General features: G+C 42.2%; 6 protein-coding genes and 1 non-coding gene across 12 annotated transcripts in view; 3 read left to right on the top strand and 4 right to left on the bottom strand.

The window, feature by feature from the left end:
- The window catches only part of FGF6 (fibroblast growth factor 6), a 15,049-nt gene extending 9,150 nt beyond the window's left edge, over positions 1 to 5,899 (bottom strand). Inside the window, exons 1-2 of the mRNA XM_059935138.1 lie at positions 5,298 to 5,899; positions 4,254 to 4,357 (exon numbers count right to left, since the gene is read on the bottom strand). Coding sequence (XP_059791121.1) covers positions 4,254 to 4,357; positions 5,298 to 5,643 — 450 coding nt within the window. The 5' untranslated portion in view covers positions 5,644 to 5,899. The remainder of the gene's footprint in view (positions 1 to 4,253; positions 4,358 to 5,297) is intronic.
- A 37,995-nt stretch (positions 5,900 to 43,894) lies between these two features.
- On the bottom strand, positions 43,895 to 82,336 carry C10H12orf4 (chromosome 10 C12orf4 homolog). Of its 2 annotated transcripts, none has more exons than XM_059935140.1 (14): positions 82,249 to 82,336; positions 80,434 to 80,636; positions 78,309 to 78,454; positions 76,007 to 76,188; positions 72,581 to 72,680; positions 72,369 to 72,490; positions 67,074 to 67,180; positions 66,511 to 66,708; positions 65,532 to 65,660; positions 61,601 to 61,675; positions 57,411 to 57,613; positions 45,866 to 45,923; positions 45,086 to 45,153; positions 43,895 to 44,490 (listed from the first exon to the last, which is right to left on the bottom strand). In XM_059935140.1, exons 2-14 carry the CDS (start codon positions 80,609 to 80,611, stop codon positions 44,398 to 44,400), a joined length of 1,659 nt encoding a protein of 552 aa, XP_059791123.1. In that variant the 5' UTR covers positions 80,612 to 80,636; positions 82,249 to 82,336; the 3' UTR covers positions 43,895 to 44,397. The 2 variants fall into 2 exon arrangements, with proteins under 2 accessions (XP_059791123.1, XP_059791122.1); XM_059935139.1 differs by lacking the exon at positions 82,249 to 82,336 and adding an exon at positions 82,059 to 82,240.
- Positions 82,337 to 82,646: 310 nt separating this feature from the next.
- RAD51AP1 (RAD51 associated protein 1) lies at positions 82,647 to 119,757 on the top strand. Of its 3 annotated transcripts, none has more exons than XM_059934419.1 (9): positions 82,647 to 82,797; positions 90,985 to 91,034; positions 92,831 to 92,972; positions 95,826 to 95,935; positions 97,912 to 97,998; positions 98,502 to 98,651; positions 102,881 to 103,042; positions 106,001 to 106,150; positions 119,691 to 119,757. In XM_059934419.1, exons 1-9 carry the CDS (start codon positions 82,781 to 82,783, stop codon positions 119,729 to 119,731), a joined length of 909 nt encoding a protein of 302 aa, XP_059790402.1. In that variant the 5' UTR covers positions 82,647 to 82,780; the 3' UTR covers positions 119,732 to 119,757. The 3 variants fall into 3 exon arrangements, with proteins under 3 accessions (XP_059790402.1, XP_059790401.1, XP_059790403.1); XM_059934418.1 differs by lacking the exon at positions 119,691 to 119,757 and adding an exon at positions 108,251 to 109,400; XM_059934420.1 differs by lacking the exon at positions 119,691 to 119,757 and adding an exon at positions 107,121 to 107,443.
- On the top strand, positions 119,698 to 168,037 carry DYRK4 (dual specificity tyrosine phosphorylation regulated kinase 4). Its single transcript, XM_059934421.1, has 15 exons — positions 119,698 to 119,784; positions 124,971 to 125,000; positions 145,626 to 145,706; positions 146,399 to 146,515; positions 147,254 to 147,398; positions 148,966 to 149,129; positions 151,498 to 151,634; positions 151,935 to 152,075; positions 154,351 to 154,489; positions 156,566 to 156,647; positions 159,188 to 159,360; positions 160,958 to 161,018; positions 164,395 to 164,524; positions 166,857 to 167,032; positions 167,743 to 168,037. The coding sequence occupies exons 1-15, from the start codon at positions 119,698 to 119,700 to the stop codon at positions 167,985 to 167,987; spliced, it is 1,908 nt and encodes a 635-aa protein (XP_059790404.1). The 3' UTR covers positions 167,988 to 168,037.
- A 1,130-nt stretch (positions 168,038 to 169,167) lies between these two features.
- AKAP3 (A-kinase anchoring protein 3) lies at positions 169,168 to 197,374 on the bottom strand. Of its 3 annotated transcripts, none has more exons than XM_059935142.1 (5): positions 197,128 to 197,374; positions 191,372 to 191,479; positions 188,585 to 188,680; positions 176,967 to 179,306; positions 169,168 to 169,431 (listed from the first exon to the last, which is right to left on the bottom strand). In XM_059935142.1, exons 3-5 carry the CDS (start codon positions 188,678 to 188,680, stop codon positions 169,273 to 169,275), a joined length of 2,595 nt encoding a protein of 864 aa, XP_059791125.1. In that variant the 5' UTR covers positions 191,372 to 191,479; positions 197,128 to 197,374; the 3' UTR covers positions 169,168 to 169,272. The 3 variants fall into 3 exon arrangements, with proteins under 3 accessions (XP_059791125.1, XP_059791124.1, XP_059791126.1); XM_059935141.1 differs by having other exon boundaries at positions 196,904 to 197,374; XM_059935143.1 differs by lacking the exon at positions 169,168 to 169,431 and adding an exon at positions 169,717 to 170,093 and having other exon boundaries at positions 196,904 to 197,374.
- An 88-nt stretch (positions 197,375 to 197,462) lies between these two features.
- Positions 197,463 to 226,087, top strand: NDUFA9 (NADH:ubiquinone oxidoreductase subunit A9). The gene is made up of 11 exons (XM_059935144.1): positions 197,463 to 197,569; positions 201,020 to 201,190; positions 201,537 to 201,634; positions 204,830 to 204,921; positions 206,336 to 206,477; positions 210,350 to 210,452; positions 213,729 to 213,796; positions 214,944 to 215,020; positions 220,526 to 220,621; positions 222,943 to 223,009; positions 225,798 to 226,087. Exons 1-11 carry the CDS (start codon positions 197,521 to 197,523, stop codon positions 225,966 to 225,968), a joined length of 1,134 nt encoding a protein of 377 aa, XP_059791127.1. The 5' UTR covers positions 197,463 to 197,520; the 3' UTR covers positions 225,969 to 226,087.
- LOC132373879 (U6 spliceosomal RNA) lies at positions 205,824 to 205,930 on the bottom strand. Its single transcript, XR_009505535.1, has one exon. It is a non-coding gene; the product is annotated as a U6 spliceosomal RNA (small nuclear RNA).
- Positions 226,088 to 240,428: the final 14,341 nt, after the last annotated feature.

Here is a 240,428-nt window from a genome sequence, read left to right on the forward strand (position 1 = left end):
TGAACAAATGAAAATAATTCCCCCAGATGACATTGCCTGGGCCTGCCGGGTCCCAAGCCCCAGCATGACAATGTCTTAAATTCCACATAGGTCTCATCAGACTTATGAGGACCCAAACTCTAAAGCATTTAGCTCTCGCAGTGGAGAAGGGCGTTTTGCAGGGGGGTACATACAGGGGTGTCTCTCGGCGTGAGTTACCTCTGGCGGAAATGCCCCTTAGAGTCTGGGGTGGACCAGACATCCATCCCATCTTGTCTTTGGTCAGTAGGTCACCCGGACTCATGAAAGTGTCTTTTTATCTTTAAAGTTCTTCCTTCTAGGCCTGCCCTGGGCCACTTGCCCCCGTTACTCCTGGCTGTGTGTGTGCATGGGAGCTGGGGAGGGGGTTGGATGGATAAGGAGGCAGGTGGTGAGAAAAACCCAGAAAACTCCTTGTGCTAAGACCCTTTCCTCCTGCAGTCCCTGACTGCTACTTTTTTGGTCCTTAGCTGAAATGAAGAAATGACATCTCCCGGCTCTGAAGACATCTGTCTGTTCTAATCCCCGTTCCTAACACACAATTGCACCGGCAATTTAGAAGGGTTTGAAGATGTCTCCACCAGGCCTATCATGCTTCTCATTCCTGCATCGCTCTGGGTAGCAGGCAGGCTGCAGACAAAGCCGTTTGTGAGATCGTCTGCAGGGTCCCCCGGGCCCCTCGTTGTAGCACCAGCCCCTCCCTGCTCAGGGGTCCCATCTCCCACATAGTCTAACACCAGGGACCCTTTGCCCCATCCCCTCAGGAATCCGTTCCCCTCTAGGGGAGGGGGGCAGCTAACTGAGCGAGGGAAAGACTTGGTCCTCCCCTCCCCAGTTGTAACGTCCTAGGTAACAATCAACGGCCTCTGTGGATGAAACAAATGCTTTGCTTTGCCAGTTGTCATAGTGCTATTGATGAAAAGGATGGAGACACAGTTATAATTAGTAAAACCAAAATCGCTCAGAAGCATAACTGATTCCAAAGCACAGGGATTCTCATAGAACCACTGTCAGGTGGAGATCTTTGATTTTTTCTTTTAAATTTTAAAAAGATCAAGGAGACTGGAAGTCACTGATTCTTGCCTCAGTCCACATCAGAGAGAGAAGAGCGAGGTCTGGGCTCAGAGAGGGTGAGAGACTTTGCCCGAAGGAAGACAGTAGCTGGAGGGTAGGTGGGCAGGAGCTGGAACCCGGGTCCTAGTCTGCACACCAGGTGCGCTTCTGCTGCCGGCCTACCGGCATCACCTGCTAAACCTGGAAGCACGTTTGCACACCGCCCCGATTCACCTGAGACCCTGGAGACCCACGGTCACATCTGCAAAGTGAGGATAAGGGTCAGATGCACCTCCCAGGGGTGCTGGGGGATAGTGTGCTCAGAAAGCATCCCCAGGGCGTCTGACAAACAGTAGGTGCTCAATACAGTGGAGCTACTTATACTGTCGAAACACTGCCACAGGCTCTGCACCCCTCTTTCCAAGGGATGAGACCTGCGGGAGGCCACCTAGGTGGGTTTTCTTGGCTCTTATTTTCCTACCTTGCCCCTGCTCCCCCTTCCTTCCCCCCCAGCATGGTTCCCCTCCCCCCAGGAGAAACCCCACTGAGGGGCCATAGCAGCTGAGCCACAGGGAGGGGAGGCAGCAGCTCTTGGGGCTTAAAGGGAAATAGTGTGAATGAAATCATCACCCAGTGGGAGTTTTCCCGGCTCTTTGGATCAGTTGGCAATTGATTTTTTAGACTGTGATAATGGCCCCTGGGGGGCGTAGCAGGGAGTGGAGAGGTGGTTCGGGAGCATCTGGTGCCCGGGCTTGGGGCTCCAGGGAGGGCAATCTCCCCCTCCAAGAAGGTGCCTTTGGGCCAGATGCTCCTGGGGGGGGGGGTGTATGTGGGGGGAGATTGGGGTGTAGACCATGGGTGGGGCTTCTCCTAGGGAAGCCCCCATTTTCCTGGACTCTCCTCCTTTAGTGAGCCCTGTGGACCCCCTTTGAAGTCATCTGCCCAGGAGTGAGGGGTCAGGGGCGTCACCGACATCAGGGGTCAGCCCACACTGCAGAGTTGCCCCCTTCCTCGTGCTCCCTGAATGTTCTAGCCACCTGCAGCACTCTCGCTGTGAGGTCCCCTGTTCCCAGCCTCCCCGGCTTCTCCTACGGGGACCTCAGGTTTCAAGTGGGAAGTGGATACATTGGCCTTCTATTTGCACCCTTTCCTCAGCTCACAGTTCAATTTCTTTCGGGATAAGGAGAAAAAAATTCTAAATAGCTTGTTAATGAAGGTGGCAGAGGTAAGGGCTGATGTAATTTGTGCTTCCTTCCAAAAGATTCACCTTGCGTAGAACCCCAGAGCCAACAGCCTCCGTTCCTGGCTCTGCAACGAGTGGGATTCCAGGCACCACGCGGGCGGCAGGGAAGGGGCTCTGTGGGGCGACGCACCGCACAGAGCGGGCACTTACTCCACCAGAGCCTCCTTGGTTCCAGCTGCTTCGTCCTCTCCATCACATACGCAGAGAGCGGTGAAAAGGGCGCCTGAGAATCCCCATCTCATGGCTGCTTCATCTCCCAGCAGCCCTCAGCGCTAGTGTAACCCTGGGGCAGGGAGGATTCCTTGCCCTCCGAAGGCCAGGTAGCCTGGTGGTCCCTAGCCTGCCTGCACCTCAGAAATACCTGGGAAACTTAAAAAATAAGAACAAACTGATTTGCAGGCCCCCGTTCCAGCCCTACTGACTAAGCATCTCTGAGGAAGGCCCCCAGAAATCTGGACGTTTAACAAGTTACCAAGGTGATGTGGATGTAGATGGTCCTCCCACAAGACCCACCTCTAGGAAAGAGGCGTGCAGAGCCTATGGCAGTGTGTACACAATATAAATGACTCCCCTGTATTGAGCACCTACTGCTTGTCAGGTGCCCTGGGGATGCTTTCTGAGCACTACCTTCCAGCACCCCCAGAGGTGCATCTGATCTTTATCCTCACTTTGCAGATGGGACCCTGGCTCTCCCAGGTCTCAGGTGAATCGGGGCTGTGTGCAAACCTGCCTCCGGGCTCGGCAGGTGATGCTTGTAGGCCAGCAGGAGGAGAGCATTTGGTGGTACACACTAGGACCCTGGTTCCAGCTCCAGCCCGCCTACCCTCCAGCCGCTTGTCTTCAGAGGCCCACTGATTCTAATGCACGTCTTGTCTCCACGTAAACGAACCCAAATGGAGAGGTGTTAGCACTGCGGATCACAGGCCGAGGCCACCTGAGCACCCCGTTTGGGTATTTCACAGCCCCGGTCTGTTGGGACAGCCTCCCCGGACCCCAGCACCGATCTCAGACCCCCCTGTTCACATTCGGATGCTGTGTGTCCCCACGCAAAGGTAGAACAGCCCTCCACACCCTCCCCATAAATAGCCTCTCTGCTATTCCTTGACCATGGCTCAGAGGTCTTCCTGTCTAACCTTCTTATTTCTGTCGAAAGAACTCCCAGTCTCTTTGCCTTCATAGGGATGCTTTCCCAGCCCATATTTTGGAATATGCCGAATTATGGGCTGAGAGACCCAGGAATGAGGGGGTCAGAGAGATCAGAGATTTTGGTAACTATGGAAGTTGGGGAGGTTAACCGAAGTGCTATCATTGGCACCGCCCCCCCCCCCCCCCAGGGATGATCTGTGATGGGGAGAAGGCAGGGGGTGGGATCTGGGGCCACCAAGAGAGTCTTATACCCCCTTGGGGAGGATGCTTCTCCAGGTCTTGGGATCAGAGACCAGAGGGCTTAAAACCTTAAAGTAAAACGTCCCCGCACTGATGAAGGCGAGGAAAAGAGCTTCGTTTCTTCTCCTCCCGCTGTGCTGCAGGCTGGGGGCCTCGGAGGGTGAGCCATGGGCACAGAGTGCCCAGGCTGAAAGACACGCCTGCGTCTCTGGGCCTCTCCTGCTCAGGACCTGACCGTAAGCCTGGACCGCAGCTTTATGCCAGAACGTGGGTTTCCCTCGGACCCAGAAGCCCTCTGAGCTACGGTTTCTGTCTCATTACAAGGCTCTGGTGGGTGGGATCAGGGAAAACATGGTCCAGCGCACAGGCTGACTCACGGTGCAGCTAAGAAGGCGTAAGCCCTTCACGTGCACCAGCTCCTTCCACAGCAACCCCCCCGACCCGTTCTAGATAAATATTCACGTCCCTCTTCAGGATTTTGCATTATTTTCTTCAATTGCGTAATCTTCAGGCCTCGTGCAGCCTGAAGCTTCCCCTGGCCTGATGAACTCACCGTGGTGTATAATCTTCCTTTACTGTTCATGGCAACGAAGAGGGCACTTTTCACCCCAAAGAGACTCACCACGCCTCGCTCCACTGTGGAAATCTCCAGCAGGCCTGACAAAGAAACGGGAGCTGCATTACCCCAGGCTTGTGCAAATCAGAGCAGGACGTCAACCTAAAGGTGTCCCTCCAAGGGCATCTAGGCCCGTCCCCCTGTTTCTAGAAAGTCAGACCCTCCATCACATCCACCCTTGATCTCACTTTAGGAGATCGGCTGCCAGGCTCGGCCAGTCCTGCTAAACTGCTAAAAATCCAGTTCTGCAGGGGAAAGTTCTAACGTCAGAGTTAGAGATCACAGTGGCCACTTAGGCATCTACCTAAAGTTAGCTTTGAATCTGGGCTTAATCACACCACGTCCTTGACGTGGGTAAAGGAAGTGAATTCTGATTAGCTTTGTTAACAATGTATACTTCTCGTGTTTCAACAAATAGCCCATCTAATCTTGCAAACAAAAAACATCTTGCAAACACTGGATCCTGCAGCCCTATCCCCTCCTGGGGAGAGCCCATCTAGGCAGCAACCTGCAGGACAGAGGGGGCAAGTTGAAATAAAAAGAAGGATGTGCTTCAGCTGGAAATTTTGCAAACGACTTGCCTTTCCTCTCAAAGAGAAAAGCTAAATAAAAAGCAGCATGTGTCTAATTTGGTCCAAGCATCCTCACTGGTTCTCCCCACCCTTGTTTCATGGCTCCCCCAGGCTGGGGGTTCCCTGTGGTCCTCCAAGGCCATGGCTGGGCCCGTAATGCTGAAGGAATTAGTGCCTCAGGGGCTCTGTGGGGGCGACGGCAGAGGACACCAGGATGCTCGGACCTCAGCACATTTAAGCCTGCACCGAGGCAGCGTCAAAGTGAGTCAGGGGAGGTGGCTAAGCTTATCGGCATCCATCCTTCCCCCTTGATAACAGGCCTCCAGGCACCAGAGCGAGGCCCCTCCATCCTTTAGCCCTGCTTGAGTCCCAGCCCCCAGCTTCCCAACTGGCTGCAACTGGCACTCACTGTAGGGGTTCTCCTCGTGGGTGCCGCTGATCCGGCCGTCGGGGGGCACCTGGAGGTGGAAGCCGATGCCCACGTTGCAGTAGAGCCTCCGCTGCCGCTTGATCCCCACCAAATAGCCGCTTTCCCAGTTCACGCCAGCAATCTCTCCAGCCAGCCCAGCCCGAGACCTGGACAGCAGGGTGCCCCAGCCCCTGGAAGCCAGCAGCGTGCTGTTGGCGCGGGAGCCCGCGGGAGAGGGCACCACCATGCCCACGAGGACGCCGAGGAAGATGAGAGCCCGTAGCGTGCCCGGCAGACGTCCTGCTCCCCGGGACATAGTGATGACCAGCCTCTGTCCCAGGGCCATCCACCTTGCCTCTCAGGCACGTGGTCAGAATTAATGGCCCTAAAAATACCGCCCTTCTTGTTTTTCTCCCCTCGGCATGGCGGCAGGGGCTTATTTTTGGAAGGCGGTTGAAGGCTGCTGACATGAAACAAAAGCCTGCTTTGGGCACTCGGGTCTGGAGCAGAGGGACCCAGGCTGAGCCGTGGCCGGTACGGACCATGGCTTGGCGACGCGGTCTAGCTGGCCCGCTCACTCCGACCCGAGTTGATTCTGCTTGATTTGACCTATCTTTATAGTTCAGCAGCCTGGCCCGCCCCGCCGCCCTTCATCACCCTGACGTCAGCTGGCCTGGCTCACTTATCCAGGGCTGTAACACTAACCTGCTCCTGGGCCTGGCGGCCTCCCCAGACCCCCGGCACCCAGGGATGCTGGGAGCCACTGTCATTCCAACTATGAAGCAGGAATGAAGTGAGCAGGGAGCATCTCTGAAGGGAGGGAGGAGTTGGCCAGGGGCCCTGGGGAAGAGGGAGGCCAGAGGCCACCCAAGACCCAAATTGGGCAGAAGTTCTTGGCCTGGCAGCGCTGGCTTCCTTATTTAGAGGGCAAAGGGTAAAGACAGGGATGGGGCAGTCTTGGTGGCAGGCAATGACCGGGGCACACGAGTTACCCTATTCATGGAAAGAGCTCACGGTTGAGGGCCATAGAGCCTGGGGGGCTGCTGAAAGGCTGAACCCCTTTAGCAAGAGAGGACAGAGATGGGGGTGTGGTATCCAAGGGTCTTGAGGATCGTGGAGGGAGGCAAGGCTAGGGTCAGTCCTCTGCTCTCCGTCCCGGTCATGGAATTCACCCAGCCAACAGGGTGGAAGTTGCGTCTGGCCCTTGCCATGGCCACTGGCCATTTTCCTATCGGGGCTCACCCTTGGCATCTGACTGATGTCATTCATTCCCATTTTACAGATGAGGAAGCTGAGGTGGGGAGAGCTTAAGTGACTGAGCTTAGGTGCTGAGTGACCATAGCTATTAAGTGGCAAAGCCAGAACGTATAAAGTCGGCCTGAGTCCAAAGCCTGCGCTTTTAACCTCTGCATGATGGTCTGATGTAGAAGTTAGATTTGCACGGAGTCTACTGAGCTCATTACATGCCAAGGGTACTCACGGAATTATTTTGATAGCACAGGATGCTTCGCCCACTCACCCATGCTGGAGGCTGTGGGCAGCCTGGGGAAGATCCTAGGATGAGGCACACTGCTCAGGGCCTGCCTTGAGACCCCACTCCCTCCCCTCTGATTCCAAGCTCCTGCCCTGGCCTGGGTCCCGGCCTCCAGTCTGTGGAGTCTACCTGCCTTCTGCCCCTCTGCCTGGTCCATTGGATTGATGTCTTGGTTAGGATTTCCACCAAGCCTTGCATGTCAGTTTTGCCCAGATCCCTTGAAGCCCAGGTAATGGGCTTCTGTCATTACCTTCAGCTGCTAAAATGTGGGGAGTTGGGGAGGGAATATACGAACCTCTGCTTGGCATAGCCCTCACCATTGGGCCCCCAGCTTCCCTACCGCCTTTCCCCTCCCTGCTACCTGCATTGCCTCACACCCAGCTTTATCATCACCAGCACCATCTTTCCCACAACAAGGAAAGACTGGCACCCTGTGGGCATAGGTAGGCCTTCGTTAGAAAACTGGTGAAAAAAAAAAAAAACCCATAATTAAAAAAAAAGCATCTCTCTGCGAAGTAGGAGGGTCTTGAATAATCCAAAGGCAAAACTGTCAAAAAAAGAACCATCATGTCGAATTTCCAGCTAGATTTCATACATTTACATTTTCTTGCATGCAAGAGCAGCGGAGACACGCCCTTACCCATGTTCTCTTTGGGATCTTGTGTTCTTGATGCTGGTGTTCTGACTTAAGGAAGAGGCAGCCTGGCAGCCTGTTGGATGGTAAGAAGTTAGTCTGAAATGAACACTTGCCTTGGATGATTGGAGAGGCGCTCATCAGCAGGGAGTTGGAATCTCTGCGGATTTCTTCTCGGAACCCAGCCACTGTGGGACCACTTTGGAGGAGAGATTAAACCATGACAAGGTCCGTGCCAAATATCAACAAAAATAGTGACTCTCTTTAGATTCATTTAGATTCACCTCATCCCAGATTCTTTGCGCAGAGATCGTGGTTGGCATCTTATAAAACAAAGGGCTTCAGAATGGGGGACGCCTGGATTTGAATCCCAGCTCCACCACTTGTTAGCTGTGTGACCTTGGAAAAATTCTGAACCTCTCTGAGCCTCGTTTGTTCATCTGCAAAATGAGACCATTACTACATAGGGTTATTATATATTAGCAACAATACATGCAAAGGGCCAATGCAGAGTACAATACAGTCTTTTCTCAGAAACACATTGAAAATCACTCACCCAGTTAAAGGAGGACAAACCCAAAGTGAGAAGAACCATCTCTCATCTCAAGGATGGGAGAGACACGTGGCCTTCTAGTTCCTAAATGCTGGCCACCCAAGCATATACTGTGATGGCTGCCAACATATGCAGAAGCAGGCAGCTCGGATTCCTAAAATATTCTGAAAACCAGTAATAGCCTTGGTATCGTCCCCTGTTAAATATAAAACTTAAGTAATTCATTCTATTAAAAAGCCTGGGTCTTATTTTTATCAGGTGATGTGATGAGGCCCTGTTCTAAATGCGCCTCCCGGGTCTGTCTCCATAGCAACTCCACTGTGCTCATATATCCATAGATTTTTCCTGAAGACTAATTACGTTGACAACTGCTAGGGCTTCTTGGTTTACCAGATTTGCACCTGACCCTTCTCCCGGGGCTTAGGGACCCCTATGGATGTGAAGTGATAGAGAAAAGAGTAACAGGTGGAGGAGGCCTCTCTGTGGACCCCTCTTTCAAATAGCTGTCCAGCAGCCTTTGGGGCTGTCAATCACTCTCTCTGGATGAGCTGAGAGTTGGTGGAGGTGAGCGGGGAAAAATGCTAATGTCCGTCTCCTTCCACAACAGGTCCTTGTCCCCAAGTGGGGTACCACGCGGTAGACATTGGTCAAGTTGGACCTGCCCAGCCAAACGGCTTCTGTGTCAACCAGGCAGGATGCCTTCTACGCCTCCTGGTTATTACCTAAAGAACTTCAAACACCTCGGGAGTGACCATAGGGAAAGCACAGAAACTTGTGTAAATTGTGAAAAGTGCTGCTTATTTGTACCTTTTACATTTAATTTAGAAAAAGTAACACTTACCTTTTTCTTTCTTTCTTTTTTATTTTATTATTATTATTATTTTTGGCCGCACCACACGGCATGTGGGATCTTAGTTCCCTGACCAGGGATCGAACCTGTGCCCCCTGCAGTGGAAGCGTGGAGTCTTAACCACTGGACCACCAGGGAAGTCCCAACATTTGCCTTTTTGGAATTACAGAAAGTAATTCGGAAATTACAGAAAATTATCAGGTAGAAAACAAAATAGCGGTGTTCAGCGTCTTCCTGTCTTTTACCTTGGTCTTTCAGAGCTACCTGGGCAATGGGGCTGCCGCCTCACTTGCTCTCTCCCTCTCTCTTGCTCAGACACCCATGCACACACACCTGGTGTTCAGAAGTAGCGTTTGATCAGGGGTCTTGATGGGTCTGAGATGACCATGGGCAGAGGGGAGGGACTAGGAAGAACCCTGTCCAAAGCTGACATTTAGGGCCCGTGACACTTGCTACACGCGGAAAGATTCAAGAGAAAACGTTTCCAGAACAAAGGTCCCCAGGTTGGACTTCTGTGGGAGGGGTCAGGTCTTACCTTGCTAGCTGGTCCCTACTTTGCACTTTCCTAATGGAACTCAGCTCTCCCCAGGTCTCACCCATGTAAGTGGGACCCCATTAGAAGTCTAACCCAAGTTTCCCTAGTTCTGACCTCTACCAGCTTAGGTGGAGCTTCACCCCACTATAAGTGGCCCCAAATTATTTCTAGAAGTCCAGAGCACGCCTCATGCGTGTGGGTGAGCACGTGACTTCTCCTGTCTGGGACCACCACAGGGCATCTGCCAGGACCCCCATCCACCAGCCTGCCACCTCCTGCTGGGCCGCTGATGGGTATTTCTTTTCCTTCCAAAGCTGGGGACCCCAAGCCCTCAAGGAGCCAGTGCTGCTTTATGTTCTGTTTCAAAACCAGAACGAGTATCTTTGTCCCTTCCTATAGTGATGCTTGTTAGAGGAATATCTGACCGGAACTACTTGTGCCCTGGGGATTTCCTCTTTTGGATTTTATTTCCAGACTCCTTGTCTGCAGAGGACCAATCTTCGTTATGGGTCAAGCCCATAGGTTGGGTTCCCTTTTCCTCCAGGATGGGTTCTTTCTCAGGGGGCCCCTCAAAGCTCAGGCAAATAGACTTCTGCTGGGGCCAGCCCACCAGTGGTCTAGATGCATAAGTTCAGACTAGAGACCTTGCTCCTCTCCCAGCCATCCTCCGCTGGGGAGGGGTGAGGCCGTCCTCCGCTGGGGAGGGGTGAGGCTGGACGCTCAGCTTTGTGGCCTGGTTGTCCAGGGATTTGCAGAGTCTGCTGGGCGGGGCCGTGTCATCCTCTCCACCCCAGAAATCACCACCGTGGGTTCAAGTGCCTCCTGATCGACCCCCTTCAGTCTGAAACCCATCCTGCTGTGTCTCCCAGTCTCCCCCTCTCTCTCTTTCTTCTCTCTGGGTCTCACCCGCTCTCTCTCCCCTCACCCTCTCCCCTCTCCCCCTGGCTATTCTCCAGCCTCATACACAAGCCTAGAGCGTGAGCCAACTGCCAAGGAGGCAGCACCTCAGGGTTGGTTGACCAGCAGGGCCACACACCTCAGCTGAATTTGCAAAGGGGCAGAGGAGTCAGATAACTTCTGGAGCCTGGGAACATGAGGCATTTTGGCTTGGCTCAGAGTTTTGAGGTTTCTCAGATTTGCCGTCCATGATCATCATCGAATAATACCTGCTGCGGGCTGAGGCAGGCGTGCACCCTGCCCGCCACCGTACAGAGTTATGTAAAAGACTCAGCCCTCGGTGGCAGGCTCTCCAGTGTGGCAGGACAGGCCCTCCACGTCCTGACCTCTGCTGGCCTCTCTGGCTCCATGCCCTGCCCCTCCCTCTTTGGGAAGTTTTGCTGGAAGGGCCAGTGGCTCTTGTGCACACTTTGTGCTGCTTCTGCTTCCGTGTCTTTGCTCAAGCTGTCCTCTCTCTGCCTGGCAAACTGCTTCCCATCTTTAAGGACTCAGCTGAAATGTCACCTCCGGAAGCTATCCCTGACAACTTTCCACCTGTCCCTAAGCTGGACTTGGTACCTCTGTCTCCCCTCCCCCCATCCTCCCTTCATTAATGTTTGGCATGTTTCTCTATCACTACCTCTACCAGCTTATACCATAATAATCTGATTAGGTAATCATTCTGATAGTGAAGTCTTGGATGCAGCAATGGAGCCTTATTCGTCTCTGTATGTTCAGAACCTAGCACAGTACCTGCCACATAATAAGGTTCATGAAATACTTGAATAAATGCTATTGAATTAAAGGCTTTGAATCTGTGGATTTCACTAGATAAGTGATTCTCAAACAAGTTCCAAGCCCTCTGTGGAGGTGTGATCAGAATTTTGGTGGGGCATATTAATTTGAAAAACCACTTTTGATATTATGATTTGCCTTCTGTCATAAAAACACAGTTACACTGGTGACATCGGCTTCCACTGTGATGGAGAAGCTTGTACTGGCCTTGTGCTCCCCTAAGCGACAGCTGGAAAAATAGACGAAACAACTTTTTAGATACTGGTAACAGGCAGCCCAGGACTGTGACCCCTGAAAAGAAGGAAACAAATGGGATGGACCCTAGGATCACCTTTTCTTTCTGCTTGGAGGCACCCTCTAGGTCACAGAGCAGGAAAGGAGAACCCAAGCAGAGCCCACAGGCCCCTGAGTTGAGGATACAGAGACCAGAGTTTGGGAAGGATGAGGCAGCCAGAGTTTGCAGGAGAGCGTACCAAAGAAGAGACAGTATGCAGAGAAAGAGCTCCAGAAATCGGTATGCATTCTCCCTTAAGTCTCTTGCTGAATACTAAGCCACACAAGTATAGGGTGAAACTCCATGAAACCAGGAAAAGCCGCGCCAGACAGCTGTAAGTGGAGTGATTTCCGACACTCACGCTGGGCTCTTTGTGTTCAGGCCAGTCAGAGGGGAGAGCACTAGATTTTCTCAGTAGAGAGCACAGAAGAGCCACACCCTAGCAGTGGAGATACATGGGATCTGGGGTAAGACTCTGGACTCTCTCCCCAACATTTTCAAGACTTCTACTCGGGCCAAGAGGTAATAACAGGAGCTGGATTTACCCTCCTGATCCAAACAACTAAAAAACTGGAAAAGATTAGTCAAACAACAGTTTTCCAGATATTAGACATCAGGCAAGAAAAAACAGTGATTCCTGAGAAATTAGAAATTGGCAAGGTGAATCCTACACTTGCCCCACTTACTGCCTTAAGAGAGTTTTCAGGCATGGCACAGGGAGGAGAAACCTAGGTGGAGCCTGGTAGACACCGTGAATTGAGGAGGGGAAGCTGGCTGAGGGGACCAAGGCAAAGAGAGTTTTCAGGGCAGAATTCCAGAGAAGAGAGAACGCATGGAGAACTCAGAGACGTGCAGAGGACAACCCCCTTGGGTGACCAGCAGAGTTCTGATTAGTGCATGTATAAGCCACCCAAGGCTGGGGAAAGACTCCCCCAAAAGAATTAGACAGCACAGTAGCTGGAGTTCACATAGGACCGGAGACAGCGCCTGTTCCCACCAGACAGAGGGAAATATACAATAATTCACGGGACATTGGTTTGAGTACTCACAAGGGTCTCACCTTAATAGTGGGAGATGGTTATCCTCAGACTAACTGCTCCTCTAATACCGAACAAATATTAAAAGAAAAATCCCAAAGGATCAATCTGTTTCCAAGTAACTTAAATTCACTCCCGGAAAAACTCAAGAATATTCATAAAAATACAACAATATCCAGACCCCAACAGGACAAAATTCAAATGTCTGGCATACAATAAAAAATGACCAGTCATACAAAGAAGCAGGATAGTATGTCATAATAAGGAGAAAAATTTTAAAAGTAGAAACTAACTCAGAACTGACACAGATGTTAGCATTATCAGATAAGCACATTGAAATAGTTATTATAATTCTATTTTATAATACTTATTATAATTCCAAATGCTAAAGGAAAAAATAAAAAATGTTAAGTAGAGACACAGATGATATAAAAAAGACCCAAAGTGAACTTCTAGAGATGAAAAACACAATGCCTAAGATGAAAAATGCACTGGATGGGATCAATGACAGCTTAGACATTGCAGAAGAAAAGGTTAGTAAAATCAAAGCCATAATAATAGAAACTATTCAAAATGAATCATAGAGAGAAAAGATAATTTTTAAACTGTACAGAACATCATTCAAGCACCGTAATATATGTGGAGTTGGAGTCTCTGATGAACAGGAAGGGACAAAAAATATTTGAGGAAATAATGGCTGAAATTTTTCTGAATTTGAGGGAAACTATAAAGTCCCAGTTTCAAGATGCTCAATAAACCCCAAGCACAAGAAATATAAAGAAAACTATAAGGCAATCATAATCAAATTACGGAAAACCAGTGACAAACAGAAAATCTTAAAAGCAGCCAAAGAAAAAACACATATTATATACAGAGAAACAAAGGGAAGGATGACAGCAGTTTTGTTTTGTTTTGTTTTGTTTTTCCATAGAAAATATGACAAATGAGAAGACAGTGGACCAACATCTTTAAAATACTGAAAACACTGTCAATCTAGAACTCTATAGTCAGCAAAACATCTTTTTTTTAAAAAAGGAAAAATAACATCATTTTCAGCTAACAAAAGCTGAAAGAAGTTATAACTAGCAGACCCACACTGCAAGAAATGTTAAAGGAAGTCCTTCTGGGAGAAGAAAAATGGTACTAGGTGAAAGTATGGGTCTACATAAAGGAATGAAGAGCACCAGAATGGTAAATATGTTGGCAAATACACAAGATTTTTAAATTTATTATTTAAATCTCTTTAAAAGATAGTTGATGGATTATTGTTATTATTTGTGTTTAATCCATCAACTATCTTTATCTTTGAGTTTATAATATATGTAGAATGTACATTACATAAAATGTATGGCAACTATAGTAGAAAGTCCAGGAGGAGAGAAATGCAGTAAGGTTCTTATGCTGTACGCGAAGTAGGATAATATCACTTGAAGGTAGGGTGTAAGTCAAAAATGTACCCTATACATCCTAAAAAAAATAACAAAGAGTTACAGCTAATAAACTAACAAATGAGTTAAAATGGAATCCTAAAAAATACTCAGTTCACTCAAAAGAAGGCAGAAGGAAAAATGAAACAGCAAAGAAAACAAATAGCAATATGTTAGATTTAAACCTAACTGCATCAATAATCGCATTAAATGCAAAAAGTTTAAGTATGTCAATTAGTAGGTAGAGATTGTCACATTGGATAAAAAAAGCATGACTCAATGGATGCTGCCTAGGAAAAATCCACTATAAATATACAAATACATTAAAAATAAATCAAAATAAAGCTGGAATGTCTATGTTAATGTAGAGTAAGTCATAGTAGTCATATGTTAATGTATGTAAGTCATAGTAGACTTCATATCAAAAAATAGCGTAAAAAATAAAGAAGGTCATTTCATAATGGAAAAAAGGCAATTAATTAAGAGGACGTAAGAGTCATAAATTATTATGCACCTGACGTTAGAATTTCAGGAAACATGAAGCAAAAACTGATTTAACTACAGAGAGAAATAGACAAATCCACAATTACATTCAAATATTTCAATACTGTCTTGCAACAATTCACAGAACAAGGGGACTGAAAATAAGTAAGGATGGAGAAGACCTGAGCAGCCCTATCAACCAACCTGACCTAGTTGACATTTATAAAACTCTTCTGCTGTTTTATAAAACAGCAGAATACTATTATTTTCAAGGGCACATAGTGCATTTATCAAGATAGATTAGGGTATGGGCCAGAAAACAAGTGAGGGTAGGATCAAAGTCATATAAAGTATGTCCTCTGACAACAATGAAATTAGAAATCAGTAACAGAAAATATATGGAAAATCCCCAAATGTTTTAAAAACTAAATAACACAATTCTAAACAATCCACGGGTAAAAGAAGAAATCTAAAGGGAAATTTAAAAGTGTTTTGAACTGAATAAAAATGGTAATACAACTTGCCAAAATGTGTGGAATTCCATTAAAATAGTACTTAGAGGAAAATTTATAGCACTAAGTGCCTATATTAGAAAAGAAAGATCTCAAATCAATGACCTCAGCTTTTGATTTCTCAGAACTAGCAAGGATAAATTGGAACTTCCTCAGCTTGATAAAGGGCATCTATGAAAAACCTGTGTTAACCTTATACTTAATGGTGAAAGGCTGAATGCTTTCACCCTAACATCAGGAACAAGACAAATATGTTTTCTCTCTCACTTCCATTCAATATTGCCGTTGGAGGTTCTAACCAGTGCAACCTGGCAAGAAAAAGTAAAAGGTGCTGAGATTGAAAAGGAGTTAGTAAAACTGTATTTGCCGATGACATCATATCATTATGTTGTAGGTAGAAAATCTGAAGAAGTTAAAAAAAAACCCACAAAACAGTATTAAAACTAATAAGTGAGTTCCATAAGTTTATATATTAAAATCAATTGTATTTCTATGTACTAACAATGAACAGCCTGCAAATGAAACTAAGAAAATAATTCCATTCACAACAGCACCAAAAAGAATACAGTACTGAGGAATAAATTTAACAAATGACGTTCAAGACTTGTACACTGAAAAGACAAAACAATGCTGGAAGAAATTAAAGATCTAAATAAATGGATAGACATTCCATGACCATGGATTGTAACACTCAATGTTATTAAAATGGCAATTCTTCCCTAAGTGATAGATTCAGTGTAATTGCTATAAAATTTCAACTGTTTTTTTTTTTTCAGAAATGGGCAATGTAATTTTAAAATTTATATTAAAATGCAAAAACCCCTAATAGCCAAAAGAAAACCTTTTTGAGACAGAACAAAATGGGAGAACTTCTTGATTTTAAAACTTACCATCTTGATTGCAAGATTAGCTTTCTAGTAAGTTTTTTTAAAATAAATCTTTTTCATAAGGATAGAAACATAGATCAATAGAACAGAACTGAGAGTCCAGAAATAAACTTGTACATTTGTGGTCAGTTGATTTTAGACACAGCAGCCAAGGAAATTCAGTGGCTGGGGTGGGTCGGGTAATCTTTTCAACAATGGTTCTGAGACAGTTGGATGTCCATATGTAAGAACATGAATTCTTCTGGAACAACATCACATCATATGCAAAAGTTAACTTTAAAAATCTGATAAATTTGACTTCTTCAAAATTAAAAGTGTTTGTGCTTCATTTTACTGTCATTAAGAAAGTAAAAGAAGCAGATGTAAACTATTATATATAGGATGGATAAACAACAAGGTCCTACTGTATTAAAAAAAAAAAAAAAGTACAAGGAGCCCCAGACCTGGAAAAACATTTGCAAATCATGTAACTGATAAAGAACTTATATCCAGAATATATAAAGCCCTCTTACAACCAATTATAAGAAGACAAATAACCCAATTAAAAACAGGCAAGAGATTTTAGTAGATGTTACCAAAGAATATACATGAATAGCCAAAAAGCAAATGAAAAGATGCTCAAGATCATTAGTTGTCAGAGAAATGCAATTTAAAACTACAAGATAATCCTTCACACCCTCCAGGATGACTTTACAAAACAAAACAAAACAAAACAAAGAAAACAGATAATAACAACTGTGGTGGTAATAATAATGTGGTGGTACACATAATAATAATAATGTGGTGATAATAATAACTGTGGTGGTACACATTTTCCAAAACTTATTGAATAGTTTAGTTCAAAGGACTGTATCTTATTCTATGTAAATTATATTTAAGAAAGTTGATGAAATATGACTTTGAAATTTCAAATAATAAAAGGAAGGCCATACATTATTGATTCTATCTGAATAGACAGAATAGACTGAGCATTGACTCAAGATACTTGAGAAATAAAGGCATACACAGTCCCAAGGTGACATCAGCTCCAATATTCTACAACTTCATGAAAGAAGTTGAAAGCTCAACAAAAGAGGTTTAGGCTTGACATCAGGCAGAAATTCCTAGCAGTAAATATAGAAGAATAATTGATTTGGGAGTTAGAAGGGAAATTGGTGGTCATCTTATACAACTTTGCATTCTATTTAGGAATCCCTATGATAGACTCTTCTATAGTTCATCACAGAGCCTCTGCTTGCAGATAGCACCCTACAAAGTTAATCCATTGTTGGTCTATTCTAATTGTTTAAAAATTCTTGAACTGGGAATCTCTCTCCTGGTGACTTTTATCCCTGGGTCTTAGTTATCCAATTTTGGGGTTTTACTGTTATGAGCAAAAGTCATTTAGGGGGATGTGTCTCTCCTGAAACTCACTTTCAGGGCAAGAGGGATACCCATCTCCATGGTGGTCAGAGTGCTGCCCCTAATAAAAGACTCCACTAGTGCTTACCACGTTCCTGCTAACAGCCAGGGGCTCAAGGATTGTCCCTCAGCTAGCTTGGTCTCAACTCTTTACCTTTCTTACAATTCTGCACTTTGACCAAAAGGCTCTGTTATATATTTATGGTGCCCAAGCTAATTTACTAATGGGAGAGGAAATCTTGGTGTAATCCCTTGATTTGAAAGAAGGGATGCAAACGTCCGATGGGAGCTAGACATAGTGATTTCTGAGATCCTGTGGTTCTAGGAAAGTTACAATACACTGTTCATATTAGTCAATTCAGAGTGTCACACATGGCCATACATATCAGGCTTCTGTGACAAGCAATGTTAGCTGGCTACCCAACAGATTTCCTTTCTTTCTGCTTTCACATGCAGCTGTGTATGCATGTAGTATGGGCAGTGGCAACCCTTTTGTGACCATGAAGTTTCCACAAAGCCAAGAAAAATGCAGGAGGCTGAACAAGAGCCTGACATCGTTGAGCTGCTGAATTAAGCAACCCTGAAATCTCCCACATCTAGACACTTTCAACAATGAAATAAATCCCATTGTCGAAGTACCTTTAAGTTGGGTGTTCTATTTTGTTCTCTTTCCCTAGACAGATGAATTCAAACTAAACACAAATTCCTAAGCCATCCTAACATGCAGATCTTAGACTGAGACCAGAGATACATCTTTTAGCTCTCTTTGTATTTAGGTGGTAGGTAGTCAGCTTCTAATATGGGCCCCATTGATCTTTGCCTCTCGGTGTTTACACCCTTGGCTAGCCTCCTCCGACAATGAATCAGGACAGGTCACTCTGACCCAACAGACTATGGTAGATGTGAAGGTGTATGATGCCTGATGCTGGGTCATGAAAAGATTGTAGCTCCCATCTGGGTCTCTTGGTTTGCTTTGCCCCTGCCATGTTGTGAGGACTCTCAAGCAGCCCTGGGGAGAGGACCACGTGGAGGAGAGTTGAGGCCTCCAGCCAACAGCCACGTCAACTGGTCAGGCATGTGAGTAGAGCAGGTCCTCCAGCTGAGGCCAAGCCTTCAGATGGCCACAGCTCTGGTTGATCTCTGACTTCACCTTGTGGGAAACCATGAGCCAGAGCACCTGGCCAGGCCACTCTTGACTTGCTGACCCACAGAAGCTATGGGAGATGATCAATATTTATTTTTAAGTCACTGAGTTTTGGGCTAATTTGTTGCACAGAAATAGACAATGGATACAGGGAGAAAATCTTTTTATGTTAGGACCCAAATACTTCTCCTCAGTACTTGGTCACAAATGCTTTCCTTGCAAGTACACAAAACCCCCCTTGATTTCCTAAATTTCACCCAGGAATGATCCACACTGGGATTTTTCTTCCTTTTGCACCCAGCCCATAAGTCCAGATGCTCCACATTGCCCCTGTTCTAAAAACAACTATTGCCTATTCTTCACCTCTTCCTTTTCTTCTCCTTCCTAGATTTTTCAACACCAGGTCCTCATAGTATTAAATCACTCGGGGCAGGAGTCAGCAAACTACGTCTTGATGGCCAAATCCGACCCTCTGCCTGTTTCTGAAATGAAGCGTAGTTGGAACACAGCCGTGCTCATTTGTCTACTTATTGTCTATGTCTCCTTTTGCACTACAGAGTCGAGTAGTTGTGACAGAAACCATGTGGCTCACAAACCTAAAATATGTACTATTTGGCCCTTAACAGAAACAGCTTGCACCCCCAGCATTAGGGTTTCTAGTATTTTATATGTGTTGCAAAACTCCAGGGGAGAACCAGTCACAACTACCTTTGTGTGGCAGTGTTCACCTTCCCAACCTAGGGACTCTGTTCCTCTCCAGTTCTCACCTCCTGTTCTGTAGACATCAGCACATCACAGCCCAACTAATTCAGCTCTTCTGTTCTGTTGATACTGGAGTTCTCAATCCACATGTGAGGTTTCAAGGTAGGGGAATGGTTCTTTTTATTTTTTCCATTCCCTCCCTCCCTCCCACCCTCTCTCCCTCCCTCTTTCTTTCCTTCTTCCTTCCTTCCTTCCTTCCTTCCTTCCTTCCTTCCTTCCTTCCTTCCTTCCTTCTTTCTCTCCACTAAGGATGCATGAAGTGGCAAAAATATTTTAATTCATTACTTATGAATTGAGAAACAATGCAAGGAGATGGGAAAAGTTTACTCTGGAAACACACATACACACACACACTCACACTCACAGAAAACCAGGCTAAGCAAGTCTGGCATGGAGATGTCATACCCTGACCCATAATCACAGAGCACTTCTCAGCTCTGGCCCTTCAAAGAGGAAGAGGAACAAGGGTAATTCCAGCTATTACAGGCTCCTGGGCACCAAATGAAACGCTCTGCTGTAAATTGTATATAATCAGGGAGGAAGACTTTTATTTGTCCATGGTTATGAATGGGACTTTTCCTTCCTCTTGTCTAGAAGGAAAGGAACGGGTTTAGATCAATCTGGGGGAGTTTCACTTGGCTGAGGTGACCAGAACTCTCTCTGGATACTACCAGGGCCTCTGTCCTATATTCAGTACCTATGTAAACAGAGAATCTCCTATCTCTTTTCCTATACCAAGATTTCCCTTCTTTTTACCACACAATTTCTGTCCTTAGGAGGAAGCACGTTAATTGCACGGTGGTGGAAATTTTCAGATGCTTAAAAGTGATGGATACAGAATACAAACACCTGATCATCCTATAACATTTTTTAAATTTTTATTATTTTATTTCTTTATTTTTATTATTATTTTATTTATTTATTTTTGGCTGCATTGGGTCTTTGTTGCTGTGCGTGGGCTTTCTCTATTTGTGGCGAGCGGGGGTTACTCTTTGTTGTGGTGCACGGGCTTCTCATTGCGGTGGCTTCTCTTGTTGCGGAGCACGGGATCTATAGCACCCGGGTGCAGGCTTCAGTAGTTGTGGCATGCAGGCTCAGTAGTTGTGGTGCACGGGCTTAGTTGCTCCGTGGCATGTGGGATCTTCCCAGACCAGGGCTTGAACCCGTGCCCCCTGCATTGGCAGGTGGATTCTTAACCACTGAGCTACCAGGAAAGTCCCTCATCCTATAACATTTTTGCAACTTTATCCACATAGTCTCTGCCCTCTGGGAGCTCACAATTTTGTAAGGGAGACCAATTATTTATAGGAAAATGCTGAATTACAGAGGACTGGACCCTTGAGAGGCACAACTGAGAAGGACCATCAGATACTGTATATGTGTTTTCTGTGCAGGGCAGGCTGAACAATCTCCTCCAGGTTAAGCTTTTAGAGATGAACCTTCCAGGGGTGATTGATGATGTCCTGCAGGGTGGTAACAGTGGCAGTTGGAGATTGGATTGCCCCTATGATTCCCACTTCTACACCAGGACTTTCCTTCAACCCATTTTCTCTCAGCCCCACATGGGGCGGGATACCAAGAAAGTGGAGTGAGGGGTGGATTTACTCCCATTGGGGACATAGTCTTCTGGAATGGAGACAAGAATTGCATCCACAAAGCAATTAGAAAACCAGACAGAAGAAAATCCATTTCTGAACTGTGCGAAACAGAGAACAGGGAGTTCTCAAGTGGAGGAACATGGTTTGGAAACCAGAGAAGCCAGGGCTGAGCATCGTGGGAGTGGGGTGGGTGGAGAGGAGCGGGGCAGGGCTAGGCAGGGGAGAGCAGCCCCTCCACCCACAGACTGTCATCCAGTGCCTCCCGACCTGGTCCTCACCGCCACCCTCCCTTTCGTTTTCCCTTTATGCTTTTTTTCCTTTTAGTATCTGATGCTATTGTCTATGTTTTATTCTGAGCTTATCATCTATAATCGTTGATCCCTCTCATTTATATAATTTAATCAGTTACTTTTTGCCACCACTTTTCTACCTCTATAACGTTTTCATTGTGATCTATTTATTTTTCAATATTTTTTATCTGTCTATATCAATCTATCTACTATCCATCTATCTATCTACTCTCATCTAGCTATCTGTTGTCTATCAAACCATCTATTTCTCGATCCTCATTTATCTTCATCTATCTGTTTTTATTTCCTCTCCTTTCTCCTTCATGTCTAAATGGTTATCTACCTTAATTAAGTCTTTCATCCTTAATATTCCCCCTATTTTTCCTCTTTATTCCCTCTACTCTTTTTCCCACCCTTATTTCCATGTAATAGTTATCTTCCTTTATAGGGAAACTCCTCCCTCCCCCCAACTATTTGTTTTCCTCTCATTAGTCAGTAATAACAAGCAAACAGTCTTTCTATGTGCCAGGCAGGGTTATAACTGTTTTACATATGTTCATTCATTTAATCCTCATGACACCACCGTGAGGTAATTGACTCTCATTATCCCCATTTTGAGGAAAAACCCAGGAACAGAGAGGTTTAGTAACATGCCCAGGCTCTACAGCTAATAAATAGCAGTGCCAAGACTCAGTCCTCCAGCGTCCGTGCTGTTAACCACTATGCTATGCTGGCTCTCAAGAAGGTCCATGGTACCTCAACTTGTCCAACTGTGACACTGAGCCCCATCCTGCCATGCTGGTTAATGGAGGCTCCTTCGTCATTTGGGCTCCTCACTCCTCAGGGCAGGACAAAATCCCAGGAGTTTTATGCAGAACAGAATGCTTAGGAGAGGGGCCCTTCTGGTCTTTGGTCCACTTCGTCGAGCTCATACGTTCACTTGGGTACAGGAGTCCCTTTGGAGGCTCAGAGCCCTGGAGCCCTAAGGCTTGGGGTCAAGCTTCCAAGATGCAGCACCATCACCGGCTCTGAGTTCCCTACTAGTCTCAGAACCAGAAATCACTGGTTCTTCAAAGTTTGGGGGAATCTTCCACTCTGTTCTCTCTGCCCTCTCAGTTTCAGCTCTCATTACTCTCAAAGGGTCTCCTTGCTCTCCCTCATCCCAACAGCACCCCAACATTGAGTTCAGAATTTCTAAACAGAAGGAGGGTTGTCCACAGGCAAGTTGCTTTTGGCCTTGTTCCCCCAAACTGCATCCATGAAGGAACACAATGTATGCACCATCCAGGAATGAGGGAGGGAGATACAAAGGAAAGAAGACATAGCTTTTTATCTCAGTAAATTATCCTGCCACACATCCTGCTGTCCTGGATGGAGTGAGAAGACGGTAGGCAGGAGGTGGCACTATGTCATATCCTGTCCAGGTCCCCATGCCTCTGAGCCTCTTAGCTTGTTTCTGTGCCCTGTTTCTCCTCACGTAACCATTCCTGCTTTTGTAGCTGGGGTGATCTGCTTGAAACACAACTTTATCCCATGCATTTTCTGTTCAGAAGGATACTATCTGTTCTGGAATTAGATCATGGTGAGGGTTGCATGACTTTGTGACAACAGTGAAAACTTACACTTTAAAAAGGTGAGTTTTATGGCATGTGAATTATAGCTCAGTTTTTCAAAAGAAGGCTATTATCATCTTCACCCTCAGAGTTAAATGTCCAGTCTTCAAGGTCTTCCACAATATGATCCTTCGTTATTTCTCCAGACTTATTTCCCTCTACTCACCTCTCTTCTCCACTCTTCAGCTCAGTTCTCCCGACCTCTGGTCCTGTCACTTCCTCGACCTAAAATTCTCTTCCCCTTCCGTTCATAAATCTGTATCTTGTAGTTTCTTCAAGACCAGTTCAAGTTCTTCCTCCTTGATGGAACTTTCTCTGACCTTAGCCTTCATGGATCTCTTCTGTTCTAACCCCTTTTCCATGATGTATTCCTACTTCGGCATAAACTTTAGTAGACTGACTGTTCCTTGAGTGAAGGAACTCTTCCTTTTCATCTTTGTGACTCAGCATCCCACAGTGTCTGGCACTGAGTAGCCACCTTATAAAGTGAATGAGTGAATGAATAAATGCATTTCTCTAATCTTTAAATGGTTCACACGTGCCTGTCTTGTTTTTTCAACTAGATTGTAAGGTCCTGCAGGAAGGGTCCAGGTCTTCACTTGAGATTTAGCACTGGATCAGAACAGGATACCTGGTTGACCCTTCAGCTACAGTAAGTCCCCTACATACGAACCTTCAAGTTGTGAACTTTCAAAGGTGTGAATGTGCATTTGCGTGTCCAATCACATAAGTTAGTTCACATGTCTGGTGTACATTGTCACGTGCGTGCATCCTCTACAAGTGGTTGTGCTTTTGTGTACTTTACTGTACAGTACTATAGAGAGTACAGTACAGTATCTTTATAGATAGAATTGAATCCAGCAAGGAAGCAGAACCTGTGCCATCAACGTCAGGCGTGAGTGAAATTGCAGCTTGCCCCCCGTTTCCTATTGCTGACGATCCTTCAGCTCTACCATCTCCCACCTCCTCTCCCACCTCCAGTCAGTAACTCTTCTTGCCTGTTCACTCAATGCCAGCCCCTTGTGCTGTACTACTATACTTTTGAAGGTACTGTACTGCAAGATTAAAAATGTTTTCTATATTTGTTGTGTTTTTTTGTTTTTTATGTATTATTTGTGTGAAAAGCATTATAAACCTATTATAGTACAGTACTATAGAGCTGATTGTGTTAGTTGGGTACCTAGGCTAATTTTGTTGGACTTATGAACACATTGAACTTATGAACACGCTCTCGGAACGGAACTCGTTCATATGTAGGGGACTTACTGTACTTAGTTACCTGATGGCTTAGCAGAGAAAGTTGCCCTTTCCCATTTCACTGGTGATGGGCTGGAAAGGGAGGATGCTGAACAGGCAGGGAGAGTCCCCAGGATGCCTGGTTGAATGGTGGTTGCTCCACCCTTAACCACAAATGGTTCATTGACCACGGCTTTGGCATCTACAACAGTCTTTGGAAAGAGATGTAGTAATTTCCCCCACGGGGCTTATTTTTAAAATCAGTGGCTGAGAATGCCTGCCAGAAGTGGGGTTAGACAGCTCTGAGCTGCCGGTGGATGGGATGGGTGCTGTCTGAGAGGAGATAGAGGGGTTGGCCCTTAATTTTGGACCTCTGCTTCCCTGGAAGAGGAAGCCAGGCCAAAGGGAAGGGATGGCTTACACAAAACAGACCACAGCTTCCATGACGATGCAACCATCTAGCCAGGCAGTGTTTTCCCAGTTCTAAAGTTTGAAGACTGGGGCTGGGCCAGCCAGAGAGCTACTGGCCTTCCATTCACTCAATGGAAAAAACTAAAGTTTTATTAGTTCGTACATGTGCCAAGTACTCTTCCAGGCACTAGGGATTAAAGTGTGGGCTTGATATAGTTTCTGCCCTCCATAGGCTTATAGACACGTGGGAGAAGACAGACAAGTATCTGTGTAAATATGCTAGCAGGTAAATACATTAGTGCGGTAAGTGCAGAATGGAGGTAGAGGGGGAGGGAGTCCAAGGAGTCTTCGAAGAAGTGGCATCCAGGTTGAGACCTGGTGATGAATAAGGGTAGCCAGACAAAGGAGACAGGCATTCCAGACAGAAGACTGTGCAGTGCTCAAAAGAGGAAAGAAAATGCCACGTCCACAGGTAGTTCAGTTGTCTAAAGCAGGGGTCACCACACAGTGGCTCAAGAGCCAAATTCAGCCAGCCACTTGTTTCTGTAATTAAAGCTTTATTTTCACATAGTTCCACCCATGTACTTACATATTGCCTATGGCTGCTTTTGTGCTACAGCTAGAGTTGAGTCATTGCAACAGAGGACATATGTCCCTGAAAGCCTAAAACATTTACTATGCTGGTCAAGAGACTGTGGTTCAGGGGAGAGATTGGAGAGTGGCAGGAAATGAGGCTGGAGAGGTGACTGGGAGGCAGACAATGAAAGGCCTTGTAATCAGGCTAAAGAGTTCACTGTTTTAAAAGTTAGGAGGGAGGGACGGATGTGTTTTCAGCAGGAACACAACATGATGACATTTGAATTTTAGATAATTGGGGTGGGATGAAGAGAGGAGAAGAAGCAAAACTGGGGTTAGGGAGGACAGTTGCGGGCATGGTATACAGGTAAGAAATAATGCCCTGGACTATAAAGGCACCAATGGGAGGGAGAGAAATGGAAACATTTGAGAGAAATACACAAGATTTGGTGATTGATTAGATATGAGGGTGTGTGAGAGGATGGGCTATGAGGCAAAGCTTCTATTTGGAATTTTTCTAAGATGAGGAATAAGCAATCATGACCCAATAGCCTTTAGGTAAAATTTGACTTCTTTGCATTCATTACTCGAATGCATCAAATTCCTTGTCTCAGGATTTGTTTGTTTTTACAGTCTGCTTAGACTCAATATTACCACTTTCATGGGATGTAGAAACCTTATCCCCATATAGGTCCCTTCACATTGTAGTTGTTTTGTGCATACCATCTACATACATTGAAAAGCTCATTACACAATGTTACAATTTTTGCTGTCAACTGTCAAGTATATTTTAAAGAACTCAAAAGGAGAATAGCCTATCATATGTATGCGACATTTACCATTTCTGTGGCTCTTCCTTCATTCCTGATGCTCCAAGTTTCCTCCTGAACCTCTAATGTCTGAAGAACTTCCTTTAGCAATACTTTTAAAGCAGGTCTTCTGGCAACAAATTCTCTTAGTCTTTCTTCATCAGAGAATGTCTTTATTTCAATTTCATGCCTGAAGATATTTTCACTGGGTAGAATTCTGGGTTGACAGTCTTTTTCCACTTCCTCCTGCTTCCATGGTTTCTAATGAGAAATCTACTGCCACTCCTATTGGTGTTGCCCTGTAGGTAATGCATTGTTATTTTCTGGCTGCTTTCAAGATTTTTTTTGTTTGTTTTTAGTTTTCAGCAGTTTGATTATGATGTGTCTGGGTGTAGATTTCATTGCATTTATCCTGTTTGGGATTTACTGAACTTCTTGAATCTGTAAGTTTATATCATTCATTAATTGGGAAGTTTTCAGCCAATATTTCTTTGAATATTGTTTCAGTACCACATTCTTTCGCCTCTTGGGACTCTAATGACATGAGTGTTGGACATTTTGCTATTTTCTCACAGTCCCCTGAGGCTCAGCTCATTTTTTCACCAATCTTTTTTTCTCTCTGTTGTTTAGCATGAAGAATTTCTATCAATCTATCTTCAAGTTCACTAATTCCTCTCTCTGTCATCTCCATTCTGCTTCTGATCCTATTCAGGATTCCTTTATTTTGAAGATTGAATTTTTTAGCTCTAAAGTTTCCATGCAGTTCTTCTTTATATCTATTTCTTGGCTAAGAATTCTTTTTATTCATTTCAAGAGAGTTTGTATTTATTTCATAAAGCATGTTTTAATAATAGCTTTGCGGTATAATCCCAATATCTGTGCCATCTTAGGTTGTCTTTTGGGAGTTGAGATTTTTCTTGTTCTTTGTATGGCAAGTGTTTTTAGATTGTATTCAGGACATTTAAAATATTATGTTATCAGATTCTAGGTTTTGTTTAAATCCTATGGAGAATGTTGATATTTTTCTCCTAGCAGGAAATCAACCCGGTTTGTTTCAGGCCACAAGTTCAGACAAACATGTTGTGGGTTATGGTTTGAATGACAGTTCCATTTTCAAAGTCTTTGCAGTGCTATTAGAATTTTTCTTGCATGGGTGCTTCTCAGTGGACAGCCTGGAATCTGGGTGGTGGTCTATCACATCGTTCAATTCTCAAAGTTTTTAGTATGAGGTTTAGGATCAGATCCATGCTGGCACACCTCTGGAGTAAGCCCAGGAGCTCATAAACTATTTTATGGTGTAGGTTTCAACTTCTCCCTCTCTATGATTTCCTTGGTACATTCCCTGTACCAGAAATCTGGGAATTTAGTTTCCCTACTCAGTGTACTTACTGCAACTGCTGTTTTTAAAATTTTTGTTTATTTGTTTCATTTTATTTCCTCAACCTGGGAAAGCATCTTCCTGTACTCTGTCTGGCTAACTAATATTAATTTTTCAGGTCTTAGCTTAAATGTCATTTTATCATAAAAGCCTTCCCTTATTGTCATATCATTTATGTTCCCTTATCTTCCCATAGGGTTACATATGTATTTGTTTATTGATCTACTATATCTCTCCTACTGGACAGGAGATGAGATGATGTGTCTTGTTCACCTTTATGTAATATTTCTATATTTAAAACAGTGTATGACACAAAAGACATACTCAACACATACTTATTTACTTATTTAATTTCCTTCCATCTTCCCACCCACCCATCCATGTCCTGCCTCACCCCCCAAAAGATATTAAGATCCTCATATTCAAAAATGGCTTTGGCTCTCAAGAATCAAATTAAATCTTATCTTTTCATAACTTTATAATTTGTAAAGCATTCTCACATTTCCTTTTTTTTTTTTCTTGCCTGATTTTATGAAGTTGAGAGGGGGGAAAAGGTACTTTAGAGACAAGTAAACAAAGAGTCAAAGACATGAAATATTTGTCCAAGGTCATATCTGGTCAGTAATGGAAATGATAAGTAGGGTTGGTAGTAGGGTGAGGCAAGTGAGATGGCTACGGACCAAATTTAAGGAGCATTTACTCCCACGGTTGTGAATGCTTGCACACCCCTGAGAGTGAATGCTTTCTTATATATTTCACTCTTGGCATTTTGTTTACCTCTTCTTAGGCTTGGCCCTGCCGGTGGATCAGTTCAGGTCTTTTTGACTCCAAAGTCTCCTTCAATATTTTGACAGAGAGCTCTAACCAAATGTAACCAGCCATGCATTCAGGTCTGACTTACAACAGCACTTTGAAGAATTTTGGTGTCACAGAGATCTGGCTTTGAGTCTAAACTCCTCTCTAGTAACTGTATTACCTTGGGCAAATTACTTTTCCTTAGAAATAAAACAGATACGATATCTATCTCATAGGCTTGCTTAAAGATCAAAATGATATAATGTAGGGATGGCAATCTGCTGGTTGTCCTTAATATTTGTTTTCTTCTTCTATAGACATAGGAATACCAGTTTTTAGTTGGGACATGGCACCCAAAAAAGGGACTCAATTTCCCAACTCTTTTGCATGTAGGTGTGAACATGTAACTAGGTTCTAGCCAATGGGATGTCAAGGCCATACATGTCAAGCCCACAGCTAACATTATATTCAATGGTGAAAAGCTGAAAGCTCTTCCTCTAAGACCAGGAACAAGACAAGGATGCCTGCTCTTGCCACCTTTATTTAATATGGCACTGGAAGTCCTGGCCAGATCAATTAGGCAGGAAAAAAAAATAAGGTGTCCAAATAAGAAAAAAAAAAGTAAAACTGTCTCTGTTTGCAGATGACATAGTATTACATGTTAAAAAACTGTCAAGAGTCCACCAAAAAAGTTAGAACCAATAGACAAATTTGGTAAAGGTGCAGGATACAAAATCAATATAAAAATCATTTGTATTTCTACACACTAACAACAAACTATCAGGAAGAGAAACTAAGGAAAGAATCCCATTTACAATTACATCAAAAAGAATAAAATATCTAGGAATAAATTTAACCAAGAAGGTGAAGGATCTCTACACTGAAAACTCTAAGACACTGATGCAAGAAACTGAAGAAGATACAAATAAATGGACAGATATTCTGTGCTCAAGGATTGGAAGAATTAATATTATTAAAATTCCATACTACCCAAAGCAGTCTACAGATTCAATGCAGTCTTCTGTCAAGATTCCAACAGCATTTTTCTCAGAAATAGAAAAAATAATTTAAAAATTTGTATTGAACCACAAAAGTCTCTGAATAGCAAAAACAATCTTGAGAAAGAACAAGACTGGAGGCATCACAGTTCTTGATCAAACTATATTACAAAGCCATAGTACTCAGAAGAGTATAGTATTGGCATAAAATAGTGAAACAGAATAGAGAGCCCAGAAATAGATCCACACACAAATGGTCAATTAATTTATGACAAAGGAGCCAAGGATATACAACGGGGAAAGGACAGGCTCTTCAATAAATAGTGTTGGGAAAACTGGACAGTCACAAGCAAAAGAATAAAACTGAACCCTCATCTTAAACCACTCACAAAATTCAACTCAAAATGTATTAAAGACTTGAATGTTAACACCTGAAACCATAAAACTCCTAGAAGAAAACGTACGGCATAAGCTCCTTGACATTGGCCTTGGCAATGATTTTTTGGATTTGACACTAAAAGAAAGGCAACAAAAGCAAAAATAAACAAGTGGGACTATTCCAAACTAAAGAGCTTCTGCACAGCAAAGGAAACCATCAACAAAATGAAAACGCAACCTATGTATGGAATGGGAGAAAATATTTGCAAATCATGTATCTGATAAGGGGTTAATATCCAAAATATATAAGGAACTCATACAACTCAATAACAAAAACAAACAAAGAAACAACTCAATTAAAAAATCGGCAGAGGAACCGAATAGGCATTTTTCCAAAGAGACATACAAATAGCCAATAGGTACATGAAAAGATGCTCAATATCACTAACAATCAGGGAAATGCAAATCAAAAGTGCAATGAGATATCACTTCACACCTGTTATAATGGCTATTATCAAAAAGACAAGAGACAACAAGTGTTGGCAAAGATGTGTAGAAAAGGGAACCCTTGTGCACGGTTGGTGAGAATGTAAACAGGTGCAGTCACTGTGGAAAACAGTCTGGAGGTTCCTCAAATATTATTCAGACAGTTCATGACCAGGGAAATCACAATGGCCAACAAACATGCTATGCTACACAACATCACCAGTGACAACAGAAATGCAAAACCAAATGGCACTATTTCTTACTGGAATGGCAAAAATTAAAATTTCTGAAAGCTCTTGCTTGGTTTCTACGAGGATATGGAAAAAAAAAGGAGTGTTCATATGCTGTCAGTGGAAGGGGAATTTGGGACAAACACTTTGGAGTTAAATTTGGAACTAACAAATTTGAAGTTGTTAATACTCTAGAATCCAGCAATTCCACTCACAGAGATACACCCTGGAGAAGCTAACGTGCATGCACAATGCAAAGCGCCTCACTGTCTATCAAGAGGAGAATAAACAAATAAACAAACTGGGCCGTAAGCATATAATTCAGAGTACTCAAAAATAGTATACAGCAGCTAAAATGAATGAAGTGGCTCTATCTGTATCAGTATGGTTAAATCTCAAAAGCATGATATGGGGTTTAACAAAAGCAAGCTGTTGAGTGACATGCAGAAGACAATGCTTTCAGTATGACACCTTCGGCACATCTCGATACGACACATTTCATGGCTACACTGTATAGACATGGATGTACACTATACAGATACGCACTGAAACTATAAATAAACCCAGGAGAATGAAGAACATCAAAGTTAAGACAGCAATCAATACTGAGGAAAGACTGATACATTGGTAGCAGAAATATTCCCAATTTTTCTCCCATCCTGTGTCCATGCTTTTTGCTATGGGACTTTAGTAGCACTTCTCATCAAAACAAGGAGCCTATTACCTCACTCCTAGAATATGCGATGGCCTTGGGACTTGCTTTAACCAACGGAATGTGGTATATAAGTGACGTGTGTCAGTTCTGAGTCTAGGCCTCAGAGGCACCGCACGATCCCACTGTCCTTTCCGATCTGCTGACGCACGTGAGCAAGTTGGGGCCAGCCTCCTGGAGGATGAGACCCAGTGAACGACAGTCCAGGTGTCCCAGCTGAGGTCAGCCTATTCCAGCCTACAGCCAGTTGACCTCCAAACACCTGAGAGAGACAAGCCAAGATCATCAGAGCCGCCCACCTGACCTACTGAAGCGGATCTGAAGACTGAGCCCAGGTAAGACCAGAGCAGCCGAGGTGACCAAGGAGTCATGAAGAGTAATAAGGGCTTATTGTTTCAGCCACTAAGTTTCCAAGTGGTTTGCTGCTGAGAAATAGCTGACATAAGGAGGAGCACAGAATGCAGGAGGGGCAAAAGAGACAAGGGTTCAACTGTATCTTTGATGTTTTATGTCTTAAGAGAGACCCAAAGCAAACACAGCAAAATGTTAAGATTGCACGAATATAGGTAGTAGAGAAATGAGGATTTGTTATCTAATTCTCCTAGCTTCTCTGTATGTGTGAAGTATTTCACAATAAAAGAAAATTTACACAGAAGAGTAAATGTCCAATGTGCTACCCCAGACAAGGTGGCCTAGAGGGTTTTAAAAAAGAACAAAGACATGAACTTGCCCTCTTGCCCCCTCCCTACTTCACCGTCACCACACACGCAGAGCCGAGGGAGTGGACCAGGGATTTCTGAGTTCACATTCTCTTCTCTCATCCCTGGGACGTCTTCCCTAACCTTCCTGGAACTGAATCCTTTGCCAGTATTTAATCCTCTGGCCTCAGTGAGTCATCTGCACAACAGCACACAGCTGATCAGCTCACGGACAGGAGATCCTCAGAGATGAACCAGGGAAGAAAGCATCCCAGGGGCAAATTCTATGCTCGTGCTCCCGGGGCAGCAGACTTTAAATCTCCGAACTACTTCATACTATCGTTATGTCCAAAATCCAGATTCACCCGATAAAAATGTGAGAGTCCTTCCTGCTCCACTCAAATACAGGGTTAGTCACCTACCCTGTGACTTCCTCCTGACACTCTCACCTGCCCCCCCCCCCCACCCCCGTCCTTTGAATTTGTTGCCGCTCCTGGCACAGGCGGCGTTGTGTGTCTGCCAGGAGATTTGTGCTTGCCCATCGAGAGGGACGAAAGCTCCAGGGGATACGCACTCCATGCCAGAGAGAGAAAGGGCCAGGCCGTCTGCTCCCAAGGGGCTCAACATCCCTCTCGGCCCAATGCATTGCTCATGTTTCTGTTTTGACGTCCACAGCCATCTATGTGCATCGTATTCTGCACTGACTGTGTACCTTCCTGTGTGCGGACTGGTCCTGCGAGTTACCCTGAGTTCTCGTCCCAACTCAATTGGGCTGCACGCTGCCTGAGGACACGGTGAGGTAAGTGACTTCGTGTCCCTACGATCCAGTGAAAGGAAAGAAGGAAAAGAGGAGAAAGGTCAGACAGGAAGGAAGAAAGGAAGGAAGGATAATAGCAGCATATATTTATAGAATGACTATATGCCAGGTCGTGTGCGCTTTCTTCTTTAATCCTCCCAACTACTAAGTGAGGTAGATACTATTATTAATGTTTCCTAGCTTACAGATGAGGAAACACGCTTCCGAGGGTAGCTAATACGCCTGGGGACAAGCCATGGCAAGTAAATCAGGGAGGCAGTCTTTGAGGCAGATTTGTTTAACTGGGTTCCCATATCTGATGTCAGACTGTCATGCTGAGAGTTTTGAGCACAGAGGAGCAGATAACAAGGAACCAGGACTTCACCATAAAGAAAGAAAAGGAAAGAAGGATAGAAAGCAGAAGAGAACACAGAGGGAGGGAGAGACCCACTAACACAGGTGTCACACGGAAACTGCACCGTTTCTGCTTCATCCCTAGACATCTCCAGAAAGGATCTGCGTGCTTCTTGGGTACTGTGTTCCGGGTTTCATTCTCCATGTGCCAAAGGCATCCACAGAGAGCTCGTCATGCTCTCCTGCCTGCGAGAGAAGACAGGCAGACAGTCGACTCTGGTGCCGTGGACCCTGCGTTAGCAAATCCTGCAAGCCTCTCATCACATTTTCATCAGCCAGTCAATACATAACCTTTCTTATGTGTGTTTCTTTCTAAACACTCCTTATTTAATACAGATTGTTGACTCATTAACATTGAACTCACAACCAGCAGCGCCGCAACTGATGCCTAAGTGGACACAGCTCATCTAACACCTGTATTTCTCCATAAGGCACATCACACCTTCCTTGCACTTACGAACCCCAGATAGCCTTTCAGCACTACACTTGAGGGTCATTTTAAACAGCAAAATCACCAAGAAAAAGCACAAAAATGTAAAAAATGTGGCAGGAAATAGACCTTGAAAAGGACACTTGTTTATGTTAGTGGAGCTGAGACCGGAAGGTGGAGGGTCACCCTTCTTCTCTCAGCTGGGAGTGTGTGTGTGTCCGGCGACTCAGTTTTCCGCTGCTCTGTGCATGTGCACAGATGATGTCCAAGACGGTGCCAAAGGGCCCCCCTTTCATCCTGAGGGTCAGTTACAATATCCACGCAACTTGGAGTTGATGAGACTATTGCTTTTGTAAATGCTTTATTATTTTGGAGTTACAAATACATTTTAGCAAGCAGGAGAATTTGCAAATGTAGAGGCCACGATGAATGAGGATTCATTGCATGTAGCATGAAGTTGAGCCAGTTCTCAGACTCGGACATAGGAGGAACTCTGCTTCTTCTGGGAAGACAGGAAAAGCAGTAGTAGTAACTGTAGCTGTGTATATGGAACAGGACCTCACGTGTTAGTCCTGCAGGGAACCTCAGGAGGCTACCCATCCATTCCCGGGCTTTAGTTGGGATTTTGTTCTGGTCATGGAAGATTGTCAGCATCACAGGTCACAGAAAAGTCTAAATCTTCTTACTTTAATCAAATAACTCCTCAAGTCCATCGCCTTTGTACAGCCTTCTAGAGGCTGGATCTTGCTCAGCTCTGTGCCTTCGTGTACAGAAGAAACTCGGCAAACACTTGTCGTGTATTGAACGGGACTCAGGTCAATCTGCCACTACGTGGTCCTTACCCCACCCTCCCTTTGTAACATATTCTCATGTAAATATTTCCTTCTAAAGCTGTGTTTCCCAACTTGAGGTTTCTGGAATTAGTGGTCCTTAGAGTTGTCTTAAATATGTCACTGAGCTATTGAAAAAAAATCTTTCCAAAAATACATTTCACTAGGACAAGACTTCACAGGTTAACATAAAATGGCAAGGTTTTGTTTCTGATTTTGTGAACCCGCCTGGAACTACAGAGTGATAATTCTTTTTTTTGTTATTCATCAGTATTTTATTTATTTTATTTAATTTTATTTTTGGCTGCGTTGGGTCTTCGTTGCTGCGTGCAGGCTTTCTCTAGTTGTGGTGAGCGGGGGCTACTCTTCGTTGCAGTGCGCGGGCTTCTCATTACGGTGGCTCCTCTTTTTGCAGCATGGGCTCTAGGAGCACGGGCTTCAGTAGTTGCAGCACGCAGGCTCAGTAGTTGTGGCGCACGGGCTCTAGAGAACAGGCTCAGTAGTTACGGTGCATGGGCTTAGTTGCTCCGCGGCATGTGGGATCTTCCTGGACCAGGGCTCAAATCTGTGTCCCCTGCATTGGCAGGTGGACTCTTAACCATTGTGCCACCAGGGAAGTCCCTGTACAGTGATAATCCTATGCCATGATACTATCTATTGTTTGCTAATACCATCTATCTCTCAGCTCCACAGACATATCTTTGATGAATGAAAAATAGATAACTGCTCAAATTGTTTGCTAAGGGAAAGTTTTCAGAACATTTCAGGGAAATATGGGGGGAGATAATGGAAAGGTTCTTTGATGGTTCAAGGATAGAAAACCATCCATCTAAATGGTTCTGAACACATGGAACTTTTTGTAAATAGGTGTTATAAAATATTTTTTATTATTTCTAAATAATGATAAGGATTTTTACACTGCCCTGACTTCTTTTAGGCAAAGCAGTCCAATTTCACCTAAATGGGAAAACTAAGTAACACAAGCAAGCTTCTTCACCTAGAAGCTGGAGAATAGGCCTGAGGAGCCACTCTTTCAGCTTTGTTCGTTCTTTCACCACGGCTCTCCTGATTCTCCCGAGGGCCTCTTGAACAGGAATCTTTCCGTGAATTCACCTTTCCTTTATGGAACGTTTTTTCTTCTTGTGAGAATCAGCCAGGATCCAACTGCAGTGACACAGACAGCATGTACTGTGCCAGTAAGAGATCTGCCAGCGCCCAGGCAACCTAAGTTGTGTTTCTCCTGAAATTCCTTTTCATGCATTTCTTCCATTCCCATCGCAATGTCATTCCGAGGAACAGCTGGTGCCACCCTTCCCCATCGAGGCAAGGTTACAGCCTCGCTGGGTTTTGTGCTTTGAGAACAGAAATGGGGGCAGGGGAGGAAAGGGCAGTAGGGACTGGAGACCTCAGGCTCAGTGCCTGCCTCATTTCCAAAGTGTGTTTTTAAAGCCTTGAGGACCTTGTCGTCTGTCGTAGGAATGCTTACCTGGTTGTACAAATAGAGAACCTGACGCTCAGTGAGACAGCCTTCACCAATGTCTGCACGAAGGCCCGGGTCCTGCCCGGTACCCCCAGGAGGCTCTTGAGATCAGCTTCTTCACCGTCCGGCCTGCGTATCCCACCTCCTTTACCTACTCCTGCTCCCATCTGGACCTGATACCGAGGATGCCCCTTCTCTTCTCAGCCTGCCAAGCCATCTTCTTCACATCATTCATGGAGTGTCTGAGACCACTCCCATCCAAGAAGGCTTCTAGAACACTCGGGGAAATAGTCTTAATCTCATCCTTCTCAGTCCAAATACAAAACTACAGACTTCATCTAAAATCTTTACCGTGTAGTATTTTAAGTTATGTATTTGTTATCGGCTTAGTGTTTGGTGTGTCTTCATAAAAATGGTATGTAACACCATAGCTTGATTTTTTTCCAATCTTACCACTTCTGTATATTTCATAATATAGCACCATGTGAAAAACAGATACCTAATACATTTATTTTGATTTCATAGGCCAAATGGTCCCTTTAAATTGCCCTGCTGTGAAAGCCACCACTTAATACCTAATAAAACAGCCTTGAGGTGACAAAGGAAGGGCTGGGTAGCAGTTCTCACCCACCTTCTGTGAATGAACCCTTATCCCTGCACCTGACCCCTGGCTGCACCCTTCAAGTTGTTGGCTTAATACTTAGTTACAGGAATTCTGTGAAAAGATTCTCCTCTTTTTGAATGCCTTTTATTCATTTACTAAAAATTTTTTTTAAATTTAATTTTACTGAAGTATCGTTGATTTACAATGTTCTGTTAGTTTCTGGTGTACAGCAAAGTGATTCAGATACATATATACATACTTTTTCAGATTCTTTTCCCTTATAGTTTATTATAAGATATTGACTATAGTTCCCTGTACTATAGGTAGGACCTTGTTATCTATTTTATATTATATATAGTAGTTTGTATCTGCTAATCCCAAACTCCTAATTTATTGAATAGGCATAAACTGAACATCTTTTGATCATACTACACCCACTTCAACTCGACCTGTCATAGTACAAACCCCGACAGTCTCTGACCCTGGTCTCGCACAGCCCAGTTTTCTGTCTGTCTACCTGGCTTTGCATTAGAAGCAGTTGCAATGGTAGCATTCATGCTCAGAAGACAATTTCTTGCTCCAAGGACAGAGCACCTACCTTGTTCTTGGTGGGATCACCAGGCTCTTTGGAAAAGGATGTGGAAAGTGTTAGTGAGTAATGGACCCAGTCTGGAGTGGTGTTCTCCTTAGGGTTGTTACTGGACAGTTGTTTCCTTGAGTAGAAAATCAAGACACATTCTATGAGAAAGTTTTTTCTGTGCCAAAAGAGTTTCCATAAGTTATTACATTTAGGCATACTAATAGAGTGCTTTTTGTTTCTTGGAATCAAGACAGACGATCTTATGATGATGTCAGAGGTCCTCCAGTTCAGTCTGCTGGCCAGTTACAATCTGCATACAATTTGGATTGGATGAAACTATTGCTTTTGTAGATGCCTTTATTCGTTGTCGTCACTACTCGTAGCAAATATGTTCTAGATGGGATAGGTAAGGGATAGGGAGCATCTGAGAATGTAGTTCTACAAGGAAAGACAGTGGAAAAGGTGGCAAAACTGCAGAGACAGAAATGGGGACAGAGTTATCGGCAAAGTAATGCAGGAAGCCGAATGATTAAGGAAGCTGAGAACGCAGTAAGCAGAAATAAAGATGCTCCTCGCTGTCTGATCATCACCATGTTGACTCAGTGTCACGAAAACACTGCCAGGTGCTGCTTTAGACCAACTTCCACCAGGCCCGCACGTAGGCACACTACTTTCCCAGTCCACGAAACGTTATTAATAGACAACGACAAGGCCACAAAGGGAAGATGAGACAGGGGTAAAGAATCCAAAGTCCTTTCTTGACTCTTATAAAACCTTAGAAAGAGTAACTTAAAAGCAAGTTTTTGAAAGGGAGGGATTTAAAAGTCACATTTGTCTCATATGCTTCTATAAAAAGATTATCACAAGAAATCTATACTTGCAATGTATATTTCACTGCTTTGTAATTTTTAAAATTTAATTGGAAAATAAGGTAGAGGGAAGGTTTTATTTGTATGTTAATTAAGCCTTGTACCTGGTATGATTCAAACCTTTTGGAAAAGTCAAATATCTCCATGAAATTTTAGTGAATAGTCTCCTACACCTAGTGTCTGTGTGTGACACACAGGAAGTTTTAAATCACGAATATTCACAGATAGGACACAATGGTAGGAAAAAAGGACACTTTTTTTTCATAAAGAGACTTTAAGAATAACTGTATAGAGGAGAGGAACCAAGATGGCGGAGTAGAAGGACATGCTCTCACTCCCTCTTGCGAGAACACCAGAATCACAGCTAGCTGCTGGACAATCATCGACAGGAAGACACTGGAACTCACCGAAAAAGATACCCCACATCCAAAGACAAAGGAGAAGCCACAATGAGATGGTAGGAGGGGCGCAATCACAGTAAAATCAAATCCCATAACTGCTGGGTGGGTGACTCACAAACTGGAGAACACTTATGCCACAGAAGTCCACCCACTGGAGTGAAGGTTCTGAGCCCCACATCAGGCTTCCCAACCTGGGGGTCCGGCAATGGGAAGAGGAATTCCTAGAGAATCAGACTTTGAAGCCTAGTGGGAATTGATTGCAGGACTTTGACAGGACTGGGGGAAACAGAGACTCCACTCTTGGAGGGCACACACAAAGTAGTGTGCGCATCGGGACCCAGGGGAAGGAGCAGTGACCCTGGGGGACACTGAACCAGACCTACCTGCTGGTGTTGGAGGGTCTCCTGCAGAGGCAGGGGGTGGCTGTGTCTCACCATGAGAACACGGACACTGGCAGCAGGAGTTCTGGGAAGTACTCCTTGGCGTGAGCCCTCCCAGAGTCTGTCACTATCCCCAACAAAGAGCCCGGGTAAGCTCCAGTGCTGGGTTGCCTCAGGCCAAACAACCAACAGGGAGGGAACCCAGCCCCACCCATCAACAGTCAAGTGGATTAAAGTTTTACTGAGCTCTGCCCACCAGAGCAACAGTCAGCTCTAGCCACCACCAGTCCCTCCCATCAAGCCTCTTAGATAGCCTCATCCACCAGAGGGCAGAGAGAAGAAGAAAGAAGAACTACAGTCCTGCAGCCTGTGGAACAAAAACCACATTCACAGACAGATAGACAAGATGAAAAGGCAGATGGCTATGTACCAGATGAAGGAACAAGATAAAACCTCAGAAAAACAACTAAATGAAGTGCAGATAGGCAACCTTCCAGAAAAAGAATTCAGAATGATAGTGAAGATGATCCAGGACCTCGGAAAAACAATGGAGGCAAAGATCGAGAAGATGCAAGAAACGTTTAACAAAGACCTAGAAGAATTAAAGAACAAACAAACAGAGATGAACAATACAATAACTGAAATGAAAACTACACTAGAAGGAATCAATAACAGAATAACTGAGGCAGAAGAATGGATAAGTGACCTGGAAGACAGAATGGTGGAATTCACTGCTGCAGAAAAGAATAAAGAAAAAAGAATGAAAACAAATGAAGACAGCCTAAGAGACCTCTGGGACAACATTAGATGCAACAACATTCGCATTATAGGGGTCCCAGAAGGAGAAGAGAGAGAGAAAGGACCTGAGAAAATATTTGAAGAGATTATAGTCAAAAACTTCCCTAACATGGGAAAGGAAATAGCCACCCAAGTCCAGGAAGCACAGAGAGCCCCATACAGGATAAACCCAAGGAGAAACACGCCGAGACACATAGTAATCAAATTGGCAAAAATTAAAGACAAAGAAAATTATTGAAAGCAGCAAGGGAAAAATGACAAATAACATACAAGGGAACTCCCATAAGGTTAACAGTTGATTTCTCAGCAGAAACTCTACTAGCCAGAAGGGAGTGGCATGATATACTTAAAGTGATGAAAGGGAAGAACCTACAACCAAGATTACTCTACCCAGCAAGGATCTCATTCAGATTCGATGGAGAAATCAAAAGCTTTACAGACAAGCAAAAGCTAAGAGAATTCAGCACCAGCAAACCAGCACTACAACAAATGCTAAAGGAACTTCTCTAAGTGGAAAACACAAGAGAAGAAAAGGATCTACAAAAACAAACCCAAAACAATTAAGAAAATGGTCATAGGAACATACATATCGATAATTACCTTAAACATGAATGGATTAAATGCTCCAACCAAAAGACACAGGCTTGCTGAATGGATACAAAAACAAGACCCATCTATATGCTGTCTACAAGAGACCCACTTCAGACCTAGGGACCCGTACAGACTGAAAGTGAGGCGATGGAAAAAGATATTCCATGCAAATGGAAATCAAAAGAAAGCTGGAGTAGCTATACTCATATCAGATAAAACAGACTTTAAAATAAAGAATGTTACAAGAGACGAGGAAGGACACTACATAATGATCAAGGGATCAATCCAAGAAGAAAATATAACAATTATAAATATATATGCACCCAACATAGGTGCACCTCAATACATAAGGCAACTGCTAACAGCTATAAAAGAGGAAATCGACAGTAACACAATAATAGTGGGGGACTTTAACACCTCATTTACACCAATGGACAGATCATCCAAAATGAAAATAAATAAGGAAACAGAAGCTTTAAATGACACAGTAGACCAGACAGATTTAATTGATATTTATAGGACATTCCATCCAAAAACAGCAGATTACACGTTCTTCTCAAGTGTGCATGGAACATTCTCCAGGATAGATCACATCTTGGGTCACAAATCAAGCCTCAGTTAATTTAAGAAAATTGAAATCATATCAAGCATCTTATCTGACCACAACACTATGAGATTAGAAATGAATTACAGGGAAAAAAACGTAAAAAACACAAACACATGGAGGCTAAACAATACGTTACTAAATAACCAAGAGATCACTGAAGAAATCAAAGAGGAAATCAAAAAATACCTAGAGACAAATGACAATGAAAACACGACGATCCAAAACCTATGGGATGCAGCAAAAGCAGTTCTAAGAGGGAAGTTTATAGCTATACAAGTCTACCTCAAGAAACAAGAAAAATCTCATGTAAACAATCTAACCTTACACCTAAAGGAACTAGAGAAAGAACAAACAAAACCCAAAGTTAGCAGAAGGAAAGAAATCATAAAGATCAGAGCAGAAATAAATGAAATAGAAACAAAGAAAACAACAGCAAAGATCAATAAAACTAAAAGCTGGTTCTTTGAGAAGATAAACAAAATTGATAAACCATTAGCCAGACTCATCAAGAAAAAGAGGGAGAGGACTCAAATCAATAAAATTAGAAATGAAAAAGAAGAAGTTACAACAGACAGTGCAGACATACAAAGCATCCTAACAGACTACTACAAGCAACTCTATGCCAATAAAATGGACAACCTGGAAGAAATGGACAAGTTCTTAGAAAGGTATAACTTTCCAAGACTGAACCAGGAAGAAACAGAAAATATGAACAGACCAATCACAAGTAATGAGATTGAAACTGTGATTAAAAATCTTCCAACAAACAGAAGTCCAGGACCAGATGGCTTCACAGGTGAATTCTATCAAACATTTAGAGAAGAGATAACGCCCATCCTTCTCAAACTCTTCCAAAAAATTGCACGGGAAGGAACACTCCCAAACTCATTCTATGAGGCCACCATTACCCTGATACCAAAACCAGACAAAGATACTACAAAAAAAGAAAATGACAGACCAATATCACTGATAAATATAGAGGCAAAAATCCTCAACAAAATACTAGCAAACAGAATCCAACAAAGAACACATTAAAAGGATCGTACACCATGATCAAGTGGGATTTATCCCAGGGATGCAAGGATTGTTCAATATATGCAAATCAATCAATGTGATACACCATATTAACAAACTGAATAAAAACCATACGATCATTGCAATAGATGCAGAAAAAGCTTTTGACAAAATTCAACACCTATTTATGATAACTCTCCAGAAAGTGGGCATAGAGGGAACCTACCTCAACATAATAAAGGCCATATATGACAAACCCACAGCAAACATCATTCTCAATGGTGAAAAACTGAAAACATTTCCTCTAAGATCACGAACAAGACAAGGTTGTCCGCTCTCACCACTGTTATTCAACATAGTTTTGGACGTCCTATCCACGGCAATCAGAGAAGAAAAAGAAATAAAAGGAATACAAATTGGAAAAGAAGAAGTAAAACTGTCACTGTTTGCAGATGACATACTATACATAGAGAATCCTAAAAATGCCACAGAAAACTACTAGAGCTAATCAATGAATTTGGTAAAGTTGCAGGATACAAAATTAATGCACAGAAATCTCTTGCATTCCTATACACTAATGATGAAAAATCTGAAAGAGAAATTAAGGAAACACTCCCATTTACCACTGCAACAAAAAGAATACCTAGGAATAAAACTACCTAGGGAAACAAAAGACCTGTATGCAGAAAACTATAAGACACTGATGAAAGAAATTAAAGATGATACCAACAGATGGAGAGATATACCGTGTTCTTGGATTGGAAGAATCAATATTGTGAAAATGACTATACTACCCAAAGCAATCTACAGATTCAATGCAATCCCCATCAAATTACCAATGGCATTTTTTACAGAACTAGAACAAATCATCTTAAAGTTTGTATGGAGACACAAAAGACCCCGAATAGCCAAAGCAGTCTTGAGGGAAAAAAACGGAGCTGGAGGAATCAGACTCCCTGACTTCAGACTATACTACAAAGCTACAGTGATCAAGACAATATGGTACTGGCACAAAAACAGAAACATAGATCAGTGGAACAAGATAGAAAGCCCAGAGATAAACCCACGCACATATGGTCAACTAATCTGACAAAGGAGGCAAAGATATACAATGGAGAAAAGACAGTATCTTCAATAAGTGGTGCTGGGAAAGCTGGACAGCTACATGTAAAAGAACGAAATGAGAACACTCCCTAACACCATACACAAAAACAAACTCAAAATGGATTCAAGACCTAAATGTAAGACCGGACAGTATAAAACTCTTAGAGGAAACCATAGGAAGAATACTCTTTGACATAAATCACAGCAAGATCTTTTTTGATCCACCTCCTAGAGTAATGGAAATAAAAACAAAAATAAACAAATGGGACCTAATGAAACTTCAAAGCTTTTGCACAGCAAAGGAAACTACAAACAAGACGAAAAGACAACCCTCAGAATGGGAGAAAATATTTGCAAACGAATCAACGGACAAACGATTAATCTCCAAAATATATAAACAGCTCATGCAGCTCAACATTAAAAAAACAAACAACCCAATCCAGAAATGGGCAGACCTAAATAGATATTTCTCCAAAGAAGACATACAGATAGCCAAGAAGCACATGAAAAGCTGTTCAACATCACTAATTATTAGAGAAATGCAAATCAAAACTACAATGAGGTATCATCTCACACTAGTTAGAATGGGCATCATCAGAAAATCTACAAACAACAAATGTTGGAGAGGGTGTGGAGAAATGGGAACCCTCTTGCACTGTTGGTGGGAATGTAAATTGATACAGCCACTATGGAGAACAGTATGGAGGTTCCTTAAAAAACTAAAAATAGAATTACCCTATGATCCAGCAATCCCATTACTGGGCATATACCCAGAGAAAACCATAATTCAAAAAGACACATGCACTCCAATGTTCACTGCAGCACTATTTACAATAGCCAGGTCATAGAAGCAACCTAAATGCCCATCGACAGACAAACGGATAAAGAAGTTGTGATACATATATACAATGGAATATTACGCAGCCATAAAAAAGAACGAAATTGAGTCATGTGTTGAGCCATGGATGGATCTAGAGACTGTCATACACAGTGAAGTCAGAAAGATAAAAACAAATAACGTATATTAACGCATGTATGTGGAACCTAGAAAAATGGTACAGATAAACCGGTTTGCAGGGCAGAAGTTGAGACACAGATGTGGACAACAAACGTATGGACACCAAGGGGGGAAAACTGTGGTGGGGTGGGGATGGTGGTGTGCTGAATTGGGCGATTGGGATTGACATGTATACACTGATGTGTATAAAATTGATGACTAATAAGAACCTGCAGTGTAAAAAAACAAACAAACAAAAAAAACAACTAATACTAAACTCTCTTTGGGTTATTTGTATGGAAATATGTTAATATAAATGTTTCAGACATTACATGAAATTTCTAAAAATCTTATATGTTCTGGTATGTTATAAGTCATAATTCTAGTTATTACTTTAAAATGTATATCTCAGAAATAACTAAATTTCCTTGTCAATTGCATTATAATGAACTTTCATCAAATCTTTAACCGTGGTCATTTTTAAGTCTTTTGTCATTTACAGACAGTTCTGGGTGTACTCTGATGCTTTCGCAAAAATGTTCCTATAAAAGGGTTTCATCTTCAGGGAATTCATGGAAAAGACTCTGACAAGTACAGGTTTCTGGTAACTGACTATACTGCTGAACTGAATGAATAAGCATTTTCAGAACTCTAATGGAAAACCGATGAACTCATAAAAGTGCTAACAAAAGATCAAGATGAAAAAAAAAATTAATTACATGGGACTGAGTGAACTGATGAGGATGATTATAATTTTTGTGACTTTCTGTTTGAATAAAAAAAAAAAATCCCACAAGGACTCAGAGGCAAAAAATATACAATTTTCACTGCAAAGTAAAGGAGCTGTTACAGTGGAGGATTACTGGACTGAATGTCAATATTATGACATAGTATGAGGGTGTTTCGTGTTTGGTAATTGCAATCATTGTTGCTTTTGTTGTGGTCATCCATTCACAATGCTTGGTGTCAGTTTATTTATCTCTTGTAAAAATAAAATACAGTGTGTGTGTGTGTGTGTGTGTGTGAAAAAATAACTGTATAAGTAAGGGGCTGAGCACTAGTCTGTACGGCATGTGGATTTTGGAACGTTTAACAGATGTTTATCATGATTTGATTCGTGGCTTGGGTGGCAAGTCCTCTTTCTGGGCATCTTTTGCTTGACAGAATCCCAGCACATCTCAAGTTCCTGGATAGTTTACGCATCCTCTTCTGCCAGATATCAATCTAGGGGGTTTAGTGCTTGGATGTCAGGGTGAGTGTTGATGATACTCGGAAGATCTGGGGAAGCATGTTACTAAGTTGGTAAAACATTTCTTCAGAAATGCTCTGTTAAGAGGTAAGAAAAAAAAAAAGTTTGCACTTGTTAAATCATCACTGATATAAAAAAAATGTTTAAGTATTTTAAAACATGGAAGTAATGGCAGTAGTTCTAGACATGGAGTGTAATATGTGAACACTATCTTTCAGAGCTGATTTAACTGCACAGCTGTGGGCAGGGGTGTTTCTCTGGATCCAGCCTCTGAGAACCTACACTGTTTCTGTCAAATAATAAGTCTGATTACCAGAAAAACCCTAGATAATAGTAGTGCATTCAGTGATAAAAGTACACCCGTTTTGCTAAATTCTACATAGAATACGGAATCATTCTCTGCTCACGTCCTTCTTCATGAATCTATATAACATAAATGTGGGGTGGGGGAGGAAAGATGAGTTAAGTTCAGCTTTGGGGTTTAATCAGAGATCCCTTGAGTGGCAGATACTAACGTCTTTGACAGTAAACTAAGTGCCTTGATGGCATCCAAACACTTCTCCCCTTAAAACACAGAAAGCTGCTAGCATTTTCTTATGCTATTTTGAGTTTACGGCAGTGTGGACTCACAACAGAGACTGAACTGGGGTGAGAGCTATCCAGATAACACACCTGTGGTACCAGAAACTGCACTGTCCTAGAAATTCCTCCATCCCATGAAGCCATTTCCATCATGAAACCTAAAATAGAACAACAGACTTTGCTGAATTATGAGTTCTGGTCTTCAAACCTACCAGTCCTTTACTGAAAATAAACTGAATTTTCATCGTGGGGCTGCACGTCTTGACTTTTTAGGTAGCTACTTGCCTATAGGAAAGGGTAAGCCTTAAGGCCAGATAAACTTCTGCAATCCTTATTTCTCCAGGCCAGAGAGGTTTCACATAGTTCCGTCAAAACACTTGTAATGATCATTTCTTAAGTCCTATTTTGCCTCCACACAATGAAGCCAAAACAGGTTATTAAAGATTAATTAAACACGTGGTTCTATTTTCTTTTCTTTTTAAGAAAATAAAAGGTAACAGAGAGTAAGCTCTATCAATGTCCAAATATCCTCACATTTCAAGAGGTCTGGAGGGAGTTCCCTGGTGGCCTAGTGGTTAGGATTCCAGGCTTTCACTCCTGTGACCCAGGTTCAATCCCTGGTCAGGGAACTGAGATCCTGCAGGCCGTGTGACACGGCCCAAAAAAAAAAGGAGGGCTGGAGATTTTATTTTGTGATTGGAAAAAGGTAGATAAAAAAGCCGCTATGAAATATTTGCTTGTTAAACCATTTAACTGAGGCACCAGATGACAGGGGTAACTGCTACAATTCTTTCTCCTGGCTTGCTCTACTTTCAATATTTTCAACGAAGAAATATAGGTCGTTGTTGTTAAATATAAGGTTATGTTTACCTTTGACACACTTAAAGACAAGTTCTGCTCTCCTTAAGCACCACGGTATAGTCATTTCCTAAAAACAGAAACAAAACAAATCATGTTTTTAACTGAACTTTGTAAAAAAGAAAAAAAATATATATATGGTCAGATCTTAATTTATCTATAATGTTGACCATCCACTTACAGGCAACCATTAGCTAATTTCAGCTAGATTTCCTCTGGTTTTTAGGCATGTAACCTGTTCCAGCTGTTAGACTATACTTGTGGAATGCAAACTAACTGAATTAGCCTAGTCAATATAATTTTAAAAATGAACATTCCCTTAAAACTTTCTACGTAATTAACTCTAAAGACATATATGTGACACAGGAACTCCACCTACTTCTCTCAATATGTTAGCATGAATAATTCTATTAAATTGTACAATATTTGAATAAGCAATGCATTAAAATGTTTTCCTTGGGGCTTCCCTGGTGGCGCAGTGGTTAAGAATCTGTCTGCCAATGCAGGGGACACGGGTTCGATCCCTGGCCCGGGAAGATCCAACATGCCACAGAGCAACTAAGCCCGTGCGCCGCAACTACTGAGCCTGTGCTCTTGAGCTCATGAGCCACAACTACTGAGCCCGCGAGTCACAACTACTGAAGCCTGCGTGCCTAGAGGCCGTGCTCCACTACAAGAGAAGCCACCGCAGTGAGAAGCCCTCGCACCGCAACGAAGAGCAGCCCCTGCTCGCCGCAACTAGAGAAAGCCCGTGCGCAGCAATGAAGACCCAGTGCAGCCAAAAACAAATAAATAAATTTAAATTAAAAAAAAATGTTTTCTGTGTATAACATGATATTACAAAGTACCAGAAACAAACAAGCACCCTATCCCAGCCACCTAACAAACCAAATGAGCTCTTTTTTGGACGCTCCTTCCTAACCCTTGACCAAGTGAGCACATGCGTGCTGTGAACCAACCAACCCACACATTTATACTTTTCTGTGCTCATGATCAGCGATTGTGCCATTTTAAATTCTATTTCTTTTCGCTATTATCGAATTACTTTCCCATGCTGCAAGTGTTTGTAACTGTAACAATAAAATATGTTTATTAATTCATTATGGTGATCCTTCCTCTCTTTGGGTATTAGGATCTTTTTTACACTCTTAAAAATCACTGAGGACTGCACTGAGCTTTTGTTTATGTGGATTATGTCTCCTGATATTTATTGCATTAGAAATTAAAACTGAGAAAAATATAAAAATATTAATTTCATTTAAAAACGATAAACCCACCGTATGTTAATGTAACGTATTTTTTTAAATGTAAAGTTACTATATTTTCCAAAACAAAAAAATTTGAGTGAGAAGAAGGGCAATGCCTTACATATCTACAAATCTCATTAATGCCTGGCCTCACAGAAGACATCTGGACTCTCACATCTGCCTCTGCATCAATCTGCTGTGTGATCATACAGCCTCGGGAAGAACTCAATGACATTCATGCAAGAATGAGAATGCAAAAGGCACAGAGTGTCTTAGTATTTTCATGAAAATATTTTTAGTCTTGCTGACCCCCAGAAGGGGCTAGCATCCTGGGGGTATCTTCAGAACACAATTTAAAAACTGCTGTTTTATTGAGTTAATGTATCATAATTTATTTAAATGGCCCCTTATAACTCAATTTCCCCTTTTTGTTAATAACATTGCAGTGGACATATTTATGTATATGACGCATGTGTGTATCTACATCTATAGATGTCTTGTTTTTTGAATAACTTCTTGGGATACTTACTCCTATAGATTAGTGAAATAAAGTTCAAGTTTTTCCCTAAAAGGTAATATCAATTTACATTAGCCATTAGCAATGTATGCATCATCCAATTTCATCATATTGTTCACAATCATTTGGACACTTAAATATTATTTAAAACATTATTTAACATATTTACTAATTTAATAGATCCAAAACAGTATCACCCTGATGGCTTTTAAAAAATAGGCTTTATTTTTTGAAACAGTTTTAGGTTGACAGAAAAATTATGAAAATGGTACAGAGAATTGCCATACACTCCCACACTCAGTTTCCCCTGTTAACATCTTATATTAGTAGAGCACTAGAAGTGAGGCTGTCTACATACCTATCAAGAATAAAGAGAACATACAACACAAATGAACTTACCTACAAAACAAAAACAGACTAACAGACATAGAGAACAGACTCGTGGTTGCCAAGGGGGAGGGGGTCGAGGGAAGGAAGGATTGGGAGTTTGGGATTAGCAGATGCAAACTATTATATGTAGGATGCATAAACAACAAGGTCCTACTGTTTAGCACAGGGAACCATATTCAATATCCTGTGATAAGCCATAATGGAAAAGAATATGAAAAAAATGTAAATATATGTGTAATAGTCACTTTGCTATATAACAGAAATTAAACACAACACTGTAAATCAACTATGCCTCAATAAAATATTTAAAAAAGGAATAAAGAAACCAGACTACATCAAACAATGGCAGGAAAATTCTTTAGCAATTCTAATCTACTTTGGGTTTTCAGCGATATGTACATCTAAAGCAATAGCAGACTACAACAACTGAATTTTTTTCTACATTGTAAAATCACAATTGTGAACTTATAGGAATTCAGGTGATGACACTGAGGTGAAATAACCAACACACACACAGACAGAGAAACAGAAAGTCCTATTTTTAACAATTGACAGAAGAAAATTATTAAGAGAGAACCTAAAAGTTCATTTTGGAAATGTTTCCCCACCAAATAAGGGCTTTATCCCGTATCATTTAAGGAGCCAGATGAATCAGAGGCCGTTAGAAAGAAGCAGCTAGAATCTGATCTTCCAAGTACCCCATGTACCTTTATTGAACTTAATCATAACTGTCAAATTGCCATGATGTCACTAAAGGATTTCTATCTGCAGTCAGTTAAAAATAAAACCCCAAATACATTTTTATTCTTTCTACTGGGTGCACTATTCTCTTTGTAAATGCAGTACTATAAACAAATTACTTAAAAACCAGAAAAAAACCTGAACTACTATTGATACCTTATTATTAACTCAAATCCATAGTGCATGCAGATTTCCCCGGCTTTTACCTAATGACGTTTTCTGTTCGAGGACCACATCCAGAACACTTCACTCTATTGAGTCATTATGTCGCCCCAGGCTTCTCTTGCCCTGAGTTTCTCAGACTTCCCTTGTTTTTGATGAGTCTGAGTTTTGAGGAGGGCTGGTCAGGTATTTTGTAGGATGCCCCCTATTAGAATTTGATGTTTGCATCATGATTAGACAGGAGCTATGGATTTGGGCGGGAAGACTACAGAGGTGAAGTATCATTTTCATCACACCATATCAAGGGTAGATAATCAATGTGATTTATGACTAGTGATGTGAGCCTGGAACACCTGGCTGGGGTGGTGTTTTTAAGGTCTCCAGCCCTGACCTTCCACTCTGTCCTCTATGGGAAGAAATCACTAACTGTGAGCAGCCCACACTTAAGAGGTGGAGATTTTGCGCTCCCCTCCTTGAGGATGGAGTATCTACATAAGTTACTTGGAATTCTTCTGCATGAGAGGTTTGTTTCTTCTCCCCTATTCATTTATTTATTCGAGCATTTGTTTATATCAGTATGGACTCATGGATATTTACTTTATATTTTGGGTTATAATTACCTAACCTTCTCTCAGTCTTGTTCTAATTGGCCTCTCCGGCATTATTCACATTTTTCATGAAACGTGCCGGCCCCTCTCCGGGGCTGAGTGTCACTGAGCTATCCCAGGCCTTCACCCATCTCTGACGGTCTCTGCGATCTCAGGTCTAGTTATTGCTATTGCTTCCCGTGTAGTTTCCTGGACCCCAGAATTTCCCCTTCGAACTGATTTGGCTGATTTATCTGAAATACCTTTCTGATCACGTTACACTCCTGTTTAGTAAGCTGCAATTGCTTCCTACTGCTGCATGAATAACATCTAAGACTTTCTTTAGCATTTAAGGCTAATTACCTTAGGACCCAAACTATCTCAGCTTCTATGACTTTTAAATTAAAAAAGTGAGGTTTCGGGGCTTCCCTGGTGGCGCGGTGGTTGAGAATCTGCCTGCCAATGCAGGGGACACGGGTTCGAGTCCTGGTCTGGGAGGATCCCACATGCCGCGGAGCAACTGGGCCCGTGAGCCACAACTACTGAGCCTGCGTGTCTGGAGCCTGTGCTCCACAACAAGAGAGGCCACGATAGTGAGAGGCCCGCGCACTGCGATGAAGAGTGGCCCCCGCTTGCCACAACTGGAGAAAGCCCTTGCACAGAAACGAAGGCCCAACACAGCCATAAATAAATAAATTAATTAATTAATTTAAAAAAAAAAAAAAAGTGAGGTTTCACTCCAGCCTGCCTGTCCGCCTTTGCCTGAACATGATCTGCAATGCCTGTCACCCACTCCTCCCATTTTCCTCAAGCCATTTCTTCTGCCTAGAATGCCCTCCCCATTCTTCCCATCTGTTGAAACCTGCTCTACCCTCCCTAACCGTCCTCTCCTTCATGAAGTACTTCCTAGTTCCTCAGCTACAAATGGTGTCTCTGAACTCCCAAAGTACTTTGTTTTTGTTTAATCTCCATGATCACATTTTACTCTGTCTTTTTTTTTGGGGGGGGGGGTGGGGGGCGGTGGTAGAGGAATAGGTAGGCAGATGGGATCTATGTCTTTATTAAGGTGTGTGCTCTCTAAGAGCAGGAACCACTGTTTATTTACCGTTATTACCGTTATGATGACGCCTCCTGCAATACTGCGCGTACAGATGCTCAAGCACACAGGCTGAGCGAGTGAATTACTTATTATCCGTGGAAATTTAAAAAGAAAGTGACTTCCTCTGTAGCTAGAATTAGGCTTTGAGAGGATACTTTTTTTTCTTTTTCTTTTTGGCTGTGCCTCGTGGCATGCGGGATCTTACTTCCCCGACCAGGGATCGAACCCGGGCCCTCAGCAGTGAAAGCGCAGAGTCCTAACCACTGAACTGCAGGGAATTCCCAGGAAACTACTTTTTTGTGTTCAAGATACTTTTAAGATTAATAAATAGGGCTTCCCTGGTGGCACAGTGGTTGAGAGTCTGCCTGCCAATGCAGGGGACACGGGTTCGAGCCCTGGTCTGGGAAGATCCCACATGCCGCGGAGCAACTGGGCCCGTGAGCCACAACTACTGAGCCTGCGCGTCTGGAGCTTGTGCTCTGCAACAAGAGAGGCCGCGACAGTGAGAGGCCCGCACACCGCAATGAAGAGTGGCCCCCACTTGCCACAACTAGAGAAAGCCCTTGCACAGAAACGAAGACCCAACACAGCCAAAAATAAAATAAATAATAAAATAAATTAAATTAAATTAAAAATCTTTAAAAGATTAAAAAAAAAAAAGATTGATAAATAAAAGGGGTCTAGTTGCCAAAAGGGCTAAAAAGTAAAGAATCCTCTTTTCCAAGACTCTGGAAGCTTATAAAAATGACTAGAATTTCCTGATGTTTAAATTAAGTTTATAATACTTCTTAGCTTCAAAGTTCAGGAAGAATATTTCCTTGTAACTGCCAACGCTGTTACAAGAGAGCCACGGTGCCTTACGGGAGTACACACATGCATGGAGTGACGAGTTTTTGTCTTTTGGCTTATTTCTGCCTAGTTTAAAAAAATGTACAGAGGGAGCAAGGTGACTAAGAAATAACCTACCTGCAGCTAAGAGGAAATGCTGATAGCTCTGAAAACTACAATAATAATGTCTTACATTTACATGGAACTTTACAATATACATAATTTGTATCTCACAAAAAACAATTTTTATAAACTAAAAAGGACACTGAGAAAGGTAGAGTGAACCTCTCAAGGTCATGTGACAGTCTGAGACCTGCATTTTTTCATTTTCTTAACAGTATCTTTTGATGAGAAAAGGTTTTAAATTTTAATGAAGTACAATTTATTAAGCTTTTCTTTTATGGTTTATGTTTTTTGGTGTCTTAACAAATCTCTGCTTAATCTGATACCAGGATTTTCTTTTGTGTTCTCCTCTAGAGGTTTTATACTATTAGCTTTTTTGGCTTAAGTCTATGATCCATTTTAAGTTAATTTTTATGTATGATTGTGAGGTAAAGCTCAAGGGTTTTTTTTTTGTTTGTTTTTTCCTGTATAAATACCCAATTTTTCCAACACCACTGGTTGGAGACACTACACTTTCTCCCACTGAACTGCCTTGGCATCTCTGCTGTAAATCAAATGACCATTTATGCACAGATTTATTTCTGGATTCTTTATTCTGTTCCTTTGATCCACAGTCTATTCTTTTGCCAGTGTCACACTGTACTGGTTATTGTAGCTTGCTAAGCTTGTAAGCCTTGAAATCAATTGCTGTAAGTTCCCCAACTTTGTTCTTTTTCAAAATTGTTTTGACTGTTTTAGGTCCTGTGTATTTCATATAAATTTTAGAATTAGCTTTATCTCCAAAATCACCTTATAAGGATTTTGATTGGGATTTAAATCTGTAGATCAGTTTGAGGAGAACTGATAACAGTACTGAGTCTTCCAACCAATGAACATAGTATATCTATTTATTTAGGTCTTTTAAATTTCTTTCAGTAACTAAAAACTCAGTTTCGTAGTTGCTAGGTCATTTTTCACAGCATCTTTTTACTTGAAGACATTTTAAGCTTGTGTTCAAGTTCTTTAAACACAGTAATCAACTATTTTATGGTCCGTGTCTCACAATTCCAGTGCCTCAAAAGTCTTTGTGTATCTGTTTTTAGGTTTCATTGTTTCTGCTGGTTTTCATTCGTGGTGTTTTATTTAATTACTCTCCACTTGCATTAAACATTTTATTGAAGGATCGTATGTGGGAATAAATGCTAAAGTATAACTGAGTATTTGCATCACCTTAAAATGTTACTCTAAAACATAACATTTTTTTGAAATACCACGGAAATAATCAGAATCAAGGAATTATTACTATTCATACTATTATAATAAAGCACTTGTTCTTACGTATAAAAAAGCATTATCTGACAGTAGCTTGTCTTATCTGTAATTTATTGTCATCTACGATTAGCCTTTGAAACATCTCAGGCTAAGGCCAAGGCTAAGCACTACTTACATGAGGACAACCATTGTGCAGTGTGAGCACAGAGCTTCCGAAGGGCCAGCCTTCAGCACCAGCAAACAGAATACATATGATCCCACTGTATTAAAGTCAGGATCATGATGGAAATGATGAAAGACTGAAGCACAAGTTAGAACAGGGATAGTTCTAGTGGTTTGACCAAAAGTAGATGGAAAAAATCAAGTCCCTTCACTGCCCCACTTCTCCAAAGATCATCCCCTTTTATCCCTCAATAGCATGCTTTCTTGCTTTTGGTATGTGTGGTTAATAGCGTGGTCTAGAGCAAATATCTATGAGCCAAATTAATACGAACTCTTCAGAATGATGTGAGTTAACACAAGGTTTCATCAGTGCTATACAGAAAACACCCCAAAATACCAGCTCCAGGCAGGATCCCAGGAGATCTTCGAAGTGACAGACAATTGAATTTTCAGATGACACGAACACTCACATTCTGTTTACTTTCGCTTAGCGCTACTTAGCAGCAGGTGGATCAGAAAGGAAACTAGAAAGCTGCAGGCACCTGCACAAATACCCGGGTGGTTTTTAAAACCCCCATTTGCCCACACAGAGGCTCCATCCCAAGCACCCCTGTCATTTGTTCTCTGATCAAAACCAGCACCTAAAAAGAATGGCTCTGAGGACTCTAAACCGCAAGCTTTAGAAGTCAACAAGGTCACAAGAAGACATGATTTACTGGGTGTCATCGTGGGATGTGGCCTGTAGTCCTGTAAGGAGCTCTCTTCTGGAAGTAACCCTTAGTATATATTATACAGTAGGCAGCGTCTACGACACAGTGGGTCAGGTAAGCACAGAACGCTTTTGACCATGAGTTCTAACTAACAGCCAAGTGACTAAATCTTAGCGTCACATCTGTGAGAGCACATGTGAAAGAAATCCATTGAAGGAGCTGAACGGATCATGTGAAATACTTCAGACTTTGGAAATGAGGCAGGAAACTGGGCCTGGCGGCTATACTTTAGATGATAAGTGGGCATGGCGCACACAGAGTAAATTCTAAACCTGTGAAATTGAAATGAGGATGCCAGTTCTAATTATGATCGCAGACAATATCTTGTACCTAAAGTTAGTGGCCGCACTTTGACTACCCAACCTGAATCTTCCAATTAGACTAAGGCTGAACTGCAGAGGTGATTAACTGGTATATACTTTTAGGCCTTCACTGTGTGTCTTAGACGGTAGATGTAAGAATTATTTCCTGGGTTTATGTACCCCTGAGGGAAACTGCAAGACTATCCTTTATCTCGAGCTTGTGCCTCGGAGGTTCCTGAAACACTCATATTAATCGGTTTCATAAGCATCATCGGAAGGTGAGAAACGGCAGTCTGGCTTTCTCATTTTTTACATTCAACAATCGCTTTGGGAAACTATTTGACTGGATCTACCAAAGCTAAACAGGTGTCTGGCCTACCGTCTACCAATTCCATGCCTAAGTATGTATCCAACAGAAATGCCAAAACATATGTTCTAGAATGTTCACAGCAACATTCGTCGCAATAATCAAAACCTGGAAACCACCCGAATGTCCACAAACAGTAGAATGACTAAATAACTGTGGTGCAGTCATGCAATGGAACGCTGCGTAACAATGAGAATGAGCAATCTACAACCACAAACAGTACTATGGATAAATTTCACACACACAATATGGAGTGAAAGAAGCCAGATACAGGAGTATGTACGATAGGATTCCACCCACATAAATTACAAAAACACACCTAACTAATCTGTGCTTTTCAAAGTGAAAACAGTGGTTACCCTTGTGGAGGGAGGGAATGTGGGTTAAGCGATGGGAAGGGGCGACACTGGGGTGCTGGCTGGTGACGTCCTGTATCATCATCTGGGTGTTGGTGTTCAGCTGGCGAAGATGTGAGCTGTATATTTATGTGTGCTTTTCTTTATGTGTGTTATATGCTAATAAAAGGTTAAGAACAACATCTGCATCAACCACAACAATTATAACAACTAAAACCCTTCAGTCCCAAATGATTCAACAAGTTAACAGCACAAAAAAAAAGGAAAGGTCAGGAGCTCAGGATTCATGACCTGCAGGTTCATTCCCCGTCTATCAGGTTAGACTGAACTCCAGGATGACAGTGTCTTCAGATCACAAAGATCTACAGAGATAAAACCGGTAAGAGCAGGATGTCTTCCTTCTTGCCGATAGATTACTTTTTCCTTTCCTGTTTTTTTAAACTGCAATTCATTTCTACAGCTGTTTTTATCAACCCTGGGACATGGACTGTTTCCGACACTGTCATCATTACCTTGCACACACTGCAATATGGTAACTGAGAGTCTGGCAAGTCTGTTTGCTACAGGAAGAAAACAAGAGCCGAAATGCTCTGGGATCCTTGCACGAAAGCTAAGACAAATACTGCCTCTATATCCTGTGCAGTGTTGTCTGAGTTTGTAGAATAAACCTCTTGACCTGAATGGATGTTTAAATACGACTGATGGGAGGATCGTGGCTCAATATACTTTCGTGAATTAAAATGGACACTCTGGAAACAGACTTAATGTTCTGCAGCTGGCTGTCCCAATTTAAAACATGTAACCTTTGTGACACTGTGGGAGAGGGCACGCTATAGTATCAGATGTCTGGAAGTAAATCCGAACTTAGTGACTTTTGGAAACACTGTTTTTGAGGTTGTTTCCCACCTACATATAACCATTTTTATAAACTGGTTAACCAGGAGTCCAGCTGCAGGAATGTTTGGATGTTTCCGTGTGGCTGGAATTCATCACAAACTTTCTTTGTCACTCCCCAAAGACTCTTTTATAGATGGACTAGTTAGTGACGTTAACAATGGCTAAAAATTCCTGATGGGACTAGAACTTTATAAAGCTACAGTGGGAAAAACAAAACAAAACATGTTGGTCAATCTCTCCTAATGCCGTATTAGGTATGACTGAGGCTGAGAAATTAAAAAGGTTGATGCAGCTTGCATCTGATGGAGCCAGAATTCTTTTAATCAAAACGATAGTGTGGGGCTTCCCTGGTGGCGCAGTGGTTGAGAATCCGCCTGCCAATGCAGGGGACATGGGTTCGAGCCCTGGTCTGAGAAGATCCCACAAGCCGCGGAGCAACTAGGCCCGTGAGCCACAACTACTGAGCCTGCGCGTCTGGAGCCTGTGCTCCGCAACAAGAGAGGCCACGATAGTGAGAGGCCCGCGCACCGCGATGAAGAGTGGCCCCCGCTTGCTGCAACTAGAGAAAGCCCTAGCACAGAAACGAAGACCCAACATAGCAATCAATCAATCAATCAATCAATCAATCAATAAATCTTTAAAAAAAAAAAACACGATAGCGTGTCTGGTAAAAATACAAATGAATTGTAAGTGGGAAATCATTTAAAATCATCTTGTCTTATATGGAATTGATTTTTTTGTGTGTGTTTATATAGAGTATTGCATTTAAAATGAGGTGTCCTATAATGTGATGAGTCTAAGTGGGGACTGAGTCACTCTAAAAAGTACAATATCAAATCTTTCATCCTGCGCTTTACGATACAGTATTTATACACATCTATTATTTTGGTAAATAACTTTTAATAATCGATGATCAAACTTCCTTCCTTTCACAAGCTGTACTTGCCAGTTAGCCATTTTGCTTTTTAAAAACAAGCAGGCACCATGTTGCTGACATGGGTCCTTCACCACGTTGGCCACTGGCTCTCCCAGAAGGACTTGCCTGCACCCGTTTGTTTTGAGGCTGCTTTGCTCCTCCAGACTATCTGAAGTTGAATTTTTAGTCTCTGCATTATTTCTACAACTTATCCCTTCTAACTGGTTTTTATGTAGGTAAGGGAAGAAAGCAGGAGAGAAAGCACACAGTCATGGAAAGAGATTTTTTAAATTAAAAACGTAAAATAAAGTTCAGTACATCGTAAAATGAATGAATGATTACGCCACATTTTAGTCGTAGAAGCCAGTACTTGTATTATCCTAAGAGCATCCTTGAGAAAATGTTAAAATGAGGCTGGCTTCTTCCTGTCATCTAGCTTCTCTTTCTATTGCCTATTAATGCCTACTCAGAGAATGCAAACTAATTTTAATGTTAGCCGAAGCCAAATACAAATGTGGAGGTAAATCTAAAGCTACGTAAGACAAAAATAGACGAGAAGGGGGAGGATTAGGGGCACCTGCCTTATCCAAAGCTAAAAATAAGTCTGACTTTCTAGTTTACCTACTATAGGATAATGCTAGAATTCTTTTGAACATATATGGTTAAGGATTATTCACTGTTTTATGTTATATGTCACTCAATTCTATTGATGACATACAGGAGATGCAGCTAGGAGATTAGTTAAACAGAAAAAGTGTAAAATTAAAATGTAAAGTGGATTATTATTATTATACAATATTTTAACATTTTCAGAAAACGTTGGTATTTTTCTACCTGCTTACCTCTGACATATCATGCACCAGCAGGAGAGGAATACTTATTGTTGTGATGTCATGGGTGCAGCAAACCTTGAGTATGTTTCGGAGACCCATAATGGCAGGGTCCCGAGCAGTGATGTTTCCCGATTTCACGTTGTCGTCCACACAAAGATGGAAAGCAACATGTATTTCTGAGAGATTAGAATGCCGAGTAATGTAAAATTCTCCTGTGAACAGCAGATACAATCATGACTTTCAAATGCATCACATGACTTTCAAAAGTCACACTCATCAGTGGGCTTCATAAACAACTGTAGTGGGCAGCCAATGTGCTGAACCAGCAGAGGTGTTATCAGGAACCTGTGTTGGACTCAGGAAGCAAATATAATTAGTGCTCCTTCATTCTTGGAAAGAAGGGTGATGAAAAAAGAGGCCAAATTTACCTTAGGTTCCTAAATTGGTATGAAAAGACCACCAAGCTTATTTACTCATAAGTAGGTCAAATGAGTACTCATCATCGCTATTTTGATGTAAATGCTCAAAACGTTGTACTTAACTCAAACTTAACATGTAAGAACAGGCTACTTGATGACCTGTCTTCCCTGCACCCTGAACCTGCTTCTCTCCGTCTCGGTTTATGGGTCCAGTCCCCCTCCCGTTAGCTGCACAGAACAGAAACCCAGGAGTTGCCCTTAATTACTTTCTTTCTCTCACTGCCTCTTCCCCAATCCAATTCACCACCAACTATTTTCAGTGTATCTGCAACATATACCTCAAATATCTCAAATCTGAGCATTCCGTTTTTATTGCCATCACCCTATTTCATGCTACCATCATTTCACTTAGGTTTCTGTAATAGCCTCTTAATTAACCTCTGCTCCTATTCTTGCCCACCTACACACCACATCCACATTTGCAGTTAAAATGATTTAAGTATAAATCAGATTACATCACTCTCCCATTTAACGTGGCTCACACGACACTCAGGAAAAAATCCAAACTCCATCCTCTTGTCTCATCCTCTGCTCCTGTCTCAGCCACAGAGACTCTCCTTAAGATCTTCAGACACACAGGGCTTGTTCCCGATCCAGGGCTGCCCCCCGAGAGAGGCTTTCCCCCAAGATTCTTGTCGACTGACTGCTTTTCGCCAATCACACCTCAGAGTGAAGGTCACCTCCTCCCAGAGGTCTTCCTTGACTGACCCATCTGACTGATACAGGACTCCCTCACCCCTCACTTACTCTCTTTCACATTGTTCTATGTTCTTCTAAGCACTGAAATTCTTCTGTTATTTGTTTATGAGGTTATTTTAAAGGGACCACTGTTTACACGCTGTGACTGTAGGGATTTTTTTCTCTCTTGTTTAATGTTCTATCTCTGGCACATGGAACAACAGGGCCTGGTACATAGAAGGTATTCGGTAAACATCTGTTCACTGAATGGGAAACAAACGTTTTGGACTGAATGCCGGCGCAGTGTTTATCAAACCTTAACATCCAGGCTTTCTACAATCACTCTATTTTCTAGGTAGCCACGTTAGCCATTGGCTTTTATATTCTGCAGTTTCTGTCAATATAAATAAATAAAATATATATAAAATATATATAAAACTATGTTTTTATAAACACACCTGCCTCACTGGAAAATCTGTTACGTCCTTCTAGGAAAACTCTGCTCTTCTAAGAACTATTCTTCTATCACTAACCCACGTCCTCACAAATTCTGCTCATCCTGGCTTCAAAGTCCTTATCTTAGGATTTTACTTATTTACTTATAAACCTATAGTATTTTTGAAGTATTGAATATACTTTGGCACAATGTTTAACCATTTCCAGTTACTAGTGTACATAAGCTGTGCCCATGGATGCCACCGAAAGGCCCCAGGCAAAGGTCTTTTTTTTTTTTTTCTTTAACTTATACAATAAAAGAACTAGATAAGCAGTAAAAGAGAAAGGCCAGGGACTTCCCTGGTGGCGCAGTGGTTAAGAATCCGCCTGCCAATGCAGGGGACACGGGTTCGAGCCCTGGTCCGGGAAGATCCCACATGCCGCAGAGCAACTAAGCCCGTGTGCCACAACTACTAAGCCTGCGCTCTAGAGCCCGTGAGCCACAACTACTGAGCCCTCGTGCCACAACTACTGAAGCCCACGTGCCTAGAGCCCGTGCTCTGCAACAAGAGAAGCCACAGCAATGAGACGCCCGCACACTGCAACAAAGGATAGCCCCAGCTCGCCAGAACTAGAGAAAGCCTGCGCGCAGCAACGAAGACCCAATGCAGCCAAAAATAAATAAATTAATTAAAAAAAAAAAAAGAGCGAGACAGGCCAGTGACAGATCTAAACAAACCAGACAAAGGAAAAGTAAAAAAAAAAATTGTCCGGCGAGGAGTAGTATAGCAATTTCCCTGGCAGGCAATAAAAAAGACGCAGACTGCTTATCAGAGACCCAGTATATCCAGTGAAGCGTCTCACCTCTTGAACTCCTACTGATGGTTCACATGATGGTACTCATAGCATTAAACATGGGCTAGGGTCCAGGACTGAGGCTGAGGACTTAGTGGACAAGTCAGGTGCTCCTAATCCCCAAACTGGCACTGCTTCGTTTGACCTCAGATGACCGGTCCTGGGCCTCATTTTACCCGTTAGTAAGATGGGGGTCTCGGAGCTGGCAGTAGTAATCAAAATAACATAATATGGTAGAAGAAGGACCAGACTGGGTGTTAAAAAGATCTGGTCTCTAGCATTTATTGGCGGAATGATCTTGGGCAAATCAATTCAACTTACAGATCCTCTGTACTTCGTGAATTAAATGGGGAAATTAATGCCTGACTGCTCTCCTTAGAAAATCGTTTTGAGAATTAGATGATATAAACTACAAAAACTTAGATAATGATAAAGCAAACCCACTGGTTAAAAGATACATAAATCAAACTTTTTCTCTGCAACTTCAAACTCTAAAAGCATTAGTGATTTGGATCTGTCTCACCTCCTGTACACTTCCTGGCCGTGCAGCATCCTTTACCCAGTGGAAATTCAGATGCTATCAGCATAGCTAAGTGGATCGTCACTACTTCTTTTCTAATGAGGACTTCTGACATAGTCTCCTGATTTGCTGGTAATAATGAGATACTAACCTATAGGCTTTTTCCAAAAAGGAGCAAGAAGGAAAATAAATACAGCAGTAAAGAGTTAAGTTTAAAAAAAATCAGACGTTGGTACCTCCGGAACAGATAAGATTGGCACACTTTAAGAAAGCCACAAAATATAGATGATTTAAATTATGGATCTACAAAGAGAAATACAATAAATCCTGTCTCAATGAAGGTATTTTTAGATGGAGCGGAGGACAGTTTCCTGTTCCACAAAGTGGAGGAAACAGCAAGTGGTGATGCAATCCTGCCACTAACATTATCCGCTAAGGTGGGCTCTCTGAGGTGGGAGCATATTCGGAAGCTGATGACCACAAGCGAACTGGCCAGGAGACAAGATGAGCACCAGGATTGAACGGAATGTGACCTATGTGTAGAAAATCTGGGGAAGGAAATGTGAGGAAACAAACTTGGTTGTTTATGAACCTGCAACATTTACCAACTGGTTGAAAAGACTTTACACTTATAACGTCTATACAAATAGGCCTTCCCTGTTATGCCCTGTCATACAAACACTACTAAGGATCATCAGAGTGTATTCAACCTGGAAGAGGATCATGAGAGTGAATTTCCAGTTGATAAACAATATATCCAAGAATAATAAAGCAGATGAAAGAAATGGAAAGCAGGAAAATTTATGGGGAAATGGCAATAAGAAAGATTCTAAATCAGATGACCCATGTTCTTTCCACATGTTCAATTGTTTACATCTCCATTTACTATTGTTTATTTCATAGTAAAAATTATTTCTTGGTTCATTTAAGAAACTAAGAAACAATGTATAAAAGAGGACATTTGAAATAGCAAATAATGGTTAGACTTATGCAACTGCTTGAGGAATTTTTCTTGTATGGATCCAGGAAGAGTCAGTGCTACTATAAGAATAAAGATTTAATTGCAGAACACTGTGACAGTGTGTTTATAGATGATAGATACAATGTTCTAAAGTGATACACTGACCAACAAAAATGTTATAATGTACACCATAAGAACTTATGTTTCAAATCTATGATTTCAATGTATGTGATTATAAGAAAATTGCAGTTTAAAGTAAAATAATACTTACCAGGTAAAATATTTAAATAGTTTCTATCTGCATTCTTAGTCTTATCATCACTTCCTCCATCTCGGTTTCCAGAATCTATTCATAAGGTAATGCAACGGGAAAGAACACAATAACATATGAAAACACATTACTACTACTATTCCCCAAACAACCACAACAACAGCAAAAATTTACTAAGGATCTCTAGGTGCCAGGTAGTCAGATACATGCTTTACATGGATGGTCTCATTTAATTCTTACAAAACCCCTCTAACCACAACCCTATGAGGGACTAGCGTTCTCTTCACGTTATACACGAGAACAGAGGATGAGATAGGTTAATTCACTTAACGAAGAAGGCACAGATAAGTGGAGGAACCAGCTCTTGATCCCACATACTCAGATTCCAAAGCCTGTGGTCTTGACCACTTTAGACTTGCCAATCCCCTATTTTTCATCTGGGAGGTTCAGGGCACTAAGTTAGCTGCACATAAAATAACTTCATTAGACAGTTGTGGGGTGGCCATCTTTATTTTTAGAATCTGAGTCACTGCTGTTGACATAACTTGTTCGGGACGACAAGCTAATGGTTAGCAGCACCAGGAATCACTTGATATTCAGCCCATTCCTGAAATCTGTTACTTCTTACCTAACACTATATACAATTTCTTTCAAACAGACAGGTGAGATTCTGTTTCAAATGGAATATTTTTTTTCAGATATTCAATCGCTTTTCTTTCTTTTTAGAAGGCATGATATTATTTTGAAGGATAAATGTTGGTAAAATAAGATATATCACATTTGATCATTCATTATTATGGTTGAACACAAATTATTTTATATATGTACATATATTTTTAATATAAGATACATCTGAATTTTATAAGAATTCTATGAGAACTGAAAACTGCGGGATGAATATTAGCATTCAAAGTAGCTATCTTTAAGAGGCTGTATATTTATTCAAATTAAATATAAAACTATATTGAAATGGCCTTCAACATCAGAAAATCACTTGAAAACAGTCAGAACTTAAAATGAGTAAACTGAAAATACCAAGGGAGACTTATGGTTTCAAAAAAGTTCTGAAAAAAAGTAACCTAATATTTTTACCCACTGACTACTTTGAGTAATTGATTGACAACATCATACCTTGTAAATGCGTATATTTTATAAATAGACAGAGGGAGAGAGAGCCATAGAGAGAAGGCTCTGTGTTGCCAGAATCCACATGTAATGTAACAGTCTGATTCTCATACAGACCCATGTAATTGATAGGCTTTGAATAAATGTCTGCTCACAGCGCAGAAAACAAAAAACGATAAATGAAGACTCTAATTTTGTTCACATGGGATATCAACAGACAGAATCCCTACTAAGTAAAGAAAGAACAGTTTATAGTCCATCTCCCTTTCCATGTTTCAATGGTAATACCTTGTAATACTAAGAAGACGGCTAAATTTTTTTAATGTATATAAAACATGTACAAAAAATGAAATTGCTTTTGGCTTATCATGAACCACAGAAATATAAAGATGCTGATATAATAAGCACAGTGAGAAAAACAATGGAATGTCTTAGAATAGACAGTACTTGCGTATCAGGATGTAAACGTGTAGAACAAACACGTGGGCACGCTCAGAAAAGGAAAAGATGGAGAAAGTATTTTCACAAAACTCTTCTATAACAACACGCGGGTTCCTCTAAGAAAGTAGTGTTTTATAAACCTACTTGTTTCACTGACTCACTTAAACCACAAAATAGTTGCTTGAACAAGAACAAAATACTACCATGATGTACACACGTTGCCTTAACCGTATGTGGTTTAAAAACTTCCTCTCATAAATAAACTTTGCGTCCTCCGCCTTCTCCCACACCTGTCATGATCTCAATCTTCATGCTTTTAGTTACTACTAAGAATAATAGTTGAATGTGTCTGATCACATCCTTGCTAGTTTGAATGAGATGGAGGAAGGAGATGGCAGAAGAATAAGAGGACAGACCGTAATTTTCTGAAAGGTCCTTCGTTGGGATACACTTCCACACTGATTTCCTAAGACTCAGCCTGTCTCTGTTGTATGTGACAGACATTGCCACTACAAAGCCATGGTTACCCAGAGTGGAAATACAAACTGGTGGGGCCGCTATGGAGAGCAATTGCTGACACTATCAAAATTACAAATGTATGTGCCCCTTAGCTCAGGAATTTCTCTTTACGAATCTATTCCATAGATATGCTCAGTCATGCATGACGATATATGTGTAAGGTTATTCATGCGTTATTACTTATAAGAGCAAAACTTTGGAACAGATAAAATGTCTATCAATAGGGAACTGATCACTAATGGGATATCCTGCAGTGGAACACCATCATACAGCCGTGAAAAGCTCTAAGGATGCTCTTTCTGTACAGATATGAAATGATGCCCAAGATAAACTATTCAGTGAAAAAAAGCAGAGGACAGAGAAGTGTGCAGAGAAAGTTGCCATTTGTGTGAAAAGGCAAAATACATAAATACACACATACACCCGCTCACACACACACTCATAAATAAACATGTCCGGAAGGTACGTGTGACATAGCACTGGCTGCCTCTGAAGCGGGAAACTGGATGGCTGGTGGACAGTTACAAAGACTTTCACTGTATGCTCTTTTGTACAGTTTGAATTGTGAATCTTCAGATTGTTTTACCTATTTTAGAAATGATTAAAATATAAATAAAACTTTTTTTAAAAATCTACTGAATAAAACACAAAAACTACCGTGACTGCTAATCAAGTTGAGCCTAGAGAGCTGCATTCTAGAATTCTAGCATCAAGAGAATGGGAGGAATTCTTCATGGGATAGAGAACAAAGACACCAAGCAAAGATACAGCAGTCTCTCTCTCTGTTTACTAAAAAATACAAAACATGTGAACCCAAAGTATATAAGGGTTTCTTTGAAACACTGCAGTTGCAAAACAAACAAACAAGACAGACATCCAAAGTACCAGAAGCAGATTTAAAGGTTTGACCAGCAACTGTTTAAAAACCTGCCGCATTTTATTTCCTGGGCAAGACATCAAGTTTCCATAAGAAACAATAAAACACTGAGTATGCACTCAAGCCAGATAAGAGCATGTATTATAATTTTATGCCTGTGACATAATATGAAATGTCAGAAAAATAAGAAAAACACACCTTATGTATATTTTTAAATGAATACTACCCTTATATTTAGCTCCTGACTAAACAGACTTATGGTACCAATTTAATTTTTAAAAAGACTACTTTTTAAACTTTCATTTTTCAATTAAAGATAGCAGAACTACTCCATAATTTGAGTCAGAGTGTTTTCTTTTATGTCTTCCCTAAGGTCTCCTTATGCAGAAATAGAAATCTTCTGAAGAAAAATGCCATGAACTTCTTCCATAGCTTTAAAATCAACTTCCAGTAAATTTCCTAGAAGGATGTTTAGATTGTGGATAAATATAGAAAAAGCAGGACACATTTCTAAACATAGTAATTTTTTAAAAGAACAACCAAAACCAATTCTTGTAACTGACGTCGTGCTACCTAAGTGGATCAAAGATGGAACATATAAAAAGTGTATATTTTGGGCTATTTACCCTATGATTTCAATGTCCTTTATAGTACTAATTATATCCATTTTAGAGATACAGAACTTGGATCAAAAGATCACCAACTTTCCACTGAGTGCCTACTTCAAGTGTAACTATGGAATTGAATTTTAAAAACAGTTTTTCTAAGGATCCTGAACAAAATCACACAAACAAGGAAATTAAGAACAGAATTCAAGCTTCTAAAGACCTTGAATTTTGTTCTTAATTTCTTTCTTGCATCTTCCCACCAATACAACTTTCTCTACTTCAGATGGCCCGTATGCTAGGAGAGCGCTTAGGGACAGAACATCCTGAGAGTGAAATTTTTAAAAATGTGAGTTTCACTGACCGTGTGATTCTTTCAGCTTGCTCCTGCGCTGGGTTCTGGCATAAAGTACCACCTGCTGGACAACCTCCAGCTGATCTTCAATTCGGGGAAAATGAAAGTCAGTGCATTCTTGGCAAACTGTGGCGAAATCTAAGGGACCCAACACAGTTATGAACTTCTAAAGGTGAAGTATCAAGTATTTAGTATTTACTTACAGACAATGAGATCTAGCGGAAAGAGAATACAGCATTCACAAGGACAACTTCTCATACTTGTCCTTTCAATTATTATGTCTTACTAAGTCAGGGGACAACAATTTGGTTTTGATCAGAAACTTAATCTCTCAATTGCCCAAAAGAGTAAACAATTAATAGGCAAGGAAATTTTAATATAAGCCCAAACCTTCTTTAAATAATATATACTTTGATCATAATCCAGTCCCCAGAAGTGCTACGTAATATAAGGTTCTTTTATTTATAATAGAAAATAAACTCTATTCAAGCGTCTTTTAAAAACAGTTATACATTTGAATATACTTTATATATTAAAATTTTGTTAATAATCATAAAACATTAATTGTACTAAGAGGGAAAGTAGAATTTTACCTAGCATATTTAAGAAATAGGTTATTTAAAAAAAGAAAGAAAAAAAGGACAAATGGATGAACTAAAATTCACTGAGTCAGGATCTGCTCCTTTTTGAAAAATACGTTTATATCTTGATTATTCTTTTTGTTATACCTTGAAACAAGGGTCCTGTAAGAGTATGATCTACAATGTGATAGAATTTTAAGAAGAATGAAATACCCTGAAGCACCCTAGGCCTGCTAAAGTATGAAACAAATCTCAAATGGCAGTGTCTGGGTATGTGTGCTGTTTGGTCTACTTGAATACTGGGGTGACTCAAGCCTTTTTTTTAAGTTTTTCACTAATTCCTTTCTTTTTAGAATGGCATTAAATGGAGAACTTTAAAGGCATAAATATGCATAATGCTAACTTACCCCTTTTAATACCACTGTATGAATTGATTCGGTTATCCACTAGCAACACCAGGCCACAGAGGGACGTGGAGTAAAGCGACAGTGCTGTCTGCAGTCGGTGGAGCTTCACACCACTTCGGTGGCTCCTCTTGTGCTTACAGAAATCCAGCATATCTGCTCTCAGCAACCTCAGGTTATGCATGGTCTTCAACTGGGCTCCTGGGGGTAGGCAACAGGCCCAGAGAGATACTTAGACAGCTGCAGAAAGCCAGCAGGGCAGGAGGCAAATCTCTGTGGCAAGAATCCAGATAAATCTGTGCTACGAATAATTAAAATGGGCCTTGCAATTTTCTATTTGAATAACTATTAACATTTCATCTTTCTATTTGCAAAGAAATAATATATGAGCTAAAATAGAAAACTTACAGCCAATAAACTATAGGCTTTCTTGGAGCAGAACACAATTTTTAATAAAAAGAACCTGGGTATATTCTACTCGTATGCTAGGGATTTTTCTCTTACAACATTAAAAAAAGTTTCACAGGTTACAATACATTGTGACTGCAAAAAATTAATATACTTACCTAAGTGAATGGTAAAACTTTCTTCTAACTTTCTCTGTTCCTCATAAATCCTTCCATTTGCTTCAGCGGATTCTCTGAGCTGACTTGGTTGAACTTTAATTTCCTCACTGAAATTGAAAAAATTATTGATATGCTTTTTTTTTTTTTTTGTATGTTTGTCAAAAACCTTTCCTAAAGGAAAGAAAGCTTTACAGTGAAATGAGATGAAACAGCAGGAAGTAGCACTTAGTTTATTCCTAAATTTATCCTTTATCCATGGGGACAAGTAAGATCATTAACACAGGTTATAAAATTCCTACTTATTCTTTCATTTCTTTGGTTATTTCTTTCAGTAAGTGATGCATATTTTTTTAGTCATTACAATATCGATTCATATGTCATCATTTAATATTTCTTAGTTGCCTAAGAGAATGATTAAATGAAATGACTAACATTAACATGTTTAAAATGACATTTTAATATATCCTATATCAGCCTTAGGGCTGGTGAAACTAGAAAATAAGTGAAGTGATAGAAATGAAAATTAAAAATTAAAATGTCAAATAAATGTCAAATAATAAAAAAAGATGAAGCTCGTTTTGATGTATTCATATCCTCTCTTTTTTTTTTTGTTTTACCATTTCCTGTTTTTTCACCGCCAACAGTCTCCCATTAAAGGACTTCTCTCTTTGCTCTACTCTGCCCTTGCACGTCCGGAAAAGGTTTCCATGGAGGCACCAGAACTGTACAACTGTTCAATTCAAATTTCATGGTGAGCTGAAGATGGTATAAGTCTGTAACAGTCATCCACTCCCCTGACTACATTTTTGGGGTAAATCCAAACAGTCTCATTAGCGTCACTGATTGACTTCATTAGTAAATATGGCAAATTTAAACCCCAAAGTAAATTCATATAAATTTATATTAATAAAATATCCTCATCTTAGGACACAGAAAGCCACAAGAGAATGATGTTCCCATGTTAACAGCAAGAAAAGCCCAGATAACCTATAAGGTCATAATTTTTCTGGAGCTCATCAGAGATTTGAGGTAACAAGGCAACCAAGAAACTAAATTCTAAAGTGTGACATGCTTTAGAAGGAGAGACAGGACACACAGATAGTTTTCAGTTTGGGCAGAGCACAGTAGAAATGGGTTGCTGTAATGTATGTAAGAGGGTAAGAAGAAATCAGCTAAAATTTTAACAAATTCTTGAAGGTCAAGTATGGGCTAGCAGGTCCATTTAGAACAGCTACGAGCTCCAGGCACCGGGGGACTTTGCATATGCTCTTGCAAACTCTTTCCTGTTGGCCTCCACCAGGCGCTTCCAGGAAAACCTTGGGGGCAGGGAAAAAGAACAGACAGCCCACTGGGCGGCACAGGCAGATGTGCGATGAGTGCCCCAAGCCCAAGGCCCAGATCTGCTGGACTTACCTAAGACTGAAGCTGGACAAAGACCACAGAGACCCGCCTCCCACCCCCGACCAGGAGCCTGGCATCAAGTAACAACAACGTCAGTCTACTGCTGGGGGGGGGGGAGCCACAGCAACAGCGCACACGGGGACCTCCTGCTGTGGCACAGGCCTGCAAAGGCTACTGAAAGCTGAGGGTGGAGCGGGATGACAGAGGAGAACAGTCTAGAAGCCAAAGCCCCACTCTCAACACAAAGTGGCAGCAGCGCACTGCTGTAGAAAATGAAGCCTGTGGTGGACTGAAGAACAGAAACCAAACACAGCCCGACTGCTGACTAGATTTCCATAACCTTCATATCAACGGCCTGCTCATTTCTGGGCATAAGTACTACTGACCTCAGTCTCTTCTTTTCTAATACACATAACAGGCAGCATTCAGTTTAAACAAGAGAGAGAGAAACAGAGAGGGGGAAAGACCCAAAACAGCAAGCAAAAATAAATAAATTAATAAATAAATAACCCACTGTCAAGAGAGAAAGCAATCAACAGAAACAGACTTAGAGATGACCCAGACATTGGGGCTAAAAGAAAGGGACTTTCAAATAACTATGACAATATGCTAAAAGATTTAGTGTAAAATAACACACAAGGACAGATAAGGAATTGCAGCAAAGAGAGAAGTACTAGAAGTAAAACATGATATCAGATCGATGATCACAGATGTCAATTCCTTTGACAGGCTCAGCAGCAGATCACCGATCATTTTATGATGCCACCATTACCCTGATACCAAAACCAAATGAAGATATTATAAGAAAAACAAAGTTACAGACCAACATATATATAGTGGATATATTTATTTACTATTTTATAGTGGATATATTTAAATTTACATATAATAGATATGAAATAATACATCATGAGTTACATGTATAAGTTTGAACTATAAAATTTCTAGAAGAAAACATAGCAGAAAATCTTTGTGATCTTGAATTAGGCAATGATAACTGAGATAAGAAGCAAACCATTTAAAAATTGATAAATTGCACTTAATTAAAATGAAAAACTTTGCTCTTCAAAAGAAACCATTAAGAAAATGAAACAACAAGCCACAGGGTGAGAGAAAATATTTGTAAAACACATATCTGACGATAGACCTGTATCCAGAATACACAGAGAACTTCCACAACTCAATATAATAATGGAAAAAAAAAAAAAAAAGGAGAGGTATGGATAGAAGATCAGCACGTGAAAAAATGTTCAACGTTAGTAGCCGTCCGGGAAATGCAAAGTAAAACCACAATGAGACACCACTACAAAACCTACCAGAATTGCTAAATATCAACGCCAAGTGCTGATGAGGGTCAGGAGCACCTGGGACCCTCACACATTGGTGGCGGGAATGCAAAATGGTACAGCCACTTCGGAGAACCAGTTTCTTAAAAAATTAAACACACCATGGATTTTACTTCCCATGTTTTCCAGCAATCCCACTCCTAGGTATTTACATAAGACAATTATAAACATATGTCTATAGAAAGACCAGTATGTGAATGTTTATAGCCGCTTTATTTATAATTGCCAAAATACTTTGAATGTCCACCACTGAGTGAATGGATAAACAAAGAATAACAGAGCAATAAAAAGGGAAGAACCACTCATAAATGCAACAACATGAATGAGTCTCAAAAGCGTTATGTCAAGTGAAGGAAGCAAGACACAAACTGCTACATACAGTTTGATTCCATTTATATGACATTCTGTAAAAATCAAAATTACAGGGACAGAAATCAGATCGGGTTGCCACAAGCTGGGCAAGGGGAGGGGGGTTAATATAAAGGTATAAAAAGGAAATGCTATGTCTTGATTGCAGTGATGGTTTCATGACTAATTAAGTTTGTCAAAACTCATCAAAATGTAAACCTAAAACAAGTGACTTTTACTTTATGTAATTTATCCTTCAATAGACCTGACTTTAAACAAAAGGGCAAAAACGGACATATATACACTACCAAATGTAAAATAGATAGCCAGTGGAAAGCAGCTGCATAGCACAGGGAGATCAGCTCGGTGCTTTGTGACCACCTAGAGGGGTGGGATAGGGAGGGTTGGAGGGAGACGCAAGAGGGAGGAGATATGGGGATATATGTATACGTATAGCTGATTCACTTTGTTATAGAGCAGCAACTAACACACCATTGTAAAGCAATCATACTCCAATAAAGATGTTAAAAACACAAATAAATAAATAAACAAATAAATAAATTTTAAAAATTGATCAATCTCATACAGGAGTTCTATACGTAGTTACGTTGAAAACAGGTTTCTGCTCCCCAAGGAAATCCCTATCAAAAAGGAAAGCAAACTAACCAAGTCACAGTAAAAATACTCTTTCCTAGGAATATTTGGTTTTTAAAGCAGCAGCAGCTAGAGGCCAATATTTACACAAAGGAATTGATCCTATACAATGAATTTCTGAAAGTAGAGCAGCAAAGCAAGAGATAATTTTTGTAGCAAGGGGCTTTCTTAGCTTCCATAGGTTGATGACTTCCTACTTTTTTGACCACAATATAGAGTACATATTTCACATTTTGGCTCAATGCACACATGAGTAACGTGCTGATATTTTTTTCCCTAGTCTACTCTACTCAGTTCTGTTCCATTCAATTCCATTCCATTTTATTGTCATTTTTAAAAGTCCAATTGGAAAGTAAAGGATCTAGCATGGTCCCTGGCAGACTGCAACCAGCAATTTGAGAAACACCATTGGACCTTATAGTACACAGGTGTTCCCAGCCTGTCTGTCGCCTCACATGTCTCTTTGTATTGTGTTCAGCACTATTTTCATTTGAAATGAGGAGTATATATATGTTAGTGTCCAGGAGGTTATCCCATTTCTAATTATAAAAAATTGTTTAAATATTTCTAAGGTGTTGTCTTGGGAAAAACAACAACACAAATGACAGATTATAATACGAGATGATACAGACAGTGTCAGGTAAATAGTTTAATGATAATCCATCCATCTGCCTGGTTTACACCCATCCCATAAATATTTATTTATATGCCTGTGTCAAGAGCTAGACACTTGACAAAGACCTGGGTATACAACAGCAGAAAAACAGACATGGTTTTTGTCTTCAAGGCAAGACAGGTGGGGGAGAATGACATTAGACAAATAAAGGGCAGTATCTAAATGTTTATAGCATACACTAGAAGATGCTGGAAATAGGATTATTATACTGTACTAAATATATTCAATCGGATATACTTTAGGATTTGAAAGAAGAAATTCTCAAAGGTGAGTACACAGCCAGGAAAGAACAGGCACTGTCGAGCTCTAGGGCAACACATGAAACACAGTGTATTTAGGCCATAAGGCACCACACAACTTGTGACTTATGGAAAGTCCTCTAGACTATTTTGGTACCTTGTACATGCTTCTGTTACTGCACACATCATTCTGTACAGTACTGTTTTATTCACAGGTCAGTGTCTCTAGAATGTAAGCTCCACATGGGCAGTTATCTTTTTTTGGCTCTTCTGCTTAAAGAGTGCTTGGCATTTAAGGTGCAGTCGACCAGTGTGTATTGCACTGAAAGGAAACCAGCTTAAGGAAACAAGAGACAGTAATGGCGGTCTTGAGGTATACACATCCACAAGATCTACAAGGCTAAGTTCTAGGGGGGAAGTCACTACTGTAAAGCAGCCAGTTACCCGCCCCACCCCGCAAATCATCCACATAAAGTCTATAAAATGAAAGGTGTTAAAAGAAGTATAAATTACCTTGAATTTTCACCGGCAACTTAAAAATACCTACAACTAAAAAGGTCCAGTTTTACAACAAATACAAACTATTACTGACAATGACCTTCATCTAATAAAAACAACACCCGATTAATACCTGAGAGAGCTGTTTTTGGGGTTTTTTAGGTCTTGATGAAGTTTCATCACCCATTCCTGATACTCTTGCTTTTGTATGGCAGTCGACTGTTTTAATTCATTGGACCATTTATTTTCCAAGTCCTAAAAAGAGACAGTGCACTGACTAACTACTTGTTTTACAAAAATAAATAAGTGGAAAATTCAATCCAAAAGTCATTACACTTCACTCACCTGCTGGGATTCGAAATGCTGAGCAGCCAGTGAATTTACATCTTGATCTGTCAGTGATTTTCCCAGTTCCTGCATCACTTTTTCCATTTCAATGCCTTGTCTGAACCATAAATAAGCAGATCAGATATATTCATCAAATTTTTAATACAACCACTCTGGATTTATTGAACAACCTCTACAAAGTCAAAAGAAAATTTTTGTTTTCTAGGACTATGTCGAGTTATGGCAACTATACCACCTGGAAGGCACTTTGAAGCCTTGCCAATGGAGATGTGGAAATAATAATGACAATGTCAGATAATATCAACAACGTCATTTGTGCAGCTAAATTGGAATCTAAATTTAGTGCATAAATGAAAGCATTCAAAATCTAGGTGATCTTTCGACTTCCATGGCTAATATTTAAAAGGCTGCAGATTTTCACAAAGAAGATACTCTGCAATTCCAGCTTAAATACATTTCCTTTTTATTTGAACATGAGTTAAAGTGACTTCAACCTTCAAAAGGTACTTTGTATTATAACCAGAAGCTGCCAATTAGGTTCTAAGGATCAAGCTGGTATTAAGTCACAAGGTTGGTTCCCTTTTTAGAGGAATATGAAATACATTCTGAAGATACATTTTAGTCTTCTTCATTTATCCAAATAAACGTGCAGAAATTAAAAATGGTTTTCTCTATGGGAAAAACTAATCAGTGGTGTTAGAAGTTCAGATAATGGTTGTTTACGGGGGAAATGGGTGGCGACTGCCGCTGGGCAGGAGGGAGCCCTCTGCAGGGCTGGAAATCATTTCTTGATCTGGGAGATGAGCACACAGGTGTACGTACTTTGTGAAAATTTACTGAGCTGTATACCTATCGTTTATTGCCTCTTCTGTATGTGTATTATATTTTAGTGAGTTCATTAAAATTATCTTCTAATAAAAATGTATTTTAAAAGTTTGTTCTGAAACATATTTCAAACAAACTTGTAAACAACGAAACACAGACATGAACTAAAAGGATTTTACTATCATTCTAGTCAATTTAAGTAAATTGCTCTTAAAAGAGAACTTACACGTATTTATAACAACTGATTGATACTTATATGTATATGATAAATGAAACTCATTCATATGTTATACTTCTATACATTTCTATGTATGCCTTCTAGTAGTAAATATTCAATATCACTTAATTCCCACTTGACTATAAGTGGGCAGGTGACCCCATTAATTTTTTAATAACTACTAGAGGTCAGGTGAAGGAAGTGCTTGCAAGTAAGATTGTTATTTAAAACAGAAATAACTACTAAGCATTAATAAATATAAACTTCCATACAAATATATTACTATTTTACATTACACATGTTCCCTCTAGTGGATAAAGAGTATCACTGCCACTTTTAAGTTTCAAAGAAATATCTTGAATCTGATTTGCTAAAAGAAGCAAATTTCCAGTGAGGAAAAAGAAGACCAATAAATAATAATTCAACAAATAAAATTTCACGAACATTTATTTCACCCTAAATGTTTTAGAAGTGCAAGTAGTTAATGATACAGTTAATGATACAATATATATTTTCTATGATTAAGATCAAAGAAAATTTTATTATTTTTCAGATGAAATACTAACTATCTATTGGCTCAGTATGTCTGGTGGGGTGATTCTGACAACCTGTATATTATCTCGAACAAACTTAGGAAAGAAGATCATTATAACTGTATTGATGCTATACTGAGAGAAGTTCTTTTAAAGATGTAAAATGGAGTTAAAATGAAAGGAGAAATGAGAAGAGGTGTCACTTCTGCTCATGAATTAGATAAATGAATTAAGCACCAAAATAGTGGGTGAACTTCCATCAATGAATTCCAACTCACCATTAGTTATACTGTTCACCTTTGCAAAAAATATCACCTACCTTAACGGGAACATAGCTTATTTTTATTTTTTAAACTAACAGTTCGGACATGTGAAAAATAAACTATAAAACTGTTCTTAAAATAAATGTATTCAAATACTGTTTATACGTTTAGGTGGGAAAAAGCAAAGCCCCATCAAGAAGTCTGGCCAAAGGACATTTCAAAAAATAACGTAAACCAAAACAAACCCCTGCTGAAAAACCATTCCACGACAGAAAATGTATACGAAGTACCAGTAAATGCAGATAATTGGTAAGTTAATTCAGATTCCCCAAAACTGAAGAGCTTTGTGGAATGAGAATCTTCTTCCAATTTAGAAAAACAACAATTGTAGAATACTGATGGCCAGAGATGAAATTTTCTGGGAGGTGGAGTGAGCAGGAAGCAAAGTTGACCACAGTTTAGCGCAGCTCACCAGCTGAATGAAAGCAGGAGTGATGGCTACTGACATGAACTACAGAGAGCCAGGCTGGGCATTTTCTAATACACCTAGATAGGCAGAATGAGTGCAGTCCCAGAAAACCTGAGATCCAAGGACAGATTCAGAATGAGATGAAGATTATATTATTTGAAGCCCTGGCAGGAAAAATCAAACAAATGTAGTTCAACAGAAGATAATTCATTCTTGTTAGGTAATTATACTCTTACATATTTTAAAAAATCTAATCTGTATTTCATTCTTAAAGTATGTTCACAATATTATTGGCTACATAATAAAGAACTAGAAGAAAATCAAATTTTTGCCTCAGTAAAATGGGTTTGATGACAGTAGGACTGTGCTAAGAGATCAAGTGAGACAGGGCATCCGTTATGGACTGCATGTTTGTGTCCCCCCAGAATTCGTATGTTGAAACCCTAACCCTCAATGTGATGGTATCTGGAGGTGGGGCCTTTGGGAGGTAAGTAGGTTTAGGTGAGCTCAAGAGGTTGGAGCCGTCCTGATGGAATTAGTGCCTAGAAGAAGAGGTGCTACAGTTGTCTGTCTACGAGCAACACACCAGGAGCACGCACTGAGGAAACGCCACGTGAGCGACATTAAGAAGGCACTGTCTGCAAGCCAGGCAGCGGGTCCTCACCAGACACGGAGTCTGCTGGCACCTTGATCTTGGACGACCCAGCCTCTGGACGGTGAGAAATCAATTTCTGTTGTCTAAGCCACCCAGTCTGCGGTATTTTTTTTTCAACAGCAGCCTGAACTAAGACAGCATCCAAAGCACTTTGCACAGTGCCTGAAACAAAGCAGACCTTCAAAAGAGGTAAGCTATTCCTCTTATTAGAACTAAGAATAGATAAGACCACCGTACTTGTTTAGGTAAATCACTGGAGAAGTTCTATAAACCTATGAGGACCTCATCTTCCCAGATGAAATGACAGATTTAAACGCATAAGAAAATTAATTTCTAAAGTTAAAGATTCTTTTCTATTCTATTCTTCAATTTTATAACAAAATGAGAACAAGCTGTTCTGCAGCCCATCAATATTTGATGACGTAACATTTAATTATGATAATGCAAGAACTCTGAAATACCTCTCTCGTAATTTTTTCAGCTCCACATCTCTTTCGCCAATCAGTTCTGAGATACTAACAAAGTAATTGTGTTCCAAATTTAGGAGAGTTTCAGAGGCAGGAGAATGGATTAGGTCATGGTACACATCTGCGAAATCTTCATCCCAGCTGGGCTCCTCGGGCCTTGCATGCTCTAATGTGGTCTACGAGATGAGACACGAACAGTCTTAAATCCTGACGTAGTATTTTTATTTAACACACTACTAGAGAAGTGCATATACTATGATTCCATTTCTGTACATCAAAGGACAGAAAGACCCTCCATCTATCTATGTGTATATAGGTTACAGAGGATTATCTGAATATACAAAAAAAATACAGAAAGATGTCAACGAGGTTGTTAATGTGGGTTACCTGGAGGCAGGGGTAAGGGGAAGGCGTTAATGTGGAGGAAGAAATAGGAAGTGCTCACAAAAAAAAAAAAAAAAAAAAGGTAAGTAAGCTAAGATCCCATTTCTGTGAAACCCAAACACCGTCGAAGGGGCTGTTTTGGCAGAGTGGGACTTCTGACGACCTTTACTTTGTATTCTAAGGTGCTGCATAACAGAATAATTTGCATATATTAATTATATAATCAGAAGAGGCTTTCCATTATTAAAAATATATTGCTACGAAAGGTTTTGTAGGCTATATATTTAGAGAATGAGGTTACCTATGCAATAACACTGACCTTGAAAACCCAATTCATGCACAGGATTTTATATCAAGATGTACATTTGCAATTTTCTTACTCTGAACTTTCCAAGTATTGTTTTCTTTATAAAAATGTAAGCATGTTTTAAAGTGTATGAAAACAGTAGCTATCAAAATGATAAAGGGACTGAGTAAACACCAATAAACCAGAAAAACAGAAACATGCAGAGAGGCAGAATGGAGATACCCCAAGCACACACACAAAGCCACCCGGGGGACAGATGCCTGTCCCCAGACGTGTGCCGTGCCAGCACATCTGACACACACAGTGCTCTCCAGGGGAGGAAACTGGCATGCTGGGAAGTCCCCTGTCAAAGGTCATACAATTTAAAGGCAAAAGTGGAAGTATTTTTTCTATTATTGATCTTTGCAGACAGACATCTATAAAAAAGAATAATCTAAATTCTTCCCTTTTCAAAGTGAAAATGTCAAAAACTGGAATCTATGACAGGACTAAGAGTAATAATTTACCTTAAATAAAACAAATGGATAAATGACAGAAACAGGTATTTTGAACTGGGTCAATCGGGTCAACTTTTCCCCTTGTTTCTTTTCACTTATACTTCGACTGACTGCCAGATCAGGAGAGAAGAGTTTCAGAAGACCAGCTGAATCTAGAAGACGGATTTCATCTACCCCACGCCTCTGAAAACCTGAAACCGCATTCTCATAACTGCTCTACATCTCTAGACCCCGGCACTGCTCTAGAAATTATAACCAGCCCATGTGACTTAAGCCTTGTTCCAAGTTCACATCAGGCTCGGCCTGAAGTTTTGCAGGAAGGAGCCAGGGCCAAATCACAGGGATCTGCTTGGCCCTACGTAACACCAGACATTTGGAAACCCCATGAACCAGATCTGCTCACTACATAATTTTCAGCATCAATTTAAAACCCAGCCTAGAGTGAGCCTTGTGAACAGGCAGAAGCTACCTACACGAGAAGCACCGAACACAGCTCTTATTTGACCTAACTCGCGCCATATTCCCTCAGGAGAGGTGCCCCTAAAAAGGGGGCTGTGACAGCCGAGAGGAACGGGCACTGAGTAAGGGCCTGTGGAGAAACTACTCCACGTCCAGGCCCATCTGGACTTCTCTGTCTCCTCCATCACTATACTTTAAAAACAAACAAACAAACTCACAGAAAAAGAGATCAGATTTGCACTTAACTGAGGCTGGGGATGGGGGAAGGGGAAATTGGCTGACTGCAGTCAAAAGATGCAAACTTCCAGTTATAATAAGTACTAGGCATGTAATGTACAATGTAATAAATATAATTAACACTGCCTTATGGTATATATGAAAGTTGTTGAGAGTTAATCCTAAGCGTTCTCAGCACAAGAAAAAGTATTTCATTTTCTATTTCTTTAATTTTGTATCTATATGAGAGGATGGACGTTCACTAAACTTGTGATCATCACTTCGTGATGTGTGTAAATCAAAGCACTATGCCGTATGCCTTAAGCTTACACGATGCTGCACGTCAACTACATCTCAATAAAGCTGTAAGGAAAGAAATCCTCATCAAAGTTCAGAATATCCTCAAAACTTACAACGTGATCTATTTTTTTACCTCCGCATAAGCTCTGGCCCATGTACTTGCCAGCTGATGTAAATCTACTTCACCGGACTTCACAGCTTCCAGGGCTGCTTCAGCATCTCTGTCATAATCTTTGAGGGATTCTTCTTCGATAAACTGGCTCAGAGCTTCTTTTAAGTCTGTAACAGGGACAACAAACACCATTGTCAGTACACATAAATAGGGAACATTTTACCTGGCTAAGCATTCCAATGTCAAACTTTATTTCATCAAGCTTAACAGAATGTCTAACTAAAATAGTGTCTTAACAGAATGAGACAATGAGAATACCCTTAACCCTTAACAGAATGTCTAACTAAAATAAAATCAGCTTAGGGGATCATTTAACTCATCTCACAATTATTCTTCTTTACAATCACAGGTTACTGAATGGTCAAAATTCTTAACTCTGACATACAACCCTGATACTAATTTAAAATGTTGGGACTTCCCTGGCCGTCCAGTGGTTAAGACTTCGCCTTCCAATGCAGGGGGTGTGGGTTCAATCCCTGGTCGGAGAGCTAAGATCCCACATGCCTCATGGCCAAAAAACCAAAACATAAAACAGAAGCAATGTTGTAACAAATTCAATAAGACTTTAAAAATGGTCCACATCAAAAAAAAAATCTTAAAAAAAAATTAAAAATGTTAATTTCTTAAGCCTGATTCTTTATCTGAAACTGAGTAGGGAAAAGCACATAAAGACCTCCTACAGATTTAGAGCAGCTAAAGGTTTCTGTATTTAAATGAGTTTCCTATATGACTTTCAAGGGTATATATTGTTACAGTCTTTGAATCTGAGAGAGAAATTGAGTGATTAGCATATTAAAACTGATTTATTTCAGATGATCTACAGTTCCAACTTTAGAGACACTATTCAGAGACTGCTTTGAGGATATAAGAAGACCGTGGCTTTCAACTTGGGCACTTGCTCCCTCACTCTCTTAGGTTGCTGGCCCTGGTGGAGGCCAGCTGCAGGTCCTGAGGTGACCCTAGGAAGAGGTCCACATGACAAGGCTTGACAACAACCTCACAAGGGATCTTGGAGACAATCCTCTGTCAGTAGAGCCTTCAGATGAGACTGTAGCCCTGACTGATGGTTTGGCTGCAACCCCACGAGAAACCCTGAGTCAGAGGCACCCGGCTAGGTTGCACCTGCATCCCTGAACGACAGTAACGGTAAGGACAAGATAATACATATTTGTTGCTTTATGCCACTTAAAAAAAAAAAAAAAGACTGATTGAAGAGCACTGGCATAGAAACCAGGATACCTGGGTTCCGGTCTTGGCTCTGTCATTATATAACTTTGGACCAGAGGTTCTCAGTCGTTAAGATGCATCAGAGTTCCCTGAAGAGCTTACTGGAATAGATTGCTGCATGCACTCCCAGAGTTCCTGATTCAAAGGGAATTGGGTGGAGCCTGCCCAATAATCCACATTCCTAACAAGTTCCCAAGTGATGCTGTAGCTGCTGATCAGGGAACAGTTTTTGAGAATCATTGCGTTGGGCAAATAATTTAACCTTTCTAGGTACCAGTTTCTTTATTTGTACAATGAGATTGTGCTGGAAAGTTTCTACGTTCCCTTGTTAATTTCGACCTTCTATGATCCAACATATTCTCAATTAAAACATTTTCCCTCATCTGTAGACAGAACACAGACCTTTTAACATGGTTTAATACAGACTTTATGGAATTAACTTAGGTGAGCAAAGATTATTGAAAGACAGGTACCCCTTCTCTCCCATGACATCTCAGGAATTGAGGACCGGATCATTAAAAGGGCAACGCATTTAGCACGTAGCTAGTGATAGCTGGCATGCCTTATGAATCCATCCAACTACATTAAGAGGTTAAGAGTTCTAATCCAGACTCTGTAATTTTTCATATTTAATTTTAATTTAATTTTTATACTAAAATGCCTAATAAACAATTACAAGGGATAGAGAAAAAAACACTCCATAAAACAAAGGTCTGGGAAACCTTTTTATTCTTGAAAGCTTCACATTTTGTGGTTGTTTCCAATGCTTCTTAGGTTTATGTTTTCTAATATAAAACTTCTAATGACAGAGACTATAGGAAAATAACGAAGCGATATGTTAAAAGAAATCAACCCTCACCTTTTTCTATAAAGCATGGTAAATTGTGCAGCAGCAGCAGACGGCCATGTAAATGACTGGCATTCTCTTGAACAGGAAATCTGAGAGGCACCCTCAGTTCTAAGCACTGACTTCCCACTTTGAATTCATACACAAATTCCCTCTCTCTGTTGCAGAATCTTTCTCTGTTTTTCTTCATCTTCTTTGGCAGGATTTCTACAGAACTAACAATGACAAAAAAAACTCAGCGGGTTATAAGTCCATTTAAAAAAACCATGATGTTTCATTATTACTGTTCCACTTCTAAGGTGTTCCCCCACTCAGAGGTTTTATTCGTGTGACTCTGAGCTGATTATTTTATTTCCCTATGTTTATCCCTGCATTTTCATCTTCATGATGAAAACAAAGTGCTTCTTTTTTAAGGAAAAGGTTCTTCTAAACTTCATTTAAGAAAAAAATTATGCCCACAAAATACTTAGCATTCCTAGGCAGAGTTCTCAGGAATAGGTAAGGATCATGGAGAGAAGAACAGAGAGGATTCTTAGGAACAGATGCATGGTGGGTGGATACAGTTCATGAAACACTTGGTGAATACAAAGTCAAAGAAACAGATCAGGGACCAACAATTTATCTTGAAGAGCTTAGAGGTGGTGGGTATGAGATCTGATTGGGGGTGGAGAGAAGGGAGATGGTGCTGGAAAGATTTCCATGAAGGAAAAAGATACACAGAAAGTGGAAAGTACAGGACAGCCCACAAGGCAAAGTGGACACTATTCATAAAGAAGAAAATCTAGTCAAAAAGAATACATCAACTGAAGATTTACTTATTAGCCTCCTAACTGGACTCCTGTCCCCAGGCATTTCCCCGTCAAATCAGTTCTCACACTATTCTCTACACTGAAGTCACAGCAATCGTTTTAAAGTGCATATCTGACCATGTTGCTCATCTGCTTAAAATCCTTCTATGACATTCTTTGTACGACTCAGGATACAACACAAACTCGTTAACGGAGTTTACCACACCGCTGCTTATACCTCCAAACTCTTATTTCAGCACCTGCACCCCCTCCGCCCCAACACACAAATCCACAAACTTTATTTTCCAGCCATACTAAACTTCTTTCAATACCAAACCTCTCTTTCCACTCCCAACCTTTCTGAATGTTTTTCCTTTGCCTAGCACACGCCTACTGCTCTTCTTTCCTTGGCCACATCTCAGCTGAGATAGGCCCCAGGAAACCTTTTAACTTGTAGGACTGTCATTAGGTTTAATCAAATAATAAATACGGAGCATCCGACAAACATAAGATGACCAATAAATGGAAGCTAGTAAAAATAATAAACAATAACAGGAAGCTCTATAAGAACATATCAGTTAAAAAAAATCAAAGGCTGCTAAATGAGCACACATGATGCAGGCAAAGGCAGTAAAAAAAAAACATTTTGCAGGGAACTGAAAATTACGCAAATAGGGCTCATGGTCTCGTCTTGCTTCGAGTCATAATTTTCGGCAAACAAAAACCATTAGCTCTGGTTTCAATTGGTTCAACCTTTAGCCTTATTGTGTTTCAACAAATTGATACGTTAGCTCTCTCTCCCCGATCTGTTATTAAAAGCAGGGCTGAAATCAAGCAAGGTTTCCGTACAATTATGGGATGAGAAGAGGAGAGCTGAACCGAACTCATGCAGCCAGTCGAGTGGAGGTTCTGAGGCTTAAATGAGTCAGGGAAGGGAGGGCAGACAAAGGGCCGAGAAGCCACGGCCGAGTGAGGGGAACGGCCCCCGGTTAGAGGGTTTCGGTCTGAGGGGGCTTCCTCGCTCCGGTCGCGGGCTCACCTCCCCTCGTTCCGAGTCTCCTGCTGTCCGCACACCCGGCGCTGTCAACCAGCCGCGGTGCAGGGACCGTCAGCTGACTGCCGCCTTGTTTTTACAGCCGGAAGATCAGCTCCGGCAGATTCGTCCGCATCTTTTCCTCTTTCCCGGCACCCCGTGGAAAATTCCTCGGTCTAAGTGTCCCCTTGTTCCATAATACCTGAGTTTAATCATTTAAAAAGTGTAAGAAGGTGTATTTCTACTGTTATTGTCCATTTCAGAGACGGCGCAGAGGTCACCGTCGTGACGAAAGTGCAGCGGCGAAGCACCAGCTCGGCTTTGGCAGACCGGATGCGGAAGGGCGGTGCCTGGAAGGGGCGTGAACTTACGCGCGCTTCTCAGAGCGCATGCGCGCCCGCGGGGATGGCCGGCGAGGATTGGAGGACTGGCGGCGGGACGGAGAGTTTCGAGTCTGGTTTTGCGCGGGAATTGGAACGGCCGCCGCCGCTGCCGACAGGAGCCTGCGAGCTGCAGGTTTCCAGCCTTGGAGGGGACCATGGTGCGGCCTGCGAGGTGAGTGGTTCATGGCATCCGGCGCGGATGGGGAGGAAGGGCAGGAGGACGCTGTAGGCCGCGTCACCTGCATGGGATGGAGGGAAGGGTCCGAGGACCAGGGTAGCGATGGTGGGACCGACAGCTAAACGCTCTAGACTCCAGTGAGAGCTGCCGCTCCTCGGAAAGGTCCTAGCGTCCAACCTGTTTCCTTCTCTTGGTTCCTTTGACAGTTACCGCCGTTTCTTTTACCCACCCCGTTCAAATAAGGCCTGGTTACAGCGCTTTGCATTTCACCAAGCTCTTGCTTACGTGTTATTTCATTTGTTCGTCCCTATACTTCTTTGAGATAGAAAGTTTGGGTCTCCCTATTTTATCAATTTAAACTTCTGGGCACGAAAGCTAGTTTACCTGAGTCACACAGCTAGTAAGTTACAGGATAACACGCAAACCTAAGCCAGCTGACGCCAGATTCTCTGTGTTTTCCATTAAATGTACTGTTTGAAACTATTCCTCCAGTTAACCTCAGTCGGGCACCATGGAGGCCTAGGGTCAGCCGTTCATTTAATAGAATTTTGAATATATTTTCTTTTGTGCTGTTGGTATATATTTACTAGGTATATATATTTACTAGGTGCTGGAGGTTGCAGTCTAGTCAAGGGATGAAGTTAGGAGACGGAAAATAAACATGGCAATATGAGAGAGAGTGAGAAGGAGGAAAGCCCTACTTTAATTTTAATTTTTTAAAAAAATTCTATTGAAGTATAATTATTTATAATGTTGTGTTTCTGGTGTACAGCAAAGTAATTCAGCATTATATATACATATATATACTTTTTCATATTCTTTTCCATTCTGGTTTATTACAGGATGTTGAATATAGCTCCCTGTGCTATACAGTAGGTCCTTGTTGTTTATCTATTTTATTTATAGTAGTTTGTACCTGCTAATCCCAAACTCCTAATTTATCCCTCCCCATCCCCTTTCCCCTTTGGTAACCATGTTTGTTTTCTGTGTCTCTGAGTCTGTTTCTGTTTTGTAAATAAGTTCATTTGTATCATATTTTAGATTCCACATATAAGTGATATCATATGGTTTTTGTCTTTCTTTTTCTGACTTACTTCACTTAGTATCATAATCTCTAGGTCCAACCATGTTGCTGCAAATGTCATTATTTCATTCTTGTTGATGGCTGAGTAATATTCCATTGTATATGTATACCACACTTCTTCATACATTCATCTGTCGATGGACATTTAGGTTGCTTCCATGCCTTGGCTATTGTAAATAGTGCTGCTATGAACACTGGGGTGCATGTATGTTTTCGAATTACAGTTTTCTCCAGATATATGCCCAGGAGTGGGATTGCTGGATCATATGGCAACTCTGTTTTTAACAAGAATACGCTTGGCTTTAATATCCTGTGTGAGGCGATGATGAGAAGAACGCATAAAGCACGCACGTCTATGATGGTTGTCTTAAGAAAAACAACTTGCGAGGTTGTTTGAGTTGTGACCCTCTTTTTCATAGAACACCATTTTCACTTGAAAGAACAGCTGACTGACAAACTGGGTTATTCACACTTGGATAGTTGGCAGAAAATAAAAATGAAAACTGGAGTTTCATTTAGTGCAGGGGAAGGAGGAAGTAAATTATTTTATTCACTTTGAATATCACTTTCTTCTGTTGCCTTCTAAAGTTGTGTAAAGATTTGTTTTCAGGTGTCAAGTACAAAGACACTCACCATGTTTTAAATGTCCATTGCATAATGAACATTATTTAATATTGTGGGAGATAAAAGAAAATGGCTTTCAGTGTCAAGAAGTTTATAATCTAATAGGGAAGACAGAATGCATGTATAAAACAAAAGAATACATACAACAGGAACTTCTAAATGCCCAACAGCAATTAAACACTGTAAACTTTGAGTGTTAATTATATTGATTATTCTTACTTTATGTGTTATCTAAATTAACTTTCTTCCTTATCAGGTATATCCAGTATAGTTATACCTTTTTCAGCTAATGCTAAATCCATGTGGTAAAATGTGAATCATGTTTTTAATTTATATATATATATATATATTCTTTTACTGCTCATTTCCCTACATCTTTTTTTTTGAATTTTTGAATTTTATTTTATTTTTTTATACAGCAGATTCTTATTAGTCATGCATTTTATACACATCAGTGTATACATGTCAATCCCAATCTCCCAGTTCATCCCACCCCCCCGCCACTTTACCCCCCTTGGTGTCCATACGTTTGTTCTCTATGTCTGTGTCTCAATTTCTGCCCTGCAAACCGGTTCATCTGTACCATTTTTCTAGGTTCCACATATATGCATAATATACAATATTTGTTTTTCTCTTTCTGACTTACTTCACTGTGTATGACAGTCTCTAGATCCATCCACGTCTCAACAAATGACCCAATTTCATTCCTTTTTATGGCTGAGTAATATTCCATTGTATACATGTGCCACATCTTCTTTATCCATTCGTCTGTCGATGGGCATTTAGGTTGCTTCCATGACCTGGCTATTGTAAATAGTGCTACAATGAACACTGGGGTGCATGTGTCTTTTTGAATTATGGTTTTCTCTGGGTATATGCCCAGTAGTGGAATTGCTGGATCATATGGTAATTCTATTTTTAGTTTTTTAAGCAACCTCCATACTGTTCTCCATAGTAGCTGTATCAATTTACATTCCCACCAACAGTGCAAGAGGGTTCCCTTTCCTCCACACCCTCTCCAGCATTTGTTGTTTGTAGATTTTCTGATGATGCCCATTCTAACTGGTGTGAGGTGATACCTCATTGTAGTTTTGATTTGCATTTCTCTAATAATTAGTGATGTTGATCAGCTTTTCATGTGCTTCTTGGCCATCTGTATGTCTTCTTTGGAGAAAAGTCTATATAGGTCTGCCCATTTCTGGATTGGGTTGTTTGTTTTTTTAATATTGAGCTGCATGAGCTGTTTATATATTTTGGAGATTAATCGTTTGTCCGTTGATTCGTTTGCAAATATTTTCTCCCATTCTGAGGGTTGTCTTTTCGTCTTGTTTATGGTTTCCTTTGCTGTGCAAAAGCTTTGAAGTTTCATTAGGTCCCATTTGTTTATTTTTGTTTTTATTTCCATTACTCTAGGAGGTGGATCAAAAAAGATCTTGCTGTGATTTATGTCAAAGAATGTTCTTCCTATGTTTTCCTCTAAGAGTTTTATAGTGTCCGGTCTTACATTTAGGTCTTTAATCCATTTTGAGTTTATTTTTGTGTATGGTGTTAGGGAGTGTTCCAATTTCATTCTTTAACATGTAGCTGTCCAGTTTTCCCAGCACCACTTATTGAAGAGACTGTCTTTTCTCCATTGTATACCCTTTGTCATAGATTAATTGACCATAGGTGTGTGGGTTTATCTCTGGGCTTTGTATCTAGTTCCATTGATCTGTGTTTCTGTTTTTGTGCCAGTTCCATGTTGTCTTGATTACTGTAGCTTTGTAGTATAGTCTGAGGTGAGGGAGTCTGATTCCTCCAGCTCCGTTTTTTTCCCTAAGACTGCTTTGGCTATTCAGGGTCTTTTGTGTCTCCATACAAATTTTAAGATATTTTGTTCTAGTTCTGTAAAAAATGCCATTGGTAATTTTATAGGGATTGCATTGAATCTGTAGATTGCTTTGGGTAGTATAGTCATTTTCACAATATTGATTCTTCCAATCCAAGAACATGGTATAACTCTCCATCTGCTGGTATCATCTTTAATTTCTTTCATCAGTGTCTTATAGTTTTCTGCATGCAGGTGTTTTGTCTCCCTAGGTAGGTTTATTCCTAGGCATTTTATTCTTTTTGTTGCAGTGGTAAATGGGAGTGTTTCCTTAATTTCTCTTTCAGATTTTTCATCATTAGTTTAGAGGAATGCAAGAGATTTCTGTGCATTAATTTTGTATCCTGCAACTTTACCAAATTCATTGATTAGCTCTAGTAGTTTTCTGGTGACATCTTTAGGATTCTCTATGTATAGTATCATGTCATCTGCAAACAGTGACAGTTTTACTTCTTTTCCAATTTGTATTCCTTTTATTTCTTTTTCTTCTCTGATTGCCGTGGCTAGAACTTCCAAAACTATGTTGAATACTATGTTGAATAATAGTGGTGAGAGTGGACATCCTTGTCTTGTTCCTGATCTTAGAGGAAATGCTTTCAGTTTTTCACCATTGAGAATGATGTTTGCTGTGGGTTTATCGTATATGGCCTTTATTGTGTTCAGTTACGTTCCCTCTATGCCCATTTTCTGGAGAGTTTTTATCATAAACGGGTATTGAATTTTGTCAAAAGATTTTTCTGCATCTATTGCGATGATCATATGGTTTTTATTCTTCAATTTGTTAATATGGTGTATCACATTGATTGATTTGTGTATATTGAAGAATCCTTGCATCCCTGAGATAAATCCCACTTGATCATGGTGTATGATCCTTTTAATGTGTTGGATTCTGTTTGCTAGTATTTTGTTGAGGATTTTTACATCTATATTCATCAGTGATATTGGTCTGTCATTTTCTTTTTTTGTCGTGTTTTTGTCTGGTTTTGGTATCAGGGTGATGGTGGCCTCATAGAATGAGTTTGGGAGTGTTCCTTCCTCTGCAATTTTATGGAAGAGTTTGAGAAGGATGGGTGTTATCTCTTCTCTAAATGTTTGATAGAATTCACTTGTGAAGCCATCTGGTCCTGGACTTTTGTTTGTTGGAAGATTTTTAATTACAGTTTCAATCTCATTACTTGTGATTGGTCTCTTCATATTTTCTATTTCTTGCTGGTTCAGTCTTGGAAGGTTATACCTTTCTAAGAATTTGCCCATTTCTTCCAACTTGTCCATTTTATTGGCATAGAGTTGCTTGTAGTAGTCTGTTAGGATGCTTTGTATGTCTGCGGTGTATGTTGTAACTTCTCCTTTTTCATTTCTAATTTTATTGATTTGAGTCCTCTCCCTCTTTTTCTTGATGAGTTTGGCTAATGGCTATCAATTTTGTTTATCTTCTCAAAGAACCAGCTTTTAGTTTTATTGATCTTTGCTGTAGTTTTCTTTGTTTCTATTTCATTTATTTCTGCTCTGATCTTTATGATTTCTTTCCTTCTCCTAACTTTGGGCTTTGTTTGTTCTTCTTTCTCTAGTTCCTTTAGGTGTAAGGTTAGATAGTTTACTTGAGATTTTTCTTGTTTCTTGAGGTAGGCTTGTATAGCTATAAACTTCCCTCTTAGAACTGCTTTTGCTGCATCCCATAGGTTTTGGTTCGTCGTGTTTTCATTGTCATTTGTCTCTAAGTATTTTTTGATTTCCTCTTTGATTTCTTCAGTGATCGCTTGGTTATTTAGTAACGTATTGTTTAGCCTCCATGTGTTTGTGTTTTTTACGGTTTTCTTTTTCACTGTAATTCTTGGTTATTTAGTAATGTATTGTTTAACCTCCATGTGTTTGTGTTTTTTACGGTTTTTTTTTTCACTGTAATTCATTTCTAATCTCATAGCGTTGTGGTCAGAAAAGATGCTTCATATGATTTCAATTTTCTTAAATTTACTGAGGCTTGATTTGTGACCCAAGATGTGATCTAACCTGGAGAATGTTCCATGCGCACTTGAGTAGAAAGTGTAGTCTGCTGTTTTTGGATGGAATGTCCTATAAATATCAATTAAATCTATCTGGTCTATTGTGTCATTTAAAGCTTCTGTTTCCTTATTTATTTTCATTTTGGTTAATCTGTCCATTGGTGTAAGTGAGGTGTTAAAGTCCCCCACTATTATTGTGTTACTGTCAATTTCCTCTTTTATAGCTGTTAGCAGTTGCCTTATGTATTCAGGTGCTCCTATGTTGGGTGCATATATATTTATAATTGTTAAATCTTTTTGGATTGATCCCTTGATCATTATGTAGTGTCCTTCCTCGTCTCTTGTAACTTTCTTTATTTTGAAATCTATTTTATCTGATATGAGTATTGCTACTCCAGCTTTCTTTTGATTTCCATTTACATGGAATACCTTTTTCCATCCCCTTACTTCCAGTCTGTATGTGTCCCTAGGTCTGAAGTGGGTCTCTTGTAGACAGCATATAGATGGGTCTTGTTTTTGTATCCATTCAGCAAGCCTGTGTCTTTTGGTTGGAGCATTTAATCCATTCACGTTTAAGGTAATTATCAATATGTATGTTCCTATGACCATTTTCTTAATTGTTTTGGGTTTGTTTTTGTAGGTCCTTTTCTCCTCTTGTGTTTCCCACTTAGAGAAGTTCCTTCAGCATTTGTTGTAGAGCTGGTTTGATGGTGCTGAATTCTCTTAGCTTTTGCTTGTCTCTAAAGCTTTTGATTTCTCCATCGAATCTGAATGAGATCCTTGCCGGGTAGAGTAATCTTGGTTGTAGGTTCTTCCCTTTCATCACTTTAAGTATATCATGCCACTCCCTTCTGGCTAGTAGAGTTTCTGCTGAGAAATCAACTGTTAACCTTATGGGAGTTCCCTTGTATGTTATTTGTCGTTTTTCCCTTGCTGCTTTCAATGATTTTTCTTTGTCTTTAATTTTTGCCAATTTGATTACTATGTGTCTCGGCATGTTTCTCCTTGGGTTTATCCTGTATGGGACTCTCTGTGCTTCCTGGACTTCGGTGGCTATTTCCTTTCCCATGTTAGGGAAGTTTTCGACTATAGTCTCCTCAAATATTTTCTCAGGTCCTTTCTCTCTCTCTTCTCCTTCTGGGATCCCTATAATGCGAATGTTGTTGCGTTTAATGTTGTCCCAGAGGTCTCTTAGGCTGTCTTCATTTGTTTTCATTCTTTTTTCTTTGTTCTTTTCCGCAGCAGTGAATTCCACCATTCTGTCTTCCAGGTCACTTATACATTCTTCTGCCTCAGTTATTCTGCTATTGATTCCTTCTAGTGTAGTTTTCATTTCAGTTATTGTATTGTTCATCTCTGTTTGTTTGTTCTTTAATTCTTCTAGGTCTTTGTTAAACGTTTCTTGAATCTTCTCGATCTTTGCCTCCATTGTTTTTCCGAGGTCCTGGATCATCTTCACTATCATTATTCTGAATTCTTTTTCTGGAAGGTTGCCTATCTCCATTTAGTTGTTTTTCTGGGGTTTTATCTTGTTCCTTCATCTGGTACATAGCCCTCTGCCTTTTCATCTTGTCTATCTTTCTGTGAATGTGGTTTTTGTTCCACAGGCTGCAGGATTGTAGTTATTCTTGCTTCTGCTGTCTGCTCTCTGGTGGATGAGGCTATCTAAGAGGCTTGTGCAAGTTTCCCGATGGGAGGGACTGGTAGTGGGTAGAGCTGGCTGTTGCTCTGGTGGGCAGAGCTCATTAAAACTTTAATCCACTTGTCTGCTAATGGTTGGGGCTGGGTTCCCTCCCTGTTGGTTGTTTGGCCTGAGGCAACCCAACACTGGAGCCTATCCGGGCTCTTTGTTGGGGCTAATGGCGGACTCTGGGAGGGCTCACGCCAAGGAGTACTCCCCAGAACTTCTGCTGCCAGTGTCCTTGTCCTCACAGTGAGACACAGCCACCCCCTGCCTGTGCAGGAGACCCTCCAACACTAGCAGGTAGGTCTGGTTCAGTCTCCCCTGGGGTCACTGCTCCTTCCCCTGGGTCCCGATGTGCACACTACTTTGTGTGTGCCCTCCAAGAGTGGAGTCTCTGTTTCCCCCAGTCCTGTCAGAGTCCTGCATTCAAATCCTGCTAACCTTCAAAGTCTGATTCTCTGGGAATTTCTCCTCCCATTGGCGAACCTCCAGGTTGGGAAGCCTGACGTGGGGCTCAGAACCTCCACTCTTCACTCCAGTGGGTGGACTTCTATGGTGTAAGTGTTCTCCAGTTTGTGAGTCACCCACCCAGCGGTTATGGGATTTGATTTTATTGTGATTGCGCCCCTCCTGCCGTCTCATTGTGGCTTCTCCTTTGTCTTTGGATGTGGGGTATCTTTTTTGGTGAGTTCCAGTGTCTTCCTGTCAATGATTGTTCAGCAGTTAGTTGTGATTCCGGTGTTCTCGCAAGACGGAGTGAGAGCACCTCCTTCTACTCTGCCATCTTGGTTCAGGGCCTTAATTTATATATTCTTAAGGGAATGCAAACATATTTTTATTTACTCAAGACTATTAATGGCCTTAAAGAATGGAGGTGGGAAATTGACATTTGTGTAAATGAAAATTTCTCTCTTGGTTACAGGCACAAGAAGCCAGTCAACTACTCCCAGTTTGAGGAATCTGATAGTGATGGTAAGTAGAGCTTCTTATGTCTTCCTTAAAGATTTGGAAATTTATTTCCTCACAGTTTATAGGATATGTGTGTGTGTGTGTGTGTGTGTGTGTGTGTGTGTGTGTATGGCTAAAATATGGTTAGTACCAATTGCATATGAGGTAGGCCTGGAAAAATTATATTCTAAGCACTTAGGATACTTGTGTTGATAACTACCCTGACAAGAATTATTGGCATAAATCATAACCAAATAGGGCCAGGTAAAATGGCTTTTTAGATCTAAACTCTGTGAGGTCCATGTTTCTCACTGTGGGATTTGTGCCCTTTTATCCCTTCCCCTAAGAAGAACACACTGTCTTTCTGAGACACAAATGTGTTACAGAATATAATGTGAAATCCCCATTAATTGTACAATAAAACAAGACCTTGAAGAAAGCTCAGATATAAGCTTTACCCTATTGTGTTATATATATATATATATATATTTGCATATCTCTGCTATTAAGAGAATTTTGGTCAAAAAGTTTGAGAAACATTGTTAGATTACATTATACTTAAAAGTAAGTTTTGTGTTTCTTTCTTAGACCCCTGGAGTTTTCTGCAGGTCAGATATTTAGTAATTCCTCAGTTTGAAGGAATCTGTTTTTCACCTTGAGTCCAGTCTTACGTGTGTCTAAGACTTGGGAGAAAAGAACATAGGGTATAACTTCTAGCTTTTTATTATTGTCATCAATCTGTCACTAAATCATTATAAATTGCTGGTTGTATTCTGGAGACTGTGGCATGGGGGTGGGGCGAGTCACAAATTATTATATTCCTACGTGGGGAAGCATAAAAGAGACAACATGTATTAATAAATGAGAAAGTGTGTGATTCAGACTACATGCACATGAAGGTATGCATACATGTGTCATGTATGAGTTAGAATGCTAGAGCAGCAGTCTTAGCTTGAGTGTCAACAGAAGAACTACCTCACTTCTGAGGATTGGTAGGACAGAAAACTCTGGGAGAACAGAATGGGCTGGAAAAGAGCATCCATTTGCCAAAAATCATTTTCTTCCACTTTCAATATGATAAAATTATGAAGGGAATTTTAATAATTTTTCTAATGGTTTTACAGATTTTTAATTAATTGTTCTTTTCTTTGCCACTTACATATACTAGCTTAGTTGCCTTTGCAGCTTTTTGGGGGATTAGTTTTTGATAGATTGATATTTTAAAAAATAAAGGCCACTAAAACGAAGTTGAAAAGCTTGAGTGAGAATAAAGACAAACAGTATACCAACAGTATTTTTTAAACTGTGGAAAGCAAACAATTTGCTTGTCTTTGCTTTTTTTTTTTTTAATTTGTTTATTTATTTTTGGCTGCGCTGGGTCTTTGTTGCTGCGCACAGGCTTTCTCTAGTTGCAGCGAGCTAGAGCTATTCTTCGTTGCCGTGCGCAGGCTTCTCATTGCGGTGGCTTCTCTTGTTGCGGAGCATGGGCTCTAGGCGTGCGGGCTTCAGTAGTTGTGGCATGCGGGCTCAGTAGTTGTGGCTCATGGACTCTAGAGCGCAGGCTCAGTAGTTGTGGTGCACAGGCTTAGTTGCTCTGCGGCATGTGGGATCTTCCTGGACCAGGGCTCGAACCCGAGTCCCCTGCATTGACAGGTGGATTCTCAACCACTGTGCCACCAGGGAAGCCCCAATTTGCTTATCTTTAAAACTTGAACACACATGGTAATGAATCTCAGCTACGAAGAAAGTAATTTTATTTATTTCTTCCTAAGGAAAAGCAATTTCATGTGTTCTTTTATTTTTAATTCACACATGAATAGATGATTTTGTTCCTGCAACCGCACCGTTAAATAAAAAATCCAGAACTACACAAAAGGAGTTAAAACTAGAAAAACCAGAACCTAAACTGAAGAATCTCCAGGAAAAAGACATCCCACTACAAGAGAAAACCCCTAAAAAAAGGTGAGAGGTAAGACATACAGTAAATATGACATTAGATGTGTTAGTTTAAAAGAGAGATAAATTCAAATTCTTGGTCTAAATTAGAATTTGAGCAGCATCATGGATCTTATTTTATTTAGTGCATGTAGGAGAACAAGGATGTACCATTAATCCCCTTCTGACTTTCTGAACTTCTTTAAGTTCACAAATGTATGAGGAAATATCCATTTAAGTATTAAGACAATCATAATTACCAAGTTTAGAAGGTATAACTTGCATTTACAAGACCTAGTACCTGTCTCTGAAGTCCTTAGGTCTTACAGGACTACTTTGTTAAAAATCACATTTGTAAGGGCAGTTATAAAATTTAAAACCACGTATCTATAATATATGAGATGACGGATGTTCCCTAAACTTCTGTGGTCATCATTTCATGATGCGTGTAAGTCACATCACTGTGACCCACTGTATTGTACACCTTAAACTTATACAGTGCTGGCTGTCAATTATATCTCAGTAAAACTGGAAGAAACAAATTAAACCATGTATTTTTCTACAGATAAAAAGTATTTTCTCTTTATCTTACTGAGTTTTGTCCAGCAGTGAGCAGGACCTATGGTTTCTAGACTAACCCTGGAGTTCCGTTAGTTTGTACCAAGAGAGAGGGTAAAATGAGGGAAGAAAGCCCCAAGAGGCCCCACACTTGCACTGCGGGGAGGAGGTGGGCAGAGGAGGGATACTGACAAATGGAACGTAGGACGTATGATGCTTTACTGCTACAATAAATGTGAGGAAAGTTAATTAACTTAGAGAGACTTAGCCCATGTCCTTCTCTTTACTTTTTTCTTTTTTGTTTTTGAGCTCCTTGTACTACCTTTAAAATATAGTTAAATAACCATTGAATGGGAGAAAATATTTGCAAATCATAGAACCCATTAGGGACTTGTATCTGGAATATATAGGGAACTCTTGCAGTCCAACAATAAAAAGAATAATGACCCAAGTTAGAAATGGGCAAAGGACTTGAATAGACATTTCTTTAAAGAATATATACAAATGGCCGATAGCACACGAAAAGATGCTCAACATGCTTAGCCATCAGGGAAATACAAATCAAAACCACAATAAGATAACATGTCACGCGCAGAGGGATGGCTGTAAGCACAAGGACAGACAGTAGCAGGTGTTGAGGAGGATGTGGAGAAGTGGAAACCCTCCCACATTGCTGCTGCGAATACAAAACGGTGCAGCCACGTTGGACAACAGAGTAGCACTTCCTCGAAATAAACAGTTATTATATGACCCAGCCTAGGTATATACCCAAGAGAAATAAAAATCTATGCCCACACAAAAACCTGTACATGAATATTTATAGGAGCATTGTTCATAATAGCCAAAAAATGGAAGTAATCCAAATGTTTATCAACTAATGACTGGATAAGTGAAATGTGATATATCCATACAGTGGAATATTATTCAGCAATAAACAGAAATGAAGTACAGGGAGGGGGAAGGGTAAGCTGGGACAAAGTGAGAGAGTGGCGTGGACATATATACACTACCAAACGTAAAATAGATAGCTACTGGGAAGCAGCCGCATAGCACAGGGAGATCAGCTCGGTGCTTTGTGACCACCTAGAGGGGTGGGATAGGGAGGGTGGGAGGGAGGGAGATGCGGGAGGGAAGAGATATGGGAACATATGTATATGTATAACTGATTCACTTTGTTATAGAGCAGAAACTAACACACCATTGTAAAGTAAAGCAATTATACTCCAATAAAGATGTTTAAAAAAAAAAAAAAAAAGAAGTACTGATGTATGCTACAACATGGATGAACCTTGAAAACATTGTAGGGAGCCAAAGAAGCCTGGCACAAAAGGCCACATATTATATGGTTCCAGTAATACGAAATGTCTGGAATAGACAAGTCCATAGAAACAGAAAGTAGATTAGTGGTTGCCAGATGCTGGGGAGGGGGAAACGGGGACTGACTGCTAGTGGGTATGAGGTTTCTTTTTGGGTTGATGAAAGTGTTCTGAAATTACATGGTGGTGATGGTTTCACAGCTCTCTGAATATACTAAAAACTGCTGAATTGTATGCTTCAAAAGGGTGGATTTTATACTGTGCGACTTATATCTCAATAAAATTGTTATTTTAAAAAATAAATCCTTCAAGGTGCGTCTCAGTATTACCTCCTTTACGTAGCCTTTTCTTACCTTCAAACCTTTTCAAACCTTTCTTTGCTTTCTCTTCCTCTTAAACACTATAGCACTCTTGACCACCTTGAACAGGAGACGTGATAATCTGTTTATATAGGGTAATTATTATGGGACTTGTTTTCCTACCTCCTCATTAACTACAGACTTTTTGAGGGCACTTTTAATATCCTGTCTAGTGCAATGCCTCACAGAGTAAGTACTAGTTGAAATATTTGTCAAAGTCCAGATTGGGCGGAACAGATGTAAAAAAAAAAAAAGTAATTTCAATTTAATAAAAGAGCTATAACAGCTGTCTAAAGAGGTGTGGGTGAGGTCAAGGAAGATTTCTAAGTGGAAGTGATGTTTGAGCCACGTCCATTCTCATTTGGGCAGGTGCTTCCCACTTGGACGGAGCTGGTGGTGAGGAAGAGACATCACAATGAAATGGACATTGTCACGTGATGCTCTTATTTCAAATCTGTTCTGCTGGGTCCAACATGACACTTAACATTTCAGGAGGCTTAACGTTAAGGAGCAATTATGATCATGATTATTGTTGAAGAACATCTTTCTGAGGTTGGAAAGAAACTCTTAGTCACTGAGGAAAATCTCAGATTTTTGTTGAGATTGATAGTTTACAAACTCATTATTATTTGTGTGTCTTATTTTAGAATGCCTTTAGATGATAAGCTCTACCAGAGAGACCTAGAAGTCGCACTGGCTTTATCAGTGAAGGAACTTCCAACCGTCACCATTGATGTGGAGGAGTCTCAAGATAAAAGTAACTTTATTTTCGATAATTATCTTTAAAACCTTCTTATTGCTTTTGTAATCATTTCGTTGGATGAGCCTTTACAGAGGGAAGAATGTAGTTCTAAAACTTTGGACTAAAAAAGGAGCAATTTGCAGAGGGTGCCGTTGGATTCAGCTGTTCATTCAGTTGCATAAATCTCATCCACACATAAATACCTCTCTGCCTAACACTCAGGTTCAAGTGGAGGACGTGGCCTGTGACCCTGCACGTCCAAAGTTCATCTTTATATGCAGTGAAAATTTAATTTCATGATCAAATACACTGACCTGTACATCCGAACAATCCACCTTCTTCCTCTCCAAATTCAGATTAGTTAAACATAATCTAATGGTGGTAATTTTTATTATTTACAGAGGCTAAAGGTACTAATTTGGTTAGCAAGCTCAGTAGACTTGATAGATTTATGACTGCTGGCTTTATCTGTGGACTTTTCTCTGTGGATTTTTCTGGCAATTGGTCAGCAGATGGCAATATTGATATTCTGGAGAAGCAGAAATCATTATTCCCGGAAAAGACATTCAAATTGCTCAGTTGCTTTTTGGATTAAACTGCTTTGGCCTAACTTCTTTTATCTTGGAGGATATTTTTAGCCCATTTGCTTATTTAGGGGTATAGATGTTTAAGTCAGTAGTGCCTCCTGTTTGAAAATAAGTGAGATAGTGTTGATTAGGGGGCCCTTTTAGTAATCAGGAGTCAAAGAAACTGAAAAAGAGAATTGTCATGTATCTAAATCCGAGAAAATGAAAATCTCTTTCCTGTAAAAGATCGTGACATTGTATAGCGAGGTTTCCTTGTACCACTTCTCCGAGAGTAATAGTACCAATCATCATGTCTTAAAGTTCTCTTAAAATACTCTAGATCATTTTAAAGTTGTGATAATGATTGAAGAGTCTTTACATTAGTAAAAGCACAGATCTGCCTACACAGAAATGATAGTTAATGTTTGTCCACTGTTTCCTTTGTGCTGGGCACCACAATAAGCAATTTCCACATTCAGTCAACATTTAATTCCCCACAATAGCCTCATTTAATCCCCACACTGTTTTTTTTTGGTTTTTGGTTTTTGGTTTTTTTTTGGCTGCATTGGGTCTTCGTTGCTGTGCACGGGCTTTCTCTAGTTGCAGCGCGCGGGGGCTGCTCTTCCTTGCAGTGCACGGGCTTCTCACTGCAGTGGCTTCTCTTGTTGCGGAGCACGGGTTCTAGGCACATGGGCTTCAGTAGTTGTGGCGCACGGGCTCAGTAGTTGTGGCTCGCGGGCTCTAGAGCACAGGCTCAGTAGCTGTGGTGCACGGGCTTCGTTGCTCCGCGGCATGTGGGATCTTCCCAGACCAGGGCTCGAACTCATGTCCCCTGCATTGGCAGGTGGATTCTCAATCACTGCGCCACCAGGGAAGCCCCCCAGACTGTTTTTATCTCCACATTATAGATGAGGAAATTAAGTCTTGTAGAGGATAAGCAACTTTCCCCTGGTATATTGCCGATTTAAGAGCCTGAATTTGAACTTAAGTCTGATTAAAGTTTGTGTGATTTCAGAGCCAAAACTTCTAACCATATGTTAGCCTCGCCAAGTAAAGTCACTGTGCTAGTTGGAGCCTGGATCAGCAGTCCCCAACCTTTTTGGTACCAGGGACCGGTTTTGTGGAAAGCAGTTTTTCCACGGTGGGGAAGGGGGGAGAATGGTTCAGGCAGTAATGCGAGCGAGCGATGGGCAGGGATAGGGAGCAGCTGTAAATACAGATGAAGCTTCACTCACTCGCCGCTCCCCTCCTGCTGTGCGGCCCACTTCCTAACAGGCTGCGGAGCGGTACCAGTCCCCGGCCCAGGGGTTGGGGACCCCTGGTCTGGATCATTTATCTGTATCTAAATGGTATTAGATTTTAGCCCTTATCTTCCTATTTCTAGACATTGGTTGATTAGGGTGCTTTCTTCTTCCTTATATTTAGACATCGACAAACATGGCAATAGTGAAACAGAAGCAATGAGTAAGTCTCCTCATATCTCCAATTGCAGTGTAGCCAGTGATTATTTAGGTAAGTTTTTGATATTAATAATATTTTTTCCATCGACATTTTCTAACTCTTATTTAAATTCCTGAAACTGTAACTAGAACCAAGGTCTTCACATTTGTGAAGGTTCTCTTCACCCCTTCTCCTTTGTTTCTTTCTGTTTTAGTTTTCCTCTCTTTTAACTGCAGACCCAGTTTCTTCCCTGGTGGCGGGTCACGACTACCCATGGCTTCTAGTTGACATCAGTTGAACACTGAAGAAAGGGGCTCTATCTTCCCAGCTCCAGTTTGAAAATTCTTGGGGAAAGACTCTTTCAGTGTGGGCCTTGGACTTTTGCTTAACTCGGACTGTTGCCAGGAGACTGATGTATTATGACTGACCCAGATTGGGCTGTGTGGTCTGTTACTAGAAGCACAGGAAGGACAAAGCTGGGCAAATAAAAAGAGCAGGTGTCATAGAAGTCTACTCCACAGTTCTTTAAATGTGACCTGGCACAAAAAGTTTCGTTGATTTTTTTTATCCTGAAGATCTGGATAAGATCACTGAGGAGGAGGATTCCCAGGGTTCTCAGCGGAGAAGAAAAGCAGCATCCCAAGCCGTGGTCCAGCAGAGGAAGATTCTTTTGGAAAACAGTGACGGCGACGGTGCTGATGATTCCGAACCAGACTTTGCAACTGGTAGGTTATGTCCTAACTCAAAATTAACCCTATGGAGAGTCAGTAGAAAGTTCTTGGAGACCGTTAACGTATGCAAAGCACTGCTAAACGTTTGGTGTGTGCAAACTTGAGGAATACACAGGACAGTTCAATTCAGCTATGGCATTTGGGGGAAAAGCTTTATCTGGAGGTGACCTTTAAGCCGTGCCTTGAAAAATGAGTAGCATTTAGGGGTGAAATAGCACTTCTGACTGATAGAAGGGCATAAACAAGAGAACAGGCAAGTGCACATACAAGAGCTCAGTGACGCTGGACGTGTCTCAAAAAATTAAAAATAGAACCACCTCATGATCCAGCAGTTCCACTCCTGAGTATTTATCCAAAGAAAACAAAAACACTAATTAGAAAAGATATCTGCACCCCCATGTTCATTGCAGCATTATTCACAATAGCCAAGATGTGAAAGCAACCTAAGTGCCCGTCAGTAGATGAAGGGATAAAGAGGATGTGGTATATGCGTGTGTCCACACACACACACACAGTGACTGTTACTCAGCCATAGAAAACATGCCATTTGCAGCAATATGGGTGGACCTAGAGATTGTCATACTGAGTGAAGTAAGTCAGACAGAGGAAGACAAAAACTGTATGATTTCACTTATATGTGGAATCTAAAAAACAAAACAAATGATCAAACAACAAAACAGAAACAGTTACAGATACAGAGAACAAACAGGTGGTTGCCTGAGGGGAGGAGGGTGAGGAGAGGAAAGAAATGGTTGAGGGAGATTAAGAGGGACAGACTTCCAGTTGCAAATTAAATGAGTCATGGAATGTACAGTGTGAGGAATATACTCAATAATTATGTAATATCTTTGTGTAGTGACAGATGGTAACTAGCTTATTGTGGTGATCATTTTGAAATGTATAGAAATATCAAATCACCATGTTGTGTACCAGGAGCTAACACAGTGTTTTAGGTCAATTATACTTCACAAACAAACAACAAATTCATGGAAAAAGAGATCAGGTTTGTGGTTACCAGAGGCAGGTGTTGGGGGAGGGGGGATGGGATGGAGGCAGTCAGTAAGTACACAGGTGCAGCTGTAAGATAAATAAGCCCTAGGGCTATAACATACAACAGGACGAAGATGATGAACACAGCTGTGTGTTACATATGAAAGTTAAGAGAGTAAATCCTAAGAGTTCTCATCACAAGAAAAACAATTTTTTCGATTTCTTTAATCTTGTGTCTGCGAGATGATGGAGGTTCACCAAACTTCTTGTGACAGTCACTTCATGATGTACGTAAGTCACATCACTGTGCTGTACACCTTAAACTTACACAGTGCTGCATGTCAGTTATATCTCAATACAACTGGAAGAAACAAAAGAAAAAGACGTGGAAACACACACACACACAGAGTTCAGTGAGGTTTGCAGGGAAGGGAGAATGTGGTGGAGGTTGAAGAGGCCGCCTGGCACCGGATCGTGAAGGGTCTCAAGCCTGCTTTACCTTAAATGGAAGGACAAACATGTTCCCCAATACGCTCAGTGTACTTCAAGGAGCAATACTACCAGTTTATTTTCATCTGCCCTAAGCCAAGAATGACTCACCCTCCCATCCCCTCAGAGCTGGTTGTTTATTATACTTGAATGTGCTGCTGGATTCATTTCAGACAACCTGAGTTATCTGGGACAGGGTCCCTTCTTTAAGTGACATTTCAGAGTTTTCCTCCTGCGCTAGCTCACGCTAGATGAGAAGAGAAAGGAACTTCTGTGACCTTCAGTGGGAAAAGAAAAATGAAAATGGAGAGAATCAAGGCTTTTCTTAAGGACATCTAAAGATACCCCAAATCCATAACCTGAGTGTCTGGGCCTTCCAGATTTCCCAGTATGAGGTGCTGATGACTTGGGATTCTGGGAGCCCCATCTCCCCACCTCCAGTTTATTTAAATAGCATTATAGCCCGCCCCTACAGTTTATCCCCTCAAGCCAAGAAAAGAGCACGTGAGATACCGTAACTGTTGGGGTTATAGGAAGCTGTATCCTCCTAGATTCTATAGTCTGAAATTTTGGAGAAACTTCTCCACTGCTTGCCCTCCCTGAACCTAGATCCTCTTGGGAGTCCAGAAATAATTACTTGATTTTGCAAGGTACTATTTATAGCGGCCTTCATGTGATCTGCTGGCCTTATATGGTGAATTCTGTATAACACGGTAACTATTATGTGAATACATGGGTTGATTATCTGTTTTTAAAATTTTATTTGTGTGAGAAGAATGATAGAATAAGGACATCACAATTTGAAGATTGTAATGACATTGTTGATTTAGGCAAACATCATCAATAGAAGGCTGACGAGGATCTTTACAACGGAGAATTCAGGCCGGCGTCAGCTGAACCAACCAGGAGTGGGGCAGCCATACATTCTGTGCTTTCTGATATGACTGACATAATATGGAGAACAGAGCATCACCTATGATGTGTATTCTTGCCCAAAAAAGTAATAATGTGAGCCTGATTCTAATTGAGCCTTGAGAAAATTCCAGCTCACAGGAAATGCAAGAGTAAGTTAAATGACACCATAAGGAAGAAAACAGACCAATCCAGAATGTAGGACATTCCATAGGACAACTGACCTGGTTGCTTCAACATGTCAAAGGCATGGGGGAAAAAGGGATGGGATATTGCTCTATATTAAAAGTGATTAAATGGGCTGGATAGAAGATGATTCCAAGAAACTGTTGTTGATATCGTTAGATATGATAATGACATGTTTTTTATAAGTCTGTGTTTTTTAGAGATGCATTCTGAAGTATGTAGAAATGTAATAATGCAGTGTCTTGGGTTTATTTTTATATACTCTGAGAAGGAAAGGGAAGAGAAGATAGATGAAACAAATGTTGCCAAATATTGATGATTGTTGAATCTGGGTGGTAGTTTATTATTATCTACTGTTATGTATGTTTGAAAATTTTCATATATATATATTTTTTTACATAAAATATATTATTCCATATAGATAGGTAGATATTATATATGGTGGGTATGACAGTGGTTATCTCTGAGTGAGGAGATTAGGGAGTGGGCTTTCTTCTTCCTTAATACTTTTTTGGTATGGTTGGCATTTTCTACAGTAAGCATGTACTGCATTTGTAATGATGTATAAAGAAGTGTAAAAAGGTTTTTTATGAATATAGGGCTAATCCTTATTTACACTTAATTTTCAGAGTTTAGTATTTCCAGGACATGATTTTCTGATCCTCTCTTCCCCCGAAAAATAGAAGAATCATTGCTTAACTCTCGAGTATTCTCTATGCTTTTTTCCAGAAGCTGTAGCTACTTAACACATTCCATCACTGGCTTGTATCATCCCATGCAGAATAGAAAGGAGTTTGTGGGAAATCAGAGGTGTGTCCCAGGTGAAATCATACACAGGATTGTCAGTTAAGATGGTTATGGTACGGTCAGTCTCTTCTCAATTCCCAGTGGGTTTCTGTTCTGGTGTGTTGAAGTTGGTGTGATTAAGGAAAGGCATACGGTTATTATTACCATCAAGGTTATCGTTTTGGAAGAGCAGCAATGTTATAATAATAATAATGTTATAATAATAACATTATTATTATTATTACCATATTATTACCATCAAGGTTATCGTTTTGGAAGAGCAGCAATGTTATACCCAACCATTCTTCTCAAAGGTTGCTGAGTTAAACTGGTAAAATCAGAAGTAAGGATTACTGATGGGAAATTAATGATAATAGCAATAGCAAGCCTTGCTCCTCTGTTCGCTATATGCCAGATGTTATTCTTTACCTATATTAACTCACTTAATCTGCACAACAACCCTGTGATGCAGGTTTTAGGGTTCTCCCTATTTTATACAGGAAACTGAGGCACGGTGAAGTTAGGGACCTGTCTCAGGTCACACGACATGTCAATGGAGGGGCCAGGATCCAGACCCAGGCACCATGCATTGTTTTGCCCCTGGAAACAGCATAGCACAAAGGGGCACAAGAATCTGGTGCAGAAGATGAAATTGAGGCACTAGAAGCCTCACCATTTTTTTTTTTTTTTTTTTTGGCACGCCAAGCGGCGTACGGGATCTTAGATCTTAGTTCCCCAACCAGGGATTGAACTCCCTGCAGTGGAAGCGTGGAGTCCTAACCACTGGACTGCCAGGGAAGTCCGAGAAGCCTCACTTTTTAGAACTTTTTAGAGATGAGGTATGTAATCTTCTGTTTCAGGTGAGGATTCTGAGGACGATTCTGATTTTAGTGAGAGTGAAGATGATGAAAGTTTCACTGTGAGAAAAAGTAAAGTTAAAGAAATTAAAAAGAAAGAAGTGAAAGGGAAGTCTCCAGTTGAAAAGAAAGAGAAGAAAGCCAAATCGAAACGGGATAATGTGGGTAAGAGCAGTCCCCCATACGTCACTTCATACTGGATATGCTTGCTTACTTAACGTGCTTCTCTCACCTTTGCCTTTAGTCTCCTTAACCTTTTGCCAGCGTTCTTTTCTTGTTAAGATCCGTGGAAGAGAGCAGGCTGGGGTGGGGAAGGCAGACGGGCAGATAGGGACACTGACCCCCCCCCCCCACCCTTCCAGCACGGACTGTTTGTCCCCCTTCATGCTGGGCCTCCCTCTGAGTAGCTGCTGTCACCTGCATTTCACAGCGACAAAACTGAGGCTCCGAGAGGTTAAATCGTTTGTTGGAATTCTTATAGCTGATAAGTGAGGGGCTAGAATTTGCACCCAGGCTTGTCCATTCAGAGCGTAAATCTGTCCATTAGACCACATTTTCTCCACGCGATTAAATGGGGAAGTTGGCGTGATTCTCATTTTCTGCTGTTGCACGTGACTCAGTCTTTGAGTTGAGAACCCTTTTGTCATGTGTTTAGGGCCCTGTGGTTTCTTCAGAATGAATTCAGTTAGGAGAAACCAGTTTTACAATAAAACTTTTGGAATTTGTGACGACTTGAATGTGGAATATTTGTTTCTTGTGTAAAAGACGTTAGGATATTTTTGAGTTCATAATATGCAATAGATTATTGTAAAATATAACTTCCTTTAACCTGCTTTGTTTTACTTATTGATAGATATTTTTGGGTCTTAGTTGTTTAATATATGTATTGTTTGAAACTAAACTTTCCATTATTCAGACCCCATTCATTAAGGGTGGGCGTTGCTCTCACCTTAAATAACATGGTGCTGAGTACTGGTGCTGAGTACTTACTAAGAAATGAGAACTAAGTACTGATTGAGTCGTATTCCTCCCACCACTGTATTCTCAATTAGCCAGGTTTTAATTGGTGTTTTTTTTTTTTGCAATTGGCAAATTCATCTGGTTTCCAGAAATTAGATTTTAAATGTAGGGGTTTTTAGAGATAAAGCTGTGTATTAGTTTCCAATTGCTGCTGTAAAAAATTACCACAAATTTAGTGGCTTAAATCAACACAAATTTATTACTTTACCGTTCTGCAGGTAATAGGTTCAAAATTTTCCTCACTCGGCTAAAATCAAGCTGCTGGCAGAGCTCTGTTCCTCTGTGGAAGTTCAAGGGGAGAAGAACCCCCTTTCCTGTCTTTTCTAGCTTCTAGAGGCCACCCGCTCTCTGACGGGTGGTCCACTTCTCCCTTCAGAGCCATCACATAACTCTCTCGTTCTCCTGCTTCTCACTTTCACTTATAAGCACCCTTGTGAGTACACTGGGGCCATCGGATATTCAGGATAATCTCCCCATCTCCAGATCCTTAATTTAGTCACACCTGCTAAGTCCCTTTGCTGTGTAAGGTAACATGTGCACATTCTGGGAATTAGGAGACAGGTCTCTTTAAGGGACTGCCTACCACAAACTGATATGAAAAAGTCATTGACAATAGGAAAAAAACCTAACATGAATATATTTCATATTTTCTTCAGATGTTTGTTTATGCTTTCTCACCAAAACATTCTAAAAACTAAAGATAAAATTTCAGTGTCCAGGTTGGAGTTTGCCACTTAATGTCTTCCATATACCCTGGAGCAAGTTGCTTCCCGAGAAAATTTCCTATGTAATATTAGAAGTAAAGTTTAACAGCTAAATAATGAGATTAAGAATTTGGAAAGATGGATTATATTTCTAGTCCCACTAATAATGTACTGATAACCTCTAAGCATCTCTGACCTGGCAGGTGTTATAATCTTTCCCTGAATAGAGAAAATTTCAAGAGCTGTGGTGTCCAATATGGTAGCCATTAGCCAAAGTAGCTCTATCACATTTAAATTAATTAAAATTAGATAAAATTTAAAAGTCAGTTCCTTGGTTTTGCTAACCACATTTCAAGTGCTCACTAACTGTATGTGGCTTGTGGCTACCATATTGGACAGCACGAAATACAGAACGTTCCCACCACGGCAGAAAAGTCTGTGGGACGGGGCTGACCTAGAGAATGTAGATGTTAACGTTAAGAACAGCGTATAGTGAAAATGTTCATATGCACCTGCGCTTAGATGCCACTTAGGTGTCTCGAAGCAAGCATTATCTGAAAGTGAATTTGTATTCTGCTTCTCCCTCCATCAAAAACAAACAAACAAAAAACCCAAACCCACTCCCATTCTGTGTTCATTCTCTGGGTAAATGGTGCCATCAGATGGTGTGTTCCTGACAGGAACTTGCCAATCATGATTATTCCCTCATCTCCAGCATGCCTCCCCCTTCTAATTACTAAAAGCCATCCACTCTGCTGTTTTCCCCCCTTTCTCCCCCTTAGTTCATGCCCTGATCCCCTCTCACCTGGGTTACCATAGAGCCATCTAGGTGGTCTGCTTTTACACTGCCCTCGACAAGATGCTTCTAGATGTAGGTTCCCCGCCCCGTGACCACCTCTAGAGTCTGTCATCTGTCTCACCACGTTGCACTGTACGCATCTCTGTACTTTTCTGCCCTTTCTACTAGAGTCTAGTGACTGGACCGTAAATTCCTAGAGCCTAATAAAATGTCTCACTGACATATTCCGACGAGACACTATTGTGTGATGATTACAAGTGTGGACTCTGGACTCAGACACTTACTAGCTCTCAAACTACAGGCAGATTGTTTAACCTCTCTGTCTCCTTAACTGACAGTAGGGTAGTCACCTCTGTATCGGAGTTGCTCTAAGGGTTAGATGTAATGTATATGATACGCTTGCCATACTGCCCAGCATGTAATGCTCATAAAACATGGCTATTCTTGGACTCTCAATAAATGTTGATTAATGAGTTTTTCAAATTTATGATTCTGCTTCTTTAGTTCTTATAAACTTATGTAACTTGATAATTTTCACACATACGTGCTAGACTTTATCTTCCTCTGTGACCCCTTTTTTATGTATATTTTTCAAATAAGTGACTTCAGTAGATTCTGCTCCTGTTGCTGTCAAGTCGGAATCTTGGCCCTCACCGAAAAAGGTTTCTCCTTCTTCAGAGGCCACTAGGAAGCCGTTACAAATACGAAGTCCTCCAGCTGAAAGCAAGAGACCTAAGTGGGTCCCACCAGGTATGGTATCTTTATTTACTGCTCAAGGGCAGGGGCTTGGAAAATTACCACTAGTAGATTTTTTTTTTCTTAGTTGTAAATGTTACATATGAGTACTTCCTCATATTATTTTTTAAAATTTAAATTGTTTTTGGCTGTGTTGGGTCTTTGTTGCTGCGCATGGGCTTTCTCTAGTTGCGGCGAGCAGGGGCTACTCTTCGTTGTGGTGCGCAGGCTTCTCATCATGGTGGCTTCTCTTGTTGCAGAGCGTGGGCTCTAGGCGTGTAGGCTTCAGTAGTTGCAGCACGCAGGCTCAGTAGTTGTGGCTCGCGGGCTCTAGAGCGCAGGCTCTGTAGTTGTGGCACATGGGCTTGGTTGCTCCGCAGCATGTGGGATCTTCCCGGACCAGGGCTCGAACCCGTGTCCCCTGCGTTGGCAGGCAGATTCTTAACCACTGCGCCACCAGGAAAGTCCCGGAAGAGTAGTTATTGAAATAATGAAGCTCTGTCAGTTCAAGGATAATCCTTAGTCTATTTCTTCTGAGAATAATTAGTGATTCCACAACAAAAGAAGTTTAAAATTATTGATATGTCTGTAGAAATTTGAAGGTAGCATAAGCAAAAAGATTAAAAAGAAATAATGGATTGATGGGTAAAGAGTCACGTCATAAAGCACAAAGTGCTTATAAATTCCTTGTGGGGAAGGGCCGGGCAGGTGACAGAGGCGAGGGAATTGGGCCTGGGGAGGAAGCGTGAGCAAGCGGGCGTTGCCGCCCTCAAGAGCGCGTGCCCTCTGGAAGGAAGCCGCCGTTCTTCGGCTCCACCCGGTTGTTAACATGCAGGATTATGGGCCTCGTATTTCCACGTCTGAGTTTTTCAAGAGAAGCCAGAAATACAGATTTTAGTGTGAAATCTCCTAGATCTTAAAAGTGGACTTTTTAAAACACCATGTGGACCGAACAGTATATCTGAGAGCAGGATTTGACCCTCAGGTTGCCAGCTAGCCTCCTGTCTTATACGAATGTGAGAAGACCAGCAAGATTCCAATGGGAAAATGAGCCAAGGACATAACATACCACTGCCCCCAAGAAGTACAACTAGAAACCAATATGAAAAGAATTGCAGCCTCACTGGTAATCAAGGAAATGTAAATTAAAGTAATGAAATACTGTTTTATACCTCTCAAACTAGAAAATAATAAAGCTGTATCAACCAGTGCACTCTGGGTTGTGGGGTAGCAGGTATAATTATTTATTATAAATTTATAATCCCTTTACAGGACAGCTTGACAGGAGCCATAAAAATAAATAGATCTTTTGACTTAGGAACTAATCTTGGGAACTTATCCTTAAAAAGAATTCGAAAGAAGGAAAAGTAGTAAGTGGTCAGTAGTGATTTTTTTATAGCTATTTATAGAAAAGTGGTGAAAAACTAGAAACAACCGAGAAGTGTGTTGTAGGAATTTGATCAACATGTGGCAAGTGTGTGCAATTAAGAATGATAAATCAGATGCCTGGAAACATGGAAGTGTTCGTAAAACCTTTGTATGAAAAAAGTATACACACTTGTACTTACTACGGCTAAAATCATGATCAGCTACGAACATACATGTGGATAAATTCTGAAATTTAATACTCGTTGGAAATGATTGCTGTATTAGAGTGGTAGCATAAATGAAACTAGTATAAATAAAGAAAAATGGTATTTGTCATATTTGAAGTTACGTGATATTTGAAAAAATAGATTCTGTAAGGAGTACTTGTGAAAGTTGCAGAATTTTGTAAAAATGCATTAGATTTTGCTACTACTTTAGAAATTATAATGCCATTCATTTTTTTATGTCTTTACAATCAGTGTTCTTTGCTCCCAACTTTCCTATTTAGCTTTCACATTTAAAGTTTTCGTGTCATTACCTTGGCCTCTAAGGATGTTTGAAAATATGCAATGCTATATATTTTCTGCTCTTTAGTACTTCCCGTTCTTTTGATCTAATATGTAACTTGATAGAAGCTGCATAACAGAGCAACGCTTAACTCCTTTTTTGGCCTCTTCTGTTTTATAAACTGACCTTTGTTACGAGATTTCTGACGTTCTCAGCATCAGGTGATCTGTCTTCTTGCAGCGGTGTCCGGAAGCAGCAGCCGTAGCCCACTGGCAGGAGTGTCTGTGAAGTCTCCAACTCAGAGTCTCCGCCTTGGCTTGTCCCGATTAGCACGAGTTAAACCTTTGCACCCAAATGCTGCTAGTAGCTGAGTGTAGTGGCAAGAAAATGTTTGATTAAGAAGATCTCACTTTCATAAGCATGTTTATATTTGTGTTTATATTTGAGGAGGGTATTGTAATATAAATGAATCCTTTAACGTTGTATAAATGATCTCTACCTGTTCTGTGATTGTTCTCTGAAAAGCTATCTGAGACTTCAGTAAGAGGTTTGTTTATAAGAATTATCTTGGAATGTCATTCCCTTCTGAAGAGCATATTCTCTTTCCCTTATATGTATATAATAGGTCATTGTCATTACGTGGCCGTCAATTTGACACGGAGGATGTCCCCGTTACATGTTGTTCTTTCCTAGTAACATGCCCGATGCTTCTTTCTGGCTTTGTCTGGTTTACGGCACCTGAAATTTAACTGTGCGGAGTTTATCTGGCAAAAGGAAAATTCCCATTTCTCCCAGGAGACATTTCTGAAATCTTATAAGTTACTTAACCTGCATTGTCAGTTTTGTTGCAATGATGTTTCATATTTTAGCCAAATGTTTTTATATTAAGAATTCAGAATAATTTTCCATATTAAAACAGTTGCTATGCTAGAGCGTATGTCTCCTACTTCGAAGTAGATGGTTAGATAGCAAATAGAATTTTGTGACATTTTATGAAGCCCTCATTGTCAAAACCTTTAATAAAAGTGAAAAAGTTGTGATATGCACTTTTCCTTGATACTAATGCATCCATCTGTCTCTGTCTACATTTCATGATAAAATGAGTGCTTTGCAAAAAAATGTTAGCCTTTTTGTTGTAAATATAAAGCGGAAAAGCTGTTTCTTAAAGTCGTCACTTTTACATTAAGCCCGTGCTTTCGAGGGTGGCTGTCAAGTACCTGTCACCCCTGTTGTATTAGATAGTACAGCCCTTTAGGAAGCTCAGGCCCTAATCCACTGAGTAGAAATAGCGATAGATATTTTATATTTACAGTGAGAACTTCAACCAAACCAAATTTCAATTTTTAATAAAAATTCTTTGAATCATGTTAACCATTAAAAAATATATAATACTTAGCTCAGTTCTTCTTGGTTAAGGAAATATCTATGTTAATGTGAAGATAAGTATTTAGAATTATGATTAAAGTGAGCATTTGCCTACTGCTATTATATATATATTTTTCTTATCGAGTGTATATTTTCTACTCTTACACCCCCTCACCTACCCCGCCCCACCCCCTCTTGGAAACGTGTTTGCCAGGGACACGGTATTGAGGTACTCTGTATGCTGCAGTTTAACAAACATTTATTAAGAGCCTACCCTGTGTTAGTACTAATATCATTAATTAATCATCTGGACCAGCTTGATGAACGTGTTTTCTCTATGCTATTGATATTAGTAGTTTCCACTGAAAATTACCTTAAAGTGTGTCAAAACTGGCCTTGCAGAAAGCACTCATGACCTTTCTGTTGCCAAACCCAGGGTACACTTTCTCACCTTATCTTATAGACCCTATTCATTATACCCTGCTTAGTACATTTTATTTCTGGGCCCGTAAGACACCATTCTTTTGTACTTTTCTCCCCGCCTCCCTGCCTACTCTTCATTGTTTGTGGCTTGCTAATCTTTTGTGTCACCTACACCCACAGCTCTCACTACCATACCATATTCTGTGAGATTCCATTCTTTTCCCCCTGGGCCTTTTTTCTTTCAAAGTTTGGGCAACTTCAAGTTCCAAGGTCCCCAGTGTGACAGTGACGGCCAAGTCAGGATCTTCAGCCCAGACCTTGCTCTTGACACAGACCACTTGATCATTTGACGTAAGTCATCACTGAATCAATAACGTCTCCCCCTCCCCAGGTGTTTTCCCTCCTATATTTTCTGTTAGTAAATAGCATCACCGTCAGTCAACTGAGGTGCCTCAGGCACTTGAACCCTTCACATCCGGTCAGCAAGCTCTGGTCCATTTCCTGCGTTTCTCAAAACTGCTCTCTCCTTCCACTTGATGCCTTTACTCTGACTATTAACGGGCGTCCTTGCCTTGACTGGTAACCTACTCGGGCCTACCCATCAAGCCACTCTAGCCAGAGGGAGTTTTCTAAAATAAAATCTGAGCCCGAACACCCCTCTGCTTAAAATCCACACACATACCCCTTAGCCTGTTTAGTTCACAAGCTATTTCTAATCAGGCTGGCCCCTGTCCGCTTCTTCAACCTTGTCCCATGCTGCCCACGTTCACCTTTGACCCCCTGCCACACCACACTGGGTGCTAGTACCCGTGGCTCCAGGTCTTCAGATGGTTCTTATTTGCCTTCTTTCCATTGCTAATTCCTATTTGTCCTTGAAGACTGAAAATCAACTTGGCTCCTTAAAAAAATTTTATTTGAATGTCTGTTTCCTCCATGGACCAGACTGTATATTCCTCCAGGTGATGCTGCTGTCATTCAACTGTTTTCCTGCTTTTACCATATTAACAAATTGAAGGATAAAGACCATATGATAATCTCAATAGGTGCAGAAAAAGCTTTCAACAAAATTCAACACCCATTTATGATAAAAACTCTCCAGAAAGGCATAGAGGGAACTTACCTCAATATAATAAAGGCCACATATGAAAAACCCACAGCAAACATCATTCTCAATGGTGAAAAACTGAAACCATTTCCACTAAGATCAGGAACAAGACAAGGCTGCCCACTCTCACCACTATTATCCAACATAGTTTCGGAAGTTTTAGCCACAGCGATCAGAGATGAAAAAGAAATAAAAGAAATCCAAATCGGAAAAGAGGAAGTAAAACTGTCACTGCAGATGACATGATACTATACATAGAGAATCCTAAAGATGCTACCAGAAAACTACTAGAGCTAAACAATAAATTTGGTAAAATAGCAGGATGCAAAATTAATGCACAGAAATCTCTTGCATTCCTATACACTAATGATGAAAGATCTGAAAGAGAAATTAAGGAAACACTCCCATTTACCACTGCAAGAAAAAGAATAAAATACCTAGGAATAAACCTACCTAAGGAGACAAAAGACCTGTATGCAGAAAACTATAAGATACTGATGAAAGAAAGATGATACAAACAGATGGAGAGATATACCATTTCTTGGATTGGAGGAATCAACATTGTGAAAATGACTATACTACCCAAAGCAACCTACAGATTCAATGCAATCTCTATCAAACTATCAATGGCATTTTCCACAGAACTAGAACAAAAAATTTCACAATTTGTAAGGAAACACAAAGGACCCCGAATAGCCAAAGCAATCTTGAGAAAGAAAAACGGAGCTGGAAGAATCAGGCTCCTGGACTTCAGACCATACTACAATCAAGACAGTATGGTACTGGCACAAAAACAGAATTATAGATCAATGGAACAGAATAGAAAGCCCAGAGATAAACCCACACACACATGGTCACCTTATCTTTGATAAAGGAGGCAAGAATATACAATGGAGAAAAGACAGCCTCTTCAATAAGTGGTGCTGGGAAAAGTGGACAGCTACATGTAAAAGAATGAAATTAGAACACTCCCTAACACCATACACAAAAATAAACTCAAAATGGATTAAAGACCTAAATGTAAGGCCAAACACTATCAAACTCTTAGAGGAAAACATAGGCAGAACACTCTATGACATAAACCACAGCAAGATCCTTTCTGACCCACCTCCTAGAGAAATGGAAATAAAAACAAAAATAAACAAATGGGACCTAATGAAACTTCAAAGCTTTTGCACAGCAAAGGAAACCATAAACAAGACGAAAAGACAACCCTCAGAATGGGAGAAAATATTTGCAAACGAAGCAACTGACAAAGGATTAATCTCCAAAATATACAAGCAGCTCATGCAGCTCAATATCAAAAAAACAAACAACCCAATCCAAAAATGGACAGAAGACCTAAATAGACGTTTCTCCAAAGAAGATATACAGATTACCAACAAACACATGAAAGGATGCTCAACATCACTAATCATTAGAGAAATGCAAATCAAAACTACAATGAGGTATCACCTCACACCAGTCAGAATGGCCATCATCAAAAAATCTGCAAACAATAAATGCTGGAGAGGGTGTGGAGAAAAGGGAACCCTCTTGTACTGTTGGTGGGAATGTAAATTGATACAGCCACTATGGAGAACAGTATGGAGGGTCCTTAAAAAACTAAAAATAGAACTACCATATGACCCAGCAACCCCACTACTGGGCATGTACCCTGAGAAAACCATAATTCAAAAAGAGTCATGTACCACGATGTTCATTGTAGCTCTATTTACAATAGCCAGGACATGGAAGCAACCTAAGTGTCCAACGACAGATGAATGGATAAAGATGTGGCACATATATACAATGGAATATTACTCAGCCATAAAAAGAAACGAAATTGAGTTATTTGTAGTGAGGTGGATGGACCTAGAGTCTGTCATACAGAGTGAAGTAAGTCAGAAAGAGAAAAACAAATACGGTATGCTAACACATATAGATGGAATCTAAAAAAAAGGTTCTGAAGAACCTAGGGGCAGGACAGGAATAAAGACGGAGACGTAGGGAATGGACTTGAAGACATGGGGAGGGGGGAGGGTAAGTTGGGACGAAGTGAGAGAGAGTGGCATTGACATATATACACTACCAAATGTAAAATAGCAATGGGAAGCAGCTGCATAGCACAGGGAGATCAGCTCGGTGCTTTGTGACCACCTAGAGGGGTGGGATAGGGAGGGGGGAGGGAGACGCAAGAGGGAGGGGATATGGGGATATATGTATACGTATAGTTGATTCACTTTGTTATACAGCAGCAAGTAACACAACATTGTAAAGCAATTATACTCCAATAAAGATGTTAAAAAAAGAAAAAAAAAACCTGGTGCAGAGTAAGTGCTCAAAAAATGTTCATCTGATGAATAGATTTTATCCATAACTTTTACTATGTGCTTCTGATAACCACAGACTTTTTTGAAGGGGGAAAGGTAGGGATTACTTCAAGAGTCTGTTCGATCAACTCTAGTCTCTGTATCCTCGGGATGTCCTTCAGTTCTTGTCCCAAACTTGAAAGAACAGGGACAAGAGAATGGGAGCAGGAGGAAAAGAGATGTGTTTCTCCGGGCTGATGTGAAAGGTGGTTTGGGACGAGACCAGAGTCCAAGCCTTTCAGCTCAAGTCACAAAAAGGGCGGAAACAGTTTCTATAGCGACGGGAGGAGGGTGTGATCCTCCACCTGCACCCCGCAGTTACAGGTCCGAGGGGCAGCGCCCGCAGTCGGCGCAGACCCGATGCAGTTCCTCCCACCTCCCACCCCAAAGGGCACCAAGTAAGGGGGGGAAGCACGTCAGAGCATCGGGGCAATAAGGGTGGAAGGTGGGGCAGCACGAGAGTGACAGGGGACAGTGCAGAAAAGGAGAAGGGGTGTGGGCCCAAGGAGGGAAGGGCGGATGTGGGTGCGGAGAGGAGGCAAGTACCATTTCAGACTTCGCTCCAAGCAGCTGCATCCTCACAGCCCAACATTGTTATACTTATTATTTTTATTGTTGTTGTTATTGTTGTTAGTTTTATTTTCAGATCATAATATCAAAGCATGGCCTCATTATCTCCTTAATGACAAAGTACTCAAATTATAGACATGTCTCTAAGAAGCATGAATCCTCATTGCTGGATGTGATACCTGTAGACATCCCTTCTCTGACATGTATTTCTTAAGCTAAACACCTTAAATTTGCGCTATTTTAATTGCTTCCTTCTATAATTACTAACTTTTGTATTGTATAATGCTCTTCAAAGGTCAATCTCATTAACTCCTAAAATTTTGGGTGTGAGGAGAAATGTGTCTTAGAATTTTTATTCCCATTTTCTTTTTTTTTCTTTTCCTTTTTTTTTTTTTTTGAAGTGGACAATTTTTAAAGTCTTTATCGAATTTGTTGCAATATTGCTTCTGTTTTATGTTTTGGTTTTATGGCCACGAGGCATGTGAGATCTTAGCTCCCCACCAGCGATCAAACCCGCACCCCCTGCATCAGAAGGTAAAGTCTTAACCACTGGACTGCCAGGGAAGTCCCCCCATTTTCTTACTGAGAAAACTGAAGTGCCAAACACGAAGTGACTCGTCCAAGGCCTCCTAATTATCAACTGCTTTCTTCTGATCATGAGCTTCTTCCCTTGGCCCAAGTGTGTAGCCTTAGAAATCTGCACACCTACAGCCCTAAGCAATATACTCTTCCATTAGGATAATTTTGCATCACTGGCTTGGGCTGAGTGTGGGATGCGGAGAGATGGATTTTAGGGAACTCATAAGACCCATCCGGGGCTTCCCTGGTGGTGCAGTGGTTGAGAATCTGCCTGCCAATGCAGGGGACACGGGTTCGAGCCCTGGTCTGGGAAGATCCCACATGCCGCGGAGCAGCTGGGTCCGTGAGCCACAGTTACTGAGCCTGCGCGTCTGGAGCCTGTGCTCCGCAACAAGAGAGGCCGCAATAGTGAGAGGCCCGCGCACCGCGATGAAGAGTGGCCCCCGCTTGCCGCAACTAGAGAAAGCCCTCGCACAGAAACGAAGACCCAACACAGCCAAAATAAATAAATAAACAAATACTTAAAAAAAAAAAAAAAAAAAAAAAAGACCCATCCGGACGCTGTTTCCAGCCCTGACCCCGACAACTTGGGGCACAGAGCTTTCTTCTCCCTTTTTTTTTAATATTAATTGCACGTCTCATCCGACTTGGTCGCCAAAAACGGGTCTGCGACCCCAAGCCTTACGTCCACGAGGATCTGGCTGATCCCCACCTATTCCGAGCAGCCCACGGGCCTGCTGTACATCCCGGGCCACACTGTGGTGTCAGGTGGTACCTGCCACTCGAGGGTAATTCCCAGTCTTAGCAAAGTTTTTTTCTTAAAATAGGATGAACAGTGCAAAATTGGGGAATTTTTTTAAAAGTCTGTGGTTAATTTGTGGTGTTTGAAATGTCCATCAGGCAATTCAGGGCTTAAGTAACTTGTGGCCCCTCTGACTTTTAAATGACTGATGGTCAACAATCTTAACTCAAGCTTCACTGTTCAGGCTTAAAAGAAGACTTGGCAAAAGTGTGAAGTCATTTAAATAGAAAGTTCAAACTACAAAAGGACAATGTAAGTGTCCTCGGTTACCAGTCTTGCTTGAGGGGTTTAATCACCTACATGTGGTGGGTCCATAAAATCTAGGAGTTCTAAGGAATTCTCCAAACACGTATTCTGCCAAGTTGGTTCTGTGACTTAAGTCTGTTAATTCCTTTCTCTGTTTTGGTCCTTATCAAAGAGGATAGTGATAAACATGAAGGGAGCTTAGTGTGCCAGCCCCTTTCCATCTGCTGTTGTTGTCAGCTTCTGGGCTGGAATGCATGCATCTCGGCGTGTGGAGGACCAGTGCTGGGAGTCAGCGGTTTTAGCTGACCCTAGATCCAAAATGAGTGTGTTTTAACAGTGAAAAACAACGAATACTAGTCTAGGCTGCTTTAATAGAAAATCAGTGACCAGGTGACGGAGTGCAGAGTTCTGGCCGCCTAACAGAATCTAGACTCTAGAAAACTGTAGCCATTTTAAGAGAGGTCGTAAAAAAATTAGAAAATAGAGAGGGACCACCGCAATCCAGGCTTTCTCCTTCACACTCAGATGCTCCATCATATGAGGAGGGATTTGAAAGAAAACCACAGGGATGCCTGGAGACGAGCAGGTAGAAGAGAGGGTGAAAGATGTTGTCTGAGGTCATTTCCTCTAGTCAGCATTGATGGAGCCCCAACCGCATGTAAATTAACAGCTCGGTGTGAAATGGGTTGCCTGGAAAAAAACAGTAAGTTCTGTCCCAGAAATAGTCAAGCAGAGATGAATGATTACCGGGGACACTCTTGAGAAGATTCCCAGCCAGGGGTGGGAGAATGGGGGAGATGCCCTCTAAAACTCTTCCAGCTCTTAAGAATCTGTGAGTCTGTGGACCATGAAGAGTTTCAGGGATAATTGCACAGGGGCCGAGGAGTTCTCTTTGGCAGAGACGTGTTAAGTACATCATCTCCTGTTCACAGAAATGCAGAGGGAGTCCCTGCAAGTTGTATATTGCCACAATTTCTGCCCGAAAGGTGGTCCCCGGGCATAAAGATCAAGCTACTGGCAAGTGCAGTAGAAATACTGAAATCACAATAGGTGAATCTCAAAAGATGTATTTCCTTTCCCGGCTTTGAAGTTCTATATTATGTATAGAGTACTGTGCTTGCCGTAGTGTGGTACCACTGTTTATGGTCTGTCTTGCCCACCAGATTTTGAACTCCTTAAAAGCAAGGATCCTGTTTTATTATCTCTGAATCCCCCACGCTTAGCACAAGTACCTGGCACACGGTGGTCTGAACATTTTGGATGAATTGACCTAAACTATCTTAGATATCTCTCCTTTTGGCAAATTTGTACCAAGAGGTTTCAAATACAAGTCCCTGCTCTTGCCCCCATGAGGAATATAAAAAATGAAATGAAATAAAATAAAGTATAAAATAAAATAAAATAAAATCTCACCATTCCTGTCCCCCAGGAGATCGGCAAGATAAAGATATACACGTGTAAGATAACACTAATGGTGTTGACCAAGTGAGAAAATGATCTCCACAGACAAAAGTGTTGAAATCCAGAGGAAGGAGATGGGTATGGGCTGTAGAGGTAGGAAAACTCTGATCTGTGTGTAAAATAATAGGAATTTAAAATTTGTGGTTTCAGTTCTCAAAGCAATATTCACTCTGGCTCTAGCTTTAAACCTTCAGGCAACAGGTATAAACAAGATATATAATGTATTTTAATTCTTTTCCTACATAGCTCGCCACATATTTGAAGGATAAAAAGTGGCATTTGGGAAGCTTTAAGGATGGATTAAGTGCGATGGGTTAAGTGGAAGCCAGGTTGGATGCATTAAGAAAGGCACAAAATGATCTTTGATAACCACAGCATTATCCAAAGGGGGGAAATTAGGGAATAAGTCACAGCAGAACTTCCCCCCACCCCAATATTTAATAGAGTTAGAATCAAAGCGGCTTAGAACTGGAAGGCACGTTAGAGTTCATCGAGCCCTCTTTAGTCATCTTACTGATGGGGAAACTGAGAAGAGCCACATCTGTGGATGCAGAGCCCGCGAATACGGAGGGCTGACTGGACTATGCCATTCGATGTAAGAGACTTGAGCATCCCTGGATTTTGGTGTCCTTGGGGTTCCTGGAACCAGTCCCCCGTGGATACGAGGGAGACTGTTTAGAGAAGACAAGTGATCTGCTCAAAATCTATGTGGGGCAGCACGGAGACCAGACTCCAGGGTTCCTAGCTTTTCCTTCAAGTCTTCGGTTCTCTTCACCTACAGAGCCACCAAAGCTGAGCCGAGGAAAGAGCTCCGGTTGCTTGGAAAGACACACGTTGACTTCGATTGTCTTCCACATCCCCGTGAAGTAGGTGGAAGGAGCGCTGGGTACCGACCCTTGGCAGGAAAAATCATATTCATTCCTCCCCAGCGTTTGGATTTTACAAACCCCACATCGAATTGATGGCCTAAATCCTACCAGTTCTGTTTCCCAAATGATCCCCAAGTTGTACCCTGTCTTCACTCTCATGGTCTTGGTTGAAGCCCTTGTCCTGGACCAATTCTTGGAATTGTGGCAGCTTATGTCATGCCTACAGCCTGGTCAACATGTAGTTAACTTCTTCCACCTGGTGGAGGTTTCAGTATCTATAAGACAGCTCACAGGATATGGCTCAGAATATTATCTGTAGCCCTTAAGAAGGAACTAAAGGTCCTTGACTATGCTTAATGACTATATTATTATTTGGTCTCCTTTGATGTTTTCCTCTGTTTCTGCATTTTCTCACTTCTCTGATTAAACTTATTCTTTGGCTAAATGTTTTCCACAGACAAAAGGCAAGCTGAGGGCATGGGGCGGGGTGGGGAAGGACCATAGGCTCCGTTTCACCTCTAGCACTGCATTGATCGCTGGCATCGTCAGGACCCATTTCCACGTATCCCCACTCTTTGATAATGAGCTCTCCTTGAGAGCACAGGCCTTGTCTTGTTTATCAAAGAAATTATCTCAGCAAATGCTTGTAGGAAGGAAGGAAGAAATGAAGCTATGATCATTTGCAGTGACTATTACTTTTAATTTGCTTTTGCATGGGATTTTTTTCATTTTAGTGTGTGTGTCTGTGAAAATGAACATTCCCACTAACCATTCCCAGTCCCAGTCCTCTGAGGTAACTGCTTTTTACAGTTTATTTTTTCTAGACCCTTCAATATGCTGTATTGTATGGAAACATCTTGTTTTCTTAGATATGGAATCACCTTCTACGTATTGTTCTACTCTTTTTACTTAATATATTATGGGCATACCGATGATCTACCTCATTTTTTAAACGATTGCATCATGTTCCATAATACATATGTGCCATTTTTTTTTAAAAACTTCTCGTGATACATCGACAAGTTATGATTTTTCAATAGTAGGCTGCAGTAACCATTGGTGAGATTTGTCTTCAATCCTCTGAATGACTTCACAGTTGTGATGCTGTCACCACTTATTAACTTGTCCCCAAGAACCTATGGATGGAGTGATTTGCAGAAGCTGTGATAACATTTGCTTTGGTCCCTGTTCTGTTCCTATTTTGTGGATTCTTAACTCCTTTGGCTCTTGATAGGGTGAGGGTCTGAAAGGGGGGCTTCCAAGGAACAGAGTGGAGTCTCAGCAGTGGTCTTCTGACGGAACAGGAGAGTGACAGTGGCATGAGAGCCCTCTAAGACTTGACCTTCCACTTCCCCAAATCACCACTTTAACTAGATTCCGTAAACTTACGGGAGTCAGCTTTTCACCTTGCCGTGAGTTGATTATTCACGGAGGTGTGCTCTGAAGGAAGAAGGTGAAAACATAGCCAGATGAGATCCAGAAAAAGCATTTCTACCAATTGTCCCCTTTTCTTTTTCTAGAGGCTTTAAGCTACCAGGTGACCAGTCGATGCATGTTTTAGGGGGAAGATACTTGTGAGAAGAGAATGGTTTGCCCTGCAGTCAGTGGACAGAAGTGGGGCTTTCTGTTCCGTGTCCTAAGCTGCTAACCTCCTCACTAGTTCCTTGCCCACCCTTGACTCCTGTGTCCCTCTGCCCTGAGCCCATGAGAACTGATGCCCAGGCGTCCCCTCTCCCAATCCCATCAGCCACCAGAAGGGAGACAGGAGGAGCAGTGGCGCCTTGGCCATGCTCGTAGACCTGCCACCTTTTCTTCTCCAAGCCTGCCCTGCCTTCTTCCTATCCCGGGTGGGGACCATTACTTATATTTTGCTCTGAACACCAGTTTACGTTTCACTCTCCTTCTGCAGCACTGAAATGGATGCTAAAAACCCAAGGAAATGCAGTTTGACATCCTTCCCGATTTTGAAAGCAAGAAAGAAACAAAATCTCACCTCCGTGAAGGTAAGGATCCTTGAATGTCATTTGGGGAAGAGAGGTTTTATCATGAGGTCTTGGGGACCCAGGACGCAGTGGGATTGCTGTGCCCCAGGCATCTTTGACGACAGGGTGAGGGGAAGGGGCAGAACCAGGTCTGGGTGGGCTTGAGGGAAAACCAGTTAGAGGGCCAGGGTGTAGTTTCTTGAACTTGAGGACTGCAAGGTCGTCTAACAGGTGACTTGCATGTGAGGAGTCCTCGGCTAATGTATCTTCCACAGCACCTTTTATTCTATCCTGTGTATCTGGGCTCAATACCAGAAGTGTCCTGGAAAGGTTTCGATCAAGTATCCAAGAACATTTCCAGAAACATTTCTGTTTCTTTTTTTCTAACACGGACACGGTGTTTTTCTTTTTACTCTGCCTCAAAAACTAGCAAAATGCCATGGCACTGAAGGTAATATTGTGATGCGGTGACGTTGTGACTACCAACTATCAGGTCAACTTCTAAATCAGCTGTATTTTTTAATCTAATGCCTTCAGTATGGATTTCGTAACCATCACTAAAGGTCATATTGTCTGGGATCTTTGTTCTGAAAAATTTGCAACCAACTTTAGCCCAGAGCATTCAGGTTTGACTTTCTGAATCCTGCCTGCATCACTGAGTGGGTGGACCAGAGTCCAGCAGCCTACCCAAGGCCTGGTGAAATTCTCCTCCCCATAGGTCACTCACTACCTCCTTATTACTTTAAGGTCACCTCCTCCAAGCAGTTTTCTGGATTTAAACCTGGCATTCTCCCCCCTCAGGATTATAACTCATAAAACTATACCCTAATGCAAAGTCCATTGTTCCCCGTCCCTATCCCTGCTCTTACCACATACGACAAAAAACAGTTTGCAATTTATAGATTTGCAAAAATGCATGAATGTCTAAAACATTTCCTTTGATAAAACAAAAATTAATCTAAAATATTTGAAATAGTAAATCTACAGCAAAACATGATAATGTAATAAAGATAACATTCTGTTCAAATTTTAAAATATTATGCAAACCGAATGGTCTTGGTCTGATTTTACTTTGGCAAAATCGTCACAAGTTTTGCAATTTACATTTTTTGTTTTAGCTCCTTGAACTCACCTTTACTGAGTGTTTAGATGACTCTCACAGGAACCTTAAAGTCCAGTACTATTATTATCCCCATTTTACAGATGGAGAAACTGAGATTCAGGTGAAGTTAACTAGCCCATGGCCATAAACGAGTGAGTGGAGGACAGAATACAAACCCATATTCTTTTTTTTTTTTTTAATTAATTAATTTATTTATTTATTTTTGGCTGTGTTGGGTCTTCGTTTCTGTGCGAGGGCTTTCTCTAGTTGCAGTGAGTGGGGGCCACTCTTCATCGCTGTGCGCAGGCCTCTCACTGTCGCGGCTTCTCTTGTTGCGGAGCACAAGCTCCAGACACGCAGGCTCAGTAGTTGTGGCGCACGGGCTTTGTTGCTCCGCGGCATGTGAGATCTTCCCAGACCAGGGCTAGAACCCGTGTCCCCTGCATTGGCAGGCAGATTCTCAACCATTGCGCCACCAGGGAAGCCCCCAAACCCATATCCTTAACCAGTCTGTCCCATGCCTCTCTGTTGAGTAATGCCAACTTTGTGATGTGTTCCTTCACATATTTATTTAAATTAATTTTAAGGAAAGAAAATTCTGCTGCAGTTTCAATCAAAAATAACATTTAAAAAAAAAAAACAAAAAAAAAAAAAAAAAAAAAAATAACATTTAAAAATCACATTCAAGATAAATTCATGTATGTTGTAATTTGCCAATCCACAAATTGACGGTATCATTAAAAAATACTATTTAAACTTATAACTATTGTCTTTACATTGGTGATTATTCTGATGGGCCCTAAATAAATGTCTTTTCACCATCTGTTCATTTTCCCCAGTGGAATTCTCATCCAGTTGAATCTATTCTATTCAACTTAGGGAAATGCAAACAAATCAATAACTGTCTTCAGTGCATGAAATTAATGGGAGGATGAAAATAATTAGAATCTCTTCACTTGAAAAAACAAATACTGTTTGTATTCACTCTTCACTGAGGATGAGAGAGCTATGGATCTCAGCCTAACAGCACCCCAAACAAGTGTTGAAAAAAAAGTTTATATATTTAAATAAATTAATAATAATTTATATTTATTTCATGACATTTAGTATTGTGTTATAAAGGTAATGTTTATAATAATAATTAAATATTTAAGTATTTTAAATGTGGATCTTGAGAGTACTTCAGCTAAGGGAGTTTTTAAAATGTGATTTTTAATAATTGATTTTAGACAATGTTGGGGGGAGGGATAAATCAGGAGCTTGGAATGACCATACACACACTACTGTATATAAGACAGATAACCAACAAGGACCTACTGTATAGCACAGGGAGCTCTACTCAATATTCTGTGCTAACCTGTATGAGAAGAGAATATGAAAAAGAATGAATATATGTATCTGTGTAACAGAATCACTTTACTGTACACCTGAAACTAACACAACATTGTAAATCAACTACACTCCAATAACATTTTTTTAAAAAATTGATTTCATCTGGCTTTGAGAAACAGGTGGCCCTCTAGATAGTAATATATGATTCTTTTAAAAATACGCCCATTCATTTGACTACAGTGTGGTAAAATAGTAAAGAGCCATCTGCTGCTGAGAGATCTTTGCAGAGAGTCCCGTGTCTTTGGTACCGTCCTTTCAGCTTAGCTGGCAAAGGTCGCAGAACTCTCACAGTGCCTCTCGATAACACAGGGTCCCTGTGCCCTTCGGGAAAATGCTCTTGGGTTATAGTTTATTCTGACTGCTGGAGGGGGCTCATACCCTCTCTGGGCCTCAGCTAGGAAGCTGGAGGCTGTTTGGCTCTTCTGCAACTCTGTTCAAAGAAAACAGCCTTGCAGCCACTTCTGGGACTGGAGGAGACCCAGAACTCCAGGGTCTCAGGTGAGGCCATCCCAGGCGACAAACTTGGGAGAGGGCTGGGCAAGGGAGCTCTGCTAACTTTGGATACTTCTTTACAATTTCCCTGACAGTTAATGAGTAGGTGCCACAAAGTATCCCCACAAGTGTGCCAAAGACACATTTTCTATTTTGAGTATTGGGAGAGCAGGCACTTGTTCTTTCTCTTCCATCCTTTAAATCATTCAACTGGTGAATACCACCTCCCTAGACAGGTCTTCCCTCACCACCCTTTCTAATTACGTTATGTATTTGCTTGTTTACTTGTTTGTGGTCTGCCTCATCCTCTAGAACAGCATTGTCCAATAGGGCAGCCACTGGCCACATGAGGCTATAGAGCCCTTGATATGGACTACTTCGAAATGAGGTGCGCTGTACCTGAAAAATACACACCAGGTTTCAAAGACTTGGTGTAAGAAATGAATGTGAAATACCTTATTGATAATTTCTTATAATTGGGTGAATTTTATGTTAATTAATACCTTGGTAACATTGTAAAGATTTTATATTGATTACATGTTCAAATAGTATTCTGAGTGTATTGTGTTAGATAAAATATATTATTAAAATTAATTTCACCTTTTTTTTTTTTTTTACTTTTAAAATGTGGCTACTAGAAAATTTAAAATTTCACACATGGCTTGCATTTTATTTTTTTGGATTGTGCCACTCTTGAATGGAAGCTCCGTAACAGAAAAGATATTCTTGGTCTGGGACTTCCCTGGTTGTCCAGTGGTTAAGAATCCGCCTGCCAATGCAGGGGACATGGGTTCAATCCCTGGTCCAGGAAGATCCCACATGCCGTGGAGAAACTAAGCCAATGTGCCACAACTACTGAGCCCACACGCCACAACTACTGAAGCCCACGTGCTCTAGGGCCCAGGGGCGACAACTACTGAGCCCGCGTGCTGCAACTACTGAAGCCCGTGCGCCTAAAGCCCTTGCTCCGCAACAAGAGAAGCCACCACAATGAGAAGCCCACACGCCGCAACGAAGAGTAGCCCCTGCTTGCTGCAACTAGAGAAAGCCCGCATGCAGCAATGAACACCCAGTGCAGATAAAAGTAAATTAATTAATCAATTTAAAAAAGAAAGATATTCTTGGTCTGGTTCGGTGCTGAATCCCCAGAACCTTGGACAGTGCCTGACACAGATTAACACTTAATGTGTAGTTGTGGAACAGAAATCAGGAAAATATTTATTCAGATATTTATTGAGTGCCTGCTTATCTCAAGCATTGTTCTAGGTGCTGGGGTTACAGTGGAGAACAAAACAGACAAAAACCAAAAAACAAACTTCTCATGCGGCTTCAAATTGGGATTCTTTGTAGAAAGGCCAGATGGTCTGGTCGAATAGTGAGAATGGTAATGACCAGCTCTCATCTTCCTCATTGGTAAAGAGATGAGGCTGAACTATATCAGTGATTCTCAACCTTGGTCATATATTTAAAATCATCGGGGAGATTTTAAAGACCACTGAAATCAGAATCTGCAGGGGTCACGGACAATTATTTTTTAACGTTCTTTTCTATCATGTGGGGACTGATGTCCATTTAAATCTATGAGACCCTTGTAGATTAAGTCTCTAACTGTTTGCTGGTTGTGACACTGGAATAGTTATTCCTACATCTCCTGATTACGGTGGGATTAAGTGAGATAAGAGAAGTTGAGCTTGCTGGCTGGCAGATATTTAAGCCCAATAAACACTGGCTGCTTTTACCTTCTTTCCTTCCCTCTATTTACTAGAAAGGGGTTTCCCATAGGAGACAGGCTTATTAATGCATCTCCCCCAGTAGAAGAGGGTACCTGAAGGCCATGCATCGCTCTCATTTCTGCATCTCATCAGTACTCCATAGGAAAAACATAAAATCTGACCATTTGGTATTGCAAAGGAATTGAATCCACAGTCAGTTATAACTGTAGAGAGAATGAAAAGCAGAAACTTCATTTACCAGTATTGTCTAAGTTTTGGTGTGATATACTATTATCTATGGAATGAATTCAGCTCTTAAATGCAAATGGAAGGCTCTGGCTAGAAGAATTTATAATGATCACAGAACTAAAATATTAAAACATTTTGAGCCAATGTAGAATTGGTGGCTCAATGAAAAATCGGCATATAATGCAATATAATCTCTATGTTTGGGTGGATTTGGGGTTCTGAAGGAGAGCGCTTACATGCTTTTTCCCATTTTCTCCTAGAGCCCCACTCTTCCTTCTGAGATCTACATAGTAAGTACCAGTTCCTTTGTTCTGCATTCCCGTCTGTGCTCTCAATTTGGAGGGAGAGGAAGACAGAGACTTGAGTTTACCTTCCGCTGGTGTGACAAGGACCTGGGGCAAGCAGGCATGGGGGCATGTCTCTGGGTACCAGAATTAATCAGAGCGAGTAGATAACTCCTGTTGAAAGTTTCTTCAGGCCGTGAAAATTAGAGTCCGTCTGTTTGACATTGGAGGTGGGATGAGGCCATGTTAGAAATACAGCCCCCACCCCTATATGTGTTTAGTTTTCTACATTTGCTCCTTTCAGCAACATTGAGGGCGTCAGCACCCTCATTTTACAGAGGAGGAAACTGAGACCCAAAGAGTTTCAGCAAGTTACCTAATAAAGTAATTCTTCTAATAAAGGCTGAAATCAGAATTCAGATTTTATTCTGTAGTTCATTCATGCTTTTAAAAGTTTTTTTTATCATTAAATGTTGAGTGTATATAAAAGAATATTTAAGGATATGTGTAAGGTGGAAAGAATAATAATACAACGGGCACCCTTGTGTGTATCCAACACAGTTTAAGAAAGACGGCCCCTGTGTGTGCCTCCCCCTCTTATTTCACCCTGTTCATTGACCCCTCTGAGATAACCACTCTCTTGAGTTTTACATTTATTATTCCATTGTTTTTCTAAAACTCTTAAAGCATGTATTGTTTAATTTTGCATGTTTTTGTTTTTTATATATATAGACTCATACTGTTCAGTTTTTTGTTGTAGCTCACTTTGTATGCTCAGTACTAAGCTAGCATACATTGTACAGCATTTGGCTGGCTTTCACTTGGATTGATCAGGCCTCCACGCTGACTGATCAGTGCCTGTGCCCTTTAGATACTGTGAATTATCACCACTGTTCTCGGGAACATGTTTATGAATCAATTTCACTGCCATATTCAATTGTATGGGTGTTTCACACTTCCTATCCGTTTTACAGTTGATACACGTGTGGTTTTTCCCTTGTGTTTTTCCCCTTAAAAATGGTGCATGTCTCCTGGTGCATACGTGCAGGGGTTTCTAGAGTGTGCACTAAGGAGGGGATTGCTGGGTACCAGGGTATGTGAATGCCTAGCCTTACCAGAAGATGCCAGCTGTTTTCTACAACATTGGTATCAGTGCACTTTGCCCCCAGCAGGATATATGAGTTCCAGTTGGTCCACATCCGTTTCACCACTTGATATTGTGTAGCTTCTTATTTTGCCAATTTAGTAGACGCGTGACAATATTTTCTTGTATTTTAATTTGCATGTTGATGATTAATAATGAGATTGAACCTCTTTTCATGTGTGTTGGCCATTTGTGTTTCCTCTTCTGTGGAGTGCCTGGCCATGCCTGTTTTCGCTTAAATTTTTCTTTTGTGTTGTCTTTTTCTTACTGATTTGTAGCATATTTATATATTATATAAAACAGGTACATAAAATAGAAATAATATGTTCATATATTTATTGACAAATAAATGTAAACTATTCAAAGTATTTACTAATCCTTTGCCAGTTAAATGTGCAGCCGGTACCTTCTGCAGGTTGTTGACTTACCTGTGTTTTACATACTTTATTTTTTAGAGCAGTTCTACTCACCCCCCACAGCTTCTCCTGTTATTAACGTCTTGCATTAGTGTACAGTTGTTACAATTGGTGGACCAATATTGATATGTTATTGTTAACTAAAGTCTATAGTTTACATTAGGGTTCACTCTTTGTGTTGTACAGTTTTTTGGTTTTGACAAATGATGTATCCACCGTTACAGTATCACACAGAATAGTTTCACTGACCTAAGAATGCCCCGTACTCCACCTAATTATCCCTCCTTCCCCTAAAACCCTGGTAACCATTCTTTTTACTGTCTCTGTGGTTTTGCCTTCTCCAGAATTCCATATAGGATGGAGCCTTTTCAGACTGGCTTCTTTCATTTAGTAATATGCATTTAAGTTTCCTCCATCTCTTTTTGTGGCTTGACAGCTCACTGCTGAATAATATTCTGTTGTCTAGATGTACTACAGTTTATTCATTTGCCTTCTGAAGGACACCTTGGTTGCTTTCAGGTTTTGACAATTAATAAAAGTGCTGTAAACATCCATTTGCAAGTTTTTGTGTGGACATAAGTTGAAATTCCTTTGGTAGCTATCAAGGAGCACTGTTGCTGGATTGTATGGTAAGAGTATGTTTAGTTTTGTAAGACACTGCCAAATTGTCTCCCAAAATGGCTGTACCATTTTGCATTCCCACCAGCAATGAATAAGAGTTCCTGTTGCTCCACATTCTCACCAGCAGTTGGTGTTGTCAGTGTTCCAGATTTTGGTTATTCTAATAGGTGTATAGTGGTACTTCATTGTTGTTTTAAATTGCATTTTCCTGAGGACACATGACGTGGAGCATCTTTTCATGTGCTTATTTGCCATCTGTATATCTTCTTTGGTGAGGTGTCTGTTAAGGTCTTAGGCCCATTTTTTTAATCAGGTTGTTTGTTTTCTTATTGTTGAGTTTTAAGAGTTCTTTGTATATTTTGGATAACAGTCCTTTATCAGATGTGTCTTTTGCAAATATTTTCTCCAGGTCTGTGGCTTGTGTTCTCATTCTTTTGAGATTGTTTTTTACAGGGCAGATGTTTTTCGTTTTCATGAAGTCCAGCTTATCAATATTTCTGCCATGGTTCATACTTTGGTCTTGTAACTAAAAAGTCATCACCATACCCAAGGCTATCTAGGCATTCTCCTATGTTATCTTCTAGGGGTTTTATAGTTTTGTGTTTTACATTTAGGTCTGTGATCCATTCTGAGTTAATTTTTCTGAAGTGTATAAAGTTTGTGTCTAGACTCATTTTTTTGCATGTGGATGCATGTCCAGTAGTTCTGGCATCATTTATTAAAGAGACTACCTTTGGTTCATTGTATTGCCTTTGCTCTTTTGTCAAAGATCAGTTGACTGTATTTATGTGGGCCTATTTCTGGGCTCTCTCTTCTGTTCCATTGATCTGTTTGTCGATTTTTTTTGCTAGTACCACGACTCTTGATTCCTGTAGCTTTATAGTAAGCTTTGAAGTCAGGTTGTATCAGTTCTCCAACTTTGTTCTTCTTCAATATTGTGTCAGCTATTCTGGATCTTTGCCTCTTCATATAAACTTTAGAATCAGTTTATCAACATCTTTAAAATATCTTGCTGGACTTTTCATTGAGATTGCATTGAATCTATAGATCAAGTTGGGAAGAGTTGACATCTTGACAATATTGAGTTTTTCTGTTCATGAACATGGAATAGCTCTCCATTTATTTAGTCTTTAATTTCATTCATTAGAGCTTTATAAGTTTCCTAATATAGATCTTGTATATATCTTGTTGGATTGGATTTCTTTTTTGTTGATGAGTTTCAAGACTTCTTTGTATATTTTACATATAAGTCCTTAATAGATATGTGTTTTGCATGTTTTCTCTCTGTCTGTGGTTTGTCTTTTTATTCTCTTAACAGTGTCTTTTTCAGAGAACTTCTAAGTTTAATGAAATCCAACTTATCAATTTTTTCTTTCATTATCGTGCTTTTAATTACCAACCCCAAGGTTGCCCAGATTTTCTCCAATATATCTTCCAGAAGTTTTATAATTTGGCATTTTGCATTTCAGTCTATGATCCATTTTGAGTTAATTTTCATGAGAGGTATAAGGTCTGTGTATAGACTTTTTAAAATATATATATATATATTATTTATTTATTTATGGCTGCATTGGGTCTTTGTTGCTGTGCACAGGCTTTCTCTAGTTGCGGTGAGCGGGGACTACTCTTCGTTGCGGTGCGCGGGCTTCTCATTGCGGTGGCTTCTCTTGCTGTGGAGCATAGGCTCTAGGCACGTGGGCTTCAGTAGTTGTGGCTCACAGGCTCTAGACTGCAGGCTCTGTAGTTGTGGAGCACGGGCTTAGTTGCTCTGCAGCATGTAGGATCTTCCTGGACCAGGGACTGAACCCGTGTCCCCTGCATTGGCAGGCAGATTCTTAACCACTGTACCACCAGGGAAGTCCTAGACTCTTTCTTTTTTTTTTTTTTTTAGCAAAACAAGTAAAGTGTTTATTAGGAGGAAAAAAGAGTACGTGTGGATAGACACACAGGTGGGCTCAGAGAGAGAGTCGTGCCCTCGTGGTAGTTTGACTCACATATATGGGGCATTTCTTCCAGGTTTCCTTTGGCCAATCATCTTGCTTTGCCTGGTTCTGAGTCCGTATTTGGTTTATCTCAGGGTCCTCCCATGTATGCGAGCATATCTCTTAGCCGAGATGGATTCTAGCGAAGAGGCCTATGGGTTGGGTGACATCACTCCCTTTTCGACCTCCAAGAAGCCTTTCTGCGCATGTATGGTTGGGAAGGTCTCCTTGACCTCAAGAACGAGAACTATGTGGTGTCTTATCTGGGTGGAGTTCAGCTCCTCTTCATCTTGGAGTACCCCATTAGTAAGTAGCTGAGCTGGTTCTGACTTAAGAACACTCAGGAGAAAGACATGCTCATGATCTCGGAGAGACAGCAGTGAATGGTGGCTTGAAGCAAGATCTTAGCTCCCTGCTGAGGAATCGAACCTGGATAGCCTGGATGAAAACCAGGAATCCTAGCTACTAGACCAGCAAGGGCTAGAGGCTAGAAGCAAAGTTTCCCTGACTCTTACCCCTGCTTGAAAGCAAGCTTGTTTCAAGGAGGCAAAAACTGTAAAAACAGGTACAAAGTTTATTATTAGAGACACAGCACAACATGTGGGAGAGCTCACAGAGAAACAGTTTCTTTAGTTAAAACAGAGCAAAGCAGAGATACACACCAGAGAGGAAGGGTTTGGGCATCCTCCCTAATGAGGAGGAACGCCTAGACTCTTTTTTAATGCATGTGGACGTGCAGTTGTTCCAGCACCATTTGTCGAAGACACTCCTTTCCCCATTGAATTATCTTTGCTCCTTTGTCAATGATTAGTTGATTTTGTTTATGTGGGTCTGTTGATATTTATGGGCCCTCTATCTGTTCCACTAATCTATTTGTCTATATTCTTTCTTCAATACCACATGGTCTTGATTACTGTAGCTTTATAGTAAGTCTTGATGTTAGGTAGTGTCACTCCTCCAACTTTGTTATTTTTCAGTACTGTGTTGGCTATTCTGGTTTTTTTGCCTTTCCATATGAACTTTAGAATAAGTTTGTCAATATCCACAAACTAACTTGATGGGATTTTGATTGGGATGGCACTGAGTATATAGATCAAGTTGGGAAGAACCAACATCTTTCTTCAAAAATTGAGATATAATTGACATGTAACATTGTATTAATTTTAGGTGTACAACATAATGATTTGATACATGTATATGCTGCAAAATGATTACCATAATAAGTTTACTTAACATCCATTACTGCACATAATGACAATTTTTTTTCTTGTGATGAGAACTTTTAAGATCTACTCTCTTGACAACTTTCAAATATGCAATACAGTATTTTAACTATAGTCACCATGCTATACATTGTATCCCCAGGACTTATTTATCTTATAACTGGAAGTTTGAACCTTTGACCCCCTTCACCCATTTCATCCACCCTGGACCCCCCCACCTCTGGCAACCACCAATCTGTCCTCTGTATCTATGAGTTTGCATGTGTATGGTTTTTTTTTTAAGGATTCCGCACATAACTGAGATATAATTGAGCTAACTGAGTATTTGTCTTTCTCTGACTTACTTCACTTGGCGTAATGCCATCAAGGTCCATCCGTGTTGTTGCAGATGACAGGATTTCCTTCCTTTCTTATAGTTGAGTTATACTTATCTATTTATCTATCACATTTTCTTTATCTGTTAATCCACTGATGGACCCTTAGGTTTTTTCCATGTCTTGACTATTGTAAATAATACTGCAAAGAACATGGGGGCACAGATATCTTTTTGAGATAGTCATTTAGTTTTCTTTGGATAAATACTCAGAAGTGAAATTGCTGGATTGTATGGTAGCTCTGTCTTTAATTTTTTTTTTTTTTGAGCAATCTCCATACTATTTTCCATAGTGGCTGCACCAATTTGTATTCCCAAAAACAGTGCACAAGGGTTTCCTTTTTTTCACATCTTCGCCAGTGGCTTTTTGATAATTCTAACAGGTGGGAGGTAATATCATACTGTGGTTTTGATTCATCTCCCTGATGATTAGTGATGTTGAACATCTTTTCATGCGCCTGTTGGCCACTTGTATGTCTTCTTTGGAAAAATATCTTTTCTGATCCTCTGCCCATTTTTTAATAGGGTTGCTTGTGTTTTTTTAATGTTGAGCTGTATAAGTTCTTTACATATTTTGGATCTTAACCCCTTATCAGATATATGATTTGCAGATATTTTCTACTTTCATTTTGTTGATGGTTTCCTTAGCTATTCAGAAGCGTTTTAGTTTGATGTAGTCCAACTTGTTTATTTTTGCCTTTGTTGCCTTTGCTTTTGTTATCAAATTAAAAAAAATCATTGCCAAGACCAATGTCAAGTCTCTTACCTCCTATATTTTCTTCTAGGAGTTTTATGGTTTCAGGTTTTAAATTTTATAGTTACATTCAAATCTTTAATCTATCTTAAGTTGATTTTTGTACATGGTATAAGACTGGTCCAGGTTCATTCTTTTGCATGTGGCTCTCTCATTTTCTCAACACCATTTATCGAATAGACTATCCTTTCCCTATTGTATATTCTTGGCTCCCTTGTCATAAATCAACTGACCATATATATGTGAGTTTATTTCTGGACACTCTATTCTGTTCCATTGAACAGTGGGTTGTTGTTTTTTTTTATGGCAATAACATACTCTTGGTTACTGTAGCTTTATAATATAGTTTGAAATCAGGAAATGTGATGCCTCCAGCTTTGCTCTTCTTTTTCAAGATTATTTTGTCTATTTGGAAACTTTTGTGGTTCCATACAAATTTTAGGATTATTTGTTCTATTTCTGTGAAAAATACCATTGGAATTTTGATAGGAATTGCGTTAAATCTGTAGGTTGCTTTGGGTAGTGTGGACATTTTAATAGTATTAATACATCCAGTCCATGAGCACAGAATATCTCCCCATTTATTTGTCTTCTTCAATTTCTTTCATCAATGTTTCATAATTTTTAGTGAGAATATCTTAATTATATTGAGTCTTCCTCTTCATGAACATGGAAAATCTCTCCGTTTATTTAGATCTTCTTTGATTTCTTCCATCAGAGTTTCATCATTTTTCTCATATAGGTCTTGCACATATTTTGTTAGACTTATACCTAAATATTCCCATTTCTTGGGGTGCTAATGTACATGGTGTTCTTTAAATTTCAAATTCCAATTGTATATTGCTGGCAAATAGGAAAGCAATTGACTTTTGTATGCTAAGCTTGTAGCCTGCAACCTTTCTATAACCTTGGCTTGTCTTTATACCTATATTGTCTTTAGATGAACAGAAGTCCTTAATTAAAAGTATGTAAATGTATGGTATGCACTTTTGTCTTGTTTAAGAAATCATTCCCTACTCCAAAGTCATAAAAATACAAATATGTTTTCTAACATTTTTATAATTTTCATCAGTTCTGAAGAATTTTCTGGGCCATTTTGTCTTTATGTCTGCCATATTCTTTCTGTCTTTCAAAAAATCTAATTAGATATATGTTAGACCTCACTCTGTCTTCCATGTATCTCTTCTCTGAACATATTTTTTCATCTCTTTGTCTCTCTGTGCTGCTTGCTGGATAATTTCTTCAAACCTGTCTCTTCCAGTTCACTAATTCTTTCTTTGACTATCTATGCATAATCTTTTATTAAGCCCATTCATTGAGTTTTAAGTTTCAATTTTTATATATTTTTATTTCTGAAAGTTCTGATTTGTTCATTTCTAAGTCTGGTTATCTGTGTGGTATCAGTTTACTTACATTTTCAGTCTCTTTTATTTCTTTAAGCATTTTATGCATTATCATTTTATAATTTTTACCTAATAATTCCAATATTTGGATTTTTTGAGGGGGTGGGAATCTGATTCTGGTATCTATAGTTTCTGCTAGTTCTCACTCAGTACCTTGTTTCATCATATATTTTATGACTTTTTTTTGGAACTGTGAGGTTACCGTCTGTTTTACAGAAAAGGAAACTGAGCCTGAGAGTAGGTAGATGAGGTGCCAAGGTCACACAACTAGCAAGCAGCAGAACAAGAATTCTAGTCAAAGTCTGTCTGACTCCAAAGACCGCGCGCGTGCTTTTTTCTATCCCGTGGAGCCTTGAAGACCCTTGACTAGTTAACTCTTTCATGAATCATCTCACAAATGTTTACTGGGAGCAAACTTTGGGCCAAGTGTTGTCCTTGGTGCTGGGATACAAAAGTAAACAATATACATCCCTTATTGCCCAGTATACACAGTCTAGTGGGGACCTAAACACGTAAATAGACAGGTGACTATAGGCATGATAAGTGTACTCACTAAGGCAGAAACAAAGTTCTCTGGGAGCCTAGAGAAAGTTTCCTTAAGTCATTGGCTAATGCCCAAGTACAATGGCATGCTTCACTGATTTGCCAGTCAGCTACAGCCCCATCAAGTGGCATAGTTACAGGGCTCATCATTCACATTTTTTTCAGAGTGAGTGGCGCCCCCTGGAGTTATGCAAGGAGATTGCATGGTGAGCTAGAGGGAGGGCATTTCAGGCAGAAGGAATGATGTTTGCAAAACAGAATAAATTGGAATCAACGGGAATAGAGCCTTAGGAATCATCTATTCTAACCCTCCTACGTGATGCATAAATCCACTTTATATTATAGCGAATTTAGTGTCTAGTTTACAGAATAAACGATTGCTTTCTGACTGTTTCTATCTATTGTCAACTATATCCAGGCGCCATCAGAATAAAAGCACGATCTTATTTTTATTTAGAGACCTTTGGAGGGGAAGTGCTTTATAATCCCTCCCACCCAGTTTGGAGGCAGAACACAAAATAGGTCAGAGGAGACCAGCTGATGACAGCATGATACAGTAAAAAGGCAGCAGGGAGCAGAGATTCTAGACTCAAGTTTGCTACATGTTATCTTGGACAAGTCACTCGGATTATCTTCTGAGCCTCTTTCTCCATCTGTAAAATGAGAGCGTTTGACTACAGATTCCCTAAGGGGCTTCCAGCACCATGATTTTCCAAGCTCATATCTAGAGGTCCAGAAGGGGAAGTGTCTCCCCGAAAGCTGTTCATTGAGAACGGCTCCAAGCCCTTGGGCTTTCAGGCTTGTGCTCTTGCCCTTCCCTCAAGCCCTGAGGATGGCTATGGTCTCCTTCTTCCACCTTCACCAGGGCGTAGCCTGGTGGGCAGGACCCCAGGGAGGACCCTGCATCGGTGCAGTGAAGCCCTGGTGCTCCCAAGTGTCTGGCCATATTTGCTCTACTTGTGGGGCTCTGGAGTCCAGCCTGGGCTGTGGGTGTGATCCGGGGCCGCTCCCCTCTGCCTGGGCATCCCGGGCTTCCTCGTGCACACACAGGGGCTTTAAGGGCAGACCTTTGCTGGGAGCTGCAGAGGGAGTGGTGCTGTGATTTGCCGGAGGTCTGAGCAGCGACAGTAGCTTGATGCCTTAGCTGGGGATGATCCAGGCACCTCCCGTGTTCCCCGACTCTCTGCGGTGCTCCGCTGGGTGGAATCCTGGAACTTGTTGTGTTCTGTAGAGAATCCCCAGGGACTTCTCCTCTCTCTCCCTGGAACACCCTCTCCCTGCATCAGCACATTTGTTTTGAACTCTTGGTTGTTTTGGCCTCTGAGAAGGGATTGTGGAGCCCGCAAGGAGGGGCAGTGATTTGATATCACAGAACTTGAGCTTCATCTGCCCAACCAACCTGGACAGGTATGTGGCGACTCTTTTTTTTTAAGGGAGAGGGAGGAAGAGGTAAGGAGGAGCCAATTAGGAAAACAGAGAAATAGCCAGTGAGGTATGACCCAGGCGGGGTTGTTTGACGGGGGTGTGCCTTTCTGAAAAGGCTGATGACCTCAGCTCAGGGGACCCAGCTGAGGCTCCAGCTGCTTTCTCCCTGAACTTTACAGACAGGGCATCCCGGATTCTGTCCAAGGTAACAGGATGAGCTCTAACCAGCCCCACTTAGGGACCAAGTCCGTTATGCTTTGGCTCTCAGAGTGAGAGGGCAGGAAGTGTGCTCCCCTCAACCCCTGGGTAAACTGTGCATGCTGGGGAAGGGGGGTTGGCATGATGAGAAAGCAGAAGAGGGAGGGGAAGGCAGAGTTCGCCAGAGAGAAGCCTCTGATGCAGGACCGAGGATTGGAGATGTCACCATTCTGTGTGACATCTTTCCTCCATTCCCATGTAGAAGTCACACGTCAGCCCCTCTTTCCTAAAATGAACCATTTCTTTCATCTATTTCCCCAGTGCTGGAAAGTCTTCCTTGAGTAGAGATTCACTTATTTAGAACAAAGCACTTCCTTTTCTAAGAATGAAATTGCTATTGCCTTTGAGAGGGGTATGGACAGGGGTTCTCTGGTGTGAATTAGTTGATTAGGAGACTTTCCTTCCTAGAGGCAGTGCAGGAAGCAGGGAGCAGTGGTCCTTGGTGGCAGTGGAAGGTTCCTGGAGTGGGAATGTGGCTCCGCTGGGAAAGATGGGCTGGGTCCACGAGGGGATGCGTACGTCAGAGCTCAGCTGTCTCAAGGGCAGCTCAAACCTTTGAGGACAAGTGCAAGGGCTTCCTGTTCCCTCAGTTTCACTTTCCCTCCTTCCCGTCTTTCCCTTCCTCCTTTCCTTCTTCCTGAAGCAAATATTTAAGTGCCTACTGTATGTGAGTTACCATGTTAGGCTAGGGGATCTTTTATTAGAGTCTTACAGTCCAGCAGAAGAAGGCAGATGTAAAACAACCTCGTGCAACAAACCTTTGCAGGCGCTATGCTAGGAGCGAGTACAAAGCATGGGGTAGTGGGAGGGTTACAAATGCAAGAGGGGACGGTTACAGACGCTTCAGTTGAGAAGCGGCACCTTGGCTGGGGCTCATATGTGGGCAATTCACCAGGTGCATGACAGGGGCTTGGAGTGGAGGAAGTGGCGATGCGTGGGTGAGGGAGAACATTCCAAGCAGAAACAGAGCAGGAGTCAAGGTTTTGAGAAGTGAAACAGCGTGGTGTTTGAAAACTGCAAGTCATTCGAAATTCCTAGAGCTAAAAGGACAAAGGCTGAGGCTGGGAGGGTTTTGCGTGCCAGGACTTCTATACCCCGGGAAGTCACTGAGGAGATTTAAGCCATGTAGCAATAAGATCAGATGGTCATGTTTAATTTCTGAGGACGCTTAGGCAGTAGAGGATGGATGGGGAGGGGCAGGGAAACTGCTTAGGAAGACAATTGCAGTAGGTGCCTGAACTAGGGATATAGTGGGCAGAGTCTTAAAGAGATATCTTCAGGGAATTCCCTGGTGGTCCAGTGTAGGACTCTGCGCTTCCACCCGTTCAGGGGGCACGGGTTCGATCCCTGGTCAGGGAATTAAGATCCCGTAAGCTGCGTGGTTCAGCCAAAAAAAAAAAAAAAAGAGAGAGATATCTTCATTCTCACAAAATTATGCTGCTCATGGTAAGAAATCCTAAGTGACAATTTGCCAGTTTGTAGGAACGTTCTTACATTCCCTACTGCCAGTGAGAAGGTTGTGCTTGCTGCAGTCAGCGTGTGTTGACAGTCTAGATTTGTAACTAAGGCTCTTCCCTGTGACATACAAAGGAGCAGCCTTCATTAGATGCAGCTTACAGGGAATCCTGCTACCCCAGCAAAGGGGATGATGGTCAGCGAGGACCCCAGCCCCAGCCCAAGACACTCAGCAAATCCAAGATCGGCTCTGGAGGTGGTCCCAGCCCAGTGCAGGCTCTTAGGATGATGGCATGGAAACTGACACAGGCTGGCCACTGTGGAGGCCCCTAGGTTAACCAGCCAGAGGGACCACTCCTGAGGGCTGGCGTATGGCGGAGGGCCTGATGTGTGCTGCCACAGAATCTTGTTGGGAGGAGATAAGAATTCATACAAAATTAAGAAGATACGTGAACATCAATGGCATAAAGGAAAACCAAGTTCAGTGGTGGGAGAGATTAATTCCAAAGTTGGGGATTGCGTTAGACCGTGGCTCCCCAAGCTGGCTGCGCAGAACTCCCTTGGGGAGCTTTATAAAAAATAGAGGTTTCTGGGCCTCACCACTAGGGAGTCTGGGGTCAGGTGTGAGAGTCTGTATTTTAAAAGCTCTTCAGGCAAATTTGAAAACCACTGAACCACGTGATCTGTGCTTAGCACCCTGTCCAGCACGAGGATGTGCTCCGTCTGTTAAGAATGAATACATCTCCGAGGCGCGTCCCAACTGTGGTTCCCTGTGTCGTCTTGGCTTGAGGAGGCAGGAAGGAGGTGTTTCTGGAAGAATCTTTGATGCCAGATCACAGGAAGCAGTAACTGGAAGAGTTTGGTACCTTTGCACCTATTTTGTATGAATGCAGGGAAAATGGGTGGCGGGGTAGGGCAGCTGGGTTTCATCTTTCTCACCTTCCTCCTAATCTGCTTTTAAGCTGAACTCAGCTTCTGTTTGAGGAAGGTGACTGGCTTTTGCAAAGCAGTGAGATGGAAGTTGCCTTTTGTGGTTTTTTTTTTTTGGCTGAGAATACAAAAGAAATGTGAGAACTGGAGAGCTTTGCCCAGAGAAAATGAATCAGCCAGCTCAGAAGACAGAGGCACAGGACTGCCAGAGAGGGGCCCGGGGTCAGGACCTGAGACTCTGGTCGACCCGCCTTGTCAGGGTGCAAGTTGGTGCAGTGCTGGACCCCTGCCTGGGTCTGTCACCTAGTGATGGCAAGCATAGCCGGAGAGCCCAGGGGCAACCCCGGATCAGAATGTGGGCTTAGATGAGGGAAGATCTTAGCACCCTGAGCCTATGTGTGAACACAGAGGTCTCCATACCACTTTTTTTCTTTTGCTTCCAGTTTTATTGAGATATAATTGACATACAGCACTGTGTACATTTAAGGTATACAGCCTACATCATTTGACTTAATCATCATGAAATGATGACCACAGTAAGTTTCGTGAACATCCATTATCTCATATAGATAAAAAAGTTAAAAAATAGAAACTTTCTTTTTCCTTGTGATTAGAACTCTTAGGTTTGTCCCTGCTCCAAGGCTCTGAGTCTGCGTCCCTCGACACCTTCTTCTAGTTTGATTCAGGCTCTCCGGGGAAGAGCTCCCAGCTGATGTAACTGTCTTTCCCCGCCTCGCATGGCACTGAACCATTTAGAGTTTTCTGTCTTAATATACACTTTTTTATTTTTAAGTAATGGTATTTATTTTTTTTATTGAATGAAAGATTCTTTAAATTCTATAGTGCTTTACAGTTTTCAAAAGTTTCATACACATGATTTCATATAATCCCATAATCACCCTTTTTTTTCCTACCCCTATCTTGACCCTCCCCCCTTCCGTCTCCCCACTGGTCACCAGTAGATTGTTCTCTGTAGCTGTGAGTCTGCTTCCTTTTTGTTTTATTCACTAGTTTTTTGTGTTTTTTAGATTCCACATATAAGCAATATCACACAGTATTTGTCTTTCTCTGTCTGACTTATTTCACTTAGCATAATGCCCTCCAAGTTCATCCAGGTGGCTGCAAATGGCAAAATTTTACTCTTTTGTTATGACCGTGTAGTATTCCATTGTATATATATGCCACTTCTTAATCCATTCATCTCTTGATGGGCACTTATGTTGTTTCCATATGTTGGCGATTGTAAGTAATGCTGCTATGAACATTGGGGTGCATGTATCTTTTTGAATTAATGTTTTTGGGTTTTTTTGGATGTATAGCCAGGAGTGGAATTGCTGGGTCATATGGTAGTTCTATTTTTAGCTTTTTGAGACGCCTCCAAACTGTTTTCTACAGCGGCTGCACCAACATACCAATAATGGTATTTTTAAATTATAGAAGCAGCTCATGTTCATATAAAAAGTTTGGAAACAAAGGAGCTTCACATTTGAGTTCTGGTTGTTGAGCAGGCCTCTGAGAGTTGTGAAGACACAAAAAATGGTCCTGAAAAGTGCCTGGTGGCTTCCTGCGATGCTCCACCTTTTTATCTCCCCCCCCTCCCCCACCCAACCCCCCGAGGCTTTCTCCAGCCACTGGACGGGGCCCAGGTCTCAGACAACACTGGAATCATCACCACTGCCATGTACCCCCTGAATAAAATCTCTTTTACACTGAGGATTCTCAATCTGGATACAGAGCGCAGGACTATTAAAGGGATTCCTGTTATATTGGCTCAGAGGTCAGCGAGGGGCCCCAGAACAATGCTGTGAAGCTCACAGTCACAGAAGAAAAAGGCTGTTTTGCCACCGGGATGTGGGCGATCACACGCTCTTCTTCCCTCCTCCTGGGGAAGCTGCGGTAGAACGGAGGGTTGTCATGGGCGTTGGGTGCCCCTTGAGGAAGCTGCTGGAGACAAACAGGCAGTAAGTTCATAAACTTGTGTGACCTACTGGTACCCGTGAGTGGGGAGCAGGTGTGCAGAGATGCCAGCAGCCCTCGGGGTGGTCAAGCATGGGGCAGTTGGAACCCTGGGCTGGCGGCATCCGTGAGCTGCCTCCTGTATTCACCTGGCTTGCCTTAAAAATATAATTTTTTACGTGCAATGCGATATGACAAAGTTTGGGAAGCCCTGTTCTATACAGTGGTTCTCAGTCTTGGTTCCACAAGAGGCTGAAGGTTTCCTTCAAGACACACTCCCAGGGGTCACTTGAATGAATCTTACAGACAGGTTGGACTTTGGAGGTTACACCTGCCTACCGCTCCCCGGCTTCGAGTTCATTCCAACTTCTCACAGGTGCTCACTAGGTGGATTCTGTCCTTCCAGTGATGGACAGCTGACCAGCTAATGAGCTCTAAACTCTAGAAAAATCCTTCTTTTCATTGACCCAGAAACTACCTCCCTGTGTGTTCCACACGTTGACCTGATTCTGTCCTTTGGATCATGTGGAACAAGCTTATATTGTGTCATAAGTGACAGTCCTTCTGATATAGACCCTCCCCTCAGGGGTTTTGTTTGTTTTATTAGTAGACTTTTTAAAGAACTGCTTTAGATTTGCAGAAAAATTAAGCAGACAGTACTGAGTTCCCATATGCCACTCCATACCCCACATCCAGCTTCTCCTATTATTAATATCTTATATTCATATGGTACATTAGTCACAACAATGAACCAATATTGATTCATTATTAAGGAAACTCCATGCTTTAGGCAGATTTCCTTATTTATTTTTCATTTTTTATTCTTTTATTTTTTAAATTTTTTGGCCATGCCCCGTGGCAGGTGGGATCTTAGTTCCCCAACCGGGGATCGAACCCGCGCCGCCTGCAGTGGAAACGTGGAGTCTTAACCACTGGATTGCCAGGGAAGTCCCAGATTTCCTTTTCCTTTTTTTTTTTTTTTTTTTTTTTTTTACCTAATGTCCTTTGTCTGTTCCAGGATCCCACCTCTGTCTCCTTAAGCTCCTTAGGCTGTGATAGTTTCTCAGACTTTCCTTGTTTTTGGTGATCTTGATGGTTTTGAGGAATACTGGTCAGGATGCTTTTCTATTGGAATTTGCTTGTTTTTTCATAAGATGGGAGTTATAGGTTTTGGGAGGAAGGTCACTGAGGTGAAGTGCCATTTTCATCACATCATATCAATGGTACGTACTATCAGCATGGTTCGTGACTGTTGACGTTGACCTCGGTCACCTGGCTGAGGCAGTGCCTGTCTGTTTCTCCTCCGTGAAGTCGCTCTTTTCCCCATTTCATGCTGTACTTTTGGGACACTGGTCACTATGCACCGTCCACACTTAAAGGGTGGAGAGTTGTGGTTTCCTCCTCTGGGGTGGGATATCTATAACTGATAAGGAATTCTTCTGCAAGGGAGTTTCATCTCTTTTCCCCTATTTATTTCTTTATTAAATAGTTTATTTACAACAGTATGGACTCATGAGTCTATTTTATAGCTATGGCCACAGGGAGCTTTGGCCAAAGGGAGCTCTTTCAATTGGCTTCTGTGCCCCTTTGACTTACTCTAATCACTGTGAGTTTTTTAATAGCACTTCCTTACTTTCTGTCACCAGAAGATGCTCCAGGCTTATCTTGTACAACTATATTGTTGTATAATAGAATCAACTATTTCTCCAAGGAGCCTTCATTCCCCTTATTAGAGAATGGTATTAGAAACCAAGATCTGAGTGGGAGGTGCGCTTGTTTCTACTGGGGTGTTATTTCTGTTGGGACCTCTAAGCTGACAGAGCAAAGAAATACGTGTGTGTGTGTGTTTGCACGCACAGGCGCGTGCAAGCACTAGCCCTTGCATGTACATATATCTATAAATATTTCTATATGTAGCCGACTGTATCTGTATTAAGTTAAACATGAGTTCTTACTGATGTCTCCAACTTCAGGCCATTATCACATGGTGATAATGTTGATGTTGACTTTATCTGTAAATTTCCACTCCAACGGTGAGAAACCTAATTTCTACCATCCACGATCCATTTATTTTTTGATTCCAGTATACGCGTATGGCAGTATCAGAATTGTTAACATCTCAGAAGCTTTGCTTTGTTTTATCTTTTCTCAGATTAAACGCTCTCACTTCCTTTAACCATTTTAGACTCCACACCATCTTGTTCATCCTCCTTCAATTCTGCGTCCTTGGTTTTCCTATTTTACAAGAAATGACCAAGGATTACTCTCTCCATTTTACAAAACAGGAGAATGAGTTCTAGCAAACACTGTGAGCATAGACAAGGCACTGGTTTAAGTGCTTTACACATATTAACTCACTTAATCCTCACAACAACCCAATGAGGTTGGTACTGTTATTATCCCCATATTACACAAGGAAAAGTTAATAACTTGTTCAAGGTCAAACAACTAGTGAATAGTAGAGCTGGGATTAAAACCCAGCTGACTTCAGAGTCCATATCTATGAACATTATTTTATGCCACATTGCTGCTAGAAGGGGTCTTTCTGAAATACTGCTTTGCATATGTAACTCGCATCCTTGCAAATTGTTGATGGTTCACTATTAGCCATAAAATAATGACCAAGTATCTTTTATATATACATATAAAAGATATATATATATATATATATATATATATATATATATATATAAAATATATATGTCTCTGGCATCCTTCTTGCGTCTGCCTCCCACCCTCCCTATCCCACCCCTATAGGATGTCACAAAGCACCGAGCTGATCTCCCTGTGCTATGTGGCTGCTTCCCACTAGCTATCTATTTTACATTTGGTAGTGTATATATGTCCATGCCACTCTCTCACTTCGTCCCAGCTTCCCCTTCCCCCGCTGCATCCTCAAGTCCGTTCTCTATGTCTGCATCTTTATTCCTGCCCTGCCACTAGGTTCATCAGTACTGGCTTTTTTTTTTTTTTCATTCCATATATGTGTGTTAGCATACAGTATTTGTTTTTCTCTTTCTGACTTACTTCACTCTGTATGACGGACTCTAGGTCCATCCACCTCATTACAAATAACTCAATTTCTTTCCTTTTTATGGCTGAGTAATATTCCATCGTATATATGTGCCACATCTTCTTTATCCATGCATCTGTCGATGGACATTTAAGTTGCTTCCATGTCCTGGCTATTGTAAATAGTGCTACAATAAACATTGTGGTACATGTATCTTTTTGAATTATGGTTTTCTCAGGGTACATGCCCAGTAGTGGGATTGCTGGGTCATATGGTAGTTCTATTTTTAGTTTTTTAAGGAACCTGCATACTGTTCTCCATAGTGGCTGTATCAATTTACATTCCCACCAACAGTGCAAGAGGGTTCCTTTTTCTCCACACCCTCTCCAGCATTTATTGTTTGCAGATTTTTTGATGATGACCATTCTGACCAGTGTGGGGTGATACCACATTGTGGTTTTCATTTGCATTTCTCTAATGATTAGTGATGTTGAGCATCTTTTCATGTGTTTGTTGGCAATCTGTATGTCTACCTTGGAGAAGTGTCTATTTAGGTCTTCTGCCCATTTTTGGATTGAGTTGTTTGTTTTTTTGATATTGAGCTTTATGAGCTGCTTGTATATTTTGGAGATTAATCCTTTGTCCGTTGCTTCGTTTGCAAATATTTTCTCCTATTCTGAGGGTTGTCTTTTCGTCTTGTTTATGGTTTCCTTTGCTGTGCAAAAGCTTTTAAGTTTCATTAGGTCCCAGTTGTTTATTTTTGACTTTATTTCCATTACTCTAGGAGGTGACGACCAAGTATCTTAACTTGGCATTTAGTGCCTTCCACAATCCACAGTCAAGCTTCTGCTCCAGGTTAACCAGCGTGAGCAGTGAAGACACTCAGAGCATGCCCAGATACTAGTGTTTCAGCTAATGAGCATGTTCTATACCCTCCCTTCCAGTTAAGGCTCAGACCAAGCCACATCCCTTCCAGGAGCCACACCCCACCCACATCCTCCTGGGGGAATGCATTCACAGCAATCTCTTACTTTTTTGTTGTCACTCATTGCCCATGCCCTTTGTTTGGTATTTAGTTTGGATTGTGTTTTGTAATGTACTTTTTATATGTCTGTCCGGTCTCCCCAGCTCATTCTCAAGGCCAACCTGTCACTGTTGATGGTGGTTACAAGTTTTAATCCCCACAAAGTTATTTGGTGAGAAGTTGGCCCTCTGAGATTTGCAGCTGTGGTATTTGCTCAGATATCCTCATTGTCCCTCCAATAGACAACCAAATCCTGCATCCAGTATGCGTTAGCCAATCAAATTAGTTTTGTCTGAGGCTATGGTCCACGCTCTATGCAGCTGCCTCTCCTTCAGACCACGTCCCTCTTCTAGGAGATAGATCAAGATGGACTGTTCTGAATCATCCCCATCATTACAAGTCTGTGGAGGGCTTAGCTGGGCTGGGTGATACTAAGTTGAAGTATTGTACCCAGTTCCTATTTCTCCGTGGCCAGTATACCAAGTTTTACAGAGGTGGGTCTGGCACCAGCTGTGTCTCAGCTTTGGACGATTGTCATTCAATTCCCTAAGAAAGATTTGGAAACAGAACCCCTGGACTCAAAGAGCAGAACCTCAATTCAAGCCGTAACCTGTTTTTTTTTTTTAACACTTTTTTTTAAAAGGGAACTTTATTATTTTTATTTATTTATTTATTTTTGGCTGCGTTGGGTCTTCGCTGCTGCACGTGGGCTTTCTCTAGCTGCAGCGAGCAGGGGCTTCTTTTCGTTGTGGCACATGGGCTTCTCATTGTGGTGGCTTCTCTTGTTGTGGAGCATGGGCTCTAGGCGCACGGGCTTCAGTAGTTGCAGCACGTGGGCTCAGTAGTTGTGGCCCCTGGGCCCTAGAGTGCGCGGACTTCAGTAGTTGTGGCGTGCGGGCTCAGTAGTTGCGGTGCATGAGCTTAGTTGCTCTGCAGCATGTGGCATCTTCCCGGACCAGGGCTCGAACCCATGTTCCCTGCATTGGCAGGCGGATTCTTTTATTGATTGATTGATTGATTGATTGATTGCTGTGCTGGATCTTCGTTTCTGTGCGAGGGCACTCTCCAGCTGGGGCAAGTGGGGGCCACTCTTCATCGTGGTGCGCGGGCCTCTCACCATCGCGGCCTCTCCCGTTGCGGAGCACAGGCTCCAGACGCGCAGGCTCAGCAATTGTGGCTCACGGGCTTAGCTGCTCCGCGGCATGTGGGATCTTCCCAGACCAGGGCTCGAACCCGTGTCCCCTGCATTGGCAGGCAGCTTCTCAACCACTGCGCCACCAGGGAAGCCCGACAGGCGGATTCTTAACCACTGTACCACCAGGGAAGCCCCGTAACCTGTTTTTGCTAAACTTTAGTCCTTCAGTGCCATCTTCATGATTTTTTTGCCATATCTACATAGTACTCACACTCTTTTACTTAAATTTTAGTTTCATCCTATATAATAACAACCACCAAACTGCAGGTTTAATGTGCTAGTTATGGTTTTTTAAATGGATACTGAAGTAAATGCATAGCCATTAGATAACGGTTGTCTGTGAGCTGCACGCAGTTATGTCACATGCCTGCACTGTGAGCTCACCACCCTCTGGGGAGCACAGCTCTGCTATTCGGTCTTTGCCTCCCCACCTTCTTCCAGAGGTGAAGTCCCCTCTGATCAGGTCACTGGTGTCCAGACTGGGCTCCTATATTCTGGTGGCTTCCACTATGGTACCTTCAGAGCCACTCTGAGGGTGAAAAGAGTTTCTGGGCAAGACTATAGGCATTTTCTTCTCTTTAGAAAGAGCAACTCTGCTTTTATGTCTTCCCAGGTCCAGGGCACCCGGTTAAGATTTTATTTGAAGAAAGGGTTCTGTGAATTTTTTTTAAGTGTGAAAACTATTGGGCAAGTCGATTCAGGATAAACACTGCTAGAAAGATGATTTGTTTGTGTTTGATTCATTCATTCATTCATTCATTCAGTACTTTGAGCCTCTCTGAGCCCTTCCTAGCTTTGGGGTCAGCAGAGCTGGCTTCAAATGTGTCCTGTTAATTGTAATGAAGCAAAATAAGCATCGGGCACTGGTGGTGCAACCATGCCAAATATTATTCCAGTTCTCTTTCACTTGATCCAGGTTGAGAGTAAGCCTTTGCTTCAAATCCAGAAGCCACCTTCCAAGGTCAAGAACTTCAGGATGACCCAGTTCTTGAATAAGGTAGGAAGTGATGCTTAATGTCTTTTCTCTAGTAGAGGATGGCAAGGTGGGTGCCTGGGGATGGCTTTTAACAGGCATTTTTGGTCAACTCAGCATAACATGACGCACATGTTCTACCCACATCACCACACCCCATCTCTACACAGTTTTAAATGTTGCTCTTCATTGATAGTCGGACTACCTCTCTCCTAATCAATCAATCAACCAATGTAGAGGGGCAGGGATCCAAGTGAACCAGTCAAGTCAACAAGGTAGCGGAAATGGGAGCTTATGCTGCCCCAAGGAAGGTTTGCATTGTTTAGCAGGAAGAGCTTCTCCAGGTCAGGGTGCTGAGACATTGGCATGATAATAATAATGGCCAACACATATGAAATACTCTACATAGATTGTCTTGTTTACCTCACAAAAGCCTTATGAGGTAGGTCACATTTTTGTCCCCATGGTAGTGCAGTGATAATTGAAGCTTAGAGAAAGGGTCAGTGTGACTGTCCAGGGTCTACAGCTAGTAAGTGGTAGAGCAGGGATTCGAACCCAGAGCCTGTCTGCTTGACCACTCTGCTTTTCTCTCCAAGAACTTCAGAAATAGATCTTGCCCTGGATTTGCCTCAGGCTCGTCCTTGCTCTGGGGAAGGTGCTGGGGAACACTTTCTTGCCTGAGGCGTCTGTAACGTACCCAGTTTCTCCTCCTGTAGAACAGAAACACCACCTTTATGCCACTGCCTTTCGTGGACACCAAGGGGAAGAAGAACATGGTGAACTTCCCACGCATCAGCAGTAAACTCCCGCTAAAGCAACCCCTGCTGCATCACGTGAGTACAGGGCAGTGGAGGTGGCCTTGAACAGGCAGGTGAAAAAGACCTGCTTTCAGTCCAGAGCCAAGTTCAGAAAGGCCTAGGATGGTGGGAAAAGCACATCGTGAGCTGAAGAGTTGGGTTCCACTCCTGTTCTCCCTCTTGACAATGAATGTAAACTTGAACAATGAGTCATTGACTTTCTGTACGAAACAGACTTTCTATAGGGTTGTCATGAGGATTCACTGAGAAAAAGAAAAATAAAGTGTCGGGTACATAAATGGTAGAAGCATGTATAAACAATACAAAATGTTGATTTTCCTTCCACACCCCCCTACTTTTTTTGTGTAAGAACCAAATGGGATGATGTGAGAAAGTGCCGAGTTAAAGAGGTGTTATACACACCTAAGTTCAAGTATTTGTGCCCTTGGGCAGGTCACTCTCTCTAGTTAGGAACTGGCCTCCTCTAGGTCAGCAGGAAAGAACTGTTCCCATCCTTCCTGCGGTAAGATATCACTGGGGTTGTCCGCTCCAAACTGTAATGTACACCACAGTTGTCCCAGAGAATATCGTGAGTCAGACGGATCCTTCCTCTGAGAGAAAGGTTGAGAAACCTACTGTCTTGTAATGACCATTTTCTCCCTGGAGAGGGAGAAGAGTCTGGCTGCATGCGGCTGTTCTTGGTCAGATCAATGGTTTAGGACACCCAGAAGCGACCTAAAGAGTCCTTGATTGCAAGTCTCTTTCCCTGCACAGGAGAATCAAACTCACAGCCAGGGGTCGTCCTCTGAGCTCAAGCCTTCAGAAACACCCTTCCCTTCGAACATCAAAACCCAAGATCCCAAACCAGAGGAGAAGCCGCCAAAGAAGTGCAAGCGGAAGGTGCCTCTGCGAGCGGCAGGTGTGCCTTTGGGGCCGCAGCGGGGTGTAGGCGCGTGGTTATGCGCTCAGTCAAGGCTTCCTCACTTCCTGTGATGGTGTAAGCAAGAGGCGGATGGGAGGGCGCTGACTGCCCACCGTTCCAGTCTCCCTTGTGGACTGGCCCCAGGCCAGAGGCAGATGGGAGCCTGTACAAGGCTGCTGGTGCTTTGCGGAGGAGCGGGGAGAGCTGGGCGTGGAGAGGTGCTGCGTTCTGGGTCAGAGCGGGAGAGAGTGTCTCGAAGGCCCCCAGTCCCGTCTCGGTGATGAGGTCTCGGCAGAAGCACCTGAGGAGGGCTCTGAACGGAGGCTCCTGGGTGACAAGAGCACAGCCAGCCAGGGGGACCTGCGTCCTTGACTGCAGCTCTTCAGAGACCCCCATGCACTGGCTGGGCACCCGGGCTGCAGTGGGAAGGCAGCTTCCCTGCGCGGGCCTGCCGGGTAAAGCCTTTGTCATCACCTGCGGTCAGGCCTGAAAGATCACACGTGTTTGGGCCAGGAGCCCAGCTCCTCAACAAGGTCCAGGGATTCACACGATTAGGGCTCCTAGGAAGGGAACCAAAGTCCTCTGAGCACTGACCACAAGCCAACACCATCTGAGGCTCGGACCTCCTCTCCCACAGCCTTAAACTGAGTTGTCCTTCCTCTCCTTGAACAATCTCCGGACCTGCCCATGAGGAGATCATTCCAGTCCTGTGCTGGTTCTGCCCTTACAGAGCTGGTACCTGCCTCCCTGCTTATGTCTTCTGGGCAAAGGACGTGCCTTAGTCGGCTTATACGTGACCGCCCTTCACCTGTAGTCCTGTGTCCCACATAGGTCCTGTCCCCTGTGCGTCCTCTTTTCCTCCATGCAGTTCCTTCTCTGACTCTTCGGCAGTTTGTCAAATAACGTGCTGTCCTCCCTGCATCCCTCATCCTGCTTTGCCTCCTCTCAGCACTCACCAGCTTATCGCCATCTCTCTTAAAGCCTGAATCCCACCCCGCCCGCCCCAGAAGAGACACCAGCCCCCGATGCAATGTGGCCAGTGCAGAGCAAAGAAGGCATGACACACATCCTTCCCCAGACTCAGACCCACTGGCTCAGCGCAGGTTTGAGCAGGAATACCTCCTGGGCTTGAAAGTTGAATTTACGTCACTTTCCTGGTCCCTGAAGGCATTCTAGTTTGCAAACCCTCTCAGGGTAGACATTGTATAGCCCAGTACCACATGAACTTGGGCGACTGCTGCCTTAACTACACACTTCTGTTGACACTATGTTGACTCCTGGATCTTCTACCCAAGCTGCTGCACCCATAGCTCTTTGGGGACTAAATTCTCCCTTCCCTTCCTGTGTGTTTTCCTCCTGGTTGGGTGAAGTCAATACCACACCTTGACATCCATCCTGGTTCCCCTTGGACCCTACGGGATCCAGGATGCATGGTCCTTAGTGAGCCGCCTCGTTGAGGAAAGGGCCGCCTGGCTCATGAACGGGAAGGGATGCCGTTGTCTGCATCTGGGCAAATCCCCATGTTACGGCATCTTAACTGACATCTGCAGTGTTGTTCACACAGAGGCCCTAAAGATTTTTAAGAACCAGCTGTCTTCTTATGAGCAAAGTGAAGTCCTGGGCTACACAGAGCTGTGGTTCCTGGGGCTGGAAGCTGAGAAACTCCACATGGCTCCTGATAAATTCAGCAAGACAAGTTTCGATGATAAACACGGCTCCTACATGAAGGTGATGAGGGAGCAGGTCGTTGTAACTGCAGGGCTTTGGGGCCTGGGGACAAGAGATAGTCTGGAAGGGAAAAAAGCATGAGGTATTTTATAGCATTTGGCGCTGATGTATCTGGAACTCCAGGCATCCTGAAGGATTCTATGAGGTGCTAAACCAAAGAAATACCACATATAAAAATGAGAAAAAACATGCAATTAATATACAAAGTGGTCTGCTCACAGAATGCTGATTTTCTCCAAGAGTGTTTGGGGTGGCAGGTTTGCATCCTGGGTGAACTCTCACAGGCTCTTCTCCGGCACAGCCCTGGACCCATTGGGAAGGCCAGGCTGTGGAATAAGATTCAATCTTCCCAATATTCCCTTCTTTGTTTCCTACATACAAGCCCATATACGACCTTTTTCTATTTTATAATCAGTGTCATTTCCCCCACAGACAACAAAAGTTTTGCCACTGTAGTTTCTGGTGCACAGCGCTCCCTTCAGTTTTCTAAAGGTCGGTCCCAGCAGCTCCTCCTGCCGGTCTTCTGACTGCGTCCCTGGGGTTTCCCGGGACAGTGCCTCTCCCCAGCCTGCAGGTGGAGTCTGGGCGGTGCAAGGTGTTCCTTTCTACTTCTGAGGATGTGCAGATGTGTGATGCTTAGTCCACTAGGCTTGTGGGCTGTTGGGAATTTCCTCCTCTGGACACTTCCTCTTAACTTGGATTAGGAGACACGATTGCTCTTTTTTTTTTTTTTTAATTTAATTTTCTTTTTATACAGCAGGTTCTTATTAGTTATCCATTTTATACATATTAGCGTATACATGTCAATCCCAATCTCCCAATTCATCACACCACCACCCCACCCCACCCCCGTGGCTTTCCCCCCTTGGTGTCCATACGTTTGTTCTCTACATCTGTGTCTCAATTTCTGCCCTGCAAACCGGTTCATCTGTACCATTTTTCTAGGTTCCACATATATGCGTTAATATACGATATTTGTTTTTCTCTTTCTGACTTACTTCACTCTGTATGACAGTCTCTAGATTCATCCACATCTCTACAAATGACCCAGTTTCGTTCCTTTTTATGGCTGAGTAATATTCCATTGTATATATGTGCCACATCTTCTTTATGCATTCGTCTGTCGATGGGCATTTAGGTCGCTTCCATGACCTGGCTGTTGTAAATAGTGCTGCAGTGAACATTGGGGTGCCTGAAGACACGATTGCTCTTTGATGACTTTATAAAAGAGGCGGATTTTCTTGATCGGATTTAGGTCTGTGTTTCTCAAGCTTTATGGCATGCATACATCACCTGGGGATCTTATTACAAATGAAGATCCTTATCCAGCAGGTCTGGCATGGGGCCAACACGTGCAGAACCTACCCCTTGCCCTTTCCCCGTACATTTTCATAACAGACCTTCACACGAGAGGAAGCTCCTTCCCCATATCAGTGAGGTTGTGCTGGTTCATATTTATGGTCTTGATCCCTCCTGTGCGAACAGATTCCCTACCATGCACTCACAAACACATCCCGAGGACCCGGGCACTCACACTTATCCTTCACCTCTCCCAAATTCATGAATGTAACACTAGGGATCAAATTCTCAGGGTGGAAGGATCTTAGCGGTCATCTTATCCAGGACCTTCCGTCACAGTCACGGACACTGCAGCCCACAGTGCTAAGTGGCTTGTCTGAAGCCACCCAGGTGAAGGCTTTTTAATCGAACATTTCCTGTTGCTTTGATTAGACACCCATTCCTTAGTTTCCAGCACACAGAAAACGTGGGTGATTCTGGCTCTTGGAAAATATTTCTTAGTTGAAAAAGGCCCAAGTTCTGTAATGCTAATTCTGAGATAAAATTAAATCTGGATAAGTCAAGAGGAGAACCCTATCTGGCCAGGAAGAGGCAGAGCAGACACAAAGCCTTCTCTGATTGGTGGAGACACATCAAGGGTCAGAAAGAGAACTTCCCCCAAACTGAAGCTGCTGCCCCACCGCATTCGAGCATCGTGAAATGTCCAAACCAGACGGAACCTTTGGGGCCTCTTTGTTCACGGTTCCCACACACGCAGAAAACTAGAGGTGGTAGCAGGATGGGGACAAGAACCCAAGTTTCTGAAAGACCACCCAGTGTTCTTTGCACTGCCTGGCATGGAGAGAGGCTGTGGGACTTTCCCTGGTGCCACGTGGCTGGCCTGGGATCCGGGCATCAACCCCATTGCAGTAGCAATGAGATGAGAGTGGGGTTGTATTAGTGCCCAGTGCAGTTTAGAAAGTTCTCCCCAGAGTCAGCCATGAGCTGGGAATGGGTATCCAGGGGCCCCAATGTCAGGCAAGCCCAGAAGCTATGGCTTCCTTCCTCACCCCTGGCCTGGCTTCTGCAGGTCCTGCATGACCACATTGCCTACCGCTACGAGGTTCTGGAGATGATCGGGAAAGGGTCCTTTGCACAGGTGGCCAAGTGCTTGGATCATAAAAACAATGAGTTGGTGGCCTTGAAAATCATCAGGAACAAGAAGAGGTGTGGCTTGACAGATGGTGTAAGCTGTAGAGGAAGGACCACGTGACTCCGGCCCCTTCCTGATGCCAACCCTTCCTGACTCTGCCTCTTCCTCTGGTCTCCCTTTTCCTTCCCTCTTTACCTCTCTCCCTGTCTGCTTCCAGGAAGGGGCAGAGAGGAGGCAAGAGGACAGAGTGGTTAGCACCTTCTGCCCTGTTGGGGTGATGGGGAGAGCTGGGAAGGGCCACCTGCTGCAGCTGGATGTGACACTGTGTCTTCTGTCCCATCCCCATCCCCCCCACTGCTCCCCAACCTCTTCAGATTTCACCACCAGGCCCTGGTGGAGCTGAAGATCCTGGAAGCTCTCAGGAGGAAGGACAAAGACAACACCTACAACGTGGTGCACATGAAGGACTTCTTCTACTTCCGCAACCATCTCTGCATCACCTTTGAACTCCTGGGGTCAGCTGCCTTTTCTTTTGAATTCATTTTGTTCTGAAAAGTTGCCTAAGTGACAGAAGGGAAACTTGGAGGTCAGAACACTGGATTTGTCTGTATGTGAACATTTAATGACTAGAGTGAATACACCGGCCACTCAGTTATCTAGAAAACCAGGGAGCTGGACCCAAAGCTGCCCATCTCACCCCATCCCTTGGTCACATCTGTCACCTGCCAGTGTACCAAGGTGTGCTGCCCAGGTGCTGGGTGCTGGGCCCGGTGACAGAACCGAAACAAGACCTCTGCCCTCGAGAGGTAAACTGAAATGTGGAAAAGGACCTTCCTTTGCTGCCTGTCCCCAATCACTAGCTTTAGGACCCTACGGTGCAGAGTTTGGAACCCAAGGGAGCACACAGTTGGCTGCTCAGAAGGGGGAAAGGGCTTTGATTTTGAGCAAATAAGGACAGGCACAGATATTTTTGGTACGAGAGCCGAACCTGACTTAAATAGACTGGCATCCCTTGCTTGAACATTGGAGCTGAAGGGGCATGCTAATTTGATTACTTATCGCTCTGGGAAGACCATCAGATGCAATTTAAATAAAACCAGAAACCCGGAATGCATTTAGCAAAGGAGAATAATCAGGGGTCAGACCTCAGAGGCCCAGTCTCATTAGCTTCACTGAGCTGGTGGCTTGGTGCTCCCACGACGCCGTCGCTGACGGTGCAATTCCAGGAGTGGCTACATTAAATCAGAAGGAATGCTGCCACTCTACTCGCCATCTCTGATGGTTACAAAACGTCGTCCACTTTCCAATATGCAGAGGTGAATTATCTTCCTCATGGCAACACGGCAATCCAGGCTGCCTTTCTCGGCCATTAATCATGGTGCAAGTTAGGATGTCCTTAAAAGAGGGGTCAGGGGATTTCCCTGGTGGTCCAGTGGCTAAGACTCCACGCTCCCAATGCAGGGGGCCCAGGTTCGATCCCTGGTCAGGGAACTAGATCCCACATGCATGTCGCAAAGAAGATCCTGCATGCCGCAACTAAGACCCGGCACAGCCAATAAATAAATTAATTAATTAAAAAAAAAAAAAAAGAGGGGTCAGGAGGGGCAGGTGTGTGAAGGGAGAATCCACAGGCCAGAGAGGTTGGGGAGCTGCCTGGATCACACAGCTGTTCTGAGGAGGCCAGAGCCATGTCTCACATTTCCTTTGTACCCCTCGAGAAAGAACGGCTTCCTAAATACTGCCAGCGTGAGAGAAAGCCTAGAAATGGAAAGTTAGGAGAAACCAGGAAGAGGTTGATGCAGCGTTGTCTCTGGGTCCTGCCCTTCTCCCCCAACTCTCCCATCTCACAGTTTGCACAGAGATCATGAACTGACAGCCCATGCATAAGGTTTTCTGGTTGAAATGCTTTCTATTAGTTTCCCACATTGGTGAATCAGCAGCTGTCGCATAACGTAGCAGGCTTTGATATAATATTTCAGGTTTCTGCCGGTCTAGAAAGTTTACGATGATCTGACAAAAGCCAGCCCTCAATCCTGCAAGGCGACAGGTTTTAATTTTTATTTTATATTGGAGCATAGTTGATGAACAATGTTGTGATAGTTTCAGGGGTACAGCAAAGTGACTCAGTTGTACATATACATGTATCTATTTTTTTCCAAATTCTTTTCCCATTTACGTTGTTACAGAATATTGAGCAGATTTCCCTGTGCTATACAGTAGGTCCTTGTTGGTTATCTATTGTAAACATAACCTTGTGTACATGTCAATCCCAAACTCCCTAACTATCCCTTCCCCCGGCCCTCACCCCTGGTGACCGTAAGTTCGTTCTTTTAGATAGGGTAGGGCTTCTCCATCTCTCCTCAGCCCCCCTCTGCCCACTCCCTTGCCTCCTTACTTGTCAGGAGCCTGATGTCTTTAGACAGACTTATTAGGCCTGGGCAGGGGTGGCCACTTGGTTGAGTGATTGGAGGGGTCCCTGGATCCCTCCCACGGGAAGAACTATGAATATTTCAGAAGTTTGGCTCAACTTTTTAACATACATGTGTAACAGAGTGATTCAAGGACCTTGCCATGTAAGAAATGAGGGACGTCTGAGAGGCCAGCACAGTTGAGCTGTACCCTGGATCCGCGATGTGTCAATGGGAAAATTGAGTTTATAGGACACAAAAGCCCCACCTCCTGGTCTGAGTCTTGCGTGCTGCCAGAGGGAAACCAGGTGATATGGGATTGTTTTTCCAGGTTCAAACTCAGCATCATGCTGCTGCACGAAACTTTCTCTCTCTGTCCCAGAATCAACTTGTACGAGCTGATGAAGAATAACAGCTTCCAAGGCTTCAGTCTCTCGATAGTTCGGCGCTTCACCCTCTCTGTTTTGAAGTGTTTGCAAATGCTTTACATAGAGAAAATCATTCACTGTGACCTCAAGCCTGTGAGTACAACCCCTGTCCCACGCAGGGGAGCTGGTCCCCGCCCTCAGGAAGGGTTTGCCCCATTCCTTTCCCCGGCGGTAACTGGGCAGGCCTGCAGGATGGAAGCCAAGCAGCATGTTTGTAGGTTGTGTAAAGCAAGTGAGATGCAGCGAGGACTAAAGCAGGGATACTGGGGCAAGGAAGAGAGACGCAGTGCCATCAAGGCAGACGGGACCAGGAAGGCTGAGGGCTTGGGGGCGAGCGGAGACGTGTGTCATGCAGGGAGGTGGGTCACTGCTGTCCTAAATCCTCCCTGCGTCCACTCTCCTCTGAGTTGGTCCTAGGGTACAGCAGATCTCTGACTACTTCCTCTACTCCAAATGGATGCTGCCTTCCCAGATGTCTGGCTCCTAGTCTATACTTAGCTCTGTTATTGAACTGATTGCTTTGTGTAGGAATTGTTTCTTTATCCATATCCCCCTCTGGACTGCAAGTTCCTCCAAGGTCAGGAACCATGTCTTCTCACCATTATATTCCCAGGACCTAACATGGTACCCAGAAATAGTAATGGTAGGCAATTAACAGTTGCTTGTTAGAAGAGTTAACGATTGCAATTGTGAGGAATACAGAGAGGTCGCTAGGGAAAAGGTATAAGGATGTGAAGATCTGGGGTCAAGAGCTGGTTCCAAAACAACCTGACCTTCACAGGTATGTAAATGTCTCTTAGCTTTTCCTCATTCCTTTCTCTCATCCCCAAATGGGGTTCACATTACTTAAAAAGAAACAAACAAACAAACCAAAAAAAAACCCAACTATAACTCATCGGGTAGATTTGGGGTATTTTTACAATTAAAGATTGTCAAGGTAGAGATGTTCTCTCATGGCTGACTGATGGAGCCCCACAAGGATGGTGGTACACTGACTTGTTCTCCACATCTAAGTTCCTAATCCTCAGCTTTGCAGCTCCAAAGGGACCATGATCTTTGGGCCTAGGGGACTGACTCTCACCAAGGAACCTCACAAGATAGGTGGCAGCCAAAATGTGAGTTAATAGATTTCCTTACAAAATAGATCAAATGGACTGGAATATATGTGCTCAATAGGGAAGTAGACACACAACCAGGAGAGTTTGGTGAGTGTGGATTCAAGAATCAGGGAGTTATTCCTATGGACTTAACGGTTAGTATCAATGAGCTGTGATGGCCTCACGCATCCGTACCCTCTGTAGAGCTATTTCTGCCAATAAGATGGAAAGACCAGCCCCGTTTAGTTAAGGAGCCTTTCCATTGGGCTAGAGACACACTAAAAATTCCTACCTTTTAGACCTTTGCTGATCATTATCTTTCAGTTAACACAAATATTCTTTAGAAAAGCTACTATGGATGAATCTGTACTTTCTTAGTTGGCAATGCCAGCAGCTTCAGACCAGGCCTGCTAAGCCATACCTAGAATGTCAAAGGATTCCATAAGCAATCAAATCACCTGATATTCATAACAGTCAATTCATCTGATACTGAGATCCTTGGAAATACGATTAGGACGTTAATCTTCCAGCCCCACGTGGTCCACTCCCATGCTGTGAGAGCAGAGCCCAGGAGCTCTGCTTTCTCATCCAGGACTCTCCTGGAACACCTGGCCTCACATTTTCCCCAAAGTCAGCATGACAATCACAACTCCAACCAAATCATTGTGGGTTTTTTTTTGGGGGGGGCGTCTTCTACTGTCGTATCAGTATGTTGGTGGGTCACTAAGTGGAAACATCTAATTCAGTCAGTGATATTTCTAAGGCCTTATGCAAGCAAGGCGTAGAACCAGGTACCAAGGAGATAAAAAGAAACTCACCGTCTTCAAGAGTTGCACAGTTGATATCAGTAAAGATGCAACATACACGCAGAAGAAATACCACAAAGCAGCAAATACTGGGGCCAGACAAGAGGTGCAGCCCACAGTGGAAGGGAACGTCAGAGGGGGGGAGAACGAGGGGATTTGGAGATGTAGGAGGAGCCCACTTGGAGGTGGGTCCTGCAGGCAGTTAGGTAAACAGAATGCCTTGGATAACATTGTTAAAACTTGACCTATGTCTTTCTTCTCTCTAGGAGAATATAGTGTTGTACCAAAAGGGCCAAGTCTCTGTTAAAGTTATTGACTTTGGATCAAGCTGTTATGAACACCAGAAAGGTTTGGCCATTCTAGTCCCTTTGTCTGAATTTCCCTGTTGTGATTTCTTTCCTTTATTGAAATAACTAGGTCACACATGTGGTCACCTGGGTTCTAGTCTGGGCTCAGCCACGACAATTGCTGGTATGATTTTGAACAAGCTGTTTCACTTCTCTGAGCCTAAGCTTCCTCATCTATAAAATGAGAAGATTGGACCAAATACTGTAGGTTTGCTTTGCTGCTCTCACACTCTGTGGATTTGGAATTATCCAAGATCCCTATATCTCCTCCCTCTTGCGTCTCCCTCCCACCCTCCCTATCCCACCCCTCTGGATGGTCACAAAGCACCAAGCTCATCTCCCTGTGCTATGTGGCTGCTTCCCACTAGCTATCTATTTTACATTTGGTAGTGTATATATACATGCCACTCTCTCACTTCGTGTCAGCTTACCCTTCCCCCTCCCTGTGTCCTCAAGTCCATTCTCTACATCTGCATCTTTATTCCTGTCCTGCCCCTAGGTTCTTCAGAACTCTTTTTTTTTTTTTTTTTTAGATTCCATATATATGTGTTAGCATGCAGTATTTGTTTTTCTCTTTCTGACTTACTTCACTCTGTATGACAGACTCTAGGTCCACCCACCTCACTACAAATAACTCAATTTTGTTTCTTTTTATGGCTGAGTAATATTCCATTGCATATATGTGCCATATCTTCTTTATCCATTCATCTGTTGATGGATACTTAGGTTGCTTCCATGTCCTCGCTATTGTAAATAGAGCTGCAATGAACATTGTGGTACATGACTTTTTTTGAATTATGGTTTTCTCAGGGTATATGCCCAGTAGTGGGATTGCTGGGTCGTATGGTAGTTCTATTTTTAGTTTTTTAAGGAACCTCCATACTGTTCTCCATAGTGGTTTTATCAATTTACATTCCCGCCAACAGTGCAAGAGGGTTCCCTTTTCTCCACACCCTCTCCAGCATTTATTGTCTGTAGATTTTTTGATGATGGCCATTCTGACTGGTGTGATGTGATACCTCATTGTAGTTTTGGTACTGGCACAAAAACAGAAATATAGATCAATGGAACAGGATAGAAAGCCCAGAGATAAACCCACACACATATGGTCGCCTTATTTTTGATAAAGGAGGCAAGAATATACAATGGAGAAAAGACAGCCTCTTCAATAAGTGGTGCTGGGAAAACTGGACAGCTACATGTAAAAGAATGAAATTAGAACACTCCCTAACACCATACACAAAAATAAACTCAAATGGATTAAAGACCTAAATGTAAGGCCAGACAGTATCAAACTCTTAGAGGAAAACATAGGCAGAACACTCTATGACATAAACCACAGCAAGATCCTTTCTGACCCACCTCCTAGAGTAATGGAAATAAAAACAAAAATAAACAAATGGGACCTAATGAAACTTCAAACCTTTTGCACAGCAAAGGAAACCATAAACAAGACGAAAAGACAACCCTCAGAATGGGAGAAAATATTTGCAAACGAAGCAACTGACAAAGGATTAATCTCCAGTATATACAAGCAGCTCATGAAGCTCAATATCAAAAAAACAAACAACCCAATCCAAAAATGGGCAGAAGATCTAAATAGACATTTCTCTTTCCTTTTGTTTGTTCACTTGTTTTTTAGATTCCACATGTAAGTGAAATCATACTGTATTTGTCTTCCTCTGTCATTAAATTCATTTTAAAAAACTTTCCTGTATATTTGTACTTTGATTGCAAAGTGCCTCAAGTCCATTTTGGAAACAGACAGGGTACAAAGGCATTTTTATTAAATCTTTATTTTGTTTGAAATCACTAAAAATTATTACATCCTTACTGTACCCAAGTCAAACAACAGAGAAGTGACTACCAAATCCCTTGCCCTGCCCCCATCTAGGTAACCAGTTAACAGAATTTGCAAATAACTGTAATGTCCCATTTCTCCAACCTCAGTTTCCTCATCTGTAAAATCTAGGCTGCCTGCAGTACTAAATATCCTCTGTACATCCTTGTCTGCTGAGATTTTGTTGAACTTTTCTTTCTATACTTTATATAACACAATGTACATAATGTATTGAATATACATCTTTAAATTATGCATTTTGCACGCTTCTTTTTCAACTTTCATACACGTCTTCCCTTGCCAAATCGCAATACTTCAGAGGGTGTCTACCCCAGATTAATCAGACAATTTGAAAACTTAGCTTTATATTCGTCTTATGTTTTCTTTTTTGAAAGCTTGCCTGACAAATTTACTTCTCTAGAACAATGCCTACTTTAGAGTTCTTTATCAGTAACGTGAGGCTGACAGCCCCTCATGATAATCAGGTTGCTGTGAGGATGTGATGGGATTGGATGTGGGGCTGGGACTCATAAGTGCTGACCATTTGTACTTCCTTCTCCCTGCAAAGCCTGGAGAGTGAAAAGAAGTCGGGGGTAGGGGGGGTTCTTAATTATCGTCCACCCTCGCCTGAGCAGGTATGTGGACCAGCGTGCTCCGGAAAGGAGATTTCCACGTGAGGTTTCTCTTTCTTTCCCCTGCAGTCTACACCTACATCCAAAGCCGCTTCTACCGATCCCCAGAGGTGATCCTGGGCCGTCCCTACGACATGGCCATTGATATGTGGAGCCTGGGCTGCATCATGGCCGAGCTGTACACGGGCTACCCCCTGTTCCCTGGGGAGAACGAGGCGGAGCAGCTAGCCTGCATCATGGAGGTGAGGGGGACCCGGCTGCCTTCCAGCCGATGCCCTCGGGATGGGTAACTTCCGCTCTCAGACTCCAGGCTGCGTCGGACTCGCTCTAGGGCAATGGCCTCCATCTGTTTATAGGACAGGGTTGGGTGTTTTGAAATTATGTACACTTTTGAGTTGACATCTAACCTTTTTATCCTAAATTTAAGTAACTGCAAAGGATGTAACTTCCAGCATATTGTGAATAGTGACATTTAAAATAAAACTGTTATACCAGTCTTTCAAATATATTCCAAAGAATCTAAAAACCAGGCTGACATGACACCCGTTGAAATCTGTGCACTGTTCAGTTGTTAGTTACCATCTTAACTTTCTGGGAAGAATATCACCCAATGAAAAGGCTTTACCAAGACTCTCATATGATTATTTATTATCCCTGCTATTCTTTTACTTAAAGGCATCTTGTTAAGCCAAATTAGACGACATGGGGGAAAATAATCCTAAAAATTGGAAATTTCACATTTTAGGATTTCCCCAGGGAACAAAGATATTTTTGACTCTGAACAAAGACATATCTAATTCCTCTCTCTCTCAACCTATCTATCCATTCATCCCAAATCTCCATTTTCTAGATTGTCTTAAAGTTAAAGGTTGGTTGGGGAGACACATACATGCTTGAGAATTAATGTAGAGATTCATCTTCTGGTTGAAACCGATAATAAAGTATTCAAGTAATTAGTTAGTAGTAGCTATAAATGATAGCTATGGTGGGATGAACACTGCCCTGGAAATCAGTAAACCTGGAGGCTAGTCCTCCTTGTCTTTGGCAAGTCACTTCCCTGGTCTGGGTCTCTGTAAAATGAGGAGACCAGAGTCCATGGCTTCTAAGGTTGATGATGGATGATTCAATGAAGCATCCCTGCGCCAATCCTCCTCCAACTTCCAAGGAGAATGGAGGGCATGGGATCTGGGTGGAGGTTCCTACTGCCCCAGGACTGCAGCTTCCTCCTGACCTCAATCCGTGAGGCTGAGGAACAGGAGGACAGGGTCATGCAGGGACAACCTGGGAACCTGGCTGCAAGGACAGGGGCCCAGAGCTGAGGGGGACACCTGTCGTTTCTCTCTTCTGTGTGCACCCCTATAGGTTGCAGTGGGGAAAGGTGACCGAGCAGGTGTTACTCTTGTCTTTTCAGAAGATATTTTGTCATATCGCGGTCTGATGCCCATCTGGTGATTTCCATCTCCTTTTCCTTTCCTCCCTTCCCATGCTCTGAGCTGGGATGTGTCACTCCTTAACTCAGGGGTGGTCCGCAGCTACACTGGTTTACTCGCTTGGACAGTGGGATCTGGCTGCTATCACGAGTGGTGGCCTATCTAGTAGGTGCTGATGTCTGTTTAGAATAATGTGGGTGGTGTCAGTGCTCGGGATACTGAAACGGCCCTGGATTAGGAGTCAAGTCTTAGGCTCTGGACCTGCTCTGCCACTGGCTTGAGGTTATCGCTTAATATCCTGGGTCCTTATCTGTAGAAGACAACGTTTAGCTGAAGTCCCACCCAGTTCTAACAGTCTTGGAATGTGTGACTCCAGAGGAGTGAATCCACTGCTTTGTCCTTGTTGAAGGTGCTGGGATTGCCGCCAACCCACTTCATCCAGACGGCCTCCAGGAGACAGACGTTCTTTGGTGAGTCCCAGGTCTGACTCTCTTTTTCCTGTTGTAGCTGAGGAGGTTGCCCAGCCCTGGAAGACACCTTCCATGCCCTACACCCCATATGATGCTCTTCCTCTGGCCCCACCCCAAAAGGCAGGCTGTGCTTAGATGTTTCTCTCAGAAAAGTAAAAACTGCTGAGCCATGGTACCAGGTGCATGATGGAGACGGGTGGGGCAGTCACTGGGAACGGGGTCTCGGCAGCGAAGATGCACAGGTGCCGAGAGTGACCAGGTTCCTGCTCAGAAGGCCTATCAGCAGATCCCGAAACCCCAAAAGATTAGAACTCTACCCTCTCCTAACAATTCTCCCCACCTCCCCTAGCAGCTTGCCTGCCCGCTCGCACTGTGCACTGTGAAGGAAATCAGAGAGCAGAAGCGTGTTTGCAAGAATAGTGGAAAATTCCATTGCTACAGTTTATCATTCATGGAGCCTTACTCTTTCCTGCTGAAATTCTCTTAAGCCCCCAGTCCCTTACTATTCCAGATTCATTGCAACTTTGGTATAAAATGGGTAAGCAAGGGCTGTCAGCTATGGCTTGTTAATTTTGTATAGGACATCTGCCTAATTGCTGGAATTAAGCTTCATCCACAGTCTCCATGCTGCAACCCCACCCCCCATCCCAGTTCCCAGATTCTGGATTTTATGATCCTCTGTCTTTCAAGCTAAGTTGTGCTGTACAGGACGGACCGGTGGATCAATGAAATCCAACTCGGGCAGGGCTTCTGGGCCACTGTGAACCAGAAGAGGAAGCCAGTCCCAGATCTAAGATCCCTTTGCTAAGGGATTCCCGTGTAGAAAAAGCCATAGTGGCCCTAATGTCAGCCAAGTGGAGTGAAGCCAGACGTGAGGGACGAGGGCTTCACAGACGGGCTCCCTGCCGTCCGGGACGACATTGTCGTCAGCTTAGTTCACAGGCTCACACTGTCGTTCCCAGCCCTCCTGCCTCTTATTTTCACCCAACGGTGGCCTCAAAATGGGTAGACAAATCACATAATTTCTCTCCACATCTTGTCCCATCAATAGGAAAGTCAAAAAACACCACCCTGGGGGACCCTCCTGGACAAAAGTGTTTCAGTCATGTTGATGGGCAGTCGGTATATATTGGTTCAGCCACGTGGGGGTTAAAATGTAGTCTATTTCTGTACCATTTGGTTAAAAAGCCACAGCCCTGAGCCCACGATCCAGAAACTAAAATTTTAAGGTCTGGCAAGAAAAGGTCCTCCAGGATCCCCCTCCAATGCCAAGGCTGTCGTCCACTTGGATTGGTCAGTCCCATACCAGAGCAGTCTGATGGCAGCAGAGGATCTGGCTGACTCGCTGGTATAAGTTATGCATGGGGCAATGGAACTGGTCTTTTGACCCCAGGTATACTTTTCCCATCCACCACTTTTAATTCAGCCTTTTGGATTTCAAAGGATTTAGGGAAAGACATGTAGGAGCATTGGTGTTCCCTCCTGCTAGACAAAGACCATATGGGAAGAGTCACATCTCAAGCCTATAACCCTGAACTCAAGAGACTGTACTTGGGGGAATCAAAAGGAAGGGAACATAGGCATTTTGGTAAGAGGGTACGAAAGACATACACATGTCCATTTCATAGAGTACCCGATTTTTACCATCAGCACTAGGCTTCAGAATGTGGTTTTGGTAGCAAAATCACACATCTTCCCTTCCTGCGTAAGAAAGGACGTTATTGGGAGCTGCATCCTCATCCGTGTTTCCCAAATTTTATTTGATTATAAGAATCATTTGGGTTCTTGGGAAAAATGCTAATCCCCAGGATCCTCCTATGGTATAGTGTGTTTGAGGTGGGACTCAGGAGTCTGTATGTTTTTTACAGCAGCTTATGATGAGGCGAGTTTGGAAACACTATATCCACTTAAGTTCTTGGCTCTCCCTTCCCCAGGTTTGGGCTGCCAACAGGTCCTCAGCCCCCAGCCACTCCTAGTTAATACCCTTAATTAAGAGGAAAGTTGTTGCTTCAAAGGTAGCAAGATATGTAGGTGCTCCAGGCAGCAAGAGGAGGTGGGGAGAATAATGAGATACTGGGGAAGGTCAGAGAGGTAGGAAAAACTTGTACAAGAAAAGCAATTACATAAGGATGACTGTAGGAGCTATGTTATTTGTAAGCCCATGAATCTAATTCTTCTTTAGCCATTTATGAAAAGACAATATAGGATAAGGTGGGAGCCCTGGTGCCGCAGTCAAAAAGAAGGTCACAGGACCTCTGCCCTATGCAGTACCCCCAGCCCATTTTTTTCTATATAAACACACAGATACCCATGTGTGTATATACACACATACACACATTCATGGGCTCTTCTAGGAATTCAGTAAGAGCAGGTGTTCTGTTGGACACCCTGCAAACTGTATTGATTGCAAAAGTAATTAGAAGCATTTCATTATGTACTTTCCAGGATGTCCATTGTATGAACCCCAAGTTTTTGTGAGAGTTTCATGGAATGTGTTAATTTTGCACGTGTGTATATACATATCCGCCCTTCTACATGTATGTTTACAAGGTGTGAGCATACATGGTCACCTTTCTGACCATGCTCACCGGGACCTAGATGTCCAAACGAGCGGTCTTGCCTTCAAGGCATTGCACTGTGTTCTCAGGCCACCTTTGGACCTGTCTTCAGGGGTTTCTTTTCAGCAATGACAGAAGATACATTTGGTGAGGGCTTTAATCAGTGGAAATGGCTGAAGAAAATCATTCCAAGCAGTGTCTTAAGCCACCAACCAAGTTTGATCATTCCAGTTATGGACAAAATTTTGATGCGACTGTAAAAATAAGAAATGAGGTTAACTTGTTTGTGTGGCTTGTACATGAGCTCTGAAAGTCAATCCTTCTCCTAAAATGACTTTCTTGTTATTCCCCATGGGTGTCCCAAATTCTCACGTTTTGGGGTGAGGAAGGATCAAGGGCACAGATAAGCCAAGAATGGACAACATGCTTTTTGTTCAGAGCGGACCGTTTCTGTCACTTCAGATTTACTTTACTATTATTATTATCATCGTCATCATCATTATTATCATTATTATTTTAACGTGGGTTAATGTTAAACCATTACAATCATTTGATTGGTTCCAGGAGGAGGTGGTGGCCCAGAACACGCCGAGTAGTAGGAAGTTATTTGTAAAAGTAAACTGTATTCATTGGATAATTTACACGTGGTTAGTTTAAACTAAGACTGCGGGTGTGTGTGTGTGTGTGTGTGTGTGTGTGAGGGGCACGGGAGAGCTGCAGAGACCACTCCCAGAAGCAGCATGGCTGAGTGAACAGCTTTGATGTGACCGATGCATATTCACACCTGGAACTAAACACATAATGTTGTATCTCTAAAGATTCCAAAGGTTTTCCTAAAAATATAACCAACAACAGGGGGAAAAAAAGATACCCGGATTCCAAGGATCTCACCATGGTGCTGAAAACCTACGACACCAGCTTCCTGGACTTTCTGAGAAAGTGTTTGGTGTGAGTTTGTCAGGGTGTCTTTGCTTCTGGGTTTCCTCGTAAATACTGTACTTTCCCACATGTTTGCTGGTGAAAGTCTGGGGCTGGGAGGCAGTCATGGGACGTAATAAACACGGACCGTAGATCTTGAGAGCCTACGAGATGCTTTCCTATCTGCTGCCTCATCAGACGGCTCTCTCCACTGTCCATCCTGTGTGGTCAGTGGGACAGACGATTTGATGTTTTGAGGCATGGAGCCTGAGGCTCGAGAGGTTAAGTGACTTGCCCTGGATTACACAGCGTGTGGGTCGAGCTTGCTTCCTTCTTGCCCTGACTGCCTGGAGGCGAGGCTGTAGGCAAGTCCTCCGTGTCTTCTGCTTCATGAACTGAAGCCAGGGTCTCCAGAGAGCCTGCTGTATCAGTAACTATTTGCATACATGCCCAGTACAAGCTGCTTTCAGGCCCCTTCCCACCCATTCCCCTAGGATTTAGAGTCTAAATCCTCTCATATTAGGGAACTAGGGAAAGGGTGATCTATAAACCATTTATTATGTACAGCTTTTTAGAATCTATAGGCATATTTTGAATCTTAGGAAGTAGGCTCTGTACTTCACCCAAGTCATAGTATTGATTAAAAAAACCCAATAGTACATAAAGCCCCTTAGTTTAGAAGGTATTTAGAAAATACTAGCTGTTGTCACCAATTTTAAAGAGGTTATGCAAGTCTGTCTCCACTGAGTGGCAAATAAATTAGCCACGTGATATTGGACAAGTCATTGTCTCTCTGGGCTTCAGTTTCCTTTTCTGTGGAGTGGGGTATTACTAAGGTCTCTTCCAGCTGTATTAGTCCTATAATTGTTTAGTATTTTTAGAAGACCTTATCTTTATGTTCTCTCATTCCTTCAGTGGGATGAAGTAGTTTTAGCAAAATACTACTCTTCTGGCATTTGTGCATCTGGAGTTTAGGTACTAGCTCAGAAAATAAACCACCAGGGACTGCCGGAAGTTTTCCCATCTGGGGGGTCATGCTACCCATCTGAAAAATGGAGATAGAGAAGGATCCTGTACCCCATCATGACCCCCACCCCACCCCAGCCTCTTGCTGAGGCGATAGAATGAATGGCCATTAACTCGTGACAGAAACTCAGTACTGAGACAGAGGTGGGTAATCCAGAAACTCAGAGCCAAGAATGAAATTATTCTCCTTTTTAGTGCAAAGGGCTGGTTGCTCACACCTTGTAAGAGGCAGTCATGCGTCAGGGCCTGTTGTTTTATTACTTCATATTTGGCTAATTAGCCAAGTTTTTGAGAGACTAAAAGTTTTGGGTCAAATTTAATAGGGATACATGTAAAGTTCTGTGTCTAGATTTTATAGGCTAACTCTAGGAGTTCAGGAGAGGCGAGGTGTAGCTTAACAGCAGTTCGCTGGACAAAGAACTGGGAACTTCAGTTGTTTAGACCTCGATGAGTCTGAATATTAATGCCATCCTTGCAGTTAGCAGCTATTCCCAGCATGATGGACACCAGTTAGATAACAGCTGAGATTTCCTATCTAGGAAGGAACTGATCATGTCATATGGTCAATAATTAGTAGTCATGTAAATGTTTTCAGATAGTTGAAGGGTTGTGACATAAAAGATGGATTAGTTGTCTCATTCTGTATGATGCTAATGGGTAGAATTTAAGACCGGGTCAAAGTTACTAGGCTAAAAGTTCCTGAGAAGTGAATCTTGGCTCAATCAAAATGAAGAACTTTTAAAGAATTGGAGTTTTTTAAAACTGGAATAGCTAGTTCTGTGAGTTAGTGCCATGTTACTAAAATTAGTCAAGAAAGGCAAGATGATTCCATGGTGGGTCAAGTGTATTTTGTCAAGTGTATTTTGTTACTGCATTAGCAGTTTGGATTATCTCCAAGTCCCCTCATGACCTTAATATTCTAGTGTTCTATAATGTTCTTTGTGATATATTTGGAGGTCCAAATTCCATAGTTTGGGAATCACAATTAAGCATCTCTTCATTTTGATGTTCTTAGTTTATTAAACCCTAAATCCCACTGGTTTCGATTTTCTGTAATATTTCTTGTAACGGAATTTGGGCTCTGAGATATTCCTTGGCTTGTCATACACATTTTCTAAAAAGATCATTTCCAATAGTTGCCTCCAGGTACTTTAAAATTGTATGTCATAAGCTCTGTTCTATGGTATCTTTGAGCTATAACATAGCTTAAATGGGTTCTTTAAAAATGAACCATTTTTATATCTCATTTAGGTTCTTTATTGGGGTCTTTGAAAACATTTCATTATTAAAAAGGGAAACAAAACCCTAACCGATGCTGGGCTTTGTTGGTATGTAGCTGGGAGCCTTCTCTTCGCATGACCCCTGACCAGGCCCTCAGGCATGCTTGGATTCATGAGCCGCGGAACCTCAAGGCACAGCCCAGGCTTCAGACCTTGAGGAAAACCAGTCTCTGTTTCCCCTCTGAGGCCAGGAAGGACAAAGTTCAAGGGCAGCATCACTTGGGCAAAGAAGGTACAGTACCTCAAACAGCCAGTCCCATTTCCATAATCCAGGGGGTCAGACATCTCGGAAGATTGCATGCCAATTTCTCTGAGCTCAACCTTGGTTAATTATTCTGGCTTCATCACTACTGGCCTGCCACTTCTTAATTTGGGGATTTTCCTCTTTCAGGAAACTTGGTTGTGGCTGGGTTCTCCTTTTTTTTTTTTGCCCTCTCATCATTAGGAATTTCCGTGTTTCTCCTATCTCCAATTCCTATTCCCCTCCTTTCCTTTTCTTTCAATGTGTCCTCCTCTGCAAGCCCTATAATTACCTTTTGAATTTTTATCAGATTATGGAATTATGCAAGTATCTTTTATATGCAATATAGCCTCATGGTTATGTACTTGGTCACTGGAGTCAGGTTGCCTGGGATAAATTCTGGCCCTGCCACTTACCAGCTGTGGGTCCTTGGGCATCTTACTTAACCTCTCTGTGCCACAGTTTCTCCATTTATGAGAATGAGAATAATGCCTATTCTCTCTGGTTGCAGGAAGGATCAAAGGAACCAGTAAGTGTAAAGGGCTTAGAATAATGCCTGGCACATAGAATGTGCTTTACAAATGACTTGTTTTTTTATCATTACAACCAGATTTCCCCAAAATGATTTAGAGCCTAATGGACAGTTAGAATATAATTCACATTTGAACACTTACTTGTTCCTGCTCTCTCCTCTTTGGCAGAGGTGATCCTTCAAATAGAGACTAAAGACAAAATCAAAGGCGGTGCCACTAAACAGGATCAGAATTCAGCTAATCAGCAGGGCTCTGTCCAGCACACAGCTGAAGTCGTCCAGCTGCCTCATCTAGCAGAAGCTTCCAGAAAGCCCGAGGCAGTTGTTGGGCCAGCGGAGTCCAAGACCTCCACAGGACAACAAAACAAAAACTGCTCCCCCAAGAACACAAACATTTTACCACCTATTGTGTGACCTGAGCGGAGGGTGTGTCCTGTTCCTTTCCACCAGTGATTTGTACTAGAGACAGCACTTATATTGTACAATACTTAAGACTGTTGTTTTTTAATGCATAAAGGTTTACAAAAAAAACCACCTCTATTCACATGGCCTATTGGCATGATTCCTATGATGAGGGATTGGAAAGGATGTCCTTGCACCCGTGCGCCTTCCTTATGCCCTCGATCACATACAACAATGGGTGCGTGTGTGGGGAGATGGGGTGGGGAGAGAGTTAAGTACTCAGTGTTACAGCACCACTGAGAGGACTCTAAATAATAAAAAAACACTTTTTTCCTCTTGCCCAAGACAGTCAGGATTCTGGTTTGAAAATGACAGAAGCTGAGTTCAAACTAGTTTAAACAACAAAGGACATTTATTGGTTTATGTGACTGGGGAATCAGGAGGGCTAAGTGTAGACACAGCAAGATCTAGGAATTCAAACAACGTCATGGAGCTCAGACTCCCTCTCCCCCATTAGTCTTGCTTCTTTTTATGGTTAACTTCACCCTGAAGACAAGCTCTGCCCAGAAGTTAAGATGACCACGCTCAGCCAGTCAAAAGAGGCAGTCTTCCTGCTGGTAGGAAAGTCTCAGAGATGACTGATGGGACTTGAACTCATCACTGTGTCTGAGATATTGGGATCCTCTGATTGGCCAGCCTGGGTCACAAGCCCACAGTGTGGTGTGGTGTGGTGTGGTGTGGTGTGTTGGCAGTGCCATGACTGATGATGCTTCTCCAGGACCACGTGGAGTAGGGGACAAGAGGTTTCCCAAAGGATGGAAGACGAGCAAACTACAGGATATATCCACTCACCCACCACCTGCCCTTCTAGTCTCTACCTACATGAACTCAGTCTGTATATGGTTGTAATTACAGTACAGATAAATGCGTACAAGAAACTCAAGATCATAACATCATAAACTTCATACATGGCTTCACAGTTTTCATTCTAATCAGTGTGTAACTGTCCATGAAGGGAGACACCAGGTAATTGAAGCTATAGGTTTGGATGAGATCACCTAGGGAAGATGGTAGAGAATAGCAGAGGGTCAGGAGAAAGTCCTGGGAAACACAAACATGTAAGCGGTTGACAAAGTCGAGTAGAGCCCCTGAGAGATGTAGAAAAATGGGGAAACTAGAAACCAGAGGAGGAGGAAGTTTCTAAAAGGGAGGACGGAGAATAAAGAATAGCTGGAGAATGTAAAATTCAGAAAATGCTTCTCAAGTGGGGTGACGTGGGCATCAAATCAGAGCAGTGTCAGAAGCGGTGGCTTGTCCCAGGCCCTACAGCCAGAAGGGTACACAACTGGCAACAGAACTCAGGTATGCGGGACCGTTGTCGACACCGACTGTCCGCAGCCATGGAGGAAGCTGGGGTGGACAGCCGTTCTGCGGAGACAGGACGAGAAGCCAAGTCCTGTAACCGAATTAAGAGGATTTAGATTGGATACTGACAAATATTTACACGGTTATAAAGGGCTGAAATGACACTTGATAAATGGTGGCTTATTTTTAGGGACCACTTGAAAGCAGGGGAGCCGCAAGGCACAGATGGGGGTATCCAAAGACAACAGGCCAAATGGCGTTTGGGCGGGGGGGTCTCTCAGGCCGGCAGTGTTTTTCTTCTGCTAGCCATCGGATTCTTTTTTCACTGCTGAGATCGCTTCACCTTACTGTCCCACTGGATGCCAAGGAAACAAAATACCTGAAGCCATTTATTTGCAATTTTTTTTTATTTTATGTCCTTGCTCACATGGGCAGGAAAGGGACTAGCACAAGGTGACACGCCTCGGATGTGAGTGGTACGAAGGTGACGCCGGGGCTCCGTGAGGATGCGGAGGCGGGGGCTGTGCAGGGGAGGAGGCAGGCAGGGGGCGAGGGCCGGGCCCGGCGCGGGAAGGGGGAGAGCAGCGGCGGCCCCCGTCACAGGTTCGCCAGCAGCCAGTCCAGCAGCTGCAGCTGCATGACGTTGCCCACCGCCTCGTCCAGCTGTCGCTCCTTCTCATAGCGCAGCACCGACTGCAGAACCTCGCCTACACTGCGCCCTTTTTCCACGGCGGCTGCCGAGAGCTGAAGTAGCTGAGGGAGGGAAGGAAAGCAGTGGTGGGGGGCAGAGCATCCCACCGAGGGCGGGGACGGGCTGCCAAGGCGAGGGCAAACGAGCCCCTGCAGCGGGACGGCCTCGAGGGAGACACTGAGATGTCCATAACCGGGACGCCCGCTGGCCCGTCTGACAGAAGAAAGATGGTTACATTGCCCTTAATTTAAGTAACATCCCCCTGTCCGTGATATGGAAAATGTGATTTCCCACTACGACTAAAAACTTCCTGCTTCCAGTGGGTGTTTGGTCAATGGTGTTCCTGCCTTCTAAGGATTCTAAAGTTCTTAAGTTCACTGTAACATCATAAAACGGGCTCCATCACTGTCCCAAGACTGACAAGCGCAGGAGAGAAAGAGACAAAGGACAAATGTGGGTGCTGCTTTCCCTGCCCCATAGACCAGACAACACTGGGATGTTAGAGCAGGAAGGTGACTCAAAGACCCATTCAACCCCCATGAAAATGCTGCCCGGAGAGGTGAAGATTGTCAGTAATACAATGCTAGAAATTAGCAGAGGTAATACTCATACCCAGGTCTCTGAACCCTATGTTTAATTCTCTTCCCAAGCTTAAAATGAGAAAAAATGAGCCAAAGCAAGTATTCTAATATGAGCACAGTACATTGCTATTCCACCTGGAATCCTCGTAGCAATAAACTAATCAAATTTTATATTTTGTGCATTCTGCACCTGACTGTATGAGAAAATCAAAGGGCAAATTAACAGGCCAAATATCAGGAGCTTTTTCAGGGGAAATTCCATGCAAAGACTGAAGTATTGGGTTGGCCAAAAAGTTCATTCGGGTTTTTCCATAACATCTTAGGAAAAACCCAAATGAACTTTTTGGCCAACCCAATACATAAGGATACTCCTGAAACAAATGGAAAGACAAAGTCTCCGCAAAGAGGAGATATAAAGAAGACCCAAATGGAAATTTTGGAACTAAACAATAATACAAAATCCAAAATGAAAACTAAATGGACAGAGATGAGAGAGGAAACCCAGTAAACTTGAAGAGAGAGCAATAGAAATGCGTCGCACTGAACAGGGTAAGAGATTGATTAAACCTCTTTCAAAAAGATTGAGAAAATAAACAATTCCAAAAGGTTTTACATTTATGTCATCAGAATCCCAGAAGGAGAGGAGAAAAAGGGGAATACAGAAAACATACTTAATGAAAGCTTCCCCTATTTGCCAACAGAAATAACTGACAAATTCAAGAAGTGTAGTGAAGCTGAAATAACATGAACCCAAAGAAATTCACTCCAAGACCTGTTGTAATCAAACTGCTGAAAACTAAAGAAAAAGAAAAAAAAATCTAAAAGCAGTCAGAGAAAAATGGCACATTTTGTATAAGGGAACATCAATTCGAATGACAGCAGATTTCTCATCAAAAACCATAGAGGAACAGAGGAGGTGAAACAGCATTTTTTAAGCACTAAAAGAAAAGAACTATCAAACCAGAATTCTACGTCCAGCAAACATATACTTCAGGAATGAAGGTCAAATAAAGAAAAATTCGGATTAAATTAAGAGAATTCATTGCCAGAAAATGCACTCTTGTTCTTCGGGCAAAAGGAAAATGGTATCAGAAAGAAACTGGGAACATAAGAAGTGAACAAAGAACAAAAGAGACAGTAAAAATCTCAGGATCAACAATAAACGATTTGCCTCCATTCTTTAAAATGTGCTTTATGGTTGAAAGCAAAAATAACATTGCCTAAGGATTTTTGCAACTAAATACATAAAATAACTGCAACCTAAGGCAGAAGGGTAAAGGGACCTATATGGTAGGAAAATTTCTACATTCCAATTTAAGTGGTAACTATTGACTCTAGTTAGACTCTGAAAAGTTAGGTATGTTATTGTGATCCCCAGAGAAACCACTAAAAAAACTACACAAAGAGATATAGACAAAAACACTATAGATTAAAATGGACAACTAAAAAATGTTTAAATAATCCAAAAGAAGGCAACAAAAGGAAAAACAGGAAAAGCAGAGAGAATAAACATAACTAACATTAAAATAATAGGCCTAAATCCAAGCATATCAATAATTAGGCTAAATGTAAATGGTCTAAACACACCAACTGCTGTCAGAATAGATTAAAAAAACATGACCCTACTTACGTTGCCTATGGAAAAACTCACTTCAAATGATATAGGTAAGTTAAAAGTAAAATTATGGAAAAAGACGTGCCATGAAAACACCAATCAAAAGAGAGCTTGAACCTCAACATTTATGGTGAGTCTGTTGGTATAAAGGGGGAAGAATTCAAAAGGGCCAGATGTCCATTTGTCTTTTCGACAAAGGTGCTGAAGACAACTGCTTACCCACACGCAGAAGTATGAATCTAGAAGCTAGACACCTACCTCATATTATACATGAAAATGAGCTCAAAATGGGTCACAGACCTAAATATTAGAGCTGAAATGATCATCTAGAAGAAAACAAACAAGAGAATCTTCATGACCCTGGTTATTAGGTCAGGGTTTCGCAATGTGGCTCTACTGACCTTATGGCCAGGTGATTCTTTGCTGAGGGGCTGTCCTGTGCACTGCAGGATGTTTATAGCATCCCTGGCCTCTCCCCACTAGACTCCCCCTTCCCAGTTGTGACAAAAAAATATGTCTCCAGGCATTGCCAAATGTCCCTTGGGGGCAAAACTGCCTCCAGTTGAGAACCACTGAGTTAAGCAAAGATTTATCAGATATGACATCAAAAGCACAAGCAATGAAAGCAAAAAGTGATAAATTAGATGTCATCATTAACAACTTTTGCTTTTTGAAGCACTCCATTAAGTAAAAAGACAAGATACAGACTGAGAGAAAATATTTGCAAATCATATATATCTGATAAAGGACTTGTATCCAGAATACGTAAAGAATTCTTGTAACTTTATATTCTTGTAACCCAGTCAAAATATGGGCAAAAGATTTACATAGACAACTCACCAAAGAATATATATGAATGGCTAATGAACACATAAAAAAGATGCTCAACATCTTTAGTCATTTCAATGTATGGATGTCAAATTAAATCCACAGTCAGAAACCACTGTAACAGCTATAATTTAAAAAAAAAGAATAATGAGAAACTGAAATTGACAAAAATTACTGGTAGGAACGTAAAATGGTACAGCCACTTTGGAAACCAGTTTGACAGTTTCTTAAGAAAGTATACTTACCATAAGATGCAGCAAGTACACCCCTTGTCACCCAAGAGAAATGAAAACGTTATGTTCACACAAAGATGTGTGTGTGAATGTTCACAGAAGCGTTATTCATAACAGCCAACTAGTGGGAACAACTCAAATGTCCATTAACTGGTGAGTGGATAGAGAAAACATATAAAATGAAATATTCAGCAATAAAAGAAATGAACTACTGACATATACTGCAGTATGGATAAACCTCAAACACGTTATGCTAGGTGTACAGAGCCAGATGTAAAAGGCTACGTAGTTTATGACTCCATTATATAAAATGTCGGAAAGGCAAATCTGTAACGTAAGGAAGCAGGTTGATGGTTGCCTATGGCTGGTGGTGAAACTGAAAAAATATAGCCTAGAAAATTTCTGAGACAGAGAAATATGGAGTTTCTAGTCTTTATCAGATATTAAAACATATTACATATTACAGTAATTAAATCAATATGCTATAAAAATAGTATTAAACTAGTAAGAATAGACAAATGATTCAATGGAATAGAATAGAAAGCTTAGAAAAAAAAAAAAGACAGATAGCTATCTGAGCTGGTGGGAAGCAGCTGCATCACACGGGGAGATCAGTTCGGTGCTTTGTGACCACCTAGAGGGGTGGGATAGGGAGGGTGGGAGGGAGATGCAAGAGGGAGGGGATATGGGGATATACGTATATGTATAGCTGATTTACTTTGTTATACAGCAGAAACTAACACAACATTGTAAAGAAATTATACTGCAATAAAGATGTTAAAAAAAAAAAAAAGGCAGCTATCTGGAAAAAAATAAGAGATTGCATCCCTACATCACACCTTATATGAAAACAAATTCAACATGGATCAAAGTCTTAAACATTTTTTTTAAAAATCATAAAAGTACTAGAAGAAAAACATGGGGAAGTTTTGTTAATATTTTGTGGTAGAGAATGTTTTCCAAAATACGACACAAAATCTAGGAAAAATAAAAGATAAACTGTCATATTTGACTACATAAACATTTAAAAAATTCTGTATGGCAAAAACAACAAAAAACACCAACAATCAAAAGTCAAATGATAAAAATATCACATTTAATATCACAAAGGCTAATTTCCTTGCATATAAAAAAACTCTCAGAGATAAAGAAAAAAAGACCAACAACCCAAGAGAAAAATGGGCAGAGGGCACAAACAAGTAATTCATCCATGAAAAAGGAAATTCAAAAATGGCTCTTAAACATATGAAAAGGTATTCACCCTCGTTCCTAATAAGACATGTGAAAAGTAAGGCGACACTTGGCAAAGGTCATAAGTCTGGAATGGACTGTTGGTTAAACTGTGGGAAATAGGCGCTGTCATACTGTTGGTGCAAGCTCTATAAAAGGCACTGGGGAATACATATCAAATTTACAAGCCCACGTTCAGATACATTTGAATCTGCGTACAGCATTGCTTATAGCAGCAAAATACTGGTAACTGAAATGTGCATCCATAGAAGAGTGGCTACACACAGCACCTGCATACAGTAAATATGCAGCCATTAGAAAAGAACGTGGCAACTCTGTATGTTGCAGAAGAGAATATATACTCATAGATAAAAGACTACCATTTGTGACTTAAAAAAAGATAAGTATATATAAGTATTAACTTGTACATACATGCATAAGCATTTCTGGAAGGATAAACAAGAAATTGATCAGAATGGTTTTCTCCAGGGAGGGCAATGGGATGGGAGATAAAGATGAGAAATTCAAGCAGTTCCAAGGTCTTTGGAGTTTGAACTATGCACACATTACCTATTCAAAAATGGATGCAAATTTGTTTAAAGGAATTGGGCTCATGGGCATCCCAGTGTTACCAGGTTCAATCACCTGCATCAGCATGAAAATATTTGCATATGTTAATTAAATCTCTTTCCAAAAAAAAAATTGCAACTCATTTTTAGGTAGTTTCTTTGATGTATACTTCATCCAACTGTTCTTAAAAACCCACTGATGCTCAGTGCAAATCCACTCACTAGCTGAAGTCTGGATGGGCTGCTGCTCCCCCTTTCCGCTCCTCTCCTTTAAGAAAATAGATGATAGTCTTTACTTTGGGCAAAGACGTGCGTGTGTGTAGAACAAGGAGGCCTGCAAGTCTACTGTGCTCATTTTAGAGAATTAGATCATAGACATTCTAATTCAAAGTCATCTAAAATCAGAATGTGTTATGTATGATGAGGTTGACTTAAAAGATGGTGTCAGAACAAAGCCTGTTTCACACATTGTACACATGAAAGCTAGGCTTTTTAGACGTTTTTCATCAGTCTAAAGCTTTTGTGAATACAGGCCCATCCGCTAATTGCTACGTGCCAAAACAGTTGTCTGTTGTACAGATTGGAAAAACTGTAAAGAGACGGAACTTGCCGAGGACTCTTAGCCATAAATCTAAGATTGGATCTCCACGTTCCGTCCTTTAGACCAAATGGAACGTGCACACAAATCACCTGGGGATTTTGCTAAAGCGAAGATTCTGACTCAGCAGGTCAGGAGTGGAGCCTCAGGTTCTGCACTTGTACTGAGCTCCCAGGCGATGCCAATGCTGTTGGCCCACAGACCACCCGAGTAGCAAGTCTACAGATGACATAGTTTCTCGTTTAGGCTGAGTGTGGCCTATTCTGTACGCTACACTGTGTCTTCCCGGTCGTCAGATAAACCAAGTAACCCAGTTACAAGGGTTACTAATACCACATATTAAACAGAGAAAGCCTCTTCCTCCACATCCTCTGGTTTCTAAGAAGATGAATGCTTTTTATAAATAATCCCAGCCTTTTGTGCCACCTCCTACTACTTAAAATGCCCTTGTTCTACTTTTCTCAATTGAGGGAAAATAATAAAAAATCCTGTGTGTGTGTGTGTGTGTGTCTGTGTGTGTGTTGTGGAGATGGTCTCTCTTAATTCTCCCACACTAGCATGAAACAGCAACTACATAAACAAAAGCTTTCTGGACCCCAAATTTCCCTTCAGTGAGCAGTTCCAAGGCCTAAACTGGGAGAAGAAAGGAGTTAGGAGGCACATTTACCTTTATCAGTAATAACAGTAATAAGCTGACTTTCCATCTGCCTTATTCTTTGGTCTTACTTCTCAATTGATTCAGAACTTAGGGTGAGGGGAAGAGGGATGTTATTTATTGAATCCCTTCAAATCCCCAGCACTTCCTAGACCACCAGCTAAGAGAGGAATGACAGGCTTGAAAAGGCCATCAGTCTAGCCCTTCACCCCCTCGCCTCCCCGGCCCGGCTACACATCCCCAGGATGTGATGCTTCCCAGCAGCTCTTTCTCATTCTTTGGGCAAAGCTGTCATGCAGAATTCAGCCTGAGCCCAGACCTTAATCTGATTCTTTCACCAAGTCTCCTGGAGGTTCCTTATTTGTGTATTTCCATCAATACATGCAGAAAAAAAAAAGAGAAAAAAAAATGATTTATCTCTCTTTTACCCTTTGATACGCCTCCTATTGGGCAAAATTGAATTTTAATTTACCCATTATCTCTACCATGAGGCATGAGCTTCAAATTTTTACTGTCCCCATTCTACCCTTCTCGTGGCTCTCTTTCCATTCAGAAAGAAAAAAAGAACTTAAAACCCTAATGAACCCCTAATAAGTCTTCCCAAATTCCCGATTCTACTTCCTTACCTTCTCCTGGATCCCTTCATCGTCACCAGCAATGTACAAAACGGGGACATTGAGCTCAGAGGCGGCCACCCACTGAAGAACGGCTTGGAGTTGCTTGTTCTGAAGCGTATCGGTTAGGTTGCGACTGCTGACAATCACTTTGGGAGCTGCACACCCTTCGGGGAGCTGTCCTGACAGACCTCTCAATTCGTTATAGATAGCTTCATAAGCATTCTTCAGGAGGACCTCTGCTGTCCCTGTGCCCTTGGTTAGCAAACACTCACGTAAACTATCTGGGGAGGCTGAAGTTGGCCAGTTGGTATCCCCAGACTTATCATCTCCTAGTTCTGCCAACGGAGAGTCACAGGACTTGGCAATAATGAGACACAACTTCATCACTGAGTCCATCAGATGTTCTACCATTTGCCCGTTCATGTGGTCATCTAGCTGGTTAGGAACCTTCTTGGTCAGCCCAGCAAAAGTACCTCCAGCCTCATCGCCTTCATTTAATTTGATGGGAGAAGGAGTTACAGGTCTTTCACACTGGGGACTGTCTTCTTCCTTAGTTGGCTTGGGTTCAGAGCTACGGTCGCTCTTGAAAATGGTCTCACCGAGTAAGTTCTGGATGAAGTTGAAGAAAGCGCTCATCAGACCCTTCTTTTCTGCTTCTTCTTGGTCAACCCCCATATGAGGAGACCTAAGGCCGGACTCATCAGAAACTGCAGGGGACCTGTTGGCCTGCAAGTTGGTGCTGCCAGCAGCTTTACGGAAGCTCTGTGCACCCATGCTTCCCCCCTGGGCCAGGTGGTACTGAATCAGAAGTAAGGCAGATATGATCAGGTCCTTGGCCCAGGAGTCTGAATCATACATAACATTCTCCAGTTGCTCTGGGTGAGGCACAGACGGACTGACGGTGCAAGGATCGAAAGGAACTCCCAAGGGAAAGTCTGGCGCAGGCTTATACTGTTTGTTGGAAGCTACAAACGGTGCACACTGGAAACCTGGAGATTTTCCTTCAATCTGCTGATTTTTATGCCACAGGGACAGTCCCTCCTTGATGATGTGCTCACCCAGAGTTTCAACACAAGTCTTCTCCTTCTCGGGTTTGGGTGCAGGAGGGCATATTTTTTCCCTCAATTTACCTTCAGATTTCATGGATGCAAAGTTGACGTTTCGGTTTTTAGGGTCACTGATTCCTTTCGTGGACATGAGGGAATAACTCTCAGACTTGTCCTTGGTTTTCCCGACAGTCTCAGGAGGTTTCTTGGCAAATATCACTGCGTAGAGTTTACCCAGCATGGCATCCATGATATCTGCGGCCTTCTGGCTTCCATGAGAGAAGAGACTTCTTTTCACGGCCGAGACAAAGTCCGTATCAGTCATGAGGGCCCCTGTGACGTCGTGGAGGTTCTTCATGAAGGAGTCGATGAGATCTGAGACCACCTCTTTCGCGTGCCTGATCAGGACCTTCTTTAGCAGGACGGTGGCAACGGTCGTGTCCTTCACTTGGATCCTCAGTGTCTTCATGATGGAGACCATCATATCAGACACCACACTGTTAGCGTAGGTGATGATCCCTTGACTGACAGAAGCTGTGAAGTCATCGGGCCTTTCCTGCTCTCTGAACATCTCTCCCTCTGCGGGTAAGGACCTTCCGCCCTCTGTGGCATCGCTTGCGTTACAAGATTCAAACACTTCCTTATAGAAGAAAGACTTCTTAGAAGAAGGCTTGTCGTCTGGACTCCTGCTTTCCTTGGTGCTGTCCTTGATCTTCAAAGCGCTTTTGTATTTTAAATTCAGGGGACTCTGTAATGTTCCTGAGGCTCTGTCACAGGAGCCAGGAGGCTTATCCGAGGTGGAGTTTTTGGAACAGGCAGAGACAGTCTCGTTCACCAGCTCTGATGCCACCTTGCTCAGGCTTTTGTTGGGTGCGGGCTTATCCCCCATGTACACTGACTGATGGATGCACTTGTTCTCAGAGCCGTCAATCCTCTCGTTGATCTCCTTGCGGGCCATGGCTATGACGAGATTTGTGAGGCGACTGGCGTAGAAGGAAACTTCGTCTACTGAGCTCCTGTTACCAACGTGGGCACTGGGGCCCTGACAAGGGTTCTCTCTGTGACTCATCTCAAAATGCAATCTCCCTGGACTGCCCTTGGTGGTGGTGTTATAATAGTCCACACAGAAACTTTTGCGTGGGTCTCCTGAGTTGACCATTTCCCCACCAAATGATGCTTCTCCAGGCTTGAATCTAACATCTTGGAACCCTGCTGTGCTTTTTTCCAGGTCTCTGCGGAGCCAGCTGAGCACTCTGATGGGATCATGTGAGGCTTCCTTAAAAATGGACAAGGATTCATCCAACTATAACAAAGCAAAGATATGGGATATTCAGGACTACCTCAAAGATCAGTTACAAAAATGGTCGCCTCTCTCAAGTCTTAACTGCTCCATCAGCCCCATAGATGTAACTGACATTTATTGAGTGCAGGCACTGCTGCAAATATTTTAGGCCTGTTATCTCATTTAATATTATTCTGGCAGTAAACTTAAATGCTAGCTCTCTTATTACCCACATTTTACAGAAGAGGAAATTGAAGAACTGAGAGATTTAAGTTAGTTTCTTACCTGAGGTTATACAGCTATAATCATTGACGGAGGAGGAATTCCAACCCAGGCAGTGACTCCAGGGCCCATGCTCTTGGCCACTGCGCTATACTGACTCCAACAACATCTGTCCTTAAGATCTGACTGTCAGGGCTTCCCCAGTGGCTCAGTGGTTAAGGATCGCCTGCCAACTCAGGGGACATGGGTTTGATCCCTGGTCCAGGAAGATCCCACATGCCGTGGAGCAACTAAGACCGTGTACCACAACTACTGAGCCTGAGCTCTAGAGCCCACGAGCCACAACTACTGAGCCCACGTGCCACAACTACTGAAGCCTGTGCGCCTAGAGCCCGTGCTCCGCAACAAGAGAAGCCACTGCAATGAGAAGCCCGGGCACCACAACGAAAAGTGGCCCCACTTGCTGCAACTAGAGAAAGCCTGCGCACAGCAACAAAGACGCAACGCATCCAAAAATAAATAAACAAATAAATAAATTTTTAAAAATACTTTAAAAAACAGAGGGAAGCCACCGCAATGAGAAGCCCGTGCACTGCAACGAAGAGTGGCCCCACTTGCTGCAACTAGAAGAAGCCCGTGCACAGCAACGAAGACCCAATGCAGCCAAAAAAATAAATTAAATAAATAAATTTATTTTAAAAAAAAAGATCTAACCGTCAGCAGCTACAGAGGTAGCATTTGAGCTGAATCAGAGTTTTCATGTATTGCTATTAATTGCTATTTTTTTATGGTTGATCTATTTTATTTAGGTCTCTTATTCCAGCACAGTTTTCAAAAAATTAGAAAATTCAAGGACAGTTGTGCCTAATTCATCACTTTACTGGGCTACACAAGCACAATCTGATATGTTCAATGGCTTCCAGTGGACTCTTTGACATGACTTAAGTTGAAAATCTGACTTGTAATTGAGGAGTTAGTATCTGTGGACAATTTATTAGTTGTGAATGCAGATCCTTTGGTGGACATTAGCTGTGATAAGCACATGGACATATTTATACATTCACCTACTGTAATCTATACTCTTCACTTGAACATAGGCTAAAATAAGAATGCATGTAAAAGTATCCTATTTACCATCAAATGTAAGGGATCGTTGCAATGACTGGAGCTATATCTATCTGGGGATGACCACAAGTACTGCCCATCTTTAAAGAATAATTTGGTATTTTAACTACCAAGTATCATAGAATTGCTGGCTACTATTTGTTAAATACTTAGGTCTACCAGGAACTGTGCTTAGTGCTCTATGCATGTTATTTTATTTAATTCTCATACATACCCTGTAAGGTGGGTATCCCTCTTCCAGGTTCACAGGTGGAAAACTGAGGCCTAGAGAAGTTAAATACTGACTAACATCTCACAGCTACTACACGATGGGGGCTAGTATTCAAATCTAGTTTGGACTCTAAAATTGGCACTCTCCACCCCTACAGTACTCTGTTATGTTTGGATGACTTGGGAAGAAGAGAAAAGCAGCTGGACCTCTACAGGCTGGTTTAAGTTGCTTGTGGGCTATAGAGCTTGGTTCAGAGTCCTCCTAAATGGTTCTGCTAATTTGAATAATAGCTACTATAAGGAAATTTGTGCTCTAGTAGAAAACTATGCATAATCTATAGCATACCTTTCCACATTTTCTGATTCTGATTCTCTCAGAGCTATTTGATAACTCTGTAAACTGTAGAAAACTGATAGCAATGCAATATAATTCTTGTCTACACACATATTGTGACCAGGGAAGAGTTACCTACTGCCTCTCCCACTGTGGAAAAGGTCAGTTTTGCTTCCGTTTGCACACTCACTTCAATATTCCTGATCTTTATATCTTTTTCCTTTGATTCTCCTTTGAACTGCACTAGCTCCTCATGAATGAGTTAAATAAAATCTTTCACATGATTTATTTTTATATTCATATGAAAGTCATTATTTCACCTTTCTCTGAAAATGATCTTTTGACAGTTTTGGAAGTCTCTGCCAAGATGTCCAACAGATTTGCCTAACAGAGGTAAATGTCATCATGAGGATAGTGTACCAGGTGCGTCTTTTCTTAGGCCCCCAAAGGTGAATCCAAAGGGCAACAGAACTTCGCAGACGTTCTGTTTTTCTGGTTTTAATTTTCCTCTCTACGAATTTTGGTTTTGGTTTTCATTTTGGTTTTTCCATGGCCAATAATCACCGGTGGCAGCAATGCTTGAGAATGTGGTTTTACTGTATCACCATTTGGTGATTTCCTTAATGGATTAATGGTTTATAGAGATCTGTTCTCTGTTGGTGACAGACAACAGAAAATCTATTTTGCTAGTATTTTTTGCCTATCTTAAGCTCAAATCAATTTGGAATTTTGTGCTTAGTTGGAAGGAGAAGGGTTCTTTAACCTCTGGACAGGTGAGTTTTGGGTTTCTGTGTTTACCTTTGACACATGACTAAAAGTTTTTTTTTTCCATTGAAATATAGTTGACATATAACATTATATTAGTTTCAGGTGTACAACACCTGTAATTATTCGATATCTGTACACGTATTGTGAGATGATCATCACAATAAGTCAAACGTCCACCATCACCACACATAGTTCAAAAATTTTTTTCTTGTGCTGAGCTTTTTTAAGATCTACTCTTTTAGCAACTTTCAAATATACAAAATATACACAACAGTATTATTAACTATAGTCACCATGCTGTACATTATATCCCCAGGATTTATTTATTTTATAACTGGAAGTCTGTACCTTTTGACCTCCTTCACCCATTTTGCCCACCCCCCTCTGGCAATCACCAATCTGTTCTCTGCACCTATGAGTTTATGTGTTCTTTTTTTTTTTTTAGAGCCCACATATAAGTGAGATCATATGGTATTTTTCTTTCTCTGTCTTACTTATTTCACTTAGCAGCTATTGTCACAAAGGGCAAGATTTCCTTCTTCTCATAACATTCCACTGTATATATGAACCACATTTTCTTTATTCATTGTCCTTCAATGGACACTTGGGTTGTTTTCCATGTCTTGGCTGTTGTTAATAATGCTGCAATGAACACAGAGGTGCAGATATCTCTTCGAGATGGTGATTTTGTTTCCTTTAGATATATACCAGGAAGTGGAATTGTGGATCATATGGTAGTTTTTATTATTTTTAAATAATTTCCTCATATGATTGTGATTGAGATTAAATGAGATAATATGCACAAAATAATCTGTACACTTGAAATGGAATGTATCAGACACGTAGTACTCCTTAAACATGTCAAATGAAGATCAGACTTCAGAAGAGGTAAAAGAAGAGGAAGAGAAGTCAAGAAGCTTGATCGTCAGGGTAATGTGGTGAAACATGGTTAACCAGCTGTGGGAGTACTAGGGAATAAAACTTGACTTCCTACATGTATGGGAAGTAGTGCTTTGGGTGAAAACAGAAGTGCTGGAAGAGAGCATGGCTAGGGGTGTGTCCTGCAATTCATTCCCATCAGCCTGGGTGGGAGGTGTGAAGAGACTACTGAGTTTCTGTATGAATCTTTTAAAAAATTATTTTTCTGAACCAAAGGTCAGTCACAAAGGTGAACTTCTAAAAGGACAAAATTTAGTTTTAAGAAGAAGCTGTAGGAAAGAGAGCTGCCTGTATGCATGTCTGAGAAAGGGACAGAGAAAAGATGGTGAAGTCAGAGCAAAGACTTCCAAGAAATGGAAAATTCAGTGGGTTCCAGTGTACAAACTATTCACTAGGGGGACCAACCTGATAGCCCACTTTGTAGAGGTGATTTAGGGGAGATGAATGATGTGTATCATAAACTATAATATAACAGTGTCTGTTTTATTATATATATTATATATTGCACATTATATATTATATATTGCAGTGTCTGTATAATATATATATTATATATTGCAGTGTCTGTATATTATATATTATATATTGCAGTGTCTGTGTATAACATCATTTAGAGAGGGCATTTGATGAGCAGCCTTCTTTGCAGTGAGTCAGGGACTCAGGCTCTGCTTTTGCATGGTTTCACCCTCTCTTAGGGACTCAGAATCTGTCCTTTGAGCCAGTGTATGGGAAACACCAGAGACTGTGGAAGATTAAATGAGAAACTTTTGTTGTCCAGGCCTGGAAGTGACAAACATCACTTCTACCCATATTCCATTTGTCTTTGCCTTTTGAAAGAGTGATTATGATGTATCCCAGTGTGGGTCTTTTGATTTCATCCTATTTGGAGTTCACTGAACTTCTGGATGTTTATACTCACATCTTTCATTAGATTTGGGAAGTTTCCAGCCATTATTTCTCCAAATATTCTCTCTGTCCCTTTTTTTCTGTCTTCTCCTACTGGGACTCTCATGCTGCATGTTTGTTCTCTTGATGGTGTCCCACAGAGCCCTTTGGCTCTGTTTCTTTTCTTCAATCCTTTTTTTCTTTCTGTTCCTTAGACTTGATAATTTCCATTGTCTTATCTTCAATTTTGCTAATTCTTTCTTCTGCCTGCTCAAATCTGCCTTTGAATCCCTCTAGTGATTTTTTCATTTCAGTTATTGTACTTTTCAGCTCCAGAATTTCTTTTAGTTTATCTTTAGGTTTTCTATCTCTTTATGGATATTTCCACTTTGTTCATACATCGTTTTCCTGATTTTCTCCACATCTTTCCCTTGGTTCTTTGAGCATCTTTAAGAGAGTCGTTTTAAAGTCTTTGTCTAGTAGATCTGCCATTGGGTCTTTTTCAGAGACAGTTTCTGTTGATTTATTTTTTTCCTTTGAATGGGCCATACTTTCCTGTTTCTCTGTATGCCTTGTGAATTTTTTTGGCTGAAAACTGGACATTTGAATCTACTGGATGAAAGTTTAGAACTGAGGCTCTAAGCTGTTTATCAGTGTTTGAATCATTATGTGTCTGCCATTCAGAAAAGCATTAAGTGTAAGTAATAATGTCTTCCTACCTCCACATGGTATTAACAAGTTAATATTATAAAGTTTCTTGAGCAAAAGAATCTCTTATTCTGACTGGAAAAAGTATTCTTATAGAGCCTAACTCAGAAATATTTTAGGAATCTAAGTTCACATAGTTGGGTAAATTTTTGGTAAATAAGATTAGTTTAATAATTTTGGTTTAATAAAAACAGCTACGTCTTTTCTGATTTACCAGTGTTAGGTATAACATTAAGTGTGCCTTTTTACTTTATGTTGATGTGCTCTTCATAAACTTATACAGGTTATGCAGATCCAATCAGCTAGTATTACTTGTACTTAATGTTTAAGATCATGAAAAATATAAATGTGTTTAATCAAATTGAATATTTATCCTGACAAACTTTGTTTCAACAGTTATTATGTTTTATAGTATGTCAGCTTGATGATAAATTTCCAACATCTTTATGTAACTTAAAACACTGGACTGGTATTAAATTGAGCTAATTAATGGATATTCACTGGATACTTAGATCATTTCTAAGTAAGATAGAATAATGAAACACTAATAGCTAAGCATAATTTATATGCTTTTGCTTTCTATTTTTATTACTATAGAGAGGTTAAATCTTTGGGTCTGTTAATGAATGTGTTTGTTTTTGCCACTTCGATTGTATAAGGGATGTGTATGTCTGTAGAGAGTCGTCCTGTCTGGTCCATAAGCTCCGTTAGTCTGCACTTCAGCTGCTATGTGACAGTTCACCATTGTAAACCTACTCTCTCCCAGGTTTCTTTGCGAAATAGATTGGAAAGTACGTAGGTTAAAAATTATGATTAATATAAGTGACTGAGACTACATTTAGGAACAACAGTTTCACAGGAATCCAACAGAATACATGCCTATTTTTCTAGGGACTGCAGGTTAAACCTGGTGGAGAGAGTTTCTTAGTTTTGACTCCCTGCTCTCAGGACAGCAAATAATGGAGGCCTTTAAAAGCCAGTTTGGGGCTTCCCTGGTGGCGCAGCGGTTGAGAGTCTGCCTGCCAATGCAGGGGACATGGGTTCAAGCCCTGGTCTGGGAGGATCCCGCGTGCCGCGGAGCGACTGGGCCCGTGAGCCACGGTTACTGAGCCTGCGCGTCTGGTGCTTGTGCTCCGCAACAAGAGAGGCCGCGACGGTGAGAGGCCCGCGCACCGCGATGAAGAGTGGCCCCCGCTTGCCACGGCTGGAGAAAGCCCTCGCACAGAAATGAAGACCCAACACAGCCAAAAATAAAATATAAATAAATAAAAATTTAAAAAAAAAAAAAAAAAAAAAAGCCAGTTTGGAACTTCCCTGGTGGTCCAGTGGTTAAGAATCCGCCTTCCAATGCAGGGGACGTGGGTTCGATCCCTGGTCGGGGAACTAAGATCCCATATGCCACGGGGCAACTAAGCCCTCGCACCACAACTACTGAGCCCACATGCCGTAAACTACAGAGCCCATGGCTCTGGAGCCGCATGCTGCAACTAGAGAGAAGCCTGTGCACCGCAATGAAGATCCTGCGTGCTGCAACTAAGACCCAACGCAGCCAAAAATAAAATAAAAAAAAAAGATCCTGTTAAAGGCCAATCTGTGACTCCTTATAAAAAGTTCCAGTAAAGCAAACTTAAGGCTTATCTGGTTGCCGCAAGTACATAAATAATCAGACCAAATCTGATGAGACTAGCCTTATTTTGTGATCAAAATTTATCTTATTTTGAGATTTTTTTCAATAAAAATGGAGGTAAGTGTAGGAAAAATATTTGTGCTTCAATAGAAAACTAGGCACTATCTACAGTCCATAGTCTGTAGACTGAGCATTGCATATAGCTGTCCACATAACCTGATCCTGATTCTGTGTGAGCTACTTTACAACTCGGTAAGCTGCAGATAATTGATAGCAATGCAAAATAATTCAACATGTCTACAAACATGTAACTTCTGTCCAGTGGAGGTTTAAATGTGGAAGAGGCCAGTTTTGCCTTGATTTGCACATTCATTTCAACATTCCTGATCTGTAAATGTACCTTTTAAAAAAATTCTCCTTTGAACTGGTTGTAATACCTCTCACCAATTTCCTCATTAATTAGTTGAAAAAATCTTTAACATGCATTCATTTTTGTATCTAATTGGGAGTCTCGATTTTGCCCTTTTTTGAAAATTATTCCTTAATGTTACCTACTTTTACAGATGGGCACACTATTTGCAAATAGGCATGTTTCCAAAATTAGGCTGTAACATGTACAGTCTTATTATAATGCAGATGTAGATTTTACTTTTTATCCTTTTTAATTCTTTTCACAGCACATTAAGGAAAAACAACCCTACAGCATAGCATCGAGCTTCATGACGGAGTCTAAAGACTTGTGTTAGCTTGGTGTGTTTTAGTTTTTCAGTTGTCTATTTATGTTTTTTAAACTAAAATGTGTGCACCCTATGTGCATTATTCCATTCAATCCAGAAGAATTTTGCAGAAGTAGCTGATGAAGTCAGAATGACTGGCGGAAATACTAACCCTGTTTCTTTTTCTATTGATGGAGTTGACAATCGAACAAACACCCATCTCCTCCAAACCTTTTGCCCTCTTGCATCCTTTAACTTTCTTATAGACTAGTATCTTGAACAGTTGGGGAAGGTGGATGCCCAATTATTTCTGTCTTTCTTAATTAAGAACAGGGAAAATTTTCATGGCCCTGAAGGAGAATATGAAAAGGGTTAAGGGGTTTCTCTCCTCAGCCATCTTCTGCTTCAGTAGCTTAGTGTTAAGTCAACACATATACCTCCCCTCCTATTCTTCACCTCTAACTCAATTAAACATACTTTATAAAATTTTCCCTATCTCCCACTTCGAAATGATCTGTTCTTTAAACACCCAGAGCAACTATTGTCCAGAAAATCCATTTGGCAAATTACCATGAACTTCTTATAATTGGTGTCTACTAGTTATTTAGAGCACGTGTATTTTTTATTTTCCCAAATGAATGACACGGTCTACGAGGACAGAAATTGTTTCATTCTTTACTACATCCGCTAGAGTGCTTCTCACTTATTGAAAAATGGAGAAATTTTTGTTACTTTAATATTGAAACTCATTTTTTTGTTGTTTTTCTAAAGAAAAGGGCAGAAGTAAATAAAAGGTCTAGTGGAAGCAGTTTTGGTTAGCACTTATTCTACATTAATTGGATATCTAGTATCTGTATGTCCTCATGTCTTAATGTAGGTTTGTTAATATTTTCTTTCTTAGGCTATATAAGGCAGACCAAATAGATTTTGGACAAACAGAATATGCATCATGTAACATTACATGCAAGGAGGTGTTTGATAAATGTTAGTCCTGAGGGTGAGGATTACAATGGGGATTCCATTAGACTGTGAGATCCTTAAAGGGAGAGAATTCTAGTTTATTTTTCTATCTCTGACCCTAAGACTCAGCACAGTGTCTGTGCCAGCTATTCACTGTTGTCTCTCAGCTCCAAGTCCACCCTTTTTTGTCTTGCTTTGTGACTCTGGAACTGGACTCTTTAAACACTTGTCCGTTGGCAGCTGGCTTTGCTGGCAGAGGGCCCTGGAGGGGCACTACGTGGTCAGCACAGGTGGGAGGCGTTTCCCTTCTGGCCCCCCCGTACCCTCTGGCAAGTGTCTTCAGCACCACTGGGATGCAGATGGCTGTCCTGCTGCAGCTCACTCTCTCCAAGGAGATCTGAAGCAGCCTTGGTTGAGGGCGAGGGAGCTTCCGTGAGCCTTAGTTTCTTCCTTGTTCACTCTTTCAGCCTAGGGGTAGGAGCTGCTTTCTGCATTTGCTGCTTCTGGAACTCTTTGAGTCTTCTTTCACGGCTTTTAGTAGTTAACTTAGTTAGACACTTTTTACTGAACAGTTTTTTGATATTCAGTTACTGGCGCGGTTTCCATCTTCTGATGGGACTGACTTACAGTGCCTGATACTAAGCTGAATGATGTAGGCAGAGTGACAATATCACTCGCTCTAAAGGAGTTCATTTTCCCCCCAGTAACTTCATCTTCAAGAATAAGAGGTGGTGGCAGAGAGAATAAAGCTACTCTTAATGGCACATATTCCTAACTCAGTATTTATAAGGTGGCTGACACTTACCATTTTCCAGTCCTGGGGTTGGCCATCTCCGGGGGAACAGACATCAACTTTGCAAACTCCAGTTTGGCTTTGTAACCAGTCAACCCTATCTGACATCTGGAAGAAGAAAAAAAATGAGAATGGGTCAGCAAAAGGGCTAGGTATACGGAAGGAGAAATAAGGTAAAAGGCTGAGATGCGGAAAATAGGAGAGATGCTTTCCACAGAGACCTGTCCCAAGAGCTACTCCACACCCACTTAACTCTGGACCTCTTCATCTTCAGCTCCCAACTGCAGGAAGATTTCTTAAGCATATGTATCTCTAGTGGAGAGGCCAGAGGCTGGTGTATTCTAGAGGTGCGTAATATAGATTTGCTCGTGAATGAACCTAAGCAGACACGTCCTGCTCTCTGTGTCCTGGATTGACAGACCTTCCAGATCTTGGATTTTCAGTACATGCTCAAAGCTCAATGTGATCAGAATAGAATTAATTTACTTGTCCCTCTCTGTTCTTGCCTCCACCAACTTTTTACAGTAATGTAGGCTTCACTGTAATTAATTCCTAGAGCACTAACTTACTTATATTAGCAGTAAGTCTAGTATCTCTTCCTTAAGATTAAGGGCTTCCTTAATCCCTCTTCCAATTAGCCAGGGGTCCTGGAGGAATTCTCATTCTCCAAGGTTCCACCAAATATCTGAATGCCAGGAGAAGGGCGATGTCATACGCACCATCCAAAGGGCCTCGGAGGCAGTGACGTCCTTGCTGATGTTGATTTTTTCATAACCTTCCCAACTCTTTGCTCTGTTCCCTAACCTCTGTAATGGCACCACCATCTACCTGGTCTTCCCGAAAGCTGAAATTTATTTCACACGTATTCTTCCCTCCCAAGCCTCCTCTAGCTACTGTTTCTCTCTTCTCTCATTTGCAGTCATTTTTCTTGAAAGAACTGCTTATACCTGATGCTCTCACTGCCTCATCTCACAAGTGAACATCATGGTCCCTAATCCATTTACTCCTTGGCCTTTGGCCTCAGTCTCATCCACTTTTTGCAGCCCCGCATCTTTGCTAGTTCTTAGAGACATGACTAATTATCATATTTGCCCACTGATAACCTACAAGTATGGGAAGCTTCTCTCTGCCCTCTTTTTCCATGACAGAATGCCATTACCAGGCTTCCACACTGGAGTTCCCCTTCTTTTGTTATAAATGTTGCTTAGATCTATACTTCTTAATAAGCAAGGTGGAATAAGATGGCCAATTTTTCCTCCCCAATGCCCCACAAACATCTTTGTGAAACAGGCATATATATTTATATTTTAATTCCAACAAATATACTGGTTTAAAATTCTGTTATAATAAAGTCCAAAAGCTTATCCTAATTTTTTTTAACAATGAAATTGTGTTGTCAAAATAATTGCTTGAAATAAATGGAGCATTATTAGGGGCTGAATATCTGGTTAATTGGAAATATTTGTTTTTAAGGACTTTAGGTCGTGGTGGGGTATACGTCTCCCCCACAAATAAAACCAACACAACTCAAACACAGATTACACACAATTTAAACTTAATTGTAAGCAGATTTATTATTTTTGTTATATGTAACATTAAGGGTAATTACTAAAAAGAAAATATAAGATCTTTCAAGAGCTACCTGTTCTCTGCTCCCAAAAGAATGCGTTCCCGTTTTCACACTCCACTAACTTAGATTACTGAGCTGGGGAAACAGCTTTCTTTTTTCTTCCTAACACTGTAATACAATAGATTCCTTGAATAAGCAACGGGTTTTCCACCCTGATTAGACCTTAGAATCGCCCTGTTTAAAAATACTGAATCTTAGGATCAACTGTTTAAAAATACTGTATCTGAGAGACCAATCCCCATAGAATCTTATTTCAGTGGTTTTAGGGTGTGGAAATGTAGGCACTGAATTTCTTAAAAGCTCTCTGGGAGATTCTAATGTACATCTAGAATTGAGAACCCCTGGGCCTGGGCTTATATGGAGAGATCCTCTCTGCAATATACTTGCAAGCTCCGGAAAGATAATTATTCTTTTCTTTAAAAATCTTCTCTGAGATTTCCTAACCTTCTTGGTACCTTATTTTAATTTTTTTTTTTAAAACCCTAGCAAGGAAGCTTTTTTTTGTTTTTTTTTTTTTTTTACATGTATCTACTGAAGCTGCCCATGTTTTTTTTTTAAATTTATTTATTTATGGCTGTGTTGGGTCCTCGTTTCTTTGCGAAGGCTTTCTCTAGTTGTGGCAAGCGGGGGCCACTCTTCATCGCGGTGCACGGGCCTCTCACATCGCGGCCTCTCTTGTTGCGGGGCACAGGCTCCAGACGCGCAGGCTCAGTAGTTGTGGCGCACGGGCTTAGTTGCTCCGCGGTATGTGGGATCTTCCCAGTCCAGGGCTCGAACCCGTGTCCCCTGCATTGGCAGGCAGATTCTCAACCACTGCGCCACCAGGGAAGCCCGAGGAAGCTTTTAACGTCAGTGAAGTTAAACCCTGTATTGTTTCTCAGCAGCTCACTATTTTGTGTATATATTCGAACCCCTGAACCATTACCACGCATAAAGGAAGGAATGGCATTGTTCTTTGGCCAAAGAATCAGAAGACTTGGAAACAGGCTGTCCTGGACTGTTGACAGTGCAGGTCTTTTAATCTCCAGTTTACATTTCATCTTAATGAATTATTTCTAATGGAAAATGACAAAATCAATAGGATCTACTGACTTTAGGTTATATAGCACAATTAAAAAGCAAGGATGAAAATGAAGTACAGAAAGGAAGGAAGTTGTGTGATCACTTACTCTTACTGAGGATAGGTTCTGAGCTATGAGGAAAGCTCTGGATTAATTTCTTGTTGTCTTCACTATTCCTAGGTTTATCCACCCCTCCTGCCATGAAATATAAGGAATCTGCAATGGAAAGACACAAATAAAAATGACTGATTTTACATGTGAACTTTATTGCTCTTATTACCAAATAATGATTTTGACCTATTATTTTTCACATGGGATACATAAGTGATGAACACAAAATGACATTCACATTCAAATTCCAGATCTCATTCTTGGTGCGGTCTGATGGGTCCTACACGACAACAAAGGTTTCATCATCTGGCCGATGATTTCTGAAATGACTATTGTTATTCTCCACCTTCAAATCACTGGTAGACAGACTTATTTAACAACGAGGACACTGAAAGTTTTTAGCCTAATCTCAAACCTGGCTTAAATAGGAAGTCAGAAGATAAGTAGCTAGAATGGAGAATAAGTGCCCTGAGTTCATGAATCTCAAAACACTTGTGGACTTCCCTGGCAGTCCAGTGGTTAAGACTCCGCGCTTCCAGCATTTCCACTGCAGGGGGCGCAGGTTACAGCCCTGGTTGGGACACTAAGGATCCCGCATGCTGCAAGGCAGCGGCCAAAAAGACAAAACGAAAAATCAAAACACTTTGTAGGCACTCCTTTGAGGACGCGGGAGAAATATACATCCTCATGTTACAAAGGGAACTCATAATTAACTGCAAAACCAGCTTCCAGATCGATTATTTTCCTTCTAATTGCCTGCTGAAAGAATGAATATATGAATACAGCCTATTTCTAATTCTAGATGGCTCAGTTTTTTTTTCTTTCTTTCTTAAGTTGGAGAATCTGAGAAAAAAAGAAATGACTTGCTCAAGTTTGCTAGGGTGGTTAAGACTTGCATGAAGCTTGACTCTTTTGGGGGATATGTTCACCCCAGAGACTTATCGAAGGTGTAAATATTTATCCAATGATTTACTAATAGACCTCCTATCCCAATAAAACAAATAAATCAATATCTCAAAAGCACTCTTGTACTTCTTTCACACTTACTAGTCATATAGATTCAGCAAACACTTCCACTTACATATGTCCTGAGGTTCTTATTCTATTTTCTGTATCTTCTGTATGTTTGTCTGCATCCATGAAGTTTGTTTTAGACTTTAAATCCCCTAACTTGTCCTGGATAATAGTGTATACAAAGAGGTACTTAAATACCTTTGGATGATAGTGATATTCAGACTCCTAAATCTGTATACATGTCTCATAACGAAATGGAAAAGAGAGGAGAATCTAGAGATTAATGGATCCAATGAGTGGATTCATCCATTTCTTAACCTCGAAGTTGGTGAATAATATCCTGGAGTTAGGGTGGAAAATAAAAGAGGCAAAGGATGCTTTGTGTTATCTATTAAATTTGATGAGGAAAGAAGGCTAACTATATACAATGTGAAGATAAATGGACCTTAGGAACCATTTATTGTAACATACTCATTTTAAAGATTAGGAAATTGAGGCCCATAAAGGGAATATTAAAACCAATGGATAGGGCTTCCCTGGTGGCGCAGTGGTTAAGAATCCGCCTGCCAATGCAGGGTACACAGGTTCGATCCCTGGTCTGGGAAGATCCCACATACTGCAGAGCAACTAAGCCCGTGCGCCACAACTACTGAGCCTGCGCTCTAGAGCCCGCGAGCCGCAAATACTGAGCCCGCGTGCCACAACTACTGAAGCTCATGTGCCTAGAGCCCGTGCTCCGCAACAAGAGAAGCCACCGCAATGGGAAGCCCGTGCACTGCAACAAAGAGTAGCCCCCGCTCGCCGCAACTAGAGAAAGCCTGTGCACAGCAACGAGGACCCAACACAGCCAAAAATACATAAATACATAAATAAGTAAATAAAACCCAATGGATATATTCATTGAAATATTTACAGCTCTGCAGGTTAACATTCCAGAAGCTATGAATTTTTTCTACGGCCAACAGAGGGACCCTGTGGACAATAGGAGGACTGACCTAAAATGTTCCTTAAAAATGTCAATGTGATTATCACCTCAGAGATAACTGAGGAGTGCAAATCACGAATCAGGAGTGCACAACAATACAGGGGCTTGGTTATGGTGCTGTATCCCAGACCACAGCTCCATCTCGAGACATGTTTCCTGTATTCACCATAAGGATGAGCTCTTGTTTACTCAAGTTCCTAAACTCACAGAAAAACTCAAATTACAGGCAGCATAAATGAAGTTTTTGCAGGGTTGATACATATCTGATCAAGTTTTGAAATTTATTCGACTAGTTTTTATTACTGATTTTAAAAAGGAAGAATATATTCTATTACATCCATTCTCTTTTTCTCTCTCACTCCCTTTCTCTAAGTGCCTGGCGTATAGTAGACACTCAATAAATTTGGTTGTTGATGAAATCAGTTTCATGCGATTTTGTTTAAATAAGGATTAGAAAAGTGTGTGTGTGTGTGTCTTTTTTTCAGTGGTTACCATTCACTGTTCAGTTTTCCTGTGGATCTCCTACAGTTTCACTTTCCTTTAGTAATAACCTCTTTCTCCATTGCCCTGTTAGTACAGACATATTCTCCACAGAGCTACATATATCCTGCCTTTCCCCAGTTCTCTGTTGTCTAGCCACGGAGTCAGAACTAACAGTGAGAGGATGGAAGTGGATGAGAATCGGGGCTCAGAGCTATACCAGTCTGATTTTGCTATTAGAACACTGGGAACAAAAATAACAACAACAAAAACAACAACAAAAAACAACAAAAACAAAAACAACTCTTGGAACAGCCATGCATGAATAGGAAAAATCAGCAGTCAAGCTTCCAGTCACATCATGAAATTGGAAAGCAGACAGTTAAGACCCCCTCCTGTCCCCAAAAGTATGGCCAAGGAGATCTGATCAATCTGCAACAAAATTAAAACTTCAACAGCAAAGATGGTATGTTCAGCTACCATGGTACTGAGGGAGAGGCTCATTTATCTCCAGAAGATTCTGATGTGAAACTAAAATTGACCAGGCAAAGAGGGAGGCAAGGTTGAACATTAAAAGTTAGCCCAGCACTTATCACTGAATTCTCCCTTTTAACCACACAGGATCAGAAAATGGGCTGTTTTCTCAGTCCAGTGGGATTTCCTACCTCTGTAGCACTGGAATAGTGAACCACAGAAGACTCCAGAATACACTTTTAAAGTCAATGAAGATGCTGGGATGTTCCGTGCTCAGCTCAAGATCTTGTTTCCTCCCCTAGCCTTCCATGTACCTCCCCCTTGTTGGGACTGGAGAGTGACATCAGAATCACAAATGGTGATATCACTGTCTCCATGGCAACAGTGGTGAGGCTACCAGAAACTGAGTGATTAAAGGCCAAGGGGAGGGGTGAAGATACATTCCAAGGCTCGGATGCTTAGTTTGGAAGGACTGGCCTTGCTTTCTCCAGATTAATTTTCTCATTTAAGTGTCTAATTTTGGTAGGGGATATGGGAGGGGGAATTTATGCCAATGGATTCCATTTAAAAGAACAAAGTAACTATTACATATTAACAAATCCAGACGGGTGCATAGAATAAGAAATTAAAGAATTGAGGGTCTACTAAATTTTTTATGCAAAGCCCATGGAATCACTTCATTTTGTGGGGTCCAGCCTGGACTCTTCTTGATTATAAGCATCTTAACTTTTATAAAAAAAAAAAAAAAAAAAACAACTGAGATATTTTGCCTAAACTGACCATCTCTGGGTTATAATAAATCTTAGATGGTCAGAGATGCAGTAGCACTAATCCATCCTCTGCAATTCTCGACCTGAGGAACCATACTGAGATCGATCAGACCAAGAGCATTTGGTTGGCCATTTCTAGGCTTGAGGAGACTTTATTAGCAGTACACTCTCTTTGGAATGTTACCTTAGGTACTCTTAATGACTCTCTGAACACCGCTACAGGATAAAGATTAAAACTGTTAATGAATTCAAAAACGACTTACTGGTTTACAAGCTTTCTTCAACAAGGTTATTTATCTACTGATAATCTTTTATATTGTTTCAGTTTCTTCATCTTTAAAATAAAGAAATTGAGTTTGCTGATCTCTTAAGATCCCCTCCAGCTCTAACATTCTGTGATTTTGATACTTGAGTGCGATGTGAACAGAACACTCATACAGCACTTTGCAGCTGACAAAGCGCCTTCACGTCCATGTCATTTGACCCTTACGGTAGCACTCTGAGGAAACAGGACAAGCGTTCTCTTCCCTGTTAGACAGATGTAGAAGCTTACCCAGCTCACAACACATACCTGGTATTTCATTTCAGAAACTGGGATATATAATGTATATCTTTGTATGCAATTCCCCCTCCCCCCACTCTCAATTAAAAAAATGATCCAAAATATAAAGCAATTATGGTAGACTAGAACTGGGCTCTAACATTCTGAGTTTTAAGTCGATGCTGTTTCAACAATATCTTGCCACCTTGAAACTAGTATTGAGAACGTGAAGCACTGTTTGACTTGGAGATGAAACATAACTGGCAATATTACACAGGTGTTAGGATGTGGCCAGTGATGATGGGATCTATCAATTCATCAGAATCAGGAAGGTATGTTTTTATTCATATTGACTCCAGAATCAAATATTAGCAAAATGTAAGTGCTGAGTGAACATAGGATGAGGCCAAGAAATATGACAGTGTAGCATTAGCAAACTTCTCTGATAAAATTTCTTCAAGAGTTTCTTTCCTCTTCCAATTCACTGTGGAAGATGACATTTCAGTAAGAGGAGGGGGTGGGGTAGAGTGGGACCAACCAACCTTACAAGCCTAATAACAGGCCACTTGTGCTCACTACATGTCTTTTGTCCATCCCAGCAACGCACACCTTTCTTCCTGAAAACACAAAGCACTGAAGAAATGACTGAGTCTAAAAAGATTCCCCCAAACGAGTCTGTTTTCTGATAAGCCCTAGGTAGATGTCTCACGACAAGTTGCTGCTGTTCCTACTCAGGGAGCTTGAGAGGTTGTCCCGAAGAAACTATTCAAAAATGCAAGTCTTTATCTTTCTGGAATTTCCATAAGCTCTAGATACTATTATACTTTCTGGAACAATGTAGACTCCCAACGGATCCACAGTTTAAAAAAAAAAATTACAAGCCGTTGCTCTAGAGAGAGCCATCTTGAGTTTCTTCCTAGAAACATGTGCAGATGGCATACACGCCCACTAACTTTTACATGACATTTCAGAAGTTCGCAGACTTCCTGAAGCCCACTCCTTTTTCTTTGGCCACTCTGTGCGGCCTGCAGGACCTTAGTTCCCAGAAGAGTGTTCGAACAGGCACCCCCTGCAGTGGAAGCACGGAATCTTAACCACTGGACCACCAGGGAAGTCCCCTGAAGCCCACTCCTGGGTGGCAGTCCAAGTTAAGAATCCCTGGATTCATGTCAGGTGGTGAGATAAAGGCTTTGATAAATCAGAGTAATTAAAGGGCAGGTGGCATGATAGAAAACGTCAGACAAGTCGTTTCCGAGGTCACCTACCCGCAAAGACTTGAGCTGGTGACACGCCAGGAAAAGGGAACTTCAGGAGCCAAGGCTCTGGATGGAACCTGCTCCGGTTCCACGACCGCATCCTTTCTCACTTCTATTTCTCGTCCTCACTTTTTCTCTCTTGGTTCCCGCCCCCTCCTGTCCCCTGGGCCCGAGTTTTCTCCTCGAAGAGCTTCCCGAGCGCAGGGGCCACGCCTCCTCCTTCCCCGCCTCACCGGGGCCGCCCCATCGGACACTTTCAGGGCACGATGAACTGAGAGTCGGGAGAGCTGCGGTTCTGCCATTTTGCCCTTGAGTCAGTCCCTGGTCCACTGTGAACTTCAGGTTCCTCGACAATACGAGGTTATCTTTACGGTGCACTCCAGACCGGGGATTCCGGCCCTAAGACTCCTTTCTTTCTATTTCCCCTCCTCCCCGTCTGTCTCGCGTCCCCCCAGCCCATCCAGCTCTCTCCCCAACACTCTTCCGGAACACTCTTCACCCTAGCCTCGGACCCGCCCCTTCCGTTCCCGGTTAGCGCCTGCGCAGACAGCCGGGAAAGATGCCTTTTGACCCATCTTAGTAGCCGTAGTCGGCCGAGCGCCGGCGGCGGGGGATTGTGGGAGAAAATGGCAGCTGCCGTTCACCCCCGAGTTGTCCGGGCCCTGCCAATGTCACGTAAGTGTCACCGGGAACGGCGGCCCCGGATCGGGAGTCCGAGATGCGGATCTAAAGTTTGGGGAGTGGCACCGTGGTGCAGCGGTCGCGCTGAGTCCCTGGGCACCCTGGTTTTTCTAGGTCCGGAGCTGCCTCTGTCCAGTTCCTCCTTTTTCTCCCCTTCCCCGGCTCACATAATTGAATTGTGCACCTGGGAAGAGGTCTTCGCTGGGAGAACGTGAGCAACGCGAAGGGGAGAGGAAAAAGGGGGACATGTGAAAGATCGAGAAACTCAGTACTGATAGGGTTGTAAGGGTTTGGGGTTGTAAGAAATATTGGGGGGAAGGCGGGGGAGGAGTCTGAAAAGGATGGGGGAGAAAAAGGATAGTGGAGAAAAGGTTCTTCATGGATTGACTTAATGACTTTGCGCAAACTCTTAATCGGTCTAAACTTAAGATTCTGCGCATCACAGTGGAAATGATCATACTACAACGTCAGGGAGTTTCTGAGAAGATTCAGTGAAGTAGTATTTATAAAAGCACTTTCTAAATCAAAAGCATTCCTACAAATGTGGAGGCGTTGAGGCCTCGGGGAGCGAGGGATGCTCAGGAGAGAAGAATCAGGACATTGGTGGGAAAAAAAGGAAGAAGAATAAAAGAATATCTTAGGATTTGTCTAAGTGTAGTTTATTGTCCCTTCTATTCTGATCGGATCTGCTGTGGTCTTCAAGTTGAAAACACGCATTTGCTCTTCCATTCACTAAGAGAGGCTAGAAAAGCAAGGAAATTGGGAATACAGTTACACTTCATCATCATTATTTCACCCTCCTCTCCTTCACAAACATGCCCTGCATCAACCTCCAGAAATTGCATTTTTCCATAGTGTATTTTAGTTATTACAGAATATCATTTGCTCTCAAAATTAGGTGCATGTCAGAATCATTCTTTAAAAAAAAATAGAAATGGAGACTCATCGAAGAGCTATTGAATCAGAATTTTTGAGACTGGTTCCTTGCACCTTACATTTTAAAAAGCTCCACAGGTAGTTCTAATGTTCAGCCAGAGGTGAGAGTCAGGAGTATTTGGAGGATTCTTTTTTATTTTCCATCTTGGGTAGAGCTCCTCCACGCCTCTGGGCAGGTGCTTGGTGCACATCACTTACAATGGATGGTTTCATAGCGCTCACTTCTTTGCAAAGACATTTGCTGGTTCTTGTTAAACTGTTACATTGGTGCCACATAGTGTAGGTTGTGAATGGTAATAACGACAATTTATTGAGTTCCTGCTGTCGGCTAACCACAGTTCTAGACATTTTCATAAAATTTTTTCCTTTAACTCTTTTTTTTTTTTAACTTGACACTGTAGCTTGTGCTCTTTACCACTCTGCTTTACTGTCTCTGGTAAAGTAAGCTTTTGAGTAAACTAGGGAGAGGCAAGTCTAGTGTGTAACATAATCAAAACACTACAGAACTGTATAAAACATATATAGTGAAATGTGGCGAGACTATTAAGTACCACAGGAAATCAGAAAAGGGAAGAAGTAAGGAGGGAAGATTGGAAGGCCAGTGGAGAATTGCAGCGCTTCCATTGATTAAAAAGAATTTTTTTTTAGAGTTGTTATGATCTGGAAAGTCAGAGGGGTTGCACATTTTCCTGGCACTAGCAAGGACAAGGGGGTGAGAATGGAGGCAGTAAGATGACTACCTGAAGATCTGGAATAGTAGGAAAGGAGGTTGAATACGTTAGATGGGATCAAATAATGGAGGCCTTTGAAAGCCAAGCAGAGTTTAGACCAGTGGTTTTCCAAGTGGGTTTTGCAAGAGGAACCAATGGTATATAAAAATGCAGTATTAGAACTTAAAAAAAAAGTTTTCTGTAGTAGTAATAATAGCTAACACATGGTTCAAACTATATACCAGACACTGCTCTGAGTGCTTTCATGTGTGTTGCAAAATGTGTATAGCATATTGGTACTAGAACGTGCATATAATTTACAAATAAATACTTTAAAAAAAAACCTTTATGCGGTGTGGAAACAAATATGTTTGGAGGCTATTGGTTTCGATATTACAGTAGGAAACCAAAGTAGGTTTAATGAATAAAGGATATTATTTTCCTAATGGTGTTCCTAATAAATGGAAGAAAATGGAGAGGCTGGAGCCAAAGAGGGTAATAACATATTTATTGAGAACCTACAGTGTGTAAGGCACCGTGACGTACTTACCCATTTATTATTAATTTATTTTTGGCTGTGTTGGGTCTTCGTTGCTGTGTGCGGGCTTTCTCTAGTTGCGGTGAGCGGGAGCTACTCTTTGTTGCGGTGCGTGAGCTTCTCATTAAAGGGCTTCTCTTGTTGCGGAGCACGGGCTCTAGGCATGAGGGCTTCAGTAGTTGTGGCGCACGGGCTCAGTAGTTGTGGCTTGCGGGCTTAGTTGCTCTGTGGCATGTGGGGTCTTCCCAGACCAGGGCTCGAACCTGTGTCCCCTGCATTGGCAGGCAGATTCTTAACCTCTGCACCACCAGGGAAGCCCCTGAACTGTACTCTTTTAAAAAAATAATCTCTTACCTCTACCTTCAATCCATATCATCAACTCTATTTTTCATTCATCATCAGATTTACAGTCTGTTCCAGGTACGTCTTTTGCTGTTCCCTGCACTGGGCTTATTCATTCCCACCCCTACGTTGTTAGATGTGTTACGTGTTTCACGTGGAAATCTATCTTTTCTGTTATTACTCTTTCAAATCTTTCTCAGAACACTTTATTCAGGAGTCCTTCCTCATGATTCTTTAACTTATGGCACCTTTACTTTGCATTCTCTCTGCTCCTTTCATGTAGAGATTTATACTCTCTTAATTTGTAACTGTTTATTATTATCTTTCTTTTTTTTTTTTTTTTTTTTTTGAATGTTCTTTATTTATTTATTTTTGGTTGTGTTGGGTCTTCGTTTCTGTGCGAGGGCTTTCTCTAGTTGCGGCGAGCGGGGGTCACTCTTCATCGCGGTGCGCGGGCCTCTCACCGTCGCGGCCTCTCCCGTTGCGGAGCACAGGCTCCAGACGCGCAGGCTCAGTAGGTGTGGCTCACGGGCCTAGTTGCTCCGCGGCATGTGGGATCTTCCCAGACCAGGGCTCGAACCCGTGTCCCCTGCATTGGCAGGTGGATTCTCAACCACTGCGCCACCGGGGAAGCCCTATTATTATCTTTCTTAACGTGATTTATCTTTTTAGGTAAATTCTATCCTATAGGGCAGGGAGTTTGCTTTCTAACTTTTATACATTTCCTTATGTCCCATGAATTTTTTGTTGCAATAATTTGTGTTTATTATTGCTGTTTTACTTAAATTATAAAAGTTAAATTTAAACTGTAACCTAAGTAAATGAAAATACTGATAGCAAAATAATGTCGCGTTTCTAGGAAAAGAAGCTGTTTGAATTCATGGTCAATTTTATGTATATTCTGGGGTTCTCTTTAAGGTTCTTCTGTTACTACAATAGCCACATCTGTGTTTCATGGCCCACCCCAGCGCCAGCTTCATCATGCACTCATGCCTCACGGGAAAGGTGGGCGTTCCTCAGTCAGTGGGATTGTGGCCACTGTGTTTGGAGCAACAGGATTCCTGGGCCGCTATGTTGTCAACCACCTTGGTAAAGTTCCTTGCGTTCAACGTACTCCAAAGCCATTTATTACAGTTGCCTAATGAGAACTGTTTCTTTTCATTGTAACGGTGTTTTGAATTACTCCTATCTTGGATTTATGTAATTTTGGTCTGCTGTACGTTATGAGCAGGCCCAGACTTCCTGTATAGGACGTTAATACAGGAAGGGGGACTCTGAAAAGTTATGACATCTCTAGCATGGCAAAATATGTTTCTTACTAAAAATAGAATCAATTCACCTATCATACTAGAATTTAAATGTTACAAAATCACTGTTGTATAATGTAACCATATTATGTTAACGTTGATCCTTGTTCCAATCTATTCTTTTTTAGGTCGCATGGGGTCACAAGTGATCGTCCCCTACCGGTGTGAGCCATATGATACCATGCACCTTCGCCCGATGGGTGACCTGGGCCAGATTATCTTTATGGTAAGAGCCCGTGTTACTGATTATTGGAGTTGATAAATTACTTAGTAAATTACTAAGGTCTTTTGTAGCATAGAGAGGCAGTATAATAAAGCAGCACCTTCATCCCAGAGTGGACCAAGGGCATCCTCCATTCACAGGCCATTCTTGTAAACCCTAGTCCAGCAGTTAGCAAACTTTTTCTCTAAAGGGCCAGAGAGGAAGTATTTTAGGCTTTGCAGGTCATAGGATCTTTGTCATGTTTACTCAGCTCTGCCCTTGTAGCCTAAAAGCAGCTACAGGCAATATATAAACAAATGGGAGCCGATGTGTTCCAATAAAACTTCGTTTACAAAGTTAGATTGCAGGCTCAATTTGCCTGTGGGCCATAGTTTGCCAGCCTCTACTCTAAGCCTATGCTGGCCAGTAGCCATCAGCCACGTGTGGCTCTTGAGCCCTTGAAATATGGCTGGTGTGGATTGAGGTGTGCTGTAAGTGTGAATTACACATCAGATTTCAAAAACTTTGTTTGAAGAAGATAATATTCAATATATTGTTAATGATTTTTTACATTTATTACATATTGAAATAGTATTTTGGATAAATTGGGTCAAATAGAATATTATTAAAATGAATTTCACCTGTTTCTTTTTATTCTTTTAAAAGTGGCTAAGAGAAAATTTAGAATTACATATGTGCCTCGTGTTATATTTCTCTTGGACAGTGCTTCGATAGACAGAGAAAATCACAAATAGGGTGTTTTATAACTTGGTTGGCTTGGATAGACTTGACTTCCAACAGTTCTCCCTGAGCATTCACTGTTGTTATTCTTCAATCTGCAGGTTCTTCCTTTAGGCCAATAGTTAGTTGCCAGCGGGGTAGGGGGAATTGTGTGGGGAGAACCTTCAAGGGAGTGATGAGAAATGTGTGGGCCCTTTTGGTTGTCACAGTGACCGGAGACCATACCGGTTTATTAGGCAGGGGCCAGGGCTGCTGAGTATCCTACAGTGCACAGGACATTCCTTTTCACAGAGAATGATGTTGTCCCAGTGCCTGCAGTTTCCTATGGAGAAACACTCCGGGCCTGGGTGCTTGGGTCAGCTGTTCTTGTAGCTAACTTTTCTTACTTTCATCATCCTGCCTGGGCCTGAGCTCTTCCACTGACACACCTTCCTCTTTTAAAAAATGTTTGTTAAACATCCTTAGTATCTATTTTATTCACACAGATTATTTGTGACCTCATTAAATTTTGACTTATTTTTAATGGCATTTTCATTTATCCTTTACTGAAGGTTCACAAGCTAAATATAATATTTATATTGGAAATTTCTTATTTCTAAAGTGTTTTTCTTTTCCAGAGTCTTATTCTCAAATATCTGCTTGCTATTGCAGTTAGAGGAGCTTAGCCTTTTCCTAGTTCTTTGTGACTGAAGATTATCAGTCACCTTGTCGATCCTCAAAATTGAGGTATTTCACAAGTAATGGATGAAAACTTTTACCGGCTTGCAAATGTGGAGTCATTGGAATTAAGCTGAATGACATGTATTCCATGCTTCACGGGTGTTTACTGTGTCTGCTCCGTTCCTGGCGTTGAGCTAAGCTCTGAGTGTGTCTTGTTGAACAAGACCACAGGGAACTCAGTCTTAACAGGGAACACAGACACGAAGTGCGTAACTTTGAATATGGTCATGTTTATGAAAGGGGAAGCCCAGGAAAGTTGTAACGGGGGGACGCCTCACTATATTGTTGTTGTTTATTTTTGAGAAGGATGGACCACATTGGGTGCGGGGTGCGGATTTCCCCACTTTAGTCTCTGTTGGAAACTGCTGCCTGAACAGCCGTTTGGTTCACCAACCTGGTCGTGCCCCTGGGGCTTATCCCTGGGAATTTGGTTTCCTTTTGACTGCTCCTCTCCGGGCCTCCCTCTTGGGCCATTCATGCAGTTAATCCGCAAGCTCTTCCCCTCTGAATCTTCTTGGGTTCATCCTTTCCCACCCGTGTCATCTTCTCTGAAAGGGCCGTGTTCAGCTCATTATGTGTAGAGCGATTTTTTTGTTGAGTGTTTTTCTCACTGTGCTGCAGATTTTCTGTATATTTCACTTACTCATCATAGCAACCCCGTGGGGTAGGTTGTATTTTCAAGTTTTGCATGGAGTTTGGAGAGAGCATTTGTACACTGGTAGTAAATGACAAAGCGGAATTTGCATTCTGTCTCTTGTACTGCATTCTCCACAGTCAGTTGTAACCAGTGCTGCCTGCCGAGGGCTTCATCTTCTTGCTCTTGAATCTGATTCCCGTAGCCCTCTCTCTCTTTTCTAAATTACGCAGGCATTCTATCGCTCGCTGTCTCTCCTTCTCCCCCCGCCCCCCACTTCTCTTCCGTTCTCCCCTCTTTTCTCACTCTCCCTCCCACCCCCCTCACTCACAGATACAACTAAGAAATCCATACTACTTATTATCTTCCTTCAAAATGCTTTAAAATTTTATTTTCATTTTAACATAGAAAATGCTCTACCTTTGTCCGGGGGTCTTTAGTCCCTTGTCACTATTTTGGACAAGACACATCGATCTGACTTAAGTCCTAAACGACTGCTCACAAGTGCAGGTCTCCACCGAAGTCTGCCATCGGCTCGCCCTGAACTGATAGGCAGGTCACTTCTCTCTGAGTGCTGTTTTCATGTCTTTAAAGCAGAAATGACCAGATCTGGGATTATAAAGAGTAAAGAGTTAAAAAGAAATAAGAAAATAGTCATGAGTATTCCCAATTTAACGTTAGCCTTTGAGAGACACCCCTCCTGTCTTCCGTCTAACTGGTTGGTACTAACAAGGGAAAGTCAGTTTACCTCCCACATGATCCTCGGGTCTTTGGCTGTATTTCCTTCAGGAAGAGAGACTCGATTACTAGATTCCTTTACAGGCTTCTGCGGGGCAGTTGGGAGGACAAAAAATTGCTCTGCCCCGTAAAAATGAATAGTGTCTTCTCTAGTTCTGTCCCCCGCTCTTACCTGAATAAAATGTGCTTCGACCTCTTTGTTTCCAGAAGAGCCAGAGAATCAGCAGCGTGTCTGTTGTAGCCAGCGGAGCCGGTGTGAAGTGGCACCGTCTCGTGATGACAACAGCTGGCCCGCTGTGAATCTTGCTGATGGGGGGAGCTACAGGCGTGTTTTGTGCCAGGGTGCGCCCCCGATGTTTTCACGTGACTGGCTCCTGCTGTTACAGGAATGGAGCGGGAGAGATAAGGACTCGATCCGAAGAGCCGTGGAGCACAGCAACGTGGTCATCAACCTCGTCGGGCGAGAATGGGAAACCAAGTGAGTCTTTGACCCTCGTTTTCCCCTTGGCAAAGCTGGCTTCGGGTTCAGTAGGCATTTGTTGGGCATGTGACGTGCCAGGGATTGTAGTTGTGACGTTTTTCATTAGTTCATCAATGAGTATTGACTGAACAACCTTCCCACAGCCAGTGACCACCCCCCCCACCTAACCCCTCTCCTCCCCCAGCCGGGGGTTCAGTTGGCGGTAAGTCTAGTATAAGAAGCAATAAAGGGACTTCCCCGGTGGCGCAGTGGTTAAGACTCCGCGCTCCCAATGCAGGGGGCCTAGGTTCGATCCCTGGTCAGGGAACTATATCCCACACGCATGCCGCAACTAAGAGTTTGCGTGCCACAACTAAGGAGCCCGCGAGCCGCAACTAAGACCCAGCACAACCAAATAAAAATAAATAAATAAATTCAAAAAAAAAAAGAAGAAGCAATAAAAAGCCACTGTGGATGGTGCCAGTGTGGTGGGTGTCGTCACCAGCTGGGTGGGGTTAGGAAGGAGGGTTTTCCTGTTCCACTGACCGACAAGCTGAACGCTGGGTTTTCTCGCGTGAACAGCGTTCTCGATCTATTCTCCACGTTGTTAATCAAAGATGGCACGAGTACCAGTCTGAACAGTTCTTTTTAGCCCGTGTGTGGGTTGTTTATCAACAAATAATGTTTTAATCCTGTGGTTCCGCAGCACTTTGTTCACGCCTCTTTCTTCACATTTATGAAAGTTTGACTTAGCCTTATTTAGGTATGTCTGCCTCATCACATATTTTTAAGTTCTTTGATGACTTGGAGGGTCTTATTCAACTTGATAGCCCCCGTGATGACTAACAGTGCTTTGTACAGAGCAGGCACTTAGTTCATGTTGTTGGATCTAATTGGTGACTGATGTATTTTTTTTTTTTTTAAATATGGAACGCTTCATGAATTTGCGTGTCATCCTTGCGCAGGGGCCATGCTAATCGTCTCTGTATCGTTCCAATTTTAGTATATGTGCTGCCGAAGCAAGCACTGATGTATTTTTTTAGTTTCCTTTTTTTCCCCTGAGGGAAACAAAGGCCTGGGGGTGAACAGTGATTTCCCCTCCAGCACCCAGCATTTCTCCCCTCCCCGCCCAATCAGTGCAGCCAGATGCTTTTAAAGGGCCTCAGCCTTGGGATTCCTTGAGGACAGAGAATAGTATGTATGCTAATTTATGACTTATAGTAAGCCTTACATTATGTATGGTAATGGCAGTGAGGAGGCCTGTGAAATTTTTTTAAAATACTAGTTTTGACTTTGGGTTAAATCGTTGCTACTTAAAAATGTAACTATTGATATTATGAATTCCAGCAATAGTATGAAAACCAGCTTATCACAGTATGCTTTGAAATCCTGAGTCAGGTGTTCTTAACCGCTCCCTATTTTTTCCTTCCAGAAACTTTGATTTTGAGGATGTTTTTGTAAAGATTCCCCAAGCAATCGCTCAAGTGTCCAAGGAAGCTGGAGTTGAAAAACTTATTCACGTTTCACATCTGAATGCCGATATTAAAAGCCCTTCTAAATATCTGAGAAATAAGGTAAGTAACAAGTTGATTTGGGAAGTGGTTCACAGAGTTTGAGTTTCTTAGCCCCTTGGAAACGTGAGTTTAAGTGAGAAAGGCTTCTCACTGATGTATCCAGAATCAAGGGGGATTTCTAATTCTCCATATCCAGAATGTGATTGTCGTGTGACTGAGTTGTAGCTGAGTGCCTTCTGTTTGCAGGGAACTGTGCTAAGCGGCCTCAAAGATGGGTAGATCGTACTATTACCCACCCTCCAGGGTGTAAAGTTTCTTGGCACATAATAGAATTACAGAGTAAACACAAAAGGTAGAGTATGATTCCTGCATAAGAGTCATACCTGTGTCAGCCACCAAAGCTAAAGGACCATCCTTCTTTCTCTGACCCCTTGCATAGTCATGGTCTTATGCCATGCTTGGAGGGGTGATGTGAAGGCCGGGGGTGACAGGATAAGTATTTGCCAGGGGAAATAGCTGTTCACATTGTAGTTAGGTTTCTTGGACCCCCAGAAACCCCACTGTGGTCCAGATTGTGCCTAGGGATTGACCAGCCTGGTTTGGAGTCGGTCTGTAACCTGAAATGTTTTATCATCAGGGACTCAGTAGGGATTGCGGTGCCCCGGAATGCCTTCAGCATTTGGTTCCTGCCATAAGGAGCCTGCTTTGGGTCAGATTGATAAGGACCACAGAGTTCCTTGACACTGGCTCCAGCTTTTGGTTCCATTGCATTCTTTAATTGAACAAATTATTTATTAAGCACCTACTATGTGCTCCATGTTGTAGTAGGCGCTGGGGATACAGGGTAAATAAAACACACATGGCCTTACCCCACATCTAGTTTCTAGTCCATTGAGGAAAATAATTCCAGATGCACTAGGTGTTGCAAAGTAGCTTGGGGAATCTTTACAAAAACAACCTCAAAATCAAAGTTTCTGGAAGGAAAAAATAGGAATTGGTTAAGAACACCTGACTCGGGACTTCAAAGCGTTCTGTGATAAGCTGGTTTTCATACTATTGCTGGAATTCATGATATCAATAGTTAAACTTTTAAGTAGCAATGATTTAACCTGAAGTCAAAATTAATACTTTTTAAAAATTTTACAGGCCTGTTCAACATCATTACCGTACTTAACGTAAGGCTTACTATAAGTCATAAATCAGCATACATACTATTCTCTGTATGAGAGCGAGAGAGAGGGAGTGAGAGAGTGAAGCCCGTGCCTGCCTCTGCCCTAGCATTCAGAGAGTCATCCGCATTCGCAATTGTTTGGAGGGGGCGGAGGTGGGGTAGTCAGTGGTGAGGGTGAGGGAGGAGTCCACGGGGCCCAGCCCTCAGGCTTAAACCCCTGGATGGACGGTGCTCCTGGTGAATAAAATGAGGAACCCTTGAGAAGGACCGGGTGCTGGGGGCGGGGTTCTCAGCCTTAGTGGCCCATTAGAATCATGGAAGGGACTGAAAAATCCTGATTCCCAGGGCACCCAGACCAATGGAAGTAGCAGCTCTGGGGGTAGAACTCGGGCATCAGTGTTTACACCTCTCCCTGTGTAGCACAAATTGAGAGGTATTATTTGTGGAGAATGAAGAGGATGATCCAGTTTTGGACTCGGGTTGCATCTCAAGTGCATGTCGGTCACCCAGGTCCCAGTGGAGAATGGGGTTTAAGACCCTGGCGCTCCGAAGAAAGAGTGTGGCTGGGGATATGAACGTGGGAGTCCCCACTGTTTGTTGTTAATTGAAGCAACACGAGGGGACGAGGTGGCCTCATGGGGACGAGTCAAGAGCACAGAGCTCTGGACAGCGCCCGGAGGAGCACTGACGGGGGGGTCTGGGGGACGAGGACAAGGGTGCACCTGCCAAAAGCAAACAAGAGGACTGAGCAAGGTGGACCCGGAGAGGCAGGAGGGACACCGGGAGAGTCTGAGGTTACAGAAGCGGGGGGAAAGTGGAGAGGTGAGTCAGAGCTGCAGGGTCCACCGGGGTCTACACCGCAGGTCCTCGGTGGGCTCATCAAGAGCAGTTTGAGCAGGTGTCGAGGCAGCAGTGAGTGAAGGGCAGGCGGGGGCGGAGGCCGCAGGGACAGTAGCACAGCATCGTTCTCAGGTGGTTTACTAAGAGGAAGGAGGGGGCAGGGGGCCGGAGGGGCGTGTGGAGTTGGAATTTCTTTTTTCTTTTAAGGTAGACGATCTTGACGTTGTTGAAATGCTGGAGGGAAGGTGCAGGTAAGGGGAGCCTGACTGCAGATGTGGGCGGGAGTGACGGGCAGGTTCCTGAGAAAGTGACGGGAGGTGAGTTCCTCCACTCTGGTCCGGAAGGAGGAGAGAGTGTTGCTTCGTGCACCTGGCTTTGTAGCTTCAGCACTGGGAACGCCAGGTGGTTTTTCTCCGCTGCTGTACTTTCTCCTTCAAGTAGAAGATGGAGTCATTTGCTAGAAGGAAGAGGGGAAAGTAAGGGAGAAATTTGAATAGAACAGAAAAGGTTTGAAATTTGTCAACTGGAAATGTAAACTAATTAGAAGGAAACCCTATTTCTGGGAAATGTTACAAGCCCGGTTAAAAACTGGGGACAGGAATTCATGTGTTACCAATGGAAGATTTGTACTTGTTTATTTTCCTGTAGCTCTGAAGGCAGCAGGAGTGCATGGCTTAAAGGAGGAGGCTAGTGGGGTTCTTCCAGGATTGGGATGTTGCCTGGTGGGTGGAGTAAAGGACAAGGGCACAGGTAGTCTACAGTATCGCTAAGAGAGTGATGGAAAAGTTGGGCCACGGAATCTAATCTGGGGCGAGGGACGTTCGGAGGGATTGGTGTGGAGGAAGGCAGACCCAGTGGGCTGGGGTCCCCGAGAAGTTGAAGGAACACATCTCAGCAGCAGAGGAGCAGAGAACAAGAGGCTGGCAGCACAGGAGCTGGTCATCTGAAAGCGGCACGTCTTCGTGTAGGGCTCAGAGGAGGGGCGCTTGGGTTGTTCTGGTCTGAGGCCTCCGAGTTGAGAGTGGCTGAAGTGGGGTGAAGACGAGGTCCCTGGAGTTGAGAAGCTCAAGAAACGGAGGTCCAAGTCCACCGGGGCTCTGATGTCACCCCCAGCGGGCGCGGGTAGGCAGGATGGCTGAACCAGGTGCTGGTATCTGCACCTTGTCTAGGAAGTGAGTCTACTCGGATTTTTCTGCTTTCTTCTTCCGCATAAACTTCCTTAGAATAAATATGGGAAGAAACCCAGAAAGAGCTATAAGAGGCGGAGCATTTTTATGTGTTAGTTTTTTTAAAAAAATTTTGCATAGACTTGTCTCCTCCTTACCATGAGGAATGTATTCCAGATCCCCCAGTGGATGCCTGAAACCAAGGATGGTACCAAACCCCATATATACTTTGCTTTTTCCTATATGCACATACCTATGATAAAGTTTCGTGTATGAATTAGGCACAGTAAGAGACTAACAACAATAACTACTAATAAAGTAAACACTTATAACAATAGACTATAATAAAAATGTCATGAATGTGGTCCCCCATTCTCTCACTCAATATCTGCTGACTGTACTCACCCTTCTTCTTGTGACGATATGAGATTCACGTGCCAGCAGGCCCGAACAGGATGACATGAGATTTCATCACGCTGCTCAGAACAGCACACAATTTAAAACTTATGAATTATTTCTGGAATTTTCTGTTTAATATTTTTGGACCACAGTTGACCGCGGGTAACTGAAATTGTGGAAAGCAAAACTGACTATAAGGGCGGGGCAGGGGGGTGACTGTAGCTGAGTGTTATGCATAATATGATTCCCTTAACCTGGAGGAGATACAACCTTGAAATACACGTAGCATCCCCATAGTGGAAGGAGTGGGAGCTTCGTTAACTCACCACAGAACTCTGTTGTGTTTGGTTGTTTAGGCTGCTGGAGAGAAAGAAGTGAGAGACACATTTCCAGAAGCTACCATCATAAAGCCATCGGACATCTTTGGAAGAGAGGATAGATTCCTCAATTATTTTGCAAGTAGGTCTTCTTCCTTAATAGTAGGAGGGGCAATGCTGGTTAACCAGGTTGAAGTTAATCACAAGCAAACTATGTTCTCTGACTGGAAGATGGAGGTTGTATTTTTTCTCCTCGAGTTGCCTTTTTCTCCCCAAAGGTTCTCTTTTCCCAGTCAGCATGGTCCCTCTCGTGATCTTCGTCACTCTGTATCAAAAGAAGCAGCTTAGATGCCTGGAAGGAGCATGGACTTGAGAGTTCGAGACCTGACTATGAATTGGGTCCTGGGACTAACCAGCTCTGGGACTCTGGCAGGTCTTTGAATATAGCAGCTTCTTCATCTGTTAAGATGAACATGTCGATGTCCACCTGAGGACCGGTGTGCTGGTTAATGGAGTAGCTGGCTTATGTTACAGCACCTGGCATGGGGTCAGTGCCTCATTTATACTTGGCCTACGAAGCCCCGGTTTTCTTAGTGCCGCCTCACTTTCAGTCTGTTTTCCAAGTCACTTAGGTGTTGGTTTTGAAAGACAGGTAGCATCCTACTTTGTCAGATACATGTGATAGGTCATAAGAGTGGGGTCCTAACCTGTAGGATTAGTGGCCTTAGAAGAAGAGGAAGAGAGAGATCATTCTCTCCCTCCCTGTTTGCCCTGAGGAAAAGCCATGTGAGGACGTAGCCGGCTGTCTGTAAGCCAGGAAGAGAGCTCTCACCAGGAACCAGATCAGCCGATACCTTGATCTTGGACTTTCCTGCGTCCAGAGCTATGAGAAAATAAATTTCTCTTGTTTAAATAAGCCACTCAGTCTGTGGTATTTTATTGTGGCAGCCCGAGCAGACCACACAGTCTTAACCATTTCTAAGTGTACGGTTCAGTACCGTTATGTGTATTCACATTGTACTGCAAACGATCTCCAGAACTCTTTTCATCATGCAAAACTGAAGCTCTGTATCCATCAAACAACTTCCCATTCCCCCCTCCCCCCAGCCCCTGGCAACACCTTTCTACTTTCCGTCTATGAATTTGACTACTCTAGGTACTTCATATAAGTGGAATCAGACAGTGTTTGTCTTTTTTGTGACTAGCTTATTTCCCTTAGTAGAATGTCTTCAAGGTCCATCCATGTTGTAGCATGTGACAGGATTTCCTTCCTTTTAAGCTGAATAATAATCCATTGTATGTATAGACCACATTTTGTTTATCCATTCGTCTGTCAGTGGACACTTGGGTTGCTTCCACCTTTGCATTATTTTATCTGAATAAAGCTGCTATGAACATGGGTGTACAAATATCTCTTTGAGACCCTACTTTCAGTTCTTTGGGATATATATCCAGAAGTGAAAATGCTGGAGCATATTGTTCTATTTTTAATTTTTGGAACTACCATGTGTTTTTCCATAATGTCTGTACCATTTTACATTTCCACCAGCAGTGCACAAGGTTCCAATTTTTCCATATCCCCGTCAACACTTGTTATTTTCTGTGTTTTGATAGTAGCCATCCTAATGGGTATGAGGTAATATCTGATGGTTTTGCCCGAATGATTAGTGATGTTGAGCATCTTTTCATGTGCTTGTTGTCCATTTGTATGTCTTATTTGGAGAAATGTCTATTCATGTCCTTTGCTCATATTTTAATTGGGTGTTTTTTTGTTATTGTTGAATTGTAGGAGTTCTTTATACAGTTTGGATAGTAACCCCCTTCCTATCAGACATGTGATTTGCAAACATTTTCTCTCATTCTGTAGGTTGCATTTGTACACTGTTAATTGTGTCCTTTGTTTCACAGAAGTTTTTAATTCTGATGTAGTCCAGTTTATCTATTTTTACTTTTGTTGCCTATGCTTTTGGTGTCATAGCCAAGCAGTCATTGCTAAATCCGTTGTCATGAAGCTTTTCCCCTGTGTTTTCTTCTAAGGATTTTGTACTTTTAGCTCTTATGCTTTGGTCTTTGATCCATTTTGAGTTAATTTTTGTGTATGGTGTGAGGTTAAGATTCACTTTCATTCTTTAGCCTATGGATATTCAGTTTTCCCAGCATCATTTGTTGAAAAGACTATCATTTCTCCTTTGAATGGTGCTGGCACCTTGTCAAAAATTTTTTGGCCAGATGTGTAATGATTATACCTCTCTATTCCATTCCATTGGTCTATGTCTGTCTTTATGCCACTGTTTTGATCACTATACACTGTTTTGATTACTGTAGCTTTGTAGTAAGTTTTGAAATCAGGAAGTGTGAAACCTCCAACTCTTTTTCTTTTCTTTATCAAGATTGTTTTGGCTATTTAGGGTGTCTTAAGATTCCATATGAATTTTAGAATGGAGTTTCCTGTCTTTCTGCAAAAAACACCATTGGGATTTGGATAGGGATTGCATTAAATCTGTAGACTGCTTTGGGTAGTATTGACATCTTAACAATATTAAGTTTTCCAATCCATGAACATGGAATGTCTTTCCATTTGTGTCTTTTTAAATTTCTTTCAGCAAGGTTTTGTAGTTTTCAGTATGCAAGTCTTTAACCAACTTGGTTTAGTCTTTCCCTAAGTATTTTGTTCTTTTGGATGCTCTTATAAATAATTTCTACTTTTAAAAGTTTTTTTTAAGGGACTTCCCTGGTGGTCCAGTGGTGAGGACTCCACACTTCCACTGCAGGGGGCACAGGTTCAATCCCTGGTCTGGGAACTAAGATCCCAGAAGCTGCGTGGCGTGGCCAAAAAAAAAAAAAAAAAAAGTTTTTTTAAGAAAATCTTTTTTTACCTTTACATTTAAGCCACTTGGGATTTTGTTTTGGCTTATGGCAAGATGTGAGCCATTTCTTTCTTCTTTGTTTTTTTCCTTCAAAGAGTAGAATGATTATCTCAGCGTCATCTATTAAATACTTCCATTCTCTACGTATTTGTGGTACTGCATTCATCATACACTAAATTCCTATTTTCACCTGCATCTTTCTCTGGGTTAGTTGTATTGCTGATCTGTTGATTAGAACAGGGTGCAGGTAGAGCGCAGTCTTGGGAGTGGCCATGCGCTTAGCACTGCGGAGTGGAAGACAGGTAGACAAGCCACCTGACTGCTTTCCCTTGTTCTTTGTGTCCCTAAGTATTTGGCCCTTTTACTTTCTATGTTTGTTGTGTGAAAAACAAATGGCTGCCCCTTGTAGGATCATTAACTGCCTCAGAGTCAGCTACGTTTATTTCATTATTTTTATTACACAAAATGGTTATGCCAGTTTGGGGCACCTGGAGATGCGTGGGTCTTCAGGCAGCCTAGGCCTTCTAAGAATGTTGTCTTTCTTCCGCCAGGTATTCGATGGTTTGGTGGTGTCCCTCTTATTTCCTTGGGCAAGAAGACAGTGAAACAACCAGTATATGTAAGTACCCTGGATAAAGGAGCTTTCTCTGAATTCAAGAGTCAGGTGATCAGTTTTCCGGTTTTATCCTAATCCTGTAATGACATCATTTTCATATTTGTCAGCTTGCTTTGACTGGTTGCCCTCAGTTTACCTAAGAGGTACATGTATTCTCTGTCTTCACTTGTTCATTCATTTAAGAAAACTGTATTGAGCCCTTAATGTGCTAGGCACACCGCACGTCACTGGGAATATTGAGATGCTAACGACACAGACACACGTTGCTGTCCTCAAGATGGTCAGAGGCAGGTCAGCAAAACAATTGTCATGCAGCGTGATAAGTGCTATGACAGGAGAGGGTTTTACCTAAATATGTCAGAGGACACCTACTCCAGACTTGAGGGTCAGGGAAGGCCTCCAAGGAAATGACATCTTAGGTGAGACCCTAAAGATGATTCACATGCAGAGGGAGTCATGTGTACAGGGGCCCAGAGGTGAGAGAGCATGTTGGAGTCCACGTTGTGTTGAACCAGGGTCTCTCAGCTGGGGCACTGTGGACTTCCTGGGCCGGTAACGCTTTGCCATGGCGGCTGCTGTGGAATGTGTGGCCGCATTCCTGGCCTCCAGCCACCAGGTGGCAGTAGCACCCCCCAAGCTGTGTCAACTAAAACGGCCTCCAGGCATTTGCCAATGTCCCTTGGGGGCCAAAATCACCCCTAGTGAAAACCACGGGGTCTGAAATCATGTAAGATTATTATTATTTTTAAAAGTCAAAATGGTAGAATATTGGCAGTTCCGTGTGGTTTGGACTAATGGTTTGTGATAGCACAGTGACAGCGAGAGGAGGAGGAGGAGGGGGTGAGGTTGGAGGCAGCGGGAGAGGCCTGAATGCCCCGGAAGCTAACGTGCTCCGACTGGAGAAGGTATTCAGGTGACCCGCCCATGTGGAGGTTATTTGAGCTCTTGAGATGTGGGTTCTTTTAGGAGCGTTCGGAAAACAGACAATGACGTCATCTTAATCTTATCATTCGGTTGTTGCTGTGATCCATGTGGCGTGCTTTGCTTCCTTCCTCCCTCCCCTCCTCCCTTTCTTCCTTCCTCTCCCCCATCTCTCTCTGTTTCTCTCTCTTTCAGCAGTTACTTAGACATGTGTTATAATTTCTTGTAGATTGTGGATGTCGCCAGAGGAATTGTTAATGCAATTAAGGATCCAGATGCCAGAGGGAAAACTTTTGCCTTTGTTGGGTAGGTGGCTGGAGTTTGACTTTAAAATAGTGCGGCCTGTTAAAATGAAAGAACCGTGATTTACGACAACAATAATTTCTAAACATGTCGCTCACAGGTCTGTTGGTTGCATTTTTCAGTGTCTTTCTTGGATGATATTTATTCCAGAAACCTTACTGTCTTGGCCCTGAGGCCAGTATATCTCAAAGAACCATCCAAAGGCCATCATTATCAGAAGCTCCTGAATGCTTATATTAAGTCAGAATTGAGGGAACCTAGGAATCTGCTTGAGTAAATGATTCTTCTGTCACCAAAGTCTGAGAACCCCTGCCCTAGACTATTATGTAGCCATAGTCCAGTGACCCCCAAGGATGGTATTGTGCTACTCCGGTGATGTTTTTAATATATCAAAGGATAATCAAACAAAACACTTTTAGGGAGTAAGTACAGTTGCAAAATCAAATTAATTTTGCTAGATTATCACTATGCCCCAAAAGGTTGGAAATGGCTGGCTTAGGGTACAGTTTTTAGGGCTTTGCAAGACTGATCATTTGTTATATGCTCTCCTTGTTGAAATTTGCTCTCGGGAAAAATGGGGCACAGTTAAGCTATGTGACTTACCTGAAATTATTCAATCATGTCACAGCTAGGTTTAGGACCTTTTTACTGAATTAATTAAAACTAAAACACTAAGACCTGGGCTTCCTTGGCGGCGCAGTGGTTAAGAATCCGCCTGCCAGTGCAGGGGACACGGGTTCGAGCCCTAGTCTGGGAAGATCCCACATGCCGCGGAGCAATAAAGCCCATGTGCCACAACTACTGAGCCTGCGCTCTAGAGCCCCTGAGCCACAGCTACTGAAGCCCGCGCGCCTAGAGCCCGTGCTCCGCAACAAGAGAAGCCACCACAATGAGAAGCCCTCACACAGCAACGAAGAGTAGCCCCCGCTCGCTGCAACTAGAGAAAAGCCCGCGCACAGCAACGAAGACCGAACGCAGCCAAAAATAAATAAATAAAAATAAAATAAATTAAAAAAACAAAACAAAACACTAAGACTCAATCTGCCCAGTGGAAAAGTACCAAATTCACCTAATAATTGGCCCAGAATCCTACTTGCTTCTTGAGAAAAGACATTTTCTTCTCTCCAAGCCAGGAGACATGGTATATTTTCCCAGCATTATGGATTCATATATTGTCACGTTTCACTATCACTGTAGATTTAGTTTAGTAAAGTTTTTTTTCAGTGCAAAAAGCTCTGTATTGTGTTTCCATGTCAACCAGCTGTTGGAAGATGTATGTCTCCCTGAGTTCCCAATTCAGTACATTAGTGTGTAATCAGTTATATACTCTAGGAAAATTATTTACAAAAAAAGTGTGTTCAGCACGGTTTCCGTAAAACACTAGGCTCAAAAGATACCAGATTCTAGTCAAGAGATATTTAGACCAGGATTCCAAGGAATAGATGAGTGGAAATGGTTTTATAGACTTTGCTTACTGCTCAGTGGAGATGGCTCTGGGATGAGTTAGCCATTTTCCTCTTTACCTTTGCCCAGCCAGTCCAACCTCTTTGCCAGGCGGCAGTAGGTCATACTTATCTGACACAGTGATGGGAAAAGTAAGATACACAGGGAAGTGTAGGCATTTTTCCTTGCGAAATTGTAAACGTGTATCCACACTTCTCTTCAGCCCCAGGGGAAAACTTTGTTTATTTCCCTGAGGCTAAGGCAGAGGCATGACTTTAATTTTGCTCGTAGTTTTTTCATAGTTATTAATTACATGATGTTGGTCCATTTTATCAATCGTCCATTAAATGTCTATTGATACACACATACATACACAAAACTGAGAACCAGTAAACAAGTTCAGCAAGGTTACAAGGCACAAAATCAATATGTAAAGATCAATTTCCATATATTAGCAAATGAACAATCTGAAAATAAAATAAAATAATTTTATTCACAGTAGCATCAAAAAAATAAAATACTTAGGTATAAATTTAACAAAAGAAATACAAGACTTGTATACTGAAAATTACCTAACATTGAGGAGGAAAATGAAGGAAGACCTAAGTAAATGGAAAGACATTTCATGTTCATGGGTTGGAAGAGTCAATATTGTTAAAATGGCAATTTTCCCCAAATTGATCTGTATATTCAACTCGATTCTTATCAAAATTTGAGCATGCTTTTTTGCAGAAATTGACAAATTGATTCTAAATTTATACGGAAATGCAAAAGATCCACAATAGCCAAAACCATTTTGACAAAGAAAAATAAAGTTGGAGCACTTAAGCTTTCCAATTTCAAAACTTACTTGAAAGCTATAATTATAAAGACAATGTGGTACTGGCATAAGAATAGACAAAGAAGTCAATTAAACAGAATTGATAGTCTAGAAATCAGCCTTTATGTTTATGGACGATAGATTTTTGCCAGAGGTGCCATGATATTGCAATGGGGAAATGATAATCTTTTCAACAATGGTACTATCCATATGCAAAAAGATGAGCATAGATTCTGATTTCACACCATACATCAAAAAATTAAAATAGATCCAAGGCCTAACTGTAAGGATTTAACTATAAAACTTTTGGAAGAAACATTTAAAAATCTTCTAGACCTGGGGTTAGGCAAAGATTTTGTAGATACAACATCAAAAGCATACTCCATCAAAGAAAAGAATGGATAAATTACACTTCACTGAAATTAAAAACTTTCGTACTTCATAAGACATCATTAAGAAAAAGATGAAAAGACAGGATCATCAGCTAAAAGGCAGGATGGGGTGGGTGAGAGAGGTATATGGAAAATTTGAGGACGGAAAAGAAGATAGGAAGCACTCCCTGAGAGAAGAGGAAAAGAGCACTCCTGGGAGCGCACAGTAGGACTGCAAAGCAGAGCTGAGTCTTCCCCTTGAAACTCATGATCAGAAATGTAAGGGGAGGGCTTCCATGGTGGCGCAGTGGTTGAGAATCTGCCTGCCAATGCAGGGGACACGGGTTCGAGCCCTGGTCTGGGAAGATCCCACATGCCGCGGAGCAACTGGGCCCGTGAGCCACAACTACTGAGCCTGCGCGTCTGGAGCTTGTGCTCCACAGCAAGAGAGACCACGACAGTGAGAGGCCCGCGCACCGCAATGAAGAGTGGCCCCCGCTCGCCGCAACTAGAGAAAGCCCTCGCATAGAAACGAAGACCCAACACAGCCAAAAATAAATAAATAAATAATTAATTAATTAAAAATAAAAAAAATTAAAAAAAAAAAAAAAAAAGAAATGTAAGGGGAAGCCAGTTAGCCCAGGGCTGTTTTCTCTGCAACTGTGTCTTGCTGGGGGTTCAGGCACAAAGAAGGCAGATACTTGGATTAACCAGAGAAGGGGTTTTGCTGCGCTAGGATAGTGGAGAGGTGCTGGGGACAAGGTTTTGCTGAGGATATTTATTTGCAGAGGAATGACTACAGTATCGAACCATGATATCTAAGCTGGGAAGGACACAGCCTTCAGTGTACCTTTCTCTGAGCAGGGGCACATAGACCAGTCTTTGAGTCACAGTTAATGGAACACAAAGGGTTTTAGAACAGCTGAAGAGCAAGTGTATGACATAGTTAGTTTGCCCAAGATACCAGTATTGCTTGTCATCATGAAGATTGCAGTTGTTCTTTGGCATAGCATGTATTATATGCAGTGATTTCTGGAACTTGAAGGAAGCTATTTGAGGGCTTTGTCTGGTAGTTCCCCTAGCTGACATTTTCTTCTTCTTTTTTGTTTCTTTTTGTTTTGGGGTGGTTTTTTTTTGGTGAAAATGTCAGAATGATGAGGTTCTCACTGAATTGCCTTAATTCAGCTCTCAGCTGTCACAGGCTTTCTAAGACAAAGAGATTAGGAAATGGGTGAAGAGATATTAAAGTGTATTATAAGCAATAATAGTTATTAAAGCTAGGTTATACTGGTACAGAACTATTCAGATCAGTGGAATAGAACGGGAAGTCCAGAAACAGTCTCAAATATATGTAAGAATAGAGTGTGATAAGGGTGATATTTCAAAATATGGGGAAAGGGTAGATTTTTCAGTAAATGCTGATACATCTTTATCCTATATCAATACAAAAATACATGGCAGGATGACTTATTTTATGGGTAAAAAAACAAAGCATTAGAATAAATATGTGGACATTTATTTATGTCACTAGTGACTATAGAGGGATTTTCTAAATATAAAACCAAATAGTGAAGTAAAAGAAGTCAGTAGTTTTGATTAAATGAACTGTTTAAACTTCTGTATGCCACAAGACAATTAAACATTAAAAGGCAGTAATACAAACAATAAAAGATATTTCCAACTATATCATTTAAATATAAAAATTTTTACAAACCATTCTTATAGAAAGAGACTCCAGGAGGAAAGAGGGAAAAGCAATAAATGTAAATGGCCAAAAATATATGAAGAAAAAAATTAATCTCTAATATTAAAGTAATGCTAATTAAAATGTTGAGGTACCTTTTTCTACCTGGCAGATGGACAAAACTTTGTTTGCTCATTTTTTTATGACTAAACTCATTTTTGGTGAGGGGACTACTAGCATTTTCTATTAAGTTGATATAACCTCTTTGGAAGAGGTTTGATAAAAGCCTTAAGGCTTTGATAAAAGCCTTAAAATTTCAAAATATACTTTGAGCTAGTTCTACTTCTGGAGTATATTACAGCTACATAATTATGGATATGTAGAAATATTTACAACAAGAATGTTCATTAAAACATTATTTTATAAAAGAAAAATATTTTTAGTAGCTTAAATATCCAAAACCTGAGAATTGGTGATAAAATAATTATGATTACCTGCAATACAATATGGGCAACCATTAAGCATGCACTAGAATATTTAGTGACACAGAAAGATGATTGGGATTTAATGTTAAATGAAAAAGACATTACAGAATACGATGACCTGTGTGATCTTATATTTATAAAAGCAAAAAATGTATAAGGGGATGAGGGACTTCCCTGGTGGCGCAGTGGTTAGGAATCCGCCTGCCAATGCAGGGGACACGGGTTCGATCACTGGTCCAGGAAGATCCCACATGACGCAGAACAACTAAGCCCGTGTGCCACAGCTACTGAAGACTGCACCTAGAGCCCATGCTCTGCAACAAGAGAAGCCACCGCAATGAGAAGCCCGCGCACTGCAATGAAGAGTAGCCCCCACTCGCTGCAACTAGAGAAAGACCATACGCAGCAACGAAGACCTAATGCAGCCAAAAAATAAATAAGTAAAAATAAATAAATAAATGAAATTTTAAAATTAATTAATTAAATTAAATTTTAAAATATAAGGGGATGAGAAGTTAAGTTTATTATTATATATTAAGTTTATTAACTTCATCTTTGGTGGGTGGTTTTTCTTTGTGCTAATCTGTATTTCCTATAAAGCATATGTGTTTCCTTTTTCATAAGAAAGATGTTATTTTGTAAAATTAAGAACGAAAGTTTGTGAGGAGCAAATAATCTGAAGAACTGTGAATTTTCTGTTTGTAGGCCCAGTCGGTACATCCTCTTTGACCTGGTGCAGTACATCTTTGCCGTGGCTCACAGACCCTTCCTGGCCTACCCTTTGCCACATTTTGCATATCAGTAAGTAAAGCGCTGCTTTTTGTGCCTTCTAGAGAAGAGCTAACTAGAGACTTCGTTTGTAATGCTCCCGCCCAGGGGTTAGAGGGAGTACGTCCGTTGCGGTGAAATCTGGGAATCTCTAACCAGGAGGTGCTTCTGATATCTTGACATTCATCTAGGAAAGAGCCAGAGGAGTCTAAGAAAGGGAATGTTGATTTGTGGGTAAGAAAAACACTGTGTTGGAAGGTTGAATCTGCAGGTCTTCAGATTCTCCTGTTAGAAGCCACTGGGTTTAATTGGCAGCGTCTTGCTTGGCAGGTCATGTGAAGGAGGAATCAAGTTTCCCTCTGTTTCATCCACTCACCCAGGAGGGGGAAAGGGGCCCTCCTTCATTAAGGCAATCTGATCCCGGGGTTGGGGAAAGGAGCCAGGTCAATTCAGCCGCTTCCTGCAGTTGCCTTATTTGCTTTTCCTGCTTCTTGCTTCACTTCTCCCCTCTGTAGGTTTAGCATCTTGGAATGATCACACACTGAGGTCCTGGTCAGGGAGACTTTCACATCCAGTTTGCCAGAGATTGACTGATGAAGCAACACAGCAGCTCACTTCTTCATTCGTTTGGTCATTCAGTCATTCAACAAACATTTCTTGTTGCCAACTGTGTCTTAGGCAATGTACCAGGCACTCAGGATGTTACAGTAAACCCTCAAAAAAGCTTCTGACCTAACAGAAGTATCAGAGAGATAGACAGTTAGAAGGCAGTGTGATGGTAATATTTATTGGGAGTGTTCCATCTTTCAGGCTGCCTTCTTCATCTCATTTAACACTCCCAGTGGCTCCGAGGTGAGTGGGGCAGAGTGGAGACCGAGTGGAAGAGCAGGGCTGAGGAGTATCTCCATTTAAAGGACCAGCGGAGCAAGAGGAGTTTATCAGGGAAGCTAGAAGAGAGTCATCAGATGCTTAAGTGAAAACTGGAGAGAGTGGCCTCCTGGGTACCAAAGGAAAGGGGGTGCTTTAAGGAGGGAATGACTTTTAAGGAGAGGAGCTTTGCTATTTTGTTCACATCTGTGTCTTCAGCACCTAGAACAGTGTTAGGCACACAGTAGGCCTTTTGTTAATGTTTATGGAATGAAATGCTGTAGAAAAGTCAGGTAAGATACAGACAAAAGGGCATCCACTGGAGCTACTGGTGAGGTCATTTGTGGCGGGGGCCTCGGGGCAGTGGAGGGGTATCAGCCAGTTTGCAGGGAGCTGCTCTCGCGGTTGTGCCTACAGTTGAGGCTTATCCTGGAGCTGGCGTATGCCCATGGCGTGGCCCCCGAGAACCCGAAAATACAGACTGGAGGTGATCTGTTAGCGTAGAACCAGAGCAGAGTTGGAGGATTGTAAGCGGTGTTTTTTGTTTTGTTTTGTTTTGTTTTTTTTAAGCCAGTAAAGTGTCCTTTTTTTGCCATTGGAACAGGTTGGCTGGAATCTGAGGCTTGCTATGTTCCTGGAGAAATTCTGACCAATCTTCAGCTTCCTTTTTCATTTTTTTATACCTCCCTTTGGAATGATGTTTTTCAGGTTTTTAAGAAGCTGCGGAACCCTGGGTTTGATGACTTCTGACCTAAAGGCCTGTTAGGACAACCAGATAAAAGCAGAGCTGGCCTGGCCATAGGGATGGTCGCTGCTCAAAGCACACGCTCGCAGCTCCGCCTCCAGTCATCTGCGGGGGCCCCGAGGAATTCCTAGGGGGCCTCCCTGTCCTGGAGACACGTGAGACAGGAGCTCAGGTGGCAGATAAGGAGACCCCCGGGTTTCAGTAGGGTGAAGAGATGGTGCTGAGGAGGCAGGTGGCCCCTCTTGTCCGGGTTTTCTCTTGGCTTCCTGATTTGAACCGTAGATCTTAGACACCTCCTTACTTTTGGATTTTTTGCTTCTCTCGGGGCCCCTACTTTTAAGGCTCACGCTTTCTATCTTGCATACCGCCTGGCTTGCCCTGTGTCCTTGACAGAAGCCTGTTTGAACGTCTGGGGCTTAACTTTGACTGAATGTGACAGATGTCACTGAACGTTGGATCTCTTTTGTTTGTCTTGTTGGTGAGGCAGCTGTACTGTATGTTGGTTTTTCCGATTCACCGTCCCTTTGGTGGGAGCCTAGGAGAGCCAGAGTGAGGTGGTCAGGCTGTTGGCCTGAAAGGCGAGGTGACCTCCCAGGCACTGGGGCCAGGAGGTTCGGATGTTTGTTAGTTTCTTTAAACCCTGCAGGGACTTCCTGGTTCCCCGGCAGCCCCCCTTGCTTGCTTGGCTTGAACGTCGAGCAGAGACGCTCAGCCCGTGTGCCTTGTTCATTCCTCTTTCCAGATGGCTAGGTCGACTCTTTGAACTGAGTCCGTTTGAGCCCTGGACCACGAGGGATAAAGTGGAGCGGGTGAGTATGAGGGTGATGAACACTTGCCCGGGCGGATGCCGGGCAGAGAGCCGCGGAGATGGGTGAGTGAGCGCCGGGCTTGCTCACGGGCTCGCCTGGCTTATCTCCACGTGCTTGTCTGCCGGCCTCGTGTCTGAGGTCAGCCCCTCCCTCGTGCACAAAATGCGCCCACGCCCAGCCTCTCCGGGGTCCTATCTTTGGCATTTTCAGTTTTCCTTCTTCAGCTGGATCCTCTCCATCCACGTACAGACAGACATGCCTTAACACTAGCCCTGTGTTTTTTTAAGGCCGAAGTCCCTCCCTGGGCCCGTCGCGTCTGGCCACTGCCCTGTGTGTCTGTGTCCGCGTGCACCAGACTCCTCAGAAGGGCTGTCTCTACCTGTGGTTGACAGCTTCTTACCTCCTTCTTGCTTTACCCCACTCCTGGCTTTTATTTCCGTGTCTCCCCGAACCCGGCTCTGTTCCCGGTCACCTGGGGCCACTGTGCCGCCAACTCCAGCGGTCAGCACTCTGACCTGCGCTCACCCCATCTGTGAGCCGCATTGGGCAGAGGCGCCCCTCCTGTCCTCTTGAAACCCCGGTTTCCACCTGGGCTCTCCACATTCTCGTGCTTCTCGTGCTCACTCGGTCTCCCTGGTTCACCCTCTGTCCCTGGTCTCTGACGGTGGGGACCAAGGGCTCTGTCCCCAGCCCTTTCCTGTCCTTGCTCTTTCTCTGAGCGACCCTCATCTCGCCCCGGGCTCCGGCCGCTGTCTGTGAGCTCCTGGCAGCGGCTTCAGTTCCAGCCCTGCATGGCCTCCCTGCCCACCCAGCTGCAGGCCTCACATCTGTTTAGCTGTGTGATAGTTATCCGAAACACGGCTCGTCCGAGAGTGCAATGGCAAGCCCGCTTCTCGCCTAGCCCCTCTCAGCTCGGTTAGTGATATCACCGTTCTCTCTGTTGCTCAAGCCAAAAATCTGGAAATCCTCCATGATTTCTTCCTTTCCTTACCTGCCTAAACAGTACTGTCCCATCCTTCCTGCTGCGATGGAAATGTTCTGTCATCTCTAGTGTTCAGAAAGTAGCCACGAGCAACAGTGACTGTGGAACGCCTGAAATACGGCTAGTGTGACTGCAGAAATAAGATTTGAGTTTTATTCAATTTGTATTGGACAGCACAGGTCTGGCCCGTCAGCAGGTATTGATGGGAAACCAGCTGTATGCTAGATCTCACCTCCCTCTTCCTACCTTTTTATTCCGCTTTTTATTATGAAAATGTTCATAATAGCATTGAAACTTTTCCGCTTCCAGAAGGGTAGAGGAAATAGTCGTCTCCGCTGTACACACTCTGATCCAGGAGGGTAGCTCATCCCTTCCTTGGCCTCTGGAGCGGCCCCCGCTGCCTCTCGTCCCCTGCGGTGCCCTGCTCCCCTCCCATCCCGCTGTCTCCAGGCTGGTCCCCCTCGCTGATCGTTTGCCCACTGCGTGTAGAAGTGTTTGTGTAGAAGTGTTTCTAGGGAGGATACAAAATAAAATACACACACTCTGCCGTCTCTACCTTTGAAAACCTAGTGGCCTTTTACCAACAAGCAGCAGCCAGAGTGTCCTCTGAATGTTACTTAAAAGCTAAAATGTTAACAAGATGGAAACATAGTCCTTGGGGAACAGATGTAAACAGGCAACTGTTATCCCAAGGTGTCCTTTCTATGTTCAGGAAAGATCGGGCGGGAGAACTGATGGCCGGGACGCTTCAGCGTGTCTGACGGATGCGCCTCTTACATTTGTCACTGAGGAAGTGTTGGGGCAGCAGGCTGCTGGGTTTTGGATTTGACCTGGGGAGACGGCGCGACAGCTGTTCGGTGGAAGGATGGCAGGCATGCTCAGGTGGGAGGATGGGCTGCTTGCTGCTCCGGGTGTAGCCCGAGCCTCTTCGTCTGCTTGCGGACGAGCCGGGGTCTTTGGAAGCTCAGGGCTCACCCTCCTTCCCTCCAAACAAGGTGGGTTTGGATTTTTAGATCTATCGTCAGCATTAGTCAGCCAGGTTAAGTAGAGCTGGAGACAAAGGTTCATGGATTGTCGCTGAATAATCTTGATTCAGCAAAACCGAGGCAGAAAGCTGTGCTCGGAGAACAGGCCCAGGGGATCCTCGGGATGGGCTGGTTTTGCCTCAGCCCCTGTTTCTTTTTTTTTTTTAATTAATTTATTTATTTATTCATTTATGGCTGTGTTGGATCCTCGTTTCTGTGCGAGGGCTTTCTCCAGTTGTGGCAAGCAGGGGCCACTCTTCATCGCGACGCGCGGGCCTCTCACTGTCGCGGCCTCTCTTGTTGCAGAGCACAGGCTCCAGACGCGCAGGCTCAGTAGTTGTGGCTCACGGGCCCAGTTGCTCCGCGGCATGTGGGATCTTCCCAGACCAGGGCTCGAACCCGTGTCCCCTGCATTGGCAGGCAGACTCTCAACCACTGCGCCACCAGGGAAGCCCTCAGCTCCTGTTTCTTTACTGAGCCTCACAGATGTGACGACCTGTCTGCTCCAGCCCAGACCGACTGCTGTGTAACCCTCACCGGAGCCTGTGTTTTGTACTCGCGGATAGACCTTGAGCTGACACTCGCGTTTCCCTCCACAAGCCCTTTTCTGTGGTCTGCTTTGGGTGGTCCCGGGCATCAGCCCCTGCCCCGTAGCCTCTGAAACCAGTGAAGTCTCAGCAGCGGGACTCAGGCCGGCTTGCGGGTTGGAGTGTTTGCGAGGCCAGCACTCCGTGTCCTTGGCCGATTTTCAGTGCTCTCTGCGCGTCTTGTTTACTCACAGGTTCACATCACAGACATGACCCTGCCTCACCTGCCCGGCTTGGAAGACCTGGGTATTCAGGCCACGCCCCTGGAGCTCAAGGCCATCGAGGTGCTGCGACGTCACCGCACGTACCGCTGGCTGTCTTCTGAGATTGAAGATGTGAAGCCGTCCAAGACAGTCACTGTTTAGTGGCCCCTGAGCTGCCCTTGGTTTTTGGTGTCATTCGGGTCACTAGCGACCAGGCCACCTTTGGCAGAGAATCCTGTACATAGTGCATAAGCGCCCCTATTAAAACATCTGAGATCAAATTCTGTGCCAACATTTTCTTTCTTGATTTACAAAGGGAGTGATTCAGCCATCTAGAATTTGAGCATTATTTTCTTTAAATTTATATATTTAATAGTGACACATATATATCTTATTCTCTGAAATGCTGGAGGATTTGAATGTCCTTCTGTCAGGCCACTTCTTGTGAATGTTCCGGAAGCTGAGAACCGCTTTTTAAGGTCAGAATATTGTGAAGCCCCCGCGTGATATATGATGCCTTTTAATAAACACTAATTGAGAAAAGACACAATGTCCCATAACTAATCTGAATTTATCCACACTTTGGGTATTTTTAAACATTTATCTTAATGATCTCTACACACATTTAAAATATAGAACATACGTGGAAAACCGTTGTCTGTAGCCGTGGGTCCTCCGACTACCTGCAATAATTCCATAGTCCTCCGCCCCGATCTGAACTCGCCGAGGCCTCTACCCGCCTGCGGTTAGGACAGCCTCTAGACGGTTTCAGACACATGGGTGTACAGGGATCCTGTGCCGTGTAAAGGAGTGGCAGCACTTCGGAATTAGCACTGTTTGCATGAGTTGTTAACCTCACAGCCAAGATCCAGATGCACAGTTGGTTCAGTGTCGGCAAGTCCCTCAGGACAGTATGATGAAAAACTCCCAGGGTTTGCGGTGGAGCTAACGCACCACCTTCCTAGGCGGCCCAGGGTTGGTCACGCGGCCCACTGCAGTGCAGCGCCTCAGTCTGCGGGGTGGGAAGGTCAGTGAAAGCCCTGTTCATTTATAGTAATGCCCGTCTCAGCCTTGCGGACTGAGGAACGTGAGTGCTGAAGTGCGCTCTCTCCCTGCCCCCTCTGCATGCTGCAGAATCTTTTGTCCCCAGATGGACGAAAGTGTGCCACGCAAAGTGCGATTTCTCGACCAAAAGCGTCAGCATCCCCTGGGAGCTTGTTGGGAATGCAGGGTCCCAGGCCCTCCCTGACCTGTTGAATCAGGATCTGCATCTTAAAAACGTCCCTGGGAGATTTTTGTGCACAGTGGTGTGAAAAGCACTGATGTGCAGAAACGCTGCATCTCAGGAGTGTGACTCCTGTTACTAATTCAAGTGGCGGAGCCCCAGCCCAGACCTGCTGAGTCAGAATCTCTAGAGACAGTGATGCATGTCAGTTAAATCTCAGTAAAACTGGAGGAAAAAAATAAAACAGTATTACATGATAAATCTGAAAAAAAAAAAAAAAAAGAATCTGATGAAAGGGCCCAGGAGTTTTATTTTCATTAAACATGCCGGTTTATCCTCATGCCCACTAATATGTGAGAATCAGTGTTCTAGGGAAAGGAGTCCAATGCTGCTTCACTTTTTTTCTTCAGTTAAGAGATCTCTTGTTGGTTCGGAGGATACTTCTGCCAGCCACAAGCCAGCCAGCAGGCACACAGATGGGTGGATTTGATTTGAAAACAAATGATAATTGTGTGATGTACAGTATCTGTGTGTTATAGCAACGCTATTTCTCATCGGTTTGTATCCTAACTCATGATGTTGCATACTTGCTTTCTCTAAAACCATAATTTACCCAAGATGGTTCGTTCCTGTCACACCCGATGCCCGCTTGTTATGTTTTGTAATACATCCTTTATTAATTATTCTTTTATGAAAGTTGTATTATTATAACCTGTCTAGCATGTAATCAAAACATAATGCCTTATCTCACATAAACAAGGCATTAAAGGAGAATAATACACCCATAAGAAAGTAACACGTACTCCGATGATGATATGTGAGCACAGTTGCACTGAAGGGCACAGTGAAGTGGTCAGCTGCTTGCATCCATGTGGGCAGTCACCAGAGGCACACAGGTACACTGGCCTGATGTGGCCAGAAGAGTAGGTCACCCATGCACGATACACTAGCAGCTAATATTTATGGGTCACTAAATGCCAGGACTGTGACGTGTGCTTTACCCGCACGATCTCACGGAATCCTTACCACAACCTGTGATGACCCAAAAGGGTGAAATCAAGGTCAAGTTCACACAGCCAGGGAGTGTTGTGGTGAAGGCTGAATCCAGGCTCCCTGACTTCAGGGCTGCAGAGAGGGTCGGGCTATCTTGGCCACTTAACTGCCGAGGGCTTCATTGCTCTTCCTGAGGTCAGCTTCTGAATGAGTGAGCAGCTTCTTGTAAAGTTCAGAACAAAACAAAATCTAACTTGCCCTAGATTTATATAGTAAATCGCATTCTTAGAAAACTCAATATATATTAACCCCGTACCAGAAATCCCGTATTTCGGTCAAACAGTTAAATTTTCAGTTCCGGTGAGTATAAATGGGTTTTTAAGTCACGTGAGATGTTTCAAGTCTTGATTTGTGTGTTCTGACTTACTGCGCTATGTCCACCCCCACTAAATGCCCATAGTCCCCCTCCGTCATTGTGATAAACGAAGGTTGCACCTGCAGATTTCCAGGGTGCCCTCCAGGGGCTGTGTCACACCTGCTGAGAACGACCACTGTGACCCCTGCTGGGGACATCTTTGAAGGTGTGTTGCCATCGTGTCTTGGGAGCTGGGTTTAGGCAAGGTGACCATGGTTTGGTTTTGTTTAAAATTTTTTTAAATTATTTGTTTATTTTAAATTTTATTGGGCTATAGGTGATTTACAATGTTGTGTTAGTTTCAGGTGTACAGTGAAGTGAATCAGTTATACATACACATAGATCCACTCTTTTTTTAGATTCTTTTCCCATATAGGTCATTACAGAGTATTGAGTAGAGTTCCCTGTGCTGTACGGTAGGAAGGTGACCATGTTTTAATGGTAAACATGTGAAACACCATTTGAGCAGAGTGTAATATTCCCCTGACTTGCTGCCAGCGGTGCAACGCGGCACACGGCTCTGCTGGCTTTTCTGTCGGGCCCAGGGCACCCCGTGGTCCAGCCAGCCTTCCCTCTTGACGTCTGATTCTCTCCCCAACAGCACACTCTTCCGTAGAGGACACGCTTGAGGTTCAAAATGCAAAGGGCCACCGTCGTATCTGTCCATCTCTGAGCGCTAACTTAGCTGGTAAATTAAAGCGTGGACTTCCTGTTCATCGTTTGCCACAAATTAGCACAATATCCAAGCTTTCAGTGGGTGGCTGTTTTGGGTTTCACTTCGGGTCAACCAACCCTAAATGAGGTGGCTTTCTTCTCCATCCCTTATCTCCTTCCTTCCAGAAGCTCCACCTTTTCTGTCTTTTAAAGAAAACTCAGCTTTTTCGGTTTCCTCAGCTCGGTCCCGGGAAGCTCCACCAAGATCCGCTATCTCTGTCCTGGTCACTTGTCCACACGGGACAATCACACCCATGTCTCCAGCACATGCATGTTATTTCCTCAGCTCAAACGATTGTCAAAAGTCCCACCGTTAAAGAATTTCATCCATTCAACTAGTAACAGAGAAGTTAAGGGAAGATGCAGCCCTGAAGTCAGGGAGCCTGGATTCAGCCCTGGCTCCAACACTCCCTGGCTGCGTGAACTTGACCTTGATGTAACTTTTTTAGGTCGTCACAGGGTGTGGTGAGGATCCCGTGAAATCCTGTGAGTAAAGCACACATCACAGCTCGCCGCACAACAGGCCAGCAAATTGGAGACAAGGTGTGGAGGCAGGGAATACGACTTTATTCGGAAAGCCAGCAGACTCAGAAGATGGCAGACTAGTGTCTCCGAAAAACCATCCTATGGGGGTTTGGATGCCAGTTTCTTTTATAGCACAGAGAGGGGGAGGAGATGAGGAAGTAAAGTAAAAAGGTCATAAGTTTTGCAAATATCCCCTGGAATGGCCAGTCTCGGGGAGGGGGTGTGTTAATTTCTGCTTTCTTGCAGCCATCCACAGGGGGACAGGGTCGGGATGTTTCCCTAAACGAAGGCACTTTGGTTTAACATTCAGGCAGAGGGGCAGGGTTCCCCGAGGCAGGCCATTATGTAGAGACAGTATCGTTTTAGTGAACAAAAGCAGCGGAAAGCAAAGGTTAAAGTAAAAGAAACAGATCCAAGTGTAGTCAGATTTGGCTCTTCCCTGTTACACTGGCACTTAGTGAACAATAAATATTCACTGCTGGTGTACTTATCATGGGTGGCCTACTCTTCTGGCCTTTCTTGTGCCAGCTGATGGGGATATAAGGAAGAAGTTGCTTTCTACTCAATGAATTCATTGTTTAGTGGCAGGAAACAGACATATAAACAGTAATCATCGTTAGATTTTTCGGTTTCCCAAAGGGCAGTTTATCAGTTTAGAAATTTTCAAATTATGGAATTTATTGAAGAAATAAATAAAACTAACCTTTAAACTTTTAAAATTTCAGCTCACAATTCTAATTATTTATAAAGCTAGTGAATTTAGCAGTTAGTTTTAAGGGTTTCTTATAATTTAGTTACTTGAATTTTCTTAGTTATTTTAAACTCATTTTTAAATTTAATAAATTTTTTGCTACGTTTTGCAACTGACCAATATACAAAGCCTTCCCACATTTAAACAATTCTAGTAAAGCTAATAATTATATAGATATTAACCTTCAAGTCTGGTAATCATGATACTATTTACAAATGTAGCAAAATTCTCATCCCTTTCAACTTAAAAATCTACGTCTGAATTAATAAAGTACACATTTGAAATTGGAATCTTAAGATAAATTTGTTAGACTCCAAAATTCTAAATTCTTAAAAATTACAAATACTTTCAATACCAAATATGTGCAGTTATCCTCAAATTTAGCATAAACATGAATCGAGATTTGAATTCATTCTGTGTATTTAATTTTAAGTCGTCTGGAGGTTGAAGACCTTTTCCAACTTAGGAAACAATCGTACCATCCCAAGCTTTTAGGAGTTCCCTTCTTAGTGCATGGAGATTGCGTGGGACCAGGGATGTGCCCTGGGCGCAAGATCTGGGATACACATGTCCAGGGTGATTCTTTCCATGGCAAGGAGGGATGAGTTGAGTGTCCATCTATAGGGGCTCATCCATCCTACAGGGACTTCAAATCCTGCTCTCCTAGGGGTGCATTTGTGGCCCATATTCTCTGGATTCAAGCTGCCATATGACCTGATCATCAAAGCTGATTTCAACCACCCCACTTATCATGACATTGTCATTTATACTTTACTTACATGTATTTATCCTGTGATCCTACTCTAAGTTCCTACTCCAGATTCTAAATTCCTGTCTTCCTGGGCCCTCCTGTATATCTCCCTTGGCTTTGCTTGACTCTGATCTCCGGTGGCCTCGGCCTGCAGCAGCTTGTAGCAGGATTTCGGTTCCCAGCCAGAGATTGAAGTCAGGCCGCAGCAGTGAGAACGCTGAATCCTAGCCATGAGACCAGGGACCAGTGACAAGGTCCTGCCTGTACAGCTTCGCAGAAAATGAATTTCCACAAAGAAACAGAAAGTAGCGAAACAAGTAAAGTGTTTATTAAGAGGAAAAAAGAGTACGTGTGGATAGACACACGGATGGGCTCAGAGAGAGAGTCGTGCCCTCGTGGTAGTTTGAATCGCTTATATGGGGCATTTCTTCCAGGTTTCCTCTGGCCAATCATCTTGCTTTGCCTGGTTCTGAGTCCGTATTTGGTTTATCTCAGGGTCCTCCCATGTATGCGAGCATATCTCTTAGCCGAGATGGATTCTAGCGAAGAGGCCTATGGGTTGGGTGACATCACTCCCTTTTCGACCTCCAGGAAGCCTTTCTGCGCCTGTATAGTCGGGAAAGTCTCCTTTACCTCGAGAAGGAGAACTATGTGGTCTCTCATCTGGGCAGGGCTCACCTCCTCCTCGTCTTCAGTCTTCATTGTGGAGCATCTGTCCACAGGGGACAAACTCCAGCTGTTCAGCCTGGGGCCCATCTATCTCTTGCCTCAGCTCTAAGGTCACATTGAACTTTATCCTAAGGACAAATAGAAGTTCTAGAGTGGAAGTGTGTATGGCATACCTGTGAAGGGCTCTGAGAGCTTGAAGAAGAAAACCACCAAAAATGGCTTTCTAAAGCTGTCATGACGATAACCAGGGGACAGGTGTGAGCTTGTGTGTGAGCGTTTGGGTGAGGAGGGAGCAGTCGCTGAGCGTGAAGAGAACAGCGTGAGCGATGCGCTGGGGGCTCGAGAGATGCACTGGGGTGTGAGAGGCAGGTGGTTACAGGTGTTGGGGGAGGGGAAGGAGAGAGGAGTTTAGCCCTTACCTTGGGGGTGATGCCCAGTGGTTTAGCAGGTAAGCTCTATACAAGACTCCACCTCTTAGCTGGGAGACAAATCCCTAACCTCTCTTTCTCAGCCTCAGTTTCCTTGTCTGTAAAATGGATGTGATGATAATAATACCTACAGACACCTACATCGGAGGATTGTGGTGAGGAATTAAATGAGATAATGCATCTAAAGTGCTGAGCCTGGCACACAGTGAATACTAAGTAACTGTTAGCTGTTATCATTTAAGTAGCAATGCCATGACTGAGTCCATACATTCATTTCCTGACTTAATAAGTAATAGCTGCCTTTCTTAAGGCAGGGAGTGATCCCTATTTTCAAAATGATGGAAACAGCAGCTTAATGAAGGTAACTTATCCCATAAGAAAGTAGCTGAGCTGATTCTGACTTAAGGACACTCAGGAGAAAGACACGCTCATGATCTCAGAGAGACAGCAGTGAATGGTGGCTTGAAGCAAGATCTTATTAGTTCCCTGCTGAGGGATCGAACCTGGATAGCCTGGATGAAAACCAGGAATCCTAGCTGCTAGACCAGCAAGGGCTAGAGGCTAGAAGCAAAGTTTCCCTGACTCTTACCCCTGCTTGAAAGAAAGCTTGTTTCAAGGAGGCAAAAACTGTAAAAACAGGCACAAAGTTTATTATTAGAGACACAGCACAACATGTGGGAGAGCTCACAGAGAAACAGTTTCTTTAGTTAAGACAGAGCAAAGCAGAGATACACACCAGAGAGGAAGGGTGTGGGCACCCTCCCTAAGGATGAGCAGTAAAAAGGCAGTTAAGTCCTTTATATAGGGCAGTTCCTCCGGGTCTTTGTTTACCTTTGGCCAATAATCTCATTTCTTTTCCACACCTGCCCTGCCCTAGGGCACTCCTCAACATGCCTGTGCAACTTTTTTCGAGATGGATTCCAGCCCGGAGGCCTATGGGGAGGTGGGGGGAGGCTTGTCACCACCTATTCTGGGGTGGAGCCCCCTCCTTTTTGACCCCTAAGGAGCCTTTCTGTGCATGTGCAGTGTCTCCCTTGCCCCAAGGATGGGAAATATGTGACCTCTTGATCTTTTGCTCAAGCAAGGTTTTAGCCCCTCTCTGTCCCTGCCATGACTGCTATCTTAAAGTATCCACAGGAGACAAAGTCCAGCTATTTACCCCGTTCCTGTTATTTCCATCTCGAAGTACAAACAGGAGGCTGGTTGTAACTATCTAGCCTAAAGGCCACCTGCCTCCTTCTTCAGGAAATGTAAACAGGAGGCTAGTTGTAAATGCCTAGCCTGGACCCCATCTATCTCATGCCTCAGACACAGTGATTTAATTCTGGAAGGCTATGGGGTGCATGGGAGGTGGAGGGAATGGAAAGCAGAGTTGAAGACAGGCCTAGGCACCTACTCGGCACTCTATAAATATTTGTTGAACGAATGAATTGATGAATGAATGGGGTGGGGAGATTCTTTCCTTATTCTTAGGTGAAAACTCCATCTGACCCCAAATTGTTCTGGTCTTGTTCAGGTAATAATCATGTCAATTTTGTAATAAAACTTCAAGATATAATAGGCTCTATTTGGTCATCAGGATGCCCAGTGTCGTGTAATCATTCAAATTCTAGCTTGGTACCCTAACTCTCTTCTCTGCCCCCCAGCTGGGGTCCAAGAAGATAGTGTGCTTGGTACTTTTTTCAGCCTTCACTTATTTTCATCCCCAGTTTGCCAACAGAGGCTGTCCTCTCTCTGGGACTGGGCCAAGGGGGGCCGGGGTTGGGTGGATTGGAGAAAAGGGTACAGTCTTATGGAGTGAAGATCTTTGCTGACTTTAGATGTCTGAAGCAGCAGGTGTTTGGAGCTGAGTGTTGTGAGGTATTTTCACAAAAATGATGGTTTGGGTGGTAATTGAAGCGGTAGAAGTACACGTTGCGGAGGATACAGTATCATATTAATAAAACATCACCCATTAACACCTTAGCACAAATGAAGGTAGCTACACCTCACTGATAAGGATGTGAATAAGGATGAATAATTTATGGAGATGATGTGTGTTGGGAGTGTTGGGTGGAAGCTGCCCTAAGAAATTTGAATTATGGGACGTCCCTGGCGGTCTCATTGTTAAGACTCCGTGCTTCCAATGCAAGGGGCGCGGGTTCGATCCCTGGTCAGGGAGCTAAGATCCCGCGTGCTGTGTGGCGCGGACATAAAAAAAAAAAAAAAAAAAAAAGATATTTGAATTAAAGAGCTGTAAGGTAATTTAGAGATTATCTATGCCAATCTGTACATTTTGAAGGAACTGAGTAAAAACAAGAAAAATGACAGCTCTGTAGGATCTGGGTGGACAAACACTTCTGAGTCCAGGCAGTCCGTAAATAGGACAATGGGAAACAGAAACATAGGGGAAAATTTGTGCTTCTATGGAAAATTGCATTGTCTGGAGTCTAGACTGGATGAGGTCCAGGTTAGCTGATTCTGATTCTAGGGAGCTGCTTTACAACTCTGTAAGCTGTAGATAACCAATAACAATGCTCTTGACTAAAAAAATATACTCACAACCTAAACGTTGGGAGTTATGTTTTATTTGGTGGGAATTTTTCAGACTTCAAGCATCTCAAGTAACCCCGAGAAAACTGCTCCGAGCAGGCGAGGGGGGAGCTAGGATATATAGCAGTTTTGCAACAAAGGGCAAGTAGTAGGAACAAAAGTTTACTGTTAATAAAAGAAAACTAGATATCTCAAGTTAAGGAATGTAGCGCTTTTCTATGTATGGGAAGATGCAAGAGTCTGGGCTCACTGAAATCATTCCTTTGATGTGCACCTCAGCTCTCTGGGGCCAGTATCTTGTGTTTTCACACCCTGAGTTTCCTCAGGGCTCACTGCAGGGAGTGGCTGCAATCTGATGGCTGCTAGATGGCAGATATTCTTTGTTTCCTTCCTGAGTTCCCTCAGGGCTCACCAGCTCACTGTTGGAGGGCTGCAATCACTGATGATCATGACATCTTTGTTTACTGATATGGCAGGCAATGTTCTATTTATCAATGCAAAATAATTCTTGTCTATATACATGTAAATTCTGCCCTGAAGTTTCAGCGGACCTGTCTCCCCTAGTTTTGCCTCCAATGGCATGTTTATTTCAAGATTCCTGAGCTTTGTTTTTGTTTTTTTGTTTTCAAGATTCCTGAGCTTTGGATTCTCCTTTGTACTGGCTGTAACACCTCCCCATTCTCCTCATGAATGAATTAAACACAATCTTTAATGTGTCCATTTTTATATCTGCGGGAGAGTCCTGTTACCCTTGCTTCACAATTATCCTTTAACAAAAGGACAAAAGGACGGTGGGGAATATGGGCAGCTCCCGGCTCCTGGCCAGTTCCCTCCAGAAGATTATTTCCAGATGGGGAAGTCAGTCAATGTTACCAGATCTTCAGCTTTTCAAGGAAAGCTGAAAATTTTTCAGCCTTTTTTTTTTTTTGTAGATGTGTGAAAGCTCTTTATTTTTAAATATTGACAACTGAAAAAAAAAAGGCAAAAAAAAAAAAAAATCTTTGTGTCCCCAAGGAAACTCACCAGTGTCCCTGTTAGGGGAAAGATGGACTGAAACTGCCCTCCCTGGCCAGGCAAGAGAGTAACCACTTGCACGAGTTATCTCACGACAGGAGGTCCTGGTAAGGAACGAAGACCCAACAAGCTACCACCAGCCAGAAGAATTCAGGAAAGGTCAAAAGGAGAGAGACTCCAGTCCATATGTCCTACCAACCTCCCAGAATCCTTCTCGCTGGAATCCATCCTGGCTGAGCCACGCGCGGTCCACCAGGAAGGACCCTGAGTCAGAACGATTGGCCAGAGACAACCTGGAAACTCACCCCATCGCCATAAAACCCGAGACTGCGAGCCACGCGGCAGAGCGGTTCTTCTGGGTCCCCTTACCCTGCTGGTCTCCGCCCGGGGGCGCCCCTTCCCAATAAAGTCTCTTGCTTTGTCAGCACGTGTGTCTCCTTGGACAATTCATTTCCAAACGTTAGACAAGAGCCCACCTTCGGGCCTTGGAAGGGGTCCGCCTTCCTGCAATAGCCCCACCCGGCCTTTGGAAACCTGGACCCAAGGGGGACCACGTGCTGACCTGAAGCAGACCCAGGGCTCCCAAATCTATTTGCTCATCCTGACGGCAAACCAGTGACAAAGCTACCATCTTACAGGACAGCTGCAAAGTAGCCAGGTACAGAAATGAATGGCAGCGGCAGGACCAGACCCAGCTTTGCTACCCAGCGCTGTTTTCCCTCCAACTGGGAACAGTGAGAGCCGCAGGAGGAAAGGACAGGTGGTTGCCCTTCACAGTTTTGCCCAGGGCCAGCGCGAACCTAAGCCTGTGAGGTCCTCAAGTTTCCAAGAAATGTCAGCCTGGAGATCCTTTCCCAGAGCGGGATGGGGAGATTTTCAAAGATGCTTCAAAACCCACAGTCTTCTCCAAATGATTTTTTTTTTTTCAGTGCCAACTAAAGAAATACTCCTAGGTTCTTTAAGCCTAATTTTTAGATTCTTTCTCAAAGACAGTCCTAATCTAATGATCGTAAATCAAAATGGAAACAAAACCATGGATGAACTATTTGGAAAACTGGCAGGATCGTAGGGTGGATAAAAAAGTCTCTGCACTTTTGAGTTCCCTTAATGAGTTTCATGATCAGAGCGCATAACATGTTCATTCATTCATTCGTTAAAAAAATTACTGCCTTCCCACCAAATATGCCTACCACTGCATTAGAGTCTACTTGGTGTATCAAATACGTATGTAACCGAACAGGACCCTATGGGGTCTTCCCGGGACAGGCCTCCCCGTACCCTCTGCTTTAGCTCCTCTCTGAAGGACCTAGTAACAGTATTTGATGCACATTTCCTGAGTTGTTTTGCAGATGTGAAAACCCCCCACCAAACGGAAGATGTTAACTGCTTGATGACCGTGAGCACGTAGCCCCAGGCCTCCTGGAGCCCAAGGACTGATCATGTTAACCCCTGTGACACCGCCCTGTTACCTCACCATCAGCCAATCAGAGAATTGTGCACGAGCTGATCACATACCCTACAACACCACTCTAGCACCTGGCTTTTAAAAATGCTTTGCTGAAACCCTTCAGGGAGCTCCGGGTTTTTTAAGGCATGAGCTGCCCATCTCCTTGCATTGCCCTGCAATAAATCTTTCTCTGCTCCAAACTCCCGAGGTTTCAGTTTGTTTGGCCTCACGGTGCCTAAGGCACAGGAACTTGTGCTAACGCATATAAGACTCTCTCTGCCCCATTTCATTCACTCATGTAAATGTGATGGGCAAGATCCTGAGTTAGGCTCATGACAAACTATTATCTGCATTTTACAGTCAAGGAAAGCAAGGTGAGCTACCCAAAGCTGCACAGTTTCTAAGAGGCAAAACATCTTTTAAGTCCAGAGGGCTAAACCTGGATCACATGGGTTTTGTGGGGTCATAACCAGATACTTTCAAATAAAAACAAACCAAAAAAAAGCAGAGCATATGAACTGGTAACCACTGATAAAAATAAAACAAACCTGTCCACAACCCTGGTTCAATTGCCTTCAATGAGTACTGCAACGTTTTCTATTCAGTTCAATTCAGCTGAACTTTCATGACACTTTAAACATGGAAGGTGGTGTTTAAACGGGACTTTGCAGGATCAGTAGGAGTTCGCCACACCGTGAAGGGAGAGAACAGGGGAAGGACATTCCGGGCAGGGAAAGCAGACAGACACAGGGCGAAGAAGAAGCTTGGCTGGACAAACAGCTGAGGTCAGTCACGCAGGCCTGTAGAGCATGTTAGGATGCTTGGACCTCATCCCGCTAGAAACAGGAGCCACTGAAGGGCTTGAAGCAAAACAGCAACATCAGATTTGCGTTTGGAAGGATCACTCTGACCACACTGTGCGGAGAGGATCAGAAGGGGACAGAACTGGAGGCAGGGAGACCAGCAGGCTCTGGGGAGTCGCCTAAGCAAGGCATGATAGTGGCTGGGAAGAGTGAAGGCAGAAAAGGAGACTGGTGTGAAAGATACTTAGGAATCAAGGATGCTTCCAAGGTTTCTGGCTTGGGAACCTGGCTGGTTGGTGGTACCATTGTCCAAGGCATGGAGTGAAGGAAGAGGAGCAGCTTTACTAGGTGAAGAATATGAGTTAACTTTTGGGTGTATCAACTGGAGGTGCCTGGGGAACGTCCAAGTGGAAATATCCAAAAAGCAGAAAGATATTTGACTAATAAACCTATGAAAAAGGGCAGTATAATTAGTAACCAAAAAAATATAAGTATAAATGACAATAAGCTATTTCCTGCCTATATTAGTAAATAATAATAATAATTATTATTATTATTATTATTATTCAGAATCTGCACAGATCAGTGATATGGCAATCCTCTATACTGCTGGGACGGTGAGGTGGTGGTATATAAAATGAAATGAAGAGCACTTTGGGAATACGTACGAAAATAACACTGCAAGGGATTTACCTTAGGGAAATAATCTTGAATGTAGGCAAAGAATTAAATTTTGCTTCAAAGACATTTATCGTTGCATTGTTCATAGTTGTAGAAAATTGGAAATAACAGCCAACCGTCAAGGCTTGGATGAATGACTGTGATAAAATTCCATTCTACTATTCAAAATAACGTTTTTGAAGAGTACTAAATGGAAAAATACTCAAATATATCACTAAATTGGAAAAAAAAAAGCAAGTTAAAACTTCACATGATCCCATTTTTATTTTTAAAAATGTTTTTAAAAGAGACTGGAGGGAGGTAATCAAAATGTCATCTCTGGTTCTCCCCAGGCGTTGGGATTACAGGCGTTTTAAGTACTTGTTTGATTTTGCTTCTCATTATTTTATAAGCTTTCTGTAATGTTTGACTTTTATAATAATAAAACTAATAAATACAATAATAGCAACAAAATTAAATTGTAAAAAGCTGTCATAGCTATTTTAAAGAGCATTGCCAGAACATGACGGTATTTAAACACTGATGCCAGCGTGGACCAGGTAAACTGAAAACGGAAGGACAAGCCTGGAGTACGAGGGGAGGGTTCATCATTCGGTTGAAACTGTAAACAATTTTTTGCTGGTATGTATATACATTCGTGTATTTTCTATGACAAAGCTCTAATCAAATGTTGTTCCTCAGATAAGCATCAAGTATTTACGCCCAAGAGTAAGTAAAAATTCTTTTAATAAGGAAAGAAACACGTATGGTTGGAGATAAGCAGAAGCTTCTGGAAATATGGTTTTCTTCACAAGTATTCTAGGAAGACCGTCTTCAAACATTAGAATATTATTGGTTTCAATATTTTGGGGGGAGAGCAGCCTAATACTTTCTTCAATAGATATCTCCCTTCTGTGGCAGCTTATATATGAAACAGATAAAAGCAAGATACTCCATGGGGGCAGGAAGCGGTGAGGGGGGTAGAGGGTCTGGGGCTCTGCTAGCCTGTTGTCCACCTTCTAGGCTTACAATCAGCCGCGAATGCATCTGTATGGGGTCCCTAGTCTTCGCAGAGGTAGTTGGAAGAACCCTTCAGAGCAATAGGGTGAAAAAGCTATGCTCCCTGGAAAGGTAGAACTAGGCTGAAGAACTGGGAGGAGAGTGTGCTGATTGAGAACTGCCCAGACTGGGGACAAGTGGGCCAGGAAGGCTTCATCTCCGGCTGTGGGCAGTGAGAGACGGGACACAGGGCAGGAGAATTCAGTTCTTTCCCAGGACCCACTTCAGCCCTGAAGCACAGAGCTTTTCAAAGAGTTACTCTACCAGTTTGAAAGCCGTGCTGTCACTTGCAGAACGAACCAGCTAGATTTAGAATCGAGGTGAGATACCAATCATAGGCACACATGCGCACCACTAAAATATGTGTCTATTGTCTCCTACTTAGGCACATAAGGGGTGAGAAAATTTATAGGTTGTAGCTCCAGAGGGCTGGAGGGGAGCCTATTCCTAAAGAGCTAGAAATATGACAAAATCCCTAATGAAGATTTTGCAAACATTCCCCTTCCTCCCCCTGCCTGTTCCCCCCACCAATAATAATCCCATTGTGGCAACATTAAAAGTGGCTAAGAGAAATCACAGCAGTGGTTACAGCTGTCCCAGAAGCATCCCATAGCCCAGGCTGCCTCCCACCCATGG

The sequence above is a fragment of the Balaenoptera ricei genome, chromosome 10, assembly GCF_028023285.1.
Source record: "Balaenoptera ricei isolate mBalRic1 chromosome 10, mBalRic1.hap2, whole genome shotgun sequence".
Lineage (NCBI taxonomy): Eukaryota > Metazoa > Chordata > Mammalia > Artiodactyla > Balaenopteridae > Balaenoptera > Balaenoptera ricei.

Bases quoted from the DNA above. Each gene is read 5' to 3' on its own strand.
- C10H12orf4 (XM_059935140.1), bottom strand. From the start codon at position 80,611: ATGAAGAAAAACAGAGAAAGATTCTGCAACAGAGAGAGGGAATTTGTG. The intron at 67,181-72,368 runs GTATTAATCGGG...TTTCAATTTCAG, and splicing joins CCCAAAAACAGCTCTCTCAG to TGAGGAAATTAAAGTTCAAC. The intron at 57,614-61,600 runs GTAAGTATTATT...TGCTGTTCACAG, and splicing joins CTATTTAAATATTTTACCTG to GAGAATTTTACATTACTCGG.
- RAD51AP1 (XM_059934418.1), top strand. The intron at 91,035-92,830 runs GTAAGTAGAGCT...ACACATGAATAG, and splicing joins TGAGGAATCTGATAGTGATG to ATGATTTTGTTCCTGCAACC. The intron at 106,151-108,250 runs GTATGGTATCTT...GTCTTCTTGCAG, and splicing joins ACCTAAGTGGGTCCCACCAG to CGGTGTCCGGAAGCAGCAGC.
- DYRK4 (XM_059934421.1), top strand. From the start codon at position 119,698: ATGGATGCTAAAAACCCAAGGAAATGCAGTTTGACATCCTTCCCGATT. The intron at 149,130-151,497 runs GTGATGAGGGAG...TGGCTTCTGCAG, and splicing joins AACACGGCTCCTACATGAAG to GTCCTGCATGACCACATTGC. The intron at 152,076-154,350 runs GTCAGCTGCCTT...TCTCTGTCCCAG, and splicing joins ATCACCTTTGAACTCCTGGG to AATCAACTTGTACGAGCTGA.
- AKAP3 (XM_059935142.1), bottom strand. From the start codon at position 188,680: ATGTCAGATAGGGTTGACTGGTTACAAAGCCAAACTGGAGTTTGCAAA. The intron at 179,307-188,584 runs GTAAGTGTCAGC...GCTTTGTTATAG, and splicing joins AACCCCAGGACTGGAAAATG to TTGGATGAATCCTTGTCCAT. The intron at 169,432-176,966 runs GTAAGGAAGTAG...ATTCGGTTACAG, and splicing joins ATGAAGGGATCCAGGAGAAG to GACTTGGCTTCTCGTCCTGT.
- NDUFA9 (XM_059935144.1), top strand. From the start codon at position 197,521: ATGGCAGCTGCCGTTCACCCCCGAGTTGTCCGGGCCCTGCCAATGTCA. The intron at 197,570-201,019 runs GTAAGTGTCACC...GTTCTCTTTAAG, and splicing joins CCGGGCCCTGCCAATGTCAC to GTTCTTCTGTTACTACAATA. The intron at 213,797-214,943 runs GTAAGTACCCTG...AATTTCTTGTAG, and splicing joins CAGTGAAACAACCAGTATAT to ATTGTGGATGTCGCCAGAGG.